This window comes from Mastigoproctus giganteus, chromosome 3 (genome assembly GCF_048544385.1).
Source record: "Mastigoproctus giganteus isolate SK-2022 chromosome 3, ASM4854438v1, whole genome shotgun sequence".
Lineage (NCBI taxonomy): Eukaryota > Metazoa > Arthropoda > Arachnida > Uropygi > Thelyphonidae > Mastigoproctus > Mastigoproctus giganteus.
In genome coordinates, this window is record NC_143577.1 from 162,255,936 (window position 1) to 162,544,293 (window position 288,358).

The 288,358-nt window shown below is 39.1% G+C and overlaps 2 protein-coding genes across 3 annotated transcripts; both read right to left on the bottom strand.

The window, feature by feature from the left end:
- Positions 1 to 31,692: 31,692 nt before the first annotated feature.
- LOC150088374 (uncharacterized) lies at positions 31,693 to 32,358 on the bottom strand. The gene has a single exon (XM_090370140.1). It carries the CDS (start codon positions 32,356 to 32,358, stop codon positions 31,693 to 31,695), a length of 666 nt encoding a protein of 221 aa, XP_090226266.1.
- A 4,839-nt stretch (positions 32,359 to 37,197) lies between these two features.
- LOC150088375 (uncharacterized) lies at positions 37,198 to 238,116 on the bottom strand. Of its 2 annotated transcripts, XM_090370750.1 has the most exons (7): positions 237,791 to 238,116; positions 86,663 to 86,703; positions 73,895 to 74,047; positions 70,512 to 70,578; positions 65,890 to 65,997; positions 60,886 to 60,969; positions 37,198 to 37,933 (listed from the first exon to the last, which is right to left on the bottom strand). In XM_090370750.1, the coding sequence occupies exons 1-7, from the start codon at positions 237,857 to 237,859 to the stop codon at positions 37,436 to 37,438; spliced, it is 1,020 nt and encodes a 339-aa protein (XP_090226876.1). In that variant the 5' UTR covers positions 237,860 to 238,116; the 3' UTR covers positions 37,198 to 37,435. The 2 variants fall into 2 exon arrangements, with proteins under 2 accessions (XP_090226876.1, XP_090226877.1); XM_090370751.1 differs by lacking the exon at positions 65,890 to 65,997.
- Between the last annotated feature and the right edge of the window lie 50,242 nt (positions 238,117 to 288,358).

Genomic DNA, 288,358 nt, shown 5'->3' on the forward strand with positions numbered 1-288,358 from the left:
AATAATGTGGTGAAAGGGAATGCACCTTAGTTTTCAGTGGTCTTTAATTTTGTGAAAATAAAACTTGTAATATTCACTAGTCTTTCACCTGTTAGATGGACTTCAAGCAGTGTAAAAGATACATAAATTTCAAATTTTAATGGTACAAAAATGTTGATGGCTAAGGGAAAATTTATATAAACAATCTCAGCTTTTACTAGTTTGTGAAAGTAATACCATGTAAACCTTGTAATATTCAGCAGTGCTTGGTTGGTTTGGAAGTCTATTATACGTAAATTTTAACTTTTGACTGCCAAAATTCACCAGAGGCACCTTCCACAAAACACTATGCCACTATATGTACAAAAATGTTGGTTGTTATAGGAAAATTTATTAAAATATCTCAACTTTTTATTATTTTGTGAAAGTTATACCATGTAAAGTTTAATATTCAACAGTGTTTGGTTGATTTGGAAGTCTGTGATTGTACAAAAATACTGATGGCTGAACAAAGTTAATTAAATATCTGACGAAACACATCCCTTGGGTGTTTGGGGAAAAAGCGTTTTTATTTGACAAAAGCAAATTATTTTACTTTCTCTCTCTCTCTGACAGTTTTCTATAATTCTAAAAGTTCCATTGTTTCTATGGATGCAAGTTTAAGCAGATTTGAGATTTTTTCATGTTATTCTGTAAGCTTATAATTCGTTTAGTGTGTTTCGATTTTTATGTTTTGAAATGTGCAAAGAAAGTTGCTTTTATGTTGAAATTTATCTGATTGTGTTCTTATAGTGTACAAAAAATATTTGTCATCAGTTGTAGGAATTTAGGTTGATTTTTCGTGTTTGGTGTGAAATGTGGGTTATTAAAAAAAGTAAACTTTTTGATATTTCGAAAATAATATGTATGATTTCCAATAAAAATGGTTTTTATTTTTCATTGATAACGAACACGTAGGACAGATTTGATTCTAATATCGATAATTATTATTAGAGATGCACACTACCAAGGGCTTTTTCTCTGTGTTTACATAATGAAAATTATATGTTGATTCCCTGTATTGTCCGAGGTCTCAGTTGAATGTTCCCCCCCCCCCTCAGTTTGTCAACAAGTGTATGATGTTGATTTTAAATGCCTAGTCAATGGGGTAGTTTGGACTTGTAGCTCTATGATAATTATATCTAAATTTCTAGTTTCACTGTTATCAGTGAATCGGTAAGAAGTGTTTTACACTCTTTTTGTATCATTTTGTTTGATTTTGAGGTCAGAAGCATACTTACGTCTTTTCAAAAATGAGGTTGGAGTGAAAGGAGAGCGAAATCGCATTACATTTACATATGACAAAAGATATACAAACTGAAGGCGGTAGGATGGAACAAGTGTTATGCGTGGACATGCAATTTCTGCAGTGAATATTTCTTTTTTCCCCCAACACCCTTTCTAAAGGTCTTCGCAAGAACAATACAATACAGATTTAGCCTTCGCAGCCCGAGTAACATTTTCAGAGACTCTTTAACTTTCAAACTTTTCTCTGTTTACTTAAACTGCTGTTTGAAAATTTTATGGCTGTTGTTTATTCCCTGTATTGTCAGAGATTCAGTTAAAGCAAAGTCAGATTCAGTTTCAGATAAAGTTTCAGATTCAGATAAAGCAAAAGTTTTATTTTTTGCATTTTATTAATATTACTGTTGCCATATTTTCTAGCAGCCATACAAGTATAATTTTGTGTTGTTACCTGAAACATGACTGGTAGTGATATATGCCTCATAACATTATCTGTTCATGCTTTATATAGAAACACATTGGAAAATTTTTAAATCTTTGACCTCTGGCTAGCCTAATCATGTGCTCCTGTTTTGTAAATTTACAAGGGACTGATACTGATGATTTCTGGCAGGGATCAAAAGAACTTATTCACAGTTACAAAGATTGAATGTTTCCTGCACTTTTTCCTCTCAGTTTTTCAACAAGTGTACAATATTGATTTTAACCTCCTAGTCAGTTGGGTAGTTTCGACTTGTAGCTCTATGATAATTATTTCTAAAATGCCTATTTTCAACATTACCAACTAATTGGTAAGAAATGTTTTAGTCTTTTGTGTTGTCTTTGTTCGATTTTGAGGTTGTAAGCATACTTTTGTCTTTCCAAACTTCCCAATTTTCAGTGAAGAAAGATAATTCTTATGGATGATGAATAAGTGTCATCTTTGGTTGTGTTAGCCTTGTCAACTTTCAAATGGAGTCCGATGTTTGCAGAAAAAAAAAACCTTCCATAATTAAAGGCAACCAGTCAAAATATCACAAGTGTTATTATTATTGTTGATAAATGTCTCCTTTGTAAATGGTATTATTACTGTGTCTTGAATGAAGAATTAGTTTAGACACGAATGTTTAATCTGCTTTATTTGTGCTAGAATGGTGTCAGAATTATCAGAATAATCGGTTGTCAAGGTAGTCAGAATTATCGATGAAGATATGTTGTGGTAGCGACAGTGGCAAACATATATATGATTAATTTAACACCCTTGTGTTAATCCCTAAGGGTTAAAAACACAGTATACCTACACAAAGATGTGAGTGAGAATAAGAAAATTTATGAAATCTGTATTTTCTCATTTCTGTTGCAATAACAGATCATTCATCTAGGAAGTTTTAAAATTTTAGATTTAAATTTAAATTAATTTTAAATTTAAAATTTTTAGAGGTAAAAAATAGATTCTTAACCTATTGCAATACAGTTAACAGAACCGGACATTAAAATAGCTGTGAATTCCTTTGCTCACAAGCTATTGTCATTCTGTTGCAAAACAGTTAACAGAGCCATTTAATCTCCCTAAGAAATCAAACAAAGCTGTCTGTGACAAGCTTTATGTGGAATGCTTGCGATGTCGTGTCTTTAGGGTTAGACAGAAAATGTCTGCGAAGATTTGTAATTTAAATGCTAATCTATGGGAAATTGAATTCTTCCGATTCACATAATACAGGTTGATACAATGCCATAGCTGCCAATGTGCTGCAATTAGTTGAGGAGTGGTGTAAAGCTGAAATAGGGTGCAGTGCAGCCTACCCCTCAGCTAAACATGTGTTATCTTTCAATTTTTAAGTCTTGTGAAATTTCAGAAACCGTGTGGTAGTCATTAAGGTTGAACAGTGGATCTGATTGGTGGAAAAAATGGCACAGTGAAAATATTGCAACTGTGTGCAAGAATGGGAGCTATACACTGTGTAAATGTATGGGTAGAAGTCCAAAGTTTATTGACAATAACAGTATCTGTTGAAAAGATGGGAGGTGTCTGTCTTTAAATTTCACATTTACTTTGGTGTCACGAGGTGGACGAAAATTTTCTTATACTGCTAACAGGTGATGAACGCTTTCTTGAGCTATACTTGAAAGCCCGAGTTTTCATATGGGAAAGGACTGTCCTTGTAATGGTATGTTAACTGAATTGAGAACTTTATTATTGATATTGTCTCTTTACTATTCAAATTAAAGACTTCCATTCATTAAAACTCTGTCATTAATGAATATTTTCGAATTCTAACCAGAATAATAAGCAAGAACATTAACTTGGAAATTTATTTTTAAACTTTAGCCACAGTCAGGAAATTAAAATTATTTCATTTAATTTTTCAGAATTTAAAAATTCGTCTCATTAAAAAGTATCTTTCTTTTCAAACATTTACCATTTCACAGAATATTACCATTTAATGACATGCAGGTACATTATAGTTTTAAGAAATTAATATTTTTAAGCTTTAACCACAATCAGGAAATTGTTTCATTTAACTTAGTTTCTCTGTGAAATCTGTGGTTGTGTGTATTATTCTTGTGAAATTTCAAATGGTGCCTGACATTCATGGATCTGATTACAGAAAAAGCTTCCAGAATTAACATAAGCAGCAAAATCAGTTTGAAACACTAAATATGTTGTTAATAGTATGTTATCAAGCTTATTATCCCGTGCCTATTATTAGATTTCTTTGTAAATATTGCTATGGATTTGAATGACAATGCATTTTGAATCTTCTTTGGTTTTTTTGCCTGTGTGCTCACCCTGCTGTTAATTACAAACTCAAACAACTCTTCGTGTTACTATGATTTTGAACCCATGTTAGTACTGGAGAATTCGATTTTCAGAATATTACCATTTATTAACATGCAGGTATATTATAATTTTAATAAATGAATATTTTTAAACTTTAACCACAGGCAGGAAATTGGTTCATTTAACTGAGTCTTCATATGGGAAAGGCCTGCCCTCGTAATGCTATGTTATCTGAATTTAGAACTTTATTATTATTGATAGTCTCTTAGTATTCAAATAAAAGACTCTGAAGTGTTCAGAGCCCAGTGCAACATGATTTGCTTCGGCTGGAGAGTACTCGTGGGAAAAACAAATGAATGGAGTAGTGTGTTCCGTTAGCCCTTCATTAGGGAGGCCAAGGTGGGCTGCTTGTTTTTTGGAAAATAACTTGATGGTACATTTTTGTTGTTTGTGTGATAATTAATAGAGATTTCTGAAATATGAAGTGGGGAAATCAAAGAAAACAGCTCTGGCTGCAGCTATTGGGAGTTTAAATTCTGTGAATAGAGTAAAAATTATAGAATTATTTAATTGGAATTGGGTTAAAAAGCCACCAGCGGGTTGAAGCAGAGTTTAATTCCTTGTGTTATGCTTTTGAACTTTTCTCTTTGTGCTAAAACTGTGTAAATAAGTTTGTCTGCTAAACTATATAAATGGGGGCTCACATCTGGTGAGTATGGGCTTGGCCCAGGGTTCTGAGCTGGATATCATCATTCTTCTCTTTCTTGGTGATTCCTTTCTACTTCTCTCTCTCAGGGTAACACGGTTTTTTTTTTTTTTTTTTTTTTTTTTTGGCTGGTGCAGCATAAGCTTCAGACTTCCTTGCACCATATGGCTAATGATAATTTTGTATGTTCTGAATAATTACTTAAATTTAATATCATAGTCTAATTTCAAGTTTTACATTGGAAATTTACGTGCATCTTAAACTTTACAGTGGAAAATTAATTTTCAAGCACATCTTTAAACAGATTTTTTTCAGAAGCACATTTAATAATTATATTGGTGTTTAAATATGCACTTTAAAGTAGATTGTTTTCAGAAGTTTAATTATTGTTGGGAAAAATTCTAAGTTAAAATTAAGCATTGAATGTTTAAATTGGATATTTCTTTCAAACACATTGGGGTATACACTTTGGAGTTTTGAGTATGCACAAGTCAGAATTTTTTTCAGAACTTTGATAATTTCAACCAGTGCCAAGGGATGGAGCTACACACTCATAGTAAATAAAAAAAAATCTCACAACTCACTGGGTGACTTCCCCAGTGCTATGCCTAATTGACTATGATCATTAATTTTCATTAAGCTCACATGTCATAAATACTAATGTCATTAACCTCTGCTAGCTTTATCATCACCCCAGGGGCTCACATCTGGTGAGTATGGGCTTGGCATACCACAGTCCTGAGCTGGATATCATCATTTTTCTCTTTCTTGGCAATTCCTTTCTGTTTCTCTCTCTCTCTCTCTCTCACAGGGTAACTCGAATTTTTTTTTTTTTTTTTTTTTGGCTGGTGCAGCATAAGCCCCAGGCTTCCTTGCACTATATGGCTAATAATAATAATACACATCACGACTTTCAATAAAAAAATCCCACAATTCACTGGGTGACCACTTGCCAAATCCCAAAATTTACTGGGGGGGGGGGTACCACTTGCTTAATTAACTATGATTTTCATTAAGCACATGTTATAGACACTCGTTCTGACGTTATTAACCTCCATTAGCATTATCACACATCAAAATAATCTCAGGGGACCCAGTAGCCATAAGGAATTGTCGCTACCCAACAACCACTAGGAACTGCTATCGAATCAACCCGAAGGTAAAATTGTAATTTAAATTGAAATAAATGACTAGTGACCCTAACAAATGAAAAAAAAACTAACTCCAAATAAATAAAATATAAATAAATATTAAAAATAAAAATAAAGTACTAAATTACCCGTAGTGCCATCTACCAAAAAATAGAAACTAAAATTCAAAAATTACTCCTAGCAGCCAAATTTTTCTCACACCCCACGCCATTGGTGCCATCTTAAATTTTGCTGCCATATTTGTCTGCCATTACGCTGGTTATTATTCCCTAATGATTTAACATCTCAGAGTTTGTGGGGGGCAAATATTCCACTGAGAAGAGCCCGCACCATAAGTTTTGCCTAGGACAGAACTAACTGCCAGCACAAGGAGCTGGAGCTCTGAAGTATCACGAACCAGCACAAGGAGTAGCCCGTGACAATCACAGCAATGCTGACAGCACCACAAACTGCCAGGGAATATCAAGAGGAAACTGAAGACGTTGATGATGTGGAAGTGGGAATGGATACCCACCCAAATTCAGGAATAGAACATCACATCCTTGCCCACTCCCATTGAAACAAATTCATTCATTCTGTTCAGTCACAGCATAATCCTTCATACAAAAACTATGAACAATGTAAGCTAGATTTGTAACTATAATACTTCACACATCTTCCATACCTGCATTCGTAGCTGAATTCTGAAGCATTTCAAGATCCTCACCTCCAGACCTTAAGTCTCATCTGCATTATCATATTCCACCACAAGGGACCTCCCCCCCCACAATTAGTAGACCTGCCAGAAGAGATAAGGATTTGAATGTGACTGCACTATATGAACTCATGACTCTAGCAAGCCAAGTTTCAGAATTTAGCTAAGCCAGCTTGTATACCATACTATACTGCACTACCAGCCCTAGACTTACAGATGCAGAAGTGTCTTTGCCTATCAAATACAGCAGTTGAGAAGTCCTGAAAAGCCAAGATGTTACTTTGCATTTCCGCTAGAATTGTTTCAGCCTTCTACCTTAACACTGGATCAGTCATCCAAGAAAAATTCAAGTCTTAAATTGTTATATTCTTAATTGGTATACATAATAGATTTCCACGACCGTTTCACCGCAATGGTAACTAGTTCTTTTAGTGCTTCCTAAGTCATACAACTTTGCACTAATCGAACCATGAGCAGTTAACAAGGATATATCCTGTAAATTCAGTGCAAACATTTAGATTGCATCAATACTGCATGTTTTACATCCGGAAAACTTTTTTTTAGGCAATTGTCCTTTATCACACCTTTTAGCTCTCCTGCCAAACATTTATCAGTGCCCTGATTCTTGGCTTTTCTCTCCACAGAACTGCCAAGATGTGCAGCGTATTCAGGAAAGAGTTAATGACACTGTAGAGCAGATATCTTTTAAGGGCACAAAAGGTGATATCGTTGTACACGTTGGCACTAATAACATTAAGTGCTGGAGATCTGCAGATTTAGTTAGCGAGGAGGGCATTCAGGTCGCGGAAGAGAACAGTCGGTGGATTTTTGGCTGCTGTAAAGGGATAAGTATTTAGATAGTTTTATCGTATTCTTTGTTAATTAACATACTACATTGTGTTTTACAAAGATATCAAATAGGTTTAGTAGCGTTCGTTAGCTTCTTATTTTGAATTTAACTAGTGATTTTTGGAAGTTACGACTTCCGGTGTTGGCACCAATATTGTTGAATTAGCCGACGTATTGTAATTGATAAGAACTAGCGCAACGTATATATCTCGGGGGCTTAGAGGGGAACAAGTATCCTGTGTGTTATCAGACACTCAGCCAAAAACACTGATGGATCCAATATCTCTCTATTACAAAAGATTTAGGAGAAGTCCGGTTGGCCTGCCTCCCTAAAATCCACTCATGAACACCTTCTCGATGGTAAGCCCTGTTACGTCACTTAGATGGCAACGAACGTGTAGAGTGGTTCTCTTCACGACACCTGGTCAGGGTGAAGAGGAAAAGACCAAACCCAAAACCTCCAGCATATGACATCACGACAAAACAACTGGCCCTCAGTCCCCAGCGGCTTTCACTCCCCCTCTTACGGCAGTGAGAGGATCAGAGTGGAAGCAGAAGGTGCTAAGAACTCTGGGTACGACCAGGCTGCCGTGCACGGAAACTGCACTTGGCCTGTTACAACGTAAGATCACTCATCGGTGAAGACAGGATATTAGAGCTGGAAAAGGAATTAGAAAATGTGAATTGGAATATCATCAGTTTGGCTGAAACAAGAAGAAGAAATGAATCACTTATAAGTTTATCAAGTGGAAATCTGCTGTACACTAATGGAAACAGTGAAAGGAGTGAAGGTGGAGTTGGGTTTCTGGTCCATAAAGATTTTAAAAACAACATTTTGGAATTCAAAAGTACATCACCAAGAGTGTCAAGACTCAAGATTTCTAAGAGGTACAAGCTAAAGATTATAATGATTTATGCACCAACATCGAGCCATGATGATGAAGAGGTTGAAGATGTGTACACCGAAATTGAGAGTCTTCTAGATGAGCAGAAAACCCACTACACTATTATTATGGGAGACTTCAATGCTAAGGTTGGAAAAAGACAAAACAGCGCAGAAAGGGGAACTATAGGAAATTTTGGAATTGGTGAAAGAAATGAAAGAGGTGAAAGACTTGTGGAATTTGCAGAATCTCAAGGACTGTCAGTAATGAACCCTTTTTTCAAGAAAAGGGTGAACAGAAAGTGGACACGGAAGAGTCCAAATGGATTAACTACTAATGAAATCGACTTCGTCCTCACTAACAGAAGATATATTGTGAATGATGTTACCTTCCTGAATAAGGTAAATGTTGGAAGTAATCACAGAATGGTAAGATGTACACTTGGTATAGATGTAGGAAAGGAAAGGAAAAAACTGACTCGAGTAAATAATACAAAGTTCTTTGAGATAACAGAAGAGGAGAAAAAGCAGTATGTACTGGAACTTAAGAACAAGTTTGAGCTTCTGCAGACTGCTGAGGACCAAGATATCGACGAAGAATATTACAACTTTTTGAAAGTGATAAAGCCCAAGAAACCTATAGGGAAAAAGAAATCCAAAGAAGAAAAAATTAGGCAAGAAACACTTGTCATGATGAACCGAAGACGACAAATGAAAAGCAAGAAAAACACTGACAGGGAGAAAATTGAGTATACTGAGTTATGCAAAGCCATTAGAAAGAGACTCAGAGAGGACATAAGAAGATTTAACACAAGAAAAGTAGAACAAGCATTAAGGGACAACAAAGGATTTAAATCAGCAGCCATGAGCAGTAATACAGAAAGACAAATGATACTGAAACTGAAGAATAGCGATGGTGTACTTATAAACAGCAGAGAAGGCATAATTCAAATAGCAGAAGACTACTATAGAGAATTATACAAGGAGCAGGGGAATGATGCCAGCAGTGGGGAAGATGGATTGCAAAGTAGCAACACATACGACATACCCAATATTCTTCCTGATGAGGTAGAACATGCATTGAAGAAAATGAAGAATCAGAAAGCCCCGGGGGAAGATGAAGTTACTGTAGAGTTGTTAAAATTGGGAGGAAGAGACATAACACAAAAACTGGCAAGGCTCTTCACAAAGTGCATTAGAAAAGGTGTGATGCCTAAGCAGTGGAATAATGCAATCATAGTTTAGCTGCATAAGAAAGGAGATAAATCAGAAATTGGAAATTATAGACCAATTAGCTTGTTATCCCACATCTACAAGTTGTTCACAAGGGTCATTACTAACAGATTAGAAAGAATACTTGATGAGAATCAACCGAAAGAGCAAGCTGGCTTTAGGACAGGATTCTCAACTATGGATCACCTTCACGTAATGTCACAGTTAATGGAGAAAGCAAATGAATATAAAACACCATTATGCTTGGCATTTGTGGATTATGAAAAGGCATGTGACTCCATACAGCATAAGGCAATGTTTCGGGGACTGGAAAGACAAGGCATAGATACCCCATATATTATGATTTTGAAGAAAATATATGATGAGAGTGCTATCTCCTTTATTACACTAGACAAAGACAGTAGCAAATTTAAAATTGAGAAAGGAGTTCGACAAGGAGACACAATATCTCCGAAGCTGTTTACTGCTGCCCTTGAAGCTTTTAGAAGATTAAACTGGTCGCAGAAAGGAGTCAATGTGAACGGAAAGTAGCTAAACCATTTATGATTTGCAGATGACATTGTGGTCATAAGCCATGATCCCAAAGAATTAGAGGAAAATCTTAATCAGTTATGCTCAGCTAGTAAGGATTTTGGACTAAAGATGAATACGGCTAAAACAAAAGTAATGATGAACAAGTATGCCACAGAAAGGGAAATAATGATTGAAGGAGCAGTAATTGAAAAGGTGGAGTCATATACTTATCTGGGACAAGTTATTAGCTGTAATAATGATAAATGGCTGGAAGTCAAGAGAAGAACAAATTTTGGATGGATAGCATTCAGGAAATATAGTCACATACTGAAGAGCAATATCCCAGTTTGTCTGAAACGTAAAATAATGAACAAATGTATACTCCTGTTTGGTGTGACATAAGCACTGGGAAAGGAAAAATGAGAGGAGGTGTGTGTGTGTGTGTGTGTTATAGGCCTAATGAGTCTGGTTGCGAGGTTAGCCTGTGCGGACGTAGCTCCTTGAAGCTCTTGAAACAGAGAAATTTTTCCTGATTTATTTTCTGATTTATTAGTTTAAATTGTCATATTAACTTATTTTCTAGAGTAGCTTTATATTCCTAGTTACGATACTTAGTTTAAAGTTTAACTTAGACAGAGATTTTGTAGATATTACTTAGTATCGGTAACGGTATCAGATCCACGTGTCACAAATTGAACGAGAGGTCTTTTTTTTTTTTAACCAAATTTAGTCGATTTATTAACCAATTGTTATATCAAATTATCTTCTATAAGTAGATTATAGACCTAGTCAGGATCCTTAGTTTATTCTAAATTGAGATAGCGAGATTTGGAAGCTAATCAATACTTACGAGTCCGTAGAAGTACCGTTCGAGAATTCCCGCCATTTTTACACGATAGCATAAGCTTAGTGTAGTATAGTGCATAATATATTGTCAATTAATCAGTAAATCTATTAATCTTGATAAACTTTATTGTCAATTAAATTGTATTTTTAACTCTATATATATATAACGACTTAATCGTAACAAATAATTAATACATAACTATAGTGGTACACGTGATACTGAAGTTGTATAAAGGGAACTCGTAGAAAACACTAGATACCAAAAAAAAAAATATATATATATATAACATAACTGTTTTGGGATATAACTTAAGGATTTAATTTTTGTTTTGAAATTTTATTGAATTAAATCGGAATCATGACTCTGACCAGAGCAGCAAAGCAAAAGGCTCAAGCTAATGGGAGTGCTGTGGTTCAGGGGAGAACTGAGGGGGGCAGTTGCCCTCTGAATCACAGTCTTTTAAAATGCACTGTTTGCTTGACGTTTGCGGAGCAGTCGGGTACGGGACATGATACTGCCAAGGGGGATGTCTTTGTGTGTGCACGATGTAAGGAGTGCAGGGAAATCAGGCGTAACTCAGCGTTGTTATGGGCCTTTATGAGAGCTTGAAGGACAGGGTGGATGCCCTCGAAGGAAATAAATTGAGGGGCCCATCAAGCTCTCAGCTGCCCACATCAACGCCAGAGCTTGCACTTGGTCATCAGGCAACACAGAGGCAGCCCCCTAGGCAGAATGCGCTGGTCCCACAGGAACTAGTAGTTGTTGGTGACTCTATTGTCAGGGAAACGGGGAACATGCTTTGTAAAAAGGATAGGTGGAATAGGACCAGGGTATGTCTGCCAGGGGCAAAGGTTGATGACGTTGTAGAGCGGATATCATCTTTTAAGGGCACAAAAGGTGATATAGTTGTACACGTTGGCACTAATGATATTAAGAGTAGGAGACCGGCGGAATTAATTAGCAAGTACAGGTCAATGTTGAAAAAAAGCCGTGAATTAGGGTTGAATTTGAAAGTGTCTGCAATTCTGCCCAGACACGATAGGAGGGAGTATATGATGAGGGCCTTGTCGATCAATTCGGCCCTGGAGGGATTGTGCAAGGCTCAAGGGGTAGAATTTTTTTCAGCCTGGACTGTACTTGTTAACAGGAGAGATTGCTTCTACAGGGATGGGATACACTTAAATAGAAAGGGTGCAAGAATTTTTGCTGATGCTGTCGAGGCAGTGTTAGGTGGGTCGGAAAACTGCTAGTTGGGGGAGGATACAAGGACTAATAGATTAACAGTAGCCACTGGCAGAGGTGGAAGTGATTCTTGCACTGCTTCTGTTGAAATGAGCAGAAGCCTGAAAAACAAGATGCAGGATATTTCAGAGACTGCTGGGAGTCATTGCGGTACAAGTAAACACATGGGTTGTGTTAGGGTAGCTAAGAATAGAAACAGGTGCATGTATACCTGCGTGTACACCAATGCTAGGAGTTTGGTAAATAAATTTGATGAATTTGAGGTATTGCTCAAAACATCAAAGGCAGATATTGTTGGGATATCAGAGACGTGGTGTCACACAGATATAAGTAATGCGAAACTGGAATTTGGGGAATACAATGTGTATAGAAAGGATAGACAGGACAGGAGGGGAGGAGGGGTTATGCTATTAATTAAGAAACACATAAGGTCCAAGGAAGTGAAGCCAGTCGACATCGATGGACAGGGCAGTGTCGAGTCAGTTTGGTGTGACATAAGCATAGGGAAATCAAAATTGAGAGTAGGAGTGTGCTATAGGCCTAATGACTCTGATGAGTATAATAAGATATTGTACAGGGAAATAGAGTGGGCCAGTAAATCAGAGAGTCTTATAATGGGGGATTTTAATTTCCCAGATATTGACTGGAATTTGTGGGTTGGTCACTCGCACACTAGCAAGGCTTTTGTGGATTTATTGGATGATTGTTTTCCACATCAGCATGTTCGTGAGGCAACAAGAGGGAGCAATACTCTTGATCTGATTATCAGTAGTGGTTCTTCATGCATTAAGAATCTGCAGATAAATGAACCACTAGGTGGCAGTGATCACAGTGTGTTGAAGTGGGATTTACTCAACGAGGTAACTACCATCAGAGGTAAAGGGAAGGGTTTTTGTTTTCGTAAAGGCGACTATGATGGTCTGAGACAGTATTTAAATTCTATACAGTGGGACCAACTGATGATGTTACCAACAGCAAACTCAAAATGGGAAGCATTCAAGGAACTAATCTTGGAGGCTACCAGGCTTTACATACCAACTAAGAAATATTGTTCAAGGTTTAGGCCTAAATGGTTGTCAGATGAACTAATGAGGCATGTGGCAGAGAAGAAAAATGCATGGGATACATACAAATTAATGGGTGACATGGAAGCCTATGATAGATATAAGTTGGTCTGTAACCAAGTCACAAAGGAGATTAGGCAGGCAAAGGCAGATTACGAAAAATCCTTGGCAAAGGATGCAAAGAAAAACAGAAAAGAGTTCTTTACATATTTAAACTCGAGAAGGAAAGGGATGAATCAGATTGGTTCACTGGATATTGATGGTTCAACAGTTGAGGATCCTGCTTAGGTGGCTAACAATCTAAACGAGTATTTTGCATCTACATTCACGCATGAGGAGTTATTCAGGAAGGAGAATGATGTAGGTAAAGTAAACATTGGCAGTGAGCTGGATGATTTTGTAATAACTGAGAGGAAAGTGGAGGAGAGATTGTTGAGGATAAACATAAAAAAGGCACCTGGGGTGGATGGGATCTATCCAGTTATATTAAAGGAGGCAGCAAAGGAAGTAAGCAAACCCCTAGCCATAATTATGAGAGCTTCTTTGGACTCAGGGGAGGTACTCATAGACTGGAGATGTGCAAATGTAACCCCAATTCACAAAGGAGGATCAAAGGCTGACACAAGTAATTATAGACCTGTTAGTTTAACTTCTGTTCCAGGTAAGTTAATGGAGGCACTGGTTAAAGAAGCACTGCAGGATCATCTAGACAAGAATTCAGTTATAGCTCAGACGCAGCATGGTTTTGTTAAGGGCAGGTCTTGCCTGACCAATTTGATTGGATACTATGATGTAGTCACAAAAGAACTGGATGCAGGGAATAACTTTGATATTATATATTTGGATCTTAGAAAGGCTTTTGATACTGTTGCACATGGAAGACTGCTGCACAAATTGGAGCAGTGTGGCATTGGAGGCAAACTGCTGCTATGGATAAGGGGATGGTTGAGTGGCAGAAGACAGAGAGTGGTAATCAATGGACACAGCTCAACGTGGACTAATGTTATTAGTGGATTTCCTCAGGGTTCAGTGTTGGGTCCGTTGTTGTTTTCGGTGTTTATGAATGATATTGATGATGGGATATCAAGTTTAATGTCCAAGTTTGCAGATTATACAAAGGTTGGCAGGGTTGTTAAGGACACTACTGACGCTATGCTGCTGCAACAGGATCTGGAAAGGTTGAACAGATGGGCTGAGAGGTGGCAAATGAAGTTTAACATTGACAAATGTAAAGTACTACATATGGGAAACAGTAACCCCAGAGCAACGTATCAACTCTGCGGTACTACACTGACAGTGGTGGAGAATGAAAAGGACCTGGGGGTAATTGTGCAGGCAGATATGAAGTTCTCTGAGCAGTGCAGACAGGCTGCAAGAGTAGCTCATGGTGTCTTGTCAATGATATACAGGAATTTTTCTAGCAGGGATAAGGAGGTGATTATTCCCTTGTATAAGGCAATGGTTAGGCCACATCTTGAGTATACAGGTCTGGAGGCCTTATTTCAAGAAGGATGTAGAGCTGCTGGAACGGGTACAGAGAAGGGCAACAAGATTAGTGAATGGAACAAAGGGTTGCTCTTACGAAGAAAGGCTTAAGTTTTGTAAATTACAGAGTCTGGAGACTAGGCACCGGCGAGGTGATCTGATAGAGGTGTATAAGGCTTTGAATGGTTTGAGCATGCTCAATGCCAATGGGATTCTTCATCTTGCTCAGAATAATCACCTCAGAGGGCATAAATTCAAATTGAGGAAGGACGGATGTCGGACAGATGTGCGGAAATTTGCCTTTGGCCAGTGGGTGGTTGGTAGGTGGAACCGACTTCCATCACTTGTTGTTGAAGTTGATAGCCTAAACAAATTTAAGGCTCAACTGGACAGGTATTTCGAACGAACGGAGTGGGTTTTTTTTTTTTTGGCTGATGCTGAATAAGCTTGCTTTCTTGCATCATATGCCTCTACTAATGCTAATGAATCTGATGAGTATATTGAGCAATTGTTCAGAGAAATAGTGGGCCAGTAAATCAGAATGTCTTATAATGGGGGATTTTAACTTTCCAGATATTGACTGGAACTTGTGGGCTGATCACTCGCACACTAGCAAGAATTTTTTGGATTTATTGGATGACTATTTTATACAGCAGCATGTTCAAGAGGCAACCAGTGGAAGTAATACTGTTGATCTAATTATCAGCAGTGATTATTCATGCATTAAGAATTTGCAGCTAAAGGAACCACTGGGTGACAATGATCACAATGTACTGATGTGGGAATTACTTAAAGATGTTACTACCATCAAGGCTAAAGGGAAGGGCTTTTGCTTTCATAAAGGTGACTACAAAGGTTTCAGACAGTTTTTAAATTCTGTACAGTGGGATCAACTGATGAATGTACCAACGTTGAATTCTAAATGGGAAGCCTTCAGGGACTTAATCTTGGGGACTACTAGGCTTTTCATTGCAACTAAGAAATACTGTTCAAGGTTCAGGCCTAAATGGAGGTCAGATGAATTAATGAGGCTCGTGGCAGAGAAAAAAAATGAATGGGACGCATATAAATCAGGTGACACAGAAGCCTATGGCAGATATAAGTTTGTCTGTAATCAAGTCACAAAGGAGGTTAGGCAGGCAAAGGCAGATTGTGAGAAATCTTTCGGAAAGGATGCAAAGAAAAACAGCAAACAGTTCTGTACTTATGTAAACTCTAGAGGGAAAGGGATGAATCAAATTGGACCACTTAACATAGGTGGTCATGCTCAGGTAGCTGATAAACTGAATGAGCATTTTGCATCTACATTCACACATTAGGAGTTATTCAATGAGGGGAATGCCAGAGGTTTATCAAACTCTAACAGGGAGCTAAGTGATTTTGTAGTAACTGAGAGCAAAGTGGAGGAGAAATCGTTGAAGTTAAACATAATGAAGGCACCTGGTGTGGACTTGATCTATCCAGTTATATTAAAGAGGCAGCAATGGAAGTAAGCAAACTCTTAGCCATAATTCCGAGAGCTTCTTTGAACTCAGGGGAAGTCCCCATGCACTGGAGGTGTGCAAATGTATCCCCAATTCACAGATGGTGTCCAAAATGTGACATAAGTAACTATAGACTTGTTAGTTTAACTTGTGTCCTGGGGTTTGTTAAAGGGAATTCTTGTCTGACCAATTTCATTGGATACAATGATGTCACAAAGGAACTGGATGCAAGTATATGCATATACTTGGATTTCAGGAAAGCATTTGATACCATTGCACATGGAAGACTGCTGTACAAATTGTAGTGGTATGGCATTAAGGGTAAGTTTCTACAATGACTAAAGGGATGGTTGAGTGGGAGATGACAGGGTGTGTTAATCATTGAACACGACTCTTCGAGGACGAATGTTATTAGTGGAGTTCCCCAGGGTTAGGTGCTGGGCCCATTGTTGTTTTGTGTATTCATCAATGATTTGATGAAAGTATATCAGGATTAATGTCCAAGTTAGCAGATGATACAAAGGTCGGCACGGTTGTTAACGACAGTAAAGACAGTTTGCTACTCCAACTGGATCTAGATAAGTTGAGCAAGTGGGCTGAGAAGTGTCAACTGAAGTTTAACCTTGACAAATGCATAGAACTGCATATGTGTATCAATAACCCAAGAGAAATGTACCAACTATGTGGTACTACATTTAGGGAAGCGGAAAGTGAAAAGACCTGGGGGTAATTATGCAGTCAAATATGAAGTTTGCTGAGAAGTGCAGATGGGCTGCCAGGGCAGGTCATCGAGTCTTGTTAGTAATATATAGGAATTTTACTAGCAGGGGACAGGGAGGTAATTATCCCGTTGTACAAGGCAATGGTCAGGCCACACCTAGAGTACTGTGTAGGTCTGTAGGCCTAATTTTAGGAAGAATGTAGAGTTGCTAGAACGAGTACAAAGAAGGGCGACAAGATTGGTGAAGGCAACCAATGGGGGCTCTTACCAAGAAGGGCTAAGTTCTGTAAATTGCAGCGCCTGGAGAGTACGCACCTGCGAAGTGATCTGATTGAGGTATATAAGGCCTTGAATGGGTTGAGCAATCTGAATGCTAATGAGATTCTTCCTCTTGCTCAGATTAACAACCTGAGGGAGCATAGATTCAAATTGAGGAAAGATAGTTCTAGAATGGATGTGTGGAAGTTTGCTTTTAGCCAGCGGGTGGTTGATTGGTGGAACAGACTTCAATCTTTTATTGTGGAAGTGGATAGCCTCAATAAATTTAAGGTTGAACTGGACAGGCATTTGGAACGAATGGAAGGGTGAAATGGGAGTTTTTTTTTTTTTTTTTTTTTTTCATTTGGTTGATGTTGCATAAGCTTGCTTTCTTGCATTGTATGCCTCTACTAATGCTAAGTACAGGTCTATGTTGAAAAAAGTCGCAAGTTAGGGTTAAATTATTTGAAAGTGTCTGCAATCCTACGCAGACACAATAGGAGGGAGTATATGATGAGAGCCTTGTCATTCAATTTTGCCCAGGAGAGAATGTGCAGGGCTCATGGGGTAGAATTTTTCTCAGTGTGGTCTGTGCTTTTTAACAGGAGAGATTACTTCTACAGAGATGGGATACACTTAAATAGAAAGGGTGCAAGAATATTTCCTGATGCTGTTGAGGCAGTGTTAGGTGGGTCAGAAATCTGGTAGCTTGGGTGGGGGATTCACAGACTAATAGATTAATAGTAGTGGCAGGCAGAGGTGGAAATGATTCTTGCACTGCTTCTATTGGAATGAGCAGCAGCTGAAAATAAATTGCTGGGGATTTCGGGAACTGCTGGGAGCCATGAAACAAGTAAATACATGGGCTGTATTAGAGTAACTAAGAGTAAAAACAGATGCATGCATACTTGCATGTACACCAATGCTAGCAGTATAGTAAATAAATCTGATGAATTTGAAGTGCTGGTTAAGTCTTCCAAGGCAGATATTTTTGGGATATCAGAGATGTTGTGTCACTCAGATATAAGGGATGCAGAATTGGAATTTGGGGAGTACAATGTGTTCAGACAGGATAGGAAGGGAGGAGGGATTATGCTGTTAGTTAAGAAATACTGTACATAAAATCTAAGGAAGTTCATCCAGTTGACATAAATGGACAGAGCAATGAGTCAGTTTGGTGTGACAGGAGCACTGGGAAAGCAAAAATGAGGGTACGAATTTGTTATAGGCTTAATGACTCTGATGAGTACAATGAACAATTATACAGAGATATAGAGTGGGCCAGTAAATCAGTGTCTTCTAATCCGGGATTTTAACTTCCCAGATATAGAATGGAACTTGTGGGTTAGTCACTCGCACACTAGAAAGGTTTCTTTGTGGATTTATTGGATGATTGTTTTCTACAGCAGCATGTTAGAGAGGCAACAAGACGGAATAACATTCTTGATCTGATTATCAGCAGTGATATTCATGCATTAAGAATTTGCAGATAAAGGAACCACTGGGTGACAGTGATCACAATGTACTGATGTGGGAATTACTTAAAGTTATAACTACCATCAGGGGTCAAGGGAAGGGTTTTTGCTTTCGTAAAGCCGACTACGGTAGTCTCAGAGTTTTTTAGGTTCTGTGCAGTGGGAGCAACTGATGATGTTACCAAGAGAAAGTTCTAAATGGGAGACAACCCAGGATCCTGAGCTGGATATCATCATTCTTTTCTTTCTTGGTGATTCCCTTCTTCTTCTCTCTCTCTCTGGGTAACACAGAATTTTGTTTTTGGCTGGTGCAGCATAAGCCTCGGGTTTCCTTGCACCATATGTCTAATAATAATAAGAAGAAAAACAGCAAAGATTTCTATACTTATATAAACTCCAAAAGGAAGGAGATGAATCAGATTAGTCCATTTGATATCTCTGATTTCATTGTAGATGATCATTCTCAGATAGCTACTGAACTAAATAAGTACTTTGCATCTACATTCACACATGAGGAATTATTCAAGGAGGAGAGGGCCAGATGTTTATCAAACTCTAACAGGGTGTTTAAATGATTTTGTAATAACAGGTGGTAGATGACTTTCATCAACCGGTGAAATACCACCACTTTGCTTATTGGAGGCTTGAAGTGGTGAAACCCATGTTTAGTCTCTAGAGCAAAGTTTTCCGGCATCCCCCTCCACCCATGCTTCTCCTTCAACCCATGCACAGTACTAAGTACTATAGGTTTTGATACCTTTCGTGTTTGGGGTTTTCATAAAAAAAAAAAAAAAAAAAAAAACTGAGAGCAAAGCGGAGGAGAAATTGTTGAATTTAAACATGGCACTTGGCGTAGATGGAATTTATCCAGTTATAAATAAGATCTTTATTGTACAGTTCACCGGTACACGCAGGTACCACGACCATACAATACCCTTCACGGCACCATTATATTAAAGGTGGTGGCACAGGAAGTAAGCAAACTCTTAGCCATAATTATGAGAGCATCCTAGTACTCAAGGGAAGTTCGCACGGACTGGAGCTGTGCAAATGTATTTCCAATTCACAAAGGGTGACACGAGTAATTACATACCTGTTAGTTTGACTTCTGTTCCAGGGAAAATAATGGTGTCACTGGTTAAAGAAGCATTGCAGGATCACCTAGACAAGACAGCAGTAATAATTCAGACACAGCATGGGTTCGTCAAAGGGAAGTCTTGTCTGACTAATTTGATTGGATACTATGATGTGGTCACAAAGGAGCTGGATGCAAAATATAATTTTGATATCAGATACTTGGGTTTTAGGAAAACTTTTGATACTGTTGCACATTGAAGACTACTGTACAAATTTGAGCAGTATGGCATTAAGGGCAAGTTGCTACAATGGATGAAAGGATGGTTAAGTGGGAGAAGACTGTGTGGTAATCAGTGGGTACTGCTCTACGTGGACTAATGTTATTAGTGGTGTGCCTTAGGGTTCGGTATTGGGCCCATTGTTGTTTTGTATATTTATCAATGATATTGATGAAGGTATATCAGGCTTAATGTCCAAGTTTGGGGATGATAGAGATGTTGGCAGGGTTGTTAATAATAGTAATGACAGCATGTTGCTGCAACAGGATCTGGAAAAGTTGGGTAGATGGGCTGAGAGGTGGCAACTGAAGTTTAACATTGACAAATGCAAAGTACTGCATATGGGTAGCAGTAACCTCAGAGGAATGTGCCAACTGAGTGGTATTACACTCAGGGTAGTGGAGAATGAAAGAGACCTGGGGTGTAATTGTGCAGTCAAGTATGAAGTTTTCTGAGCAGTGCAGACAGGCTGCCAAAGTATGTTGTGGGGTCTTGTCAATGTATAGATAGGAATTTTGCAAGCATTGATAAGGAAATGATTATCCCCTTGTATATAAGGCAATGGTCAGGCCACACCTTGAGTACTGCGTACAGGTCTAGAAGCCTCATTTTAGGAAGAATGTAGAGTTGCTAGAACGAGTACAGAGAAGAGCAACAAGACTGGTGAAGGGAACAAAGGGGGAGTGCTCTTATTAAAAAAGGCTTAAGTTCTGCAAATTGTAGCTTCTGGAGATTAGGCACCTGCGAGGCAATCTGATTCATGTATATAAGGCCTTGAATGGATTTAACTGGCTCAATGCTGATGGGATTCTTCTCTTACTGAGATTACAAACCTGAGGGGTTATAGATTCCAACTGTGGAAAGATAGTTGTAGAATAAGTATGCAAAAGTTTTTCCTTTAGCCAACAGATAGTTGATTGCTGAAACAAACTACCATCTGTTGTTGTGGAAGTTAACTTAAATAAATTCAAGGCAGAACTAGAGAAACATTTGGAATGAATGGATCAGTGAAATGGGAAGTAAATTTTTTTTTTTTTTTTTTTTTTTTGGCTGATGCTGTATTCGCTTGCTTTCTTGCATCATATGCCACTACTAATGCTATAGAGCTAAAAGAGCCCGTAATACCATGGCACACAGAATGAGCTAACCCAGAGTACACCAAATGTAAATGAATAGGTTATTTGGCAGTTAAAGCTTAAAGCTGGGTGGGGTCAAAACATATCCCCTGGGAGTCCAAATCCACTAAAGTGGTACGCCCCTGGACTCTATGCAACTGATAATTTGACAGGTCACGGCTCCCTAAAGGCAATGTTTAGGGAGACGTGAATTAGGGCTGACTGATGACCCAAATTGTGCCTGTAGCAAGAGTAATTATACAATAGGTGACATACAAAAAACACAGTTAATAGCAGAAATTGGCTCCCTTTCCAGCAGACAAGTACACCTGTTCATACTGGAAGAAAATATATATAAAGCTTTTACCAACCATACTGAGATATTTGAAACAAGAAATATGCAGACAGGCCCTATAGCCCCCTACACTCAGGCAACAATCAATAACTAAAGTGCCCAAGTCTCCCTCCATGCCTAGATGATGACATTCAATCTTTTAGGGTAGCTGTATCCAGCACCCTGATCAGTTCCTTTTTACTTCTCTCTCTCAGGGTAACACGGGATTTTTTTTTTTTTTTTGGCTGGTGCAGCATAAGCTTCAGACTTCCTTGCACCATATGGCTAATAATAATTTTGTATGTTTTGTATGTTCTCAGATACAGAAGACAGAGAGTGGTAATCAATGGACACTGCTCATCGTGGACTAATGTTATTAGTGGAGTCCCTCAGGGTTCGGTGTTGGGTCCATTGTTGTTTTCTGTATTTATAAATAATATTGATGATGGTATATCAAGCTTAATGTCCAAGTTTGCAGATGATACAAAGGTTGGCAGGGTTGTTAAGGACACTACTGATGCTGCAGCAGGATCTGGAAAGGTTGAGCAGATGGGCTGAGAGGTGGTAAATGAAGTTTAACATTAACAAATGTAAAGTACTACATATCGGAAACAGCAACCCCAGAGCAAAGTATCAACTCTGTGGTACTACACTGACAACGGTAGAGAATGAAAAGGACCTGAGGGTAATTGTGCAGGCAGATATGAAGTTCTCTGAGCAGTGCAGACGGGCTGCAACAGTAGCTCATGGTGTCTTGTCAATGATATACAGGAATTTTTCTAGCAGGGATAAGGAGGTGATTATTCCCTTGTATAAGGCAATAGTTAGGCCACACCTTGAGTACTGTATAAAGGTCTGGAGGCCTCATTTCAAGAAGGATGTAGAGCTGCTGGAACGAGTACAGAGAAGGGCAACAAGATTAGTGAATGGAACAAAGGGTTGCTCTTATGAAGTACGGCTTAAGTTTTGCAAATTACAGTGTCTGGACACTAGGCACCGACGAGGTGATCTGATAGATGTGTATAAAACCTTGAATGGTTTGAGCATGCTCAATGCTGATGGGATTCTTCCTCTTGCTCAGAATAGTCACCTGAGAGGGCATAAATTCAAATTGAGGAAAGACAGATGTAGGATAGATGTGCAGAAATTTGCCTTTAGCCAGCGGGTAGTTGGTTGGTGGAACAGACTTCCATCCCTTGTTGTGGAAGTTGATAGCCTAAATAAATTTAAGGCTCAGCTGGACAGGTATTTCGAACGAACGGAGGGGTGAAGTGGAAGTTTTTTTTTTTTTTTTTTTGGATGATGCTGCATAAGCTTGCTTTCTTGCATCATATGCCTCTACTAATGCTTATCCTAATGATACCAGGGTTTGACAACTACAGGATTGATGACTGGACCTCTCACCCTCTGGGTTACCTTGTGCAGGTGAGAGCCTGGAGGGAGGGGTCAAAGGGTGATCACACTGACTTGACAACTTTAAAATGAGAGAGAGAGAGAGAGGGAGATGTGAAGGCAGCCAGGGAAGTGCCTCAGCCGAAGAATATAGGTAAGCCCAGGTACCTGGGAGGGCAGTGTAGAAAGACAGAAAGAATTGTACGAATGGGCCAGGTTCTGAGCGAATTTGATAGTGTTAATAGTAATTGTGGTGAAAGGGAGTGGATGTGAGTTATGGCAAATAATCAGAATGGCTCTGTATGAGAGCAAATGTGTGGTGGAGGGAGACATAGAGAGAGAACAAGATTTAGAAGTAGAAGGGAATCACCAAGAAAGAGAAGAATGATGATATCCAGTTCAGGACTGTGAATATGTGCTTAGCACACCCAGGGTCCTGAGCTGGTGGGAGTGAATGAAGGAATGAATGCAATTGGGTGAATGAAAACAAGGTGTGTAAAACAGATCCAGGGCTGCACCTCAACCGAAAAGAATAGTATGAGGTGCTTGGGATGCAGGGCAGAAAGAAACGAACTGAATATGTGGAATGAATGCCTGAATGAATGAAGTATGTGTAAACGAGAAAAAAAAAACACCTTCATAATTTATATTTTAATGAGAATTTACTTAAGTATTTATTATTAATATTATTCGCCATATGGTGCAAGGAAGCCTGAAGCTTATGGTGCACCAGCCAAAAGAATTCCCAGCAGGGGTGTACCTAATGATGATATCCAGCTCAGACCTTGGGTGAGGAAGCCTCAGGCTTCCTTGCACAATATGGCTATTAATAATAATAATAATAATAATGATAATCAAAGTGTAGTGGATTCTTTGGCCTGACCGCTTAGCACTTAAATGTTAAAAGGGATTTTTGTGTTGTGCTTATTTGACATAAATTAATATAAAACTAATACAGTTTCCATTATAAAAATTACATTTTAGGGAGTTAAATAGTTATATAGCAAAAATTTCAACTTCTGATGTCTAGGAAACGAATTACCAAACACAAAAATGTAAATCAGAGAGTCTTATAATGGGAGATTTTAATTTCCCAGATATTGACTGGAATTTGGGGGCTGGTTAGTCACACACTAGCAGGGCTTTTGTGGATTTATTGGATGATTGTTTTCTACATCAGCATGTTCGGGAGGCAACTAGAGGGAGTAATACTCTTGATTTGATTATCAGCAGTGATTCTTCATGCATTAAGAATCTGCAGATAAATGAACCACTAGGTGGCAGTGATCACAGTGTGCTGAAGTGGGATTTACTCAAAGAGGTAACTACCATTAGGGGTAAAGGGAAGGGTTATTGCTTCCGTAAAGGCGACTACGATGGACTGAGACAGTATTTAAATTCTATACAGTGGGACCAACTGATGATGTTACCAACAGCAAATTCAAAATGGGAAGCATTCAAAGAACTTATCTTGGAAGCTACTAGGCTTTACATACCAACTAAGAAATATTGTTGAAGGTTTAGGCCAAAATGGATGTCAGATGAACTAATGAGGCATATGGCAGAGAAGAAAAATGCAATGGATACTTACAAATTAACACATGACACAGAAGCCTATGATAGATACAAGTTGATATGCAACCAAGTTACAAAGGAGGTTAGGCAGGCAAAGGCAGATTACGAGAAATCCTTGGCAAGGGATGCAAAGAAAAACAGCAAAGAGTTCTTTACTTATGTAAACTCTAGAAGGGGATGAATCAGATTGGTCCACTTGATATTGATGGGTCAACTGTTGATGATCCTGCTCAGGTGGCTAACAAACTAAATGAATATTTTGCATCGACATTCACACATGAGGAGTTATTCAGCAAGGGGAATGCCAGAGGTGTATTCAACTCTAGCAGTAAGCTACAGAATCTTGAAATAACTGGGAGTAAAGTGGCACTTAGTAAAGTAAGCAAACCCTTAGCCATAATTATGAGAGCTTCCTTGGACTCAGGGGAGGTACCCATAGACTGGAAATGTGCAAATGTGACCCCAATTCACAAAGGAGGATGACACAAGTAATTATAGACCTGTGAGCTTAACTTCTGTTATAGCTCAGACACAGCATGGTTTTGTTAAGGGGAAGTCTTGCCTGACCAACTTGATTGGATACTATGATGCAGTCACAAAAGAACTGGATGCAGGGAATAACTTTGATATTATATACTTGGACCTTAGAAAGGCTTTTGATACTGTTGCACATGGAAGACTGCTACACAAATTGAAGCAGTGTGACATTGGAGGCAAATTGCTGCTATGGATAAAGGGGTGGTTGAGGGGGAGAAGACAGAGAGTGGTAATCAATGGACACTGCTCATTGTGGACTAATTTATGTTCAAGACTATTGAAAAGTTAACTAATAAGAAGCAAGAAGTCATTAATATTACCCGTGAATATTGGATTTTTACGGAAAATTTAATGGATCTGTACACTGTGGCTTGTACCTGATTTCAGAACAAACAGACAAATAGGAAATCATTTTTATTGAACATGTAGAAAAGAAGAAAACACGAATATACATATTACAAAAAATTAAAAAAGATTTTTATTAAATGAAAATTTTAATGAGCTCCATGAACTTGTTCCTGTACAAGTTTTTTGATGTCCGGCTCCAAATTGGACAGTGACAGTTGAAGGTCACTTCTTTGATATCAAGTCTGTTCCTGGATTTTGTCAGTGAAACTAACTATCCTGCTGTTGAGGGAAAGGCAATGAGAAATATTTGGGCTTTTCCCTATAGTTTTGGGAATCTATTCGGCAGATCACTCTTGACCCAAAAATCTTTTTTAAATTGATTGAACTTACAGCGTGCAGTTATATTACTCTGAAGGTCAATTAAACTCTCTTGAATTTCTGCCTCAAGATCGGTGAGTTGTCCCTCAAGTGGATGTAAAATCTAATACTGGATATTGAGGTTTAACAGGTCATTAAATCTTTCCTGCAGATCTGTGTATTTGCTTTAGATGTTTCGCTTAACAGTAATGTCATCATCCTTCAGTGCTTCTGCGATCGTGTTCAGGTTTGGAAATTGTAAAAATTCCCGACGTCCGATATTGTTCCAATAGACTTCAAACTTTTTAAGGAATGAAATAATGCTTTCCTTGCTATCTATGCCGTTACTGTGTAAATTAAGTTTGTTAAACATACCTGCCAGATAAAATATGTCCGCCTTAGCACCAACGAGTTTTTCTCCATTCTAGTTATGATAAAGAAAGGAAACGATGGTGTCCCAGAGTGCCCCCTACCTAAACTTGGGAGAAGGAAAAAATTATCGTAGCAGCAAAGATCTTTTCCCCCCTCTAAAAATGTTTAGTCCGTTCAGTTTTCACGCTCCTCCCTTATTTCAGTTGTCAGTCTGTGACCCCCTATGAAAATGGTGCTCTAGAGCATACAAACTCCCCATATCTTATAAACTCTTCCTGCGACTACTGCATTTTAGGTGGAAGTCGGGGGAACCGTCCTCCTGCCCTGTATCAGATCCCACTGTATGCTTCCTAACTGTTCCACTCGAACCTTCCATAATTCTTATTAAATTCAATTATCCAACTACACAGCTAACAATATGTTAATTCTTATTAATTTCGATTATCTGTGTACGCTACAAAGAAGTGTTACAATTACCATACATTGGAAATCAAATCGCTGAATCGATCCGATCAGCTTGACTGAACTGCAACCTTCCTAACTACCAGTTAGTAATAATATTAATCTGCAATTTCAAACCTAATGGGGACATGTGTATATGTAAGGGCGGCATCTAGAACGTTTGTTCAACCCCGCCTCGTATCTCTGTGAAGAACAATATCACTGCAAATAGGCCAGATATGTGTGTGACGTAGGTTTGTGTGTTTTCTGTTGTTATGTTCTGTCCTCTTGGCTACCCAGAAGCATAAGTCACCTGGACAGATGATTCTGGGTACTCGGCCACACCACGGGAAGGTGGATCAGATTCCTCTGGGGGGCCCATTCCAGAGGGAGGAGGAAAAAGAAGAGCACAAAAAAAAAAAAAAAATTGATAAAAGGGAAGGAGGTAAAAGAAAAAACCAAAAAAAAAAAACCACAACCACCCGTGGTGCAGTTAGGGGAGAAAAAAAGAATAAATAAATAAATAATAATGATAAAAAATAAAGAAATAATAATAATAAAAATAACAATGAAATAAATTGGCTGCACTAGAGTAGGAGGAAAAAAAATAGAAATAAAAATAATAAAATAAATAAATAAATTGGCTGCACTGGAGTGGGAGCTCAAGGCAGAGTGCGTGAAGAGCAAATTAAATAAATAAGTAAAATAAAATGTAAAAATAAAGAAAAAAATAAAATAAATGAAATGAAATGAAAATAAATGAATAAATAAACTAGCTGCACTAGAGTGGGAACTCCAGACAGTAAGTGGGGGGAAAGGAGAAAGAAGGTGGTGGCATGCGAATATGGAACCCTTAAGTCAATGAAGAGGTATTGTTAGGTGCAGTAACAACTATGTAGCTCTGCTTCCTGCGCTCAAAGACTTGGGATGCGTGGTATTGGAATGCCTATAGATTGTCAGGTGTTTGGAGTAGAGGCTCTGGTTGTTCTGAGATACCTGGCACAGCCTGCAGCAGGGTCCTTAAGTCGCTGTACAACCTGCATTCGAAAAGAAGAAGTTTTTAATTCTCTGACCTGCCGCAAAAACAGCGATCTGTTGGTAGCAAACCCAACAGATGTAACTTTTCGTTGAGGGACCTGTGTCCAGTAACCAAGTAGGAGGATTCCAAGGTGAAGAAAAGCCAGGTCTTTACCGTTTTCGAGGTTGTGAAAGTGACATCAGGGAGGAATTTTCTGGTAACGGAGCCTGTGTTTGAGGTGTTCCATCTGGACTGCCAAATGTTGACGAGTTCGTTATAACAGCGAGCTCTTTCTGCTTTGGGATCAGCATTGAGATTTAGTTCTAGGCCCTGTATCTTTGTTGGTATTTTCTTTTTAATTCTGAAGTTATGCCCTCTGAAGATTACAAATAGATCAAGCGGCAAAGTTCCAGCTATCACCTGGATGGCAGCTGTAGGCCCCGTTCGGCATAATCTGTGCATGGCCAGGAGCATAGCACGTTGAATGGAGTTGACCTTGACTTTCATATTTACTCGTTGAACCCGGTGAAACCACGCTCCTGCTGCGTAGGTCACAATGGGGATGAAAACCTAATGGGGAAACTGAGCACATTTGAGTTTCACCTCGGCATTACGTTTGCCTTTGTGCTGCCATCGTGTCGTGTGTAGCACAGTTGGTAGGATCGCCATTCTCCCGGGTGGAAAAGATTTGAGTTCGAGTCCCGTCGATGATGTCAAGAATTTTTGTGGGCACTTTCCACAATATGGTTGAATTAGTTGGTCTCAGGTAAGGGTAGCATGGTATTGTTCTCCCAGAAAATCAAGTGGTTCAGCTAGCAAACAAAATCGACAACACAACGTATGCAATTTAGAGACAGTATATATGGAGCAACATGGCCTTAGTCGCTGATGCTCCTAAAACCCAACAAGAACTACAACCTTTGTCTCCTGATATTCACATGATCTCGAGGGGCACTAATTATTATTATTTTAGGGTTGCCTGTGTTGACATCCCACCAATTACGGGAAACCAGTTGACATCCCACCATAGTCAACTGGTTACTGTAATTGAATACATTAACCCGTATTTGTGTCTGTAAATTATGCGTGTTCTACGGTCGATTTGCCTGTTTTTCTGGACGAAAATTCCCCAGTTTCTGGGGAGAAAAACCTTGCTGTCTACGCTTCAGACCGAATAACTTAGCCACGGAGTGAAAAAGGCCCATTAAAATTTCTCGCGTCATCGACCGGATTCGAACCCGGGTCTTTTCCACCCGGTGTGGGGAGGACGGTGATGACACCACTGTGCTACATACGCAAACTCGCGAGGGGCACTGTGCTGGAGTAACTTACTATGTACACTGCTTGACAAAATTAACAGAACAAATGGTTTTCATGGATATTTAGTTATGAACAGTGTTGCCAAAGGCGAATATTTGACATAATAGGCATCCTGGCATGCAAATTTCGAGTATTTAATATAAATCGTAAGGTGGTATTCAATACCACCTTACAGAGCTTCACATTATGTAGATTATTATTAATTTCCGCTGTCAGGTCTGTTTAGCATTTGGAGGGGACCATGTTCCATACTGATGTCATATGACCATATTTTTGAACATCATATATCGACTTGAGTAATGTGATCTTTTTTGGCAATTCTTATACAAACCCCTATAAATGTCCCTTATACCTGTCCAAAGTTTCTGACTGTCTCCTCATTTCATTGTTATTCTGTGGTACACCGCCATACCAAACTGTTTTCCTGCTTCATCGCAAGCTGCACATTTCTACTCCCACGAAGGGAGCAGTAAAGAGTTCCTTTGAAAGCCAGCTTTCTATAACTTGTAGTTCCTTCAGTTGTTTAAAATTCACATCCAGCAACTTTTCTAAGCCGATTACCTTCTCCTTCAAGCAGGATACCTCACTAAATGATTTCAGAGAGAGTTTCTGAATGACATTTACAGGATCTTTCGCTGGACCTTGAGAGAAAGTTATCAAATTAATTGGAGTCTTTTACCCATAATTTGGCCTACTCTGTTTTCCATTGCATAGAGATATGCCAGAGGAGTCAGGTGGTGGTGATCTTACCAAGAAGTCTTACAGTTTTATATTAGCCTCAGCTAGGTCAAGATCCTTGTTAACGTTATGTATAACCTCTAAACTGTTAATCACTTTAGAATGAGTAACAGTTTAAAGGTTGGACAAACCTTTGGCACTTTTCCTTGATTGAGGGGCTCTGCCGCATGATGATGATGTAGCCCTCCACGCTGGTGTCCTCCTCCTTGAATTAATATCATCTGCTGTATTAGATCTATAAAATTCTAAGCCTATCAGCTCTCAAAGAGCCAGGACACTTATTTCTTGATGAAATTGGACTGTTCATTCCTGCGTCACCAGCACCTGTGGTTCTGATCCTTGTTTTCCTCCTGAATACCTAGTTCAGTTATTTATCAGTTTTCCTCTTGGAATTTTTCAGTCTGCATTCCACTTCCTACTGATACTGCGTCACTTATTTTCCGATGCTTCTCCACAGAGCGCAGCAGGGACTCTTCCCTATTTTCGTCTTCCTCTTTATCACCTTCCTCATTCCCAAGTCTATCCTCTGTGTTAATATGGATTTTGCTCCAGGTTTTGCTGCAATAGTATCTCCAGGATCCTTCAATTGACCTCAACAGTCCTTCACTGAAACCACTCTGTCATTCATTGGCCATTCACGCCAGTGATCATGTCTTTACTATGTCTTTATTATTCTCTTCTTGTTCGCGTTCCTTGTTCAATTTGAACTTTGGAAGCCAACATTTTCAAGCTAACTGTCCTCTCTCTCTTTCTTGCTTTGTGGAAAAGTTCTTGTGTTGTAAGACCCCTGTCCCTTCTTTGATATTACCAAGCCACTTTTTTCTATTTCTTCCTTTTTCTTGTCTTTGGTCTTCTCTTTTCAGGATTAGCCTCTGCTGGTCATATTGAGGGCCTTGCATAATATATGCCCGAGATAGGCAGTCTTTCTCCTTGCAATTGTTGTCAGTAGGGTTGTGGTCCTTGCCCTCTTAAGGACCTGCTCATTGGTAACCCGATCGGTGCATGGAATTTTGAGCATTGTTCTGAGTTTGAGACACGATACCCTCAGAATTGTCTCAAGCGTGTCTTCGCGATGTGGACATCGCGAAGGCTTCCCAGTTTCCTAATGACCCAGGTCTCGCATCCATAGAGGAGATCTCCATGTACAGCATTTGGCCATTCGATATCTTTTCTGAAAATCTACAATTTAGTGTGATGAGAACTTCTCAAGTTTTAAGAATTTGAGGAAGTTCTTAAGATTCCTAAATACCTCTTTTGCCATACCAATTCTGCTTTCTGTGCCTTGGTCGTTATTATTTGTAAAAATCTTCCCCAGATACTTAAAGCTATTCATTTGTTCAATGGGGGAGTTTCTGCAGTGTATTTTGATTCCAGGCGAGGTGTTTTTGCTTATTACCTTAGTTTTAGTCTTTTTGTCGTTAATTGTTAAACCTATGTGCTCACTGGCTGTTACAGCTTAGTTGAGCCGACCGGGCTAGCCGGGTGGGTAAAGTGCCTGCCGAGCAACCGAAAGGTCGCGGGTTCGAATCCCGCCTCGGGCTTGGATCAAAGTACTGCAAAAAACCTTGGGAGGTGCATTATGGCCACAGAAGCCGATGCGCCAACAACTACCAAAGGAAAAAAAAAAAAAAAACAGCTTAGTTGAGGAGTATATGAAAAATTTCCTCTGATGTTGGATTGGGGCCAGTATCATCAGCATATCACGTTACTGCATATAACTGAATATAACTGAATCATTAACAAAAATTCCTTCTTTAGGCTCTTATATTAGGTCTGTAATGGTTTTGGCATTGAGATTGTACAGTATAGGAGACAACACACATCCTTGCCTCACTCCTTTATGGTTTTGTACCCAGTCTGTGTTCTTTCCCTCTACAATGATTGGCACTTCTTGCTCAAGACCTAGTAACTAATCCCAGGGGCTCACATCTGAGTATGGGCTTGGCACAACCAGGGTCTGTATAATCATCATTCTTGGTAAATCCCTTCTACTTCTGACTCTTGTTTCTCTCTCTCTCTCTCTCTCTCTCTCTCTCTCTCTCTCTCTCTCTCTCTCTCTCTCTCTCTCTGTGTGATTCAGAAATTTTGGCTGGTGTAGCATAAGCCTCAGTCTTGTGCTAACCCCCTTTTAAAAACCCATCTGGTCTTTTCCAGTTTTCTCTTATATTTTGCCTTCAGTTCTGCGTAGGATCATCTTCAAGAGAACTTTAATGGAATGGCTTATGAGGCTTATTGTGCGGTGGTCTGCACATTTTGCTGCTCTTGTCTTTTTTGGTATTGAAATGAAGATGGATCTCAGAAAGTCAGATGGTAGTTGTACTCCATTGAGGATATCATTGAAAGTATTGACGAGCTGTTGTTTTCCTCTTGTTCTGAGGTACTTGAGCATTTCGGCTGGAATGTTATCAATGCCGGTTTCTTTTTTATTGTTCGTTGACTTGATCGCTTGTTCCAATTCTTCCATCAGAAAGTCTTGATGTTCACCATCTGTTTGGTTGTAATTTCCTTGTTGTCTGTCCTCATCGCAGTAAAGTTCTCTCAGATATCCTTGCCATCTGTCCTTTTTTTGTTGCTTCTCCACAATTTCTCTGTTGTTTTTATCTGGAATGTGGCCTCTTGCGCGATTTTTCTTGATGTTGCATAGTTCCTTCATTTCTTTGTGGACTAGATATTCCTTTTGTTCATTTTGCAGATATTCAGTGTTTTCACATCTCTGCTTCATCCACATCCATAACTGCTGTGCCTTCCTTATTTCCTTTCTGATCAAATTATCATACATCTTATATTTTTCTTCATCTTTGTTCATAAAATTTTTCCTGCACTCCATTAGATCTAGTATTTTGTTTGTCATCCATGCTGTTTACTGTCCTTTGAGCTCATCCATTTGCGGCATCTGCTCATTATCTTCTCGAACTGGGTCCATTCAGATTCTGGGTATCTATCTAGCATATCGAAATTACTATTCTCCATTCACTTATTATCCTCTAGTTCTATAAAACGAACTCACTTACTATTGTTCTCTTCTCATCTCATCTTTGTTTTTTCCACCTACGATATGTCATTCTCCTCCAGTCGATTTCCACAGTATTTTCCTTTCATCACCATGCAACCTTATATCTTCAAGCAGTTTATCCATACCCTTTGTCGTAGTATCTAGTTGGTTTCCCTCTTCTCTTTTACTGTTTTATCGCTTGTGCCAACCAGACCTTTAAAGAATTCATTATTCAGTGTACCAATAAAGATGTCTGAAAATAATGCTAAACTCAGCAGATATTATCGATACAGTGCATGTCACTTATTGTGATTACAGGTATATTATCATTCGTTTAATGTTATCACTTTTATGAGGTCTCTATCAGACGTATACTAACAAATATATAAAAGAAACGCCGTTTATTGTAATCAGTGCTTGAATTTTTGTTGTCAGTTTTTTGCCTTATCTCGGTTTATGCAAGTGCAATGGAAGTGGTTACGTAACATCTTGGTTTGTTCTTGAACTCAGATTGCGTCTAGTTATTGCAGTTGCTTCGTACAGTTGTCAGTGCCGTTACTCCGTGAAAGTACAGTATCTGTACTCCTACCAATCACTGTGTTACAGTAGAGCATTAACCCTTTTATAATTGTTGATTTTAATAACTTTTATTTGTTTTTAATGGTTTGTATGAATTTATGAATCTAGTTGGTTGCCCTCTTCTCTTTTACTGTTTTATCGCTTGTGCCAACCAGACAGTTTCATATCTATCGATGACTTTGCGGAAGAAATGGTGGACTTTCAAATTAAAGTATATTCCTCGATTTTAATGTTTCCGCTTTGCATCAATAAACAATTGCTTAACAGCTTCATTCTTGTTCTTCGGTTATTGTTGTCACTTTAACTGATAAGTGGCGTGCACTGTATTTTTAATATGAAATTCATTTTGTAATTGCCTTTACTTTCATGTTGAATATAATTCATCCTTATAGATATTTGCCCTGCTAGCACCTTCATAATACTCGTACTTTTGTCGTGACAGCCTTTCATAGAGGGATGGTTGTCATGAGCGAATTAGATATATAAAACGCTATGTTATATATATATATATATATTATTATATGTCTTTAAGGCACAGAATAAGCCCTAATTTTTTGCATCGTTTTTCCTTTATACTAGTAATAGAGGAAACCTTATGGTAGTAACATTTTAAAAGATAAGTACGAGAACCTTATAGGTTTTCGTAGTTATCTCTTAAAATGTTTCGTTTCGTAAAAAGATAAGGGGAAAAGAAATTGCAACGAGAATTGTTTCAAACAGTGAATTTCTTGATAATTTGACTATGCTGTATTTCGATTAGCACTGAGAATGAATGTCATACGGAAATTATTAACGTAATGATTAAATAAAAAGGGTGCAAGAATATTTGCTGATGCTATCAAGGCAACGGTAGGTGGGTCGAAAAACTGCTAGCTTGGGGTGGGGGGAATCACAGAATAATAGATGAACAGTACCCTCGGACAGAGGTGGAAGTGATTCTTGCACTTCGTCATTGGAATGAGCAGCAGCCTGGAAAGCAAGTTGCTGGGGATTTCAAGAACTGCTGGGAGTCATCATGAAACAAGTAAATATTTAGGCTGTGTTAGGGTAATTAAAGTAAGAACAGGTGCATGTATACAAATGCCAAGGAGTATAGTATATAAATTTGATGAATTTGAGGTGCTGGTCAAGACGGATATTGCTTCAAAAAGCGGATATAGTTGAGACATCAAAGAACGTGGTGTCACACAGATATAAGGAATGCAGAATTGGAATTTGGGGAGTGCAATGTGTACAGACAGGATAGAAACTGAGGAAGAGTTATGTTGTTAGTTAAGAAACACAAAATTTAATGCAGTGCATTCAGTTGACATTGGTGGATAGTGCAATGTTGAGTCAGTTTGGTGTGAAATAAGCACTGGAAAAGAAAAAAATCAGAGTAGGAGTGTGTTTTAGGCCTAACGACTCCGGTGAGTACAATGAACAACTATACAGAGAAATAGAGGGGGCCAGTAAATCAGATTGTCTTATAATGGGAGATTTTAACTTTCCAGATATAGACTGGAACTTGAGTTGAGCACTCGGATACTAGCAAGACTTATTGGATGATTGTTTTCTACAGCAGCATGTTCGAGTGCAGCCAGAGGGAGGAATACTCTCGATCTGATTATCAGCAGTGATTATTCATACATTAAGAATTTGCATATAAAGGAACCACTAGGTCGCAGTGATCACCGTGTATTGACGTGGGATTTACTTAAAGATGTAACTACCATCTGGGATAAAGAAAGGGTTTTCGTTAAGGTGACTACAATGGTCTCAGACAGTTTTTAAATGATATGCAGTGAGACCAACTGATGTTACCAACATAATATTCTAAATGGGAAATATTGAAGGACCTTAACCTTGGAAGCTACTAGACTTTTCATACAAACTAAGAATTACTGTCCAAGGTGGCTCATTATAGCCTTAGTCGCTAATGCGCCAATAAAATCCAAATCAAATCAAATCAACTGTCCAAGGTTTAGGCCGAAATGGATGTCAGATGAACTAATGAGGCTCGTGGTAGAGAAGAAAAAAAATACATGGGATGCATATAGATTTTCAGGCGACACAGAAAACCTATGGTAGATATAAGCTAGTCTGTAATCAAGTCACTAAAGAGGTTAAGCAAGCGAAGGCAGATTAAGAGAAATCTTTGGCGAAGGATACAAAGAAAAAAAGCAAAGACTTCTTTACTTATGAAGACTCATTCCCTTCCTTCTTTACTCTAGAAGGAAGGGAATGAATCAGATTGGTCTACTTGATGTTACCCTTAGCCATAATTATGAGAGCATCATTAGATTCAGGGGAGGTCCCCATGAACTGGAGATGTGCCAATGTATTTCCAATTGACAAAGGGTGATCAAAGGTGACACGAGTAACTACAGACCTGTTAGTTTAACTTCTGTTCCAGGGAAAATAAAGGAGTCACTGGTTAAAGAAGAATTGCAGGATCATCTAGACAAGACTGCAGTAATAATAATTCAGATACAGCATGGGTTTGTTAAAGAAGGTCTTGTCTGATCAATTTGATTGGATAGTATAATGTGATCACAAAGGAACTGGATGCAAAAAATAATTTTGATATCATACACTTGGATTTCAGGAAAGCTTTTGATACTGTTGCACATGGAATATTACTGTACAAATTGGAGCGTGTGGCATTAAGGGCAAGTTGCTACAACGGATAAAAGGATGGTTGGGTGGGACAAGACAGAGTGGCAATCAATGGGTACTGCTCTACGTGGACTAATGTTATTAGTGGTGTGCCTTAGGGTTCGATGTTGAGCCCATTGTTGTTTTGTATATTTATCAATGATATTGATGAAGGTATATCAGGCTTAATGTCCAAGTTTGGGGATGATACAAATGTTGGAGGGTTCTTAATAATAGTAATGACAGCATGTTGCTGCAACAGGATCTGGAAAAGTTGGGTAGATGGGCTGAGAAGTGGCAACTGAAGTTTAATATTGACAAATGCAAAGAACTGCATATGGGTAGCAATAAACCCAGAGAATGTACGAACTGTGTGGTACTACACAGGATAGTGCAGAATGAAAAAGACCTTGGGGGTAATTGTGCAGTGAAATATGAAGTTTTCTATGCAGTGCAGACGCAGGGCAAGGAGTCTTGTGAATAATATACAGGAATTTGGCTAGCAGGGTTAAGGAGGTGATTATCCCTTTCAGGCCACACCTTAAGTACTGTGTAGAGGACTGGAGGCCGCATTTTAGGAACGATGTAGAGTTGCTAGAACGAGTAGAGAGAGAGAAGGGCAGCTAGATTGGCTAGGAGAACAAAGGGATGCTCTTACCAAGAAAGGCTTAAATTCTGTCAGTTGCAGCGTCTGGAGACTATGCGCCTGTGAAGTGATCTGATTGAAGTGTATGAGGCCTTGAATGGTTTGAGCAGGCTCAATTCTGATGTGATTCTTTCTCAGATTACCAACCTGAGGGGCCATAAACTGAAATTGAGGAAAGAGTTGTAGAAGAGATGTGCGGAAATTTGCCGTTAGTCAGCGGGTAGTTGATTGTTGGAACAAACTTCAGTCTGTCGTTGTGGAAGTTAATAGCTTAAATAAATCCAAGGAAGAACTGGACAAACTTTTGGACCGAATGGTGGGTAAAATGGAAAGTTATTTATTTATTTATTTTTTTTTTTTTTTTTTTTGGATGATGCTGTATTAGCTTGCTTTCCTGCATCACATGCATCTGCTAATGCTAATGATATTAATGAAATGAAATTTTGAAAATGTGATTCCAAAATTTTTGATAAAAGGAATTGCTTTGTTAATGAAAGTGTTTTCCTTGTATATACTGAAAATGTATCAGCCTAGCAACTAGCAGCTGATATTTCGAAGAAGAAATATCAGCAGGCCATATATATTTAGATATTTTTATGGACCTTTATATTACAAAGTGGTAGAAAGTAGTATGACTATCATACATGTGATTGAACGAAGTCCCCTACACATAACATGAGACTTACTCGAAAACAGTGCGTGATTTCGAAAATGCACGACTTTTTAAGAATAATCACAGTGCTTTCTGGTGACGCATCTCTCGAGGAGTGTCTTTCTGATCTATTTTTAATTGTGATACACATCTAGTCTTTAGTGCTATTATATTTTATCATCAGCACGTCACACAACTTGAAGGCTGTCTACGCTGCAACATGTGTGTAAATAAATTTGATAAAGGTGCGAGTTCTATTCTCGTGCGAGGGACAAGTACATCGTGTAAAACTGCTGAAGTGCACGGTATGAAGTCTACATGTTGCCGTTGTGGAAATAGTTCTCCTCTCTTTTGCTGGTAACTTCTTCATCTAATTCATCTGGTTATTTTCCTAGCTGCTAGATGGCAGTTTCTGTGCTGTTATTTTGTGATCTGAAGTCAACGCTTGACGATGACCCACGGCGACAACGGTGATGGACACAAACACAAAGACACTGTTCCTTTATGCTGCTATTTGACACTCCCCAGGTTTGTGTACTCACGTCTCTCCTACTTAAAATATTTCCTTTACAGTGGCATGCAAGACACACTCGTTGCTTCTTCGTTGACCTTTCTTTGCCTCGTTCCTCTAAGACTTTGGCCATAATGGCAGCAGAAACGTAGTCCGATGTATTGTTATTATCGTCGGAGGGATCTTTGGGGGCCATCACTTTTAGTTTGGAACCTGATACGCAAGTTGATTTTCTAGTGACTGAGTAGACCATGGCGGCAGGAGGAAGAGTAGGGACAGTTACCTTAATTGTACGGACCTCTGGGGAACGACTTCGTGCAGTTTCCTGCACTTTTGTGCCCTGGCTAAGGTGATCCTTTACCTTCTCTTGCATATCTACGGGAAGCTGCAATATTCAGAAAAAAAAAATTAGTGACATAATTTTAATGCATGTTAGAATTACCACGTACAGTACGAGGAAATTTCAGGGCGTTTCTGGTATGCAAGCGACAGCTAGTAATGGTTTTCGCGATCGGACTGATGTTAAATATGACATTAGGGGAAAGCACGAGGTCATTTAGTCTTCAGCCATGGGTTATGAATAAAGCGAAAGTGATTAATGCATATGGATTTGTTGTTTTAGAAAAATTTTGTATGAGTGTATAACATGTTGAAGAAAGGGTTAGGGATTGTGGGTACTTAATCCTTCCTTTAACAGGTTATGATATATATTGCTTATTTTTACTATCGGCTCATGTTCTAACCACCGTCGGAACGTTCGTACAGTACATGTAAACTCGCTTTCACTTTTTCATAGCCGTACGCTGAATGAAGTTACAATTTACCCTGCGTCATTTCCAGTTTGTGTTATAAGAATCCAAATTCAGGACAACTCAGAAAAGGCAGTAATACAGTTTATTTAAGTTTATTTGATATTAAAATAGTGGACCGTGGTTTAAGTCTGAGTGTCTGCAAAATACGGTTAACGATTGCATTTATTGTTGAAATCATTATCGTAAACTTCTCTAACCTTAGTGGTCTTGCCGGAATATAACCCCTGGCTTAGTGCCGTGAAGGATTTGTAAATGTAGGATACCTGCATGTGCCTAGGAACCTTACAGTAAAGATCATATTTATAAACAGATTTCTTTTTTTATTAACTAACAAAAATCAAACTTGTGGGCTTTGCGCACTATTAATGAAAACGGAGAGGAAACGTTAAAGAAACTGCTCAAACATGGCTGTGATCAACATTGTTTGTCTTGTCCCCATTTTTAGCCAAGCCGCTCAGTGATAAAAATCATTGGTTGACTTGTGTGAAAAGTACGTTTAAATCGACTGCCACTTTGGATAAAGGGACAGGTGATATTAGTGTTGTACCAAACAGGAGTTGATTTGTTCAATTATTGCTTGCTCGCTTTGCCATACAGAAACTTCTGAAATATCCCTCGAAGCGAATCCAAACTAGAGCCGATCAGAATTAAAACTTATTTCAATACAAGATAAATTACTACATAAAGAAAATTAGTATAAGTCATCATTATAAAACACGTAGACAACTGTTATTAGTTTGCGTGCTGTAAGGAATAATATTTTGGGAGGTTATAGTATCGATTATTCTGAGTAAAAAAGTTCATATAAACTGTGTCCAATTCTCAATGGATACGGAGATACAGTTGTTTGAAATTGGCGCACACAACTCCCTGAATGAGATGTGACCAAGAAGCAGTTATAACCTGACGCTGTTTGGTGTTAGAAGTGTTAAGAATGCCGTACATCCTCACACGTGTTGAATATCCCGATATGATGTTTGTCTACGGTTTTTGTGGTGGAAGTGCTACTGCTGCTTGTAGAGAATACCGTCTACGGGTTCCTAATCGCAGAATACCGGATTCAAGAGGGTTTACACCAAACTGCGTGAGACTAGTACAGTTCCCAGCGCTCATATTTCTTCTGAACGTGCAAATGAACAAAATGTGGATGAAATAGAACACATTCTTCAGTCGGCAGAACGTAGTTCTACTATTAGCACACGAAGAATTTATACGCGTATCGGTGTTCCACAGACAGTAGGGCGAACATTACGTGAGCACGTCTTATACCCATTTCACATATAGCGGGTGCAACACCTTCAACCAGGAGACGACGCCCAGCGATTTGAATTTTGTCGGTGGATAAATGCTAATCGCCGATTAATTCCTTTAATACTGTTCAGCGATGAAGCTACTTTCACCTGTGACGGTATCAACAACACCCGTAATTCTCATAGAAGGTCAGACTAAAATCCACATGCCACTGTAGAAACAAATTTTCGTCATCGCTTCTCTGTAAACATGTGGCGCGGTATCATCGACAATCAGTTGATTGGGCCTGTTGTGTTACAAAATCCTCTTACAAGTCTCACTTACCTAGAATTTTTGCAAAGCCAACATCCACTACTTTTGGAGGATGTTTCCTTGGCTACAAGGATTGGTATGTACTTTCCGCATGACGGAGATTATACCCGTCTGGTGATACAATATCTAAATCGAACTTTCCATGAACGATGGATCGGCCGCGGTGGTCCTGTCAGTAGCTAGACCTCTAGCTACTGACAGGACCTCACTCCGTTAGATTTTTGGTCTCTAGACCTCACTACGTTAGAATTTTGGTCTCTAGACCTCACTCCGTTAGATTTTTGTTTGTGGAGATGAATGAAAAGCGCAGTATACAAAGAAAAGTTGAATACAAGAGACGAATTGCTTGTTCTCATTTTGGATACTGCTGCCTTCATAAAGGAACGCCAAGACAACATCAGAAGACCAACACTAGAAGACCAACACCTAAAAATACCACAAGAGTTGCAAAGTGAATTGAGGTTGGCGTTGGGATTTTCGAACATTTATTGTGAACTGTAAAATATTTGTCACTATTTTGTGTTTTGTATCATTCAAAAAGTCAATAAATAAATACAAACAATGTCATTTATCGTTCTTTAATGCCGCTCATAATGGTTTTGTGCACGCCAGTTTCAAACAGCTGTATCTTCGTATCCATTGAGAATCGGACACACGTTTATATGAACTTTATGCTCAGAATAATCGATATATAACCTTCAAAAATATTTCCTGTTCCTTCAGAATCACCTGACACACACACACACGAAAAATATTTCATGGGAAAGGTTCATAGTTGAAGTTCCGTATGTTTAGCTGCATGCTCTTTCTGGGCAGATGGTCTTATTAAGAATTAGCAGGTTACTCGTTCCTTTTTTTTTTTTTTTTTAGCACATATATATGCTGAAGAGTCTAATGCCTCGGTGTCCAAACTGTACGCCGCAGCGAATTCACAAAAGGGTACCGCGGGATATTTTCGAGGTAAACACAGCGATACTCGACATCTGTCGGGTATCGCTGTGTTTACCGCACGAACTACTAGTTCGAGGTAGTTCACAGTTTGAACATTATCGTAGTTTCATCATTACTTATTAAGTTGTTTGAACCTAACTAATTAATAAACGGAACTGTTAGGTACTGTATTTCCTTTGGCCTGGGACGTCGTGAAAAAATTACTGAGACACTAAGGGGGCTGTGAACCGAGAAAGTTTGGGAACCTCTGTCCTAATTATTTATCATGCCTCTCTATCTGTCTGTCTGTCCGCCCGCCCGCATATAATAACTGGACTCCTAGTGGAAGGATTTTCATGAAATTTTATGTTGTATCTTTTACAAATATTTGATAGGCCATCCTAAATTTAATTAAACTCGGACATGGAGAAATTTTGCAATTATTTAATTTTTTCCCCTTATACATAAAGAGCGTTGGTCAAAAAGAGTAGTATAAGGTTGGGGTTCTAACCGACTACGGCTCTATGAATTTTGGCGTCAATTTTCGTGCGTGCTGCCGCGTCGGTCGCTTGTTTTGCCGTTTCGGTTTTGCGCGTATGCCGGTGAGGCGAGCCGAGGTTTAGGCTTAGCTGTTGCGCCGAAGCTTAGTTGCGGAGTCGGAGGAAAAAATATTTTAGTTCTTATTTCGCCCGCTAGATGGCGCCACTTATTTTTCGCATTAAATATATAAATTTTATTTTCGCTTTGCCGAGGCTCGAACCCATGTCGTTGCTACTGGTGGTCCGGTGCTTATCCCCACAGCTACCCTTTCAGTTGTAAGAATATGTGTAAATGTAGCTCTTATAGTTAAGAGTGGTGTGAGTGTGACGTAGGAAGTTGTATTTCGCCTTGTTCTGATTGGAGGGGGATATGAACCGATGTTCTGATTGGTTTGGGGATATAAACCGACTTCGACTCTGAGTCTACCGGTGATTTTCTGGTCTGTTGATGCCGTAGAAATCGTCTGTTTTTGCCGCGTTGGTTTTCAAGGTAGCGTTGGAGGGTGCGCAATGAATTGTGGGTTCGCGCACGCACACACACACACAAGCCCGAGTTCTCGTGCGCGCACGCACACACACGCACACACACACACACACACACACACACACACACACACACACACACACACACACACACAAGAAAATAGAGCAGTAGACATTCTTTCCCAAGACAAAGGTTTTGGCGGGAAAAACGTGGACGCTGTAGACATACGGGCACTTGGGGAGGTCACAAAAGTTCGAGCACGACGATGGCCACGACAACAGAAGCCCACGAAACAGTGCCGCCATCTAGCGAGTCATTCTGAAAGCTGAAATCAAGGATTTTATTTTATTTAAGGTGTTTAAATATATTTTTTTTCCTAGGCAGCTATGACTTTGCCATTTAAATATATTTCAGTGGCTTTGCAATATGTGGCGCCATCTGTGGAAGCAATCTGAAAGCTGAAAATTAAAAGATTTTATTTAAATATATATATATATATTTTTTTTCCCTACATACTTCTTGAACGGAGATTGCCACGACATCGTAACAACCAAGAAACTGTGTCGCCATCTAGCGTGTCATTCTGAAAGTTGAAATTAAGGATTTTATTTAAATATATATATTTTTTTCTCACATACGGATACTTGGTGTCACAATACTTCTTGAACGGAGATTGCCAAGACATCGTAACTACCAAGAAACTGTGTCGCCATCTACCGATCTATTCTGCAAGTTGAAAAGCTGAAAAATTAAGTATTTTTATATGTTTAATGTTATGTTATGTGTTTTTTTGATGGTTAAATTTTTATATGTATATACTTTTACCCATAACTATTTATGATGGTTCCTCTTCAAGTTGAATTTTGTATCCTGATGCTTAGTCTATCTTGAAAAAAAAAAAAAAAAAAAACCTGAAAAGTAAAATGTATTGATGTGTATATATATTTATTTACCTTCTTCGTGATATGGTGGTGCCATCTTCAGATTCTTTCCACAACTTTGAATTTTTTTTTTTTTTTAATTTCTACTTTCTAAGAAAAAAAGACAGACAATATTTTTCAAATAGATATGTTTATTGATAAATAATAAAAAAAAAATAAAAAAAATTACAAGATAGTGGGGTCATCGCTATTTTTACCCCATCTTTAACCATTAGCATCCAAACCTGCCATATAAGATGCAAACAGGGGTCGCGCCATAAGTACTCCTGGTTTTCGTAGAAGTCCATCTGGAAAAGAAAAAAAGAAATGTTACAAGATTACAACGATCCGCGCGTCGTTGGAAGTTTTAGTGGTGTTAATGCATTACAAAAACATACAAAATTACCCAGACGTATCGTGAAAGAGTATTTGTCATCTCAACCTGCTTATGTCAGACACAAACCTCAAAGAGTTAATTTTCCTAGAAACCAAATAATAGTTCCTGGTCTACACCATACGTTTCAGTGTGACTTAGCAGAAGTTTCCAATCTGTCTGATGCTAATGGCGGAGTGCGTTATTTACTCGTCTGTATAGACGCTTTTTCTAGATACGCCTGGGTGAGAACACTTAGAAATAAAACATCGAAGCAGATGGTAAAAGCATTCAAATCAATTTTCAAGGAAGAAACGCCATTCAGTCTTAACAGTGACAGAGGTAGAGAGTTTATAAACAAAGATGTGAGGGCCCTATTTAAATCTCTCAACATTAATTTTTATACTACTAGATCGGAGAAAAAGGCTGCAATCGCTGAACGTTTTATTCGAACTCTGAAAGAAAAAATATTTAAATGGATAACTTATTCTGAAAGTAAGAAATATGTGCATGTTCTTCCCGACATTGTAGCTACTTATAATCGAACGCCACATCGAGCTATAGGAATGCCACCTGCCGATGTCACTTTGCATAATGAAGAAGACGTCTACAGGAAATTGTACTTGAAAAAAACCAAAGAACAGACTCCTAAATTTAAAGTGGGGGATCGTGTCGTTCTAAGTACAGGTTCGAATCTTTTCCGCAAAGGATTCTGGGGCAGTTGGACGCGTGAAATTTTTACTATATCTCAAGTATTGAAACGAAGAAAACCAGTTGTGTACAGAGTACAAGACAAAGCAGGCGACACTATCGAAGGTACCTTTTATGAGCAACAGTTACAACTTGTTAATATTCACGACAAGTTGCCACTGGATACATATCTTATTGAAAAAGTACTTAAGGAGCGACGTGTGGGAGGAGAACGTCAATTCCGTGTTAAGTGGCTAGGATACCCTGCTTCCTACAACAGTTGGGTTTCGGCTAAAGATGTTCTTCTTAACACTACCGAGTAATGCATGCATGGATTTCCATCCCCAGAATACGCAAGCTAATTTTACTATTATATTGCCCGACACTATACCTCTCAAAGGCAAGTGGGAGGTAGCACTTGCAGAAATACACGTACCTAAGTCATGGGACAATATTTCCGAAGGTTGGGCCGAGTTTGCAATTCTGCAGAAAGAACCGACAGTTAGGAACCCTGAGGTTTACATGCTGAACGATGAGTACGAAAATTCGTCTAAATTGATTGAACATATGTGTGGTCTTAATACCAATTTAGAGCTTAAAGTAGAAGAGACAGAATTCAAAGTGAGATTTACATTTCGCGTTAAAAATGGCTGTGAGTTGCGTATGATTTTACGAACTGCCAGAATTCTAGGACTAGTACACAAAGTAGTAGTGAGTGAAGTTGTTGACAAATCTAGAACTTTTAAAGGGGAGTACATAGGAAAGTGGATACCTAAAGGTAAAATAGTGTTACCACCATTAAAGCCTAACAGTGAGTGTGCTGATAGGAAGCTTGTACTCGTACAACAGCCGACTTGTGATGTTCGCGAGCATAAAATTCCTTATGGTAATTACGATAGCATCTCCGAAATTCTAAAGGTTATGACTTTTATAGCCCCCGAAATTAAAGGTTCTGTTAATGCCCGTGGTTTTGTTTCTTTCGAAATAGAAAGCGGTGTGCGTCTTCGCTTCCCTGAGACAGGACTCGGTGAGTTACTCGGTTTTGAGCGTATGCCCGATGGTTTCGAAGGAACAGCGAGATCGAAATTTCCCGGAGATATAAATAGAGGTGTAGGCTCTTATTTTGTTTATAGTAGTGTGATAGAAGACCAGGTCGTGGGTGATATCAGAGCGCCTCTTTTGCGAGTAGTACCGTTCGGAAGCAGTGGTGAATTCTTACATTTGGATTATTACCCTGTACTGCTCTCGAACATTCAATCCATTTCTATTCAAATTCGCACAGACAGTGGTCAGTTATTTCCATTCAGAGGTGGTAAAACTCTAATTAAGTTACATTTTTGACCCCAATGAACGCGTACGTTGATTACTACTCAGTGCAAGCGGGGGGAAATCCCTACTTTGCAGGAGCAGCGATCCAGAGAGGTCAAGGTTTAGGCAGTATATTCAGATCAGCATTTACATTTCTCTCTCCTCTTCTGAAGCCCGCAGCCAAGTTCATCGGTCGCCAAGTGCTATCGGCAGGTCGTAATATCATAGATGATGTCATTTCGGGAGCACCCGTGAAACGCTCGTTTATAAATCGAGCTTCTGAAGTAGGACAGGCCATTAAGCAAAAAGTTCGTAGTCAGAGTGGAGGTAAGCGTCGAAAGAAAAAAAAATATCAGGACATCTTTCAATGATGGGTGAAGTTATGATGTCAGAACTAGACCTGTTTGCACAGCCTGCCACTAATCTATGCATCGAGCGATCTTCATACATTACTTTTTTGCCTTTAGCTTCAGTGGACACGCCGGGGCCAATAGAATTTTCCGTACCGGGAACATCAGAAGAATATCTGGACCTGGGAAAAACTTATTTGCGACTCAAAGTACAGTTAACTCAAAGCGACGGAAAAGAATTACAGTCGAGTGTAGGAGTTGTCAACAACTTTTTTCACTCCATGTTTAAACATGTGGATCTTTTCGTTCAAGACAAATTAATTAATCCAAGCAGCGACACATACCCCTATAGAGCTTATTTAGAAACGCTTTTGAATTTTGACAGAGGAGCAAAAAAATCACAGCTCACTACAGAACTGTTCGTAAAAGACAATTTTTCGGATGTTTCGCAAATGTTTTCTCAGCCTGACAGTGGTATGAATCAACGTATGAAATTTTTTTCGAAAACCAAAACTGTGGAACTTCTGGGTCGTCTCAGACTAGATTTGTGCCATCAGGACAAATATATTATAAACAATTTATCGCTCCACCTGAGAATGGTTCGCAGTTCGCCCGAGTTCTGTCTGTTGTCTCTCGACAATACTGCTAAAATTCATATACGCGAAGCCTGTCTTTTTGTGCGTAAAGTTAAACTTAACCCCAGCATACAGTTAGCCCACATGAGTGTTCTTGAAAAACATCCTCTTGTATATCCCATTAACAGAGCTGATGTAAGTTACTATTCAATTCCAAAAGGCATGTCAGACTCTACCCGAGACAATATATATCTAGGACAGATCCCCACTCGTTTAATAGTCGGTATTGTGTCCAGTGATAGTTTCAACGGCTCCCTCAAAACCAACCCATTCAATTTTGGTCACTACAACCTGTGCTATTTACTTCTGACGGCTGATGGTGTGCAGCATCCTTCCATTCCGCTAACACCCGATTATAAGAATGGACATTATACCCAGTCCTACCTGTCTATTTTCACATCGCTAAACAAATGGAATTCAGACTGTGGAAACGACATATCAATCCTGGATTATACAGAAGGGAATGTGCTTTATGCTTTCGACCTAACTCCCGACAGTAACGCTGTCGGCGCGCACATCACTTCTTTACGGTGAGGCGGTGTTCGACTTGAACTGAAATTCGCAGAACCTCTTCCCGAAAACGTAACAGTGATCTTGTATGCCGAATTCGAAAACATTCTTTCTGTGACTAAAGACCGTTCAATCCTCGTGAATTATGAACACTAGAGATATATTAAAGGTTTTAGAAGCAGACAGTGAATCGAGAAAACATCTGATCGGTGTCTGTGCCAGGGACGAGTTACCGTCAAGAATACAGAGGAAACCAGCATTGTTAGTCATCAATACAGACAAGGCGCATATGCCAGGTACTCACTGGGTGAGCATCTTCCTAGGAAAAAGAGAAAGTCAATATTTCGACAGCTTTGCACGACCGCCGACACCGGACATTGCAGAGTTCCTTAACCAAAACAGTAAGAAATGGACTTATAACAAAGTGGTGATTCAACATCCAGAATCTATAGCATGTGGACTACATTGTATTTTTTTCCTGACTCATCGGTGTAGAAATATTTCTATGTCAAAGATTGTAAACAAATATTATTGTAAAGATTTGTGGGCAAATGATTTGTTAGCCACATTACATGTAATTGAACCTTTACTTACAAAATAAAATTTTATTTATTTTTAAAAAGTGTCTGTTTTATTGAAAAAAAACTTACCACAACGAAATCCACGTATGCTTACGTCTCAAACGACGAGGCGATATTAAAGCCGTATATCTGCGCTTGACCTGCTTACGAGGCTTTATAACTTCGCTCTTGGAGTACCGTTGCTCCGACGCTTCAGAGGAGGAAGGGATTGTGGGTAGCGACGCTGTTACGTTCGATACGCTGGTCTCGATATCGCTTGATGCCGACGAGGACGCTTGTTTTGCGGCATTAGTTTTCAGGCCTAAATATGACTGTAGTATCTGAAGATACATTTTAACTTTAGACTCGGGCTGCAAATCCTGTCTTTTTAAGATTTCAGACATTTTCTCGTCTAAAGAGAGCATCTGTTTTTGTTCTGGCGGTGCAGCTACAAGCAAGAATTTACGGAAAGATTCACTCATCTTCTGATTAAACTTGTGATGAGTGGAACAACTATGCTTGCTATCAGGGGGAACAGTGAACCTCCTTGTTGAAGAATTAATTTCCGCCTAGTTTTAAATGCTACTTTTTTATCTGCTAGTGTTCTGAGCAGACGTTTTTTGCGTTGTAACTTGCTTTTCACTCTGTCTGTCAACGGAATGCTACCTTTGACTATGTTTTTACATATTTCACAGAGTGAATTTATTTCTGTTTGATTTGAACTCCTTAATAAAGCGGTTGCCTGTTTCGGTCGAACTTCCGACAGATACCTTATAAAGTTAGCATTGTTTTTTAGACGCAGAGCCATATGGGGATGTAAACAATCGTATGTCCTTCGTTTGGTAACACGTGTGAGCACAGTCTCAATCTATCATCAGTGTTCTGACAAAAATCAAACAGTAAATATGAATGAGGATCGCGTGTTGCATGCTTATATATGTCGACTAAAACACGTGATCTCCCGGGGAAAACTTGACTTGCTAGGTGTGAGATTTGTCTTGAGTCGCGAGAGTTTTTAAAAACAATCAGATAGTGCGAATTCAAACTGATAGTACGGAACTGCGATCCCTGCGAAAACAGGTTTTGTGTTAACAAAATAACACTCAGATTTCTATGATGTGATCCTTTTATAAATATCTCAGAAACGACAATACTATCCTTTGCTTGGTTGATGAGATCGTCTAAAACAAGTAAATTTTTTACCGATGGATCGAATTCGGGGATGTTTAAACCCTCCACGAACTCGATTTGCGAGTAACACCGAAACTTATCTTGAAACTCTGAATAGCAATAGACGATTCTTTGAGGTGATGGTGAAATTAAACTTTCACTATTTTCTAATAGCGACAACACAAATGTTGTCTTTCCACTCTGTGTTGCTCCCGAGACTATCGCTGTGAATGGATGGTGAAACATTATGTAAATGAGCGCGCGCTAGTCTGGACCAAGTATTTATGTGTGTGTTCGCGCGCCGATGCGAGAGGTAGGACTAGCAACTGTAAAGACAGAAGGTGACGTCTCCAGAAAAACGAAACATTGTCCCCTTTTTTAAAAACTGTGAGTTATGAAAAAGGTTTTTTTTTGGAAGTTGTCTTTTCCATGAAACCATTCTTGACACGGAAAAAGTGTATTCCTCCATCTAAGCGCGCCCGACACTTCGTGGCGGGTGGGAGGGGTGCCGCGATCCCCCCGTGCGCGCGCCCATCACAACGTGATGGGTGGGAGGGGTGCCGCGATTCCCCCGTGCGCGTGCCCATCACAACGTGATGGGTGGTAGGGGTGCCGCGATTCCCCCCACGCCCCGGCGCCCTGCGATTCCCATCCGAGTGCCGTACGAATGTGACGTCGGTGGGAATAGGATGGGGAAGACGTGCCCGATCGACTTCGCCGACATCCTGAAAAAAAGGAGACGTCACCAGAGGTAGCCATTGAAAACTGCTTAGTGTCAAAAACATGGGGATTTCACTGGGTTTTTTTTCTAATGTTGATAGTATGATGACTAGGTGGTTAGCTTTCGCTATGTGTCTTGGAAATATCCATAAGGGTAAGTGCGTGTGTCGTCTCCTATCACACGTTTAGCGAAAGTAAATCCAAACCTTTTTGTTACTGAGGACTCAAGGAGACGAGAAGTACGTTTGTCTCTCCGGACAGAAAACGGTACATCGACAGAAACGTCAACATGTTGGCCTTTTGCAGCAGCGGTCATAACATTCATGTTGACTAACTTCGCATTTTTGGCATTAAGTGTCACACCCTTGCATTTGGTCACTGTTTTACCCCCTTGGGTGCGGAAGGAGTAAGATTTGGGACCGGTCGAGGCAAACTCAACAATGTGGTCCCCAGACAATTCGTCTGTGAGCTGACCCAGCGAGTGACCTATGGGTGGACGTTCGTCCCCCTGTTTTTGGATGAACACCACCGAATCAGTATCGCAATATAAAAGAGATAGGCGTAGAGGGGCCATAGCTTTGTAAAGCTTTATTCGGCCATAGGAAGCGACGAAAGAGCCAATGACAGCATTACCCCGACGGTATGGTTCTTCCGTTCCATCAATCGGGGCAAATGCAACTTGCATTATTTCTTCCGACACTAACATGCCGTCGTGGATGATTTTTGTGTCATCCATAAAAAGCTGTACAACGCTTTCGTAAGTGTTACATACTGCAGTGCTCACCCTATTAGTTCTCATTGCGAGCCGACCCCAGAGACTATTGAGACATAATTTTGCAAGTGAACGTCTAGCAGGGTTCGCCTTTATTTCATGCCTGTCCATAGAGATGCCTTCCCTACTTTTAAAATCGGAAATGTATGCATCGGGTTCAACCCCCTTGGGCCAGCCCGACGCCTCCTGTTTGATTTTCAAGAAGGTGTCTATGTAGCCACCAAATAAAGACTTATGGCTCTCTTTGAAATGCCAAACTTCGTAGATGTTATCAATTTTATAACCGCTCTCAACAGCCAGGTAAAACTCAGGCGTGCACCAGATTCCCGAAAAGCTCCGATCCTCGTGATTACAGGTGGGAGACATCTGCTCGGCACAAGCACCGCATAGTGGGAACACTAGCTTGCCATTGGAGCTTATTGGGAGGACGGGTAAGAACTCCTTTTCGGGCGCTGTCACCCTAGCATGGATTATACCAAAGTATGCATTGTGACTATAGTCAAAGTCGCTAAGAATGACTTCGGGGTGACCGCGAGGAAATACGCAGTATTTGCAAACCCACGGATACAACGAACAGAAATCCACATAGTGAATCTCCTCGTTATCCGCCACCTGGTGGTAAAGTTTAAAGCAGTCAACTCTACCTCCTCTGAGAGCGCTACGTGGTGTAATCGATTCGTACGTTATGAATGCTGCAACAAATTCTTTCATGGCAGGGTCGTTTTTCTGTTGGTTGTCAAACTGGCATTCCCATACGGAAACCACATCATATCCTCGAGACCTAATGAAGGCCTCGCGATCCATGGTTTCTGCGTATAGGGCGCCCATAGGTTTGTTTCTCTGTGTCTGTATAGTACTAGGTCGAAAACAATTCTTGCACCCGTGATAGTAACAACCGTAGAATTCGTAAGCGGTGCTACCACATACCCCATCTAATAAAAAAGGACCTACTCTAACTTCACCACCCTGTGATCGAGCGTGTTGAATTTTAATGTTGTTCTGTTGTTCCTGCCACGAAAGCCAAGCCAACGCCTTCCTACTCTGTGTGTTACTCCCTATGTAGCCGCCAGGTGGCAGGATAGCCATTGTGTTTGGTTCTAAATAGTTTCTGGCGAAGATCCTACTACAAGCACCGGCGATAGTAATATCCTGACAGAAAGGATCAACTTGAGAGACTGCTATAAAGAGAGAACGGAACTTATTGCAGGAATCTCGCAATACTCTCACGTCGTCTAAGGCATAGGCCAAAAGTTCACATTTCAGGTTGTAGGTATCTCGTGACTTCTCTTGGTACCATAACACGAATTCCGTACGGGTTTCTTCGCTCATGAATTCCGGTTTAAAATATTTTTGATCGGGCAAAGCTCCCACATAATCTAATGTATCTATCTTGTGGAATTCGTGAGGGAAGAAGCCCTTACGCACCTCTGGCAGTTCGAACATAGCTGGCAGTTTTCGGAGTGGAACTGTTAGAAAAGAATAAGAGTCCAAGAAGACTATGTTTAACGAAGATAGAAAGAAACGCAAAATCTTTGACCCATCATAGATAGTGTGAGGAGCTATGTGTTTCGCGAAAATATAAGAAAGCACAAAGTAACCGTCAAAACCACGAAGGTTGTGGGCGATTACTCGCACATTCTTATATTTTGGCTCTATGTGTCGAAGTTTTCGGCCATCACTACCTCGTTTCAAAGTCTCTCGGGTTCCTAACAGCTCATCCAAAAACTCCGCCATGCAATTGCGGCCCCAGTAAACGCGTTCCTGATCGCCAAAAGAAGCAACGCAGAGCACAGCCACATGCTCACCATCCAGCAAGACTGTTTCTGTGTCAAAGTATACAACAGAAACATCGTGCTTCGGGTCCTCAGGTTTTTGAACAAAGCAATGTTGTGTTTTGTGCACAGTTTTACAATAGCTACAGAAGTCGGGGTGGATGCATTTGTGTGCTGTATTGGTAAGAAAAGTGCACATACAAACGCCACAGCGATGCACTTCAGAGCAGGTTTTGTTTGCCCTGTGAGCGTTGTTTGCCCTGTGAGCATGCTTCGCCTTGGAAAAAACGATTACAAAAATTACACAGGAGAAGGTTGTCTTCATTATGAACTGTGATAGCTCTGCATCTATTGCACTTGAAAGAGCAATTGTGTGTGTTTAATCTCTCTCGAGTAGGTAAGACTTTAAGGCATAGGGGACAATAATAATCACTGCCAAACAGAGCTTTCAAAGATCGCACAAGATCATAATGTCTGTCCTGACTGAGTAGAAATATCTGTTTATCAGCAGCGGGGCCCCGATATGCAACTTCAAAACCGCACTCAGCGGAAATTACCACCAGTTGGTAATCAGGGATCGCTCCCTGAAACAACTCAACTTCATTCAAGCCACAACTTTCTAAGGCAACCCCTGCGATACCATGTAAATTTGTAGCTCTGATAGTTTGCATACTACGCTTATCCTCTCGCACCTGTCTGTATGTTTTAGCATCGTCCTGATGGGCCGAAATACCAACAGCTAATGCTCTGGCGAGACATAAACTATCGGTATTGCTGATTTGAATGACAGCTTTTTTTTTTTTAAAAAGTCATTCAAATTCAACATTGCCCTTTTTTTAATATTCTCAGAACGATAGCCACCATCCCCCCTATTCGTGATATTAAGAATCACGTCCAGACTCAAGTCGTCCGTTATCATAAATTCACTGTTTGATTGGTCGACAGCTATAAATGCGGCCATCACACGGTCAAATGTCAGATCGGTTAGAGGCATAAATGGCAAGTTTATGGGATTTTTTAGACTGGGTGCGTCTAAACACAACCTAACATGAGAATAATCACCCTGATTACTTAAATTTGCGATTATCTCTTCTAGCATCTGCCGAAAGTTCGAAAAAAACAGATCCCCGTCTGCTAAGTTTGCAATGTTTGTAAACCGGACCTCATACGTTTTAAATAAGGTCCGATATTTTTTTGAATAACGTGCAACCCCATCCTGTACTTCGTAGTACTGCTCAAAACTTTCTTGTACGGCTACTTCTCTCTCTTCCATCTAAAATTTAAAAAAACGTCGCATAAGCTTTAGGGGTTTGTTTTTCGCGAAAAAAAACAAAAAAAAAAAAAAAATATATATATCTATAGGTATACTTACATCATCATCATCGTCGTCATCGTTCAAAAATCCATCTAGTAATAACGGACTCTCAGCCTCCAATTCTTCTCCCCCCGCACCTTCTAACATGTTGTCATGTGAGCATCCTGGTCGATGCTCAATACCGTCATCACCATAGCCAAAGAACTCCGCATTCTGAAAGGGTAACGTAAAAGAAACTCAGTTACCAAACAATAATTCTATAAACATTTTTAAAAAATCAAATAAAAAAATTTTTCAGTAATGAAAAAAGAAATACTTACACTCGAATACACCAAAGTTTGGCAGAATTCTATCTCAGCCTCAATCATCCTAGCATCTTCATGATCCTTCTCTACCCTGATAACTTCATCTATGAACTTCGAATCTACTTCGTCCCCAAAGAAAATATCTTCACTACTCATTTTGATTTCTTGTAATAGGAAAAAAAAAAGGCACTTGTGAATTGTTGTCGTGTTGACCGCTTTTTAAAGCAAACTCGTGGATTGAAACGACATTTGACGACAGCCAATCAGTGCTTAGATTCAATAGTATGTGAAAGTCACCGCCAATAGGAAAATACCATGACATGAGAGTGAAATCCTTACACATCAGTAAGGGTAGGTGTGGTATCTTTGAAGGTAACCTTTTGAAACTGAGTTATCTTTTACCTTTTGTTACTACAAGGGCTTGTGAACGATAACAGCGCTAGTTATATAACCTTTGTACATGTTTCTACTTGTTCCCAGCCAACACCTTTGAAGTTGAACTAGCTTTTACTACTACTCTAAATTTAAACAAAGACTTTGGGGTTGGTATCACCTTTAGTTATATGATGAAATATAACCTTTGCATGACATGTGTCTAGCCGTTCCCGAACGACATATTTGAAGGTGAGCTATCTTTTGCTTTTTTGTTACTCTACATTTGAACAAAGACTATGGGAGCGGTAGCTCAGACACATGTCGTACAAAGGTTTTGAACAAAGGTTTGGGAACGGTGGCGCAGACTTGGGGGTGGTATCTCCTTTAGTTATATGACGATATATAGGCTTTGTATGCCATGTGTCCACCTGTGATCACCCCACACCTTTGAAGTTGAACTAGCTTTGTTATCTTTTGCTTTAGCCCTCTCTAAATTTGAACAAAAGACTTTGGGAGCAACACCTGTGTTAGCTATATGGTATTATATAACCATTGTATGACATGCCTCTACCTGTTCCTGACACGTCACGAACTTATGAGCCAGTAACAACACGACTAGATTCTAATCACATGATGCTATAGCCAGTGGACCACATTACAGTTTGGAGCTTTCTCAGTGTGGTCGTGAATTTTTCCACTGTTGCAGTTTTTTTTTCCAAAATGCCAAAGCACGAAATGTTTGATGATATAAGACGACCAAACGTAACTTTCTACAGACGTCTGAGCCATAGTAGCACAGTTCGTTTTTATTGTCACGAATTCGAGCCACATGTTACAATTGAGACATCTAATACGCACATGATGTTATCCAGAAACCAGTGGGAAGAATTCAAAAACAAAATGACTGATATCTTGCTTTCCGTAAGAGCCAGATCTAAAGATGAAATCCATCTACCGGGGATCCGAATCAATACAGATGTTGGTGCTTGTGATTTCTATTGGAAACAATTCTCGCTATCTGCAGAACGACGAATGACTCTCCACCTTTCTGAACTTGAAGCTATATCTAATAGAATCATAGACATAGATTCTTTTCTTCAACGTCTAGAAGACGAAAAACCCGCATTTCTGTTAATGCAATCAGTTATACTTGAGCATCTTGATTGTGTTAGAGAACGTATAAAGAACGATGTGTTTACTGGCTCTATCGATGTTTCGTTTAATGACGTGTATGCTTACTTCGTAAGAAATGCTGAACCATCTACAAGTGTTAAAATTTTTTCTGCTAAGTGCTCGAAAGAAGGTGTAGTTACTGAGTTCAACGATTATGCTTTGTACAATGCTGTAGTTTCGATGATCGAAGAACTTCAAACTGCTTACACTACGAAATATACGAAGTATCCGTTCTGATCAAAGCAATGTGCATATGTAAGTTTTTGTGTTGATTTTTGGTGATTAGTAACAACATCTGTAAAACTTACCAATAAAAACATGTCTATTTGAAAAATATTGTCTGTCTTTTTTCTTAGAAAGTAGAAATTAAGTTTTAATTTTCCATTAATCAATAACCTTTTTTTAAAAAATTGAGAATTTACTTTTAGGAAAGAAATGATTTCGAATATAGATTTAAAAAAAAAAAAAAAAAAAAATTCAAAGTTGTGGAAAGAATCTGAAGATGGCACCACCATATCACGAAGAAGGTAAATAAATATATATACACATCAATACATTTTACTTTTCAGGTTTTTTTTTTTTTTTTTTTTTTTTTTTTCAAGATAGACTAAGCATCAGGATACAAAATTCAACTTGAAGAGGAACCATCATAAATAGTTATGGGTAAAAATATATACATATAAAAATTTAACCATCAAAAAAACACATAACATAACATTAAACATATAAAAATACTTAATTTTTCAGCTTTTCAACTTGCAGAATAGATCGGTAGATGGCGACACAGTTTCTTGGTAGTTACGATGTCTTGGCAATCTCCGTTCAAGAAGTATTGTGACACCAAGTATCCGTATGTGAGAAAAAAATATATATATTTAAATAAAATCCTTAATTTCAACTTTCAGAATGACACGCTAGATGGCGACACAGTTTCTTGGTTGTTACGATGTCGTGGCAATCTCCGTTCAAGAAGTATGTAGGGAAAAAAAAAAAAAATATATATTTAAATAAAATCTTTTAATTTTCAGCTTTCAGATTGCTTCCACAGATGGCGCCACATATTGCAAAGCCACTGAAATATATTTAAACGGCAAAGTCATAGCTGCCTAGGAAAAAAAATATATTTAAACACCTTAAATAAAATAAAATCCTTGATTTCAGCTTTCAGAATGACTCGCTAGATGGCGGCACTGTTTCGTGGGCTTCTGTTGTCGTGGCCATCGTCGTGCTCGAACTTTTGTGACCCCCCAAGTGCCCGTATGTCTACAGCGTCCACGTTTTTCCCGCCAAAACCTTTGTCTTGGGAAAGAATGTCTACTGCTCTATTTTCTTGTGTGTGTGTGTGTGTGCGTGCGCGTGCGCGTGCGAGAACTCGGGCTTGTGTGTGTGTGTGCGTGCGCGAACCCACAATTCATTGCGCACCCTCCAACGCTACCTTGAAAACCAACGCGGCAAAAACAGACGATTTCTACGGCATCAACAGACCAGAAAATCTCCGGTAGACTCAGAGTCGAAGTCGGTTTATACCCCCAAACCAATCAGAACATCGGTTCATATCCCCCTCCAATCAGAACAAGGCGAAATACAACTTCCTACGTCACACTCACACCACTCTTAACTATAAGAGCTACATTTACACATATTCTTACAACTGAAAGGGTAGCCGTGGGGATAAGCACCGGACCACCAGTAGCAACGACATGGGTTCGAGCCTCGGCAAAGCGAAAATAAAATTTATATATTTAATGCGAAAAATAATTGGCGCCATCTAGCGGGCTAAATAAGAACTAAAATATTTTTTCCTCCGACTCCGCAACTAAGCCTCGGCGCAACAGCTAAGCCTAAACCTCGGCTCGCCTCACCGGCACACGCGCAAAACCGAAACGGCAAAACAAGCGACCGACGCGGCAGCACGCACGAAAATTGACGCCAAAATTCATAGAGCCGTAGTCGGTTAGAACCCCAACCTTATACTACTAAAAAGTTCTGAAGACGAAGTATAAAAGAAATAAATCTCTGTGTGTGTGTGTATTCACCCCGAAGTTTAGTACTCTTTTCCGTATTTAATCTGCATAGTTTAATCGTTCAAAAACATTCTTCAGATTGGGCATCAGACCAAGCTTTCACTGGTTTTCACTATTTCATAATTAAAATGAGTTCCGCGAAGGTAAAACTTGAGGTTTTTGCATGAATAATATTCACTTGAAACTGAATCTGAATTGTACGGGGGAATGGGTTGGTTGAATTGTTCACATTCATATTCATGGATTTTAGCTTGTGCAATCCACACTTTTTTCACGGATTCGTTATCATGGAGAATCACAACCCGATGACCTAAATTTCTTCCGTCCCCCTCGCATTGCAGCTTTTAAACTCTAGCCTAAGGCTGGCATAATATTTCCATGTAATTATGCCTTTAAGGGAAAGGCAATCAATTAATTATAATCCTTTCGTGTCCCAGAAAATTGATACCAACACTTTTCCAGCTGGTGGTCGACTCCGAAACTTTTTCGGAGTTGGAGATACTTTGCTTCCACTGCATGCTTTCTAATTGGAATTCAGGTTCATAAAATTACAGCCAAGTTTTGTCGCCAATCACATAAATATTTATCGGGATTAGCAAGCATTCACATTAAATTCTCTTTTGATGACTCCCCCATCAGAATGTTTGTCATGAATGGAAATGTTTCTAGACTGGAGAGATTTTTCCCCCCTTATACGTAAAGAGTGTTGGTCAAAAAGTTCTCTTAAACGGAGTATAAAAGACAAATACAAAATTCTGTGTGTGTGTGTGTGTTTCCAACATATTCACCCCGAAGTTCAGTATTCTTATCTGTATTTAATCCTTCAAAAAAAAAAGTCAGATTCAGACACTTTTAATTCTTCTGTTTTCTAATTCTTTTTTCTGTAATGGTGGTAGTTATTTCAGGATTGATTGTTTCAGATGACCGACCAGACCTTGGATCATACTGAACTGACTGTCGTCCTCTTTCGAACCCTGTCGATCATTTTGTAACAGTAGCATGCCTGGGTATTATTACTCCAAACACTAGTCATTCTTTCATGGATTTCTTTAGCATTTCTGTCCATTTTGGTCAAAAATTTCATTACTAAACAGTGCTCGATATGCTGAATGTTCATTATTCTTCCACCTACCAAAATAAAAATATTTAATTTTAGAAATTGCGTAAAGACATTGACATACAATTTTTTTTTGTTATCTTATAAGACATTAAGCTATAAAAATAAAATATTTTATAATTTATTAATACATTTTATATACCCTGTTCTCAGCACTTTATCATCACACCTTGATTGTTTCAGATGACCGACCATATGTATTACAATGACTGACTGTACAAATGTATACCATAATTAAGTGATACTCTGGTATCACTGAATTATGACTATACCGCGTGGCTCGCAGTATGAAAAGCAGAACAGCTGCATATGTTAGAACAGTGGTAATTTGCTCTGGTCATGTAAATCAAAGTGATAAAATAGCAGTTATGGGATATAGTGAAGATACCACGGAGTTTTAAACGGGTATAATTGGTTATAACTGGAGCGGTGTCTCGAGTGCTTCCATATCGGAAATGGTACGGCTTGTCGGTTGCTCACTGTCCACTGTCCTTAAGGTGTATAAAGAATGTTGTCGAAAGGGTCTAACCACCTTCCGCCGACAGAAGTGTAAATGATTACGAGAGATGGATGCTCGTGGTGAGCGAAGAGTGCTGCATGTTGTACGAGTTGAACGGCAAGTCTCTGTGCGACAGTTGACATCGCAATACAGTATGGGGAATGCAAGAACAATATGCCACATGACGATGCGCCGCACACCCAGACGTATTATTATTATTATCAGTGATTTTTTTTGCGGATTCTATGGTTCCTCCATTCGCCACTTTGTCATCTTGTGGTGAGGTAAGTACCATGGCCGGCCGTTTGTGTGTAGTGTTGGTATATGTGAAGGTGCGATGTTTTGTTGTGTTGAGTGGCCAGCATCAGGCGATTTAGCAGCCAGGGGGGAAAACAAACACCAGTTTGAATTACCCTCTATTTCTCGTCTCTAGCTGTGCAGTGGCACGTCAGATTTATCAATTAGCTTTTGCTGAGCCTCTCCAGAACCGAGAGGCTGAGGAAGCTCGTGGAAATATAGGAAAGGAGAGTGGATGTATAGTAGGGAAGGGAAGGGAAATAGGGGAAATAGTAGTAGTGTGTGTTTATCTGTCAGCGGTGCCAGTGGTCCCCCACAAAACCGCGAAAAACGTGTCACTGTGAAAAAGCAAAATCTGCCAAGGCCAGATGGGCGTGTGAATAGTGTAGGTATCGTGGTTATAGTGTTGTCAACATCAGGAAGATGTTGACAACACGATGGGTCTGTCATCAGGAGGAGGCATTTGAGCATCCATCCATGGCACGAGGAGCCGGACCAGGTCAGTAGAGGGATGCCTGTTGGAGTCCAATCCCCCCCCCCAGCAGAGCAAGGGAGAGGACTCATGACATGAATGAGCTGGGACCTCGAAGAAGGGAGTTCCCAAGGAGAGCAGGAAGGCAGGAAACCAAAAGTGGTAGTGCACCCTTAAGAAAGGTGGTGGAGGAGAGCAAAAGTCATTGAAGTAAAAAATGGTAAGGAAAAAGGAGTAAGTAGCAGAAGGGGCCTGCATCAGGAGGTGCAAGCCCCTTCTGCTGCCCAGGGAGGAAGCGTGTCAGCAGGAAAAAAATTTACTCCTACCCCTAAGGGTAAGCAGGCCACCAGAGGAGAACCTTGGTGGAAGAATCTTGCACTGTGGTTCACGCGCCAGCAGTAATGTTAGAAAATCCTACTCCAGGTCAGGATTTGCATGAGGATGGTTAGGGACAATCCAGGGGGTTTCATACTAGAGGAGCCAGGTTCGAGTTGGACAGCAGGAGCGGCAGCAGGAGTCAGAAAGTGTCTTCTCCTCTTGAAAGGGGCAAATTCAAAATTCAAATTATTATATTAGGGCCACCCGTAATTTCTTTGCGTGTGTTCTCTGGTCGATTTGTCTGTTTTTCTAGACGAAAAAACCGTGCTATCTACGCTGGAGACTGACTAACGCAGCCACGGAGCGAAAAAAGCCTATTAAAGTTCCTCGCGTCATCGACGGGATTCGAACCCGGGCCTTTTCCACCCGGTCTGGGGTGGACGGTAATGATTCTCCCCACACCGCGCAGACTTTTGAAAAGGGCAGTACAGAAGAAATGCATGAAAGCATTGAAGATTTCCTTAGTTTACAATCAACGAGTGCACAGGCTGGAAAGCAGGCAAGTTGCAGTAGTAGTTGTCTCAGATCCAAATAAACCACGCAGTTGAGTATAAGGTGATTCCAGTTCTCTATTTCCCCACAGGTGCAAGTGCCGTCATCCACTGCTACAAATTGACAAAGACGAGCTTTGAAGGATCCATACCCAGTAAGCATAAAGGTGGTCTCAAAGTTGTGGTTTAGCCAAGTCGGTACTTTTAGTGAGGAATGCAGTATCCGGAATGAATTTTCTGGTGGTCTCGCCATTGAGCTCTGCAGACTAGCGGGACGGCTAGAGGTTGGAAACTTCAGACCAGTCTTTTCTTCTTGGTTGAAGGTTGGCGTCGGTAGCAGCAGAAATACCGATGAAGGTAGTTTGTACGTTACGGCCGCAGTAAGCAATGTAGGCCTAAAAGTAGATTTCCGGAAATTATCTGGCTTGCTAGGCTCTTGTGGATCAGAGAAGAAAGAGACGTTGCATTTCATTAAATGTGTTGGTGAAGGTGATTCTCTCAACCCTGCGGAACCAGGCAGGGGAACCATATGAAACAATCGGGAGGAAGACTGCAGAATACAAGTGCTTGAGAGTTCTGCCCTTAAGAGCTGTCTGTTCTGGTCATGCGGGCCAGCATGGCCGTGTATCTCTTGATCTTGTCATTGATATAATCGAGATGCTTCGTGACGTACCATTTATGATCGAGGAGGACACCGAGGTATTTTACAGTTGTGTTCATTTTGATAGTATAGGTAACTAACAATATAGGTAACTAATAGTATAGGTAACTAACAATACTTACCGAACTCATTTTGTGGGACATGAAACTGGATGGTTTGCATTGAAGCAGCCTCACTGCTATGTTGCAGTCGTTGCGGTATTGTTCCTACAAGGGCAAAAGAGAACAGATTTATGATACACGTGTTTTTTTTTTTAAATTAGTAGTTAAAAACTGGTAAAATCAAAGGTACCTGGAAGTATTTGAAACACTTACTTGTAACTTTCGAATGTTTGGACAATAGTTTGACAATCAGAGTGTAATATGTTCGTTTCTGATTAGGATATGCTAATCGTAACTGACAGTTGCTGTTAGTCAAATTGGGCGTCAAATATAATTTTCTCAGCGTGAAGATACAGAATTTTTTTTATTTATTTTCAGAAAATCTAATTGTCAATCGTCAAAAAAAAAAAAAAAAAAGCCAAAATCGTTATCTTTAATTAATTTAACGCACTTAAGGTGTTAGTGAGCTTCTCATGACAACGCTTCTTTAAGGGCAATCATTTATTCGTTAACCTATATTAAATTTATTTTATAAATTTTATGAAGGTTTTTTTTTTATATAATACATACAAGCACTTAGCGTATACAGTAATTCCTTTACACAGTTAACAAAAATATTTGACGGAGCGGATCAGTAGTGTGGATTATTGATTCCAGTTGCTTATTGCTAACTTAGCATATCTGAGTGATACCAGAACTCGTCCTTTATCGCCTTAGAAAAAAGAAAAGAAACAGTAGAACTCCTTAGTTCCCTTTTTCTGGAAAGGATTATTGGGAATTACTATTAGCTCTGCCTTACATCCAATTAACCCAGGGGCTCACATCTGGTGGTTATCATCCTGAGCTGGTTATCATCATTCTTCTCTTTCTTGCTTTCTTGGTGATTTCCTTTTATTTCTGACACACACTTTCTCTCTCTCTCTCTCTCTCAGGGCACCACGGATTTTTTTTTGGCTGGTTCTGCATAAGCCTCAGGCTTCATTGCACCTTATGGCTAATAATAATAATAATTTATGAGACACCGATTACCACCATTTCCCCCTTCTGCTTCTTCCCGCTGAAATCTACTGTATATGTGTGCAACAATAAACAGCACAGTCAATCTGAATTAGCAGTATTAATAATCATTTGATTGATCTTATCCGTAACCTACGAAAATCAGTAATCCGTTTTATAAATCAATGAATTCTTGTGGAAATAAAAAAGCATCTCATTTGCAGGTCTTGTTTCTGTGTTTCGTGCAGTACGGTAGTTTTAATTCTTTATAAATTTGTAGTCCTGACCAAATTGATGAAAGGCAGAAGAGGTGTTGGCTTCAATTGAAGGTATTAAATTATGCTGAATAACATGTAAACCGGGCAGCTGAAAGACATTTTAGTCTTCTTTCAACCCAGAAAATATACCATTAATTGTGAATTTGCATTTCGAATGCTGTATATGCATTAAAATATTTCTTACAAAATTGTCTTTCTAAAATCTGGGTGTTGCGTCTTATCGTTCTGCAAATACAGTACTGTAATTTTATTGACAGCAGCTATTAGTCACTATTATTATGATAATAGTAACCTAACAGCTATGTTTGTTTTAATAATTAGAGATGGCGATCACTGGTTAATAAATATGAGCCAGTGAGCAACACATCTTTATATGATTGCGTATGATTAGCTAATAGCTTGTCTAGCTAATAGGCAAAGTTACAATAAGTATTCCACAACTCTGTTACGAATGCAGGGATTTTCTCGACTGGAAATAATTTTACAAAATTATTCTATTCACATGCAACAAGTCCTAGAATGCATGCAATTTATGGACGTTATTTATTGATTCTTCGTGGCCGTAGCATACCTTAAAGGTCGTTTAACCCTTTTTTTTTTTTGCCCTATAACACTTAGCGCTGCGCAATGCGAAGAAATGGGCCACATGCGGATTTTATTTAGTAACTTTCGATTCGACGCTCTTCCCTTAAATGAACACAATTCAACTTCTTCGACTAGCACAGTGGTTACTTTGCTGCTCATTCCATAATGCTGTGTGAAAATGACTCGACTTAGGCTGACCTGTGAGTTGGGAGATGAGAGAGTATTTCTTTTTTTGTTTGTCTTCTTTCTGTACCTCGGCCAAGTTAGTCGGTCTCATATAGAGAGGCATTAGTTGCACATTTTCAGCTCCCACCAACTTTAACAAGCTAATATTCACGTTGTGTTTACTCTCTTGAACATTAGAAAAAACTCCACGGTTTACGACAGTAATTTTAACAGCTGTTTTCTCCATACCGGGTGTAAAAAACCTGGTTTCTATTCCCGTCAATAACGCGAGTAACTTTTATGGTCTTTTTTTTTTTTTTTTTTTCACTCCAACGGCTGAGTTAGTCGGTTTCAGTTGAGGACAGAATGTTTCACCCCCCCCCCCCGGAAACTCTGGTTTTACATCCAGCAATTTAGAGACATAATAATACACACGGGTAGGTGAAATAATTCTCGGGTGGCCTAAATATGACAGGTGTTTTTTTTTTGTTTTTTTAATATGAATGTTTAAGATTCAAGACATGCTGTGAAGCAATCACAGCTGCTGTGATTGCTTCACAGCACACCTGGAACTAATTCTTGTGATTCTAGGTCTGTGCACTCTCCCACTTTTGGGAACTCACGCATGTTAGCCCTGTAAGGTGGGTTTTTTTTTTTTTTTTTTTTGGTGCAAGTCATTGCACCAAAGAAAACCCACCCGGACAGAAGCCTGCTTATGTTCAGGCGTTTCCCTCCCTTATCCACACACAATATTGTGGATGATATTACCACTGTGTCGACACAGGATCGTGATATCCATTCGCCCATATCTCGCTGCCAGCAAAGAGTTAGTCATGCCACTTGTTTCAAGAATTGTACTGACTAGAAGACTGTTTCATTCTTTCTAACTACACCTTTTTTGATTGTTGGTTCCTCGCGGGTAGCGCAGTAAATGGCTTAGTTTCTCTATCACATTTGTGAAAAATGGCTAGTTCGAATCTCGTCGCAGACCAAAGTTGAAAAGTACTTCCAATTAGGATGTGCCGCACTTTTATGGACTATCACATTATGGTCGAATTAGTTAAGTGTCAAGGGATGTTTGTGCAGTTGTTTTGTGAGATGTCAATAATAACATAAAATATTATTACTCCCAGAAAGGTTGTTTGGTCGGTTGTTGTTGGGTTTTAAGAGCACTGGCGACTAAGGCCATGATGCTCCGTGTATAATGTCTGTAAATTGCGTGTGTTCCGAGGTCGATTTTCTTTTTGCTGGAAGAAAAACCCGAGTTTCCGACTCCCAGAAAGAGCAGAGACTTTGGGTTAATAGTCAAAATACTAAGAGCTGTTACCTCCATGCCAGATCGATGGGAACTATGCTTATGGAGAATATCAAAAGTCAAATATAGCTTATGGACAGACTGACTTATCTTCAGCCAGTTGCTTGAACGGATTTGAACGCTCTGGATGATCCTTAGTTTCGTCTCTTAATGATCTTTCCTCCATTACCATGATATATCCGCATTCTACGGCACTAGTCTGGTACCAAACAAGTGCCATGTTTTGATGGTAACCCAAACGGTACTCACCGTTAGCGGTGCTACATGTATCAACGGTAAACCTGAAAATCAATTAAGACATCAAAATAAATGAGAATTGAGAATTCTCTGTAGTTTGAGATGTGTTGGACGCCTATATGTTTATATCTATTAATCCCAGAAATTATGCAATTAATCCATGACTGTATGCCTATATTAGTTACATATGCCGGTGTTGTGAGTCAGTCAAGTAAAAGCATGAATTTTTTGTTAATTTTATTAATACTACATATTGTATTTATATACAATTTATAAACACAGTGTGTTATGAAATTTGTTGATATAGGTTAATATCGGTGTTTTCTGTTTAAAATGTCACTGTGGCGAAAGATTTAGCAACGGATAATACTCGTGGCGCTCCGAAGGCCTGTTGATTGACAAATCAATCCTGTTAGAATTAAATGGACCAGTGGATTCATAAACCACATGCCAAAAATTTTTAAAAACAAAAAAAATTTCTGATAGCATCAGGGTCTAAATGGGTGCTTTCGACCTATACCCACGATGAGAATGTATTGTTCTGCGTTATTGTAGTAGTAGGATTTTTAGGAACATTAGCAACTAAGGCCATATTGCTCCGCGTATATTGTCTGTAAATCGCGCGTGTTCTGAGGTCAGTTTTCTGTTTGATGGACGAAAAACCAGAATTTCCGGAAGAAAAAACCATGCAACTCAGCCACGTGAAGAGAGGAAAAAAAAAAAAAACCCAAAAGTTCTTCGGGTCATCGACGGGACTCGAACTTAGGTCTTTTCTACGCTGTGTGGGGAGGATGGTGATCCTATCTACTATGCTACCCACGAGGGCTTTGTTTTTGTGATGTGTTGATGGAATATACTTCACCAAAGTAAACATGCAAAGACTAAAGGATTTTTGATTGTTGTATCAGTTACGTATGTACGTTGTGAAATGCTATTTTGGTTGCCCTTAAAACTCCTTGTAATGTCTTGTACTATAATAATAAGTAATGTATTATATATACTGTATATATATCATAATTCAGCGGTTCCCAAACTGTGCGCAGCGGGATATTTTAAATTTTCGAAGGAAACACAGCGATACTTGACATCTGTCGGACACCGCGCGAACTACTAGCTCCAGGTAGTTCACAGTGTCAACATTACTTATTAAGTTGTTTAGACCTAACTACTTAATAAACGGAACTGTGGTATTTCTTTTAGCCTAGGGGCGCTGTGAAAAAATTACAGAGACACTATAAGGGCGCCGTGACCGAGAAAGTTTGGAAACCTCTGAGCCATAAGTAATAATTTTACTGTATTAAGTCATGAGCTCACACTTTGTTGATTAGTTGCATGAACTAAAATATTTATTGCAATCTGAAATTCGATTACTGTAATCTTTCGCTTATTTCAAAATGAAAGTCGTTCCACAAATTTGGTAAAGGAAAGAAAAATATTCAGAACATTTACATTTTCGTCTTCTAATTCGGAGATGGCAAGTCGGGCTTCCACTAGTCTTGAAGTCAGATCCGAAAGGTCACGAGTGAGATCAGCCTTTTCAGACTCAAATTTATCCACCTGCCAATACACGTACAATTTATAATTATTAGAACGTACTACTCTAAAGACAAGACAATACAATACAGTACTTTTAAGAGAACTTGAACTGCCTTAATACATAATAAAGTAATGTATTCAGTTCAGAAAATTACTATTGATGGGTTCTATATATCTAACATTCACTTTCAGCATTATGATTATTTCCTGTAATAATTTTTTGTTCTACTAAAGTGCCTGGAGTACGATTTGTTGTTATTTTATCTCTCTATACATTAAAAACGTTTTCCTCCTAGCTAGTGATATTTAATCGAGCCAATGGGAGTAGAGGACGAGGCAATTACGTCGCTTATTCAGTTTGGAAAAGAGGGCGGTGCAATTAAGTCACTACAATAGCGCAGGTAAATAATGACATAGGTAATTTTCTAATTAGATTTTGATCAGTGCGTTATAATGTTAGTATATTATTACAACATATACAAATATTTACAAAAAAACTAAAATATTTACAAAATATTAAACTATTAACAATCATACCTCTACGTGTTGGGGGTTGGGTAGCCAAAGGGAAAAGAGGGTGCGGGTCACGTGGTACAAGGTTGAACATTATGGCATTACAGGTGGGCCTCGATTAACGCGATTAATTCGTCCCGTGAGCGCATCGCACAAAACGGAAACACTGTAATCGAATATCAAACCAATAGGAAATATTATAATTGGTCCTTGACCTTCTGGAATGTCCATAAAGAATTTTAAAAATACCTTTTTGAATAACTTTTTAACTGTATATAATGTAAAAGATAATGAAAATAATTATGTAATTAAATGTTTATTTATTGCATAAAACAGCGGTTCTTAAACTGTGCGCCGCGGAATATTTTAAATTTTCGAGGGAAACACAGCGATACTCGACATCTGTCGGACACCGCGCGAACTACTAGCTCGAGGTAGTTCACAGTTTCAGCATTTCTTATTAAGTTGTTTGGACCTAACTACTAAACGAAACTGTTAGGTATTTCTTTTGGTCTGGGTGCGCCTTGAAAAAATTACTGAGACATTAAAGGCCCCGTGAACCGAGAAACTTTGGGAACCTCTGACATAAAATACACAATGAAGAAATTACTGTTGCGGAAATATTTGAATAGTGCTGACTTTCTCTTTTCATCAATCAATTTCCGATAGCCGACAACAATCTTCTCTGGGCCCTGGCGAAATAAATATCGCAGAGAACATCAAACCTTTTGTTTGAGGTTCTATGCGATACGAAAGATTTCATCTAATTCTTTTACCGTTATCTCCTTCGCATAACATTTTCATCTGGCTCATTTAAAAATTTGAATTTTTAAATGCAAGTCTGCATTGACTTTATTAGCAGGAGACAAACACGTCTTCTTCCGATTCATTGATGGAACACACCGAGGCGAGCAGCAGGCAAAAGTTTGTTTATTGACCGTACGACTCGCGGTAAGCTTAACGCGCGATTCAAATCTTTTTCAGCTATCGCATAAAAAAAAAAAAAAAAAAAAAGATCGCGTTAACTGGAAATTTGCAACGTGTAAAGTGAAAAGTGGTATCATTTTTCACATAGCGTTAACTGAATATCGCGTTAATCGAAGTCGCGTTATGCGAGGCATAGCTGTATTTGATGTTCCATTATAATATTAGCTGATGAGGGATCCGATATGTTTCATTAATAATAAAGTACATTTATACAAATAAATTAATACATTTATTTGTATATTTTACAAATATACAAATAAATTGTATATTTGTAAATTCTTTAGTATTTTGTAAATATTTTAAATATTTGTTAAGTTTATAAATATGTCAGTTAAATATTTTAGTCCTGCTCCTTCGGATGCAACGGTATTCCTCGCATTATGGAACCCGAAGCAAAAGGCTTTTCCTAAGTGACTTATGCTGTGTAAACGTAGGTTTACATAATTACATAGTGAGATTTATTCCACCTTGAGAATGCCGCGTGTTGGGTAACCAATGGGAAAAGGGATGCGGGTCACGTGGTACAAGTGGGCGGGGTAATTACGTTACTACAAACGCACAGGTAAATAATTTCATAGGTCATTTTCTGATTAGATAAATGTGATCTTTATTGTAAGGTTCATAGTATTTCTGATGACTGTAAGGTACGCAGGTACCCTACCTTTACAAACCCTTCACGGAACTAAAATCGATCAGTGCGTTTCGACAGGTGTGTATTTTACTTAGATTTGACTTACTCCGTATACCTCTACATTTTACGTAGAAAAGCGTGCAGGGGGCGAAGCCCCCTAGTTATTATTATTATTGTTTACAAATCCATTTTGCGTGCTCTATGGGAATCATCTCGTCCTCATTGTATGCCACTATAATAAGTTCTTTGTAAATTATTCTTCATTTCAGCTTCACAAATTTTAAAATTTTAAATCTAAAATTTTTAGTTTAAATTGTTAAATCTTTAGTTTAAAGGAATAACTCATAAAATACAAATTACCTGTCTGTGGCCAGCCTAACAGTTTCAACACAACGTCCATCCAGTTAGTTTATTATACCCTCAACTCTTGGCGGTGGGCTGATAGTAACTAGCCTATACCTTTGGACAAGGCATTTCTTAATTTTTATTTAAAAATTAAGTCGCATCTTCGTGAAATTAAACATTAAAAATTCGAACCCATCTTCCACAAAACAAGCATTATTTTAAAATTAAAAGCAAACCGTATCAATATTTCACAAAAATTAATATTTTAAAGTGTTACAATTATATCCTGAGTCAAGGAAAATATTTCTGATCACTGTTCTAATACTAACACTAGAATTGCGATCCTGGCCACTGTGCTGACTGCAAGGGTCTCAGTTCGGTTGCACGCCGCAGAAGTCCAATGCCGACCGGGCTAGCCGAGTGGGTAAAGTGCCTGCCCGGCAACCCAAAGGTCGCGGGTTCGATTCGCGCCTCGGGCTTGGATCAAAGTACTGCAAAAACCTTGGGAGGTGCAATATGGCCACAGAAGCCGATGTGCCAACAACTACCAAATCAAAAAGAAGTCCAATGAAGTAAAGTATAAAAATGTTGTTTTCACTTCATACAAAGGGTACTAGGAAAGTTTTGCAGTACAGCTTTGTTTATTTAATTTTTTCAAAGTAATTTCCTCTACATTCAATACACCTCTCCATCCTCCGAAACCAATCTTTAAACCAGTTCTGCCAAGTTTCACTAGGGAGTAAAGCACACTCGTTGTCCCAAGCCCGTAGAAGGTCCTCATCACTGGAAAACCGCCTCCCTATTAGCTTCATTTTCACATGCGGGAACAGTGCAAAGTCGCAGGGAGCAAGGTCTGAACTGTAGGGAGGGTGCCCGAGAAGTTTCAGTCCTGTCGTGGTCAAATATTCGGCGCAGGCTTTGGCGCGGTGAGCTGGAGCATTATCGTGATGGAGGTACCAGGTGTCCATTCTTGTCTTTGGCCGCAGGTTCTTCATAGATCCAATGACTTTAGGCAGGCATTGTTCAGTATACCACTTAGCTGTGACTGTCTTCTGCGTGTCCAAAACGACACGTTCCACAATTCCACTCGATTTGAAAAATACAGCTATCATTTTCTTCTTTAGAGATCGGGATTTTCTGACAATTACAGGTGTGTCGTCATCATCAAAGACCCAAACTTTGTTTTGAGCCTTGGTCGGCAGATCGTAATAGTACAGCCAAGTCTCGTCACCTGTCACGATGTTGTTCACATACCGAGATTGTCCCTTATCAAACTTTTTTGACATCTCCCGGCACCAAGTCATCTGCTCTTCAGTCAGTTGATGCGGCACCCAGAGAGAACAAAGTTTCTTCACGTGCAAATGATCTTGCAGAATCGAACGAATTGCTGGTGCATTTAGGCCCAAAGTATCCTCTATCTGTTGGTAGGTCACTCGCCTGTTTTCGTCAAGCATTTTCCTCACAGCAGTAACGTTTTCCTCCGTAACTGACGTTCGTGGCCTTCCCGGCCTCTCAGAATCCTCCGGAGTGAAATTTCCCCTTTGGAATTCTCTATACCACCTGAATATCGTTGTACGATGTGGACAATCATCATCTAGTGCAAGAGTCATTTCTTCTAAGCACTGGTCTATGGTTAAACCACGCACGAAATTATACCGCAAAACTGTCCTTATCTCATTTCGTGACCACGATGCCATCGCAAGCACTTTACACTCTCACTACTAATGAATAACTGAGCCCATCGACTTGGCGCGGCGGCTACTATGCACGTATGAACATGTCTCAACATGCAGCAACAAGCAGCTTCCTATGATTCATTGTTGCGTCGTATTGCAAAACTTTCCTAGTACCCTTTGTATAATTATTGCGATTATGTTGATGTATTGAAAATAATTTTCTGGTGAAGTTTATATTTTATGGCTTCAACACGAAAAATTAATTTTAAAATAACTTTTTATTTATTTATTGTCATTTCCTCCCCCCCCTTTAATCCTGGTGTTGTCAATGATCACTAACAAGAAAAAAATAATAATAATAATAAAAATAAAAAAATACTTACTGCCTTCAACAGTTTTTCCTCTAGATTCTGGTTAACTTTTTGAAGTTTCTTGTGACTTTCGTATAACCTGAAAATGGAAAAATTGCATGTATTATTTGTAATGAAAGTCTTGGTGACTGTTAGTATAGTGATATCTCAGGATAATGTATAAACGTTATTCTCACATCAAAAAATTATTTTAAGGTCACCCGTAATTTATTACATAAACCAGTATTAGTGTCTGTAAATTGCGTGTATTCCTGGTCGATTTGCCTGCACGAAAAAACCCCAGTTTCTGGGGAGGAAAAAACCTTGCAATCTACGCCTGAGACCGAATAATTCAGCTACCGAGTGAAAAAAAGCCTACTGAAGTTCCTAGCGTCATCGACGGGATTCGGACCCAGGCCTTTTTCACCGGTGTAAGGAGGACGGTGACGATACCACTGTGCTACTCGCGCACAACCTCTATTTATACTCGAGATTATTTGTTTTCTAAATTCATTTCAGTTTGAGAATTTTAGTCCAGTAAAGGAGATATTTGTTTCGCTGGTTCTGAAAGCTCCCTTCCAGTCCATTATATAGTTTATTTAGGAGGAAAGTTATTGACATTTTTTAGTTTTATTTATTTTCCCACTCATTTCATTCACTGTATATAAAGGCAAATTTTATTATTTCTTTAAAATTGTTCAGGTTTCTATCTCCCTCCTGTCATTTTGGTCTGTGATTACAAGAATATCATATGTATGGGAAATCTATTGTAGATAGCGTTTGTCGATCGTAGATAGAGATGGTGATTGTCGATGCACTTCGAAAGTATAAGAGACGTTAAGTCAATTAGTTAACAAGTTTGAGTTGCAATTCCGAATAAATAGTGAAAAGTCACAGAAAGATAGGCTCTCGTGGGTAGCACAGTTGGTAGGATCATCGCCCTCCTTACACCGGGTGGAAAAGACCTCAGTTCGAATCCTGTCGATGACGGTAGTAATTTTTTGGGGTATTTTTCACAGCGTGGCTGAGTTAGTCGGTCTCAGTTTTATCTCCCGGATCCAACAAACAGAAAATCGATCTCAGAACATACGCAATTTACAGACACGGAACAACATGGCCTTAGTCGCCGATGCTCCTTAAAAAAAAAAAAGATGACTGCTCCAGTTAGTATATGAGAATGCTAACTTTGTGAGTATAAACTAGGCGCAAACGGTACACAAGTAACCTGAAAATATGCACGGCGTTTGAGGAAGATAGAATGAGTGAACCCATAGCCCACTAATAGTTCAAAAAAATTATTAGGTGATGAGTCACTTTATGGCGTATACTCCGTGAGAGACGACCAACCGCCATTTGTGACAACGAAATGAAGTTTGCCATTGAGTCGGATTCAAGCGAGACATGCCGGAATTCATTTAAGATTCAATGGAACAGTTAAACCAATTCTTTATATTTGCATCAATTAGGAAAGGTGTATAGAATGAGCAAATGGGTTCACATAAACTCTCAGCCGACAAGAACTGCAGAGGCTATTAATTTGCTTGTTGATGCTTTCCCGTCACAAAGATGAGCCATTTTTGAACCAGTCGAAAATGACTTCTGTCAGCAACATTAACGATCATATGGTGGTTTATCATCCTGTGAACCTGTGGCTCACATATCGAAGTCCCCACTTCACCAACTTAAGATTTTGCTAAGTATCTAGTGCGGTGTTTCCCAACGTGGGTCCCACGCCCCACATGGGGGAAATTTGATTGTTCAGGGGGGCAATTCAAAAATATGATGAGCAAGAAAAATGGCTGCTTAAAATTGATGAAAGATGAGAATCCAGAGATGCTTGCCGACCGGGCTAGCCGAGTGGGTAAAGTACCTGCCCGGCAACCGAAGGTCGCGGGTTCGATTCTCGCCTCGGGCTTGGATCAAAGTACTGCAAAAACCTTGGGAGGTGCAATATGGCCACAGAAGCCGATGCGCCAACAACTACCAAATCAAAAAAAAAAAAAAAAAATCAGAGATGCTTCTTCTGCATTGTGTTATTCATAGGGAAAACTTGGTAGCTAAAAATATTTCACCTGTTCTTCATGAAGTACTAAAATCAGTTATAAAGTGTGTCAATGCCAAATGTGAGCGTCTCTTCAAGCTTTTTTGTGAAAAACAAAATGCAGACCAGGTGAGACTTTTACTTCACACTGAAGTAAGGCGGCTCTCGAAAGGGAACTGCTTGAAAAGATTTTTGGAACTATTTGATACTATTAATGACTTTTTAAGTGACAAACCTGAAATGAAGCATCTGTTAACGGTCGATGGTAAAGCATTTGTGAGTTATTTAGCCGATATCTTTGAAAAACTAAATATATTAAACAACTTCGAGGAACAAATAAAACTCTCGTCGATGCAAAAGGGAAGATATTTGGTTTCATTACATTTATTGAATTATGTCAAAAATATATTTGTAACAAAAACTTTGAACACGTTGGCTGCAAAAATGTGAAGTGACTGATACCGCTGTACTTGTTATTGTCGATCATCTGAAAATTTAAAAGAAAGGTTTTCTGATTTAAAACAAATTGATTTTCCAACCTGGATGATGCAACCAATGTTAGTGGATTTGTCTGATGTATCAATGCAGTACCAAGAAGAACTCTCAGAAATGCAAAATGATGAGTCAATTAAAACTTTATTCAATATAAAAAAAGCGATGGCATGGCTTTGGGATGAAACAGAAATTAAATACCCAAATTTAACAACCAACTTTTCAAGAGAGCTATTGTTACCTTTTTCCATCTTCATATTTAGCTGAATGTGGATTTAGTGCCATAAATGATTTGTTACTAAAGAAAAGAAATCGACTGGATATCACAAAACGGGGAGACTTGAGACTGAAGCTGACTAAATTGGAGCCCAATATAAAATCTCTCTGCGGCAAGCATCAAGCACAAGGGTCTCACTAAATTTAGTCCACTCATCTAGAAGTGACCTTCACATGGAATGTTGAAATTATTAAACAATTAAATAATAATTACTAAAAATTAAAATATTATAGAAAAATCTTTCATATAAATTATTTTGTACTTGAATTTTAGTTGTCTATTATATGTTGTGAAAATTTACTTGCTGTTTTTTCTTAATAATTTCCTAATGATTTCTTCCTAAAACCTGTCTTGTGTCCTGAACAAGTTATAATTAGGCTTCATTTAGGGAATAATGCAATTTTTGAATATAAAAAATATGTATATCGGTGTTTCCCAACGTTACATAGGGGGCATCGGAATTTTAGAAAGACTTAGGTGGGGCACGGTAAAAAAAAAAGGTTGGGAAACACGGATCTAGTGGTTTTGTTAATTGTTTTGCGTATATTTTAATTTCATACTAAAATCAGCACGAATGTGTTTGATCATCTGATGTATCAAACTTACCTGTCATATTTCTCCTGCCAGAAGCACACGGCTTCTCGCATAGCCTTCCATTCTCGATTCGTTAATTTCAGAGCACTGGGATCCATAATAGGATAGTTTTCATCAATAGTGTGGTGACGTTTGAGGTATGCAGACTTTTCAGAGAACTGGATGCTGTCAAGAGCAAGAAATCCTCCCATTAACATTCAGAAAAGTTCAAACCATATCACGTTAGGAACAATATTGTTTATCAACTATTTATGTTACTGTGATTATGTATTTAAAGAACAATAATCACTAAGAATTCGAAGTTAGAAAAGAAACTAACTAGAAAAGTATTTAAGGAAAGGAAGATATGAGAGAGAAAACAATTGAGATTTTGCTGTTATGTTAAAAATTGAATACATTCAATCAAAATAATGAGTTTAATAGAATTATACATCATACTTTCAGCTACTGTATTAAATTCAGGGATGGGCTGCCCATAGATCCTGTTCATATGTCTTGTAGCGCCCTACTGAAAAAATCGAAATTATTTCTTAGTCATATAAGGTTTAAACAACATTTTAACCTTTTGCAACTCAAGTGGCGTCTGACAGACTTCTGTTTTCTTTTATTCTTTTGTTACTTTTCTTCATTTGGGAGGAGACATATACTCGTATATAATCTTTATATACTTGTAAAATAATAAGAGGAGTTTACCTCAATATAGTATGTAGAACACTGCGGAAGTGTTCTACGTACTATATTGAGGTAAACTCCTCTTATTATTTTACAAATATTAATATCAACGTAGAACGTATTGAGTATTACAGCTCTGATTCATGCTATCTAATCTTTATATACATATTTTCAGACTATCCGCTTCCACAACACCACGCAAAAGTTTATCTTAAAAGGTCAGTTTCTCTCTGGGTGAGAGAAATTTTTCTGTACACCTGTCCTGCAGCCATTGTTTTACAATTTAAATTTACACAGAGTGCCACTTTATTAGGTACACTTACCTAATGAAATGGAATGCTCCTTCAGTAACAGCATCACGCGTGCGATATAAAGCAGATATTGGATGCTGAATGTGTGTGCAATTCAGTAGTACAGTATAAGAACGGGCAAGACGAAAGATTTAAGTCAGTGGTCTCAAACTGGCGGGCCGCATCCGGCCCCCGAAGCAATTTTACACGGCCCGCGAATACATTTCAATTATGTATTTGTTGTAAATACGGTGCTTATAATTTTAGAGACATAGAGATATGGACTGAGCTTATGTGCGCGACTGCTATTGAAGGAAAAAGAGACAGAATGAATAGGTTGGGGCTTTGTCTTTGTCACTGTATGCTTGTATGCCAGGCCACATGACTGGGGTAAGGTGGGAGAACTTCCCACGTCGATACAATCAGTAAATTTAGTTCGCCAGCCGACAGTTGGTGGCACTTCAGTATTCTGGTGTTTCCGATTTTTCTATTGAGTTGGTACTTCTGATATATATTTTCCTTGAGTCAGTCACTAGTTGGTTAGCTGAATGCACAGCTGCGCAGTTCATATTGCTATATAGATGGAGACAAACTAACGTACGTCCCGTCAGCTGCTTTCAGATCATGCATTCGGCCCGCATGCAATTTGGGTTTGAGACCACTGATTTAAGCGACCCTGAACGTGGCATAGTAGGCGGCTTCAGACGCGCTGGTATGAGTAACTCGGAAACTGGAACTCTGCTGGGTTTTCACGTACAGCTGTGTCGAATGTGTCAAGATTGGCCCATAACCAAATAACATCCAGCCAACTGCGATATTGTGGTTGGAAACAGTTCATTGACGCGAGAGCCCAATGTAGGCTGACAAGACTTGTGCAGGTTAACAGAAAAACTAGAGTTAGTCAAATAATACAACAGTGGTAATAAAGAAGCATTTTAAAATGGCAACTCGTCATCATAGAAGAAGTGTATCAGCGGAAAACCGATACCAGTTGAACTCCTGTCAGGGAAGGGGGTGAAGAGTTATGATTATAGTAGTCGCAGAAACACCAACAGTGGTTTATTGGAATAACTTGCTGGGCTGACGAATCTCAGTTTGTGCTGTTTCATGCTGATTGGGTGCTGAAAACAACGCGAGTCCACAGACCTATCCTTCCAGGTGTCGAAAATGCAGACTAGAAGTGTGATGGCGTAATTGTGTTAAGATTATTTTCATGGTACATTTCGCAGTCCTCTTGATACTAGTGGACTAACATTGGGTGCTAGCAGTTATCTGGAAATTGTTTTCGACCGGGTGCATACCTTCATGGATGCAGTGGAAGCCATACCATGGAAGCCGTACCTAGGCTTCTGTTGGCCCCGGGCGTAATATTCATCTAGCCCCCCCCTCTCAAAATTTAAGATGGAATTCGTAAAATTGAAAAATAAAGGAAATATCCAAAAATTATTAAAATCAAATCATAATTATTTATTTAAACTTTAACGACTAGTACATTATTTCTATAAAGTTAAAATTTTTCACATCATTACCTTATGATATTTACTTGATATAAATTTGTCTATGACGTGTGATGTTTTTATATCTTTTAGTACATCGTGTTCTATTGGCATAATGGCCAATCCATTAATTCTTCATTGGCCAATTGTTGCTCGTGAATATGTTTTAATCATTTTGATTCTTAAAAAAAATCTCCTCTCCTGACCTAACCGTAATTCGCAATGTTAATAATATCCGAAGAGAAATGGTGATGTTGGCATATACAGTAATTCAACTTAGTTTTTCCTTGAATAAATGTCAATAATTCTAAGCAACCATTCAAAATTTTTTTTCATTTTAAAACATGCTGCAAAGATTGAATTTTTTTACTTAACTCTTTGGCATCGACGTCGCTGCTCCCGTCTTCACCATTAAAATTCCTTCAACATTTCGTTTCTATCGCATTTTAAAATAAATTCATGAAGTTAGTTTTCTGATTTTGGGATAAGATAAAAAGCCAAGAATATTTCATTCATCTGATCAAATCTTTCTTGTAAGCTAACGATAGCTACATCGATCATTACATTAAAAATTTCTGTTTCAAGCCTCTTTGGTTGGATCAGTAGAGCATTCATCTGATGAGGGAAATTTGCACTTCTGGTAACTCTGACGGTACTTCCAACTTGATAGCTTAAATAAATTTAAGGCTGAACTAGACAAACATTTGGAGTGACGGATGGATGAAATGGGAAAGTTTTTTTTTTTTTTTTTTTTTTTTTTGGCTGATGCTATATAAGCCTGCTTTCTTGCATCATATGCCTCAACTAATGCTAATGGTAACTGAGTTGCAATCTCTATAGCTTTATCCGTACACAGTTTAAATCCTGATTTCTAAATTCGTTTAGTTGACTGAGAACAGCTTCTATAAATATAATCGTAGTGTTCATATCAATTTTACTACTTTGCATGGCTTTATTACTTTATTTATAATGCTCAATATTTCATACCAAACAACTACCCTTATAATAAATTTAAAGGTAGTAATTTCTGTTAACAAATCTTGTATTTCAGGCTGCAGTATTGCATCTTTTCCTTTGGCTTGTTCCTTGATTTCATTTAATGCAGTTGTAATATCCCGTAACTGATATTGCACTGCTCCAACAGCTTTTATCTTTCCTTCCCATCTTGTTTCTGGTAGAGATTTCACAGTAATTTTTACGTGCCTTTTTAAAATATCCTACCTACTTGGCGAAGCAATGCAAATCGCGTATAACCTTTGTAATGTTCTAAAAAAAATAATTCTGAAGTTGTTGAAGAATGTGCTGCATCAGATACAACTAAATTTAAAATTATGCACGACACACGGAACATAAAAAGCTCTTCTATTTTCTTGTAAAATTCTTGCTTGTACTCTATTTGTCCCAAAAATTTTCCAATATTTGGTTCAAATAATTTTTCATTGCTTCCTCTCAGTGCCAAATTTCGTGAAGCTAAAAATTTAATTATCTCAATTACTCGTTCCAAAATCATTCTTCAGTATTCTTTTTTTTTTTTTTTTTTGATTTCTCTATCAAATTTTGATTTACAACATCCATAATTATATTGAATTTTAGCCACAGCTCTAATTCCTTCCAGTGTTGCATGCATATTTTATGACTTTGAGAGTTCTCATGCTAGCTTAAACCATCTTTTGAATGGCGCCAAGAACGGAACCCCCCAGTAGTTTAAAGCGAATATTCGCATGACAAAATAATTTGTAGCAAAAACAGAAAATGGCGTTCTTTTTTTCCGAGTGTATCAACCAAGTCCTTTCAAGCTTTTCGCCATTTTTTAAAGTCCAGAAACGATGCTCAGTTGAAAACCGTCGGTGATGAGCATTAATAGGATAGCATTTTGACGAAAGCGAACAGTTTTAAATGTGAATTTGCATTGTTGTGGGATTTTATTGCATTAAAATTAGGTTTAAATAATAAAAATAGGCTGAAATTACTTTCTTTTAACATAAATAAATAAATTTGTTAGCTTATAAAATATATGTAAGATTGTAATAATATGTTATAATCTTAAAAATAAAATTAAAATAAATAAATAAATAAAGTAAGATTATGTAAGATTATAAAATAAATAACTTTACTGTAATATAAATAAGCCAATATTGATTTTTTTTTTTTTTTTTTTTACACTCAAGAGAAACGTATTATATTAAGGAATAATCATTTTTTTTTTATATTTAAAAAAAAAATTTAAATATCATCGGAATTCGGACCCCCCAGGTACGCCCGTACGTAGGAGCCCGTACTGCACCGCATGGATGTAGTGTGTCCGTCAGTGAATGGGTGGGCGCCTCCGTAGCCAGGTGGGCAGGAGCAGCAGTGCGTAACACACACTTCTTGATTATACCGGGGTTCGAGCCCGTCACCACCAAATACAGAGGATGTGGAAAGGTCAGGGAATGACCACCGCATATCCCCGAGCAATATGGCCTTAGTTGTTAATGCTCCTAAAAAACAAACAACATTTCCAATGTGAACATTTTTTATCGGAACAGTATCCAATATTTAGAACTCCGCTTAATACATTCTCAAAATATTGATTGTTTTAGATGGATCAATCTTAAAAATTATTTTAATTGGCAATGTTTGGAAAAAAGTTTTGAATAAATTTCAACGTACGATAAAATGAAATTAGTTGATGCGGATGAAGAAGAAAGGGGGTTTTTTGACGAGATATCACATTTAAAAAAATATGCTGATGATTCAAAAATAAAAGAATGGAATGACGAAAGAATGCCAACAGATATGAGGCGAGTCGAAATATTTAAACATTTTGACACAAGGGACATACCATGCAGGCATTTGAAATGAGTAATTGGATTTGCATTACGTTTTCCAGGAACCAATGTTGCAACGGAAAGAGTTTTTTCGGTAATAAATAAGCTGTGGACGGCAGAAAAAATATAACTGACCGTAGAAACGCTGAAAGAAATACTACAAGTTAATCAAGTGCAATTTTACTAATTCTTATGAAGAATTTTACGACGAAATGACAAATAATGAAAATTTATTAAGAAAAATTCACTCCGCGGAATAATATATATGTAATTTCTGTTGTTTTTATTGTTTAAAGAAGTATGTATTTTTATCTTTCTATACATTAAAATAATTTTCCTCAGTGCTAATGAGAGAAGAGGGATGTGGTAATACGTAAAAATACAAAAATACGTAACAGAAGCTTGTTTTACTGTGGTAAAAAAATTCAGTTTAATTAAGAACCCATGTTTAGTCTCTAGAGCTAAGTTCCGGTCAACCCTTCCCCATCTCTTCCATCATTCAGTATGACTGATGACTTTTGAGGTTATGTTGGACATCATGGCGAGATCCAATCTTCCTTACATTTCGAGGGTACAGCTCTAAAACGGTGTTCGCAGGCCGGACGTTAGTTAGCACACCGGACCGAACCTATTGGTAACTCTTTAAGAGGCTCCCGGATCAGCTAGTGTATAATCTTGCTACCTCTACTCTGCCAGATAGTAACTGCAGGGAGTCCGAGTAGTGTGTATGCGGGGGGGGGGGGCATTGTCGAGGCCACGTTATGGCAAGGATCTGGGTATATTCGCACCATATATACGCCATATCCAAAAATTTCATTACTTCATTCAGCATGTCGCCACCACTTTTTCTTACTATTGAATACACCATGAATTGTCAAACTGCGAAAGAGGTTTAGATCTTATCTGCGAAAAGATCTAAACCTCTCAAACACTTCCTAGTTCATTTCACAAATATACATGGTCTCAATTCTAATCTCAATGATGTCCATTCCACTTGCAGTCTGCCAAACCCCACGTACTTTTTCTGACAGAATCTCAGTTATCGTTTGATTCAACTACTGCTAATCTCAGTTGCCCAAATTATTCGCTGTATGTTTCCTTTCGCCTCAAAGGTGGTATTTGTGCTTATGTTCGTTCTGATATTCCCTGTCAGAGACTTTATAATTTGGAATCTCCTCTTTTCGATCTTCTCTGGCTTAAAATCTCTCTACCTCATTGTGTCAAATTCATCTGTTGTCTCTACCGTTCTCCCAACTCAACTAATCACTTGAAGCTCTTTGACTTCCTCTCTTTGCAACTTGACTTTCTCCAGTCCAACTTTCCTAACAGTGACATAATTTTCCTTGGTGATTTTAATGTTCACAACTCCATCTGGCTTCCGTTTTCTAGTCACACCGACCCAGCTGGTCGAGATGCTGAGGCTTTTGCAATTACTAATGACCTTGCACAGATTGTTCATTTACCCACAAGAATACCGGACAATCCTAACCATACAGCCAACACGCTTGATCTTTTTCTCACAAATAACCCTTCTAAGTACATGGTCGAAGTGAGTGGTCCTTTAGGCACCCCAGATCAATACTTGGTGATTGTCTCTTCTTCAATGGAGCCTTTATCTCATGGCTATTCCCAACCTTGTGTTGTTTGGCATTACAGGAATGCAAAATGGGATGACCTGCGAGATTTCTTTTCTTCTTTTCCTTGGTCGGACTACTGTTTCAAAAATCCTGATGTCAACGTTTGCTTAGATGGTGTCAGTGAAATTATTCTTGTAGGAATGGAATCCTTTATTCCACACTCCACTTTCTCGTCCTTTATCTAAACTTTGGTTTTTCCAATAAATGTGCTAAGGCTGTTCAGAAGGAGAATGTTGCATATCGTAATTGGCTTGTATCCAATTCTTCAGTTTCATTTTCTGCCTACACCAAAGCTCGCAACGATTGTAAAGCAGTTATTAATCGGTCCAAACTAGATTTTGAACAGGCTTAGAGTAGAAAACTTGCTTCTTACGCTAATAGTAGCAGAGCATTCTGGTCGCTTGCCTCTCTGGTCGTTATTGGCGGCACCTTTTGCCCATCTTTGCTCCCACCTCTGTGAAAACCAGATAGTTCTGTTGTCACTTGGGCCAAGGATAAAACTGACCTGCTAGCATCCCATTTTTCTTCCAACTCATATATTAATAACCTTGGTAAAACACCTTCTACCATTCCCAACACGCTCCATTCAATGCCTCCTGTGGTCTTCCGTCAAAAGGATGTCAGAAGGATTTTGAAGAATCTTGATGCTAAGAAAGCTCCAGGTCCTGATGGTATTTGTCCACTTGCTCTCAAAACCTGTGCTCCTGAACTTACTCCTATTTGTGCCGCCTTTTTTCACTTTCTTATTCCAAAGGTGTTTTTCCTTCTGTTTGGAAATTTGCTCATATCCAGCCAGTTCCTAAAAAGGGTGAAAAATCCCTCTCATCCAATTATCGTCCCATTGCAATTATTTCTACCCTTTCTAAAGTAATGGAGAAAGCAATTAACCGCCAATTCTTAAACTATCTAGAAATCTTCCGTCTGATCAACGATCGTCAGTATGGATTCCGTCAGTGTCGATCCACTGGTGTGATATTCTGGCTTATGTTACCCATTTATGGACTAATTCAATGAAAAGGTTCGGTGAAACACAAGTAGTTGTTCTTGACATCTCAAAGGCTTTTGATCGTATTTGGCATAAAGGTCTTCTAAACAAGCTTCCATCTTATGGTTTGTCAACTGTTTTTTGTAATTTGTTATCCAGTTTTCTCTCGGATCGCTCACTGAGGGTAATGGTAGATGGCTCTCTGTCTTCTAACTTCTCCACTTTATGCTTGTGTCCCCCAAGGTTCCGTTCTTTCCCCCACTCTTTTCCTCTTGTACGTTAATGACCTTATTCTATTGAATGGAAATCCTATCCATAGTTTTGCCGACGATAGCACATTGCATTCCTTTCTATTTTGAGAAACTTGCCCTGCTCAATCAGCTTCATCTGCTCGAATATCCGCTACCAATTCCTTAAATGCCGATCTCCAGGTAATTCTCCAGTGGGGCAAAGACAACTTAGTTGATTTCAATTCTTCTAAAACTGAGTCTTGTCTTATATCTCGCAAAAAGGATTCTTCTGCTCCTATGCTTATCTTTGGTGACACTCCAATTTCTAGGCAAGTTGATATATCTCTTTTAGGGATTACCCTGACTTCTAATCTCTCTTGGCACAAATATTACTTCCACTGCATCTAAAAAACTTGGTTTTCTCTTTCGCTCTGAGAGTTAGTTTTCTTCCAAACAGCTGTTCACTCTGTAAAAATCGCAAATCCGCCCTACCATGGAATACTGTTCCCACATCTGGGGCAGTGCCCCCAAAACGTCTCTCAGGCTTCTAGATTCCATTCAGAAGAGGGCAGTTTTGTTAATTAATGACTCATCTCTAACTGAGTCTCTCCACTCGCTGTCTCATAGACGTACTGTTTCTGCTGCATGCCTTCTCTACAGGGGGGGGGGGATATTCAGGGGATATTCATGTGTTGTTGAGGCGGATCCCAGGGTTTCTCCCATCAGCCGCCGTTATACATCATCTTGTGTAGAAGCTTACGCCAAAACCGGCCATTTTTATGTAGTGTGTTGGATGTGTAAATGTAGTGATATGATGTTCAGTGTGTTGAGGGTCAAACGGTACCAGGGGTTTCTCCCATCACCGCGAGTTTACATTGTCGTGTATACAGTACACTGTAAATGCCAGAGATTTAAAAGTGTATGGGTATTGTACAGTCTAGTGTTGTGTACCGTTGTTCATCTGGTCATTTAGCCGCTGAGCCGCTAATGGGACCTAACGTTGCCCTCACTTCCCCCCCGTGGAGGCAGACCAGGTACACCAGCACATAGTTTGAACTCTGGCAGGCCCTGCCACCTAATTTCCTAGGGTTTCAATGGTAAGGGCCTAAAAAAAAAAAAATAAATAAAAAATAATAATAATAAAAAAATAATAATAATAAAAAATAATAAAAAAAAATTAATAAATAAAATAAAAAAAAATAAAATAAAAATAATAATAAAATAAAGGGAAAAAAAATAAAAATAACGACTCTGTAGGGGTTATACGCAGAAAGGTGTATAAGGCCGAAAAATTGGGCGAACAGAATTTTAGTACTTTTAAGTTTCGACTGTGTGGGGCATACGCTGTGAGAAGTAGACAAGGTGGGTGGGAAGGCTGAAGACTGGGGGGTAGAAGTTGGAAGTAAGGGGTCGATAGAGAGATTGACCCCTGCAATTAACAGTGGGACAGGCCCATCTCCCACCAGAAGGAAGAGTGGGGAGGCGGGGAGGAAGGGACAGGGACTGTCCCCCCGGGAAGTGATAAAGAAGGCACCGTGCAAGGGAGCATTGGTGTAGGTTGCCAAAAGGCCTTTGGTGGTGTCATTCCAGTTGGTAAAGTCCAAATTAGTGGTTGTCGATTTCAGCAGGTTTGTCTGGAGGGGGTCAAGAATTGTCCTTCTTACAGTTCTGTTATTAAATGTGATATGGTGTGTTATGTTTTCGGCCGGTACCTGGCTCTTAGCAGATGGGAAGTAGCAACACCTGGTCACCACGTCCATCCCCATCCTGGCCACGTGGAGGCGGCCAGGATCTACTATCACCTACTCGACTAGCCCAGGGCAAAAGACCCGAGAGAGCCCGAATTAGGATGAAATGAAAAGACTATAGAAGGAGAAGTTTGGGAGCTGGAGAGGTAGGAAAGAATAGAGGAGAGGAGGATCAAACAGAGGAACCCTCCAATAGTTAGAAGGTAGGAGAAATAAAGCAAGACTAAAGGAAAGAGAGGTGGAGAAGTGGACTGACTTCTCATGCTACGGGAAATAATCCCATGGAGGATCCCATCCTAGAAGCTAGGATCAGCAAGATTTCTTGAGATATAATTATGTCTAATCTCTTGTAGACATTGCTCCAGGCACTTTCTCGGAGAAACAAGTTATTTATTAATTTTGTTTTATTTATTTATTATCATTTATTTTATTTCTTTTTTTTACCCCAATCACGCTATACACAGGTTTCACGTCTTCAGAAGAACACCAAGAATTTACACTATATACAGGAACACGCTCAATGTCCAGCAGGGTATATTTGATTACAATGAGTATCCAATCATCATCAACTCCTGAAAAATTATCCCAAATTAGCAAGTCTAAGCTCCTCTCTTCGTTTAAAAGCACGTGAGACAAAGGTGTTCAATGCTATAAATGCTGCTTGAGATCGGATAAGCACAGGTTTATTTCTCATTGTGAAGGTATATGAAATAAGCTGCAGTTCACGCCTGTAGTCTTGATAATATTGACAATCGAAAATAATGTGGTCAATACTCTCTTCCTGTCCACAGAGACAATCCTAATTTGAACAATTTGCTGTTAATACTCCCATGGCCGGTGAGTAAAAATGTACCATGTAAGCCAGGTGCAAACCACAAAGATTCTGTCTTCCTGAACTTCTTCACCGATGGTAAAAACTCTCAGGTCACAGCGTCAAGTTCTGAAGCTGACCAGTCTCTTTGCCATTTATCTACATAAATAGAATGAAACCTTTTCTTCTCAGATGGTAAAGAAGCATCTAGGTCAAGCTGCACATCATCCAAAGTAACAGGTATTGATTTCTTCAGGTGATACATCATATACTATGTATTGCAGTTCATAGTCTCTCCCCCTCTCTATCTTTACACAAGCGAATGCCCCCACGCACTCAAATTCAATGAATCCAAATTAACTTATCCCCATATTTCGGTTTTTCCTTATTTAAGCGACATTACCCTACGCAATCGAGAGATATTACACATATATGTGTAAAAAAAAAATTTTTTTTTTTTAGGTCCTTGCCACTGAAATCTCAGAAAATTAGGTGGCAGGACCTGCCAGAGTGAACTATAGTCTATTGGGTACCTGGTCTTCCTCCACTGGGCGTAAGTGGGGCAACGTTGGGCCTCAGCAGATGTCCAGCGGCTAAATGGTCAGGGGAACAACGGTACAAAACACCACACTACCATAATCCATACACTTTTAAATCTCTGGCCTTTCCAGTGAACTGGTACAGCCACAATAAAAGCAACGCGGAGATGGGGGGGGGAAACCCCTGGTGCCGTTAGACACTAAAAACACTTACACTTGCACTTACTAGTGCCTTGGATAGATGCGACCTGCAGTCCCGTGACCACACGGAAAACCTTGGGACCACGCGTAACGTTGAACCAACATCGACCGCTTTTATTCCATAATACCCGAACTTTTCACAGCAACTGTCAAAGGTCTTACGAAGTTATGGGATAAAGTGCTTGCAGCTTCCAGACAGGAAGTTGCGGTCTCTTGTGTCAAAGGTAAAGACACCGGTTCCCCACTCTTACAGAGCGGTTCAGTGTGCCGCATTTCCTGCCGTGACTGCTATATTTGGTATTTGGTATGTTGAGAGTCTAGCGGCCCTTGGGATTTCTCCCATCTCCGCGGTGCTCTCTGTATCGAGTGACAGTACCCTGTCAAGCCAGAGATTTAAAGTGTGTGGATCATATATAGTGTAGCCTGTTGTGCCCATTGTTCATCTGGCTAATTGGCCATCGGGCCCCTGATGGGACTCGACGTTGTCCATACCGCGCCACGAGGAGATTAGCCAGGTGTTACCAGTAAGCTATGACTGCTATATTGATGAATCTGGCAGAAGGCTCAAAGATGGAGTCACCGAGCACGAGAGAGCGATCCGCTCCTCTGATGTGGAGCACTCAGCCGTCGCCGAACACTTCTGGTCGACCCAACACGACATCAACCCTCGACGCGACATTAAGATTATTGACCGTTCTCATCAGTACCGCCATCGCTGGTTAGAATCACTACACATTACAACTTGTGATTCTTTTAACTGGAAGAAAGGAGTTCATGTCCATCCCATCATTGAAGCACCCATCCTCTTGAATGATGTACGTTGGCGCACACAGCAAACCCAAGCTTTGCAATTGCAACCACAAGCCTCTGTTTTCAACTGCTAAGTGTTGGCAGCAGCTGCTCACGCTGTTCACCTTGCATTACCACCATACCGGGCATTTTTATTATTTATTTTGTACCAACGTTTTTCGACTGAAGAAGGGCAACCTATGCCCGAAAGTTATCCATGTATGTTTATTTTAACTGTTTATTATAACTTATTTTTATTTGTCTTCCTATCAAAGGAATTTAATAAACCTGCATTCTGTATTTCTCAGAAAAGGCTGAACTTATTGACATAGAATGTTATCGCCTTTAATGTAAACATTGCCGTCCATAATAATTAAATTATTTCTTTTGTAGAAACAACTTTCTTTTAAAATAACACATCAGTGACACTACGGGAGGGCTCCTAGCGGAGTCAAGGAATGAACTTTCTTAAAAGAGAGTATAATCATCATCTAGCAAGGCCTAAAAACGGCAAAGAAAGCAAATTTTGTCATCTATATTAGGAACGGAAATAAGCAAAAAATTCAACTTACTTCTTTTTGGTCATGCAGCCTTCACAGTGGCATCTACAATGCTGAAAAAAAAAAGAAAAGAAAATCAAAGTTATAATATGGTAGTTCTGTATTCGCTAAAATAGGAAAAATTTCAGCGCGAAATAGGAACACATTTGCATAATGTCTAGGCAATATTTTAATTAATAGTCAAAATGCTCTGGTTAAAAAATTAGTCGATCATGTTCGGCTCTCTTAAATAATTGTTTCACCTGCGTGAGCCAAAAATAAAACTTCTCCCTTGTTGGATTGATTGATTGATATTGTTATTTCTGGCGCAAGGGCTACTTAGGCCATAATGCGCCTATCAACGAGGAGATCACACAGAGTGACTGTAAAACAGTCAGAAACGGTCATATTTTTTTATGACCATTTTTCAGAAACGGTCATAATGTTTTAGGAAGCAGAAGAATTCCAGATTTGCATCATTATCTATGATATGGCGAAGTGTCAAAGGTTCTTCAAATTTTCGTACAAAACTGAATGAGGTTTTTCGGGCACGAGTGTATAACGTGCATTTAACAAGAATGTGTTTCTTTGTGAGCAGAGTATTGCAGTGCGAAGGATCATTTCCTCTGAGAAGTGCGTACATGCGGAGGATCGTTTCCTCTGAGAAGAAAAAGATAGTGTGCTGACTGTGACCGATTCGTGCTTTGGCTAGGATGACTTCTTCCTTTTTGTTTACACGGAAACTGAAAGCCGTAACTGTGGTTCAGATTTTATTTGAAGAAGCTTGTTATGCATTTCAGCTTGCTATAGAAGCGTCCATTATTCTTTACATATATTGTACTTCTTATATTGGATATGTAGTCAGTATATGGAACGTAATAATGCGGCGATGTTCTGTTGGATGAATGTTTGGCTGCGTAATCCGCGATTTCATTCACAGCTATCCCAGTGCAGCCTGGGATCCATAAAAATATGACTACTTGCTGGTGATCGTAGGTTTGCATCAGCTGAGTTTTTATGGTTTTTATTAAAGGATGCGTCAGTGAGGAGGATTTTTGTACAGCTAAAAGTGCACTCTGAGAGTCTGTATGTATTACACTTTTTTTGAATGGACAGATGGAGAATATTTTCTAGGGCAACTTTGATAGCGCATCATTCAGCTGTATAACTGCTGCATTCAGTGGGAAGCGAAACAGATGGTGTTATGGGGGAAGACGGCTGCTGTTGTTGTTATATGGTTTTTAGGAGCATTAGCAACTAAGGCCATATTGCTCCGGGGATATGCGGTGGTCATTCCCTGACCTTTCCGCATCTTCCGTATTTGGTGGTCACGGACTCGAACCCCGGTCTAATCAAAAAGCGTGTGCTACGCACTGCTGCTCCTGCCCACCTGGCTACAGAGGCGCCGAAGACGGCTGCAGCACCGATTCCACTCTCGGACTTTGATCCATCAGTGTATATTTTTGTAAAATGTGGTAACTCTATGTGTTTTTTTTTTTTTTTTTTTATGTAAACCCCAAACACGAGAGGTATTAGAACCTATAGTACTTAGTACCGTGCTTGGGGTGGAGGTTGAGAAGACGAAAGCAGATATTTGTTGACATTGGACTTGAACTTCTGTAGACTGTAATTTTCAGGAAATACGTATGAAGGAAAGTTGTTCCAGAAAAAGGCAGTTGAACGAATAAACGAGAAAGATGAAAAGTTGGCTCTGTGAAATGGAAATTGGACAGTAAATGGATGTTGGCTGGTGGCGGAACGTGTTCGGACTGTTTTGAAAGAGAGAGTGGGAATTATAGAAGCCAATTCAGAAGAACAGTGCCCATGGAAGTATCTGTAGAAGAGGCATGCAGCAGAAACAGTACGTCAATGAGACAGCGAGTGAAGAGACTCTGTTAGAGATGAATGATTAATTAACCTAACTGCCCTCTTCTGAATGGAATCAAGAAGCCTGAGAGAGGTTTTGGGGGCACCACCCCAGATGTGGGAACAATATTCCATGTTAGGGCGGATTTGCGATTTATACAGAGTGAGCAGCTGTTTGGAAGAAAAGTAACGCCGAGAGCGAAAGAGAAAACCAAGTTTTTTAGATGCAGAGGAAGCAATATTTGTAATGTGCTTGTGCCAAGAGAGATTAGAAGTCAGGGTAATCCCCAAAAGAGATATATCATTTTGCCTAGAAATCAGAGTATCACTAAAGATAAGCATAGGAGCAGTAGAATCCTTTTTTGCGAGATATAAGAGAAGACTGAAATCAACTAAGTTGTCTTTGCCCCACTGGAGAATTACCTGAAGATCGGCATTTAAGGCATTGGTAGCAGATTTTCGAGAAGTTGAAGCTGATTGAACAGGGCAAGGTTTCTCAAAATAGAAAGTGGAATGCAATGTGCTATCATCGGCAAAACTATGGATAGGATTTCCAGTTAATGGAAGAAGGTCATTAACGAACAAGAGGAAAAGAGTGGGGGAAAGAACTGAACCTTGGGGGACACCAGCATTAGTGGAGAAGTTAGAAGACAGAGAGCCATCTACCATCACCCTCAGTGAGCGATCCGAGAGAAAACTGGATAACCAATTACTAAAAACAGTTGGCAAACCATAAGATGGAAGCTTGTTTAGAAGACCTTTATGCCAAACACGATCGAAAGCCTTTGAGATGTCAAGAGCAACTACTTGTGTTGCACCGAACCTTTCCATTGAATTAGTCCGTAAATGGGTAACATAAGCGAGAATATCGCCAGTGGATCGATACTGACGGAATCCATCTGGCGATCGTTGATCAGACGGAAGATTTCTATGTAGTTTGAGTTGGCAGTTAATTGATTTCTCCATTACTTTAGAAAGAGTAGAAGTAATTGCAATAGGACGATAATTAGATGGGAGGGATTTGTCACCCTTTTTAGGAACTGGCTGGATATGAGCAAATTTCCAAGCAGAAGGAAAAACACCTTTGGAATAAGAAAGTGAAAAAAGGCGGCAAAGAATAGGAGTAAGTTCAGGAGCACAGGGTTTGAGAACAAGTGGAGAAATATCATCGGGACCTGGAGCTTTCTTAGCATTAAGATTCGTCAAAATCCTTCTGACATCCTTTTGACGGAAGACCACAGGAGGCATTGAATGGAGCGTGTTGGGAATGGTGGGAGGTGTTTTACCATGATCATTAAAGATATTGGAAGATATTAAGGATAAAGAACTCCTCAAATAGGCCTCTGAGGTTGGGTATATTCATATTACGTTCTTAGCGTTTTTTCACCAACCTTTCATGGAGTAAAATAAAATTAAAATAAATAAATAAAACAAAACAAATCTTGATAACTATATTTACAATAACCTGTATTTACAAAATTAATATAATTACAATATTAAAAAGGTATGTGGATGATACGTTTACATTTGTTCGGAAGGGGAGTGAAGATCATGTGTTGAATATCTTAAATGGCTTCTCCCAATTCATACAATTTACATCGGAAGTTGAAGATGGAGGAGTTCTGCCGTTCCTGGATGTGTTGGTCTGTAGGGAAGACCAGCAGTTAAAGACAAAAGTCTTTAGAAAAACGATGTGTAAAGGGCAATATACGCATTATAATTCAGCCCTGACCAGCCATCATAGGAACAGTGTGATAAGAACGCTAATTAATAGAGCGAAATCACATTGCAGTAACTCCGATGATAGGAAAGCATAGTATGAACGTGTCACGGCGGATCTTACTAAATGTGGTTACCCCCAGAGGATTATAGATAAATTTATTAATGAAAATCAGAGGAGAGATGAATCTTTTATACCAGTATCTACTGCATACATTCCCTATTATCCGGGCTTGACGGATTATATAACTAGAGTATTAAGAAAATATCAGACACGCTGTGTGCAGCTTCCGGGACGAAGACTGCGCACAGTTGTGTCTCAAGTTAAGGACCCCATTCAAAAAGAGGATGCTAGTGGGGTCGTATATAATATTAGATGCCCGGATTGTGGGGAATGTTATGTAGGGGAGACAAAACGTCGTCTCAAAGATCGTCTGGGGGAACACAAAAAAGCAATAAGAAATGCGGAATATGACAAGTCCGCCGTGGCCGAACATTTTTGGGAGAAGCAGCACCAGATCTCCCCAGACGATGCCACTATCACCGATCGGGCGCATAGGTTCTGGGACCGTAAGTGGCTCGAGAGTTTGCGGATCAGCTCTACAACCAACATTAATAGGGATAGGGGTGTACGGATTCACCCCCTTTTAGAGACTATTATCCTAAAAAAGGATGAACGGTTCCGTACGACTTCCGTTCGAGCCACTTCCGGTTCCACAATGCAAGAGAGCGGAACACGTGAGAATAGAAACATGTGATGCCTACCATTACCCTGCTGATATTTAAAGGTGTACTGAATAATAGAGAGTACTGCTGAAGAAGAAGGCTGGAGCCTTTGAAAGCTACGGGATTTTATCGCTTTTAACTTAGTATATTTTAATGCATTTTAATCTTGTGTTTTAATACTTTTAATATTGTAATACGTATATTAATTTTGTAAATACAGGTTATTGTAAATATAGTTATCAAGATTTGTTTTGTTTTATTTATTTATTTTAATTTTATTTTACTCCATGAAAGGTTGGTGAAAAAACGCTAAGAACGTAATATTAAGGATAAAGAGTTGGAAGAAAAATGGGATGCTAGCAAGTCAGCTTTATTCTTGGTTGAAGTGACAACAGAACCATCTGGTTTGGACAGAGGTGGTAGCAGAGATGGGCAAAAGTTGTGGCCAATAGCTTTGGCAAGGGACCAGAATGCTCGGCTACCATTAGGGCAAGAAGCAAGTTTTTCTACTCTTAATCTGTTCAAACTCTAGTTTTGACTGATTAATAACTGCTTTACAATAGTTGCAAGCTTTGGTGTAGGCAGAAAATGAAACTGAAGAATTAGAAACAAGCCAATTACGATATACAAATTCTTCTCTTGAACAGCCTTAGCACATTTATTGGAAAACCAAGGTTTAGATAAAGGACGTGATTTTAAAGTGGAGTGTGGGATAAAGGATTCCATTCCTGCAAGAATAATTTCACTGACACGATCTGAGCAAACGTTGACATCAGAGGTTTTGAAACAGTAATCCGACCAAGGAAAAGAAGAAAAGAAATCTCGCGGGTAATGCCAAACAACACGAGGTTGGGAATAGCCATGAGATAAAGGCTCCATTGGAGAAGGGACAATCACCAAGTTATGATCTGAAGTTCCTAAAGGACCTCTCACTTCGACCGTGTACTTAGAAGGGTTGGTTGTGAGAAAAAGATCAAGCGCGTTGGCTGTATGATTAGGATTGTCCGGTATTCTTGTAAATAAATGAACAATCTGTGCAAGGTCATTAGTAATTGCAAAAGCCTCAGCATCTCGACCAGCTGGGTCGGTGTGACTAGAAAACGGAAGCCAGCTAGAGTAGTGAACATTAAAATCACCAAGGAAAATTACCTCACTGTTAGAAAGTTGGACTGGAGAAAGTCAAGTTGCAAAGAGAGGAAGTCAAAAAGCTCCAAGTCATTAGTGGAGTTGCGAGAACGGTAGAGACAACAGAAGAATTTTACACAATGAGGTAGAAAGATTTTAAGCCAGAGAAGATCGAAAAGAGGAGATTCCAAATTGTCAAGTCTCTGACAGGGAATATCAGAACGTACATATGCACAAGTACCACCTTTGAGGCGAAAGGAATCATACAGCGAATAATTTGGGCAACTGAGATGAGCAGTAGTTGAATCAACCGATAACTGAGATTCTGTCAGAAAAAGTACATGGGGTTTGGCAGTCTGCAAGTGGAAATGGACATCGTTGAGATTAGAATTGAGACCACATATATTTGTGAAATGAATTAGGAAGTGCTTGTGAGGTTTAGATCTTTTCGCAGATAAGCTTGCTCTATTAGTTTGACAATTCATGGTGTATTCAATAATAAGAAAAAGTGGTGGGGACATGCTGTATGAAATAATGAAATTTTTGTATATGGAGTACACATGGTAAGAATATATCCAAATCCTTGACATAACGTGGCCGCGACAATGCTCCCCGCATACACAATAGTCGGACTGCCTCCAGTCACTATCTGGCAGAGTAGAGGTAGCAAGATTATACACTAGCTGATCCTGAAGCCTCCTAGAGAGTTACCAATAGGTTCGTTCCGGTGTACTAGTATGGAGTTGTATGTTAATATTTGCAGGGGAATGCTTTCTCTAGTTTAGGAAATAACTGTCACAGGATGGTTTAATAGAAGATCATGGAGGATCTGAACTGTTTAGATCTTGGAGGACTTTGTCATGATGTATTTCAAGTTGTTGATAATGCTTGCAATCCGATACCAGTAGGCTGAACTGCCCCGAGTTTATTTCTATAGTACCTTGTTAACTGTGGATCATTAAGTATCGGTTTAATGGGGTGGGTAGGTAGACTTCGAATTTTGGCTGCGTAGTTCAGAAGCAACATCTTTCTCCTGAGGCTGACGGTAAGTTCAAGAGCTTCAATATACAGACTTTGTACTGGCGATGTTTTATAAGCGCCTATAGGAATCCTCAGGGCATAATGTTGAATAAGGGCAAGCCGTGCTAGCACGCTTTCCCTGGCAGAAACATACACTAGGCCACCATAATCAAGGCGAGATCTGATTAGTGCTTTATACAAGTGAAGTAAGGTGTAACGATCTGCACCCCATGACGTAGAAGAAATAAAGCTGAGTAACTTCATTTTTTTCTGGCAGTCAGTCTGTAGATGTTTGATGTATTCTGTGAAGTTCAATTTACTATAAAAATCAGACCAAGGAGGCGAACTCTGCTTACAAGTGCGATAGGTTGATTTGTTAAGTGTACTTCTGGATCTGGATGCATCTTCCGTTTGTAACAAAGTGAATGACTCTAGATTTCTGATAAGGTAGTCGGTAACCATTCTGTGTCATCTATAGCTCAATATTATTAATTGAAATTTGCACTTGCCTCCCAATGAAGCTCATGTTCTACGAACTGCAGGAGACAGTCAAATCACTGGCATAGAGGTATGAATTTACAGTGTTTGGAATATTTTTAGTCATCTGATTTATTCTTATTGCAAATAAGATTACACTGAGAACAGAACCCTGAGAACAGAACCATGAGGGTCTCCTTGTATATACGTTTGCGATAGCGAACTTGAAACGTCACATGGTGTAGGAAATTCTGTATGAAGTTCCGTAAATGGCCTCTCAGGTCACGGGAATGAAGGTCTCTCAGGATACCAAAACGCCAAGTGATATCAAAGGCCTTCTCTATGTCGGGGCATACCAAGACGAGATGTTCATTTTGGATAAACGCATTCCTGTGTTTGTTTCAGCTTTGACCATGAGAACTAGCGGCGACTGATTTTTTTGAATCCAAATTGGTCATCAGGGATCATATTTTGGCAATCAAGATACCATGTCAGTCGACGGTGTATCATTTTTTGTAAGGTTTTACTTAAACAGCTGGTGAGAGAAATGAGTCAGTTGTGAGGAATAGAGTGATTTTTCCCAGGTTTAGGTATTGACAGTATGCTTAAACCGGGATGGACAATCACTGTTGGCCGATTGTGTGCGTGTGTGTGTGTGTTTTAAAATGTATTAGAGAAAGGATGTAGTGTTCAGTACATAGATCGACAAGCATGTAAGATGCTAGAATAGTAGGAGGATGGAAGGAAGGAAATAAGAGTATTTCATATGCTGTACTCTTAAGATTTTGCAAGGTATAAAGGATAGAGATGTATTAAAACAATAATGTACATTAATACCTTAAAGAAAGAAGAGAGAGACAGATTATAACAATAATATGTTCAGGAGGGATTATACCATAAAATGCCCTGACCAAAGCTTCTCCTACCTCTGTATCGATGTAAATATTAAAGGATCTAAAAGTAATTAGCAATTGATTAGTAAAAAGCATTTAACAGGGTAGTCCTGGCGCTACATAAATGATAACAGATTTTATTTTATTGGATAATGATTAAAATGTACAAAAGCATAATAGTATTGAGTTTAAACACATAATAATACTATATATTTCTATATTGAAAGATATGACAGTATCAAATATTAGAAAGTGTGGGAAAAGGAAAGCAGAACCAGTGATGGTTAAATAATGATATGACAAGATAATTGCAAACTACCTTAAATGTTGCTGAACAGTGGCAGAAACTGATAAAGGAGGACTAGTACTTAGGCGTGCTGGAGACGTAAGACCCACCACTTAATAGATGGCATTGCCATTGAAGTAGTAATTTATAAGAAAGAAGTGTGTAGTTAGTAGTATACGTATAATGGTATATCTACACCGATGAGCCAAAATATTATGGCCACCTACCTAATATGATGTTGGTCCTCCATGTGCAGCCAAAACAGCTCGTACCCGGCAAGGCATGGACACTGCAAGATTTCTAAATGTGTCTTGTGGTATCTGGTACCAGCAGATCCTTTAACTCCTGTAAGGTCAATGGTTGAGACGCCGCAGATCGGAGTTGCTGTTCCAACACAAACCACAGATGTTTGATTGGATTGAAGTCTGAGGAATTTGGAGGCCAGGGCAATACCTTGAAGTCTTCCTCATGTTCCGCGAACCAGTCTCGAACGATTTGGGCGGTGTGGCATGGTGCATTATCCTGCTGAAAGACGGTACCACCAGAGGCGGGGAAGACCATTGCCATGAAAGTATGTACCTGGTCAGCAATGATGTTTAGGTAAGTGGTAGATGTCAGAGTGCCCGGCACATGGATGACTGGACCCAGGGTATCCCAGCAGAACATCACCCAAAACATGACACCGTTGCCACCGGCTTGTTTTCGTCCCACTGTGCATCCAAGCGCCATCACTTCCCCAGGTAAATGACGCACACGTAGCCGGCCGCCACATGATGCAACAGGAAACGTGATTCATCGGACCAGACGACCTTCTTCCAATCACTCAAGGTCCAGTTTCGACGCTCGCGTGCCCGTTGTACGCGCTGTCGCCGGCGAACCGTGGTTAGTATGGGCACTTTTAGCAGCCAGCGGCTACGCAGCCCCATTTTCAGCAGGGTTCGATGTAATGTGTTTTGTGACACATTACTCCCGTCACCAGCATTCCAATTACCGGCGAGCTGCACCACAGTCGCCCTTCTGTTGCCACGTACCATCCGGGAGAGCCTTCGCTCACCTCGAGCATCGATGAGCCGTGGTCGTCCAACACCTCGCCAGCGGTTCGTGGGTTTCCCCTCCTCGGACCACTTTCGGTTGGTACTAACCATGGCTGACCGTGAGAATCCCACCAGCTGTGCCATTTCGGATATGCTCTGACCCAGTCGTCTGGCCATTACAATTTGGCCTTTGTCAAACTCGCTTAAGTCCGCTGCCTTTCCCATCTGAAGAACATGAGCAACACGGATTAACGGAGCTCAGTATCAGGTGTTTTTTATACCGTGTCCCGACCCACACACGCGCCATAGTTCACCTGCAGTTGCTTCGATTTGCATAACGACTCGCTGGTCATAATGTTTTGGCTCATCAGTGTATATGGTGTAGGTAAGGGAACATACTTAAGAAATAGAAAGGGCATATAGATTTCTAAAAAGAAGATAACGGAAAAGTAAAGAAAAGTAAATTTCGAATGGCATATTCTTTACTTTTCTCTATCCAAAAGAAGAGTAAAATAATAGGTAATTAAAGAAAGATAATTGCTTCTCTGTACTGTTTTTTATATTTTATCTACACCAAAGGAGAAGATAATACAAAATGGGATTGTCTCTCTTATTTATATTCCTCTTGTTCTTGTTTGGAGTACTGTTTTTAATCTTCTGATCCTAATATTTGCTAAGATCGTGTTATTGCAATTTTTTTTTTTGTAGTAACGAAATCCCTTATTTCACGCATTCCGCAAAATCTCGTTGCTTTTATCTAAACATTGGTTTTTCCAAAAAAATGTCCTAAGGATGTTCAGAATAAGAATGTAGCATATCGTAATTAGCTCATATCCAAACTCCAGCTTCCTTTTCTGTCTACACTAAAGCCCGCAACAATTATAAAACAGTTATTAATTAATCGAAACCCTAGTTTGAATACGCTAAGAGTGTAAAACTTGCCTCTTTTTCAAATTGTAGTCATTGAGCATTCTGGTCTATTGCCGAAGCTACTGGTCGAAACTTATGCCCATCTATATTCCCATCTCTGATACACCTGGTGGGTCTATTGCATCATCAGCTGAAGATAAAGCCGAATTACTATCATCTTACTTTTTTCTAACTCTTGTACCGACGATCTTACTACATAACCTCCTACCATGCTCGATACACCCCTCTCAGTGCCTCCCGTGGTCTTCCAACAGAAGGATGTTAGAACAATTCTGAATAATCTCGATGCTAAGAAATTTCTACTTCCTCTGACATTTTTCTACTTATCTCTGAACTTGCGCTCCTAATTTTTCTCCTGTTCTGTGTCGTCATTTCACATTCTGTCCCTCCACCTGCATTTTACCTCCTGGGTAGAAATTTTCTCATCTGGAGATAGTTCCCCAGAAAAGGGGAACTGTCACTTTCCAAAGTAATGGCGAATCCTCTAACTCGTCAGTTATCAAAAGTTTGCTGATGCGGGATTACATTCACCTGCGTGGGATATTTTATTATTTATTTATTTATATATATATTTATTTCATTTTATTTTTTTCCTTTATTTATTTTATTTTATTATTATAATTTATTTAGTTTATGTTTTTTATTTACTATATATATATATATTTTTTTTTTTTTTAATTATTTTTATTATTATTATTTATTTATTTATTTATTTATTATTATTTTTTTTTTTGGTGACATTAGCTAAGCTTGCTGGTGCGGGATTAATTCCCTTGCGTGGGAATATTTATTTTTATTTTTATTTATTTATTTTTTGCTGGATCCCAGTTCTGGGCAGCTTGCGAGCGGGATTGCTGGCACCCACCACCCTTGCACTATTGCTGGTGTGTGCGGGATTATAGTGCTGGATTGCACTGACAGATTTCTTATGAGCGCCGGTGGAAAAGTGACCTGACTTCACACATTACACAACACCTGATGCGTTAGTGTGTGAAGGATGAGCGCCGGGTTGCATTTACCCACGTGGTGGCTGCCCTTCGTTGGAAAAGTGACCTGACCACACACTACACAACACCTACATATTTACACTGTTTGGGTCAGAATACTGAGTTTATTTTGCCAACAGAGTACACAGGTGGAGACAGACGTATGTCTGGGAGCCACCTAGTGACATGAATATACAATACAAAAAAAAATACATATTCCCTCTTTCTTCTGGTAGTGCTCCTCCTTCTGGGGTTTCCTTCTCTTTCGACCCCGTATCTCTGTCTTCCTCTCCTCGCCTTCAGTCTCTCTACTTCTCTAGCTTCACAACTAGCGTCCGTACCAATCAAAATTGTTGAACCCCACACCCAAAATCTAAATTCCACTCAACATCATTAGCACTTTCGGCTTAACCCTACCTCTAGCGTATATAGTTTTTTTTTTTTTTTAAACATATAGGCCCTAGCCACTGAAATCTCAGTAAACTGGGTGGCAGGGCCTGACAGAGTAAATATAAATCTACTGAGTACCTGGTCTGCCTCTCCGGGACAAAGTGTGGAAACCGTGAGTCCCAATAGGGGCCCAACGGCTAAACGGCCAGGACAACGGCACACAACACTACACATGTACACAGCCCATACACTTTTAAACCTCTGGCCTTGACAAAGTACTGTCTCACTCACAAAGAAAACTACGTGGAGATGGGGGGGAACCCCTGGTGCCGTGAGACCCTAAACACACTTTACATATTGGTTTACTCTGCTTGAGTAGCACAGTGGTATCGTCACCGTCCTCCCCACACCGGGTGGAAAAGGCCTGGGTTCGAATCCCATCTATGACGCGAGGAACTTTAATGAACATTTTTCACTCCATGGCTGAGTTAGTCGGTCTCAGGCGTTGATAGCAAGGTTTTCCCCTCCAGAAACTGGGGTTTTTCGTCCAGCAAAACAGACAAATCGAGCATAGAACACACACTCAATTAACAGACATAAATGAGACACACACATACAGCACTCCATATGAATTTAAATATTCGGGTAGCCTAATATAATAGTTAGTTTTTTTTTTTTTACATATTGGTTTAATTTTTTCATCTTTGGGAAAATTAGATGGAAGAGTTTGGCGAAACCCAAGCAGTTGCCTTTGGTATTTCTAAGGCTTTTGATCATATTTGTAATAAAGGTCTTTTAAACAAAATCTCTGTCTCATGCATGGGGGTCCACAGAAAATTTTCCAGAGGGGGTGCAAAGCTTGGAGACAAATAATTACATCAATAAATTTATTTAATTATTTAATTTTTTAAATAATTATTTAATTAAATAAGTAGATTATAGAATACAGTATTGCATCAATACAAAAACACATACATAATGTATATAAATTTACAATATAAAGGAAACAAGAATTAATATATATATATATATATATATATAACAAATTTTTTAGTTAATTATGATACCAACTAGATAAATTGGAGAATTTAGCATAAAAGTATTAGGAGTGCAAACTATACTCATTTCTGTTTGCCATTTTCCAGATGGCAAATAGCAAACAGAAACAGATAGCTTCAGCTAATTATTGATGGGATATATTGAGTGGAGCTAGCCTTAGTTAACGTTCCATTCAATGTATCCATATATCTATAATTAGCTATATTATCATTTTAATTTTACTATTTTATGTGTTTATTTATAGGGAACAACAAAGAAGTCCAACTTAGGTTACCTAAACTTGGCCCTTTGAACTAATGAGTATAGTTTGCACCCCTAATACTTTTATGCTAAATTCTCCAATTTATCTAGTTGGTATTACAATTAACTAAAAAATTGTTATATACAGACAGATATAATGTACAATCATAAATTTGATGGCATTAATCTGTTCTGTCACTCTTTCTCCTTTTCTATTTCTTATATTCTTTTACATAACTTCATATATATATTTATAGATAATAATAATTTCAATAATCACGTATCGTATAAGAATTAAAAATAAATAAATTTTCTGTTTATACTCCGGGACGACCAAACGGTCAGAGGAGTTTTACAAGATAGATAGAATACAAGAAACAGCACCGTATTCAGCAGTCACGGGCTTGAACCCCGGTCACTCAAGGCACGTGTACTTATGCACCCGCCCGCCTGACCACTAGGCTACGGCTCCGGCAGTAGAATTGAATTCCCCGTCAATCGCTTGCAAACCTATTGATGACATTTTCAATAAATTTCTTCTTTACCGCTTCCTCTTCTAGTTTCTTCCTGTGCACACTAATCATACATAAACCTTATAGGCGAGTTTTTGAGATAGTGGACACCTTAACCATATTTTCACACGTCTCAAGGTGCTGAAACTTCTTTCAATGGTAAAGGTCGTAACAGGTAATGTCATACCAATAGTTATTGCCGAATTAATAGAAGGGAAATAGTCGCAATGTTCCAAAACTTCTGGTAAAGTTTGGGGAATATCAGTCGATGAACCAAAAACAGGAACACGTGTTTTATTGCTGCAATAGATGAAACACGTGTTCTATGGTTACCCCGCCGAGGGCCGAAACCGCCAACCCATAATAAAATTTTAAGGCAGATAAAGCATCCCATGGTCGAGGGTGTAAGGTTAGATATCTCAATCACTTTTACGATTATAATTTGTGGAATTTTTTACTCGATCCCAGGGAGGGGCAAGTTCCCCGTTTGCCCCCCCCCTCTGCGGACGCCCATGGTCTCATGGATTTCCTCCTTTTGCAGTTGGGTATGCACGTTAGGATATGCGTTACACACTGGTCTACCCTTAATATCTGGAATCCCGCTGTTGATAGTTGCTCAACGGCGGGATTCCGAATATGACCTCAATCCTATAGACAACCTCTGGGATGAATCGGATTGGCGAATGCATGTGAGAAGGGACTGATCACTTTGAAGGCCGAACATCGGAAAATATCAGAGGAAATTTCCAAATTCTAAATTACATTTTATATGCCCCATCCATTTTACAGGGGGATCGGGCATAAAAACTAGGTTGTCGGTCAGCGCATAACCTGCTATTGTAGAGGAGCAGGGAATGTGTGCACAGTATATGTCAACAATCATGCTCACTGACATTTTCCCGTTTTCAGGATGAGTTACTTGTCAGATGTGGATTGCATTTTCTTCCCGTAAACCGGTTAAATCGACTACAGGCCTGGTTTGCGATCTTTCCTAAGTAGCAAATATTACCTTGGCTACTGTGGCAAATTACAAGGCGGGCGGGCTGTGTAATCGTTGGAAAAGTGAAGGAATAATAAATTAAGATTTGTATTTAGACACTAACTTTTTTTTTTTTTTGGTATTGAAATAATTCTCTCTCTCTCTCTCTCTCTACAATGTTTTCAATCTAGTTTGAGGATGCTGTTGAGATTATTTATGTTTACAGATACAAGCTTACGTCAGTGTTCATGTTTTAGTTTCAAATATGTCCTGATTTGGTTGAAGCTAGCATGGCTAACTTTGATCGATTTCTCGAAATCTCACGCAAGCTTACTAGATCTATAACATAGTGCTGTTACTAAGGTAACGCCTACTAAACACTCCCATGCAAACTTTTAATAACTAGTGCACCTATGAAGCAAATAGCAGAATAGCATAGTAAGTTGGGAACAAACCATTAAACTAATTCGTTATCTTAGTTGGGCACGGAGGATGAGGAAATCATGACGGCTCACATCACTGTAAATATTCAACAAATTGAATCCTGAAATATTCTAGAATAAAAAAAAAAGTCTCAGTGTCCTGCAAAATACATATTAGTAACAGAAGAAACTACATCAGGAATTGCATCTCCTAACAACGAACACCAACGTATCGTGCTTAGACAAAATGGTCAATTTGTGCTTATTTAAGATTATCAAATTCTAAATGCTAAAATCGACATCTCGGTTTATATTAAAAGTTAAAATTCGGAAAAATACTAAAAAAGCTGCGAATTGGAAGCAATCCATAACGTTTTAACACCTTGTATGTTTGACTTGAATTCTTATCTAATTTCCTTTTTTTAAAGAATCAGTGCACTTTCTAACTTTTGTATCGACGGTCTCAGTACACTAGTTTAACTTTCTATAAAATATTTGAGTACATAAAACATATTGATTGAGAACAAAATATTCTGGGCAAAGGGATTTTGTGGCCCCCTTTCCCTATTACGTTTCCTGGCCGTTTTATCAGTACCATAAACTATTAGCGTGATGGACTGCCGTTAGCCTGCATTACTGCTCCGATACGACGTGGCGCGCAGTCAACTAGATTTGAAAAATGACATGAGGAATATTGCACCATTCATGTAACAAAACTGTCCCCAGGTCTTGGAGTGACGTGGGCCGAGCGTTATCTTGAAATCTTACCTTGTTATCTCCCACCTTAGTTCCAGTTTCAATTCCAAAATACTATTTTCAACGAATTAACACTAAATTTAAAACCTTGCATACAGTACTGTGACAGCAACCTGCAATGTTACACAGGGACGACATACAGTTATGTTGAATCAAGTTAAACGCTGAACTAAACCCAAAGGTTAATTTCACTGAAAACGTGTAAACTTTTTCTAGACACCTAAGAACCCTATATCAAGGACCATTACTTTGAAGCTTCACAGAGAACCTACTGCACTCAACTTCAATGGGAAGAATGGTGAGGAGTGTGGGACTGAGTGATGTCTAGGAGAATGGGCGAAACCATTTTCCATATGGTTTGCTGTGGACGTTTTATATTTATTGAAGAGTATTTTTTATTATTTTTTTTCCAGAGGATTCCACACATCAAATCTAGCGAGAGCTAATTTAATGTTGAAATAATCAAATTATATCGGTGGGTAGAAAATGTTTCAGAAACAGGTATCCTTATTAGCAAAAATTATGGGCTAGTAAGAATAGCATGCGACACTGTAGATTGTGTTCAGACTGTGTACACAAAAAGAGCCAGTTCCGAGGGCGAAATGCATTTTTACAAAATAGCTGCATGGTTGCTAAAGCGTGTTTCTAAAAGAGTCGATATATAGAGGGGCCACAAAATCCCTTCCTACAGAATGTCTGCGCGGATAGCACAGTGGTATTGTCACAGTCCTCCCCACATCCGGTCGAAAAGGCCGGGGTTCGAATCCCGTTGATGAAGCTGGGAACTTTTATGGGTATTTCCACTCCGTGGCTGAGTTAGTTGGTCTCAGGCAAGTTTTTTTCCCCCTGGAATCCGGGGTTTTTGGTTCAGCAAAGCAGGCAAATCGACCAGATTTGCCTGCTTTGCAAATGACATGCAATTTAAAGACACAATACACATGGGTAGCTGAAATTAAAGTTCCAGGTGACCCTAATAAATAGTTTTTTCCTACGAAATATTTTACTCCATAAAATATTTGAGTACATCAAACATATTGTTTGATAACAGAATACTCTGTGCAAAGGGGTGTGCATGATCCTGATAAAATGGCCACATTTTATCAGGATCATGAACTAATAGCGTGTTGGGCTGCCGTTAGCCCGAATTACTGCTCCGATACGACCTAGCATAGAGTCAACAAGATTTGAAAAATGATACGAGAAATATTGCACCATTCATCTAACAAAACTGTCCCCAGGTCTTGGAGTGACGTTGCACAGCGTTATGCCGACGAACACGCCTTTCCAGTTCACTCCCAAAGATATACAGTGGGAGAGAGCTGAGAGCTGGAAAGGAGCTAGTCAGCACAAATACTGGGTAGTATATTGTCATCTTTAAAGTATCCCTGTCCATAAGGATTAAACATGCAGCATTGTCAGGTGTAGGTGACCCTGGACCGCAACGATGTTCAGGTATGCTCCGGCGTTCAAAGTGCCTTCCAGTTGGATTAGGAACTAAAGGCATTCTGCAAAGACATAAGATTATTATTCGCGATGTTGATCTTGATGTGAATAAAGAGGAATTAGTGCGAGATCTATTCGGTTGGAATTTATCTGATTCCTGTACTTGTTGAATTTGGTGGAGATGCTTTTGTGCACTTTTCAAGAGTCAATAAATATAATAATGGACTTAATCGGGTCATTGAAATTTCTCTAAGAACTCGGACCTTGGAAAAGTCGGACCGAATTTTTATAAGCTGGCGAAGTTACAAGTTTAATCTCTTTATTTGGTAATCATGCGCTTTCGTTGTTTTGGGTTCGGACATACAGCTGCACAATGTTACAATTAGCAGATTATTTGTGCTTACTCTACTAATAAAGGGCATTCTTACCAACAGTGTCAAGCTGAGAACAACAGTCCTGCTTGTGTGAAGTGTTCGGCAAGGAAGTGTAATTCTACTTATTCGGTACATGACAGCATACTTTCCCCGTACAGTGTATATCTGAGAACCCTTCAGCTTGTTGAGGAACTGACTGAAGAATCGGTTTTGGCTAGTAGGACGAGGAAGATAGTTGAGGACGACTCCTTGTTGAATTGATTGTTTTTGTTATTATTTGAAAATTCGTGGAATTGAAATCATTTATAGTAATTTATATGTGTTAATGAAGAGAATTCTATCTAGAAACTGAATTTTTTATATGAACTTCGTATATTGAATTTTCTGGACTTTCCTTTCTTTCTTTCCTGAACTTTTCTTTATCATCAAATACTGCAATCATCACAATATTTACACCAACTGTTACAGTACCAGAGAGAGAGAGAGAGAGAGAGAGAGAGAGAGAGAGAAATATAAATAAATAAATAAAGAAATGTCCTTAGCATTATAATTTATGATGTAGATTTGGACGTTGGCGGGGATGAGTTGCTTCGAGAGGTCTTTAGTCATAACTTCTGATTTTGATGTTACATGGAGTGAGGATAGAATTTTTGTATGAGTTACTTACATTAATAAATATAGTACTGGACGTCACTGGGTGTTAGAAATTTCTGTAACGACTCATTGCATTTTCGTCCTAATTTTTTGGTACAAAAAAATTAGGACGAAATGCAATGTCAGGAGAAGTTATAAGTTCAAAATATTTTATCTAATCACCATGTGCTTCCGCTGTTTGGGCCATACATCTTAATGATATTATAGTGTGCAAGGTATTTGTTCATATTGTGCAGGTAAACTACATTCTTATGAGCATTCAAAATCATTCACAATATATCATCTGTTAGTGAGGTTGAAGTCGATTTCATTAGTTGTTAATGCATTTGGACTCTTCCATGTCCACTTTCTATTCACCCTTTTCTTGAAAAAAGTGTTCATTACTAACAATCCTTGAGATTCTGCAAATTCCACAAGTCTTTCTCCTCTTTCATTTCTTTCACCAGTTCCAAAATTTCTTATAGTTTCCCTTTCTGCGCTGTTTCCCTTAGCATTGAAGTCCATCATAATATTAGTGTAGGGGGTTTTCTGCTCATCTAGAAGACTCAATTTCGGTGTACATTTCTTCAACCTCTTCATCATCATGGCTCGATGTTGGCGCATAAATCATTATAACCTTTAGCTTGTACCTCTTAGAAATCTTGAGTATTAGTCTTGACACCCTTGGTGATGTACTTTTGAATTCCAAAATGTTGTTTTTAAATCTTTATGGACCAGAAACCCAACTCCACCTTCACTCCTTTCACTGTTTCCATTGGTGTACAGCAGATTTCCACTTGATAAACTTACAAGTGAATCATTTCTTCTTATTTCAGCCAAACCGATGATATTCCAATTCACATTTTCTAATTCATTTTCCAGCTCTAATATCCTGTCTTCACCGATGAGTGATCTTACGTTGTAACAGGCCGAGTGCAGTTTCCGTGCACGGCAGCCTGGTCGTACCCAGAGTTCTTAGCACCTTCTGCTTCCACTCTGATCCTCTCGCTGCCGTAAGAGGGGGAGTGAAAGCCGCTGGGGACTGAGGACCATTTGTTTTGTCGTGATGCCATATGCTGGAGGGTTTGGTCTTTTCCTCTTCATGCTGACCAGGCGTCTTGAAGAGAACCACTCTACACGTTCGTTGCCACCTAAGTGACGTAACAGGGCTTACCATCGAGAAGGTGTTCATGAGTGGATTTTAGGGAGGCAGGCCAACCGGACTTATCCTAAATCTTCTGTAATAGAAAGATATTGGATCCATCAGTGTTTTAGACTGAGTGTCTGATAACATACAGGATACCTGTTCCCCTTTAAGCCCCTTACTGTGATTTATCACAGTACTTCGTAAATATTATTTCTTGCCAATTGATAACTTTGATAACATTAATACAATATCATTGGATAATATCCCCCACGTCTGTATAGTCAATGTGTTTAAGGAAATTGGCTTAATATCTTGATGCGGAACTGTCTCAACGATTGAATACTCGATGTTAAGTGTATTCTCTGATAAAAACGGTAGGCAAGGGTTGTTATTGTTGTTGGGTTTTAGGAGCATCAGCGACTAAGGCCATATTGCTCTGTGTATATTGTCTGTATCATTTGTCTCTGTATCATCTGTATCACTCTCCTGAGACCTATTAACTCAGCTACGTTGTGAAAAAAGGCCCATAAAAATTCCTCATCGACGGGACTCGAACTCAAGTCTTTTTCACCCGGTCTGAGAAGGACGGCGATCCTACCAACTCTGCTACACATGAGGGTGCAAGGGTTGTAAAATTGCAGATCGCGATCCCTCCTGCGGGGAAGGAAGTTGTGAGCAACTTAGAAGAGGGGACGCAAAAAATTTTGAAAATTTGCGTCTGGTTTAAAAATTGATTGCGTTTTTTTTTTGTTTATTTTCAGTGAGAGGTTTTATATAAGTAGTATTATTGTTATGATGGCTAACCGATGCAGAGAAGTGGATTCTTTGTACCCCTGCAAAAACAAAGAAAAAAAGAGGAGGAAAAACTGTAACCATCATACCTTTTCGTCAAAAATTGGCTATGCAGTTCCGCTTTAAACTTTACCAAACTGTTCACCTCGGCCTCTGTGGCACTCTATTCATTCCAGTATTCTACAACATGCTGCTAGAAGTGAACTTCACGAGATCCAGCTTTCTGTTAACCCCAAAAATTTTGTATGCCCCCCCTCTTAGTGATCCCCTTTAAGGCCTTAAACTTAAGTGTTCAGGAAAACTGCTGGTTAGGCGGGGGGGGGGGGTAATTTAGATCCGCGTTTATCTGATGATAGAGTCAAAATAATGCTTGTACTCACCTCAAGAATTCTTGTTGCAACAAGAGCCGATGTTGATAAGTTGTTCTGAGGATAAGAACGCTACCAATGAGGGAGAAAATATAAAGCTTGGAATATAGACCTAAATTACTTCAAGTCGTGTGTCATGGTAGTAAATTATAGAAGATTACGTAGTCTACGGTAAGTTCAGCAGTGTTATCAACAGTGCCGGACCAAGGTATTTCTGCGCCCCGGGGCAGAATGATTTTTCGACGCTCGTTCTAAGGATATAGATATTTTTGCCTCATTGTTCTTCGTTTTTCGCGCCCCGGGCAAGGACCCTGGTAGCCCGTACCTTAATCCGGCACTGCAAGTTGTCAATAAAATGGCTGAATTATAACTACTGGGTAGGACAACTAATGCTGACATAACAGGGCTAACAGAAACGTGGTACCACTCGGATATTGGGTCGAGAAAAGAGCTTTTGCTGAGTGTGAAGTACGTCTGCCAGCATAGAATCTGTGTGGTGTGAGTTAGTTGCAAGCACAGGTATAATGAGAGTGGGAGTAATCTACAGACCGGAAGATTGTGAAGAGTATGATAAGAATGTTTACATGCAGATGGAATGGGCAACGAAGAGCTAATGCCTTATTATAGATGACTTCAATATGCCCCAGACTGATTGGAATAAGCAGAAGGGAAACTCACCATGGGAATTTAAAAATAAATAAACTAGATGATTATTATTTGTACCTGCATGTTAGAGAAAGTATTAGGGGTGAGAATATTCTTGACCTCATCATTACTGATGAATCAGATGATATCACAGGGCTTAAAGTACAGGAACCATTGTCAAGAAGTGATCACGCAATCGTCAGTTGGAATATGAAGAAAGATGCTGCAATAGTTAAAGGCATGGGTTTTAATTTCAAAAGAGGGACTTCGATAGCTTAAGGCGCTATATTGCTTCTATTAACTGGGCCTATTGCCGAATGAAGGCGAATATGAACGTTTAGCAATGTACTGTAGATTTTCTTGTTGTTGTTATTTTGGTTTTTAGGAGCATTAGTAACTGAGGCCATATTGCTCTGGGGATATGCGGTGGTCATTCCCTGACCTTTCCGCATCCTCCGTATTTGGTGGTCACGGGCTCGAACCCCGGTCTAATCAAAAAGCGTGTGCTACGCACTGCTGCTCCTGCCCACCTGGCTACGGAGGCGCCATAGATTTTCTTCCTCTGAGTTTTTGTTGTAAACTATCCGCGCACGTAGCAGAAATTGACAGGGTGATTTGCTTTGCTTTGTTTAAACATTTTAACAATCATGTTTATACGTAGTCTTAGATACTTAGTAGTTATAAATTGGCATCATATCTCATATTGTGAATGTCTTCACAACCAGTTGCCATGATATTGCTCTACCTCGAATAAGTAACGCTTCACCAATGGAGAAGACTACTGTTATTTATTCTTAGCGGATACCACCACCACCCAGACCAGCACCGTTTCAGAGCTTATTGGCTCTTCATCGGTGGGTGGGCAGTTATCCTGGTGTTTGCAGTGATGACAACCCAGTTGCGAAGTATAACTCTACAATATGAGAGTTGCCTGATGGTGTGCAGTAACTGAGAATTACATAATTTGTTTTGGAAAATAGCCTCAGGTTACAAAGAAATTAACTGACGGTTTGTGCTATAGCATCATGTTTATACGTAGCCAACTACTAAATAGTTACAAATTGGCATCATGATGCTATGGCACAAACCTATACGTCAGTTAACTTCTTCGTAACCTGAGGCTGTTGCCCCAAACAAATTATGTAATACATTTTAACAATGCAATATTAAGCAAAACACAAGAATAAACAAAGAATATGCAACAGATATGTAGATAAACTGTACACTACTCTCTCTCTCTCTCTCTCTCTCTCTACAACTGTCTTTCCGTTACTGAGAGAGAGAAGTGGGATGTTAACCCGGCATTACTGCCATTTTGTATGAGCACATGCCAAATGTAAGATTTACGTATATGCAGGGCTCCCACTCACAAATTAAAAAAAAACTTAGATTGCAACTTAAATAAACCCAAAAAAAACCTAGTTTTCATCATATAGTATAGCAACACAAATAAGATAAAACTTACCATGCAAAAATATCTTTTATTTAATTGTAATCAGAATTTTCATCCCATTCAGTTCCCTCCACATTTATTTTTTGAAGTTCTTTCATTTTTTTCAAACGTTCTTCGTATCTTTTATGACAAGTTCCGTGTATGACTTCTTTTTCCAATTCTGATTTAGGTTTCCATGTATAGCAATTTTGATTAGATCTATTTATCGCCTGTTTTGCCATTAGTCGATTTTTCACAGTTTCTGGTTTAAGGGAGTTTGTGGCTTTTGTTTTTATAGGGTTTACTTGGGAGAAGATTGTTTCTATGCTTGCCGAAGAGTGAGGTAAAATAGTTAGACTGGTCATAAATCTAGATAAAATCTCATATTTAGAATTATTAAAGCCATCTTTTACATTACGTAACAGATACCAAAACTCAGGGATGGTTTTGTAAGAGAAATCTAAATCTTGATTTAAACGAAATGATCTCCATTCATCATCTAGAAGATCTAGTTTGTCTTCAGAAACAAGGTGAGGGAACTGCATTGCTAAATGGAAAATTGAGCATGGCGAATTGGCACAATCATGTATCACTGCTGGGTCAAGAACATTGAGACTGGCGATAATTCCATCATTTAGAGGAAATCTTTTTCTGATTTCCATACAAGTTCAACAAGAAATTTTAAACAATCATTTTTAAACCTGCTTTCACTGTCACCAAGCGGTGTTGAATTTAATAAGGCCATACAACGGCCTCCCAAATATATTTTATTCAGAGGTTTATGATTTATTGCATTGCTTGGATCAATTTCAACCAGCTTGCACGAAGTAATGACTTCTTTTATGAAAAAATTAAGAATATTTTTATACTCAATTGAAACCATTGAATGAAGTAAGTGCAATCTGAAATGCTCAGATTGAAATTCAATATTCAGGCAGTTTATTTTCTCCAGTACATATCCTAAAAACAACAACATATGCTTAGTTCCTTTGGTGATCATAGTATTGTAAATATTGCCTGCACCATCGATTTTATCAATTTTTGATTGAGACTGAAAATAAAGAACTAACGCATCCCACTGCTCAATAATAATTTTTATTACATTGCCACGGGATAACCAACGTGTTTGTGCTAATTTGGGGATTTTATGCTTAGCAGTATCTACAACATCTTGAATCATTTTGAACTCGTTTAATCTTTTACTACTACGGGAAAAATAACAAGAGATATCTTTTATAAATATTTCTAGATATGATGGTAGTACCTTGACTGAATGACTAGCGCATAATGCAAAAGAATGGCAAACACATCCCATTATAAATACTGATGGTACATCCTTTTTTAGCAATGACTGGAACCCACTCTTAGTACTCATCATAGTGGCACGATTATCACTATCAAAGCCAACGAGATTACTTATTTGAATGTTTTTTTCTATGAAAAGATCTTTTACAGCTTGATAAAGCCCTTCTGAAATACCATTTTCAACACAAACAGTGTCAAGTAACACATCTACAACATCAAGTTTTTGAATATCAAAATATCTAACAACAACAGCTAGAACTTGTGATAAAGATAAATCTGTACTTTCATCTATTATCATTGAAAACTTGTTGTTTCTGCATATGTTAGAAATGTATATTTTTTCATGATAGGCTATGCCATCTTGTATAAGATAAGAGACTTTAGTCGCCTTCATCTGAACTTGTTTTGCAATATTGCTATTATGAAATGCTTTCTTACATGCTTCTATAAGGTGATCACATTGCGCAAATGGAACATTATGCTCAGAAATGAGTGCAGAAATTGTTAACTCTGCCTTTGCTACGTCTTCATTCTCGTAGGTTTACGTTTTGTGAAGAACGTGTCTAACGTTGAACTTGTCTTAGCAATATTTGCACTTTTTTTTATGTTTAACTGTATTTTTATGCGCTAGTAACATCGATTTATTGGCATTCTTTAATTTCATATCACAACAAATACAGTAAGACGCATCTTTTTCATTACTGTCTTCTTTCAACCAATCCTTTAATTCCAGATCTTCTAACCATTCATTTCTAAAATTTTGAGTATACCACCGTTTACGCAAAACATAAGCCTTTCTTCTTACGAAGAAAGGCTTAAGTTTTGCAAATTACAGTGTCTGGAGACTAGGCACCAGCAAGGTGATCTGATAGAGGTGTATAAAGCCTCGAATGGTTTAAGCATGCTCAATGCTGATGGGATTCTTCCTCTAGCTCAGAGGAATCACCTGAGAGGGCATAAATTCAAATTAAGGAAAGACAGATGTAGGATAGACGTGCAGAAATTTGCCTTTAGCCAGCGGGTGGTTGGTTGGTGGAACAGACTTCCATCCCTTGTGGTGGAGGTTGATAGCCTAAATAAGTTTAAGGCTCAGCTGGACAGGTATTTTGAATGAACAGAGGAGTGAAGTGGAAGTGTTTTTTTTTTTTTTTTTTTTTTGGATGATGCTGCATAAGCTTGCTTTCTTGCATCAAATGCCTCTACTAATGCTAATGCTTACTCATCTTTCTCTGTGGGGAACAAGTTTCAGACATTGTGGGCAATTTGTGGGTATGGCTAATTAGCAATTATCTTATTTAAAATGTTCTATAAAATAAAAAATAAATCACTAATCCATTAACATAAAATAGAAATAGTCACTACAATTTAAATTTATTATATCACTGTATGTAGTATACACATAAATGTAAAAATCACCCCAAATAATGCAATAATACCACGAACGATCACAAAAGACTGTGCAGTAAAAGACCGCCTTCCGCCTGCTCAATAGGCTGCACATACATGTTAGTAGCACGATCATGTATGCTTACATGTATGAACATGTAAGCGTAATTTCATAGTGTAGAACCCTGTGAAAACTTTGAAATCCTTTTACATTTGTAGTATTTTGTACAAGCACTTGAGATATTACAAATTATGATTAGAATATAAAATTAAGAAAATTGTAAACTGTTATTAAATGTATTAAATTGTATTGTATTTACAAGAAATAAAAATAAATTTTGACTTAAAATTAAAAATTACCGAAAAAACCCAGATAATGAGATATTTTTGTGAAAAAAACCTATCAACCCAGATGACAATCAAAAAACCCAGATCTGGGTGGAAAAACCCAGGAGTGGGAGCCCTGCGTATATGCGTTGATACAAAAACCTGTATTCCTATATGTTGAAACTGCGATGTGATGTGAAATTTTAAGAATTATTTTCGAAATACAGTATACGCACGAAAATATACTGCAAACAGCTGATATTTAGTGGAAGTTAAAACCACGTTGGCCAGCGTTTTCCAGTAGATGATTTTGCTCACGAAAAGCAGGAGAGTCGCATGATTCCTGCGATTAACAACTCATTGGCTAAAAGAATTAACGCGATGAACCCTCAGTTCCCTATTTCATATAATTGTACCAGCCTCTTTGGTCGTGAACTGCAAACTGTTTCTTTGTTTTTTTGATGATAATATGTATTGAAAATAAATAATATTATTAAATATAGCAAAATTATTGAAATATTTTCTCTTCATAGCGATGGGCTGAAATGATTATTAACATATTTCCCCCAACTGTAATGGACTGAAAAGTTTCTGTCGATTTGTTGTTAACATATTGGCATCACATGATTCTTACGTATGACCCTGCATGTGTCTTCACTTCCTTCTAGAAAATGCCCCACTTTCGAGATTTGAAATTATGGTAACATTTGATCTTTAGAGATAATGTTCAATCTTTCATTTTTTTTTTTTTTGAAAGTTCATAATTTATAATGATTGTAAAGGTGTTTCCAAAGTGGCCTCAAAACTAAGATCGGAAAGTATTCGTGGAAAGTTGAACGCTGAATGAATAAGTGAAACCTACAAAATATACGAGGTATGATAAAAAGTTCGAGGACTGATTTTGTATTTTGAAATGCGGCATAGTGGAGAGTTGCGAATTGCGGCAACATATTCGGTGACTCATCTAAACATTGAGGTAAAGATTTAAAATTTTCAGAGGGTTTGCCTTTAAAGGTGTACCAGTAATGAATTTTGCGTTCGTAACCACTACCAGTTGATAATGAGAATCAGTCCAATCACTGCCATAAGTACTGTATTAGTATTAGCCATACAGTGCAAGAAAGTCAGAGGGTTTTGTGCATCAGCAAAAAAAAAAAAAAAAAAAAAAAATTAAATTAAATAAATTAAATTAAATTAAGTAAATAATAAAAATAAATAAATAAATTAATTAATTAATTTAAAGTTAGTAATCTTCTCTCACATGAACGGTTGTGGGCGATTATTTCTGCTGTTTTTGCCTGAATGAAATTTCATCGTGCTTATCTTGTAAGCCTTCCTGAATATTTTCTCAACTAATTCTTAAGTGAGTCATATCAGACACATACCTTCGCAGCATTCAGCAAAATAGTAGGCTATTGCAATTTATCCAGCAGGTCACTGACCTGCATATTTGCTACTCGCGGTGCTAAGCATTTGTGTCAGTACCGTTCCAAAGTAATACGTAGCCCGTTCCTACTGTTAGGTGGACGATTAGTTATAAATGGCTCTCTGTTACTATGGCGACCAGGACTACAGTATATAGTTCCTAATCGCTGTGTCGGGAGTGCCTCGTGTATCCACACATTACACAATAACTTGTGTCCAGGGCTGTCGACCTTTTTGGTTAGTTTTTTAATTGTGTTCAGTGGCGGATTTCCGCACAGGCGCACGATGCGCGCGCCTGGGGCCTCTTAAATCGAGGGGCCTCAAATTTCAGGTCTCAAAAAAAAAAAAAAAAATAAATAAATAAAAAAATTGTTTCATTTAAAATTTTTACACTCATCTTTATTACCGTTACTGAATAAAACTATAATTTAAGTTGAGAAGTTAGTAAACTCTTATGCGAATATCCCTATATATTATATGAAATATCTATGCGAACTAAGTGAATCTGAAGTAGAATACATATTATCATTAATGCTTAAATTAAACACTTTCAGTTTTTTCCTAGTGGAGGTAATTCCACGAGTTAAGAACCCTGTGACGATATTGCTCAAGAAACGATATTAGATTTGTTCGCGGAGGCAGTTCAAAACTATTCGCAACTAATTGGGAACAAATAAGCAAATGCAGTAGTCTTTTAAAGCCTCTGAAATCACTACTGCGCTGGCTCACATGTAAGAGCATCGTCTTTTTTAATAGCTTTCGGAACTAACATTTCACTCACGAATCTTACAAATTACTAGAGTTTGGTGTGGTTGGTGTTTTAGTGTAGGAGTATTTTTATTTTGTTATCAAGTAAGTATCTGTAATATCTTATGTATTGTTTATCTATTTATCAAAACTGAATTGTTTGACGAGGCGTGACATTTATAGCAAGTGAAAATTGGGAATTAATTTTTTAATTCCCAATTAATAAAATATGTATGAAAGAATTGCGCAACCAAAATGATTAAAACCGCAACACCAAATCTAGAGCGCGTGCTATAGTAAAAACGTGCGAGTAGAATGCACACTGTAGTGGTAACGAAAATATTTAGAGGAGAGCCTCAAAATTGAATTGCGCCTGGGGCCTATCAAGTGCTAAATCCGCCACTGATTGTGTTAGGTGACAAAGTGTGATTCTGGGGGGAATTTTTGCCTCCCATTTATAATTAGGGTTTTGGAGATTGTAGAGCTCACTCAAATAGGGCATGGATTATTTGTATGAACTTTTTTTTAAAAATATTTCGCCACTGATGACAAATGTTGAATAACATCATTATTTTATGTTAAATCTGCCCACCGAAAACAATGTAAAAGTACGTCCCTTATCGTACGGCTTAGCCGATCGAGGGGCGCCTCCGTAGCCAGGTGGACAGGAGCAGCAGTGCGTAGCGCACGCTTCTTGATTAGATCGGGGTTCGAGCCCGTGACCACCAAATACGGAGGATGCGGAAAGGTCAGGCAATGACCACCGCATATTCCCGGAGCAATATGGTCTTAGTTGCTAATGCTCCTAAAAACCAAATAACAATAAATAACAAATAACAGCCGATCGAGGGTTCAGAATTTACAATGATTGTAAAGGTGTTTTCAAAGGTGGCTTCAAAACTAAGATAGGAAAGTATCCGTGGAAAGTTGAATGATGAATAATAAGTGAAACCTACAAAATATACGAGGTATGATAAAAAGTTCGAGGATTGAAATTGCGGCCTAGTGGAGAGTTGCAACATATTCGGTGACTCATCTAGACATGGAAACGCATGAATTTCCCCACGTGCCAATTCAGATTCAGTCAATCTGAATTAGTACGCGTTGAATAGGTGAATAGGTTTTAACTATCAGACACATACTAAAAAAACTTCGGCGAAAATCAATCACTCAATCGTTCGTGATCCCATCAGGAATACTCAACGTTTAACTACCCGCGAAGTTACTGCCTGAATTGGTATTTCTTATGAGACGTATCAACCAGTTTAAATAAGATTTAGGAATGAGGCGCATTTCGGCTTTTTATTTTATTTTATTTTATTTTTTTCATCGTATGATGGGATCAATACACGAAGGAACCGGTTTTTTCTTGGTTCCTTCGTGTATCGTGGCCGTGAGATCCAACCAGATAGTACGGCACCATCGTGATATCCAAGCCCGAGACGGGAATCGAACCCGCGACCTTTGGATTGCCAGACAGGCACTTTACCCACCCGGCTAGCCCGGTCGGCGCATTTCGGCTAAGTTTATGCTTCGCATCTTCATAGAGAGCGAGGAGACAAGTTCTCGCATTTCGCAATCTTCATCAACGTGCTGTTGCTGACCCACACTTTATTTCTTCTGTCATTACTGATAACGAATCGTGAGTGTATAGCTATGATCCCGGACTGGACGTGCACAGTTTTCTTCGGCGATATTTGCCAATGAATTTGATATGAAAACAAATTAGTTTAAGTATGCAGTCCGTTAGTTTCAGGCGCCTTAGTAAATGGTAATAATTCATGATTTTTAAACAAAAAAGTGCAAAAGCAATGGTTTTTAATACGCGAACTGGGAACGTTTCGTTTCTGCGATCTGCTATATCGCCCATTAATTTCTCCAAACATAATATCCAGTGCTTCAGCTACAATATGTTATTTGTATAATACGTTGCTTTGCATGAAAAAATAAAAAATAAAATTAAATAAATAAATAATAAATAAATAAATAAATAAATAAATAAAATATTTACTCAATTTCTATTGGTCAGATTTTAATGAAATTTGGGAAGTCTCGATAGATCTTTCTAGAAGAGCTAAATGTAAAATTTCCCTAAAATCTATCCACCAAGAGTATAGTTATTATATGCTTCTTAAGGACAAAGTAATAATTGTTAGATTTCTATTCATCTGATTTTAATGAAATTTGGGATGAATCACCAAATCTTTCTAAAAGAGCCAAATATAAAGTTTTATGAAAAATTCCATCCACTAGGAGGCGATTTATTACATGCGGGCGATAGGAGGAACGGACAGACGGACATGGTGAAGACAATAGGCGGTTTATGCATATGTGCTAACGTTTATGCATATGTGCTTAAAAATGTCGTGATTATTTTTAATATGTTACTCTAATGAGCTAAAACATGACCACCCCTGTCTCCACGAATGGACGCATTCCGCAGCACTTAGTAGGAGTGACCTCACCGATCGACTCAGCATATATAGCGACGGCACGGTAGTGCCTGTCTGTTCGTCAGTACGAAGCCCATGCATAGTGGCATAGTGTTTTGTGAAAGGCGCCACCTGTGGTTTCCCACATCTGCACCATGGTACTTTGTGAAGAAGTACAGAATCTCTGTAAAAGCCAGAAAAAGTGTAATGTCTGGTTTCTGTCAGAGTAGTGTTATGTTTTGTTGTTGTGTCTCTGGCTTTTGGCCGCAGAGCCCTTAGTGGGACCCCACGTTGCCCGCCACCGCCACTGGGAGGTGAGACAGGCTGCCCATTATACTCTGGCTCAACCTTTGCCAGGGTTGCCTGAACTTCCTGACAGAGGCCAAGTTAAAAAAAAAGGGGAGGGAACATAGAACAGGGGTACGAGTTAGAAGGAACAGAAAGAGGGAAAAGGGGGACGTACTGAAGTTGAGAGCAGTCCGCTCTTTGTGAGGTGAAAATAGGGGTCTGGGAGTGGGAATTAAAGTAGCAGGGGACAGGTGCCCCTGCATGATCACCAGAGGCCAGTGGACTCTGTATCCCGCACTCAGGAGTTCTCCAGAGTGCCAGCAATCCCACACCAGAACGGTGCCGGCTGATCTACCCTATAAGGGGTTTGCAGCAGTATGCCGCACTCGATGAGTGCCAGCAGTCCCGCACCAGAATGGTGCAAGCGGTGTTCCTACCCTTAAAGGATTAGCAAGTTGTCAGGGCAGTGTCCTCTAGCAGAGAAGGAGCTAACCACTCCAGTCTGATTCAGGCCTTGGGCAGCATGATCCAATGTTGTTCTCATTTCAGCAATCTTGGCTCGCCTCAGTGCGAAGATTTCCTGCGCATACCCAGTTAGTGTCCTGTATGTGTTTTCATCGAGCAGCAGCGAGGACTCTTGGTTACGTGGGTTCCTTTGAATTGCGGTAACAAATTTGATTCTACTGTTGTCATAGGCAGGGCACTCATACATGAGATGCTCCCAGGACTCTTCTTCTCCACAATGGCACCGCGGGTCTCTTTCAATCCCCGTAGCTGTAAGTTTCTGACGGAAGGGGCCGTGTCCAGTGATAATAAACGTCATGTGCAGACCAGGCGAGAACCAGGGAGGGGGGCTCTAGGTGAGTATGGTTTATAGTTGGGAGGAATCGCCTCGTGATGTCTCCTTTCTGCGTGGTTTCCCAGCTCTGTTGCCATATCGCTTGTAGGTGTTGGGTGATTCTCCTCTTCTCTATCTTGGGGTCATTTGCAAGATCCATCTGGAGATTTACTATTTAAGCTGGTGTTCCTTTCCTAAGGTGGTAATATAGGCCTCACCTGACTGCTTCTATGTAGAGTGACTGACAACCTGTTAGAACTTGCAAGGCAGATGTACTTACAGTGCGGCACGCCCTACTAATTAATAGCAGCATGAACCTTTGAATTGTATCCAGCTTCTGTTTGTTTTTTGCTAGTGTAACTTGTCTGTACCAGGTGGAGGCACCGTAGCAAACTATCGGGACATATACTGCTTTGTATATGAGGGTCAGAGCTTTGTGCTTCAGGCCCCAGTTGGCTCTGCTCACCCTCGTGATCATGGCCGCATACTTCCCGATTTTGATGACTAGATATTTCAGGTGGTTATGGAAAGTAAGACCCGAGTCAATGTAAATACCTAAGTATTTACATTGACAGTATACAGTCGGATGGAGTGAAGTTTAATTTCATTGTAGCTGGTCTTCTAATTTGTAGTCTGCCCTTGAGGAGAATGGATTTTGTGTTTTCTGCTGAGATGGTAAGGTTGTGCAAGGCTGCCCAGTTCTGGAGCTTCACAAGCGCCGCATTTGCAATAATTTCCAAGGACGACCTAGTGTCCGCACGCACCAACAGGACAAGGTCGTCCGCAAAGGCCAAGGGCTCAGCTCCTCAAGGTCCAAGATCAGGAACTCGTCCAAGACAATAGACCAGAGGAACGGGCCAAGCACAGAGCCCTGTGGACATCCCCGGTGGATGAATCTTGTAACTGTCTGTATTTGTTAGTAGCTCGTACTTTTCTATTGGTTAGATAAGACTTCAAACTGTTATATAGATTTTTAGAAACATTTGATTGCCGAAGTCTTCGAAGAACGCTGGGCCACCGCAGGCGGTCGAAAGCTCCAGCAAAGTCCACTAATATAGCAAGAGAGTACTTGAAAGCTGAGTGCGTTGCTTGGGTGATTAGATTGTTGATAGCGTCTCGAGTGCTGCAGCCTGTTTTAAAGCCATATTGTTTTTCTGAGGAGAGTTGGTGTTCCTCGTAGCAGGCAGAAAGACGAAGCCCATGCAATGAGAAAAGGGAAATGATTTTCAGCGCTAGAAAGGCCCAGCCAGCTTCTCAACAACCGCAGATATTGTAGGCTGTTCGGGGACGCCGTAGTGAAGGTATGGCGGCATGGTCCTCAGAGGGACTCACAATCACCCAACCTGCTGGGACGGGGAGATCACTATTGGTTGACAGTTAAGGTGAACAGTGGTTGGTACGTTCTGTCCGAGACAACATACGGTTCACCATCCCTCAATTAACGGCAGACTACAACCAGGGCGCACAGAGAAACGTTTCGAGTTCAATATCCAACGGATGCTCTTGTGGATAGGCCTTCGGATTAGGCGATCTATTCGTGTGCCATGTTGACCGACCTGCAGCAGGCACGGAAGCACCATTCTTGGATATTGGACGACTGGAAAAGAGCTAGCTGGTCTGATGAATAAATGTTTCAGCTCCATCGTGCCGATGGACGGATGCGTATTCGACGGCTGGCAGGTGAACAGCTGAAACCAGACTGCACAATTAGCTGCTGGCCGTTCGAAGTGGCATCATGGATTGAGGGATGTTTTCGTGGACATTGCTGGGCCCTCTCATTCTCATTGAACACATCTTTACCGTCAGATCCTACCTCGCAATGTTTCTGAACAAGTTTTGCTCTACTTGTTGACCGTGTATCCAGATATCACTGGACTCTTTCAAGACAACACAGTATCACAAGCCCGCATTGTGCAGGATTGGTTCGAGGATCATGTATAAGCATGATACCCTGGCCTCCAGATTTCTCCGACATCAATCCCATCGAAATGTTGGATGCGGTTGAACGCAGCATTTGCCAGTCCAAGCAATGATTTGTTCTCTTGGCGAACTCCGAGGCGCCCTTCTATCCAGTTAGTTTAGGATACCTGAGGACACATTCAGTGGTCTCGTGTAGTCGATGCCACACCTGGTACAATTGTTATCACTATGAAAGTCGAACCAACAAGCTATTAGGTAGGTGGTCATAATGTTTTGGCTCGTGTGTATTTAATTTTCAGAACTAATTACGCCATGGAATGACTGAAATGTAATACAGGGAAGACTAAAAAAAATATTTAATTGATTGCTAGTTACAATCGCCCCTTGTACAGCATGCAAGCCAGAGGAAATTAAAAAAAAAATTACAGCTCGGAAAATAAATTTACAATAAAATTGACAGTTAAAAAAAATAGAAACACAAGACAAAAAAGAACATTGTAAATTAATCAGAGAAAGTGGGAATAAAGGAGAAATATATTTTGAAAATATCACAATATGATTTGAACATTATTAACTTTTCCTTGATTGGATTACTTACAATTAGCCTATTCAGTATGACACAGATTGTTATAACCTATGTCATATTGCGTAGAAATTTAGAATTTACAAAAGCTGAGCAGTTGGGAAAGAAAAGATGGTATGCACACAGGATTATAATGCAATTCGCAGAATAGCAGCACCTGTGTGACCATTCAGTTTCGGCAAATTGCCGGTAGATGACAGAAGAAAATGCATGTCCAAGAACGCGCGACGCAAGTGCAAGCTTTGACATGTCTGACATTTTCAAAGTGGCTTTTCACGGGTTTTTTTTCCCTCACTGGGGTAGGCTCCCAAGCTTTTCTTTCCCCCTTCTCCTTTTCTCTCCTCTGGAGTGGGCCCCCAGTGGAAGCTGTCTTACCTTTGGGCACCATCTCGTGAGACAGTCTGCAGTCTCGAATTGAGACAGTGCATGCTATACTGGTACTGGCCCACTTTCCCTTGGTGTGGACGAGTATCCGGAATCATCTCTCGAAGTGACTGATGCTTCTGGGTAGCCAAGTGGCCAGAACAATTCACACAAACCCACACTCATCACATATCTGGCTTTTTACTGTGGTACTGTTCTTCACAAAGACACGAAGCGGAGTTGAACTAACGTTCTTGGTGCTGCCTTTTACAATAACACATGTCAACATGTCTTTAGAATGACAGATTACTGCTCTTATCCTTCCAAGCTATCTCCATGGACTCTGGATCATTTTTTCTGGAGTGAAGCTTTCGTTGTTAATGAGAATTTCCTTCTCGGCTCAGAAGACAATATTGGATGAGGCGGGACGAGTCAAAGTTGGGACGATGAATTTCTGCGCCCCTTCTCCTCCCCTTCCCTAATTAAATATATCATGAACTTGACCATTAAATTCCGTAGCCCTTGAATCCTCCCTAGTCACTACATCTTCGTCCCAGCACTGGTGTGGAGGGGGGGAGCAAAGCATACCGCCGTGAGAGGTCATCATCCATGTTAGCATCAATCTCCAGCTTGAGTTTCTTATTATGCTATTCATATTCACTAGCTCATTACCAGTTAAAATTATTGATGGAGTTACGTAAAAAAATTTTGACATATTTGATATCAAATATTTGTTAAATTATTTAGAATGCTTAATATCTAATTTTTACATATTTGATTTTCTATTTTTGTCATTAACTTTTTATATCAGTATAACCTGACCAATAAAAAAATTCCTTGACAGTTTGTAAATACCCTGATAACAGTCCTACCACTAAATTATTCTTAAATAGTTTCGTTCTCCCTTATGTGAGAAATTTTCATGCAGTTCCGATTACAGTAGTCAAAGTTTCATTAACATCCAAATGGTAGCTTTCGCATTTTGGTACAGTAACAACCGTATGAACTTATCGTTATGTGACTCGGGATATAGCCAGAAGATAAATGGAAATTTAATGGCCCTTATTTCCGTTAGCGACCGCCAATTACTTATAATAAAGTAATCGGAAATTAATAGGGCAGTTATTTTGTTATTTTGCGTTGTCAGCCAAACTTGGTTAACTACCGAAAAGCCATCCGGAGAACATGTAAAAATCAGAAATGGTCAAAACAGTTGTAGTGAATGGAATTTCACAGTGCCAGATATGTATTGCAGTGATAAATTGATGACTTGACTTATATTCCTTCTTGCCATCATGTTCGAAATATTAATTCTGACAATATAGGCTCTTATTACTGCATATATTAATGCGCAAGAAAGGGAATTAGTTACTGTTTTGACAATTATTTTCCACAAAATTATGAACAAAATTTTCCAACTCACTTTATTACAGAAGTACGTGAAATAAACTTTACTATTAGTGCGTTATTATTATTATATTTATTGTTATTATAATTAGCTGCAAACTCCTCTGGAATAGTTTTCTTACCAGAGTATAAACAAGAACATTTTTCTAGAATGGCTGCCAATTTTCAAAGCGACAAATATTTATTTCTTTGATACTTCGATACTGAAACAAGTGATATTTTACCTTACTGAAGTTACCATGGGTTTTTTTTTTTTTTTTTTTTTTTTGAAACCCCTAACATGAAAGGTTTAAAAACCTAGAACACTTAATACCGGGCATGGATTTAAGTCTTAAAAGACAAAAGATACTTGCTTGTTGACATCAAACTTGAATTTCTGTAGATCTGTAATTTTCGAGAAATACATATAAAGGATGGTTGTTCCAGAAAATAAAAAGTAGAATGAAAATGAGGCAATGAAAGGTTGAGTCTGAAATTGGATACAATGAATGGATGCTGACTGTTTGCAGCACGTGTTTGGACTCTTGGAAAAGAGTGGGGAAATTGCAAATGCCAATTCAGAAAACAGTGCCCAAAAAAAAAAAAAAAAAAAAAACCTACAATAGGATAAAATAAGACGATATAGAATAAAATAAAATAATAAGAATATCGTAAATCTCAACTTTAAAATTACTCAGGAGCTACTGATTCTATATAAATATGCTTTTGACTGAAATCCAGTCGAGTTCTATAATTTTGTATGAAATTTTTCCTGCCTCTCCATTGATCTGGAGACGACGTTCAAAGCAGAAGCAAATACTGTACATATTTTTAAAATCTTATGTATAAATTCCATTACTAGGGAGATCTTACTGTCCATCAACAGAAAGAGAACTCTCTACTTATTAATACTATTAAAATCACCCTCATCTAGATTATTTCCGCTGTGCTTCCGCAGCCGAGTGGTCAAGCGAGAGAAAACAAAAGTACAATACGTACGTTTTGAGTGAACGTGGTTGAAGTCTGATTCACCGTTCGATTACTAAATGACGTATAATGTTCCTCCTCTGCCCTTACATGTTCGTCACGGATTATAAAGAGAAAAATTATTTATTTTACTTAAAAGTGTATCTGTAATTTTAATTCCAAGGTGTATACACTTATAATGAAATACAGAAATTACTCTAAAATTAAACTAAACAAATTTATACAGACAATCGTATTGGATGATCCTTTTTTAAGAAAGAAGTTCTAAAATACATTTCAGGCTCGTTAGCAAATAGTAATAATTCATGGTTTATAACAAATAAACGCGCAAAAAGGAAGGAATTTTATATGCTGCGCATTTCATTTCTGTCCAACCCCCACATTCCTCCAACAATCGGATGGCAACAAACATAATATCTACTTTCAGCTGAATATAGGGTATATGGATAGCCTATGTCATATATATAATTTGTATTAATATTAAATTAAATTAAGAAAGTATAAATGGATGTGAAACAAGGTGCCAGTAACTATAAGGGTGAGGAAAGTAGAAAAAGAAGAGTAGTAGATTAGTGAAAGGTGAAAGAATGTTAATATCCTACAGGTTATGATTAATTAAGTAAATTATGGGCTGAATTGCCAAGCCAATATAAAGTGAGGGGAACTGTAAAATAAAATTAGAACAACAAAATATTAATAAAATGCAAATAAAAATGAAAATGGTATAGCTGTCATCAGATATGGGGGGAAAACAATTTTAGTAAACGGTCTAATATATGTAATTCAAAAATGCTTGATCTGATGTCAGAAGAAATAAATATTGATACATGATCAGGTATTTCATCAGGGGACTCACCTGACCATGTATCAGAAAATGAGTTTCTATACTTGTCCATAGTAGTAGAAGACAAGTGAAATATCTGGAGTTGTGTACGTCCATCCAAGATAATGCGGCCAAAAAGGAATGAAATGAAATTAGCACTTTTTAATACAGTATGGACAAGGTAGTCCCAACGCAGAGTAATTTATTTATTGGGATAAAAATGGTTAATATCAATATATAAGCATAGAGTTGGGGTAAAAATGGTTAATATCGATATGTTTAATATAAATATGTGGAATTTAGGGTAGGATTTAATTTTGTATAAATAAGAAATCACTGTATTTAAAAAATAAATTTGGAACAAGCAAATGGTATAAGGGTGAGGTATTAAATTGAGGATGGGGAAGGGAAAAAGAGTATTTTAAATAAATAAAGACGAAAAATAGCAATAGAAGTAGGATAGTACGAACGTTCGTTTCACCCTCGTATTACACCAATAGTTTAACGAACGGGAAGAAATTTAGAATTAGACAGCAGAAAGATAAAAAATTATATAAAAAGTTATTAAATAACACTAAGCGTGCTGGGGTTGTGAAGCCCAACCTTGTAGTAAGGGCTCTGGCATTTGTAAGCGTTAGTATAAAAGGGAGCTAATACCAAAAGCTTTGAAAGAAACAATATGAGTCGAGACATGCCGAGAAAACGAATCTAAAACGAAACCGAAAGTATGATAAGACAGTGAAAATGTACGATACCTGGACTATTTCAAGAAGTGCGAGGAGAAAATGAGCTAGCGGGAAAAATAAAGGCTGGGAGCTGAGATGCAAAAATTCAGCAGCGTAGATGAATGTATGCAGGCTTAAACCAAATGAGCAATATATCTACATTAGAAAGCAATTTATAGCAGCGAAGCAGACTTAATAGTAAGCTGTAAAGAAATTCAAAATAGCGAGAAAATAGAGACCTCTATAGTCGTATTTAGAATACAAGTGCATGGAGATAATTTATAATTAGCGTTGAGAAAAGAAAAAGAAACGAGGTTGGAATAGTATGGCTTTACAGTGATACAGTCATACAAAATTAAATATTACCTTTAATATACACTGGTGTGCAAAACTTGAGGACCAAGACCAACACTATTTCTAAATGCTACAACCACAAAATATTTACTTAAGGTACTCTTTACTGATGAGAGTAGATTCAGTCTCAGCAGCGATTCTGTACGTCAGCTAATCTGGCGAGAGGTTGGCACACGGTATCACCCCGCAAACATCACTGAAAGGGATCGATATGCGGTCGAGGTGTTCTCATCTGGGGAGGCGTTATCTTGGATGGACGTACACAACTCCAGATATTGGAAGGCGGTACTGTAACCGGTGCACACTACTGTACTGAGGTAATCCTTCCCCATGTGCGTCTGTTCCGAGGTGCTATTGTCCCGAGTTCGTGTTTATGGATCATAACGCCAGACCCCATAGCACTGCAGCTGTGATATGCTTTTGGAAAGCGAGGACATTGTTTGTATGGATTGGCCTGCTCGTTCCGTCGATCTAAATCCCATCGAACACATATGAGTTGCTCTGGGGAGACGTCCACACCCACCAGAAAATGTTCACCAGCTGAAGATGGCGCTGACAGAGGAATAGCGATGTTACCGCAAGAGCTTATCAACAACGTTGTTCTAAGTATGGACAGGCGATGCAAAGCCTGCATTAGGGGTAGCCATATTTCCTACTGAGGTCCACCTCTTCCCTTTGTTCCTTCTTTGGCAGTGATGCATCTGTATCATGGCGGCCAGTGTTATGTTGCCATTTTTGAATAAAGTCCCTCTGTACGTTTTGTTTCCGTTGTGTCGGTGTTGTTTCCTTCATCATTTCTGGGGTTCCTTTGGTATGCTTTTCCCATATCCAGGCCACTCCTATGAGAAGCTACAGGTGAATATATAAAGAGTTATATACTGGTGTATTAAACTCTTTATATACACCAGTATATAAAGAGTATACGGTGGCAAAAAACATACACACGCAGGCCAAATGATGGGGCTACGTTATAATAAGCTGAAAAGTAAACGTATAAGAGTATGGTAAATAAGAATCACAAATATTTTAGAAATAAATAAATTAATAATTATAATCTATCCAAATTAGCATGAAAGTGCATCCAAGGAGCAAGAACTGGTTAAAATCCAGCGAAATGACACGAGAGCCAAAGGAGGTGCATTTTATGGAATGGATTATAAAAAAACATGACATAAAGGAACAAGAAATAACATGCAAAAAGGCAATGTATATAAAACAATTCCAAGGAAACATTTATAGTACAGGAAATAATTCCATGTATATAATACTAGATGAATTCACAGTTAGTATCAAGTGTGAATTTGCTGTGGAAATAGTAGTAAATGAAACCAAGGAAAACGAATCAGTTAACATTATATCCAATAATGAAGTGATATAACTCCAGGGATATAAGTAACATGGTTACTAAAGATGAAATAAGTCCAAGGAAACATTTAAGGTTAGAAGAACAGGAAATAATTCCATGTATATAAAACTAGGCGGATCCACAAGTAGAATCAGGTGTGAATTTCCTACGCAAATAATAGTAAATGAAACCAAGGAAAAAATAATCAGTATACTTTATATCCAAAAATATAGTGATATCACTTCAGGGATATAAGTAACGTGGTGAATAAAGATCCAAAGGTGTTGTTGTTATGGATCCAATTATAAAAGAACAGGAAATAAGTCCATATGGATAAAGAGATTTGTGGATACACATATAAATGTTTTCGTAGTACTCACATGTGTGTGGTTATCTTCAATGATAGCTAAAATATTTATGACAACATTAGTGAAGTTGTGGTGGTGGAAGTGTAATAGTTCTAAAATCAGTGTCATTGTTTTTTCCAATGGTTAGGTTTTTACTTTTTGATCTGTGTCCATTAATTCTTGTTTAGGGAATTAGATGTTTGTCCTACATAATTGATATTGCAAATTTTACAGGTAAGTAGATAGATGACGTCTGTATTTTTACAAAAGGGTATATAATCTGTGTTATGGTTTATTTCAGAGTTACCCATTGCAGTATATATAGTGGACAGAAATCATGGGATACCTACCTAGTAACGGGTAGGCCTACCTTTCGCCAGGATAAGGGCATTAAGTTTACTAGTTCACGAAATCGTTCCATAGGTATTTCCATCCATGCTTGCTGCACCCGCTGTCCATAATTCTGTCGCATTCCTGGGTGGAGGATCCAAAGCTCGAACGGACCTTTCCACAGCATCCCAAAGATGCTCCACAGGGTTCATGTCCAGTGAACAGCGAGGCCATTCTATGGTGGTAAAATCTGCTGAATGCTCTTCGAACCATGTTTTAGTCACCATGTCTCTGTAGGGAGGCGCATTGTCCTGCTGGAACAGTCCATTGCTCTGTGGGTGCACGATGACCACGAAGGGATGAGATGGTCTGTAAGGATGGACACGTAACCTGGACCGTTCGGAAATGGTTCTCGACGTACTAGGGTCCCCACCGTGTGCCAATTGAATACACCCGAGACTATTACCGACCGCCTACCTGCCTGAACAGTTCCTTGTTGACAAGACGGCTGCATAGCTTCGTGCGATTTCCGCCAGATACGCACCCTCCCGTCCTCTCGAAATATGTGGGGGGGGGTTTAATGTTGTGTATATATATTATTTATATTATTTTAATTTATTCCCCTATTTAAACAACTCCCCTTTATAATATCTCCCCACTTGCGCATCTGACTATTCAACTTCACAGAAGACTTCAGGTTTTGGGGGGAAACTTCTAGATGTATATTATTCCCTTCGGATGGGCTTGTGTCCAGTACAACAAATAATTACACAAATGTTATACAAAAAAAAACAAGTTTATTATACATATTTACAGTTAAATCATAACAAATCTCATTAAGAATAGAATTTCACTGTTTCAACACCAAGGTACTTACAACATATTCAGTCTCTTCCTATCTAACAGGCTCCTTTACAGACTTGACTTTATTTTTTTATCTCACCTTTCTCATTACGCATACACAGGTTAAATAGTTACACTCTTTATATGCTCACCTTATTTCTGCTCCTATTACAACACAATCAAATCATACCTCATAGGTGTCAATAACATTTTTTTTATCATTAAAGTTAAATATATCATTGATCATATTACTTTTATGTATCATCATAACTACCAATTTATTCTTTAATTCCCTATTCCTCTTTCTTATATTTCTTTAACCATTGTCAGTTACAGAACTTGATCACCAAAATACAATGTCACATTCAAACACACCTTTAAGGGTTGGCAATATACATAAATTTTATCTCCACACATTAAATATTTCTATTTTTACTACAATTCCTTCCGTTCACTTTCTCATCTACATTACTATCCTCCTTATTCCAAATTACTGCCTAAACCAACCATAATTGCCTTAGAGTAGAATATACTCCTATTTGGCTCACCCATCTAATCTTATCTTTATCATTAAATTCCCCAATATCGCACTACAGTCCTTTCACTAGTATTTAACTTACAGTATTTTCAAAATAACTTTCTCTTATCATTGAATTCCCCAAATATCGCTCTACAGTCCTTTCTCTAGCAGTTAACTTACAGTATTCTCAAATTAACTTTCACTTACTTAATTTCTGTGATCAGGTGTCTTCATAAGGGCCTTCTATCCTATCCTTATCCAGAGCTGCTATCTTCTCCTATCCAGGGCAACATCTTACAGCTTCCAGGGCAACATCTTACAGCTTCCAGGGCAACATCTTACAGCTTCCAGGTCAACATCTTACAGCTTCCAGGTCAACATCTTACAGCTTCCAGGGCATTATCATACGGCATTCGCAACTGCTACTCCGCTTTCAGGATCTGCTACTTTTCCTGTCAGGACGGCTACCTTCTGTTCCAGGGTTGTTACTTTGCCTTTCAAGACTATTTCAGGATGTTATCGCCTTCCTCGGTGGACTGGGTCTTCTAAGGGAATCTTCCTTTCTCATTCTCACTGTTTGCAGAACTCCCTTTAACTACCCCCTTCACGTTCATCTCCTAATTTCTCACTCACTTACATTACTGATAACCTCACTTCGATTTTTTCGTCGGCTATTTCTTCATCATCTTTCAAGCAACTCTTCCCGACTCACCCTTTCACTATCACCGCTCAAAAAGTTCTCCCCTCTCCTTCTCTTCCTTTTTCACTCTCCCTCCTCTTGTGTCCGTATCCATCCACAATTTTCTCCCCGGAGTTTTCCACGCCTCCCCACAGTGTTTTCTTCCAATCACTCTTTCTTTTCCATTTTTTTTTCTTTTCATTTGTTGGAAGGCCTAGTTCAGCCTTCCCTGTAGCACGTGATTCTCTATACCCTTTCTTTACAACCTGTTGACATCCGTTGTGTTCTTTGATGTCGGCCGAATACTTCAAAACAACTCTTCCTGTCTCATAACCGCTTGTCTCTATTGCACTCAAAAAAAACCACAAAACGTGACACTGGATACATAGCGTCTATTTTTAGAAACTAGTGTGTGTTGTTCAGAATACGTTTCCGGTGTGTAACCCCTCATAAATCTTAAGTTGTTTTTGTAGCGCCGGACCCCCTGCTGGGTTTGTCATAGTATTCTCCATCAGTTCCCTGTTTTAACGGAAGTAAAGCTAATGGCTCTGTTTTCGTTCCTACTACCTTTTAATTTTTATACCTCCTTCCAGAATAATTCTTATTTCTGAAACTGCAGATATTACCCTTTTATCCTATTAATGGCAAGAATCAAAAGGAAAACTGACTTCCAAAGTCTAAAAAAAATATTTTATTTTTGTAAGATTTTCAAATCTTACAAATAACTGGTAACGAGACTTATCGGACCGGGAAATCCGTCTCCAGTCGTCCACTAGCGAGAGGGGCAGACCCCGCTTAAGGCACGATCGAGCGGTTTCCCCGATCAAGGTGCCAAAATTTAGGGGCCGCAAAATTCCCTGAAAATTCACTCATTTGCTGTAAATTTTAAGTCGGAGAGGGCACACCAAAAAATCACGCACAGGGCGCTGACAGCGTCGCGCTGCCCACGAACCAGGTATATATATATATATATATATATATATATATATTATTGTTATTTGGTTTTTTTTTAGGAGCATTAGCAACTAAGGCCATATTGCTCCGGGATATGCGGTGGTCATTCCCTGACCTTTCCACATCCTCCGTATTTGGGGTGACGGGCTCGAACCCCGGTCTAATCAAGAATCCCACCTGGCTACGGAGGCGTGTGTGTATATATATATATATATATATATATAATCCATTCCATGCAGTGGTTATTACATACTGATGGTTAGATGGACATCAAAGAAATAATGATTGTTGGATTCGTACTGATCCGATTTTAATTAAATTTCCGATGACTCAACAAATATTTAAAAATTTTTAGATTTAAAGTTTCTCTCAAGTTACATGCGGACGGACAGGGCGAAGACAATAGGCGTATAATGAATATTTTCTAACAGGCCTAATAATGAAATATATATATAGCAGTACTTTATAGCCTGTGGATAATATTTCTCAGATTTTCGCTTAAAATTGCCCCTTAATAGAATCAAGATTCAATTCCCAAACGTGATCACATTAACCGGCGCTCACTCTAATTATTTTATGGCACCAGAATAAAAAAAAAATATGTAAATGCTACTGGTTCGGATTATTGACGTTCGGATTTTCGACGCTCTACTGTATTTTCCCTTTGTTGAAAGCTGTAGCTACTTAGGGCGACTCTAACTTGGCCATAGGCGACTCTAACTTGGCTTATCAAAGAAACAAATATTCGTCGCTTTGACAATTGGCAGCCGTTCTAGAAAAATATTCTTGTTTATACTCTGGTAGGACAACTATTCCAGAGGAGTTTGCAGCTAATTATTACAACAATAAATATAATAACAACAATCATTAACCAAATGTAGCGGTCACGCGGACTTGAAGCACCGTCTACTCAAACGGTTCGCTTCTATATCTTCAAATTGACCACTCAGCTATTTCTTGATGCACAATAGCCTGTTATAGATTTATTAGTATTCTTACTTTTTTTTCGCCTTCCCTGGTCTCAATTATTTTCATGTTAGTTGTATTATGTATTATTATGTCATATGTCATAGTTGTATTAGGTCATATGTCATTATTGTATTATGTCATATGACTGTTAGGGGACCGTAATAGTCATATGACGTCGTATTACTACAGAACTGTACTGCACTTTGCGTGATCACATTCGTTGCAAACGGCCACAACTGCACCCAGGTGGGGCGATGCTGCATCACGACAATACGAAACCTTACATTGCTCATACTGTCATGAAGTACTTATCCAGCATTAGTGTTAAATACGTTTCTCATGCCCTCGTGGGTAGCATCGCCGTCCTCTCCACACCTGTTGGAAAAGATCAGAGTCCGAGTCCCGTTCCTGACGTGAGGAATTTTAATGGACCTTTTTCACAATGTAGCTGAGTTAGTCGGTCTCGGGCGAGGGTAGCATGGTTTTTTCTCCCGGAACGCGGGTTTTTCATCCAGAAAACCGACCATAGAACACATGCAATTTACAGTGAGTAAGCATGGAGCAATATGGCTTTAGTTTTAGGAGCTAATGCTGCTAAAACCCTATTTCAACTCCAACAATGTTTCTCATCTCCCCCCCCCCCCCCGAAGCCCTATGATTTTTTTTTATTTCCAAAGCGGAAGAAGGAGCTGCGAGAAAAACGCTTCCAGTCGTCAGGCGATTCTGAAACGCATGTTAAAAAAATAGCTTTCACCATGTGTTTGAAGAATGGCAGAAACGTTGGATTAAGTGCATTTCATCAAAATGGGAACTACTTTGAAAATGACCGTCAAATATGGATGATTAATAAAGGTATATTGTGAAAAAAATAATTATGATCATTAGCATTAGCATTATTACCATAAGTAGAGGTATACGATGCAAGAAAGCAAACTTATGCAGCATCAGCCAAAAAAAAAAAAAAAAAAACCCTACCATTTTACCCCTCCATTCGTTCCAAATGCCTGTACAGCTCAGCCTTAAATTTATTTGGGCTATCAACTTCCATAACAAAAGATGAAAGTCTGTTCCACCAATTCAACCACCAAATCAACCAACCGCTGGCTCAAGGCAAATTTCCGCACATCAAACAGCAACAATTACAACTGTCTTTCCTCAATTTGACTCTATGCCCCCTCAGGTTCTTAATCTGAGCAAGAGGAAGAATCCCATCAGCATTCAGCTTGCTCAACCCATTCAGGGCCTTATTCACCTCAATCAGATCACCTCGCAGGTGCCTACTCTCCAGGCGCTGCAATTTTCAGAACTTAAGCCTTTCTTGGTAAGAGCACCCCTTTGTTCCCCTCACCAATCTTGTTACCCTTCTTTGTATTCTAGTCACTTTACATCCTTCCTAAAATGAGGCCTCCAGACCTGTACACAGTACTCTAGGTGTGGTCTGACCATTGCCTTGTACAACAGGATAATCACTTCCATGTCCCTGCTAGCAAAATTCCTATATATCATTGACAAGACTCCATGACCTGCCCTGGCCACCCGTCTGCACTGCTCAGCAAACTTCATATTTGACTGCACAACTACCCCCCAGGTCTTTTTCACTTTCCACTTCCCTGAGTGTAGTACCAAATATTTGGTATGTTTCTCCTCGGTTATTGCTACCCATATGCAGTAGTTTGCATTTGCCAATGTTAAACTTCAGTTGCTACTTCTCAGCCCATTTGCCCAACTTGTCTAGATCCAGTTGGAGTAGCGTACTGTCTTTACTGTCGTTAACAATCCTGCCAACCTTTGTATCATCTGCAAACTTGGACATCAATCCTCATATACCTTCATAAATATCATTGATGAATACACAAAACAACAATGGGCCCCAGCACCAAACCCTGGGGAACTCCTCTAATAACATTTGTTCACGAAGGGCAGTGTCCATTGATTACCAATCTCTGTTGTCTCCCACTCAACCATCCCTTTATCCATTGTAGCAACTTACCCTTAATGTCATACCGCTCCAATTTGTACAGCAGTCTTCCATGTGCAACAGTATTAAAAGCTTTTCTGAAATCCAAGTACTGTATATGATATCAAAATTATTTTTGACATTTAGTTCCTTTGTGACCACATCATAGTATCCAATCAAATTGATCAGACAAGACCTGACTTTAACAAACCCACGCTGTGTCTTAACTATTACTGCCGTCTTGTCTAGATGATCCTGCAATGCTTCTTTAACCAGTGTCTCCATTATTTTTCCCGGAACACAAGTTAAACCAGTGGTTTTCAACCGGGGTGCCGCAACGATATTCCAGGGGTACCATGAAATTTGGGTTTAAATTACTTAAACTTATTTTTTTTTTAAATTTATATGTTTATTTCATTATAAAAAGGTGTACAGTATCTTTTTAATTTTTGTGGTGATCTTTAAATGATGTTTACTTAGTACCTCTATATAAAGAATAAAATTATTATATACTCTCTATATATATAAGTTGTATTATGAAATGTAATTTTTATAATTATATTATTGTAATAACTATCATATAACATATATATTTTTTTACTATTATACACACACACATATATATATATATATATATATATATATATACAGTATATGTATATATATATACAGAGAGAGAATCGGATCTAACAGGCAGAAATTTGAGTGGGGGTGCCGCAAAACAAAATAAATTACTTAGGGGTGCCGTTATTAAAAAAAGGTTGAAAACCACTGTTGTTAAACTAACAGGTCTATAGTTACTTGTGTCACCTTTTGAACTCCCCCATTTGTGAATTGGTGATACACTTGCACATCAGGGCCTTATTCACATCAAGTACATGGGGGCCTTTCCTGAGTCCAAGGAAGCTCTCATAATTATGGCTAAGGGTTTACTTATTTCCTTTGCTGCCTCCTTTAATATAACTGGATAGATCCCATCCACCCCGGGTGGCTTTTTTATGCTTATCTTCAACAATTTCTCCTCCACTTTCCTCTCAGTTATTACAAAATCATCTAGCTCACTGTCAGAGTTTAACTCACCTCTGGCATTCCCCTCCCTGAATAACTCCTCATGGGTGAATGTAGATGCAAACTACTCATTTAGTTTGTTAGCCACCTGAGCAAGATCATCAATAGTCAACCCATCTATGTTAAGTGGATCAATCGGATTCATCCCTTTCCTTCTAGAGTTACATAAGTAAAGAACTCTTTGCTGTTTTTCTTTGCATCCTTTGCCAAAGATTTCTCGTAATCTGCATTTGCCTGCCTAACCTCCTTTGTGACTTGATTATAGACAAGCTTATATCTGCCATAGGCTTCTGTGTCACCTAATAATTTATATGCATCCCATATATTTTTCTTCTCTGCCACGAACCTGATTAATTAATCTGACATCCATCTAGGCTTGAATCTTGAACAGTATTTCTTAGTTGGAATATCATTCTTTAATAATAGCTCTCGAAAATTTAGTGTTGATTCTTAAAAAATGGAAGGTTATGCGTATGTATTCGTTTTTCATTTGCACTATTTTACCTCCCCCCCCCCGTTTTTGCTCTCTTTCCGTATGGGAAGATTATATGTACAAAAATACACCAAAATATCCAGATTTTTTGACTCATTTAAAATTAATTGTCCCATTTTTATGGCTAGCTTTAAAGTAAAGGGAAAGTGTAAAAATTAAGTTTCTTAATTTAAGCACTTAATTTAATTAACTTTCATGTATATATCGAAAAAAGTCTTCACAAGTAAACATTGTTTGCTCTGATTCGCATATAAGGAACGAGAGGCAAAGCAGCAGAAATTGTAGTTAGCAAAGTGATATTGTCTTCTGAACAACATGTATTTCTTGTCCGCTGTTGTTATCAAAACGGTAATAATGCTACGACTGCCTCAAAACTTAAAAATGAAGTGGGATTAGCTGAACTGTGAACGATGAAACTTTGGAGAATGCACAAAAGAGAGAGATGTCCACACTTTCATGAATACACAAGGTATCTTATCTGCACTAAAACAATAGCCATGTTATTGAAATTGCACCTTCATAAATTCAAAACACTTCTGCGGTTGTTGCCCTCTACTCCAAAAGTTGGTCTCAGTTTCGCACAGCTCATCTTGAATATGACCAACGATGGCTATACTGCATTTTATGGCCCGACGAAGCCCGCCTTTCATCTTAATGCGCTGTTAATTTTCAGAAAGTAAAAGTATGGTACGGTTTCACGTCTACTTTCATAACTCAGCCGTATTTTTTGAAGAAATTGTTCATAAATTGTTCGTTACCATGAGAAGACAGAGCTGTGTGTATAGGTTGGCAAATTATGTCGTTTCGAACTTCAGGCAGAGAGGAATGTTGGGCCAGGTATTTTTCAACAAGATGGGGACGTTCCTACGTATTCTCTGGAGAACGCTGACTGCGAGGTGGCCACTTTGTGTTTCAAAAGTGACCAACCCCAAGTGAAAATTTAAACAGCGCTGATTACTAGTTGTGAGATTATCTAAAAGACCACATCCAAATCCAAACGATGTTGGGCAGCTAAAGACAGCGATCCAAATAAAAAAGATGCTTCCCAGATCACCTTCCCTCGTAAATTTATTAAAAAAAAAAAAAAAAAACTTGAATGGGAGCTATATTGATTCCGTAGGGCAGCAGTTTTGAGTTATATTTGTAGCCATGTAAATTGAGGTCTCGTAATAAAACTTATATACGGTGTGTACATAAATATGCCCAATTTATGCATATTAATATGCTTATGACAAAACACTTTAATTTTTTTATTTTATGATTACCCTGTAGGTCTTCCGCACTGGGGAGAAGGAATGCATAAACTTTGTAGTGGATATAAGCAGTTTTCATTTCCCTTTTCTTTTTTATTATTTTTTATTTTATTTTATTATTTTTTTTTAATGCCATTTTTCAGTGACCTACTTAATTCCGCCTCTTGAGATTGGGAGATACTAGCCGGTATGCATCTATACATAACTCAGCACTGATTTGACCCCAAAAAAAGTGAGAATCGTCGTATTAAGTTAAGACTAATAATGCACTCCAATAAGGCGGTGTTCTTTCTTTCCTTGTCATGTATCATAAATGTTTTCCTAACAGAGCGCTGAAGTAGCACGTAAACATAAGTCCTTGTCATTTCAAATTGTACAATATCTTATCGATTCACGAACTAGCGAAATACAGTAACATTTAGCAAGGGAAGGTGCTTCAACAAGACTTACGCAGACAAAAGAGAAATAGTTTTCATATGACAGGTCGATTTTCACTCCGCGAAGAAGCAACTTTCGCTTATCTTCCCGAATACATTGAAACTTCTTGAATGGGATTATTCCGTGTCCTTGTAGATAGCAAATAAAACATAACGGTGGAATGTCTTGGACTAAATTTGGATTGCTTTCGACTTTAGAACTTTGTCTCTAAAAGCCTTTCAGGAAGACATAACCATAATCTCCAATATAAGAACACGACTCTTTCCGTGATGCCTCGAAGTAGTAATGCGACTATTTCCCATTGTTCTTGAAGGTAATTGAAATTCTTTGGCATTACTGAAAATTTCAGCGCTGCCGAAAGTTTTTGTTATCTGCAATAGATGCCGAAAGTTCTTGTTATCTGCAATAGATGTCGAAAGTTCAGTATATGCGCTTTTTTATTTCGGCAGGAGGCTGTCAGCAGAGGTGTAAAGTTCTTCCTAAGTTAGTAATATAATTAAGGACGACATAACTGGAAGCCATAGGTCTGAGATTTGAAAGTCTGACTCGTAAATACATCGCCATATATCATGAGTAGTATTCATGAACCTTCAGTGTCATAGGCATTTTCATGCCAGTTGTTTGTACAAATAACCTCCTAAAATCTTTTCGAACATAATGTTTTACGCTGGGTAGAAGAGAAAGAAGAAGAAAAAAAAAAAGGAATAAAACAAAAAAATATCCAGTTCACTTTTGAGCTGGCTATGGTAAAGTAATGTACAAAGTCATTATTAGTGATATTCTGCGATCATATTTTATTTTATGATTCGGAACAACATGTGTTTCTTGTCCGCTGTTATCAAAACGGTAATAATGCTACGACTGCCTCAAAACTTAAAACTGAAGTGAGATTAGTTGAACTGTGAACGGTGAAACTTTGGAGAATGCACAAAAGAGAGAGATGTCCACACTTTCATGAATACACAAGGTATCTTATCTGCACTAAAACAATAGCCATGTTATTGAAATTGCACCTTCATAAATTCAGAACACTTCTGCAGTTGTTGCCCTCTACTCCAAAAGTTGGTCTCAGTTTTTTGATCCATTACGTGTGGAATTGTTCATTTTCATAAAAAAAAAAAAATATTAAGGGCGTTTGGTTATACCCCTGTAGCCAAATACCCCAAATGACTTGAATTGGGTTATTTGGTTATATAATAATAAGTAAGGGGCAAGATAGAAGTACACGAACCCTTTTGGATAAATTGGAACAATGTGCCAATGATGGGAAGGTGCTACAATTGATAAAAGGTTGGTTAAATAGAAGTACTGTAGATAAAGGGTAATTATGAATGACGTTTGCTCCGAGTAGACCGGTGTTGCGAGTAGGATTCGCATTTTTTATTCACACAAACAAAATTTTACATGTTACTGCCCATATTTCCACTTCCACAGTCGGGTAACAACGATAGTTGCGATCGCTGTCCAATACACTCTATTCATAATGCAGAATTAGGTAAGTTATACGAATCTTTACTTTAAATACATTCTCATATCTTTTGGACAGTACCAGGTTTATTTGTACACAGTACTTGTATCCCCTTACGTATAATGGAACATTAAATGGGGGAAAAATCTCAGTACAGAAATAATTTTTTTAAAAATCGATGGCACCACAGCGTTCTTCATTGAATTACTCTATCTAAAGGACATTTTCTGTAAGATGTGGCTAGTTCTTCGCTTGAAGTATCATGTCTTATTCTTGCTCTCAATTATTAATCCAAAACTTCCAGAGAGTGTTCAGTTGGATTCAGGTGTGGGCTTTGGGGTGGAAATGGAAGGTTCACTACATTATTCTTCTCAAACTAGTGTTGCGCTGATCATACTTTGTGACACTGAGCGTATCACCCTAATATAGGGTGATACGCCCTTTCAAAGAACTGCTGCAATGAAGGTAAAAGGTCCATAATGTCACAATACAGAATAGTATTCATGGCTTCATTAATTACAACTAGTGTACCAAGTCCAAACCTTGTAAAATGGGCTCATGCCGTCACAATTGCGCAACAAAACATCATTATTTTTGCTTAAAGTCTGAGCGAAATAATTCTCTGGGCATACAGTATGACACAAGCAGTCGCGTCCATCTGATGCCTAGGCTGTAATTCTCACTCTACATCACGTTCTGCCGCTTCTGTAATGTCCAATGGTTCCGTTTGTTTTTTGTATGTGTAATTTCAAGATAATGGCAATATTTCTATCTTATTTGTGTGAAAACGGCGAACACAAAACAATTCTTATTGCTTATGTTTCAGAACTCCAGGCCCTAGGGTGTGTATTATATGAAACAGCTAGTTAGCAGAACATTAAAAGATTAACCATACCATGTTAAGATAACATTTAAAAAAAAAAAAAAAACCACATTACTGTATACATACTACTGATTTGAATATATAGATGTGACCAATTCATACATCCGTTCCGTTACGCAAATTATTCCACGTTTTATGTTCGTATAATTCTCTTACAATTCTACCTTAGTTGTCGTATATTACTCTATTTGTTGAACCATACCCGTCAGTATTCATGTATATTAAACGTAAAAAAACATGTTTCCTGACAGTCCTAATAATAAAGGCCTGTGCAGTTTTTATTATTGGCTCCTTTAATGCAACCTCCTTTATTCTGCAACCTCAAAATATGAATTCTTATTATTGGCTTCTTCACTTAAAATGTGAATTCTTATTATTGGCTGCTTCACTCAAAATCTGAAAACCAATATGCCTTACAGATAATTACATTTATATGCATACATAAATACAGCAATGGACAATCCTTATCATAAGTGCACGTCACTCATCATGTTTTTACCTCACAATTATTCCAAAAATAATTAGTGCTTGTACCATTATAAACAATGACCAGGTTCCTAAACTTCAACAGATAATTCAACTTATATATAGCTTTATAATAGCTTTATTACTTGTATAATAGCTTTATTCTGCAACCTACTGTCCTTTTTTTAATTTATAATTCTTAATAAAAAAATTTGCATGCAAAATTTCAGATATACAGTTACATATATCATTTGCAAATGTAATTTTAATGTTCTCCTGTTCCAGTGTTCTTCATATCTTGGCTATAAGGTGTCTGGAGTTTGAATTAAAATCGGAACACGCTTGCTTTAGCTCTCATCCTTGCTCGAGATCGCTATGACGCTTTTCCACTTAAGCTATGAGGACGAAAATTTCTGCAACTGCTTCCTTGGGCATTAGACAGTCTTTCTTTACTACAATGACTTTCAATTTGGATTATTTAATTTCCCACTACTATTAACTTTGGAACTATTTCTGCAACTTCTTATACAGACTGTGGGTACTTGCCTTAATCAAGGTGGGATCGAATCCTAAGACTACGAGTGCAGTATTCGACACGAATCAACCTTCAAAATTGCATCATGTAATTTTTTCTTGTATGTCCCATCAAAATCCGCTGATAGCCGACCATCACACTAAAGTTTTTGGCGTATATTTGCCTTCCGTGACTCGTGCACTTTCCATCCGCAATCTCTGTTCCCATTTGCTTCTCTCTCTCTCTCCTGCCTTGCCACCCTTGACCTCACTTCCTCTACCTTCACCCACGCTAAAATGACATCCTATATGTAGTAAAGGAGTTTCATTTTATTTTATTTGCCCCTAGCAACCGAGTTCATATATCCCTTCGCGACAAAAGGAATCATACCTGAACTAGGGTAGGGTCGATCAGGTGATGAACGTCTGTATTGCCTTCATCGATCGCCTCAGCCTAATTTACGGTCTGCTTTCGTCTCAAAGTTCTCTTGATCCCATGCTTACTGTATATATTCCAGTACTGGGTTGTGTCTCATCAGGTGGTGATCGCCTTTTCTCAACTATTTTTTTAACTCATTTCTTAAGCTTAAGGCACTGCTGCCCCTTTCGTTGCAAAACTTAAAACTACGTTGGAAAGAATGAACTTCTCATGTGGGATTACTCCCCCCATCAGTACATTTCTCAAGCTTATCCCTACATAGCAACAGTTATTTGTAATTCAATAATATTGAAATTTATTAATTAATTGCAATTTACCAATTCTACTGCTTTTCTGTATTATTTCTAATAAATAATAATATATTTTAAATTTCAATGTACTTTTAATTGCAAGATTATATTTCATCCTGCCCTCTTCATTATCATATATATATATGATAATGATAATTAATAATATATATATATATATATATATATATATATTATTTATTTATTGTTTTTTTTTTCCAGTAAGAGTGTACTCTTACACACGTTCCCTGCACCAGGATAGGTGTTAGTATTAGTATTAGTATTAGTAACGGCCGCATGGTGCAAGAAAGCCTATGGCGTATGCTGCACCAGCCACAAAAAAAAAAAAAAAAAATAAATAAATAAATAAAATAAATAACTAAATAATAATAAATAAATAAAATAAATAACTAAATAATAATAAATAAAAAAAATAAAATAAATAATAAATAAAAAAAATAAAATAAAAAATAAATAAAAAGGAAATTAAACTTATCATCCTATGCGCTTCCCTTACCCGAAAGTACTATCCAGATGACCTTTGAATTTCCCCAAACTGTCGGCCTCTACCACCCATGAAGGCAACTTATTCCAGTAATTTATAACTCGCTGGTTAAAATAAAACTTCCTGCAGTCCAATCTAAACATTTCCCCCCGTAACTTGAATTTATGTCCCCTAGTTCTAGCATCATTTATAATCTTGAAAATTTTGTCCTCATTCATTTTACTGATGCCTCTCAGAGCCTTAAACACCTCAATCAAATCTCCTCTAAGGTGTCTAGTTTCCCAACTCTGCAACCCACATATTCGAAGTCTTTCTTCATAAGGACGCCCTTTTGCCGATCTCACCAGGCGAGTTACCCTTCTTTGCACCCTTTCATGAAGCTCGATGTCTTTCTTTAGGTGCGGTCTCCATACTTGAACACAGTATTCCAAGTGTGGTCTAACATAAGCCTTATATAATGGGATTATCACGTCCCTATCTCTACTTGCAAAAGTTCGATAGATCATCGGTAGGACACCATGGGCCTTCCTTGCAACCTGTTTACAATGCTCAGAGAATTTCATGTCTGACCGTATCGTAACACCCAAGTCCCTTTCCTCCAGTACTGGGTTTAGTTGAACTCCACCAAGTGAATAAGTTTTTTTGGGATTACTGTTTCCCAATTGTAATACCTTACACTTTGTTGGATTAAAGCACAGCTGCCATTTTTCTGACCATTCCTGAAGTCTATCTAGGTCTCTCTGAAGAAGCTCAGCTTGACAGTGATCATTAACTACTCTACCAATTTTAACATCATCTGCAAGTTTAGACATCACGCCCTCTATCCCTTCATCAATGTCGTTTATGAAAATTAAAAACAACAGTGGTCCTAATACTGATTCTTGGGGAACCCCACTTCTTACATCAACTAACTACATTGTCCTACATTGCTTGAAGCCAGCTTTGCCTAGCCGCAGCTGCGCGACCGTGATAAACTATTCTATGAAATGTTTTTCTGATGGTTTGATTGATTGTTTGGTCTTATACTCATCCAGTTCTATCAACTGCCTTTCGAGTCAGCTCATCAAAGGTGCTGTTATTGTAAGATCAGCAATTTAGGCCATATTATGCAATATATAATATGTCTGTAAATTGCTTGTGTTCTTTGGTCAATTTGCTGGACTAAAAACCTGATTTTCCTGGAAGGGAAAACCATCCTACCTTCACCTGAGATCGACTAACTCAGCCATGTTGGGAAAAAAAACCCATAAAAATTCCTCCCGTCATTGACACAATTCGAACTCGAGTCTCTTCCACTCAGTGTGGGAAGGAGAGTATTATACCAAATATACTACCCATGAGGGCCATTAAAGGTACCTTTGTGATTTTCTCTCACTGTCTGTTTCAATTAATGATGGGCATAAATGGAGAGGTCAGATCGGTTAATTCGATTAAAGCAAATTATTCAATTATGGAAAATCGTTCGAACGATACGGAATTATATCATTCGATTGATTAGTATTTAATAACTATATAATTTTATATAATCAAATTATATCATTTTATTGATATGTATATTCGAATCATTAGTTGTTAGTGACTATATCATTTGATATAATGAAATATATAATTTAATTGATATAATTGAATGATTAGTAGTTAGTATCTGCTAATCATTCGATTACTGAAATCTGTCGATTACTAATCATTTGGTTATGATGCAAAGTCCAACCTTTTCCCGTACATATTCAAAGTTAGATTTTTTTCGCAGGCCGTGCTGAGTGATTCGAGAAAAATTAGGGTTACATTTTCCATATCGTGTTACATGTACGTAATTGGAAGCTTGTTTTCATGTTACCGTTTTTTTTATTTTCAGGCTATATATAAAAAATGAAAATTCCCAACACTTATGTGCAGCAAATCTGTGTCAGTGATTTATTTTTTTAGATTTAATAAAATTATAAAAATATGACTTTTTTTTTTCTTTTTTTTTAAATACCTTACTTTTGCTTTTAAATGATAAATATAGAAAATTTACAACCTGAAAAGGATCACTGCTTTTCAATATTAAGATGAATAAACAAATATAATGATAGACCTAAAATTGAAAATATTCGAGTATTTTATTAAGTACAATACACAATTACATTTACTGAACAAAAAAACATTTTTTTTTTTTGATAATTTATAAAATTTAAAATGCTATATTAGTTCACTTTCCGTGCGGGTCGTATAAAATTAATTCGCGAGCCATATCCGGCCCGCAGGGTTGGACATCACTGGATTAAGTGAATTATTCAATTATGCTCATTACTGAATTTAACTGTCGACTATTCTTGGAGTTAATAGGAGCCATCTTATTTTGGAATGAATGGTCGTAGTACCGTCTGTCTATTGGCATACCACGTTTTTCGTCATTTGATTTTGGGTGTCCTATTCTTTCTGCCAAATGTGCATGCCTGTTATGTAGTAACCTCACCTCCTTAGAAGACACCTAGGTTTTTTTCTCATCTCATTTCATTCGGTCGACTGCGCATACCTCTTATATACTACTTTTAACCATCCTGCCATCTACTTGCGATTTCTAGAATTAACCAATACATCCGAGGGATGAGGTGAATACATGCCGGATGATAGTTTATATTGGCTCATTTAATAAGCCAAATAATAAATAGGTGGTTTAATAAATCTCTTGGTTAATTCGTTTTTCCTTCACAAAGAAATAGGTTTGAATAAATTGCAAAAATAACTTTTGCATAGGTTTTGTATGATATTAATATATTTTACAGAGATGGAGGTGGATAGAGAGCTGCCTTACATTGAGTGAAGTAGTTTCTACTTCATACACATGGGTCAATTGTATTAAATGCTGTCTACACACGTGGAGATTATTATTTTTTTTTGTTCCGTTTTAAACATTCTAGATGAAATTTTGTAAGTAGTGATGTAATACTTTTACAAAGCAGTTGGGTGCGGCTGTAGAAGCTAAAAATTATAAATAGCACTTTTGCGTTCCTGAAAGTTCTGCAGAAAGTTTCCCGCACACCGATTACCGTGCATACATACCAAAAAAGCGTTTTCTTTCGAAGGGTGGCTATTTTGAGGTCAGTGCATTTACCCAACCCTCTTTATTTGCTTCACACTGCTTGATTGCTACCTTATCTTTTGGCTGTTGGTCGTACTCAGGCACACAGACTGTAATTTACGCAACTTCTCAAGTGTTAAATGCGAAAATAATTTGTCACATGTCAGGATAGCATGGTAAAAGATAAATTTCGATCATAATAAAGAAATTTAATAGCAAAAGTTCCTCAACAGTTGCCTGCTTCTCTGATGCAAGCAAATACGAGAACAGTATTATAGACATTTTCACGAATAAGCATTTTATAGTTTTTTTTAGACGATCTTAACCTTCAGGGAGACATTATTATAAAATTTTCAAAGAGAGAGAGAGAGAGTAAATACCTTACAATTTTATAAAGAATTCTAATTTACGTTATTTTACTGGATCTTAGAAATTATTTATACTCATTAGCATTCAAAAATTGTATCAAAGGTATGTTTATCGCAACTGACTGTTGAAAGTTGAAGGTATGCATTATGATTTTTACTATAGAACTGTGCATATTTTTGTGCTGGGAGATCGACTGTTTTTGTATGAGTTCCGTGATTCATTCATTTATTTTCACAAAATTTAGCCTTAGCCTACTACCTTAGTAGGCTAAGGCTAACACATATCGTTTTGCTGTTCGTCCGGGGATCATCACGATCTACGTCTTGTTCAGTCCATCTGAAGCCCTTATATCTAGGATTAATGGCTTCAGATTTTGAGCATAAAGAGAGAAAATCCATTCAGCTCAATAGTAAGTGTGGGATAGTCCGTTGCCTACTGATTGCAGGATATCTCTTGTAATCGCAAGCTTGGAGAGTAGTTCAAGATCTAGTTAAGAAAGTTTGTGAATGTGGCTCGAATTGAGTGGTCAGTGGACAATTACAGTGGTATGCGCGTTTGAGTTGGTTGTGATTGGATTTTACATGACCGCTAAGTACGTTTAATGATAGTACTCTTATCAAATAAACTTCTCTGATCTATGCAGTTATACCAGAATACAAACAGAACATTAAATTAAACTTGCAGTCGACTGTTCCTAACGTGTAGTGGCAAGGCCACTACACGTTAGGAACGTTATGTTGGCCACTCGATATTCATTGTGAGATTGCCAGCTTGGATCATACGTTTTTGAGATGTGCTGAGATTAGAGAATCTTTTCATTCGAATGAAAAGGTTCTATAACTGCAATAGGGGACTAAGTTGGTGTCTGCATTGCCCTTCTGCTAAATTCTGAAAGACTTTTTAATTATTATTATCCTCTTTCTTCTCCTAATAGGTTTTTTCTCACCTGCGGCGAGTACTGGTACTAGGTGCGTGGTGTGGTTGTTATGTTCAGTACGATTATTAGGCGAGAAACTGAATATTCTACGGGTCTTCAGGATCGCGGCTTCATAGAGCATAAAGAGAGAATAATTTGTGTTCTCTGCGAGGCCTATTGTTGCTAGGTTTTAATGAAGTCAGTTTTAATGAAGATGGTGGTTGAAACGGTGATTGGGACGGTCATTACTTGTTCCATATGCCACATTTCTTTGACTTCCTGCCTTAGATCTTTTCTTTGTAGGTTTTGTAGAGGTTGCTTGTGTTAGGCATCGCTATATCGATCAGGTAGGTAGCCATTTCCTTCTTTTCGATGAGGGTCTGGTCTGTTGGGCGGTATCATCTTGTCCGTTATTATGGCGCTGTCCCAGTATAGTTTGTGAGTAGGATTCTTTTTAAGTATTCCATCTGGGTGATGGAATACTTAAAAAGACTCCTACTCACAAACTATACTGGGACAGCGCCTTTTTATGTATTCCATCTGGGTGATAACCCTACATCCCGAGGTGATGTGTGGAATTCTTCCTGGGGCAGGTGGCATTGTAGACCTGTGTCTTATGTTACTCCGAAGTCCTTGGCCATGTATTTCCTATAGTTCCTAGTGTTGATTACCTAGTCTTGAATGGCGAGCATGAATTCTTCGGTCTCGGGGAAGAGCTTCCTGCTCGCGAGCTATGATTTGGAAGTCATCTTATCTATGGAGTCTTCGTGGAGGTCGTTGTAATATCTACCATGGTGTGCCTTGTTCACCCATATTTCGGTCTCTATTCTTTGTATCTGTGTGAATGGGGTCACCTTGTTTTTAAGGTTGAGCAGTGTGTGCCGTTTACTTATCGTCCTTATAGCTTGGTAGATTGGTGCAGTGTTTTCCGGGAAGTAATCCCCCAGGTTCTTAAATAGTGAGATCAGTCAGTTCCCTCCCTCCTTCTTTACTGGCTATGGTCAGTTTCTTGATGGTCGATTTCAGGTGGTGTTGGCGGCTCTTGGTCGTTATTATCCTGGTTTATCTCATAATCTCCTCCAGCTCTGTGTTGGCCCAATCTACGATCCCGAACGATCCCGATACGTTAGTACTGTCAGTGCATATATATATATATATATGTGTGTGTGTGGTGGGGTCCGTTGCCTTTGCTTTCCTTCTCCGATTTTCCTGAAGCAGGCTCTCTGGTTTTCATTAAATATTTGGTTATCTGTTTTCATCTGGGCACTCTCCCTGTATTGTTGAAGTCTCTTGCCAGGAGGTTCTGCTTGAGTGTGTCCAGGTATTCTTAGATCCTCTAATTATAGGCGTTGTGTTTGCAGTGGATATCTTTCTTGAGTATGGTGTACACTTTTTCTGATCAGCTTTTTAATTCTGTTGGTACTTGGTGAGTTGGCTTATCTTCACTCTTAGCTCTTCTGTCTTCTGCTGTAACTTCTTTCCCAGGCTGGTGGTTACTTGTCTTTGCGTTTTTTTTTTTTTTTTTCTGTTGGATTTTGGTTGCTCTTTTGTTCAACCTGATGGCTGCTACAATGGCACAGTAAAGAGCCCTCGTGGGTAGCACAGTTGGTAGGACCGTCGTCCTCCACCACACACGGGGGAGGACGCGATCTGAGGCAGAGCGTGCAGAAGATTGCGGCACGCTCTACCTCAGCCATCACTTTGACTTTGTGGAAGGTAGGTTCGGTGACTTTCGCAATTTTTTTCCCCTCTTCGCGGCATGGATTGGAACTCTAGTACATCACATTGGTGGTTTGGGATTGTAACCGTTGCACTAATCACACCTGTTATTATTATTAATTTTTTTTTAAAACCCTAGAAACTCCTTTTATACTGTTTTTTTCGCCCCGTGATGGGTACTGCTACCAGGGTGGTTGTTTGTGTCCTGTTTCTGTTATTATTATTATTACTGTTGGTCTCTTACTGTTCTACAGATGTTCAAGCAAGGCTGCAGCTATCTGGAGTTCCATGAGCGTTCTCTGGGAGGCTTATTGCTGCTGGGTTCTTCAGTCTCTTTAGAACCATGACGATAGTTGACACAGTGATCGGGATGGTCATTACTTGTTTCATTTGCTAGATATCTTTGACTTCCTGTCTTAGGTTTGTGTACTTTCTTATCTTTTCCTCGTATGTTTTCTGGAGGTTGCTGGTGTTGAGTACCGCTGTATTGATCAGGTAAGTAGCCATTTCCTCCTTGTCGATGAAGGTTATGTGTGTGGTCTGTTGTGCGGGATCGTCTTGTCCGTTATTATGGCACAGTCCCTGTATATTCTGTATAGTAGATATCTCTAGTACGGCTTGAGGCTCGTACTTGTAATACGATAAACTTTCTTTGATCAGCTGGTATTTTTGCGCTCGCTTCTGATGTATTATAGTCGTGTTTGCGATTGTACTCCGTTTGGATGATCACACCGCATCCTGCCGTGATGTGCTGAATTGTTTCTGAGACTAGGTGACCTCAATGACAGATGTTATCTCTTACTCCAGGTTCCTTAGTGATGTATTTCCTGTAGATTCTGGTGTTGATTACCTGATCTTGGATGGCGAGAACGAATCCTTTGATCTCGGGGAAGAGTTTTAATTTCGTGAGCCAAGCCTTGGAAGCCATCTTATCTATGTAGTCTTGATGGAGGTCATTGTTGCGTCTGCCATTGAGTGTCTTCTTCTCCCATCTCTCTCTCTCTCTCTCTCTCTTCGTTTTTTCAGTGTGATTTGGTCTCCTTGTTTGAGGTTAGGTGTTGTGGGCCATTTGTCTATCTTATTACGTGGTAGATTGGTGCTGTGTTTTCCTGGACGTAATGTGCAGGTTCTTAATCTCCTTCTCTTGTTGAATGAGATCAGTCAATTCTCCCGCCCTCCTTCTTTGCGGGCTATGGTCAGTCTCTCGATTGCCGACTTTGGTTGATGTTGGCGGCTCTTGGTCATCATTATCCTGGTCGATCTCATAATCTACCCCCCCCCCCCAGCTCGGTGTTGGTCCAATCTGCGATCCTGAAGGAGTATGTAAGAACTGGGTCTGCATAAATGTTTATGGCTGTGACCATGTTCTTACCGTTCTGCTTTGATTTTAGCAGCTTCTCAGTCACTGATGGTATTTTTCAGCCAGGCGGGCCTTGATCTACTTGTTTTCTAAGTGGTTGGCAGGCATCATCCCCAGATATTTGTGTGTCTCTTTCTCTGTTATAGCTTTAATCTCTTCACTGGTCTTCAGCTGGTAGTCTTGTCCAACTAGATACCCTTGACGTAAATCATGGATCTTGCATTTGTCTAGGCCAAATTGTATCCTGATGTCAGTGCTGAACTCTTGGGTGATCCGGATTAGCTGTTGGAATTGATTCTCAGTTGCGGCATAGACTTTTGATGTCATCCATGTTGACATCAAACATGATGTACTAGCACTCCAAGTGGTCTGATATCTTCTTAGTTATGGAGATAGTCAGAATTTTGTACATTGTTGGTAGACATGTGATCAGTCTGTACTTTTCCGGATTTGTGGTGCTTTCATCCGTAACCGGTAGGTGATTCCTTGAGCGAGGGACTCTTTGTTTCAGGACGCCTTATGATCTGGGTGAACTACTATACTGTGTGCCTGTATGTTCACCTGAACTTCTTGTATCAGCAGTAGTGGATGTTATCTATTTCTGGGGTTCGCCAGTTGTTGAACTTCCTGATCGACTATTGTACTTCCTCCTCGCGAATCTCTACGTTTTGGTTTTCTTCATTTCGAAATCTATCCATGAGTATGGCTTTTATGGCTAACTTCTTCTCCACAGGTTACCTTACAATTCCTCGAGTGCCTTCTGCTTTCGGGGGGGGGGGGGGGTCATTGCCTTCTTTCTTCTCGTGTCCGATTTTCCCGTAGAAGGCTCTCTGGTTTTCATCAAATATCCTGTTGTGTTTCCTCTGGGAACTCTCCCTGTAACGGCTATGTCTCTTTCTAAGTGCTAGAAGTTTCTGCTTGAGGGTGTCAAGGTATTCTTCGATCCTCTGATTATAGGTTGCAGTGGATGTTGTATTTCTTGAGGATGGTCTTCACTTTTCTGATCCGCTTCTTACTTTTACCTTGTTGGTACTGGGTGATTTGGCCTATCTTTAGTCTTATCCTTTCTTCAGCTGTAGCCTTCTTTCCCACAGTGATGGTTTCTTGTCTGTTCGTTTTGTGTTATGTTCGTTGCGTGAGATAATCCTGTATTATTTCCCTATTTAGGTGGTCTGTGACTTGCCACAGGATTCTGTTGGGTCTCTCCTTCGGCATGGTGTGGGTCTTTACGGAGTCCATTCCATCAAATTGTGCTAGCGCTTTCTTCCACTCTTCTTCTATTTTGGATATCACCATTTTGTGTATTTACATTTCGGCTGCTCGTTGTAGTTTCTTGTACTTGTTGGTCCTTCTGCAGTTCTGTTTTCATTGTGTTCGTATTTGTTGTTCTTTATAGTTAGCTGCTCACATCCTGCTTAATTTTGTCCAAGAATGCAGAAGCTATCAGCCATTTCTTGATGGTGATCCGTCTCTGGGGTCTCTGTTTGCTGTTTGGTGAATTGAACAGTCTGGAACCATTCCAACCACTTGGTTGTGCAGTTTGTTACTTCCTGTACATTGTCCTGTCCGTCTCTAGCTTCGTTACTTCGTAGCAAGCTCGCGTGATGAATGTATTCATTTCGATGGTCCACTTGATGCGTTGGCTTCTCTTTGCTCCCTGAGTGGTCACTAGCGCAGTTGCACAGGAAGCTCTTCCAGATGGTTGGGCTCGGAGGTCTTCCCTTCATTTGTGGTAGCCATAAGGGAGTAGCGCCACTCGCTCCACTGTCGTCCGCTGGAGACTGCCTCCGACTTTTCGAGCTGACCCCTCTGCCTAATGCCTGAGCGCGAGTATCTTTGTCCTGCGCCACAGTTGATGCAATATGTTCAATATGAAAGCCGGCCTTGTGGTTGCATTCAAATAGGAGCCATCCTTCTTTTTGAATGTATCCAACGGAACATCCTGTGTTCTGCTGTTTAAGAGTTTTTGGGGCTGGTGATGCTCAAATTTCTGTACCATACAGAACAATGAAGTAAATGATGGAATGAATACATTTTATCGTGATTGTGTGGTATTGCACACGTAGGTCTTGCTGCATCATGCTTCGAACACAGCAGTTCTGAGATGATTCCACCCTGTGGATTCATGATAATCAAAATAACCTAAATACTGTATGTACTTCATTGCAACGGTAATAAGACTGGAGAAATCCGCCGGAAGACTGATCGATCAGTGGTGTCAAAATACCATAAACCTGTAGTTTGTCAAGTAGAAGGATGTTGTTGACTCGATGTTGTTGACATACAGAACAATGAAGTAAATGATGGAATGAATACATTTTCTCGTGATTGTGTGGTATTGCACACGTAGGTGTTGCTGCATCATGCTTCGAACACAGCAGTTCTGAGATGATTCCACCCTGTGGATTCATGATCATCAAAATAACCTAAATATGTACATTTGTACTTCATTGCAACGGTAATAAGACTGGAGAAATCCGCCGGAAGACTGATCGATCAGTGGTGTCAAAATACCATAAACCTGTAGTTTGTCAAGTAGAAGGATGTTGTTGACTCGATCGAACGCTTTGGAAAGATCGAGAAAATGAATCTATCAGCAATGAGTTGTTGTTTTAGATGTGATGCGATATCAGCAAAATGGCGAGATTTGAACTTCACGTTTATTGATTTGTTATACAGTATTATAGTTAAAAATCAATGTGATTTGTAGTTATAAAAAAAGATAAATATGAGCTTATAGTTTTTGTGTAATAGTATTTCAAATATTTTTGCAGCAATTAAACTACCTTGAAATATATCTTAGCTTCAACAAAACAGCCTAGATATTTTACGTTTGGTCTTGTCTTTACATTATTTTTTTTTGTTTATCAATTTTCTTTAGTCATTTATCAATTTTGTCATTTTCTTATAAAAATAAAGCTAACACCTTTTGCTGCCATAATCACATCAAAATTTTGTTTACGGTTTTTCCGAGTTTTCGGGATTACCTTATAGCATTACATAGCAGAGGCAGAGCACACAAATGAGAGCAGAACGGAAATATTTGAGATTTTCCAAAACTTTCATTTTCTTAAATCTTCACTGTTCCTTCAGATTCCCCTATTTCATCGTATATGGAATGAATGAATGAATGAATCAGCGTGATATACTCCCAAGAGTAAGATCGTACAAAGTGTCACCTATTAGATGTTCGTTATCGCAGTGGGGTAATATCTCATTATGATAACGAACATCTAATCGGGTCAAGCATCTTTACCTATCACTAACGGCAGAATAATTTGTATTAAACGACTTCTCTTATCTTTTTGCATCCAGCGCTTCTTATATGTCTGAGCTATCTCTCTACAACATTCATTATGCTAAAATTACGGACGATCAGTGAGAAACTCGGGGGGAAAAAATACTTATTTAAAGAAATAAAATAGCAATCAAGCGAAATCACAAGAATGAGACATTACTCGTTATTTAAACGCAATGTTGTTTAAGTGTTGTTTTTTACAAATACAGTATTAAAGAAATAAAGAATAAATTTCATTCATTATTACAATCCTTCAAACGTAAACAAATGATAAGTTTCTGCAAAGTGTAAATATTAAATCATTTAAACACAGTAAATATAAGGGTTATAGCTGCAATACCACTGCGTATTTCCACTACATAATATTGTGGTCTGTGTATTTTTCGATTGCTATGCCACGAAATCCCAACATGCGGAATCGTCCAATAACACCAGCAGTCTGGTTTCGTTGAAGATTTGTGAGGCAGCAATCTATGGCTCGCAGTATATTTTGTACTTCCGAAAGCGTTGTCGTGTGTATGTCTCCACCTTGTGGAACAAATAAAAGTCACGAGGACTCATGTCTCGAGAATATAGGGTACTGTGGGGATGCTCACTGAGTTTCTATTGCCACACTGCCTTAACGCTTTCATAGATGCTGCCTTTTGCAATTACTGATGACCTCGCTCAAATTTCATTTACCGACCAGAATACCACACAAGCCTAAACACACATTGAACACTATTTTTTTTTTCACGAACAATCCTTCAAAGTGCATGATCCGGATGAGTGGTTCTCTAGGTACCTGGGATGACAATTTGGTGATGGTCTCTTCTCCAATGGAGCTTTTCTCTCGTGGCCATTCTCAGCCCAATGCTGCTTGGCATTACAAGAATGCAAAATGGGATGATCTGCAAGATTTCTGTTCTTTTCCTTGGCTAGATTACTGTTTTAAATCTCCCAATGTCAACGTTTGTTCAGATCGTGTCAGTGAAATTAATCTTGTAGGGAGTTTGCGCGGGTAACACAATGGTATCGTTTCCGTCCTCCTCCACACCTGCCTTATCCTCCACGGGTAGATAAGGCCGGGGTTCGAATCCCGTCGATGACGCGAGGAACTTTTGTGGGCTTTTTTCACTCCGTGGCTGAGTTAGTCAGTCTCAGGCGTAGATAGCAAGATTTTCCCCCAGAAACTGGGTTTTTCGTACAGCAAAACTGGCAAATCGACAAGAGAACACACGCAATTTACGGACACAATAAAATAAAAATAAATTTTCTGTTTATACTCCGGGACGACCAAACGGTCAGAGGAGTTCATAAGATAGACAGAGACAAGAAACAGCACCGTATTTGGCAGTCACGGTCTTGAACCCCGTCACTCAATGCATCGCGCACTTGACCAATCGGCTAAGATGGCCGTTACACATGGGTATATGTAATAACTTACCGGGTGACCCTAATATAATAGTTTGGTTTATTCTTGTAGGGAGGAATGAAACCCATTATTCCACATGCCACCCTAAAATTTTGTCCTTTATCTAACCCTTGATTTTCCAATAAATGTGCTAAGACTATTCAAGATAAGAAAGTTACATATCGCGATTGGCTTACATTCAAATCTCTAGTTTCATTTTCTCACTTCTGTTAAAACTAGATGATTCTATTGCCACCTCAGCTAAATATAAAGCTGACTTAGTAGCATCCTATTTTCCTTCTAACTCTTGTATTGACGATCTTGGTAAACGACCTTCTATCGTTCTCGGTACACTCCACTCAGTGCCTCCTGTGGTCTTCCGTCAAAAGGATGTCAGAAGAATTTTGTACAATTTTGATGCCCAGAAAGCTCCAGGTCCTAACGGTATTTCTCCACTTGTTCTCAAAAAATCTGTGCTCCTGAGCTTATTTCTGTGTCGAATTTTTACATTCTCTTATTCCACTGGTCTTATTCCTTCTGCTTGAAAATTTGCTCATAGAGAAATCCATTAACCCCCAACTCCTAAACTATCGTGAAATCTTCCACTTGATCAATGATCATCAGTATAGATTCTGTCAGTATCGATCCACTGGTGTTATACTCTGACTTACATTACCCGTCTATGGACAAATTCAGTGGAACAGTTTGGTGAAACTCAAGCAATTGCTCTTAACATTTCAAAGTATTTTAATCGTATTTGGCATAAAAGTTTTCTGAATAAGTTCCATCTTATGGATTTCCGACTATTTTTTGTAATCGGATATCCAGTTTTCTCCCTGACCACTCACTGCAGGTGATAGTAGACGGCTTTCTGTTTTCTAACGTCTCCACTAATGTTGGTGTTCCCCAAGGTTTCTCCCACTCACTTCCTCTTGCATGTTAATGATCTTATATTGACAGGAAATTCTGTCCATGGTTTTGCTGATGATAATACGTTGCGTTCCATCTTCGAGTGCGGTAAACTTTTCCCAGCACAAACAGCTTCAACTTCTCGAATGTTCACCACCAATTCCTCAAATACTGATGTTCAGGTAATTCTCCAGTTTGACAACGCTAACTTATTTAATTTCATTCACTGTAAAACTCACTCCTGTTTTATATCTCGCAAAAAGGATTCTTTTGCTCCTTTGTTTATCTTCGATGACACTCAGATTTCTAGATGATCACATATCTCTGTCTCTATTTGGAGATTATCCTAACTTCTAATTTCTCTTGGCATATGCACTTCACAAATATTGCTTCCTTCGCATATAAAAAAAAACTGTTTTGTCTTTCGCTCTTAGCGTTTTCTTCTAAACAACTACTTATTCCGTACAAGTCTGAAATCCACCCTACCACGGAATTTTGTTCCCACATCTGGGTGGTGCTCCCGAAGCCTGAGGCTTCTAAACTCCAAAGGGCAATTAGGTTAATTAATGACCCATCTCTTACAAAGTCCCTCCACTCTCTGTCTCACCTAGACGTTCTGTTTCTGCTGCATGCCTTTTCTGTAGATAATTTCATGGGCACTGTTCTTCTGAATTAATATCTATGTTTTTATAGTTCCTCCCTCTTTCAAACCATGCCGAACACGTGCCGCAACCAGTCAACCATCCATTTACTGACCAACTTCGAACTCACACAACCAACTTTTCTTCTTCCTCATTTATTCTTCAACTTTTGTTCCCCGAATAACCACCCTTCACATGTATTTCCTGAAAACTACAATCTACAGAAATTCAAGTCTAACATCAATAAGTATCTTCTTTTATCTTCCCAACCTCAAATCTCGACCTGGTACTGAGTACTGAAGGTTCTAATTCCTTTCGTGTTTGTGGTTTTCATTTTAAAAAAAGTTACATGATGCAATTTGTCCACTTCGATGTCGAGTTTTGGTCGTTGATTATGCTGATAGCATTTAAGGCATTAAGGTTGGCATCTGATCGTATCGTGACAGGCACTGATTTGAATATCTTTCTTTTGACAGCGTAAGTGCAAAATAATTTGTGATTTGTAATTTTCACGCCGTGCCGTGCATGATTTTTGTTTTGGTATATATCAAGGTATTTTCTACTTCGTTTTATACGAGTCTGTCTGTTTATTTTGGGTCGCGACTTCCATAACTATCATTGAACTTGAATCGGAAGAGAACTACTAGCAAAGAGGTGGAGAATAATTCCGATATAAATTCCGACTTCTTACGTTTTGTACTTCATAAATAATAATTTCTGATTGTTTTTCATTATAGGTTGAAAGTAGCGTTACTCTTTGTAAAGTATATCAAAACAAGAAATTCTTTGTAACAGAAAAAATAAAATAATAAAATAAATGGCTATATAATCAAAAGTAAATTCCGGTAAGGATAGAATTATATTCTCTCTTTCGTTTCCTGTCATTATTTAAAAATAGGCAGCAGTCCCCATTTTCATTTTAACGACGACAAACCCAGAAATATATAATTTAATATACCACAAACTCCTAATTAAAGCCAGTAAACAAAGTGATTTTTCATTAAAAATATGAAAATAATCTCAGTACAGCGGAACGTGGATTTATACTCTGATTCTAATTATACAACTCGTGTGGAGCCAAAGAGCTGGTAAGTTCGTGGCTCTTAAAGTTCATCACCATCGGGAGCATAAAGCCTATTTATCTACAGCAGATCGATATATTGACTTTCTGTCTGAATGTAGTTATAATAACTTGCACCAGGTGGCACTGAGAAGTGGCTAAGTTTACAATATGCAGAGCAAAAGAGAGAGAGAGAGAGAGAGAGAGAGAGAGAGAGAGAGAAAATAATAATTTCGGAAACCTCCAGGTGATTCAGTTGTCTACCAGCATCTCATGTGCACTGCTGTAGCTATACGTGTAGAGGCATTACATGAATAAGGAGCTGTTGACCACACCCAAATGATGGAAGTCATTTCTTTCCTCAGTAATGCACAGCTGCAAACACGCCACCTACATTATCGTGAAACGCATTGATCACACCACGCTATCTATTTATTCAGATTTTCCATCAGAGGATCAGCCATCGGTAGCAGAATACAGCTTATAAGCCATCATGAGCAAACCAGAATGTATGAGGAAAGACAGTTTCCAACAACGACCGTAGTAGTTAATATTAAAATTTTCTACCTCCTGTGTATTTCCACTATTCCTAATATACTGTATAGATAGTCCCTGGGTGAAATTTTTAAGGTGAGAGTAGACTTGCTGGTTAGTTACAAAAAATGAAAAAAAAAAAAAAAAAAAAAAAAAAAAGGAACCATGTGCTATTTATGATTTTCAAAAGCTTAAGGACATTTCTTGACAGAGAGTATGGGAGTGAGGTAAAATATAAGAAGCATACCTTGGTGGATTAATTACCAAAGATAAACAAAGTATTAATAACTGTAAGAAGAGTAAAGAAAGAAAGATTTCATATATGCAAAAGGAATGAAACCAGATTTCTTCATTAAAAGAAACTGTAATGCTTACGTTTGAGAGAGAGGAGGGGGGGGGGAGGAATTTTTATGTTTTTTCACATTTTGGTCGAATTATTTCGATTTAGTTCAAATTAATAATAATTTGAATACCGAAAATAAAATGCTGACAGTCAAAACTGGGTGTAAACAACATTCAAAGTAAATAAATAAATTTTTGTTTATTCTCGAGATGGCTGAAGCCAGAAGCGTTCCAAAAGTTCAAAACGCCGACTACCACAAAACCCTATACACTTTGGTGTATTTGGCATTTTGATGCCAATCGGATTTAAATAAACGTGGCAAAAACTCAGCCTGTTCAAATTATCAGCTGGACAAAATACTGGCAGCTTATAAACAGATTATAGTACCAATCAAGGGCGCTGTCATCACCTAAAATGTATTTATTTGAATGTATGTATTTATGTATTTATAAGTATTTATAATAAAAAAATCAGGCTGAAGTTTTTTGATGAGTTTCGCGTTTATCAGATAACTCGTGCGGGATATTTTATTAGTGCTTTTGTTGCTGGTTTTATATGGCTTAATAACAATCTGACTGGGGGGTATTTCAATCTGGCACTGTCAAGGGCTCTCGACATTTGCAGTCTGTTAGTATTCTGAATAATTGGTGTTTTGACCATATCAGCATTTTGAAGTATGTACATATGTATATTTATCTTTGGGTCGCCCCCTAGACTAACGTCCAACTCCACCCGGTGTATCTGTACTGGATAAAACTCTGTTTAAAAGGCATGAATGTGTATAGTGTTAGTTTATGTAGTAAGTGTATGCATAGTGTTAGGGTCAGGCGCCACCTGTGGTTTCCCACATCTGCGCCATATGTACTCTGTGAAGAAATACAGAACTACTGTAAATGCCAGAAAAGCGTTGTGTGTTGAATGTGTAGTATGATGTTGGGTTCTGTTGTTATGTTCTGGCATTTGGCCGCAGGGCCCCTGGTGGGATCCCACGTTGCCCACGCACACCGCTAGGAGGTAGCCAGGCTGCCATTATTCTCTGTCTTGTCTTCGCCAGGGTCTACTGAGCTTCCTGGACGGAGACAAAAAAAAAAAAAAAAAAAAGAGAGAGGCAGATAGGACAGTAAGTGTATATGTGCTGTTGGTGTTGCGTCAGGCTACTTTGCCACCAGGGAGTAGCTAACATCTGGGCAGCCTGGTGCTTGTCCTTAGCCAGAGGGGACGGGCCTATTTATACTGTCTGTGCTGTTGGCGCGCGCACCACACACACACACACACACACACACACACACACAAATCCTGGAGATAGTGCAATATCAGTGGATGCCAGCAATACGATACTCAGGTTGTTCAAGCCCAAACACCATCAAAAAATGAATGAATGAAAGAAAGAAAGAAAGAAAGAAAGAAAAAAAAAAAAAAAAAAAGACATCTCGCACTCAGAGGTGGGGGGGGGGGAAGAATCCTCTTGATGCCAGCAGTATCCCGTATCTGGAAAACAACCTTGCAGCACCAAAAAAAAAAAAAAAAAAAACACAGTGAGAAACTGCTGCTAAATTTTGTTGAATAAATGTTCATTTTCAGTTAATCCTCAAGTGTACTGTCACTCACACCTCAAGCTTTGTTCATACAATCCGACATTTTTAAACCATGCAATAAACATATCAATAATTAAGTCCACACACTTAATTTTTAATCACTAAATTACAATGTAGGTGATATCACATCAAAATTGGTCTGTTAATAAGCAAAATCTGTCTTCTCTTGTCGAAAAAGAAAGCTGACCTGCAAATTCTTGTAATGTGAGGATTTTCAGAATTGGCTATCTGATCACTTTCATTCGCTACTGAAACTCTCCTATATAAAATATTGTTTATAAATTCAACATACAGGTTGCAATTAAACGAAATATGGCTCCATATTTCCTCCTCGCCACAAAAACAGAATGGATCACTCTCAAGTCCGAATTGGCATAACTTGGCTTTTAAGGAGCCATGGCCTGTTAAAATATATAAAGTTAACATAGTTGGATAAAACCATTTATATGCTCCAAGCATATAAGCTGTTCTGACATCAGAAATAAAATGACGAGTAATTACGCCTGTAAGATTGGAGTACAAACGCTGTTGCCACACATTGCATAATTCATTCATAATCCTAACTTTCCCTGTTTTGATATGATTCGCTGGTTGAGTAGTAATCCCCAAAACATTTATTGATACACACATTTTAAAATTATAAATACCTCTGTATTTATAATTTTATATAAAGATCAAATGGAAGAACACCAGCAATCATATATAAAGCATTAGTTTAAACTGTTCTGCAAACCCTGTACATTACCAACAACATCAATCTTTAAAGTGGCAAAAGTAAGTTTGTCTTTAATCTTACCATTAAAGACAAATTGCGTAAGAATCTATAAGCAAGAATACTGCTTTTTCGTACAAAAGTAAAGTGTTAAACCTATCAGAGAAACATTTAACTAAATCATCAGCGTGGGCTATTTTATGACAATGTTCAAAGTCCCGAGAGAGTCATTGATCGAATAGAGTAAGGAATTCTACAAAAGGGAATCCTAGGGACACCCTCTAGAAACAAGCTTACTATATGTTTTATGATGGTATTAATATGAATGATTCTATTACATAAGTAGTTGCGTATAACAAGAAATAACTGTTGACTAAATTATATTTAGTTAGAGAATGAAGCACCCTCTCCGGCCATAATGAATCAAAGGCTCCTTCAAAATCAGTGAATCTGCCAGTTCAAATTTTTCAGACCAGAATTGACCTGATACATTATTGCGGTTACAATAATGTACCAGGTCAGATATAGCATCCTTCGCAGACCTTCCTTTCCTAAAATCGTATTGATTTGTATCTATTACTTTTTGAGTTTGAATTTAATCGAACAACTATCAATTTTCAAATAGTTTCCCTAAGTTGAGTAGCAGTGAAATAGATCTGTATGATCTGGAATTGTTGTAGTAGTTATTGTAGTAGGGTAGGAGCATCAGCGACTAAGACCGTATTGCTCCATGTATATTATCTGTAAATTTCGTGTGATCTGAGGTCGATTTTCTGTTTGCTGGACGAAAAACTCGAGTTTCCGGTAGAAAAAACCATGCTACCCTTGTCTGAGACAAACTAACTCATCCATGTTGTGAAAAAAGTCCATAAAAATTCCTCCCGTTATCGACTGGACTCTAACGGAGGTCTTTTCCACCCAGTGTAGGAAGGACGGTGATCCTACTAGCTGTGCTACCCACAAAGGCGAACTGGAATTATTAACATTTTTACCTGGTTTATGAAAGACTTTAAGAAGAGCCAATTTTCAGTAATTTGAGAATAGCTCCTCAATTAGAAATTTGTTGAACATATTGAGCAATATCTGTGGAAACCACTCATGTATCTTAACTACTGCTGTTTTTCACCAAATCTAAGCGTTGACATTTAACTTGAGACTGCAGTTTGAGTTCAGTTAATGGAAATAAATCAGTTTCCTCCATAGTAACATAATCTTTATTACAACGCCGAATTTGATTTTGTTCATAAGAGTCTAACTGTTCATTATCCTTCAAAAATTGTTGACTAACTATAGTGGAGATTGTTATTTCTCAGTCTGTTGTCTCTAAACATTTTTAAGTTCCGGCCTTTCGATGGTTAGGCATTTTAACGCTGTCGCCATTTTAATCCTATCACTATTTTGGTTGTCGGCGTTAGTCGGTCTCAGGCCACCAAGTTAGATCTTCCTGATCTAACTTGGTATCCCAAGATAGGTTAGAAAGCATTTACAATATGCATATATATGATATATATGAAATTCGTGGGCCTAATTAGTAGCCTCGTTTCCGGGATGAACCCTTACCCTTCTCTGTAAGTCAGTTGTCTGCATGCGTTTAACTTCGCAGTACATCTTTTAAAGCACATCGAATTGCGAAGGATATTTGAAGGCACGTAAGGAAATCTCGGGGATCAGTGTAGAGAAACACAGAAGCTATGATGAAGAAAAAAGTGATTTTGATTAGTGTCTGATGGAATTCAGTAAAATCATTTGAGCACATGATTAATTTCTCCGTTTTGAGTACAGTGGTTTATAACAATCAGAGTGGAAAACAGTGGAAAAATGTGTTATCATTCATGATTGCTGGGCAAGGGCGAGTGCACAACGATTCATTAAGACTATAAAAGGCCACTCTAGATAGTCCTACCAAAGAGTGTTCACATTGCCGTTTATGGCGAAATGCACACCGAATCTGTCTTGTCTTCTCTTGATTCGGTGTGTTCTGTGCAGTAAAATTGTCTTGTCTTGTCTTGACTAACGAATGTGCTCAGCCTGAATGTTCACCGTTTCAAAACGCACTATGGCCGTTAACGTATTCTTATTGTCCCATTGTCCGTATTCTCTCATAATACTGCCCATCGAAGTTCTGTACATGTATTTCGGAAAGAACAATTGGTATGCAAGCAGATACATGAGGAAATAAAATAGTGTGCTTTTGAAACAAGAAATCATCCGCAGAAAAGTATATCAATATGGATAAGATGAATGAACAATTAACTATTTTTGATTTACCTATGTTTCAGCAACAATCATGGACGTAACTTTAAATGTTAGTATCTCTGAAAACCTTGAAAATGACTTATATGTTCATATAATATTTCATAAAAATTTTGTGTGAATACTGAGTAGGCCAATGAATCTTTTGCACGCCTGTGTCTTCAGACCCAGTTAGGACATCGTGCATTATCTATACTGAAAAAGAAAAGGCCCTCCCCATACTGCTGCCACAGCTTTGGAGGATCGGAATTGCCCAGAGAATGTCAATATACCACATATACTTACTTTTCGAATGATGAGCAATGGTCCAAGCCGAAACCAAGAAAATCAACCCCAGACACTGACAGCACCTACGCTGAAGTTCTTCTTAGCTTGAAGATAACACATGTTCAGGTGAATAATGTTTTTAAGTCTATCAGACGCAAATACATCCATTAGAAAGGAAAACCGTGTACTGATCTAGCATTTCATAACACTGCTTTGAAACGTTCAGAGACCAATTACGATGTCTTGTGTACCACGAAAGTCGACGCTGTGGATTGGTTACTGTGAAGTTTGGCTTGTATGCTGCAACGTTTTCATAAAATCCAATGCTATGCACTTCTACATATGGTCCTTGTAATAATATCAATTCCTCTGGTCCCACTGAACCCTTGGTTGACAGTATTTCCGTTAATTTTTGCGGTCTGTCGAACGTTCCTGGATGTACCACCATGACCTTTCCATTTAGATTACAACTACCATGTCATGTCAATTATTAAATCTGGGGAGTTGCAGTTTTGCTACAATGGCACGAACAGATTGATGGCTAATAGGCATCGTGAGATGACTTCCAATTGGAAGACGTCAAGCTCAGCTCTTCGAATCATCTACTTTATTTCATTGATCTGATTACGTCTGGCATGAAGACAGTTGCTTTTCTATTCCTGACATGTAGATGGCGGCATTTTCATTTTTCCCAAAGTATTTAGGCAAAACGAACTTTTAGCAATATAGTGCATACATACGCGCGCGCGCGTGCATGCTCACACAGAGCATTTCATAAAGTGGCCGATCTTTCGAGATCGATTCAGTACCTTTATATAAATTTGAATCGATTTTGAAATATGGCTTAACACGTTATGAAACACCCTGTATATGTAATTTATTGCAGGCCATGAGAACTTTTGAAGTGTATGTAGGCCATGCTATTAAAAAACAAAGGTTGAGAAATGTAGTGTTAGAGCAAACCGTGAGTTTATGAATAGCCGGACTACTCGCATCCGCACAAAGAAACCATTAATACGCACAACTTGTGTCGCTATCACTGTCACGTTTCAGCACCTTTTATTCCCCACCACTTTCTAGTCTTATCGTGCTAATGGCAGTTGCTCAAGGATATGAAGTAAACGCTATTACAGTACGCTAAATTGTAAAGCTATCAAGAGATTCTCGGTATAAATTAAAGTAACCTCAAATATAACCCTCTGATGCCTCATTTGTAAATGTGCACTCATGTTTGTGGGGCGCACTGGTCCCACACATACACAGTGCATACTAAGCAAATTACATCTAGCTTCTGTATATCCTTTGTTAAAAAAAATGCACATTTTTTTTTTTGTTAAAAAGTACTGTTTTCGAAATGACAGTTAAAATGTAATAGCTTGTATCTTGACTTTACTTGTATAGTGAATGGATCACACAGTTCTTGACAATCTTGACAGGTTTTCACCGAATGTAGGCCATCTTAGTGAATCTGGACTGCAATATTATTATTATTATTATTATTATTATTATTCTTATCTGTTTATTTCCATAAGGAACCACCCCGGGACGGCAAAGTGCCAGGAGGGTGCTAAGTACATATCAGGGTACGAGATACTACGTGAAATTGGTTACATATACTGTACACGTAGTCTCGTCCCAAAATATTTTGTACACATTTTATGTTTAATACATACAGTATTTACACATTTATGATTGTGTACATACATTATACAGCTCATATATTTACAATTCACTAATAATTCCACATATAACTTACCTATTTACATAACTGTTACAGAAGGTGTATTTTTCCGGTCAACAATTATTATTGTTCTTAAAGTAAAAAGTTTCTCTTTTACTCTCAATTCTTTGGTACTTTGCAGCCAATTCATATTTCGGTAAATCTGTACGAATTCTGGAAGATCTCTTTCCGGTATGTTGCATCCTCACACAGTTTTTCAGCATCTATGTGTAGTGAGTTAAATATTTTCGCTGTATTTGATGGGAAGAATCTTTGCAGGCTACTAAGATTGTTCAGGACTGGACGCAGTGGATTATTTACTTCCCCGCAACGTCTAGCAGTGGCACGCGGTTTGACTAGAATATTATCCAGGACTGGAGCATCTACTCTGCCTGTGAGCATTTGTGCGAGAGTGTGTATGTTCCTGTTAATTGTCCGCTGCATCCAGGGTACGATGTTAAGGTTTGAGTAGAGAATGGCCCTTGAGATAGTAAAAGGGTGGCCAGCAACTCTGTTAAGCCATCGCAAGAATTGCCGCTATAATGATTGGAAGAGAACAAACAAGTATTTTACTAAGCCGTTCTCGTGTTCGTAAGAGCAGAGACTGAAGTGAAATAATAACTGTTGGTTGCGTTGTTTCAGTCATACTGGCATTAATTAAATTTAATAACTACAATTTCCGCGCAGTTTTGGGAAGTCGCCGCAAGACCTCAAAAGAAATTCCAAAACTGTTTCAATAACGCTACTGGACGCCTACCTTTCTTCCCTGCCAACATTTTCTTGTAATGTTGTCTTTGTACTAAATTTCAGAGAGTTTCTGAGGTCTGCGATGGTTTCCTGATAAGTTCGTGGCCTAACCGTGAAATTCTGAAAATAGTCGTTACAAGAATTAATATTTATTTTTTAACATACTCTCGAGAATGATGTCAATAGACTTTTACAGAGATTTTTCAGCATTATCCCTTGTTTGTAGAAAGCATCACCTTGAGTGTCCATCCACTAATGCCATCATTATTGCTTTCAAATTTCATTTTCAGATTTAATCTAAATATGCCAGTAAGAGCGATCACTGTCGTATCCAGGTATCATCGTAAGGGGGAGGGGGAGGGCATGACGATCAGACGACCAGGTTTTTGAGTATTTTTTTTTTTAGGTAGACCTAGGAATACTTATACGCATGGTTAGGGGGCATATGCGCCCTCTGCCCTCCCCTGAATACGCCCCTGAGAGAGAGAGAGAGAGAGAGAGAGAGAGAGAGAGAGAGAGAGAGAGAGAGAGAGAGAGAGAGAGAGAGAGAGATGGAATATAGAAAGAAAGCCATAGCTGGTGATTTCAGTCATTTTAATGTGCAACTTGTGAGTGGTGTTTTCCCTCATAAAACGTAATCCTTTTGTAAGCACGTCACGTCGTTTCCAATTTTTCACGAAGTTGTCTTATTTGGTTTGAATATTATCCTCTTGTGATGTGATATACCATTTTTCAAATTGTGTTAATCTCTGTTCTCAGATAATCTTTCCTCTCTCAAATGACAGAGGTCAACGCCCCTGACTGATCCGCCTGTTTAGAACTTCTTTGAAGGGGAAGAGTCATCATGTTTCCACTGCTCTGATGGTTGTTTTATTAAATGGTCAAAGTGATGGATTCGTGTTTCATCCACAATCACATATTTTTTAATAAAATCAAACGTGTATGATTGTCTGTGAGCACTTGATCCATTCTCGCCCTACCTTTCTATCGTCGCCGATGAAGTACACCCCTTCATCATGAAGGGGTGTACTTCCGAAACTGTATCCAGACAACTCCGTCTTCTATTAGCAAGACAGGCGCGCCATGTCACAAGGCCCAGCAGGTTGCTAACTAGTTTCAGGAAAGCAAAGTGACATGAGTTAAATCTGTTTCTGGAATTGAGACTGTTTAAAGACTGTCCACTTCTTGCATTGGCTTCGGTGCTGTCTCTATCATGCTTAAATTCTTCAGTCTAGCTTAGAATAAGAAACCAGTATTGTTTCTTATTCTTTAAGGTTTATTCTTTTTTATTAAGGTTTCTATTGTTTCTTATTCTACCTCTGTGTCTTTGACCCAACCCTTGCTGGGTCTTTGACCTAGCAAGAGCTGGGTGCGACCTTCTAACCACTTTAGGGTAGGATTGTCGACTCACTCGTTTAATTATTAATAAATTAGTTTAATTATTAAAAAAACTTTTAATTATTAATAAATTAGTTTAATTATTAAAAAAACTTTTAATTATTAATAAATTAGACAATGTTTAAATAAAATGATTAAATACTTAATCAAACACGGCAGGCTTATCACGGATTATCACAGAGCAAATTATGAACGCTATTTAAGATATATGATTTAAATTTCCTTCCTCAATGGCAATTAGGATTGTAATTTAAAAACCAAGTACTAAACAATAATTGCATGAAAACTTACTGGTATACAACGTTTCTTTTTACATTCCAGTTATAAAAAGGGGAAAAAAAAAAAAAAAAACTTTCTGTTAAGGTATCGCACAGACTGGAAAACGCAATTCGAACTTCCACTTACTGAATATTCTAAATGAAAACGATTACGATCCTCTTATTTCTATTCATTTATTTAATCATTAGCCCTCCGATGATTTGAATTTAATGTTATTACATTAATCTTAAAATTTAATCTGTAATTTTATATATATTAATTAATTGTTTTGAAAAATTCAAAATGCAGTATTTTATTGGTATCTAGCTGATATGTTGATTGTAAGTTTATTGTTTCTTTTTTAGTAAACGCATGGATTTCATAATGACATTATTAAGCTGCATAAGTAACTTAGAAATAATTGCTGTGACAGTTTTCTCACACATTGTAAATCGATTAAACTGTGTGTGAGAAATAAATAAATAAATATGAAAAAGTATTTTTTAATGAATATTTTCTGTCGCACCCTCTCTACTCCAAATTCTTGATTGCATCTGTTGGCACTATCTGAAATAGATATATACAGTACAGCAAAACTCTTAGGTGTAGGAAAAAATAATTGTGGAGAGGGAGTAATTAACCAACTAGGATCAACCAACTCAAGTTGGTTGATCCTGTTGTCAACCAGAATAAACCAAGATCCAAACAGAGGACTGACAGTGCAAGTCGGGATAGATCCTTATCAGTTCCTGGAGGTGTGCCTGATCCTCAGAATCTGATTATTTTTAGGCCTACTGAGGACTCTTCCTTGAGTTCGAGTCAGGATATAAGGCAGAAGATGACACAAGTCATTAAGCGTGACCACAAGGAGATGAAAGTAAAAGGTATCCGTCTCCTTAGGACTAGGGGGGATCCTTGTGGAGACCACAAATTCGGTGGATGCTAATAGGATCTATTCTGCTTCTGCTTTGAAAGAGATAGGTCTTACAATGTAGAAACCTCGGTTATCTGATCCAACAGTGTTAATATATGGTGTCCCTCGTGAATATGCTAAGGAGGAAATACTTGAAAACTCGTGAATATGCTAAGGAGGAAATACTTTTTGTTAAAAACTTAAAAGACTATGGTTTCTCGCAGGATGAAGTTAAAGACGAGGTGACTTTCATATTTAGTTCTGGATCGGGTGCAAAGGTGGTTAATTGGGTGGTTGGATTCAGTCCTTGCATGATGCGGTATATTTTAGATAGCTATAGAATCTATCTAGGATTTACATCACACAGATTCCGTAATTTTACGATTGTAAGCAAGTGTTTCCGTTGTTTCGGGTTTGGCCACTCGGCACAATTTTGTTCTCATAAGACAGTTTCTTGTGGACATTGTGAAAAGGGTGGTCATGTCTACGGAGATTGTCCCAATAAAGAAGACTCTCCAAAATGTATCAACTGCAAGAGACGTGGTAGAGATTACAATCATTCTGTAAGGGATGCCAAGTGTCCAGAATACTTAAAAGCAGTACAACTTACTGACAGCAGAACCAAAAATGAGTGATAATGGTTCAAATTCAGCAACAGCATTGGCCGATAAGAATCCAATTTTAGGTAATATTATATATGAGGGGATAAAAGTTCTTCAGATAAATGGTCAGCGCTGCAGAGTGGCAAGGGATGAGATTAGAATAACAGCATTTGAAAATAATTTTGATATTATTTGCATACAGGAACCCTTTCATTGTTTGCAGGTAGGGAGGGTGGGGCCCACAAAGTTATGGGTTTTCCCACATCAGCAAGAATTATTCATTCGCTTGACAAACCTCCAAAAAGTACCGTGGTTGTTGTAAATAATGATCTGGTTGTTACCAACGTTACAGGTCTGTGCACGGACACTGTGACCTGTTTAATGATTTCCACACCTTTCATAAATTTTTACATTTAATCCATTTACTGTCCGCCTAATGAAGACATACAATTGACTCTCCATCGTTTGGACAATATATGTACTAATTTCGCTTCTAAAAATCTTATAATAACCGCGGATCTAAATGCCAAATCCAACTTCTGGCACAGCGGTTTTACCGACCCTAGAGGATTAGCTCTCGAGGATTTAATTTCATCCTACAACTTAAAGTGTGCAAAACTTGTCTGACAAGCCGTTAACATTCTCTACTGTGAATGGCGAATCAAACATAGATGTCACTCTTAGCACGATTAAAATAGATGAAATTCTAACTGACTGGGATGTTATTCCAAACCTTGTGAATAGCAACCACCGCGCTATTGTATTTGGTTTGAAGCTTGGACAGCAATATAATGATTCACAGCCCCACGATCTTAGATGTTTCTCAATGAATACCATTAAATGGAACAAATTTAGAGATTACCTTCTCACTATTTTCTCTGCAGATATTGTAGATAGTTTAAACGCTATGGCGGCAATGGAATTTACAAATTTCGCCCAGACCCAGCTGTATTTGGCACTGGAGTACTCAGCCAAAAGAAAGTAGACAAGAAGAAAAGAACTTCTGTTCCTTGGTGGTTTTTAGACTTAAGTAACCTGCGAAAGCAAGTTCAACAGGCTAGAAAAGAATTCTAGCGACATAGGCATCTTTCTGCCGAGGATGTTCGGACCTTCAGGGAAGTTTACAGTACTCTAATGAAAAACTATCAAAAGGCAATTTCCAACTCAAAAGAAAGTTGTTGGAACAATTTTGTAATGGATATAGGAAATAAAGAACCGTGGGGCTTGCTTTACCGGATATCAAGGAACAAAATGGCTTGCGGACATGTTTATAACACAGTTGAAGTTGATGGTCAAGAGACTTAAGACTGGATGTCTAAGGTGGATTCCATAATTAACAACCTATTCCCCAAAGATATATGTGATCTAGATTCACCTGAACAAATGTAAATACGTCATAATAATGAAAAGTATGAAGGACCATCAGAAATTGAACCCTTTTCACTCCTGGATTTGTGCTCTGGCGTGGCAAAGCTGAATGGTAAGAAATGCCCCGGTATTTACCTGATTGAGAACACAGTCATAATTAAATTTTTTGAATTTTTTCCACAGATTCTTTTAAATTTGATGAATAAGTGTTTACTAGAAGGAATATTTCCTCGTCAATGGAAAATAGCTCTACTAAAGATACTGCACAAGTCTGAGAAATTAATATCAGATCCACCGGCCTACAGACCTATTTCGCTTTTAGCAAACCTGGGGAAATTGTTTGAGCGAATGTTAGCTCCAAGAATCCAAAAAATGCTAGAAGATCATCAGTTATGTTCAGAAGCACAATACGGCTTCAAGAAAGGACGGTTGACTGAAGACGCTATAAATCTTCTGACCAACTATGTGTCCAACTCACCTGCTAAATACGTACTCTCTGTGTTTGTGGACTTTCAGGGCGCGTTTGACACATTATGGTGGGAAAGTGCCCTCAGGAGCTTAAGATCCGCAGAGTGTGATGCGTATCTCTACGGTGTTACTTTAGCGACAGACATATTAAGGTGGTGGCAAAACATCTTACGTACTGGCTCAGAATTCAAGAGGATGCCCCCAAGGATCAGTGTTGGGACCTCTCCTCTGGAACGCTGTGCTGGATCAATGGTTAACGCGGGAACACAATGGTATCCGTAAGATAGCCTATGCGGATAACTATCTTAACTGATAGTTTAATCAGTAAGCTGATGGAAACACAAGGAGAATAACTGAAGAGAAAATACATCTTGGATGACTTGATGTCATGGGCTACAGTCAACAAACTGAAAATATCCCCCAGTAAAACCAGTTTTATGACTTTTAAGAACCATTTTAGCCAGAACAGATCGCTCAGAATCCGACTAAATAATACCCAAATACCATATGTATCCCAAACTAAGTATTTGGGAATCACCTTAGATGATAAACTCAGTTTTCTCCCTCATGTGTCAAAACTCAGGGACAAAATCCGTTTTTTCACAGCCTCAGTTATCAGAGTCTCAAGGAAAGAATGGGGATTATCAAAGAAAACCTTGAGCCTTTACTATAAAACCATATTTTTGCCTATCATATCATACGCAGCAAGTGTTTGGTACCAAAAAGTATCAAAGGTAAAAGTGAAATAGAAACTTACTTCCACACAAAGATCAGTTCTTTTGGCGATCAATAATATTCCAAGGACTGTGGTAGTAGTAGTAGTAGTGGCACATGATGCAAGAAAGCAAGTGTAGGAGCTTATGCAGCATCAGCCAAAAAAAAAAAAAAAAAAAAATCACACCATTCCCTCCAAATGCCTGTCCAGTTCCTCCTTAAATTTATTTAACCTATCAACTTCCACAACGACAGATGGAAGTTTGTTCCAGCAAATAACCACCCGCTAGCTAAAGGCAAATTTCCGCACATGTATTCTACATCTGTCCTTTCTTAATTTGAACTTATGTCCCCGTAGGTTGGTAATCTGAACAAGTGGAAGGATCCCATCAGAATTCAGCGTGCTTAACCCATTCAAGGCCTTATAGACCTCAATCAGATCACCGCGCAGGTGCCTAGTCTCCAGCCACTGCAATTTGCAGAACTTAAGCCTCTCTTGGTAAGAGAATCCCTTCATTCCCCTCACCAATCGTGTTGCTCTTCTCTGTAGACGCTCAAGCAAATCTACATCCTTCCTAAAATGAGGCCTCCAGACCTGTACGCAGTACTCAAGGCGTGGCCTGACCATTGCCTTATACAGAGGGACAATCACCTCCTTTTCCCTGCTAGCAAAATTCCTATATATCATTGACAAAACCCCATGACCCGCCCTAGCAGCCTGTCTGCACTGCTCAGAAAACTTCATATCTGACTGCACAATTACTCCCAGGTCTTTTTCATTTTCTACCACCTTAAGTGTAGTACCACACAGTTGGTACGTTTCTCTGGGGTTACTTCTACCCATATGCAGTACTTTGCATTTGTCAAGGTTGAATTTCAGTTGCCACTTCTTAGCCCATCTGCCCAAATTATCTAGATCCTGTTGCAGTAGCACACTGCCATTACTGTCATTAACAACCCTGCCAACCTTTTGTCATCTGCAAACTTCGACATTAAGCCTGATATACCTTCATCAATATCATTGATAAATACACAAAACAACAGTGGACCCAACACCGAACCCTGTGGGACTCCACTAATAACATTAGTCCACGAAGAGCAGCACCCATTGATTACCACCCTCTGTCTTCTCCCACTTAACCATCCTTTTATCCATTGTAGCAACTTACCCTTAATACCATTCTGCTCCAATTTGTACAGTAGTCTTCCATGCGCAACAATGTCAAAAGCTTTCCTGAAATCCAAATATATGATATCAAAATTATTTTTTGCATCCAGTTCCTTTGTGACCACATCATAATAACCAATCAAATTTGTCAGACAAGACTTTCCCTTAACAAACCCATGCTGTGTTTGAATTATTGCTGCAGTCTTGTCTAGATGATCCTGCAATGCATCTTTAACCAGCGACTCCATTATTTTACCCGGAACAGAAGTTAAACTAACTGGTCTGTAATTACTCGTGTCACCCTTCGATCCACCTTTGTGAATTGGGGACACATTTGCACATCTTCAGTCCGTGGGAACCTCCCCTGAGTCCAAGGATGCTCTCATAATTATGGCTAAGGGTTTGCTTAGTTGCTTTGCCGCCTCCTTTAAAATAACTGGATAGATCCCATCCACCCCAGGTGCCTTTCTTGTGTTTAACTTCAACAATTTCTCCTCCACTTTGCTCTCAGTTATTACAAAATCATTAAGCACACTGCTACAATTTGATAACCTTCTTCCATTTTCAAATTGTAATAATTCCTCACGTGTGAATGTAGATGCAAAATACTCATTCAGTTTGTTTGCTATCTGAGCAGGATCATCAACAGTCGAACCATCGATGTCAAGTGGACCAATCATATTCATCCCCTTCCTTTTAGAGTTTATATAAGTAAAGAAATCCTTGCTGTTTTTCTTAGCATCTTTTGCCAAAGATTTCTCGTAATCCGCCTTCGCCTGCCGAACCTCCTTTGTGACCTGATTACAGACTAGCTTATATCTGCCACAGGCTTCTGCGTCACCTGATAATTTATATACATCCCATGCATTTTTCTTCTCTGTCACGAGTCTCATTAGTTCATTTGATAACCATTTAGGCCTAAACCTTGAACGATATTTCTTAATCGGTATATAAAGTCTAGTAGCTTCCACGATTAATTCTTTGAATGCTTCCCACTTAGAATTTACTGTTTGTAACATCGTCAGTTGATCCCACTGTACAGAATTTAAAAACTGTCTGAGACCACTGTACTCCCCTTTACGGAAGCAAAAACCCTTTCCTTTACCCCTGACGGTAGTTACCTCTTTGAGTAAATCCCACTTCAGCACACTGTGATCACTGCCACCTAGTGGTTCCTTTATCTGCAAATTCTTAATACACGAATGATCACTGCTGATAACCAGATCAAGAGTGTTACTTTCTCTGGTTGCCTCTCGAACATGCTGCTGCAGAAAACAATCATCCAATAAATCCACAAAAGTCTGACTAGTGTGTAAGTGACTAACCCACAAGTTCCAGTCAATATCTGGGAAGTTAAAATCCCCCATTATAAGACATTCTGATTTACTGGCCCACTCTATTTCTCTGTACAATTGTTCATTGTACTCATTAAAGTCATTAGGCCTATAACACACTCCTACTCTTATTTTTCCTTTCGCAGTGCTTATCTCACACCAAACTGACTCAACAGAGCACTGTTCATCTATATTAACTGGGTGCACTTCCTTTGATTTTAGGTTTTTCTTAATTAACAGCATAACACCCCCTCCCTTTCTGTCCTATCTATCCTTTCTGTACACATTGTACTCCCCAAATTCCAGTTCTGCATTCCTCATATCTTTGTGACACCACGTCTCTGCTATCCCAACAATATCCGCCTTTGATGTCTAGACCAACACTTCAAATTCATCAAATTTATTTACTATACTTCTAGCATTGGTATACATGCAAGCATACATTCTCCTATGCCTATTCCTTGTTACCCTAACACATCCCATATACCCAACTATTCCATGATGACTGCCATCCGTCCCTGAAACCCCCAACACCCCTCGCTCCAGGTCGCTTCTTATTCTAATAGAAGTTGTGCAAGAATCACCTTCATCTCTGCCTGCGATTACTGTTAAACTATTAGTCTTTGTATCCCCCCCAAACTAGCAGTTTTCCGACCCACCTAACACTGCCTCGATAGCATCAGCAAATATTCTTGCACCCTTTCTATTTAAGTGTATCCCATCCCTGTAGAAGCAATCTCTCCTGTTAACAAGTACAGTCCAGGCTGAAAAAAATTCTACCCCTTGAGCCTTGCACAATCTTTCCAGGGCCGAATTGATCGACAAGGCTCTCATCATGTACTCCCTCCTATCGTGTCTGGGCGGAATTTCAGACACTTTCAAATTCAACCATATTTCACGGCTTTTTTTCAACAGTGACCTGTACTCGTTGAGTAATTCCGCCGGTCTCCTACTCTTAATATCATTAGTGCCAACGTGTACAACTATATCACCTTTTGTGCCCTTGAAAGATGATATCCGCTCTACAACGTCATCAACCTTTGCCCCTGGCACACATACCCTGGTCCTGTTCCACCTATCCTTTTTACAAAGGATGTTCCCCGTTTCCCTGACAACAACAACTACTAGTTCCTGTGGGACCAGCGCATTCTGCCTTAGGGGTTGCCGCTGTGTTGCGTGATGACCAAGTGCAAGCTCTGGCGTTGATGTGGGCAGCTGAGAGCCTGACGGGCCCCTCAATTGAGATCTTTCGAGGGCATCCACCCTGTCCTTCAAACTCTCATATAGGCCCATAACAACGCTGAGTTGTCGCCTGATTTCCTTACACTCCTTACATCGCGCACACACAAAGACATCCCCCATGGCAATATCATGTTCCGTTCCAGAGAGTTCGGCAAACATTTCACAAGTTGCACATTTTTTTAGGCTGCAATGCGTTGGAGAATTGCCCGTTGCTTTGCTGCTCTAGTCTGGGGCATGGTAGTTTAAATTAATAAAATCAATAAATTAAATATCAATAGTATTTGAATAGAAACTATTAAATAGAAACAGTGAAGCGTATTACTATATAATTATGCGTTAGAGCTACCTAGCTACCTCAATTAATAAATTTGAATTCCCTACCACTATATCCAAAAACAATGGCTACAAAAATGGAACGAAATAACGGTTTTATCTATCGTAAGTAAAATCCACAAAAACTCTTTATCTAAATTAAAAATAAAAAATAACCAGCGTAACTATAACTATATGACTACGTATTAAGTACAATATAAAATAACAATCATGTAAATAAAAGGCAAACACTTATCGTTTTTGCGGAGCCTGTAACTGACAGCTGTAACTTTTAAAGAGATTCAGCGCCCTCTGAATCTCAAACAACGCACTCCAAATACTTGGCGGTACGATTCATGTAGATTTATATATTGCTTTTCGGTGTTTGATTTACTACCTAAAAAAATGACAGTCTAAGACAATGCTTGGAATTACGACTGACCCAGCCAGCGACTTTAAAAGGGAGAAGAAAAGGCTCTGGAAGGAATTTACTGGTGTCTGGCAAAAAAGATGGGATGAGAGCGAATTTGGGCTTGTAACAAGAAAGTATATTGCGCAAGTGGAATTCTCAACAACCCCTGGAGTTATTTCGTGTTTGTCAGATAAGAAGTTGTCACCTTCTATGACAACTTCTTATCTGCTAACAGGGCATGGATCCCTCCGAGCTTAGTTATTTGAGCGTGGCCTGGAGCCTGATCCGTACTGCACATGCGGGGAACATGAAACGTGGATTCATGTACTTCTGAACTGTCCATTGTACTCTCAACCTAGAACGGATTTAATGTCTGCGGTTCCAAACTTATTGGAGAACAATGTAAATATCTTAGTTGAAGAGCATAATAACTTTAGTGCTCTGCAAACTTTCTCAAGATCAGTTTTCTTATTGAGGACTCAGCTAAGAACTTCAGCTTCTGGGAATTGACTTCACAAATGACCAAAAGACAAAAGGTTTAAGTGTAAACAGAAGATTTAAGTTAATTGTTATGGTGAAGATTTATATGGATTGTTATTGTGTTGATTTATGTTAATTAATGTTGCATTGATTTTGGTCAATTGTTATTAACAAGATTTATGTCAATTGTTATTGCAAAGATTGGTTTCTGTGAAGCAAGGTTTATGAGAATCATTTAGTAGCTATCTGATTGTGCTTGTCGACAGGTTTGAAAGTTCAAGCAGACAGAGTAGACAGTGTTGTTAATTGTCCATTGTATGTTGTATATTGTTTTCTTGGTTCTCAGTAATTCAGAGACTCTGAGCATATTTAAAAAAAAAAGTATTGTATATATTTGTTTAATATAATAATTAGTGAGTGTAACTGAAGATAATTTGTGGAAGTTGTTCTCTGGTAATTCATTTGTGGACACCCACTGGTATTGCACTACATCCGGTGGGTGCGGGACTTGTTCATTCGGCACAAATACATAACGTAACGCCCGAGCATAGAGAAAGGCACCGGGCAAAATTCAAAAAAGCTGTCTTATATTGGCGCGGTAAAATACCTCGCACATGTTTTTAGGCTAGATTCGTTGAGGTTCTACGCCAAAACAGATGAACTAAGTGGAGATGGGCTTTTGCTAGGAGCAACCCTTGACTCTGGGATACACGTACGAAGTGCACCAGGAGGTACAATATAATGTCTTATATATATATATGCAGTGGCGGGATTCAAATAATTTAACAACCGGTTCGCTGCCCTAATGACCGTTCTAAGTATAAAAAAAACTATATACCGAAAGGTAGTTTAGGTAGTTTATTATTTCATGCAGTTAATACTTAAATAAGAACAATAAAAGAGGTCCACAAAACTAGATTATGTTATAAGAAAGAGTTTTAAAATATTAAATAATACCTGACAAAAAACTAAAACTGTTATTTAAGATATTTCCATATTGCTTCTTGATTGGCGTCCTCGCTTGCAATTTTCTTCGCTTTTATCCGAGCATCATCGGCTGAGTGATTTATCCTTAACCACTGTAGGAGTAGGATCCCATTCCTTTAGAGGTAGGCGGATTAGACTAATAGTCATTGTGTTTGATATATTAGAAACAGTTAGGCGACTTCTCTTCTCTGACCATATTATGTTCTTCTTTGAAAAACCCCTTTCCGCTTCTGCTGAACTTACAGCAATTGTTCTGACAATTTTTAGCTCTTTGAACACTTTCAAGAATTGCATAATTCTGGGAATTTTTTAAAACGTTTTCCAAGAAATCTCGATAATCATTAATATCAATTTGGTAATTAAAAATGTCATTAAATACGAGCAATTGTTCTTCAGCTGCTTTCCATGGAACTAGTACTTCTTCAATATTCCAGTAATCTGGCTCCAAAAAATTGAGAAATTGTAATTTATTCCTATCTTGAAATTGGCTACAACTTGCTTTTAAATGTTCACAATCCATTAGTCTTTTTTTTTTTCAAATTCGTTACGATGTTTTCTAAAAGTCTTTCTCGAGGAAGCCCTAGACAAATCGATGATTTTCTACAAATTTTATATTTTTGAAGGTTTCTTAAGTAATTAATTCATCAACTTTTTTTTCGTATGGACCCTTTTCCTTTCGAAGCATTTGAAATGCTTTAATAGATCTTATCACGAGTTTTTCAGCCTTTATTATGTCTATATTTCTTGCTTGCAGTGCATTTGAAAGAAGAGAAATTTCGTTTAAAATATCAATCATCAATGCCAAATCAGTTATAAAATATATATTTTCAAGACGAGCAGCCATACCTAAGTACTTTTTATTTGAATAAAAATAGTGATGTAGCGCTGGATAAGCGTGCCACACAGCTAGGGTTAACCTTAAACTACAGGCAGCCCATCTTGGTCCCAAAACTGTACCAATCCTTATAATTTCAATTCCAAGTTGTTCGGATATTTTGGAAAGTTCAATTTGGTTCTTATTGGATTGATGAAAAATAGTATATATCTTATCAATAAATATTTTAAAATGATTTACTTGCTTTGTTTCCTTTATCGAATCATCTAAAACAAGATGGATTGATGAAAAATAGTATATATCTTATCAATAAATATTTTAAAATGATTTACTTGCTTTGTTTCCTTTATCGAATCATCTAAAACAAGATGGAGGAGATGATTTAAACAGTGGCATATTATTATGTTTGGAAACTCTTTTGCAATCCTAGTGCTCACTCCAGATTTTCTCCCAAGCATAACGCTGGCACCATCGGAGCAAAATCCTATTAAATTTTTTTCTAGGTAGTTCTTAGTAAGCCCAACATTATTTAAACTTTCCATAACTGAAGAACATATTGTCTCTGCACATCTTGTTTTTCCAATTCAGCTAGTTCAACGAAAATTGTTGGTGATGTAACTGAATCCAAGGCCAATTCTAATACAACAAATTCTGATTTTGGTTTCTTATTGAAAAAAATCTGTCAAACTCTGTTGCCTTTTCATCCTTTTAAGGGCTACTGCAAAAAAATTTTAAAATGTTTTTTTTTTTTTAATATATATGCCTGACGTAGCCCAGTGATCAGGAGCGAGAGTGCATAGCACGCGTTCCTGGAGTAGACCGGGGTTCAAGCCCGTGACTACTAAATATGATAATTATTTGTATTGATGATTTATTGTAACCTCTACTGACTTGGTTGTCGTGCCGGAGTATAAACAGAAATTTTTTATATTATAGAGCAGGAGCGAATATGTGCCAATATATTTGAAAATTTTACTGGTTCTGTCCACATGTGGTCATATCTAAACTTTTATAAACAAAGTACTATGCTTATACCATTGATAAACATCAGTCAGAACATACATTTTCTTCATTTTATCGATACTAAACGAAAATTTCTTGCTGAATTAATAAATGGCATAGAATACCAGGCGTCCACCTTAGAGAGAACCCTGATCACAAGTGCCATTTTAACAACCGGTTCGCCGAACTCAACGAAAAATTAGGTATCGGTTCTGCCGAACCGGTGCGAACCGGCTGAATCCCACCACTGTATATATGTATATATATATATACATGTATATATACTTAACCGACCAAGACACCTTGAACCGCACTTTATGGCGGGAAAAAATTCCTAACAAGAAATAACTTGTAGGCTGAGGAAACCCATTGTAAATGGAAACACTCCTCTTGAAGAAGATATATATATATATGTAATAATTGTGCGTACAAATAAATGGAATGGAAAATGGAAATGTACCCTCCAGTATTGGGTATATATTAGAAATAATGGGTGGCCCTAATATAATAGTTTTTTTTTTTTTGTACACTCCAGTTTTTCAGAGTATGCAGGAGGAAACAGCTTGTTTTTATTAAATTATTTTATGTTTATGTTACTAAAAATTCCAAATCCTTTCAAAAAACGAGCCAAAATGAGAATATTTAAGGTGAATACAAGTATACCGCGATGATCCGAGTGCTCAGGGATAGGGAGTTCCTCGCAATCAGCAAAATCTCGAACGGCAAATAGTGTACAATACTTAAAAGTAATGGAAAAAGGGGAGTTTTGTTCCGCATCAGTTGGAATATGCAGAAACGTAAATTTTAAACATTAGCAATATAAGTTACACGTTTATAAATACTGTAAGTGTTAAACTTAACCGGTAATCCAAAAAATGACATCGCATACAAGGTTTGATAAACTGGGAGATGTGAGAAATAATAAGTTCATAGCAGAGGTAGAGACGCAGTTGAGCTTCACGTAGTTAAGATAGAAATCAGCTTAAGTAATGGTGCGATTGAAAGCTGCCAAATGTTTTTTTCTTCTTAATTTCTTTTCACGGTGCTTTATACGGTAATAGTGCATCAGACTTATTTTCTTAAGAGGACCGACCTCAACAGCTCTGGTATTAATTAATTGATATATATTTTTTAGTTTATATATATATATTTAGTTTCTGCTGTTTTGTTAGCGTTAATTGTTCCACTTTTGCTGCATCTTCCTCGTCTCTCTTTGCTTTGTGTCAAAATTCAATTAGACGTTCACTGTATAGTTCCTCCGTTTGCACCCAACAGTTCTTCCACCTGTCGGTACTGTCGACCACTCTTTGGATCCTTTTTTCTTCTGAAGAAAAAAGGATCCAGAGGATCCTTTTTTTCTTGAGAAGAATACTTCTGAAGTATTCTTTTCAAGTAATAATGCTAGAAAATACTAAAAAATTATAGCGGCAAAAGTTCAATATTGTCCCATTGACTTCGTCACAGGATCCTTTAATGTTTCTGTGGATGTCACACTGCAAAAATCTTATCAGCAGTCCACAGACTGCTGATAAGATTTTAGCAGTGTGACATCCACAGCAGTCCACCAAAGAGTCATTTCAGAACAAACAACTCGTCGTACCTTGTTACATTCGTTCGTTCATCAGCTTTTGATGGAAGGACCAGAATATGGAGAAAACAACACTAGGTATTCTTGGAACCTGCCAGGATGGTTCCATGTGGCCATCCTACTAGGTGTCAATAATGCAGGCTGGTGACGGCGGTGTCATGATGCGGATAGTGTTTTCGTGGTGCCCTTTGCCCCTTAATACCAGTGAATCAAGCTTCGAATGCCACAGGTTGTTTCCGACCACTTGCATCCCTTCTTGGCTGCAGTGTATCCATCTGAATGGGTAGTTCAACAGTAAATACGCTATATGATAATGCTAAAATTGTACAGAACTGGTTCCATGAATATGAGAGTGAGTCAGCTTACTACAGTCACCAGATCTCAGTCGAATTGAGTAGTGGTGGGATGAGGTGGAAAGAGTTCATCGGAGTGTAGAACTACAACCATCCAATTTCTAACAACTACGAGAAGCTGTTGAGTCACCATGTGGGCAGCATCCCATTAGACACCTTGCTGAGTGTTGTCACAAGGATCCAAGCAGTTTTTAGGGATAAGGGGAGACATACTGGCTAAGGCGGGCTAACCTAATAAAGTGGTCACTCATTGTATTAATACAACCCGTTTTTTTATGTAACGTTTTGCTTTACACTCAAAGGGCAGAATTCATGGGATATCTGGTTCCTGGGCAACGCGATGCTGTCACCCCTCCCGCTAGTGGACAAACCCACTACTTGCAGGTTTATAGGTATACTGCATTCACGTAGACGGTAATTCGATGCCAGTATGGATAAAAGTCGCGAGTTAATGCTTTGAAAGAGGAATGATAGTGGGTGCCCTACGAACGGGTCACTCTATCGCGGATGTGGTACAGAAATTGCTCTATCCCCCTTCCACAGTATCAAGAGTGTATTGGGAATATGCCATTTCCGGAATAACATCTAATCGTGGGCAGAGAAAGGTGGTGGATGAACGTGGCCGTCGATCTGTCTTGCATTGTTTCAGCCAATCGGAGAGCGACCGTGGCATAAATCACCGCCGACTTCAACGAGGTGCCAGAAACGTCTCCACCAAGACCATCAGGCGATCATTAGCTGTAATAGATTATGGGAGCCGCAGACCCACTAGAGTCCCATTGCTAACACCACGACACAAGACTCTACACCTCAACTAAACAAAAGAACATCGGCACTGGACCGTGAATGATTGGAGACAGGTCCGATGACTGCCGTTTACACTTATTTCGAGCGGACGAGAGGGTGCGTATCTGGCAGAAACCACACGAAGCTATGCTCCCTTCATATCAAAACGAACTGTTCAGGCATGTGGACGGTCGATAATGGTCAGGGGCGTGTTCAGCTGGGACCTCTGGTACATCTAGGCGCATCTCTGAACTGTCAAGGTTACGGGTCCATCCTTGAAAACCGTCTGCATCCTTTCATGCTCATCGTGCACCCATGGGGCAATGGACTCTTCCAGCAGGACAATGCACCTCCCCACAAAGCCGTGGTGACTAGAACATGGTTCGAAGAGCATTCCGCAAATTTTATTACCATGGAATGGCCTCCCAGTTCACCAGACATGAACCCTGTGGAGCATCTATGGAATGCTGTGGAAAGGTCCGTTCGAGCTTTGGATCCTTCACCCAGGAATGTAACGGAATTATGGAACTAGTGGACTCAATGCCTCGCCTTGTGACTGCCTTTATCCGTGCGAAAGGTGGGCCTACCCGTTACTAGGTAGATACCCCATGATTTCTGTCCACTCAGTGTACATGTATATGCGCATTTACTACCTACGTGTATATTATACAGTACCCTGGTAGCGTATGTACATGCATTTGATTAGGTAGGTTTGGTTTTATTTTCCTGCATACCCGTATACAGTATATTTTTCAAATTTTTACAGCCAGTGCATATATCAAAAGTAATATGCCATATAATGAATACACATTAGAAGAAAATAGTTCATGGGATACATATTAATTATCGGGTGATACAGAAGCCTATGTTAGGTATAAATTAGTCTGTAATCATGTCACAAAGGAGGTTAGGCAAGCTAAGGCAGAATACGAGAAGCCTCTGGCAAAGGATGCAAAGGAAAACAGCAAATACTTCTCTTCTTGTATTAACAGTAGAAGGAAGTGGTTGAATCACATTGGGCCACTTGTTGTTTATCGGTTAACTGTTGATGACCCTGCTCAAGTTGCGAATAAATTGAATAGGTATTTTGCATCTACATTCACACATGAAGAATTTTTTAGGGTAGGGTATGCTAGAAGTTTATCAAACTCTAAACGAGGAGTTAAATTACTTTGTGATAACTGAAAGGAAAGTGGAGGAGAAATTGTTGGATGGGACATAAAAAGCACCTGGGGCAGATGAATATGTCCAATTATATTATTATATTAAGAGGAGCAGCAAAGGGGTTAAGCAAATCCTTAGCCATAATTATCAGAGCATCCTTGGATTCAGGGAAGTGTTCCTATGGACTGGAGAAGTGTGAAAATATCCCCAATTCTTAAAGGAAGATCAAAAGGTCACATGCGTAATTATTACAGACCTGTTAGCTTAACATCTGTATCAGATAAAATAATGGAATCACTGGTTAAATAAGTAATGCAGGACCATTTGGACATGCAATTATACTGCAATCACAGCATGGATTTGTCAAGGGGAGGTCTTGTTGCGGTGACCAAGAAACTGGATGCAAAAAGAAGACAGAGAGTGGTTATCAATGGACACTGCTCTTCGTGGACTAATGTTATTAGTGGAGTTCCCCATGGTTCAGTGTTAGGCCCATTGTTGTTTTCAATATTAATGAATGGTATTGATGAAGGTATATCAGGCCTAATGTCTAAGTTTGCAGTTGATACAAAGGTTGGCAATATGATAGCGACAGTCATCAGTGTGAGCTACTGCAACAAGATCTAGGAAAATTGATCGATGGGCTGAGAAATGGCAATTGAAATTTAACGTTGATAAATGCAAGGTACCGCACACAGGTTACTGCTACCCGTGTGCAGTAACCTCAGAGTAACTTGTAAACTGTGGTGCACTACACTCAGGGTAGTGGAGAATGAAAGAGACTTGGGGGTAATTGTGCAGTCAGACATTAAATTCTGTGAGCAGTGTAGATATGCTACCAGGACAGCTCATGGAGTTTTGTCAACGATAAAAGAAACTTTTTTAGCAGGAATAAGGAGGTGATTATCCCTTTGTATAAGGCCATGGTAAGGCTGCATGTGGAGTACTGTATACAGGTCTGGAAGCTTCACTTTGAGAAGGATGTCGGTCTGCTGGAACGGGTGCAGAGAAGGGGAACGGGTGCAGAGAAGAAGAGAATTGCAGCGTCTCGAGACCAGGCACCTGCGTGGGATCTGATTGAGATGTTTATAGCCTTGACTGGATTGAGTAAGTTGAATATTAATGGTATTCTTCCACTTGCTGAAAGTAACATGTGAGGAGGTTGGTTGTTGTTGTTGGGTTTTAGGAGCATCGGTGACTAAGGTGTTGCTCCGTGTATATTGTCTGTAAATTGCGCGTGTTCTAAGATCGATTTTCTATTAGCAGGACGAAATACCCAAATTTCCGGGGGGGGAAAACCATGCTACCCTCGCCTGAGACCGACTAACTCAGCCACGTTGTGCAAAGAACCATAAAAATTCTTCTCGTCATCGACGGGATTCAAATTCAGGTCTTTTCCATCTGGTGTGGGGAGGTCGGAGATCTTACCAACTGTGCTACCCACGAGGGCTCACCCACGAGGGGGCATAAATTCAAGTTGAGGAAGGATGGTTGTAGAAGTTTGTGTGCGAAAGTTTGCCTTCAGCCAGCGGGTGGTTGATTGTTGTAACAGACTTTCATCTGTTGTGGAAGTGGATGGGTTGAATAAATTCAAAAAGGGAGAACTAGACAAATTCTTGGAGGGTACAGATTGGTGATTTTTTTTTTTTTTTGGCTTCTACTGCTACTGCATGGTAATAACAGAGTTGTGTTCAGATTAGAGTGTTTTATGCCTTAACTCACCAAATAATTTACTGAATATCAACTCAACACATTTTCGTTAGTTGAACAAAACCCCGGTTGGCACTGTCAACCTGGGAAGTAAAACGACACGACAAAATAAAAAAAACTGTGACTGGCTTGGAATACCTGTTATGCTGTTTAAACCTCAGAAAATATCTTGCTATATTTACAGACCTCATGGGCGTTCCCAATTTTTGTTCTTTCATTAAAGTACAGTCCTTAAATTCCACAGCTGGCCGGATAGCCACCTTAAAGTGGCTATTCTATTTTTACGTGGTATTCGTCCTTGAATTTAGTGCAATATAGTGACTACGAATATGTCGTCGCCAAATGCAATTTGAGGTATGCAATACGGTGTAAGGAAACGACATTGCGGTAATATTAACGAATTATTGCTCTGCCTTTATGTTTTAATTGGTGTCTTGCCAACTAATGCTTAAGCTTAAATGTCATACGCGGGTAAATGCATGTGCCGCACAATACCAATATGATTGAACGAAATTTTCGTGAGTACTGTATATGTATTTTAACATAATACGGAGCTGTCGACATTAGGCGTGCTTTTCTGTAATAAAAAATTTAAACAGGAAACTATATGGCACGAAACACAGTGGAGTTAAGTTAAATAATTTACACCTTTCTCTGTATATGGTAGCGATGCTGTTATGATTCATGAACATTTTGGTATCACATATTCGTTAATCATAACCTTGAATTTAAAACCCGAACATCGTTTTTTGCGTGACAGAAATATTCTCTGTTTTATATTTTTTTTTATTTTCAACATCCAACTGCTGCAGTGACGAAACGCTTCTGTCAAATGAAACCGTCATTAATAGTTCGTTAAACTATTTCAAGTATAAAGTCTAATAAGAGAAATATAATGAGTGCAGTTCTTTCATCTTAATAAACACCCGTTGTGAAAGATAGCTGGGTTCTGTATAAGTTCAGCTTATATAGTAAGCCTTCTTTTTTTCTTTTTCTAAAATTTGTAGACTTCCTTACTTTACAAAGTGTTATTACCGATGCCATGCAGTTTATAAATAATCCAATGATGTCACTTAGTTATTAGTATACTAGTGTTAAAATCTCTTATAATAAAGACAATATCATCACGGGGATATGAACGATTTAATTAATGGTCAAAATTTAATTGTGTATCATTATTGTTTTACATTTCTAATGAGGAACGCAGCATGCATGTAGAATGGTTATGCTGTCAAGGGGTAGTAAGATGCAGTCAATCGTAGAGGGCGTTTTAGTAGGTGACTTCCATCATTCTGCGATGGACTGGAAATTACAATACAGCTTTAGATGCTTGACTGGAAAGAACGTAAAACTTTCATTGTGACTGTCTGACCTTGGAAATGAGACTGATTTTGTAGGTTCCCCGAATTATAGGAAAGTATGTTTTATTGATGCTTCTCTTGATAATGTGAACCAGAGGAGTTGTATCGTATAAGTGCCGGCGGCTTCGATAACGAATGTTAATATCAGACCGAATATGTTATTTTTATTCAGAGTTTATTTTGTTGAATAGTAAACTGATTGACGAGAGCTGCGTTTATTTATAACGGCTCAATACAACGTATATGTGTCCACATGTGGAGATGGATTAACGTTCAGGAGCGGCTTCATACTAGATATACAAACAGCTGGTTTTATTGGCTTTCGTTAGACAGGCAGGTCTGAGGATTGGCAGTTGGAGGTTGTGTGGACGTTACTTGAAATCTACTTGATTACTTCATATTTATTTGGGATGGGAGGGCTAGTATTGCTCTGAATTTTGAACATCTTATATGCCTGAGATGAAAGAGTGTTTTGTTTTTCTTTTAAGTTTGGAAATGCGGCGGGTGTTCGTCTTTTTTTCCGTTCCTTATGATTTTCCTGTTTATTTTTGAAACTTTAGTTGAGGTGTGAACCATGGAATAGTGCACAGTCATGGATGCTGGTTCATTGGTTATATGGGTAAGCTTTGTTAATTAAGAGTTGGATTGTTCGGGGAATTCAACGGATGAAAATTTTACGAGCTCCAGAATTTTTTCGTTTTATTTTTTATATTTTTTTAAGGAATTTTGATACTGCAGTAAATTTTATTGAGAGGAAAGAGCGTCTCTGTGAGCAGGTGATAAAATTGATTTACGTTCCAGATGATATGGCTAACATGAACTTGACGGTGCAGATTGTGCATATTGTAAGATTTGCAAAGATGAGATCAAGAATTTGATTGCTTCTGCTACATGCAATGTCAATTTTGCCGTCGTGGGTAGCACGGTAGAATAGCCGTCCTCCCTACACCGGGTGGAAAATACCCGAGTTCGAATCCCTTCAATGACGCGAGGAATTTTTATGGGCCTTTTTCACAACATGGCTGAGTTAGTTGGTCTCAGGCGAAGGTAGCATGGTTTTTTCTCCCGGAAAATCGAATTTTTCGTCCAGTAAACAGAAAATTGACTACAGAACATTCGCAATTTACGGATAAAATATATATGGTGCAATATGATCTAAGTCACTGATGCGCCTGAAACCTTACAACAACCAACGAAGGGTCAATTTTGTGAATTTCATTTCGGCAAAGGGCTTTTTACAAATGAAGTGTGGTCTGAGTTTAGGAAAGGGAAGATGAATTTCCTAGAAATTATTACGTTACTTCCTCCCTTATGGAGGTTATTCAGTTGAGAGTTCCGTAGTGGTATCTTGGATTGGATTAGGTGGGCTGTACAGATTGAAGATCTCAAGATCAGAGCCAACATGCAAAGTAGCTGCTGTTTCTTCTAAGTTATTTTAATTGGAGCTGAATGATTTCGCATCTAATGAAGGTCTCAGATTCTCATAGGACATTTACAGTTACTAACGAAATATATATTTTCAAAGGAATTAATATCATGTTGGCCCATCTTTCACCACAATGACTTCTTTAGTGTGTCTTGGAAGACTACTCATTTATGATGTAAAACTGGTGGGAATGAGTTGAGATCACGCTCCATGCTGGGCCGTTGCTTCATAGGATTTGCTTTGTGACATGGCGCCCTGTCATGTTGGAAGGTGTAAGGACCGTTTCTATAGGATTGCAATAGACTACATAAAATTATCCAGAACATCAATGTAGGATGTAGCAATCGTGGTTTCACGCATTGCGACCAGTAGCCCTAATCCATGCATAAGAAAAATGTCTAGACCATGACACCTCCTCTTCACAATTGGGACACTGTAGCATGACTTGTTTCTCCACATGGCTGATTTTCATTGATTCATAGTGCAGGTTCGGTGTGCCCTGCACTATATTGCTGAAGGTTACATTTAGATTACCATCGCTGTTTGTGGGTTGCATCTGTTCCATGAAAATTCGCATTACACAGCAACTTGATATGTGGGGAAAGTAAAATGCTTACATGTTTGCCTGTGGTCCTTTGCAGTTACAAACTGATTCTCTATAACAGCGAAGGGTGGTCCTTACTTATGGACTACACTCTATATGAGTATATAGAGGGTAGTCCATGAGTAAAGAAACTTAAATAACTGCTGGATATTTTCAAATAACTTATATGTATATATGTTTATAATCTTTTTTTTTTTTTTTTTATTCTTTCGGCTTAAATTTAACATAGGAAAATTACCATGAGCCTTATCATCAAGGATATTATTAAAAGTGGTATTCAAAATATTAAAATGCTGCAGAAGTTGCCTGTCAGTTAAAAAAAAACTGGAATCATATGAACCACAATAAAGACCATAAAGCTAATTGTAAAGAAGTTTGATGAAATTGGAACAGTGCACAATCTACCAAAACGTGGTAGACCTTATATCTGAAAGACATCTGCTAATTTTAAACTTGTAGTAATAGTAGTAGTAGTAATGTGATGCAAGCGTATGAGCTTATATAGCATCAGCCAAAAAAAAAAACACCCATTTCACACATCCATTCCTTCTAAAAGTTTGTCCAGTTCCTCCTTGAATTTATTTAAGCTATCAACTTCCACAACGACAGATGGAAGTTTGTTCCAGCAATCAGCTACTCATTGGCTAAAGGCAAATTTCTGCACATCTATTCTACAACTGTCTTTCCTCATTTTTGAATTTATGCCGCCTCCGGTTCGTAATCTGAGCAAGAGGAAGAATAGTAGTAATGGATGTCGGTACGGTGGGTTCGCCACTCAGAGGATGGGGGAAAAATCGATTTATATTTTCTGACAGATGGTTTTTATTTTTTCTCAATAGATGGTGTTAATTGTAATTTCAGAATTTAATTTTAAATTTATTTTTACCTTTTGGGTCGGCGTCACCAAGCATAACAGTGGTTGTTACGCTTGGTGAGCGATGATGTTTCCCCGCGGCTGTGCGGGTTCCCCCGTTAGTATTAGTATTAGTATTAGTAACGGCCGCATGGTGCAAGAATGCCTATGGCTTATGCTGCACCAGCCAAAAAAAAAAAAAAAAAAAATCCGAACAAAACAATGATAAAAACAAAAAATAAATAAATAAATAAATAATAATAATTAATAAATAAAAAAAAAATAAAAAAATAAATAAATAAAAAGGAAATTAAACCTATCATCCTATGCGCTTCCCTTACCCGAAAGTACTATCCAGATGACCTTTGAATTTCCCCAAACTGTCGGCCTCTACCACCCATGAAGGCAACCCATTCCAGTAATTTATAACTCGCTGGCTAAAATAGAACTTCCTGCAGTCCAATCTAAACATTTCCCCCCGTAACTTAAATTTATGTCCCCTAGTTCTAGCATCATTTATAATCTTGAAAATTTTGTCCTCATTCATTTTACTGATGCCTCTCAGAGCCTTAAACACCTCAATCAAATCTCCTCTAAGGTGTCTAGTTTCCAAACTCTGCAACCCACATATTCGAAGTCTTTCTTCGAATATGTGGGTTAAAGACTTCGAATATGTGGGTTAGATTTGGGTTAGATATAGGTTTTGAATGTATCGGTTGTGACGTCATAGTGAATTTTTGTGAATATTTTTAATGTTAATTATGTGGCAATGCGTTATAGTGTGTTTGTGTCTAACGGCACCAGTGGTTTCCCCATCACCGCGTTGCTTTCATTGTAGCTGTAACAGTTCGCTGTAAAGGCCAGAGATTTAAAAGTGTATGGATTTTGAAAGTGTAGTGTTATGTATCGTTGTTCCTCTGGCCATTTAGCTGCTAGACCCCTGCTGAAGCCCAACGTTATCCACACTATGCCTCGTGGAGGCAGACCAGGTACCAAGTAATTTTAAGTTTTCACTCTGGCAGGTCCTGCCACCTAATTTCCTGAGATTTCATGGCAAGGACCTAAAAAAAAATAAAAGAATAAAATAAATAAATAAATAAATAATGGGGGACACTTAAGTTTAGAAAAAGCGTGTGGGTGAGGTTTAAATTTAAAAATCGTTAATTTTGATTAGTTGTTTGGGGTTAATGCTGGTGTATTAGTCAGAGTAGGGGGAAAGACAGAAGTATGGGGCGGTCTATAGGGAAGGCAACCCCAGGTTGATCAGTAAGGCATGCCCATGCCTCACCAGGCAAAGTATATGGGGTGGCATTGTGGGTCTTAATTGGGTTTGTTTGTTATTTGGTTTTTAGGAGCATTAGCAACTAAGGCCATATTGCTCCGAGATATGCGGTGGTCATTCCTTGACCTTTCCGCATCCTCCGTATTTGGTGGTGACGAGCTCGAACCCCGGTCTAATCAAGAAGCGTGTGCTACGCACTGCTGCATACCGACATCTATTACTACTTACATTTCTTCAATGAACACAGATTTTGGTCTTCCACTTCTTGGCTAGTCACATGTGTCAGTAACTCCTCCTTTAAATCGTGCAAGCAATCTCCGATTTTGCTTATATACAGTATATCAATAATTTCTTTTTGGTATACTTTCCTCAATTTTTCATGAATCCGGACAACTGAGTTTTACAGTGAGAAGGAAATCCATCACCGACTGTTGGTAGAACGGACATCAATTCATAACTTCAGATCTGTAATAGAACTTTCATTTTAGCATGTTTATGTCTTAATATTTGTTACTAGCAATAGAAAACAAAATTTCGTGATGCTAATTGAATTACAAAAAAAATGTTTCTCAGGATCAGCCCGTGTATTATGCGTGCACAATATGTTCATGGGCCTATTTACAGGTTGGGTGGACTGAAAAATTCTGAATAATTCGTGGGGAAAATCCTACACACTCTCTCTCTCTCTCTCACTCTCTCTCTCTCTCTCTCTCTCTCTCTCTCTCTCTCTCTCTCTCTCTCACCGCCTGAGCTCGGACCTGTGGCCTCGAACGAGTGGCAAATGACGAAACCACTATTCCGCATAGACAGCGAGAAATAAACTCGTAGTTATTACCAGTGCTGCAGTCGTAAAATTAGCAGAAGGTATACCCTATGAATGTTATAATGTTAAATATTTTAATAATATTTGTTTTTTCAAGTCTTTAAAAAACCAGCAAGTATACCCTATTTACCTAAAAAAAAAAAAAAAAAATCCAGGGGTATACGGCGTATATCCTCCACTACAGCCCTGGTTATTACTATTTTGTCTTTCTAGTGTTTCTGAAAGAGAATCACATTTTTCTTTCTATGGTTAACACATAAAGTAAGCTGCTGACTAACAGAATAAAAATATACTTAACATAATATGTAATCTACAGCCGTTAATGATTTGAAAACATCCTTGTTTTGTGTAGCTATTTAAATATTCCTACGGCTCATTTTTTATTAAAATGATTCTCTCTGAAGATTGATCTGCTATATCTGAACAGTGTAGAAGCCTGCTGGAAAACAAGGGTGTGGTCATCGACTCATGCACGAATGAGGAATGGTTAATATTTTTAAAAATACTGCTAGCTGTCTTCCTAAACTAGCATTTTTGATAACATTTAGAGTAAATTTTGAATATATATTTTTTCCAATTTTATTTTATATAATACAAAACAAGTACTGTATATATTCATTTAAGTTAATATACAATGCTTTAGTATAATAGCGAGTGGTAACCCCGGCGATACATTTGTACGCGCGTTTCAATTGACCGTAGTTCAAGCTCACATGATTGCTAAATACGGCAATGTTATTGTATTATCCCTACTTTATGAACTCTCCTCTGACTTCATGTGTTCATCCTGGTTTATAAACAGAAAATTTGTTTAACTTATCGAAGGTTAAAATATAGAACGATTTTTCATGTTTTCCATTTTTTTTTTTCCAAACGAAAGAGTCTTTGCGGCCAAGGTTGTTGACAACAGGAGTGGTACGTTTGATTCTGCAGCTGCTCTCATGAAAAGTTTCAGGGGAAACTATTTGGTTTTTGCGTTCGTTGTTCTTGCGCATTTGTTGGGAGGTTTTCTTTGGAATTGTTAAATTTTTCTTTAATATTTATTCAACTACGACACCGAGTATCCTATAAAAATTGCTCTCTTCATCGACAAGATTCAAACTCAGGACTTTTCCACCCAATGTGGGAGGACGTTGATTATAACCACTTCGCTACTGCGACGGCCAGTACACCCCCCACCCCCTCCCAATCTGGGACCCTGTCTCTGTCATACCAAAATGGTAACGTTGCAGGATCATCCTATGTGGAGAAAAAAAAAATTCCCCCACTTAAATTGAAAACCCATGAATTGCAACAACTTTTGCCTCTTTCATTTTTTGGTATTTCGTCAAACCGACAAAAAATGGAGGTGTCACATAAGTCTGTTTCCGCAGAAAGCGGACTTATGGGACACTCTGCATTTCATGTCCGTCTACCGCAGAATCATTGCTGCAATTAGCAGATAAGTAAAAGAAAATAATTCACGCCTTCAGAAATATGAGGCATTTTCTGTAACTTTGAAATTAAAACCCTTGTAAAGTTGTATTATTGTTTTATCTGATATATAGATTAAAATTTACTAATTAAGAGTGAGTGGTATATTTATTTCTTGCAAAACTCTAACCAAAATGAAATCATTAATTTTATTTATGGGGATAGGGATCACACAAATTCATTTATCATTTTAGAGGGTTGCAGAGTTTGAGAAACCCTAATGTGCGGTATGTTTTTGAGGGAAATAATTTGTTTTACTTTTAGTTTTTTAATGTGTTATAATGTATAATACTTTCCCATGCATTTTTTGTTATATTTCTTTCGATGTAGGATGCGCTATACATTACTTGTGCAATAAGTTGCAGTGTGGAAATTGCAGTTTATTTATTATATATTTTTTTGTTTTGTTTTGTTTTTTGCTCTTATTCTGTTTGTGTATGAGTATAATATGATCACTCGAAATACGACATATTCCAACATCCGGCAACGATGAGGTTCATTTGCAGAATTTAAAGGGTCAAGTGTATATTCTTCGTTAGAAAGTCGATGAAAAAAAAAAAAAAAAAAAAAAAAAGGAGAACAGTTTTTCTCCACGAATGGATCAATTTTTGGGCATGATACATTGAATCACATTTCACTCTAAAACCTGTGTGGTATTTAGACTCCTTCTGGCATTAACTGTCTCAGTAAGTTCTGTTTCCAGACATTCGCCGTATGTGATGAAGTATGTTAGAGTTCGTCGCATCGGCAACCTAACTGGAATACGGACTAAATGAGCGACGTATAATTTTGAAGAGGCAAACGAATCTTGTTTTGGAGTAATTTTCTATAATGTTCACTCCTAATGGCGTGTACCTGAAGGCCATGTAATGACTCTAGGCAAATAACGATGGTCATTACAGAAACGTTATTGGTATCGATTTACAACTCCATGCCAATACACAAAGAGATTTCGCCTCCTGCGTACGGCTTGTCGCTATACTATTTAACTTTTGAAGGCGTTTCTATGTTGTTATGATGCTACTAATTTAGATTCTAACACTGTTAGGTCGTATGCTACAAATTTAGATTCTGGCACTGTTAGGTCGTATGCTACAAATTTAGATTCTGGCACTGTTAGGTCGTATGCTACAAGTCGTATACCACCACCACCACTACTAATAATAATTAACAATAATAACAGACTTTTAAGGAAGGCTTAAAACTATTATAAAAAGTAGTAAATTTAGTAGAGGTGGTATTTTATTCATGTTACTGCTAAATTGGGTTAATGATCACACTCTGGTCACACTGTGAACTCCCCTTGACCTGTGTGGTTTTGTTCGAGTGCAAAAAGAACTTTTTTGATCCTAACCCTGCGTGTTGTGGAACCCTGATATTCAAGAGAAATTTAAATATTTAAGACATACACGCCGGCCGCTATTTGATCCCATACAACCTATTAAAACATACAAAAATTAAAATGGATAACCAGATATAAACATCTTATTTTTCGGAACTTCTGTATTTCGCATCTATTGTGCACAGTATTGATTTTAAGGTAGTCTTCATTACGAAAATGCCACAATGACACTTTTTATGATTATGCGAGGTGAAGAGTAATAAGAGAATAGAGGCAGGAAAAGGTGAACCCAAAGTGGACAGATGACTAATTGTGACTCGCAGCGTTGAAAGCAAATAGTGAAACCAGTTGCAAACACGAAAATTGGCTCTCGTAGATTTGTTAGACGTTTTTTGTGTCATCTCCATTCAAGATGACACGAGGCCGGACTCGGATCCGGTGTCATCTTCATTTGCAAAGATCCTAATGCAAGGCGTGACCCTAACTACAAGGCGTCAATAGGACTTAATAGCATGCAACTTTCTTCAGAGTTACTTTAATTTAGAGGACAGCCAGCACTCAGGCATACTGTTTGAAGCAGGCTCTTATGCTGCATCTTCATTTAAGCCATTACTTAGAAGATGTTAGAATTCGAAACTTTGTTCGTTTTTTCCATGATTCTGTAAGACATAGTCTAGAATCATGACTTATGACTGACGTATGAGAAAGGTGAGTTTAAAGAATAACACCGTGATTGGATCAGGTTTAAATTAGATAGGCGGAGAAAACTAAATGAGAAGGAAATAAATAAGGTTTTCACGGCAAAAGAAGGGGATTGAGGTTGCTGTTGTACTTCTGGGTTCAGTTCTGGTAAAGTCCCGCTATGTAGTGAGTAGTTCCGCTGTGCACTACAGAGACTGTTTTCGTAGCTTGGGGGGGTGGGGGGGAAGAATTCGAACAGGATTCAAACCCAGGCCTTTTCCATCCTGTGTAGAGAGGGCGGCGATTATAACCGCGAGGATCATTACCGGCCATATTAATGGAAAAATAGTGGCAATGTTGATACAATTTATGAAAGTGTACGAGTATTTTACTTTTGCCTAATGATAAAAAGAATATGAGCGAGTTATGCATTCAGAAAGTATGTTTCGTATTAATGCATTGAGAAAAAGCTGGTGACAAATTTCGGTGAAATCGAAGAGCTGAGGCAAAAACATCAGTCTTCTGTTTAAATTGCTGCTACTTTTCCCGTTTGCCTCTTGCTTCGCTGTGTGCAAAATGCATTTCTCATGCCAGTGTCCAAGAGATTTAAGCGACACAAGCAGAAACGACACCGGCGCTGTAATAATAAGCGACATGTGGACTATCTTATTAAGAAACGCGGCTTGCTGTTTACTTAAATTGCTACATTTTCGACAGCGGACTCATGCGTTTCATAGATTGTCAAGACGATCAATATACAGCTCACTTTTGATAGAACACTGAATCTCGTTTGCTCTTTGAGAATAGAATAAATGCCTACAGCTTTCTCTTAGAGATGGTATTTTGCGCGCACACAAACACACACACATATATATACTACTACTACTACTCCTCAAGCTTTGAAAAATATATATATAATAGATTCTTTTATATTGTAGAAAATTAAAATATTTTTTTCTTCTTTTTTTAAAATTTTTTTTTCAAAGTGGGAACAGAAAAATTGAAGTTTCTTTTCAGGTTAAAATAAACTGTACAGAATTCACTTAGTTGTCATTCATTTAGTTTAAATTTACAAGTACAGGTACGTCTCCTCCTCCTTTACATCCCTGACGATGCGTTCTTTGATCAGCCAGTGCGTGTGAAATTCGTTGATCCTGAGCTTAATATCTATAAAAACGAAAAATGTGTTCTGGATCTTATGGCTTGTTTCCGTTACATCAGTTTTTTTCAACTTGAAAGGGGATCTTAGAGGTTCCACAGAGGGCTCCTATTTTTTTATTATTTATTTATTTTTTTTTTTAATTTGTATACATATGTTACTGCTTCGGATTCCGAAGAAAACTTGGGCATGCAAAGTAGTTCTGCAGTCGAAGGCACTGAAATACATAATACTTTTATTGCTCTTTTAGATAACATCATACTTTTTTTTTTAATTTAACATATGTGTTCTCAAAACTGTGAAGCTCCTAGACCCGAAGTCTTCTAAAACAATTTTTGCTTAAAATATCTCGATTCCTTTCTTGCTTACTCGATTCTTCAATTAAAATATCTTGATTTAACCAAGGGTAGTTAAAATTTGAACAAAGCATTTTAAATAGCTTGATAAAATAATGGAACCCGACTTTATTGAGAGCCAAAGGCTCTTACTATAATATTCTAAGATTGCATGAAGATAAGCTTAGAGGGCCCGAATGAGTTATCGGAAAAATTAATAAATTAAATGACTGATACATTGCAAAGAAAAAGCAAAGAAGAATAAGATTATAACAAATAGATATTTATTTAAAGTATACCCAGTATAAAATAAAATAAAATAAAATATTTCAGTAGCTTTCGGAACTCGTGTCCCTTCGTCAACTGACAAATTTGAATACATTACAAGCAAAGTGTGGCACGTTACTCATTCGTCATTGTTGTAGCACGGACGTGTGCTGCCTTGCGCCAGTGATCATCCATCAATAAAACGGTTGTCTCCAGGATTGGATGTATACGCATGCCTTTCTGGCGATTTAATGCCTTAGGGTTGTTCATTATGTTTAGTGACTCTAGCCACCGCCTATGGCTAGTGACTCTAGCCACCGCCTATGGCTAGAGTCACTAAACATAATGAACAACCCTAAGGCATTAAATCGCCAGAAAGGCATGCGTATACATCCAATCCTGGAGACAACCGTTTTATTGATGGATGATCACTGGCGCAAGGCAGCACACGTCCGTGCTACAACAATGACGAATGAGTAACGTGCCACACTTTGCTTGTAATGTATTCAAATTTGTCAGTTGACGAAGGGACACGAGTTCCGAAAGCTACTGAAATATTTTATTTTATTTTATTTTATACTGGGTATACTTTAAATAAATATCTATTTGTTAAACTATGGACCCCAGTACTCCAGGCCCATTTGTCACTATTCGAATAAGATTATTATAATACTTGCATGTTTGATTATAATTTGTATATTTTGCGAATTTTTATCTGCGATTTTCATTTCATTAAACTGTGATTATTGTCAGTAATGTGGTTTTTGTGAATTGACTTAGGATTTACAAAATTTACAAAAGGAATAAATTTGTTTTCTATTTTGATTTCTCATATTCTCTTATTTATAACATGCATAAATATACATATCTGTTTGGAACATATACATATGTTGTAAGTATTAAATAATAATAAAAAATATACACACATATACTACATCCCTCCCCCGAAGTTTAAATTCTCCCCCCAATGCATGCACCCCGAAGTTTATATCCCGCCCAGGTGCAAACACCCTCCATTCACCCCTGCGTGTGACTAACCACGTATCGTCCCCTTCCCACACACGTACATATCATTGTTATCAAAATAATTTAAGGCCTTCTGTGCCACAATCAAATCTGTAGTTAGTTTACCAGAAATCACCTGCAATGCATTCTTATAGTCAGTACGAGAATTCAGGTCATCGAGAGCAGAACAAATCTGGTGATGTACTGATATTATTTAAGAATTTCAAATGTTTAATAAAATTATAATTTTCACTGAATACGACTCTAAAATACTTGACTTTAACAGAGTAGGGAATTACTTTATTATATAACTGCGTAAATAGAATACCAAAAGCTTGTACTTTAATTTGCCAACTCTCCTCTTAATCTGTATATCTCATGAACTTATTTGCTGAAAAAAAAAAAAAAAAAAAAAACCTAAAAGTGTTGTATGTACATAATATAGCTTAACATTAAAAATCATACGTTTCGAAGGACTGTATCTCCTTCGTCTGGTAAAACCCGATAACACATTAACAATAATAATATAACAGTGCCTTACAGCCGTTATATTTTCGTCCTAGACTGCACAAAGAACTGGGAACAGAATGAGGTATGGAATCTGAGAAGTCAGATCATGTGGTAAGAGGTGTTGGAGTTTATTTCTGTTGTCTTGATAGATATCTACGGTTCGTAGCCACTGTTTCAGCTGTCAGCCGTGCTGATCGTCTGGGGTGGGAGAGGAAAGGTACCCTGGGAGACCTCTTTCATTCTGATGTTTCACTACTCTGTGAGTTATTCCCTGCTCTGTCATCGGAAGGCTGTGCGTATGCTGAAAGTAGTGGGCTCGGAATTAGCTTGTAAGATAACTAGAGGATTTCACGGCCGATTGTTTTTCTTCAAAATAAGATGAGCCAAGCCGGAATAATGTTCCCGTTGACTGTATTACTGAATGTGGAGAATCTATAAAATCATGTCGTTTGGTTGTGGGTTACATTGAGAATTCTGATCTTGCTGTTGTTGAAGCCATGGTTCTCTGTGATGGTGAGTGGTGAGCTATCTTGCTTTGTTGTTTCCTCATTTGGTCTAGCTCACGGGTGGGCAGAGGGGGCATATACCCCTTTAACCAAAATTTTGAAATTAAAGAAAAAAGAACGCAGGAGGCTTTCTTAAAAAAAAAAAAAAAAAAAAACACTCAGAAACCTGGTCGGCATGCTCCTCCCTACAATGATACTTACTCAGACGATCCGTACGGCTGGAAGTTAAACAACGGCTATGAACTATAGGCCCTTAGTTACTATTCATCGAGACAATGGAGATAAAACTGCAAAGCCTCTTACCACATGATTGGCTCCCCAGGATTCTGTATCTCACTCTGTTCGTAGTTTGTGCTATCTAGGACGAAAATGTAACGGCTGTGCGCCACATTATATTATTATTAATTGGTTATCGATTTTTTAATGTTCTTGTTTATATTGCAGTACGACCACATGGTCAGAGGAGATCATAATTATCGTTTTCGACGTTAATTAATTAATTAAATTTAATTTTTCAGTTTGTTCTTCTGTGAGAATTAATACCATTGGATTATCCATGCAATAAATTTAATTCCTGTTGCCCCCAACAACAGATGAAAGGACAAAATAGTTATCATAAATGTTTACAGGTGTAAGATCATTTGTTTGTGTTTAGCATTCATTTAAATGTATGTGCTTTTCTAAAACTGCTCAACCGCTAGATATACCTTTTTAAAATCTGGAAAACTTTAAAATTCAGCACCTCTCAATCTCTAAGGATACCGGATTAAAAATTTACTCTTTTAAAATCCGGAAATATTCTTATACTCTCCCCATCGTATGACTAAATGCGGCCTTCCCGAAGTACAAAACAGAAGATATACCCAGTTACAATATGTATAATTAAAAATAATAATAAATAAATAAAATAATAATAAAGATTTGATGCAGTGCCTTGTCTTACCGGAATTATTCTAGAGGAATCTGCTTGAAAATTCCACAGTTTATGTGAGTGATTCGAAGGAAAATCTATAAGATATTTACTCTATTTGAAGTGTACTAGTGCTGTTTATCGTTATAAGTTTATTAGAATCATGCTGGCATACTGCACTGATGCTGTTCAGGTTCCCTGGTACGAGTACTGCATTAAAACAGACTTTGTTTCTGTATTAATAATATTTGCTTTCGGATTATGCTATTGGCAAATCTTTCGGGCTGTGCATAAACCACACCTACCCTTCTCTTTCTGAAAGTGTGAGAGCTACCTTGAAGCTGGCAAGACATAGAACACGTTAAAACCCAAGTTTCCTATAAATAGATTATATGAATTATGTGGTCGATTGTAACTACAGTAAGTTTGACAATATCTGAGAAATGAGGTTAGAATAAATGAGCTTGAAGACCAAAAGTTTTCAGCCAGCAAAGAACTTCTAAATTTGCTATCAAGGTGACCTTGTGAAAATGAGGGATGATTCAGTTTTTCGGAGAACGGTTAATAGGAATTCAAGATATAGTTCGTGTGTCGTATTGTACAACTGTGAAAATCCAAAAGAGGTTAAAAATTGCTGCTTTTATCAATCAGTTTATGACTGAAAATGCATTTCTTGATAAAATAACCACAGACTTATATGGCCCTCTCATGTACGATAAGGCGAGCCCAAAGAACGTTCTGGTTATCCGTGGTGAAACCTTACTCAGCATTTTTATAACACTAGTGGGCTCACGCACACGAGAGAGAGAGTGCTGAGTAAGGAGCCTTAGTCGATGAGTAAAACTACTGTATTCAAATTATGCTGCTGCTAAACCTATATTTCAGAAATACAACGAAAGCGAAAAGGCGAGCCCATTCACTTACCTCCTGCAAGAAGTCGATCTTTAGTCCTTACGCGATTACAGGCGTTGATTCATTCAGTTAGTCCAGCGTTTCCCAAACTGTGTTCCGCGAAAATTCGTAATTAATAGTCAAAAAAATAAAATAAATTTTGCATATTTGTAGCGTACACTTTTTTATCATTATAATTTTTAACATTATTTTTTTCGATTATTAATATACTGGCATAGACTAATAATCAAATAAACCACGGAACATTTTATTTTGGCATGTTTTGAAAAGTATGCGTAGAGGTAATGCCATCTATGAAAAAGTAGCAATGTAGGGTCTAATACGCCATTCGTATGCGATTTAGCCTGGAGTACATGGGTTGAAGGAGAGGGGAAAGCGAACCGATATCATAACTAAACTCACTTCCTTGTGTAAATTTGTTTTGATAATTTCAGTAATTTTTGATAATAAGTATTTCGAAATATTATTATTAAAATAAATGCCCATGGATTGGTGGTTGAAAAAAGGAACTTTAAAACGAGAAGTAAGTACTTCTAGTATTGAAAATGTGCTTGATGAAAACAAACACAATATTGTCCCACTTCAAAGTGAAGATGAACATTCGCAGCCTTTTGTTTCTCAAAAATCAAAATTTTTTTCTCAAAAGTGAAAAAACAGGAACCAACTAATAAAAGACGAAAACGAAAGTATGATGACAGTTATTTGAATTTCGGCTTTACATATGTTGGAAATGAAGATGTTCCTGATGCGCGTTGCGTCGTATGTAATAAAATTTTAGCAAATACAGTGGCGGACAAAAAAGCTGCATCACTTGTGAATTTTGCAAATAATGTGTTTTGCACTGCATTGTGGGTTGCAGAAATGTGCGAAATGAATTTGTTAGATGGGATATATATATATATCTGTGAATGAAATCCAATAAAAAGACCATCTGATATACCTAATTGCCATAAATATCTTCCCAAAGGGTAAAATGCGTAATTAATGGAAATATGAGAAATCATGCAAATGGCAATCATGACAACCAAACACATTTTATTGCATTTACGTGAACAAACTGGAATGACAAGTGAAGTTCTCAATATTTTGTTGTTCCTCCTTGAGCTGCAATTACAGCCTTGCAACGATCTGGCATAGAGTTAATCAACTTCTGGATATACGGTTGCCCAATTTCGTGGCACCACACCTTTACAATTGCTCTCCTGCAGCTGAATCTTACTTGTTGGCTTCTTGTGAGTAATTTTAGTCGATATTATGTACTGCAATTTTCAATAGGATTCAAATCTGGACTGTTGCCGAGCCAGTTCAACACTGTAATGCCAACATTTCTGAGGTGTGACTGCACCTTAATGGAGAAAAACGAGGGAAAACATTGGTGTAAGTATGTTTTAAGCTCTGTGAGACAAGACAAACTCATCATTAAATCTAAATAGCATTAAACACAAATTTTGCTGTGTGGCAAGGTGCTGTGCCCTGTTGAAAAATGCTGTTTTGGACGTCTGTGTGGTGATCCCTAATAACGAGTTTCAGGCACTCCTCCAAGATAGCAGTGTAGGTTTCTGCATTCACCGTTCCATTAATAAATTTAATTCGCCCCACCCCTTGCTTGTTATGCATCCCCCATACCATCTGATCGGCGGGGAACTTTACAGTCGGTGTTATGCAGTCAGGATGGTATGCCTCCGATTTTCGTGTTCTAACATATCGCTTCTCATCCGAGCCATGCAGGTTGAATTTCAGTTCGTCAGAAAAGATAACGGTGTCCCATTGGTCTTGTGTTTTGTCCATGAACCATGCGTTTTAGCCCAAGCAAGTCGCTTCTTCCTCATTTGTTGGGTCAACAAAGGCTTCTTCTTGGGCCGATAGGCATGCAGACCACATTCTGAAAGCTGTTTTTGGATAGTTCGTGCACTTGTTTCAACACCAGGGGCCATCTCAAAGTCCAGTTTTAGATCAGGAGCACTAGCATGGCGATTACGAAGGCATAGCTGTTTCAGATATCGATTTTGTGAAGGCGTAGTCACTCTCTTACGGCGTGATCCAGGTCTTCTCTTCACATCACCGGTTTCAATGAAGTACAATCTCAGGCATTCGCGGACGACCTCATTCTGACGATACAGGCAAACTCAAGAGCTGCGTTAGAGGTCCTCGCAAATCGGGCCCTGACCACTCTCCAAGAATGGGCAAACCGAAATCAACTCAAAATATCCTCCACAAAAACAAACTCCATCCTACTAAAGGGACGCCTTGATCTTAGGCGGCCTCCGCAAATAAAAATTGGGCAGGAAACAATCAAATTCTCCAACCAACTGAAATACCTAGGCGTGATATTGGACCAAAACCTGTCATTTCAGGACCATCTGAAATATCTCCGTAAAAAAATAAGACGCTACGCAGCCATGGTTGCCAGGGTCACGCGTAAAGAATGGGGCTTGAAAAAGCGAGTCCTCAAACTGTTCTACAAAGCTATCTTCACCCCGATCGTCACCTACGCATCTGGTGCATGGTTTCAAAAAACTACAACAGCAGTAAACAGACGTATCACGGACCAAATTCACAGATCCATCCTCCTAACTATCACTCGCGCTTGCCGCACGGTGAGCACCCACGCCCTGCAAGTGCTCGCAGGCACTCTCCCGCTGGACCTAGAAATCATACAACGCGGCCTACTATACTACCTAGACAAAGGCACCCCACAGACTTTTCTGGGGTTCACTATTGACCTAGCCAGCAACAGAAAAGTGGAAAAGAAGCGGATACAAACTCACCTGCAGCAGGCATGGCAGGAAAGGTGGAGCAACTCTCAAAAGGGAGAGATCACAAAGAAATTTCTACCCAATATTGAACAAAACTACCCAACCTCACCCAACTGGTTCTCCCCAGGTCTACAAGCAACATACCTCTTAACTGGACACGGAGCTATTAATGCCAAACTGTCTCTACTTGGGATCCAGGTTGATCCAACTTGCACTTGCGGGGGGCTGGAGAGCTGGCAGCACCTAATGTATGACTGCAGGCTCTATGAAGACCTACGTGGTGTTTTACTCACCAGAATCCACTACTTACCACAGGGACAAGAACATCACCTCCTAGACACGAAGGAGGAGTATCAAGCCTTCTCGGATTATGCACAGGCACTGTTCACGAGGAGGAGGACGAGGAGAAACCAAATGGCCGCAGCCCACAACCCACTACCATTATAACCAAAGAACATCTGTTCTTCAGCTCACCGGGCTCCCTTGCCTGGTGCCTTTCCACCCCCTCCCCTGCGCCGGTGGTGGGACGGTCCCCCCGGCGCCCCCTACTTTCTCCTGGTGAGGCATGGGCATGCCTCACTGACTTCTGGGGTTGCCTACTCTATCATCCCCATATTTCTGCCTTAACTCCCCCAGCCTTCAGTCTCCCACCCACTCTATCTTTATGCTAGCGAATGTCCCACACACAAAATCTTAATTATGTCAAAATTCCCGTTCGCCCATTCTTTCGGCTTTTATTATGCAAGCATTAACCCCCCTCACCTAACGATCATCAAACCGACGATGATGGATATATGTCTCTGTCTGTACGTACGTGCATATAAAAGAGCGCGCGCGTTTTTTTTTTTTTTTTTTTTTAGGTCCTAGCCTCTGAAATCTCAGGAAATTAGGTGGCAGGACCTGCCAGAGTGAAACTAAAACTACTGGGTTCCTGGTCTGCCTCCACGGGGCGAAGGTGGGGCAACGTTGGGCCTCAGCAGGGGTCCAGCGGCTAAACGACCAGATGAACAACGGTACACGACATCACACAGATACAAAGCCCACACACTTTTAAATCTCTGGCATTTCCCAGTGAACTGGTACACCCACAATGAAAGCAACACGGAGATGGGGGAAACCCCTGGTGCCGTCTGACACTAAATACACCTTACACCTTACACCACCGGTTTCACGTTTTAATTTCAGCACCCGGGATACTCTTGACTGGTGGCAGCCTATTTTATCAGCGATAGCACGCGTAGAAAGCCCTTCCTGGGAGAGAGCAACAGCTACACTCTTTTCTCTTGGTGTCAACTGAACATATGGAGCCATGCTTACACCTCCGCAAAACAGGATACTAATGAGCATGTATATCCTTCCAACACCGTATTTATAGAAACGACTGATGCAATACCCTGTAATTACTGTCTGATGCAATAGAACCGTTATCTCACGCAATATCTTTGTTTTGCGACAAACAAAATGACTGTAATCAAACAATATCGCATATGTTTCACTATAAAATGTTACTTTTTTTAAAGGTGATGCAGTTCTTTTGTCCGCCGCTGTAGTTCTTGTCCGCCACTTGTGTTCCGTAAGCGTTCCGTAAATATATTGTGAGATGAAAAGTGTTCCGTAAATATATCGTGAGATGAAAAGTGTTCCGTAAATATATCGTGAGATGAAACGTGTTCTGTAAATATATCGTGAGATGAAACGTGTTCTGTAAATATATCGTGAGATGAAAAGTGTTCTATAAATATATCGTGAGATAAAAAGTGTTCTGTAAATATCGTGACTAAAAAAGTTTGGGAAACGCTGAATTAGTCTATAAGAAATCCTCTACTCAAAACTGATTAACTGATTTTTTAACATAAACATAATTGAAGAAACAAGGGGGACTTACAAGACGGGAATATTGAAGAAATAGCTCCGATAAACAATTGAGTTTTGAAGTATTGAGTTTTGTATATACAGGAATTCTTTATATAGTTGTGTTAAAGGATATGCTACGTGGCTGGGAATCAAATCAGGTTTCCACATTTTTTGAACGCTGCTTTTAGTTTTTCATCATATTTAAAATAAGTTTCACGATTATGAGACTTGAAGTTCCTAAACAAATAATAGTCACTTGGGATCAGATCTGTTTGTCCGGGGGAGAGGGGGGTAGTTTTTCAAATCCACATTCATGAATTTTACCCTGTGCAACCCGGGATTTGTGCACGGGTGCATTGTCATGGAGAAGCAAAACTGGAAGGCAACTTTCCTCGTCTTTCTTGCTTTTTTTTTTTTTTTTTTCCGAATTGCATATTTTAATTTTGGCATAAGACTAGTATAATATTTTTCTCTTATTATGGTTTTAGGTGCAAGTAACCACATAATAACGATTTCCATGGAAAACATTGTTCTTTTTGAAGTTCAGCACTTTAATTCTTCTGTTTTCTAAATTTTTTTTCTTTAAAGGCTGTTGTTTCAGAATTAGTTGCTTTAGATAGCCGACTAGACTTTGGTTCATCATCAAATGACCCTTGTCCTCTTTTGAACTCTGCCGACCACCTTGTAATAGCATAACTAGGTGGTATTTCTCTAAACACACTGGTCATTCAGGAATTTCTTAATTTCTGCCATGTTTGGTCAAAAATTTGATTGCTGAACGATGCTCGATTTGCTGGATATTCATTCTTCTATCCACCTATCAACATAAAAATTAAATTTTTTAAACTGCATAAGACATTGACATCCAGTGTTTCATGTTATTTTATAAGATATTAAGCTATTCTATAATTTATTAATGCATTTCATATACCCTGTTCTCAGAACTTTTTGAACTACCCCTCAAAATATTAGTTGTTTTCTGTAATGTAGATCAGAAGTGTAGAGTATTAGAATCTCTTCCAAATCCATGTGTGTGCCGGATGAACGAATTCGCCCAAATGTTTAGAGAGAGAGAGAGAAGCTTCTTCGGGTGTTCATACCACCTTTATGAATGCCAGGACAGATTAAAGAAAATGAAATACTGTTTGATTACAAGCCATTTGTAATAGAGACTTTCGGTGGACTGGTGCCTACATGCCAACGAACAGAGCCAGCCGAGTGAAGCTACGCTAACGCCTACACGTCGAAGCTACTTTCCATTTTTATAGTTACAGAGTTCACAGCATGCCTTTACTTGTCTTATTCAGTTTTAGTTATTCAGTGTCACATGTTACACCGACAACAGTTGCTGTTCTCCGCTTCATTTCCCATTCAAGTTGACTCGTGGGAAGGCAGTTTCCCCATAGCAACAGGAAATAGCGAGCCACTGGAAGTTTCAGAAAATGTGCCAGAAAGCTCTTAGGCTAAGATGGAATGCAGTCATTAACGGGAGAAGCACAAAGTGCTTATGGCAGCGGCTAAATGCTTCGTTGTCCACGCCATTACGGGAGCTGGCCAAGGTTAATTTCACTGCAGCAGCGTTGCTGCTTCACGCAGATTGAGGGTTGTTAGATCGTTCGGCAAGCATAAATAGGTAGCATATCTGTGAAATAACAGTTTCATTTTCTACAGTGTCGCAGTTTTATACTCTTGAAGAAATAAGTTTTAGTTCCCAATCAGTGTCTCGTTAAATTACTATATAAATGAACACACACACAGATTTTTAAAATAAAAATGCGAATATCGGATAGACTGGGCTATGCTAAATGGGGTGGGGGAGTGTTCTTGGATAAAATATCACAATTCACAATCAGGAATTGTGAAATTCTGATAATTAGAGTTGAAATAACGGGCCTCTCGTAAAGTACTGACAGAGAACTGTATTATCATGAAATTAAGCCGGTAGCATAACCAGTTTTAACTTTCTGCAAGGTGTTTGCGTGTGTGTGTGTGTGTGTGTTGCTACGATTCCATCGAAACAACACACACCTTGCAGAAAGTTTAAAAAACTTGAAGGAGTTTACTTATGCATGGGTAATACACACGCATCATTTCTGTTACCAAGGTAGTTTTAATGCATCGTTTTAATTATCTCTCTTATTGCGAATACCTTCACAACGAGTTACCATGGCAACTGGGACACAACGAGTTACCATGGCAACTGTGAATACTTTCACAACGAATTACCATAGCAACTCGTTATGAAGATATTCACAATATGAGATATTATTAAAACGATGCATTAAAACTACCTTGGTAATAGAAATGATGTGTTGTGCATTACCCATGCATAAGTAAACTCCATCGTACTCTTAGACATTTAGTCAAGAAATATCTTTTAAGTTAAAACTTGTTAGATTGTGGAAGATTTTCCGAGCCTGTTAATAAGTAGTTGATCTCATTTAACAAGCCTATTGCTAATTGTATTGCTAAGCCGCTAATTAAAAGTAAACATCAAGGGCGTATTGGACCTCTGAAACACCGAGAAATCGGTGGTCCCAATTCGCAAGACCTATTGTCGCAGAAATTTTAAACTTCGTATCTTACATTATTCTTAAATTTACGAAAATTTTGCCAAAAAGATATAAATTTATTACGGTTGCTGTTATTCAATGGTTTCTAACGATCGACTTAGTCGTAGTGTGCTTCTTCACATGGTTTTTGTGTATTACGTCTATGCAACTTTGAGTGCTCACATGCCAATCAGCACATCTAAGTATGCAGATGATACGATGGTTGGCAGGGTTGTTGATGACAGTAATGGCAGGGTGCTACTGCAACAGGATCTAGAAAATGGGCAGATGGGCTGAAAAGTGGCAACCGAAGTTTAACATAGATAAAGGAAAAGTACTGCATATAGGTAGAAGTAACCCCAGAGAAACTTACCAACTATGTGGTACTAAACTTAGGGTGGAAAATGAAAGAGACCTGGGAGTAATTGTGCAGTGAGATATGAAGTTTTCTGAGCAGTGCAGACAGGCTGCCAGATCAGGTCATGGGGTGTTGTCAATATACAGGACTTTTGCTAGTAGAGAAAAGGAGGTTGTCCATTTGTATAAGGCAATGGTCAGTCACACGGGGAACATCCTTTGTAAAAAGGATAGGTGGAACAGGACCAGGGTATGTCTGCCAGGGGCAAAGGTTGATGACGTTGTAGAGCGGATATCATCTTTCAAGGGCACAAAAGGTAATATAGTTGTACACGTTGGCACTAATGATATTAAGAGTAGGAGACCGGCGGAATTACTCAACAAGTACAGGTCACTGTTGAAAAAAAGCCGTGAAATATGGTTGAATTTGAAAGTGTCTGCAATTCTGCCCAGACACGATAGGAGGGAGTACATGATGAGAGCCTTGTCGATCAATTCGGCCCTGGAAAGATTGTGCAAGGCTCAAGGGGTAGAATTTTTTTCAGCCTGGACTGTACTTGTTAACAGGAGAGATTGCTTCTACAGGGATGGGATACACTTAAATAGAAAGGGTGCAAGAATATTTGCTGATGCTATCGAGGCAGTGTTAGGTGGGTCGGAAAACTGCTAGTTTGGGGGGATACAAAGACTAATAGTTTAACAGTAACCGCAGGCAGAGGTGAAGGTGATTCTTGCACAACTTCTATTAGAATAAAAAGCGACCTGGACCGAGGGGTGTTGGGGGTTTCAGGGACGGATGGCAGTCATCATGGAATAGTTGGGTATATGGGATGTGTTAGGGTAACAAGGAATAGGCATAGGAGCATGTATGCTTGCATGTATACCAATGCTAGAAGTATAGTAAATAAATTTGATGAATTTGAAGTGTTGGTCAAGACATCAAAGGCGGATATTGTTGGGATAGCAGAGACGTGGTGTCACAAAGATATAAGGAATGCAGAACTGGAATTTGGGGAGTACAATGTGTACAGAAAGGATAGACAGGACAGAAAGGGAGGGGGTGTTATGCTGTTAATTAAGAAAAACAAAATCAAAGGAAGTGCACCCAGTTAATATAGATGAACAGTGCTCTGTTGAGTCAGTTTGGTGTGAGATAAGCACTGCGAGAGGAAAAATAAGATTAGGAGTGTGTTATAGGCCTAATGACTTGAATGAGTACAATGAACAATTGTACAGAGAAATAGAGTGGGCCAGTAAATCAGAATGTCTTATAATGGGGGATTTTAACTTCCCAGATATTGACTGGAACTTGTGGGTTGGTCACTCACACACTAGTCAGACTTTTGTGGATTTATTGGATGATTGTTTTCTGCAGCAGCATGTTCGAGAGGCAACCAGAGAAAGTAACACTCTTGATCTGGTTATCAGCAGTGATCATTCGTGTATTAAGAATTTGCAGATAAAGGAACCACTAGGTGGCAGTGATCACAGTGTGCTGAAGTGGGATTTACTCAAAGAGGTAACTACCGTCAGGGGTAAAGGAAAGGGTTTTTGCTTCCGTAAAAGGGAGTACAGTGGTCTCAGACAGTTTTTAAATTCTGTACAGTGGGATCAACTGACGATGTTACAAACAGTAAATTCTAAGTGGGAAGCATTCAAGGAATTAATCGTGGAAGCTACTAGACTTTATATACCGATTAAGAAATATCGTTCAAGGTTTAGGCCTAAATGGTTATCAAATGAACTAATGAGACTCGTGACAGAGAAGAAAAATGCATGGGATGCATATAAATTATCAGGTGACGCAGAAGCCTGTGGCAGATATAAGCTAGTCTGTAATCAGGTCACAAAGGAGGTTCGGCAGGCGAAGGCGGATTACGAGAAATCTTTGGCAAAAGATGCTAAGAAAAACAGCAAGGATTTCTTTACTTATATAAACTCTAAAAGGAAGGGGATGAATATGATTGGTCCACTTGACATCAATGGTTCGACTGTTGATGATCCTGCTCAGATAGCAAACAAACTGAATGAGTATTTTGCATCTACATTCACACGTGAGGAATTATTACAGTTTGAAAATGGAAGAAGGTTATCAAATTGTAGCAGTGTGCTTAATGATTTTGTAATAACTGAGAGCAAAGTGGAAGAGAAATTTTTGAAGTTAAACATAAGAAAGGCACCTGGGGTGAATGGGATCTATCCAGTTATTTTAAAGGTGGCGGCAAAGCAACTAAGCAAACCCTTAGCCATAATTATGAGAGCATCCTTGGACTCAGGGGAGGTTCCCACGGACTGGAGATGTGCAAATGTGTCCCCAATTCACAAAGGTGGATCGAAGGGTGACACGAGTAATTACAGACCAGTTAGTTTAACTTCTGTTCCGGGTAAAATAATGGAGTCACTGGTTAAAGATGCATTGCAGGAACATCTAGACAAGACTGCAGCAATAATTCAAACACAGCATGGGTTTGTTAAGGGAAAGTCTTGTCTGACAAATTTGATTGGTTATTATGATGTGGTCACAAAGGAACTGGATGCAAAAAATAATTTTGATATCATATATTTGGATTTCAGGAAAGCTTTTTACACTGTTGCGCATGGAAGACTACTGTACAAATTGGAGCAGTATGGTATTAAGGGTAAGTTGCTACAATGGATAAAAGGATGGTTAAGTGGGAGAAGACAGAGGGTGGTAATCAATGGGTGCTGCTCTTCGTGGACTAATGTTATTAGTGGAGTCCCACAGGGTTCGGTGTTGGGTCCACTGTTGTTTTGTGTATTTATCAATGATATTGATGAAGGTATATCAGGCTTAATGTCGAAGTTTGCAGATGACACAAAGGTTGGCAGGGTTGTTAATGACAGTAATGGCAGTGTGCTACTGCAACAGGATCTAGATAATTTGGGCAGATGGGCTAAGAAGTGGCAACTGAAGTTCAACCTTGACAAATGCAAAGTACTGCATATGGGTAGAAGTAACCCCAGAGAAACGTACCAACTGTGTGGTACCACACTTATGTGGTAGAAAATGAAAAAGACCTGGGAGTAATTGTGCAGTCAGATATGAAGTTTTCTGAGCAATGCAGACAGGCTGCTAGGGCAGGTCATGGGGTTTTGTCAATGATATATAGGAATTTTGCTAGCAGGGAAAAGGAGATGATTGTCCCTCTGTATAAGGCAATGGTCAGGCCACGCCTTGAGTACTGCGTACAGGTCTGGAGGCCTCATTTTAGGAAGGATGTAGATTTGCTTGAGCGTGTACAGAGAAGAGCAACACGATTGGTGAGGGGAATGAAGGGACTCTCTTACGAAGAGAGGCTTAAGTTCTGCAAATTGCAGTGGCTGGAGACTAGGCACCTGCGCGGTGATCTGATTGAGGTCTATAAGGCCTTGAATGGGTTGAGCACGCTGAATTCTGATGGGATCCTTCCACTTGTTCAGATTACGAACCTACGGGGACATAAGTTCAAATTAAGAAAGGATAGATGTAGAATAGATGTGCGGAAATTTGCCTTTAGCCAGCGGGTGGTTAATTGCTGGAACAAACTTCCATCTGTCGTTGTGGAAGTTGATAGGTTAAATAAATTTAAGGAGGAACTGGACAGGCATTTAAAGGGAATGGTGTGATTTTTTTTTTTTTTTTTTTTTTTGGCTGATCCTGCATAAGCTCCTACACTTGCTTTCTTGCATCATGTGCCACTACTACTACTACTACACCTTTAGTACTGCGTACAGGTCTGGAGGCCTCATTAAGGAAGGATGTAGAGTTGCTTGAGCGAGTACAGAGAAGGGCAACAAGATTGGAAAGGGGAACGAAAGGATCCTCTTACCAAGAAAGGCTTAAGTTCTGCAAATTGCAGCGGCTGGAGACTAGGGATTCAATCACATCCAGACTAGGAGACTGGATCTGATTGAGGTGTATAAGGCCTTGAATAGGTTGAGCACGCTGAATTCTGATGGGATTCTTCCACTTGCTCAGATTACGAACCTGAGGGGGCCATAAATTCGAATTGAGGAAAAACTGTTGTAAAATAGATGTGCTGAAATTTGCCTTTAGCCAGCGGGTAATTGATTGTTGGAACAAACTTCCATCTGTTGTTGTGGAAGTTGATAGCTTAAATAAATTCAAGGAAAACTGGGCCAACTTTTATTAGAAGGAACGGGTGAGTGAAATTGTTTTTTTTTTTTTTTTTTGGCTGATACTACATAAACTCATACGCTTGCTTACTTACATCACATGCCTCTACTGCTACTACATCGTAAGGGCTGAAAATTAGGCGAAGCAAATAAAAAAAAAAAAATGAAGACATAACTTTCAACCATTTTTTAAGCCAATTTCTATCTTCGCTGCGCCAAGTTCCATTACGTCTATCTCCTGTGTACAGTATTTCCTCTTCCCTCAATGAATTACTGTTATGATCACTGAGCTTGCAAGTAAGGTAGTTCCAATGCATCGTTTTAATTATATCTCCTATTGTGAATACCTTCAAAACAAGTTACCATGGCTGTGAATACCTTCACAGTCAATATATTTTGACACATTACTTATTTTTCTTATTTCTATTGTTTAAAAATTGTATTCTGGCATTTTTTTAGCTCTCCTGGAATGTAATCCACCCTCCTCTTTTTTCCAGTTACTTTAAGTAGTAGCCCTTCACCAGGATTTGACGTCTGTCATTAATCCCTACAATTGGTGAGGAATACATGCAGTTAAAATAAAAATGTTGCGGGCCCTCCAAACCATTTTGCCGATCCCCTTGTAACCAACAATTCACTTTCCCCTTGGTAAGGAATAACAACCTAATGATAAGGGTAACAAAGGCGGCGTCCGAAATTGACTTGCATTGCGTCAAGAGACAATGTTATTTTATCACAACAAGAAAGCATTGAAACAAAAGTTGTAACAAGGACAGTTAAGAAGGCCCGTCTGCGCGGTAGCACAATGGTATCGTCACCGTCCTCCCCACACCGGATGGAAAAGGCTCGGGTTCGAATCCCGTCGATGAAGCGAGGAACTTTAATGGGCTTTTTTCACTCCGTGGCTGAGTTAGTCGGTTTCAGGCGTAGATAGCAAGGTTTTTCCCCCAGAAACTGGGGTTTTTCGTCCAGCAAACTGACAAATCGACCATAGAACACACGCAATTAACAGACATAAAACACAGCACGGCAGATGAATTTAATTATTCGCTTCGCCTAAATATAATAGTTTAGTTAGGAAGGCTGGTGTAGGTACTACATAAATTTCAGAATGTCCAAGCTGAAACAACTCCATACCAACAGTGCGCCTCCACCAAACTTCATGAGTGAGGCGATAGGTTTTAACAGGAAGCGCTCTCCTGGCAATCTGTACACTGAAACATATCCGTCGGAAGAAAACATTTCTTTAGCGAAATTCGTCGTTCAGTAGATGCTACAGAATGGTGAATACGGAATGAGACTTGAACTACGGTATGCATAATGTTTTTAGGAAAGATAGGAGGGTTGGAGATTCCACGCTTCTTATCAAGAGCAGCCTGAACGCGAAAAGGGCTTTCGCTGATTCTGAAGTGTGCCAGCATAGAATTTGTGTGGTGCAAGTTAGTTGGAAACAGAGGTATAATGAGAGTGGGAGTAATCGACAGACCGGAAGATTGTGAAGGGTAAGACAGGAGTCTCTACATGCAGATGGAATGGGCAAGCAAGTGTGAATATCTTATTGTTGTTGTTATTTGGTTTTTAGGAGCATTAGCAACTAATGCCATATTGCTCCGGGATATGCGGTGGTCATTCCCTGACCTTTCCGCATCCTCCGTATTTGGTGGTGACGGGCGAATGTCTCATTATGGGTGACTTTAATGTGTCCCAGATAAATTGGAATAAAAACCTCACCATGGGAAAAATTTTTAAAATAAACTAGACGATTATTATTTGTACCAGTATGTTAGAGAAAGTACATGTACTAGGATTGAGAATATTCTTGACCTCATTACTGACGAATCATCTGACATCACAAGGCTTAAAGAACTGGAACCATTATCAGGAAGTGATCACGCAATCAGCTGGAAGATGAAGAAAGTTGTGCAATAGTTAAAGTTTTAACTTCAGAAGAGGAGAGTTCGATAGCATCTATTATTTGGGCGGATTACCGAGTGAGGGCGAATACATTTCAATTATGGTTACTTTTAAAGCGGTGTGTGTGTGTGTGTGTGTGTGTGTGTGTGTGTGTGTGTGTGTGTGTGTGTGTGTGTGTGATTGTTTATTGGCGCATTAGCTGCTATAGCTGTAGTGTACCTACTTTTAAAGCAAAAATCACAGAAGCCATGAATGTATACATACCATTAAGAAAATATTGCAGGAGAAGGGGGAGGATGTGGAAATGAATGACTGCGGAGCTGGTCGGTCAAATAGAGCAGAAAAAGGTAGCATAGGATATTTACATTCGATTACATTGTACAGAGCGATGAACAGTACTGAAGGTATGTGAATACCACAAAGTAGAAAGCTAATCAGATCGGACTCTTGTGCACTGGCTGTGGGAAAGTCTTGGATAACCCAGGTGATTTGGGGATGAATTACGTAGGTACTCTGCATCCGTCGGTCTTTACTGATGAAAGATCCCTCGTGCTGAGAAGAGGCTGTGCGAGTAAGGTGAGCCATATGAAATTAGTACAGTAATTTCATAATTACAGAACGTTGATTAGTAGAAAAACTTTTGAGGGAGACCGCCAGGGAGCGTATTGAAACATTGAGCGTATTGAGGTTAATTATGAGGGCATCTTTGGACTCGGGGAAGATTCCTTTGGATTGGAGAAGTGGAAACTTATCGCCAGTACATAAAGGTGTACTGGTGAAGTGAAGTTAATAAATACAGACCAGTTAGTCTGACTTCAGTGGTAGGAAAAATCTTAGAGGCAATGATTAGGAATGCAATCCAGTGACATATAGATAGATATGACATTCTGAAGGACACAAACATGGCTTTTTTAAGGGAAAATCATGTTTAACTAACTTAGTAGGCTATTTTGACACAGTTACTCATGAGCTGGATGTAGAGAACAATTTAGGCAGTGTATTTAGATTTTAGCAAAGCAGTTGACTCAGTCCCTCATGAGAAGTTACTGTATAAGCTTGAATAGGTTGGGATTACTGGTAAGATTCTAATCTGGATTGCTGGGTTGCTACAGGGCAAAAGGTAGAGGGTTGTGATTAATGATGTTCTTCAGATTGGTGTAACGTCAGAAGTGGGGTCCCTCAAGGATCGGTTCTTGGACCACAGTTACTTCTCATTTTCATAAATGACATGGATGAAGGGATAGAAGGCGTGATGTCAATATTTGCATATGACTCAATATTTGCATATGACGTAAAGCTTCATAGAGTCGTTAATGATCAGTGCCAAACAGCGCTTTTCCATGATAATTTGAACAGACTTCAAAGATGGTCAGAGAAGTGGCATCTATGTTTTAATGTAGCTAAATGCAAGGTATTACGTTTGGGGAACGGCAATCCACAAATAAATTATACACTTAGTCGAGTTGAATTATAGTTTCGTTGCCTCCACTGTGTGGAGGCAACGAAAGGGATTTGGGAGTTACGATACTGGCAGATATGAAGTTTTCCTATTTTCTCTTATTTGCTTTTTTTCTTATTTTTTTTTTTTCAGTGCAGTAAAAGCTTTTGGCTTCCATTATATGGCGAATACTATTACTACACTGCTCGACAAAATTTACAGAAAAAATGCTTTTCGTGAATATTTTATTGTGAACAGTGTCGCAGAAGGCGAATATTTGATATAATAGGCATCCTGGCGTACAAATTCCGAGTATCTAATAGAAATCGATCTATCATCTTACAGACCAGCACATTATAAAATAAAGGTTTTTACGTAGAGGTTTAGCGCCAAACCATTCAGAACCGAGGCACATTGGTGTCTCTGCTAGCAGCTAGTAGTGCTTTTCTTTTCTGGAAGACATAACGCCTTCCTGAAAAGCATTGCCTTCTCCAAGCTTATGTGGAGAAGACAGTGAAGGTGAGAAAACTTTGTCGGCTATTAGCAGGTGTTCTTGGTTTCACCTCACTGTGGTGTAAGAGCAGGTTCACTTCTGTGGATGGCATACACAGAGAGCCACAGGGAGGAGTTTTTTTCTGCTACCCTTTTCGCGGCCGCCTGGAGCCATTTCTTGCTCAGAACTGCAATTTTATAATGTATGCTGATGATATGAAATTCTTCGTCACGTACAAAGACCACGAATTAGCAGAAGGTATTTGCCAGATGGCGAATAGGAAAATCCGAGAATTTGAGAGCTATCCGGATTGCATTGGGCTTCATATTAATGCACAGAAGTTTGCCCAAATGACCGTAGCTAACAAGCAGAAAAAAAAAATATATATATCTCGATCTTTTTGGACGAGTCTAGAGTAGCAAAAGTGCTCCCTCACCAGGACCTGGGTGTTACGTGGGACGACAGACTCACCTTTGCTCAACACTTCGCTCACATGAAGACAAAAATATAACGCTGCTTTATGGGCTACTAGACAGGAACTTGTAGGAATTAGGGACCCTCATCTAGCGACCAAGTACATTTTAAAGTGTATTCTTCCGATTCCAAAGTATGTTTCTCAAATTTTGGTCTTCAGCTTCTGACTCACATTATAAGTCCGGCTTCGGGATCGAGTACTGGCTCTTGAGGTGGCTTAACAAAGTTTCTGGCCACCGTTTTACTGTCTCAAGGGCCATCCTCTATTCAAACCTTAGCATCACACCCTGAAGGCAGTGGACAATTAACAGGAATATACTCACTCTCGCACAAATGCTCATAGGCAGATTGGATGTGCCAGCCCTGAATAATGTTCTAGCCAAACCGCATGTCACTGCTAGACATTGCAGAGGATTAAATCTACCACTTCGTCCAATTCTGAACAATCTTGGTAGCCTATGAAGATTCTTCCCGTCCAATACGGCAAAATTCTTTAACTCTCTCTAGATAGATGCCGGAAAACTCTGTGAGGATGCAGCATACTGGAAAGAGATCTTCCAGAATTCTTATAAACTTACTGAAATATGAATCAGCTATAATGTGCGAACATACCAAGGAGTTGAGACTAAATGAAACCCTTTTTCTTGTAACATAAGTGAACTTTTTACTTTAAAAAAATAAATAAATAAAAAATAATAACTAGGGGGCTGCGCTCGCTTCTTTTGATAAAATGAAATAAAATACAGAAGCTTTCGACTTTGTGTGTGTCTCTTCCTCAGCTATGAATACACACATACGTTACTATGTCTATATAATATCGGTGTAGATACACCATAGACAACTTTTAAAGAAAAAACTACGATCGTAGTGTGAAAAGCATCATTTCATCCGTATCTTCCTAATAAGGACTGAATAAGAAGTCCTGAATAAGGACTTCCTAATTCATTTCACAAATATACGTGGTCTCAATTCTAATCTCAACGATGTCCATTTCCACTTGCAGCCTGCCAAACCCCATGTACTTTTTCTGACAGAATCTCAATTATCGGTTGATTCAACTTCTGCTCATCTCAGATGCCCAAATTATTTGCTGTATGATTCCTTTCACCTCAAAGGTGGCACTTGTGCAAAAATGTCCGTTCTGATATTCCCTGTCAGAGACTTGGAAATTTGGAATCTCCTCTCCTTGATCCTCTCTGGCTTAAAATCTCTCTACCTCATTGTGTCAAATTCATCTATTGTCTCTACCGTTCTCCCAATTCCACTAATCACTTGGAGCTCTTTGACTTCCTCTCTTTGCAACTTGACTTTCTCCAGTCCAACTTTCCTAACAGTGAGGTAATTTTCCTTGGTGATTTTAATGTTCACAACTCCGGCTGGCTTCCGTTTTCTAGTCACACCGACCCCGCTGGTCGAAATGTTGAGGCTTTTGCAATTACTAATGACCTTACACAGATTGTTCATTTACCTACAAGAATACCGGACAATCCTAATCTTACAGCCAACACGCTTGATCTTTTTCTCACAAACAACCCTTCTAAGTACACGGTCGAAGTGAGAGGTCCTTTATGCACTTCAGATCACAAATTGGTGATAGTCTCTTCTCCAATAAAGCCTTTATCTCATGGCTATTCCCAACCTCGTGTTGTTTGGCATTACAAGAATGCAAAATGGGATGACCTGCGGGACTTCTTTTCCTTGGTCGGATTACTGTTTCAAAACTTCTGATGTCAACGTTTGCTCATATCGTGTCAGTGAAATTATTGTTGCAGGAATGGAATCCTTTATCCCGCACTCCACTTTAAAATCTCGTCCTTTATCTAAACCTTTGTTTTCCAATAAATGTGCTAAGGCTGTTCAAGAGAAGAATATTGCATATCGTAATTGGCTTGTTTCTAATTCTTCAGTTTCATTTTCTGCTTTCACCAAACCTCGCAACAATTGTAAAGCAGTTATTAATCAGTCCAAACTAGAGTTTGAACAGGCTAAGAGTAGAAAACTTGCTTCTTGCCCTAATGGTAGCCGGGCATTCTGGTCTCTTGCCAAAGCTATTGGCCGCAACTTTTGCCCATCTCTGCTCCCACCTCTGTCCAAACCAGATGGTTCTGTTGTCACTTCAGCCACGGATAAAGCTGACCTGCTAGCATCCCATTTTTCTTCCAGCTGTATAATGATCTTGGTAAAACACCTCCCACCATTCCCAACACGCTCCATTCAGTGCCTCCTGTGGTCTTCCGTCAAAAGGATATCAGAAGGATTTTGATGAATCTTGATGCTAAGAAAGCTCCAGGGCCTGATGGTATTTCTCCACTTGCTCTCAAAACCTGTGCTCCTGAACTTACTCCTATTCTTTGCCGCCTTTTTTCACTTTCTTATTCCAAAGGTGTTTTTCCTTCTGCTTGGAAATTTGCTCATATCCAGCCAGTTCCTAAAAAGGGTGACAAATCCCTCCCATCCAATTATCGTCCCATTGCAATTACTTCTACTCTTTCTAAAGTAATGGAGAAATCAATTAACCGCCAACTCTTAAACTACATAGAAACCTTCCGTCTGATCAACGATCGCCAGATGGATTCCGTCAGTGTCAATCCGCTCGTGATATTCTGGCTTATGTTACCCATTTATGGACTAATTCAATGGAAAGGTTCGGTGAAACACAAGTAGTTGCTCTTGACATCTTAAAGGCTTTTGATCGCGTTTGGCATAAAGGTCTTCTAAACAAGCTTCCATCTTATGGTTTGCCAACTGTTTTTAGTAATTGGTTATCCAGTTTTCTCTCTGATCGCTCACTGAGGGTGATGGTAGATGGCTCTCTGTCTTCTAACTTCTCCACTAATGCCGGTGTCCCCCAAGGTTCAGTTCGTTTCCTCTTGTATATCAATGACCTTCTTCCATTGACTGGAAATCCTATCCATAGTTTTGCCGACGATAGCACATTGCATTCCACTTTCTATTTTGAAAAACTTGCCCTGCTCAATCAGCTTCAACTTCTCGAAAATCTGCTACCAATTCCTTAAATGCCGATCTTCAGGTAATTCTCCAGTGGGGCAAAGACAACTTAGTTGATTTCAACCCTTCTAAAACTCAGTCTTGTCTTATATCTCGCAAAAAGGATTCTTCTGCTCCTATGCTTACCTTTAGCGACACTCTGATTTCTAGGCAAAATGGTATATCTCTTTTGGGGATTACCTTGACTTCTAATCTCTCTTGGCACAAACACATTACAAAGGTAGTGTGTTTGTGCTCTGCATCTAAAAAATTTGGTTTTCTCTTTCGCTCTCGGCAATACGTTTCTTCCAAACAGCTGTTCACTCTTTACCAATCACAAATCCGCCCTAACATGGAATATTGTTCCCACATCTGGAGTGGTGCCCCCAAAACCTCTCTCAGGCTTCTTGATTCCGTTCAGAAGAGGGCAGTTAGGTTAATTAATGATTCATCTCTAACAGAGTCTCTCCACTCGCTTTCTCATAGACGTACTGTTTCTGCTGCATGCCTCTTCTACAGATACTTCTATGGGCACTGTTCTTCTGAATTGGTTTCTATAATTCCCGCACTCTCTTTCAAAACAGTCCGAACACGTGCCGCCATCTATTTACTGTCCAACTTCAAACCCACAGAACCAACTTTTCATCTTCCTCATTTATTCATTCAACTTCCGTTTTCTGGAACAACCTTCCTTCATACGTATTTCCTGAAAATTACAGTCTACAGAAATTCAAGTCCAATGTCAACAAATATCTTCTTTCGTCTTATCAACCTCCAACCCAAGCACGGTACTAAGTACTATAGGTTCTAATACCTCTCGTGTTTGGGGTTCACATAAAAAAAAAAAAAAAAAAAATCTTATTTGTGCTCATTCTTCACAACGAGTTACCATGTATTGCACTGCATTTCCTCGGATAAGTAATTCTTCACTAATAGAGAAGACTTTTGACACTTATTCTCGGTGGGCACCATCACCCAGACGACACCGTTTCAAAGCTAGTTGGCTTTTCATCGGTGGGTGCCTTTCACCCTACGATCGTAGTTTTTCTTTAAGAGTTGTATATGGTGTATCCACACCGATATTGTGTAGTTATAGAATCTTAAACTCGTAAAATATTATGCCTTGTTGCATTTAGTTTATTTAAATAAATACGTTTCATATGGAAATCAAGAATGGTACCGCGTGGTCATGTTAGATAAACATAGCGCGTGACCACGATTAAACATGTTTGTTTAATCGTGGTCCGTATTTACGTATTTGTTACGTATCTGTTACGTATTACAACTCGCATCTCTCTTCTCCCATTGGCTGAATAATTATCATTAGGAGGAAAATTATTTTAATGTATAGAATGATAATATTTGGTTAGCTATTGACTGGAAAAATATACCTTCCCCAACAGTTGTATGAAAATATAATTATATATGGAAGTACTGATTTGTAAATATATGATTTGTATAATGTATATACAGAATTATTAATGTAAATATATATTAAATATAAATGTATATGTATAATATTCTGGGACGGGACTACGTGCTCAGTTTATGGAACCCACTGCCGTAGTATCTCGTACCCTGCTGTGTAATTAGCATCCTCCTGGCTTTTTTTTTTTTTTTTTTTTTTGCCGTCCCGGGGTGGTTTCCTTTTGTGAAATAAACAGATTATTATTATAATAATAATACATTGGACATTTGTGGTGGATGTGCTCCAAATCTTCATCAGATGCGTATAGGCACCAGGAGGAATCCGAAACATCAAGGGTGTAGAGTTTTGTATTAAATAATCCATGTCATTATAAGAGAAAAGTTTTGTAGTCCCGGAGAAAACTAGGATCTCTGCTTGTATCGAAAAGAGACATCTGGAGTGAAACATTGTGAGAGCGTCCTTGTCGCAGGAAGACCATCTAGTTTGCCAGATTTGCTTTATTGTTTGTGCATTTTAGCTTTCTCTTGTTTTTATTCACCGTGAGGCGAATCTCCATGAAGTCAGGTATATTCTTTCTTCTGATATGGAGAGCCAGACCACGATAAATTGCTTCTAGGTCCTGAGGCATTTTACTTATAAGGACCTGCAACTTAGGGGTGGAGATGGTTCTGCAGGTCCTGGAAAAAGTTGTGTTAAGCTTGATGATTTAGTTACCTGATGATGGTTATTTAACTTTCCTTCCTCTACCACATAAGTGGCTTAGGAATGAGATAGTCTTGTACATAAGGTTATGAGCCTTCGACTTAAGGCCCAAGTCATGCTTGGTAATGTGTAATAGCAATTACACAGTCCTTTTTTTATTCCTCTCTCGCAGATATGAGTTACATGTTTAGCGAAGCACAGATTCTCTTCCATCGATACTTGAAATTTCTCTGTTATCGTATATTTAAAGAGGTGGTCTAATATTTTAATCAGAGGTGGGCTGTGTCTATCAAATTAGTTTAAGTGGTGTTATTTTACTCTTTTCTTGAAATTGTGTTTATGGTCGGGTCCCAGTTTAATCAGGTCTTGTAGTATCATGTTAGATTTAGTTTCCGAGTCGCCATGGCAATTGCCTCGCGACACAAGAAGAAAGCATCAGCATTAGTTATCGAGGTGGAGTCTAGAAAGGAGGAATGCGACCATTCATCGACACTTATAAAATATAAATGTCATATATCCGGAATATTAATCGGGATCACTCGGAATATTAATTCAACTACCCAAGTGTATTATGTTCGTGAATTGCGTGTTCTTTGGTCGATTTTCCTGTTCTGCCGGCAAATTGACCAGACAGAAACCCGAGTTTCAGTTGTGGGGCAGTGGACGTGCTATCTTCGCCTGAGACCGACCAACTCGGCCACGGAGTGAAAGAAGCCCATAAAAGTTCCTCGCATCACTGAGGGGATTCGAACCTAGGCCTTTTCCACCCGGTGTGGGAAGGACGGTGACGATGCCACTGTGCTACTCTCGAAGATATCGAGACTCAAAACTAGGGTGCCGAATAGTCTGCAATTCAGTGCAAGAATGGGCAAGACAAACGATTTCGTGACTTTGAATAGCATGCTAGTCGGGGCCAGAGGCGTGGGTATAAGTATCTCAAAAACTACAACCCTACTGGAGTTTTCACGTATGACTGTGTCTCGGGTGTATCGAATAACATCCAACCAACTGCGATCCTGTGATCGGAAACAGCTCGTTGATGTAAGAGGCTAGTAGAAGCTGTCAAGACTTTTACGGAGCAAAACAAAAGCTAGATTCAGTCAAATAATAACTAATTATAACAACAGTAATCAAAGAGGCATTTTAGAAACCACAACTCGTTGTACAATTACTCCTTGTTAGGGGTTTCATAGCCGATGATCGAACCGAGTTCCACTTCTAAGAAGAAGAAGAAGAAGAAAAAAAAGAAGTTTACAGTGGATGCAGGAACACCAGCACTCGACAGTTAAGGTTGAGGAAACGTTACCTTGTCTGAAGAATCCTGGCTCCTATTTACGCCGATGAAAGGAGCAGAATATGCCAAAAATAGCACGAGTTCATAGAGCCATCCTACCAGGTGTCAATAATGCAGGCTGTAGTGGTGGCAACGCAACAGTGTGTGGAATGTTTTCGTAGTGCGCATTGGGACACTTGATACCAGTGGACTAACAACATGTATACATTCTCTACAAAATATTAATTGTTAACAATTGAGGGTGTTTTATGCATTTATCTTTATATTTTATCAAATTTCCTTCGCGACCATGTCAAAGTAGGCCGTTTAAAGGGAATTGAGTGTTAATCGTATCTTTCGGTCTTGCGTGCAGTCGTATTTTGCAGTCCAGATTCATATTTGGTTTTGAGGGCCTCTTTTCTATCGTAGCATTATAATTACTAAAAATTTGACATAACTTCACGGCACCCTTCAATGTTAGTGCTGGTTAGCCCCCCCTCCCCCAATCCTATGCACGGTTTACATGTTATTGCTGTGTAGAAACTCGGCAATAGTTTTGTAATGAAAGTTATTCTCAAGGATTAACTATGCAAAATGTGAAATGTCCTCATTCTTAATAGAAATTCTTCTTTTTCCAATCTAACTTCGTAATAGTGAAGTAATGTTCCTCGATAATTTTATCATTCACAAATCCAGCTAATTTCGAGTTTACAGTTGTGAGGAACTATTTCTACTAGCTGGTGAGGTACAAATGCTGAAGCTTTTACTATTACTGATGGCCGTATATAACATGTTCATTTACCTAACAGAATATTAAACAATCTTTAAGCACACACTTTACAACTTTGGCGTTTTCCAGAACAACCCTTCAAAGTGCAAAATTCATCTTAGTTGACATTTAGTACCTCAGATCTCAACTTTATGTGGGTCTCTTCTTCACTGGAGCCTTTGTCCCATGACCATTCTCAGCCTCGTGTCGTTTGCATTAGAAGAATGTAAAATGAGATGAACTTTTTAATTTCTATTCTTTGTTCTTCGATTAGACTACTATTTAAAATCTCCCGATCCTAATAATTTCTGAGGTCGTGTTACCGAAATTATCCTTTTATGGGTAAATTCCTTTATTCCCCATTCCATCCTAAACTTCCGTCCTTTGTCTAACTCTAAACGATGCTTTTTTAAATATAAGTGTACTAAGGCTTTTAAGGCATAAGAACAGAGCATATAATAACTGGCTTGTATCTAAATCTCCAATTTCATTTTCTGTCTAAACTAAATCTGGCAACAGTTGTGAACAAATTACATGTATTAGTAAATCGAAACTCGATTTTGGAATACTAAGGGTAGAAAACTTGCTTCCTGTCCAAATGGTAGTCGAACCGTATGGTCTATTGCCAAAGTCAAGGTCATGCTAAAGCATGGGCGACCAGAGCGCTTGGTCCTAGTGCATTTTTACTAGAGACAAAAATGAAATAAAGATCGGATTGGCAAAAGCTGTTAGCCAGTACATTTGTTCATCCATAATTCTGCCTGTGTTGCATCCTGATGGTCCTAGTGCATCCTGTTCTAAAGATGAAGTTTTATCAGCATATTAATTTTCCTCTAACTCTAATATCGATGATATTCGTAAATCTACTCCTACTATACCGAACACATTACAGTATATACATTACAGTACATTCAACGTCAACCTTGGTTTTCCGACAGCAAGACATTAGAATGATCCTAATCAATCATGATGTCTAATATTCTGATAACGTTTATGCTTGTTTTAAAACGTATGTTTCAGAGCTAACGCTTTGTATTGACTTTTACACTGTCATTCCTTGCAGAAGTTATCCTTTGCATGGGAATAACCAGCTGTATCCAGCCAGTTCCTAAAAAAAGGGTGGCAAATCCCATGCTTTCAGTTATCATTCTATTTCACTTACCTCAACCCTTTTCAAAGTAATAGAGAAATCTATCAACCACTAATTCTTACTCTTCCTTGAAATCTTCCAACAGATTAGTGTCTATCTAATCTACAGGTGTGAAATCTTGGCTTACTTACCTTTTCAAAAATTCCACGGAAAAGTGTAAAGAAATTCAAGCAGTTACTCTCGACATTTCTACCGCTTTTGATTAAATTTGGCGTGAACCATTTCTCCAAAAGCTTCTACCTTATGGCCTGCCTTCTTATCTAATTTGGGTAGACACTTTTCTCTGCTCACTCATTGAATGTGGTGATAGACAGCTCTTGGTTTTCATACCTCTCCAGTGATGTCTGATTCCTGTTACTTTTTCCCCCCTCTACTTTGTTCTTCTTCTGTATTAATGATTTTTTTTTCTCAATTGACTGGAAAATCCTATAGATTGTTTTGTTGATGCTAGTACACTACGTTCCATTTTATAGGTCGACAAACAACTTGATCTACTCAAACACCTACATCTTTTAGAATATCCACCACCAGTTCCTTAAATGCCAGTTAATTACCACTGTGACCGAGCTGTTTCGTAAACAGAAATCTAACAGCCTGTCACCATCATCATTCCTAGGTCCCCAACCATGCAGACCCATAACGTATTCTAGTCCTTATCTCTCCACTCTGATTTTTGCGTTCAGGTCACCCATGATGTCTATAGCAGGTGGATCCAGTAGGTGGCGCCGGACGATACGGTAACGTATGTGTATTGCTATTAATAGTTTTGCCTAAGTTTATATGGTGGTTTTAGTGTTGTTATGCTCCTCAAGCGACTCTGAAAATGAAAACACGAACTTTAAGGCGACCAAGGCTCCCAGGTATTTATTATTTGCAGTTTTTTTTTTCATATTGCAGAATCTCAAACACTAACAAGCTGTATTATCGCTGACCAGCACCACTTACCGCTGCCAGCTACAGATCAAAGTCAGTTGCCCGAGTGATACACGTCAATCACTAACCCCCCAGGGATTCATGTTCCCCACAAACAGATTAACTGCATTCCTAAGTTCAGTGACATGCTCGCTGAACTAAATACCATCAATTTAGCCTGTTAAACTTTCAAACACGACCATTTTTCCATCAGACATCCAAACATGACCGAATTGAATGAAGTCTTTACTATAGCCGAATGTAAATTTGCAAATTAACACTGATCTATGCATTATCTGTGTTATGTGCTGCTCTACCTTTTGTGGGTCATGCCTCAAAATTGACCTAAAAAAAGATGAAAAAGCAACGGAGACGCAATTTTTCTTGTTTTTCATTGAAGGAAATACCTGACAATGAGGGATTAAGAGCACCTTCCCAACGTAACGAGATATCATGCGCATCAGCTGAAACTATATCATCTGCACAGGGAAAAAAGCTATCCTACCACACCAGAAATTACCGATCAGCAGGTACAAACCACCAAGGGCGACAATCATTCCCCCACAGATTACAGTGCTGCCTCCACTTCTCTGTTGCGTCACACAGCAGTTGCATGCCACTCTGAAGGAGTTATACATGAGGTAGCTACCTCGGCCACAAAATGTTGCCAAATGGTAACAACTTTGATGCACGTGGAAAACTGCCCGCAGATAAATGATTTTTATGTGATTCTCATAAACAGTCAGCTGAATACTCTTATTAATGAGATTAAGCAAATTAAAGCCCAAAACTCAAGCCTACTTGGAGTACAACAACTCAAGGCACAAGTAATTAGAAATAAGTTCACCGTTGAACAAAACCTTCAAAATGGCAAAGGAGCTACACTAAATGAATACATGGTACCAGCACATCGTGATGGTGAACAATGAAGAAACCCACTAACTCTCAAACCAGCAGTACTAAAGAAAAACAATCATTAACTAATAGGAAACATAGCGACCTGCCTATCCCCATTGATATGACTCAATTGCCTGTGCCGGAGCACCCTTGTGAACCTAGGTGCGATATCGATTATATATCTAAAGCTGCAGTTTCTCACAATGAAGCTTCTCAAAATACTCCATTCCTACACTCAAGCATAAGTGGTGACACCAATGAAAAACCCACTTATGTGCCTATTGTCTCCCAGCAGTCATCCTTCAAACGATCTCGACCTAATTCCCCTTTGAAAGTGATATTAACGGACAGTAATCCAATGTCTCGCCAAGATAGTTTTGTAAATAGATTGGTAGCCCAGATGGCTAGTCCACTCAAGGTGCAGGCACTCAACACTCAACATAACAGCACACATACTTGCACCCTACATACATTTTTGCACTTTCCCAGCCTAGGCTTTTGCCTTTTCAGATGCTACAGTGACATACAGGGGAAACTCTGGAAAAAAAACACACCTTGATTGTGATGTATGCATCTGGAACTTAGACATTGAGGAAAAAGAATGAAAGCAGAATGCAGGAGGCAGAAATGAGATTTGTGAGGAACGTAGCTGAAAAGACAAGACACAACAAAATCAAAAATGATGTGATTAGGTAGAGAATTCAGGTTGAAAAACTCCAGAATATGATTGAAAGGTCCTGTTTGAAATGGTTTGGACATGTCAAGAGGATGAACGAGAGGCATTTGCCATGAAGAATGTTTAATTTACAATTAAGAGACAAAGGACCAAGGGGGGGGGGGGACTGGAAATGAGGTGGCAGGACATGATAAAGACTGATGTCATTAAGAGAAGAGGAGACTGGAGTAAAATCAACGACGGAGAAAAGTACAAGGATAGGGCATGGTGCGAGGCTTGATACGTCAATCCGTGGAATAGCAGAATGATGATGAGTAGTATCAGAAGTAAGTATGAACAAAATGCCTCTCATGGTCTGGAGGGGGTGGAAAAAAGTGTTTATATTTTTCTGGTGTTGTTTTTATTTTTTCTTGATAGATGGCGTTAGTGGTATTTTCAGACTGTAATTTAATTCATTTTTACCTTTGGACTGGGCTTGATCTGGGATTGTGTTCAGTGGGCATTGACGTTTCCTCATGGCTTGTGTGTGTGTGTGAAAACATTTTCATGTACGATTCCACTGTATCGCACGAACGTGTGTGTTTTCACAGTCTCTGGATCGACTTAATGGAAATGGTAAAAATTTCCAAAGTAAAATAGTTTAAGATTGAACTTAAAATCTACTTAAGCTTACTCTTAGTAAACGTAGGCGCTAAGATTTAAAAATACCAAAAACTATTTAACAACTTAATAATAGCATAGTCACTAAAGCTTTTGTTTAGGAATCGTGCAGTCAAACTGAATCAAAAACTCACCAGGACTGCTCCACTGTGAAAGTAGAATTGTGCAGTTGCTTTGCAAAGCACAAACATACAAGTAATAATTCACATACATTCCAAGATTTTTTGCATTATTCACTGGAAATATATTCATCTTCATATCAACTGCATCACAAGGCTACACATTGTTAAGCAAACAAGAAAACACATTTTTCCCCTTAGCTGGATGAAAGCACAACTCATATACAGCTTCAACCGACAGACAGAATGCAGTTTGTTTTAATTCCCCTTGTTCTCTGGAATATCACTAGCGAAAACACATGTGTATATCTCGATCTATCAGTTGACTAATTTCCGTTCAGCAGTTCCCAAACATAGCTTTTGAATTTCCAGACTCGCTTAGAGGATCACCCGTTGTGAAGGGGTAACATGATAATTTTTTTATTTTTCCAGATATATGAATACGATTATGGATATATCCAAAAAGGTAGTCTATACGGAAAATTCATTTTTTCCTAATATTAGTTGAACAAACTAACGGCTTTTCATTTTATTATCTTAATAAATTGATATTTTTTCTCTATGAAAAACACGCACATTTATATTGGAAGAAGACACGAGAGTCTATTTTTAACTATTCACACATCTTTGTAGTTTGTCTACTGAGAAAGAGATAGTAATCACATATACATCTTAACTCCACACAAACCCGCAGAAAATATATAGAGAAATACATCTTTTTAAAAACCCATATATCGCGTGCATTCCCGGAACTAGTTCCCAGAGCTGTGACTTTGGAACTGATACTTGTCGAAACACGGAACTATTATCACGGATCATACCAACTCAGGAAATTATGAAAAACTCTAATTTTAAAGGGCAAAATTTCACTTCTGGCAGTTCGTTTTGTCTGTGTAACGAATGGAGAAGGTACTTATTTCCACTTAAACATTATTAACTTAGTGGGTGAACACAACAAACTCGGTTTTCATGAAAAAGCTGTATTTTCCCTCCCAAAAACCAATAGCTTTGTTTTTTTCCTGATAGCTTAAAAAGACAGTGAAATGAAGTTTTTTTCTACTTTTTTATTTTGAAAGTTTACTTTTGAAAGAATAACAACTAACTGTTTAATTTTTAATCTTAAACTTTTACTTTGGAATTTTCACACACACACACACACACACACACACACACACACACACACACACACACACACACACACAAAACTTATAAATTTAAGGTTTTTAACCCTGCAGAAACTGGTTGTGTGAACTTTACACATCACATAAGGTCCACAAACACAATAGTAGTCATGCCTCTATCAACAGAGAAATAGTAAGCTTAAGGTTTTTTCATCCTACTTACAAACATCTCGTTTGCTTCATGGCTCCCGTATTAAGCTTGTAAATAGTTGGTGTGCTTTTGAAAATTCTATAAGCGCCTGTGGTTAGTAAGCCTATGTACCAGAGAGCAAAAAATTAACTGTTGACAATAAAAACTCTCATCTTAATACTTTTGGAATGTTTAAGTAGACTTGAAGAACACACACACACCTTTGAAAAGAAAAAAATTCTAAGTTAATGGTTTTTTATTCCCTAAGCAACGATATATCTCCGAATCATTGTCAACACTTTAATTTCTTAGACAAAAATTCTGAGGCCCACAGCTTTTATGTGATTCCTTTGTATTATTGAGGAAAATAGCGTTTTAGTTGTTTAACTATTGACAGCTCAGCTGCTTAATTTTAAATCTTAAAACTTCTGTACTTGGGAAAATATTTTACACATCAAGCATATACAGAAGTTTCAGAAAACAACATAACCATTGCAGATAAACTTGATAAGACTTCAAAGAAACCACCACAGTTTTAATTTTTCAGCTTTTCAAGAACAGGTGGAACTTAGCCAACAAAACTTTAAGAATATTAAGCTGCAGATAATTTTATTTTCGGATCTCAACAACAGATGGAAACAATAGCATGGAGTTTTTATCTTTCAGTTTAAAAAAAAAAAAAAAAAAAAAAAAGGTTTTTCAGCCTGAAAGGTTTTTCATCTTGCAAACAAACAAGATGCGATGCAGACGCGGAGGCGGCCGTCTCCACAGCATAACCACTCCAAAGTAAACTTCCGAGAATTGCCAATTGTCGTGTGTGCAATGCAGGCGCAGCGGCAGACAGCTTTCCCCCTACAGCATAACCACTCCAAAATAAACTACACCGTCCTAATTAAGACCCACAATGCAATGCCACATAATTAATGTTAAAATTATTCGCAAAAATTCACTTTGATGTCACAACCGATACATTCAAATTCTACATCTAACCCGAAAGTGATGGGGGACCCAATAGCCATGAAGAAACGTCAATACCCACCGAACACAAAGGTAAAAATAAATTAAGTGACAGTCTGAAAATACCACTGACGACATCTATCAAGAAAAAATAAAAACAATGCTAGAAAAATATAAACACTTTTTTTCCATCCCCCCTCAGACCATGGTTAAGTTAAACATGTGTACTGAGATTTTGTTCATACCTACTCCAATACTACTATGATGATATTCACTGAAAAAATTAATATCAGAACTTTTAAAACCTAATCATGGATTATTCCTAGCAAAGAAGGATCACCTATCTTTACTGGAGATAATCTTGAATTCAGCCTCTCTTAATACAGGTACTGGACCACTTATCTGGCTTCCAGAAAACTGGCTATTTTTGAAACTGGCTAGATTCGAATCTGGCAGGCTTTTTTTTTTTTTTTTTTTTTTGACAACGTGCAGATGCGGAATATAGCATGTGTGAATCATAACAATCAATTGCACATCAGTTTCAGTATGACAGCTGCTGTGCACACTTTCCCCTCTAGATTTATGTGATTATTTGTCCTAATTTATTATAATTTTCATTTAATACCATGTCTGAAAGGAAACATTTTGCGCTCAGTATATCGAAGAAAGTAGAGTTACTTATGAGACTCAATGAAGGTGCTTCAGTGCGGCATTTGAGTGAGGAGTATGGTGTTCGTACATCTACTACATCAAGAAACAGAAGGAACCGATACTTAAATTCTACAGTGACAGCGATGTGCCTAAATTAATGGACAAGCGAAAAACTTTACACCAGTCAAAGAGTGTTGACGTGGACAGAGTGTTGCTTGAATGGATTAGGCAGCATCGGAGTGAAAAGTTTCCACTTGATCATTCCATTATAATGGCCCAAGTTAAACTTTTTCACGAGGAATTAAATTTGATAATCTGGGTGGTTTAACAGATTTAAACAAAGGCACGGCATTTGCAAGCTGAAGGTTTGTGGAGAAAAGGCTTCTGCACACCACGATGCTGCAGAGGCGCATTTAGATGAATTTGCCAAGTTGGTTTCTGGTATGGGACTGTTATCTGAACAGGTGTACAATGCAGATGAAACTTCTTTTTTCTGGCGTTACATACCAAGGAAATCGTATATAACACCAGATGAGTCAGTACCAGCAGGGTATAAGGATTCAAGGGAACGACTTACGATTCTTGCATGTTCCAACACAGCCGGCACCCACAAGTGCAAATTACTCACTGTTGGGAAAAGTCTGAATTCTCTGGCATTTAAGCGAGTCAGGGTGGTAAATAAGTAAGGCAAATAAGAGAGCTTGGATTACAACACAGATTTTCACTGATTTGTTTCTAAACAACTTCGTGCCTGACGCCATGGCTCATTGTAAATCTGTGGGACTACCTGATGACTGCAAAATTATTTTAGTGCTTGATAATTGTTCTGCACATCCTCCTGCTGAAGTTCTAGTCAAGGACAATGTATGTGCTGTTTACTTCCGTCCCAATTGTATTGTGCTAATTCAGCCTTTAGACCAAGACATTCTTCATGCATTCAAGTGCAGGTGTATTTCTGTGAAAAATGCTAGACACTTGCAACAAAGGCACAGGGATAAAAGAATTTCAGAAAGCATTTAATGTTAAAGACACACTTTGGAGTGCAGCAAAGCCCTGAGACAAAGTACCCAAAGATACTTTGATAAATGGCTGGCATAAACTATGGCCATCTAACTTATTTCTTGATGGTGATGATGAACATGATTTTTGTGGTTTTCGCATGTCTGGTGAGGAAGAAATAGTGAAGAATTATTGGAATATGCAAAAAGTTTTTCATGTGATATATCCAAGTCACTTGATGAAGGGGGCTATACAAGTGTGTATAAAAATTGATGGTGATGCTTCAGTTGTGCTCCAACTCACTGAAAGTGAAATCGTAGATATGGAAATGAATGCTGATAAGAACAAATCGGATGAGAGTGATGATGACGACGATGATTACAGTGCACTGAAAGAAGAAGAGAAAGTGTCAGTAGATAGCTGCATCAGCCTGATTGAGGAACTGATTCAGGGAATGGAGAAAAAGAACTTCATCAGTAAGCAGCATATAATATGGATGTATAAAATACAAGAAGTTTTCTTTAAAGAAAAACCAAAGTATATAAAACAACAGAATCTGCAGGACATATTTCTAAAGATCAACCAGAAACTTTCAAGTGAAGTTTAGCCCGAGCCTCAACCTTCAACTTCCAATACCTGTGCTTCTTCTCTTCCTCTACCTGTCACCTCAGATGTTGAATTTTCTTCAGATGAAGATTACTGGATTAAGATCGATTAAACAGACCCTGCTTTAGAAGTGTATTAATTGGCATTTGTTAAATACAATTTCTTTCTTTACTTTTCATTCTTTATTTTATATTTTTAAGTGTGTATTAAGCCTTGGTCCAGAAAACCGGAAAATCCAGAAATCCGGGTCACCTCTGGTCCCAAGCTTTCCAGATAAATGGTCCGGTACCTGTATAAGCATATAGCAAACATTGCTCCTCCCCATCGAAAATGCTGTTTTCTTTTTTTCTCACGACTTTACTTTTCTTCTAAACAGCTACTGACTACAAGTTGTAAATTCCCCCCAACCATGGAATATTATGTAACATCTGGTGTGGTGGTGTCCCTCTCTAAAATCTCTGTCAAACTCCAAACTAATGATCTCTCAATTGCACCCTTATGCTACTATCTATCGCTCAAAAGTTAAATTTATGCTGCATGACTTTACAGTAGTTCCATGGGTGCTGTCCTTGTGATTAACACCTGTAATTCCTCCTCTTTTTACCAAACCAGTCTCAAACTTGCATTAACTGGCATCAGGGGTAAATTTTTTTTGGCTGTTGCAGCATAACCCTCAGGTTTCCTTGCACCATATGAAAGTAAAATAAAATAAAATGAAAGGAAAGTAAAATAAAATGACAGGTTGTAGTTAAAGTCGGTTTAATGCTAAATATATACAATAAACAGTAAAACAAAATAGGTGTAGATACATACAGTAACCGGTAATACAAAAATCTTTCTATGTAAATCAGTTAACCATGGGATTGAAAGTTTTAGGAATGGAGAACCTAAGAGCGTGCGATGGCAATTATACATATTGAACTGCGTGAAGCAACAACTAATTGTTGGAAGTTAAAGCCTGTGGTTGTGACGTATGGGAACATTGCCAACGTTTGTCAGTCACGAGAATGGTTGCTTCGATAATAGTATGAACACGACATCCTCTGTTTCTATTGACAGAAGTATTAGAGCACGTGATGTGCAGTGATTCTAACCAGGTGTGGTGTGGCTATGGTAATAGTGAGACCAAAAAAAAAAAAAAACCACAATCCAAACAATTATATTTAGGTCATCCAAATAATGAAATTCATCTGCCATGCTGTGTCTCTGTTAATTGTGTGTGTGTTCTATGGTTGATTTGTCTGTTTGCTGCACGAAAAACCCGTTTCTGGGGGAAAAACCTTGCTATATACACCTGAGACTGACTAACTCAGCCACAGAGTGAAAAAAGCCCTTAAAGTTCCTCGCGTCATCAACGGGATTCGAACCTGGGCCTTTTCCACCCGGTGTGGGGAGGACGGTGACGATACCACTTTGCTACCCGTGCAGATGGTAATGGTGGGACCGATCGACAACCATGAATCGCGGCATGGGTTAATGTCATGTTGGGTTGAACAGAAGTGTTCAGCAATGGCTGAGTGTTCTATGTCCGCTAAGCGAATGGCTCTTTCGTGTTCTGAAATACGTTTTCCGAGCCTTCTGCCAGTTTCCCCGACATAGCAGCTAGTGCAGTCATAGCAAGAAATGCAGCAGATTAGCCCACTCTGTAGTAAGGTGGGAATGGGTGTTTTCACTTGGAGATGAGGGATTGCAACTTCCTGCCTGGGAGTTGTATGCACCTTATCCCATGAGATTTTAGGACCCTCTGTGAAAGGTTTGGGTAGTATGGGATAAAGGCACTCGCGGTGGAGTCATTACCTTGAACGGTCCTGTTGGTCGCTATGTGGTCACGTTCCTGCAGGTCACACATGTCTAGGGTTCTGGTGGGACAGCACATCCCGCGAGATCTGTCTTGACCCTAGAAATCTCGGTGCGCCTCTCATCCCCAGAACTAGAGTGGGTACAGCCGTGAGTGAACAAGGCCTGCACAGTGCCAAGAAGATGGCTGTGCATGTGTGCTGAATGGTAGTTTGTAAATTGGCCAGCACACATTGGCTTGCAGTAGACTGTTGTTCTCAAGAATGTGCCCTCACGTCGGACCAGGGTGTCCAAATATGGTAGGGTACTGTCTGACTTTAGTTCGATAGTGAATTTTATGAAAGGTGACAGAGTTACGATGGTCTAAGAGTCGGTTGCCCGAATCTCTGGGAATGACTACAAACACGTCATCCATGTAGTGACAACAAAAGGTAATGGGATCTGGCATACTTGTAAATGTTAGTTCAGTCATGGCAAATATCGTAATGGAAGAATTGGAGGGTCGTGCATTGGAGGGACCTGGGTTCCAGTCCTGCCTTAGCAGAAGAAAACACAGCTCCATCATGCTGGAAGACTGGTATAATAATAGTAATAAATTAGAATAATATTAATAAATGAATTAATAGTAATAAAAAAATAAACATCGTGAAAGTTGCTCCAATGGACCTACCTACCCCAAAGTCTGAGTGGCGGATAAGTCAGATTGTGGTGCCATCTGGTGTCACTCCAGAGAACTATAACTGGACATAAGCCGAAGCTAAACAGGTCCACTTCCATAGATGAACAATGGCGCAGGGAATATTAATCATACTGCATCGAGTGTGGCATAGGATAAAGTCACTCGTGTTCAGGCCTTAGGCAGAGGGGTCGGTTCCAAAAATCAGAGATGGTCTCTTGAGGAAGATAGTGGAGCAAGTGGCACTGTCGCCCGTATGGCTACCACAAGAGAAAGGCAAGACCATCCGACCCGATCAACCGGAAGTGCTTCTTGTGCAACTGCGCTAGTGACCACCCAGGAAAAAAGAAAACGCCAATCGATGAAGTGGAGCATCGAAATGAATACATATGTCATACAAGGATACTACGAAATAACGAAGCTGGAGACCAATATGACAACGTACAGGGCGAGACTACATATCAAGGGGCTGGAATGATTTCCATATATTCAGGCCACTGAACAGCGAAAAGCAGACCAGAGAAGGACCATTGTCGCAAAGAACCTGATAGCTTCAGCAATCTTGGAAAAAAAATCAAGCAGGATGTGATAGATCAACCACAAAGGATAAAGAATATGGTCAATAGTGAACCAAATGAGGAAGAATATACCACCATTAAACCAGAGGAGGAAGAGCAAGAAGAAATACAACCCACAGCAGTGAAGTGGAAAGAGATGAGGTCATGATATCCAGAACAGAGGACGAGGGGAAGAAGGCCGTAACAGAATTCGAAGGAATGGACCATACAAAGACCCACGTGATACCGAAGCAGAGGCACAATAGAACCTTGTGGCGAGTCACAGACCACCTCAATCGGCAAATAATAGCACATTACCTCGACAACAACTGTGCAAGAGACTACGCCAATACAAAGACAGCTCCCAGAGGAAAATAAACAACCGAATCTTTGATGAGGACCAAAGAGGCTTCTACAGGAATCTCTAAGAAGAAGGGAACGGACCATCCGAGCAAAAGACAATTGAAGAGTTCTGGGGAAAAATATGGAGTAGCAAAGTAAGACATAACAGCCAAGGCACCTGGATAGAACTAGAATGCACAAGAGATGAGAAAGTGGGAAATTCAGGAAGAAGTAAAACAGACGATCAAAAACTCATAACTGGCAAACTCCAGGAATAGACAACGTCCACAACTACTGGTACAAGAAGTTCGCTTGCACACACACACAAGCACCTGGCAGAGCAATTCACCCGAATGATAAGGCACCCAGAGGCAATCCCGAAGTTTCTAACTCAAGGAATCACATATCTGAAGCCTAAAGATGAAAATATAAGAAACCTTGCGAAATACAGGCCAATCACCTGCCTCCTACAATGTACAAGATCCTGACCAGCTGCATAACCAGGAAGATATCAGACCTCTTGGAGAACCAGAGGATAATGGCCGAACAGCAGAAAGAATGTAAGCGGCTGAGCAAAGCTGGCAAGGACCAATTAACCATAGATGCTGTGGTTATAGAACAAACCTACAAGAAACGCCGCAACATGTACACAGCCTACATCGATTACCGCAAGGGCTTCGACTCCGTGCCTCATAGCTGGCTAATAGAGGCACTGAACATCTCCAAAATCAATCCGATAGTGACAAACTTCCTAGTAGAAACGATGGCGAAATGGAGTACCGCCATTAAGGTTGAGAACATCACAACTAGGCCAATCTCCCCAACAGGAGAGGAATATTTCAGGGAGATGCCCTGAGCCGACTGTGCTTCTGTCTAGCACTTAACCCACTATCCACCATGCTCAACAGCAGCAAATACGGATATAACCTCAAAGAAGGAAGGAAGAAGCTGTACACCCTCACCCACCTGATGTACATGGATGACACCAAGCTCTACGCAGGAACCGAGAAGCAACTACTTCAGATCACCGAAGAATTCAGCAATGACATTAGGATGGAATTTAGTCTAGACAAATGCAAGACCCATGGATTGCACCAGGGAAAATTAGTCAACCGAAACTATCAGCTGCAGACTGGTTAACAGATTGAAGCCTGGCAAAGGGAGAGGTGATATTCCCTACCTGCCAAATGATATGGGGGTGTATTTCGTATCGCGGAGTAGATCATCTGCAGTTTATAAAAGGTTTCGTAAATGCCAGTGGATACCTGGCTATATTGGAAGGCAAATTGCTGCCAACCATTAGAGACCGTTTCAACCTGCCAAGTAACTGCATCTTTCAGGACTACTCAGCTCCTTGTCTGCTCCTGTAGTTTAGCTTCATTTCTGCATTAGAGGTTCGACAGTAATGTGTTTACATTTGTTACAGGTGAACAAATGGTTTGAAGAATGATCCATTACAACTGTTAGCTGGCCAGAAAAAAGCCTGGACCTGAATCCTATAGAGAACTGTTGTCATCGTGTGGAATTTTCAGTTGCCAGAAAGAAACCAAAGACCCTTAGTGAACTTCAGGAAGCCACAATTCTTATTTGGAACCACGAACTATCAGTTGATTATCTTCAGAAATTGATCTGAGACTGAAGCAAATTGACTGCTTCTGATAACATTTCAGCCATAAGTGTCGTGTTTACCAAAACTGTTGTATAAAGGTTGCAAATGCTCATTTTGGAATATTTTGAGATTTTGATTAGATATCGTTCTTCATTTATAATATCTTTGGTCCATTTCTTGAACTGTTGGTTCAACGTTTTTCAGTTGTATATACATATATCGCACAGACAGAAAAGAGATTAGGAGAAAAATACGACGGCCGTTTGAAAAGTTCGTAGCCTGAGTTTAAAAAGAGTAGTAGGGTAATAAATTTATATACTTAATTTATAATACTTCAACTTGTAAATAACCAAGTTTCATGTAGTTTCAATAACATATTTATTTAATTACAGGGCCTGAAATCACCAAAATTGTGTGAATGAAGAAGGATGGATAAAAGCGTTCACTGGTGCAGTCATCCAATATTTGGGAAAAAAGTGACTTACACCAAAGGCGTAAGGATTCATGAGGATATGATTAAAATATTGGAAGAGGATGGCCCTTCCTGTTCCATGGTTGAGGGGTGAAAGCAGAATTTAAACGAGGGAGGGAGAACCTGGAAGATGACCGCGCTGTGGAAGACCTACAACGTCCAACATTCCGAGTTTTTGACAATTGTGCATGATCTGGTGATGAAAGAGTGATAAGTCCGTACATTGTCAGCTTCTTGGTAGTCTTATCTGATCGTGTTTGCCAAATAATAACAGAGGTTCTCGCTACGAAAAAGGTCTGAGCATGATTGGTCCTAAAGTTCTTGACAGTAGATCAAAAACGTACACGAGTAGTCAGTTGAACATTTACATCGTTTCCAAACAGAGCCAGCAAATTTCATTACAAGTTTTGTGACCAAGGAGAGACATAGCTCCGTCACTCCCAGCCAGCGACAGAGGAGCAGTCTAAACAGTGGAAATACAGCTCTTCTTCCCCTCTAAAGAAAGCTAGTCGATTCCTTTTGGTGGCAAGGTGATGGCATCAGTTTTTTTTTTTTTTTGGAATGCTGACGGAATGTTGCTAGTGAGTTACCTGCAGAAAGGCCAGATAGTCACAGGGCATATTAAGCAGACCTTTTGAGGCGTTTCTATGAAAATATCAAAGTCAAAAATTGAGGAAATCTCAACAAGGAAATGTCGCCTACTCACAAGTCCGTCATTGTCATGGCTGCACTGCATGAGTGCATCTTTGAAATGTTGGATCAACCCCCATATTCACGAGATCTAACACCATCGGACTTGGACCTATTTCCTAATTTGAAAAAAAAAAAAAAAAACTTGGCTGGCAATCATTTTCCCATCGACAGTGACGCCATGGCTGCAGTGGATGCATTTATGCAGGTCCAAGAGAAAACGTTCTTCGAAGCTGGAATCAAAACGTTGTGGCGCTGGTGTCAAAAGTATATTGTATATAAATGGGACAATGTTGAAAAGTAACATGTTAACAGACTCCTTAAATAAACCCTTTCCACACAGGCCCCGAATATTTCAAACACCCCTCGTATACCGGAGGAAAGTATATAAATATTATACAATTATATTTAAACTGAACGGCTAAGTTTAAAGAGCATAAGGCTGTAGAATTTTATTAAGTGTAACTCGCCTGAAATGTAATGCATTGCGTACAGTAGTAACTATTGCACGCTCTCTCTCTCTTAAATTTCTCCATTCTACTTCTGTTATTTGTGAGAACCTTTGTATTTCCTGAAGTTTACAGGCAATAGAAATAAGTCCTGCAAACCTGGAAAATGCTTTCGCTCCCATTATTGTGATTTATTTGCTCTTAACCCATAAGGAAATTCCAACTGAGTCCAGAACTGACTGGGAAGAGTTGAGCGATCTCTTTTTTAAGGTATACATAATTAAATCCATAATTGTGGTTGTTTTAAATCAGCTCCGAGGCAGCTAAAGGAACACAATAAAAATGTTACATGTGACAGGTTCGACTTGAGATTTTTCTATACTTGTGTAATTCACTCTGCATGTGTTTAAAATTTCTTTTAATGTAGCATAATTCAAACGATTGAATTATGCTACATTAGCATAATGACTAACGATTGATGCTAATCGTTAGTCATTATCATGATAATTACATCATGGTGATTTTAATTCAGAAGTTAAATCTAAATTGTAACTACTTTTAGCTTCAGCTTTAGTTAAATTTTGTGTACAAGTTCATCATTGAAGATAAATTTTCGATCTAGTCTTACTCTAAAAGTAATTTAAATTTAAAAATTTACTCTAAATCTAATTTTCAAATAATAGAAAAACTTTCTTTCACGGTTTATTAAGAGACGTGTCATCCTAAAATTAGTTTAAATTACTAAACTAATATTCAATAAAATGAGTATCAATGAAGGTGAAGAAACGCATTTCATCATGCATATCTACTAAATAAAAGACATGGAAAATCAAACAGTCTAAGAAATAATCTTTATTTAAACGACTTGGAATTAAGCTGATTTATTTATTTAATTTTTAATTAGTATGGTATGAATTTATCAGTTTGGTTATTATTGCTTACCGTTTAGAAACAAAAGTTTTCGTTAGCCATTACATTAATTTCCCTTAGGAAACGAACACTTTCGTATCGTTTTCCATTATCTAATTTTTTCATTGTACTGTTTTCGTTGTTCCAACATGCAAGGAAACCTCGTGTTCAGCATGTTCATGACTAAAGAAATGCTGTTAGAATGCCTAAGGTAGGAACTATTTACAGTCAACTATGAACTCACCTTCCAGTGGTTAGATTGCGGAAATACAACCGTCATTACGCTCAAGCTTGTGTTGTCCTGCCGGAACATAGCCAAGTATGCCTGGAAGAGACCAGGCCATCCACAACACGTACGGGAACATTGTGGTTGCACGTGAGTCCGTGCAACTCTACATAGTGGGATTTCCCGAACTGTTCTTGGAATGCTCTGTCTTACTTTCTCTATTTCTCCTCCTCTCTTTCTCGATAATAGACGGAAAGTCAACAAACTAGAGTCTTTCTTTACCCCACCAACACCTGAGTTACGAATGTCCGAATCTCCTGATACTAGAGTTAACCCTTAGCCTACCGCCGAATGGTAGTGGTGTCAGTACGTCTAGCGTGTAGCTGTTGCTCGCGGAGGTGGAGGGATCAATACACTTGCGTAGCGCGGTCTGTCATAAGTTTGGGTGTTTTCATTTTGCCAATAAGGGGTATGTGCACGCCATGGGAGGCGAAACGCACGTGGATACCAAGTAATTCTGGTGACGTCAAACGACCGTTCGCACACAGTGCCGCTATCGGTGCACACGAAGAGTGACCTTTTATATGTTCTTTTCTGAAATAGTAAGTGATATGTCGTAGTGGTAGAATAAGAGAGGAAAACGATCAGGTTCGAGGCAACGTGTATAGTCGTTCTTTTGCTCTTAAGTTTTAACGAATTTCCATGGATGCACTGTGTTCACATGCAGTGCATTGCCTATGGAAAGAATGAGAATGAGTGATATCGACGTTCCCCGAAGAACGTAAAGAACACGTGCAGCGGAAATAACTTAAACACTCTCAGCAGTCGGTGACAAATATCGAAGAGTATTTTAGGAACGAAATACAGTGCAACCTCGATATAACGCGGTTGTCAAGCGACAGCTGTATATCCACGTTATAAGCGAAGCGCGTTATAGCCGAAATTTTTTTACCATTTTTCCTCCAGCTTTTTGTTTTTAATATAAATACACTTTACTTAGTAAATAAATACTTTATTTACTAATGTTTTATGAGCATACAGACTAAAAGATAAAGTTAAAGGTTATATAATTCTTTACATTCTACGAATACACAATGCTGTCATGGACTTAACAATTTACGCATCCGTTTTGAAATAGACATGTAATTTTGTTTGCCGGAACTGGTGACAAAAAATTCAAATTATTATATTAGGGCCACCCGTAATTTCTAACATATACCCGTATATGTATTATGTCTGTAAATTGCTTGTGTTCTCTGGTCGATTTGCCTGTTTTTCTGGACGAAAAACGCCACTTTCTGGGGGAAAATACGTTGCTGTCTACGCCTGAGACCGACTAACTCAGCCACGGAGTGAAAAAAGCCCATTAAAGTTCGTCGCGTCATCGACGGGATTCGAACCCGGGCCTTTTCCACCCGGTGTGCGGAGGACGGTGACGATACCACTGTGCTAAAAGTGTAAAGTGTGTTTAGGGTCAAACGGCACCAAAGGTTTCCCCCATCTCCGCGTAGTTTACATTGAGGTGTGATACAGTTCACTGTAAAGGCCAGAGATTTAAAAGTATATGGATCTTGAGGTGTGTGATGTCGTGTACCGTTGTTCTTCTGACCATTTAGCCGCATACCACTGTGCTACCGCGCAGACCAGAACTGGTGACAGCGTTTTTTCAGTACTCATAATTCACCCTGTCACCTTCACTATCACCCTGGCGTTCTAACCGCCATCACCTCATTAATGTTTTCAAGCACTTTGTGTTAATTTATGGTGCTTTTTCCTTACACGAGTCATCCACGTTATCTTCTGAGTAAATCCCTGTGTCACTGATCTTTTGTTTGTCGAGTGTCTTCCCAGTGTTGACAGAGGCTACGATTGCTTCCTCCTCTCAGGTAATGCGCAAATGGAGCTTCCGCATCCATCTCAACCAGAGAGCCAGGTCAGGTTTTTCCAAGATTGCCACCAATTACATTACAAGGAGCTTTTCTTTGCTTCTTGTCCTGAAAATTCTGCGAATTCAAAGTTATTAGTATTAGTAATGGCTGTATGGTGCAAGGAAGACCAAAGCTTATGCTGCACCAGCCAAAAAATAAAAATAAAATAAATAATAAAAAATAAAGAAAAAAATGAAATAAAATAAATAATAAAAAAATAAATAAAAAATGAAATAAAATAAATAATAAAAAATAAATAAAAAAATGAAATAAAATAAATAATAAAAAATAAATAAAAAAATGAAATAAAAAATAATAATAAAAAATAAATAAATGAAATAAAATAAATAATTAATAAATAATAATAAGACAAAAGGAAATAGACAACCTATGCATTTCTCTCCTTCCGTAGATAACTTTCCAGCTGACCTTTGCATTTCCCCAAACGGTCAGCCTCTACCACCCATGTAGATAACTTATTCCAGTAATTCATAACTCACTGATGGCTAAAATAAAACTTCCTGCAATCCAATCTAAACTTTTCTCCCCTAACTTGAATTTATGGCCCCTAGTTCTAGAATTATTTATAAACGTGAAATTTTCATCCTCATTTCATTTTACTATTGCCTCTCAGAGCCTTAAGCACCTCAATCAAGTCGTCTCTAAAGTGCCTAGTTTCCAAGCTGTGCAACCCACATATTGGAAGGTTTTTCCTCACAAGGACGTCCTTTTGCCGATATCACCAGGCGAGTTTACCTTCTCTGGACCCTTTCAAGAAGCTCGATGTCTTTTTCGTAGGTACAGTCTATACACTTGAACACAGTATTCCAAGTGTAGTCTAACAACGTCCTTATATAATGGGATTATGACATCCTTATCTCTACTAGCAAATGTTTGATGAATCATCGAAAGGACACCTTGGCCTTCCTTGCAATCTGTCTACAATTCTCGGAGAATTTCATGTCTGACCGTATCCTAACTCTCAAGTCCCTTTCTTCCACTACTGACTAGTTCAACTCCGCCAAGTGTGTAAGTTATTTTGGGGTTACTATCCCCCAGGTGTAAGACCTTGCACTTTTCTGGATTAAAGCATAGCTGCCACTTTTTTGACTATCCCTGAAGTCTATCTAGGTCACTCTGAAGAAGCTCTGCTTGGTGGTGATCATTAACTACTCTACCGATCTTTACATCATCTGCAAATTTAGACATCACGCCCTCTATCCCTTCATCGATGTCATTTAAGAAAATCAAAAACAACAGTGGTCCCAATACTGAACTTTTGAGAATCCCATTTCTTAGATTAACCCAGTCTGAGGAATAACCATTTATCACAACCCTCTGCGTCCTGCCCTGAAGTCATCCTGCTATTCCATCTAAGGATTTTCCCTGTGATTTCAACCTCTTCCAGCTTTTAAAGTAACCGTTCATGTGGTACTGAGGCAAACAATGTCGAAATTATTCACTAAATCCAGCTCATGTCAAAACAGCTAACCAGATTTGTCAGACATAATTTTCCCTTTACAGAACCATTCTATGTAACCTTCAGAATTCCATTTCTATTTAAATGATCCTGAATTTCACCTTTGATCATTGTCTTCATGATTTTCCCTACTATTGAAGTTAGACTGACCGGTCGGTAATTTCCTACTACACCCTTAGACTACCTTTATGTATTGGCGATACATTGGCAATTATTAATGATGTCATCTTTTCCATACATTTTTTACAGCAGTTTTCAGTTGCTGTTGAGCTTACTTCCTTCCACACTAATCGAATATTGTATGCAACATCTTTAAGTGTTAATATTTTCATCTGTACCAGTAAGCCATCTTTCCTCAAGAGTACGCTGCATGTTGCATGGCTACAATAGTTGTTTCTTTGTTTGTTATTTAGTTTTTAGGAGCATTAGCAACTAAGGCCATATTGCTCCGGGGATATGCGGTGGTCATTCCCTGACCTTTCCGCATCCTCCGTATTTGGTGGTCACAGGCTAGAACCCCGGTATAATCAAGAAGCGTGTGCTACGCACTGCGGCTCCTGCCCACCTGGCTACGGAGGTGCCCCGCTACAATAGTGTTGGATTAGTTCGACGAGCATTCAAGCGATTTCTCTGCCCTCCCATGATCGCTACGCTCGCTAAAAGTTCATAGTCAATTGAATGTTGGGTCAGATCTCTCTGAGCCAACATTCAATTGACTGTGAACTACATGGCTAATTGAATTGTTTTATTGGCTGCTGCTCTTTTGGTTCTTTGTAAAATTCATCGTTGCAAACTTTTTGTTCGTCATGTTTTCTTGTAAATCGTGGGAAACATATCATTGTAAATATTTCACTGAATTATTTGATTAGTGTAAATATTTTCTTGAAGACACTGAAATTTTCTCATTTATTGTCAATCTCTTTTACACTGTATTTTTTAAATTATTTTAATTCTTGTATTGTAGTTATTTGAAAGGTTTCTTTTGCTATAGGCAGTAAAATTGGTATCCTGTTGTGTGTGTACATTTTCTGAAATAAAACAAAATATGAAAGCATCCGTTACCCCCCCCCCCCAAAAAAAAACGCACTTTGGCAGTAACTTAAGTATGCAGCTGAAACACCTCTCCAGTTTGATTGTAGAAGAGAGCCCCCACTGAGTCAAGCTACTTCTAGTTAAATTCAGTTTGTAACGCCCATTGTATCGCAAGATCTACATTTATTGAGCGGACCAGCAGTAATCAACCTCACTTTCTTCTGGCAGTTTGTTTCCATGAAATTGGACAAGGGAATCAAATTACATTCAATGTGTGTTAATTTGAAAGATTAACATCTAATAAAGAGTTCCCCAGGGTCTTGAGATCCTTTATTATTTAATATCTATGTAACTGAACTGTCTTTATTTATTTTCTCCAGGACGTTTGATTACTAGTTTATGCCGATGACATTAAAATTTTCTCTTCACATAAGAGCAGTGAAGAATGCCAGCAGTTACAATCAGCAATAATCCGATTTTAACATATAAAGATTATAGAAAAAAATATCTTGAATTCACTACGTAATAGATGACCACAAACTTAATGGAGTAATCACTGTAATAACGCTCATGATATGTACATGGCATATACACTGCGCTGCCACTTTATTAGGTACACCCCTGCTGTGCACACAAATGGTTTGTACTACAACTTTGCAAGTCACATGACCACAGTTGTGGATATAAATGCAGCAGAACAACCTTTATAGTATCAGTTAAGCGTACAAACCGTAGCAAGAATGGGGAAAATGAGTGATCTAACGTTCTTCGAACGTGGCATGGTAGTAGGTGCCAGACGTCCTGGACAAAGCATCTCTAAAACGGCAGTTCTCCTGAACTTTTCACGCACCACAGTTTCAAGAGTGTATTGAGAATGATGCAACGAACAGAAAACATCCTCTCAACGGTACTCCTGTGGAAGAAAATCGCTTGTTGATGAGAGAGGTCAGAGGAAGATGGCTAGAATTGTGCAAGCACACAGGCGGGCCACAATGTCGCACATCACGTCAGAATACAACCTTGGTGCGCAGAACAAAATATCGTAACGGACCACTAGTCGCACTTTGTCGCGAATGGACTACAACAGCCGACGGCGACATCGCGCACCTTTGTTATCAACGAAGAACAAGAGAGTCGCCTCCTGTGGGCACAGCAACACCAGCACTGGACTATCGAGGATTGGAAAATAGTTGCTTGATCTGACGAGTCGAAGTTCCTGGGTGCATCATGTTGATGGAAGGCTCAGAATTTTGGCGAAAACAACATGAATCCATGGACCCGTCATGTCTGACGACTACTGTGCAAGGTGATGGGGCAGTGTTATGGTGGGGAGAATGTTTTCTTGGCACACGTTGGGTCTATTGATACCCATAGATTCACGTCTGAATGCCACATCGTACCTAAACATGTTGCTGACCAAGTGCATCCGTTCATGTTGACAGTTTATCCTCAGACGGTTACTTCTAGCAGGATAATGCGCCAGTGCACAAATCCCGAATCACTATGGAACGGTTCCAGGAACATGACAATGACTTCTCTTTGCTGCAGTGGCCTGCTCAGTCCACGGATCTGAATCCCATTGGATATCTTTGGGATGAGTTGGAAAGGGCTGTTCGCTGTAGGCCTTCACCTCCGTCGAATCTCTAGGAATTGCATGACACACTCATGTCTGCATGCTACTCCATTCCTGCACAACGTTTTCAGCAGCTTGTTCAATCCATGCCTAGACGAATTCAGGCTGTTTTGAAGGCTAAAGGAGGCTCAACACGCTACTAGGTAGGTGTGCCTAATAAAGTGGCAGCATAGTGCATATGTTACAAACAAATTGTATATATATATTTTTTTCTTTTATGAAAACCCTAAACACGAGAGGTATTAGCATCTATAGTACTTAGTACCGTGCTTGGGTTGGAGGATGAGAAGACGAAAGAAGATATTTGTTGACATTAGACTTGAACTTCTGTAGACTGTAATTTGCTGGAAATACAGTAAGACCCCGTATTCGCGGAGGAAACGTTCCAAGACCTATTGTGGATGGCTGAAACCGCGGATATAAGGGAACACCTGCTGACCCCATACATAACATGATTTTCTTGTACATACATACGTATAATAAAGTTTAATTGATAAATTAAACGCACAGTAAGACATTACCAATATTAAATACGATAATAATAAAGTACAGCAGACTCTCTCTTTATTTACCGGAACTGGATTAACCGGGACACTTGAAGACCAAATGTTTGGTTTTATTTAGTGCGTTGCGTCGTTTGTTGTGTTTCGTCCCACTGGAAAAGGACAAATTTTGTTTCGTTATTTATGTCAAGGCTGTCGGAATTTTTTTTTATAGTAACTTTTTTTTTTTTTAATTTTTCTTTTTAGAAATTGCGAAAACGATGAGCAAACGCAAGAGTTGTGCTTTCAAATTAAACAAAAACTTGAAATTATTCAACAGTTTGAAAACGGTGCATCCGTTAGTTAAATCTCTAAAGAAATAAATGGAAGCATCGTATTGGACACGCGAGTAGTACGTGTTAAGTTTTTTTCCTGTTTTTAACCACGGGTAGCTGAATCAGCGGATATGGGGCAAAATTGTACGTATGAAGTAAGGTTGTTCCAGAGAACAGCAGATGAATGAATAAAAGAGGAAGATGAAAATATGGTTCTGTGAGTTTAAAGTTGGACAGAAAATGAATGGTTGCTGGCGGCGGCACGTGTTCGACTTGTTTTGAAAAGGAGAGCGGGAATCACAGAAGCCAATTCAGAAGGAAATGTCTTTAAAAAAGGCATGCAGCAGAAACAGGACGTCTATGACCACAGCGAGTGGAGAGACTCTGTTAGAGATGAGTCATTAACCTAACTGCCCTCTTCTGTATGGAATCTAGAAGCCTGAGAGAGGTTTTGGGGGCACTGCTCCAGATGTGGGAACAATATTCTATGGTAGGGCGGATTTGCGATTTGTACAGAGTAAACAGCTGTTTAGAAGAAAAGTAAAGAAGACAGCTAAAGAGAAAACCAAGTTTTTTAGATACAGAGGAAGCAATATTTGTAATGTGCTTGTGCCAAGAGAGATTAGAAGTCAGAGTAATCCCCAAAAGAGATACATCATCTTTCATAAAAATCGGAGCGTCACCAAAGATTTAATATACAAGAGGAAAAGAGTGGGGGAAAGAACTGAACCTTGGGGTACACCAGCATTAGTGGAGAAGTCAGAAGACAGAGACATCTACCATCACCCTCAGTGAGCGATCAGAGAGAAAACTCGATAACCAATTACAAGAAACAGTTGGCAAACACTAAGGTGGAAGCCTGTTTAGAAGACGGACCTTTATGCCAAACACGATCGAAAGCCTTTGAGATGTCAAGAGCAACTGCTTGTGTTTCACAGAAATTTTCCTTTGAATTTATTCATAAATGGGTAACATAAGCAAGAATATCACCAGTGGATCGACACTGACGGAATCCATACTGGCGATCATTGATCTGACGGAAGGTTTCTGGGTAGTTTAAGAGTTGGCGGTTAATTGATTTCTCCATTACTTTAGAAAGAGTAGAAGTAATTGCAATGGAGCACAGGATTTCAGAACAAGTGGAGAAATACCACTGGAACAAGGAGCTTTCTTAGCATCAAGAGTAATCAAAATCCTTCTGATATCCTTTTGACGGAAGACCACCGAAGTCATTGAATGGAGCTTGTTAGGAATGGTGGGAAATGTTATACCAAGATGATTAATACATGGGTTGGAACAAAAATGGGATGCTAGCAGGTCAGCTTTATCCTTGGGGCTGAAGTAACAACAGAACCATCTGGTTTTGACAGAGGTGGAAGCAGAGACGAGCAAATATTGCGGCCAGTAGCTTTGGCAAGAAACCAGAATGTCGACTACCATTAGGGCAAGAAGCAAGTTTTCTACTCTTAGCCTGTTCAAAATCTAGTTTGGACTGTTTAATAACTGCTTTATAATTGTTGCGAGCTTTGATGTAAGCAGAAAATGAAATTGAAGAATTGGAAACAAGACAATTACGATATGCAACATTCTTTTCTTGAACAGCCTTAGCACATTTATTGGAAAACCAAGGTTTAGATGAAGGACAAGATTTTAAAGTGGAGTGTGGGATAAAGGATTCCATTCCTACAAGAATAATTTCGCTGACACGATCTGAGCAAACGTTGACATCAGAAGTTTTGAAACAGTAATCCAACTAAGTAAAAGAAGAAAAGAAATCTCGCAGGTCATCCCATTTCCCATTCTTGTAATGCTAAACAACACGAGGTTGGGAGCAGCCGTGAAATAAAGGCTCCATTGGAGAAGAGACAATTCCAAGTTGTGATCTGGGGTGCTTAAAGGACCACTCACTTCGACCATGTGCTTAAAAGTGTTTTTTGTGAGAAAAAAATCAAGCGTGTTGGCTGTATGGTTAGGATTGTCTGGTATTTTTTAGGTAAATGAACTATCTGTGTAAGGTCATTAGTAATTGCAAAAGCCTCAGCATCTCGACCAGCTGGGTCGGTGTGACTAGAAAACGGAAGCCAGCTGGAGTTAATGAGGATGTTTTCCCTGCAATTTGGAATGTTGCTAACTTAAAAATTCTTCTCAAAAATCCAAAGAGACAGAATCGGAACTGCTGTCATATAGGCATATTGCCTTGCTCCTTGTGGTCAAGGCTCTTGAAAAAGTTATTTCCAGTCGGCTTTTGACTACCTATGTAACGAAGGACTTTCCTTCAGCTGTACAGTGGTTTTACAAAGGGTAGAGGAACTGAAGATGCCATTTCTTCTCTTTTAGAGATACAACGGGAAACTACGACTAAATATCTGCTCGGCCTCTTTGTGGACGTCAAAGGTTCCTTTGATACCCTTTGGTGTAAAAGTGTCCTGGAGAGAAGTTCCGGGATGCCGAAGTGTCTACACCTATATACAGGTTGCTGATGAGCTACTTTTCGCAGCGCTCACTTGTTGTTAAGAGCGGTTCCATTCAAGGTTCAAGAAAAGTTACCACAGGATGCCCACAGGGGTGTATTCTTGGGCCCCTGTGCTGGAATTTATTGTTCGACTCCTGGTTAAATAAACATTTTGATGCAACAACCATGATCTCATTTGCAGACGACTTAACCATCTTTGTCCAAAGAAACTCCAAGAAGTCTCTTGAAGACGTTGCCAACCGGGTACTGGAGGAGCTGTCTATGTGGTCTGACGAGCATAAACTCCAGATGATCTACAAGTAAAACGTCCCAAATGTTGCTTAAAGCCACGTTAGACAGAGGACGTCTACCTCAAATAAAATATAAAGGACAAGCTATTAAATACAGTTCGACCACAAAATATTTGGAAATTATTTTGGATGATGTCTGAGCTATATATCTCATGCAAAATACAATAAAGAAAAACGCAAGTCATTATTATCTAGACTGAGACAAGAGTGGGGCCTTAAAGGTCACTCACTGAGATTGTATTATAACAGCATATTCCTGTCCATTATCACATATGGTGCTGGTGCCTGGGGATATAGGGCAACCAAGTGTGCCATTATCAAACAGCTATTGCATGCACAGCGTGCTGCCTTCTTATGTTATCGAGAGCTTGTAGGACAATTTCTACTGCAGCGTTGCAGGTCCTGACAGGAAGGATGTCAATACAATATGAGGTCCAGTATAGATATTTGAGATACCAACTGAAAAAAGGCACATCCTACTTCTCTTGATAACGTGGAATGTGACCTGAGTGTTCCAATTACAGCTGAAAAGGAAAGATTGCACACTATTTAGGTTAATAAGTGGGAGGCTGACTGGTCTGTATCGGAGATGGTAAAGGTGACAAGAGAATACTTGACTAATGTAAGGGAATTCAGGAAAAGGGAATTATTGTGGTTTTTCTCCTGTACTATATGGAACATATCTTTTGTCTGGTCATGGCAGTCTCAGTAGCAAGCTATATAAACTTGGACTGTCTCCTTCCCGTCTTCGTCTCTGTGGAGGTGAAGAGGATGCAGATCATATTCTTTTGGAGTGTCACTATTATACAGACATGGAACGAACTACAACTCATTAGTGGTTCCTATGACAGGGAGAATAAACCTTTGCTGATCCAATCACAAGATGCATTTGAAGCTTTTAACTTATTTGCAACACGGGCATTTAAAGAACGAGAGGAATCGAGAGCTGCTGCCCGGAGATAGCCTGGATCTCGATCAACGACTGACATTCTCTTTGTAGACTTGCACAAGAACTGCTATCTAGAAAGTATTGACTAATATATTGGATTTCAATATATCATTACATTATCACTTATTTCTCTATGTCTTCTTATGAGAACAACTAGTCTAACGGGGAACCCACACAGGCAAAGTGCAAAGTGTGTTAAGTGTCTAACGGCACCAGGGGTTCCCCCCATCTCCGCGTTGCTTTCATTGTGAGTGTACCAGTTCACTGGGAAGGCCAGAGATTTAAAAGTGTATGGATCATGTGAGTGTGTTGTGTTATGTACCGTTGTTCTTCTGGCCATTTAGCCGCTGGACCCCAGCTGAGGCCCAACGTTGCCCGCACTTCGCCCCGTGAAGGCAGACCAGGTAACCACTAGTTTAAATTTGCACTCTGGCAGGTCCTGCCACCTAGTTTCCTGGGATTTCAGTGGCTAGGACCTTTAAAAAAAAATTTGCATGGGAATATTGCGCTAGAATTAGAAAAGCCAAAATGGTGGGCGAACAGCGTAATTTAGACACGGTTATTTTTGGCGTGTGGGGCATTCGCTTGCATACAGGTAGAGTTGGGTAGGGAGAATGAAGACTGGAGGGATAAAGACAGAAGAATGGGGTCAATAGGGGAGACGACCCCAGGTGGAATCAGTGGGGCATGCCCATACCCCACCAGAGGGAAGAGTGTGGTCGGCAAGGAGGCGAGGAGACAGGAAAGCCGTCACCTCCCCCCGCCGGGGTAAGGGAGAAGAAAGGGCTGAACAAGGGAGCCGGCTCAGATCACTAACATGGCGTGTATGTAGCAAAGCTGTGGCTTCGTCAGGTCCATGACAGTGTACAGTCCATTAGTTGGTCAGTGTTGGGATAGGATCTCATCCACTGCTGTTCCAATAATCAGGTGTCAGTGTGGGATGGTGTCACTCAGGGGATATAGGTCTCATCCAGTAAAGTCCTAGTCATTGTTGTCCGTTTCAGTTGTCAGAGTTCCAGTGTCGAGTTTAGGGAAGTTGTGGTAATGCTCGTACTGCTGAACAGTTCGTGTGCAAATTTCGAGAGGGCTCTATAGTACTCCTCCTCCGACAGTACAAGGTGTTCCCGATCCTTCGGGTTGAAACATATTTTTGTTATAAAGTGACATCTTATATCATCAAAGAGGGGGCATTTCATGCATCAGATGTGTCCATGTCTGATTTTCACCGCAGTGGCATAGTGGTGATTCTTTTATTCCGAAGGTCGAAAGTTTGCCATTAAAGGAACCATGTCCTGTTAGAAGGAAAACCCGTTGTAGAGCCCCGGTGAGAACCAGGCCGGCTGGTGGGGGTAGACTTGGGTAACGTCCGGGATAAATTTCCGGGTTATGGCGCCTTTAGTTGATTCTGCCGATCGGAACTGCCAGGTTTGCCGGAGATGGTTGATAAGACGTTTTTTCTCTATGTTGCTGTTGTTGGCTGGATCGGTAGTGAAGCCGATGCAGGATACACTTTTACCTCTGGACAGTTGAAAGAGCATGCCGCAGCGGACAATTTCCAGGTCCAGGGGGAGTGATCCTGCCAGGGCCTGCAGCGCGTGAGAGCTGACAGTGCAGCATGCTCTTGTGATGGTGAGCAAGATGCTACGCTGTATTGATTCTAATTTCCTTTTGTTCACAGCCGTGGTTGCTTTGTTGTACCAAATCCCTGCAGCGTATGAGACGGCAGGGATGAAAAAAGCCTTGTAAAAGAGAGACAGGGTCCGCTTCCGTAGTCCCCAATCTTTTCGTGTGACTCTTGCTATGAGGGCTGAGTAGTTCCTGATCTTTCTCTGGAGATAGATGAGATGTGCGGTAAACGATAAGTTTTTATCCAATACGATTCCGAGGTATTTTAGTTCTGTAGTTAGTTTAATCGTGGTTCCTTCTATTTTGATTTGTGGTGGCCTTCTCGTGTCGAGAGAACCCTTGAGGAGTATTGAGGATGTCTTGGTTGGTGATATTGTTAGGTGGTTCTGCTTCGCCCACGTTTGCAGGGAGTCAATTGCCCGGTTTGCAGTGGCTTCCAGTTGTGCCCGGCTGTCCTCCTCCAGCATCAGGACGAGGTCGTCTGCAAATGCTTGTGCATCTGCCCCATTGAGATTCTGATTGAGGAAGCCGTCCATAACCAGATTCCAAAGGAGTGGCCCCAGGATTGAACCTTGTGGGCACCCCCGGAAGATAGGCCGAGTAAGTTGAGAGTAGGGAGCACATACTGAGATCCTTCTATCAGATAGGTAGGTTTTGATACAGTGGTACAGGTTATTGGAGATATTTGCCTCCCGGAGTCTGCCGAGGACACTTGGCCACCAGAGTGAGTCAAATGCCCTGGCAAAATCGACAGAGATCATTAGGAAGTATATGCGGTTACAGTTGTTAGCTGCGGTTATTATGCGTTCCAAGGCGTCTACAGTGGAGCAGCCTCACCGAAAGAGGCTGCTCCACTGTAGCCGGTAATACCGGTACCGGTAATAGTGCTATAGGTCTGTACGACTCCGGAAGTTCCCGTGATTTTGTCGGGTTCTTCAAGATCAATCGGATCCGTGCAGATCTCCAGTCGTGAGCAAAGTAGCCTGCAGCGAGACAGTGATTGAACAGATTTAGGATAGTTGTTGGGATGTATTCTACGGCCTTTTTTACGATCTCTGGTTCCAGATAGTCTTCACCAGGCATTTTCTTGTTTCGTATTTTGGCGGTCGCCAAGTAGAGGTCTGCTAGCGTGAATGGGTCTTCGCGTTCTACTGGGTTGTAGTTTGCATTTTCTTCGCAGAGACGGAGCTGCTCCAGGGAGTGAGCTGTCGGGAGTTGCCGAAAGGTGGTATTGAGGATATTGTCTATTGATTGGTGCCATGATTTTGTATAGAAGCCAGCAGGTGTTTTAGTTGAGGGAACTACCTCTCCTTTGGGTAGCTTGTTCATTGCGACTTTATATACAATCCCCCAAGGGTACTCGTTCCTATTAGTTGAAACTAGCATTTCCCAGGATCGTTTCTTCCGTGTTCTGATCAAGGCGGTGTATTCATTCCTGACCTCACGGTATTGCTGCCTGAGGACCTGCACCTCTGCTGCCGGCCAGGATCTTCTTGCTCGTTAAAAATTTTTTCTGCGTGTATTTACCTCACGTCGGAGTCTCTGAAGCTCCGGGCACCACCAGGGGGCCGCGCCTGGGGATGATTTCTTCCTTCTGATGGTTGCGTTTGCAGCCTCTATAATTATGTTTACAATGGCGCGTTGGTGTTGGTCCGGGGTAAGAGTTGACCGTCAAAAGTTTGGACAGAGCCAGTCAGTGCTTCTTGAAATTGTTCCCAGTTGGCCTTGTCCACGGCGAATCTGTTGATGGTTATTCTAGGTGTGGGTTGTCTGTTAAGGGCATGGTGCATCTGGAATGTAATAACTCTGTGGTCAGAGGTTGTCCAATCCTCTCTGACCTTCCATGAAGATATATGTCCAGCAATGGAGCGGGTAGCAAAGCTTACATCTATTGTTGCTTCCCATAATGTGCTTGAGAACGTGGGCGGATTGTTCGGCTGGTTTAGTATTGCCAGGCTATTGTTGGTGAGGAATATTTCGAGGCGCTGGCCGTTAGTAGTACCACGTCGGTCAGGGGTTGCACTGTGCCACGCCGGCGACCTGCAGTTAACATCTGCACAGACTATTACTTTGGCGTTGGGGAGCTCATGGAGAACGTTTTGCAGGTAATGTATTGCAAGGAGGATGTCTTCGCCAGGTCGACAGTATAATGATATTGCATAGAATTCTCCTAATGGGGAGATGATTTGAGCACAGGCAGCCCATTTATTGCAGAGATGAGTTATCTTTGTTACCGTGAGGTCAGGATTGCGAACTATCAAGGCTGCCCAGGGGGTATCTCCGTCATGCTGAACTATTTTATACGTGAGGGGATAGCCTTTCACCTCTTTCTTGTGCATGTAAGGCTCCTGGAGAAAGAGGACATCAAGATTGTCTTCATCGGCCTTCTTCTTTAGTTACGCGGCAAGAGCTTTAGCCCGTTGTGCATTATGTTGAGCAAATTTCATTGTGTTTACATTATTGCTTTTATGAAGAGTTCCCATAATCGGTTCTTGATTGTTGAGCACTTTTGGCTTTTATGTAGACGGGGCAGTTTCTGTCTCTGATGGAGTGATCTGCTGGTAGTTTTAAGGCTTTGCAGTTTGCGCACACTGGTCGGGCGGTTTTATTAGGGCAGGAGTTGTAGTTGTGGCCTATGTCTGCACAGTGCCCACAAGTTGGGGAGGTTTGTGGTTGCACATACGTATGTGTGGTATGGCCGAATCGGCAACACCGGAAGCATTTGGGCACAGCCACGTGCTCTCTAAAGCGGTGGCTGCCACAATTGATATAAATCCTTGTCTGTTGGCTGATTATCTTCCAGGCTCTTGGGGCTAACTCAATCACCCAGTTTGTGGCGTTACCGTTTCTGGGCTTTGTCTGGTATTTAGGTGTGATTAGCACCGATGGGTCAATATCTGGAATGTCGTGCTGCAGGTTTCTTCTGTAGATTTCGTCCTGTAGTTGGGTTGGAGAGAGGTCACTTCCAGTGTCGTAAACTACAATATTCGGTCCCTTTCTCTTGGGGATCTCTGCATGGAGATCCAGGGAGGGCACTATCTGGTTTTCAATGATTTTATTCGCCTCTTCCTGTGTCTCAGTTTCAATAATAACGCCGACGTTGCGAGTCTTCCTCATCGATTTTATTCTGGTGGTTTTAAAATCTTCACCAAGGTTAGTAATTACCGAGTTTTTCACCTCTTCGCTTGTATGGTGAATCTCTGGTGTGGCTGGCCTTAAGATGACCAGATGTGGGCGTTGTAGTAGGGGCCCCTTCTTCCTGCTGGGGGCGGCAGGAATCGGCTGTTGCTCTATTGTTGTGGTCCTCAGCGCTTGGGCGTATGTGGGGACGCACTGTGGCATTTTGTTCGCCCCACAATCAATATAAGCCTGGAGCTTTGCTGTTGCTCTTTCACTCTCTAGGAAAATTTCTATCAGGAGTGTATCCAGCTTATTCCACAAGTTGACGATTTGGGCTCTAAGTCCTGTGGTCACCCTATTGGTTTGCTCCTTGAACAGTGTTTCCAGAGGAGCCTTGAGGAACATTGATTTTTCATGTACGGTGCTCTCTGGCAGGGTGGGATCCAGAGGCAGATCCGGTTGTTTCTCCTCCCTGGCGTCTTTTTGACTTCGCTGATTGTCGTGTATTTCTTTTGGCTCCTTAGGCTCAGTGTGTGAGCGTGTCTCCCTCTGCAAATTTGGCACTATTCCCTTCCTATTCTTTCTCTTGCTTGTCTGGGGGGCCCCAGAGCGGGGGTTCACCGCTTCATCCTTGTGTTCGATGATAATGGGATCATCGTTTGGGTTTTGCTGCATGGTGTCCTGGTTATTATCAGGTTTTCCCTCCATGTCGGGTAAAATTCGGATTATTGAGCCGATTCGGTTTAACGGGGTTTTGTGGGTTCCCGTGAGAGGGCTCGTGAAAAGGTGCAGATTGTCGCCGGTAGCAGGTGTGTAGGTGGAATAGCGGCTGAACAGTCCGTCAGTGAGGTTTGGAAACGTCAATGTCCGCTGAACACAACGAACCCAGATCGTGCCGCGACCTGAAAACCAAATTCTAAATTTACTACTATCGCCATCTACCGAGAGAAAAAGAAACCATTTTATTTCCAAATACCATCTTCCCGCCAGATCGGTTCATATTGTTGGGACCTGCCTCCTCCTGGGTACCAGACCCGCAAATTTCGTTCATATGGTATCCCATGACTACTGTGATATTGTCACCATGCTTCTGGCAGATTTCTGAGTGGCGCATCCCACCATTTGCCTTAAGAGCCACCAAATCCCTGAGGAAGAAAGCAAACAGACTGAAGATGGCTGATAGTTTCATACCAGCCATCGCATTGCAATCACTCTGCTGCTTATCTTAAATTGGAACTGACCTCAAAAGGCTAATAAAAGATCCGCAATACAGAAAAAAAAAACCGTGATGTGGTTCGCTGAGGCTACTGTCGTCTAACAATTCTGCGCGTGTTTTGAACAACTGTATGTACTGAATGTTGTGCTTATGGGAACCATTGTCTATAGCAACATTTCCCAAATGGTGTTCCGTAAGGTGAAATTAAGGGTTCCGCGAAAAAATTAAAAATTTTTAAAAATTTTACACATTAAAAGTTAAAAATATTGTAGGTATGTTTATATCTGGCGGGCAAGACAATATTTAGGTCAGGTCGCTTTTACTGCACAGCTTGTGCACTAAACTACCGTTGTAATTGTAATCCAGAACCTGCACATTATATCGACTGTATACTGCTGCACCTACCTACCTAAATATTAGGAAACGACGCGCAAACGGCTGTGATTGGTTATGCTCCGTGTTTAGATCCATATTTCGCATGGTGGGAAACCACCCTCAGTCCCTCAGTTTTAAGCGAAATCTTGAGGAATATGACAAGGCTGAACGATTCATGACAAAAAAATTTAAAACTGAAAACAAACGCCACAGAGGCTTCTTAAAGAGTGAGTTATCGCATAGCACTCGCCGGAGAAGCACACACAATTGGGGAATCGCTAATAAATCCATGTGCAAAAGATATAGTGTCGTTTATGTTAAGTGAGGAGTCATGTTAAAAAGTTGAAGCTGTGCCACTTTCCAAAAACACAGTTTCGCGTTGCATTCCTGATCTTGCTGATGACATCCAGACAGAACTCATTTCTCAGCTGCATCAATGTGATGGGTACTCACTGCAATTAGACGAGTCCACTGATATTGCAGGTCTTGCAATTTTTCTGGTTTTTGTAAGATATGATTTTGACAAATGGATTGAAGAAGACTTGCTTCTATGCGAAAGTTTACAAACTCATACCACTGGTGAGAACTTCTTTAACTGCATCCATAATTTTATGAACACACAGTTTAAGTTGGGACAAATGTGTTGATGTGTGCAGTGATGGCGCCAAAGCAATGGTCGGAAAAGTGTCAGGCGCTGTGACACGTATAAAAAATGTAGCAAAAAACAGCACCAATAGTCACTGTGTTCTTTCTAGACATTCACTGGTAGCTAAAAATATTTCAATCATACTTAAAACTGTGCTAGACGAAGCGATCCAACTTATTAATTTTATTAAAATTCGACCATTACAATCACGATTATTTAAAATTATATGGGAAGATATGGGTAATCACCACTCGGCCCTGCTTTTGCATTCAGAACTCCGGTGGCTGTCACGAGGTCAAGTCCTGGTTAGAATGTTTGAATTGCGGCAAGAGTTGTTGGCATAAATTTCGATTATCTGATCGATTAACAAACATTTCGTGGTTACCCAAAATTGCATATCTTACCGACATATTCAAAAAATTAAATGAAGTATGTTTATCACTCCAAGGAAAAACAAATATTTTTAATGAGAGATAAAATATTTTCACAGTCTCGTAAGTTGCAATTTTGGATCTCAGCTGTAGAGCAAAATAATTTGGACTCTTTTCCAACACTTACAAAGATTTTCTTGAAGAATCCGAGCTTGAACTTGAAGAAGAAATTCGCAGCGACATTGCAATTTATCTTCGCAATTCATACACGTCTATTAATCAGTATTTTCCATCCTTGAATGAAAAAAATAACGACTGGGTTCAAAATCCATTCGTACAAGATAAACCAGCCAGGTTTTCTGACGTAGATTTTGAAAATCTGATCAATATTATTTCTGACATTCAACTAACACAAAAATTTAAAGAAGTTTCTCTTATTGCTTTTTGGGACGATTTACACGAAGAATAACTTGAGTTGTCACGGCTGACAATCAAAGGACTGTTGCCATTCGCCAGCACGTACTTGGGCGAAACTGGATTCTCGCTATGCTATGGAACCAAAACGAAGTATCTAAACCGACTTGATGCGGCTCCAGACATGCGAATACAATTGTCAACAATTAAACCGGATATAAGAAGAATTTGCCAAAAAAAAAAAATATTACACTCTGCTCATTAAAATGTATGTTGACGTTTTTTGTATACTAATAATAATAAACAAAGAATCTGGTACCATAATTATCATTTAATTAAGAGTATTTTTTAAGAGTACCTTATCATTTTTTCTCTCTAACAGGCACGTATACAGGGTGGCTGCATTTATTTATGGAACATGAAAGAGGACAAAACGTGTAGTTGCCTTCCGTCTGGAAACATGTAACTTTCATTTTAAAGGTATTTGACCTTGAAATATTTCGCATGCGGTGCATTTTTTTTTTTTTTTTTTTAATGTGCTACGCTAGAAATATTTAAGAAGTTCCGTTATGTTGTACAAAATATAAAAGGGTTCCGTGACTAAATTTTATTGGGAAACGCTGGTCTATAGCGTTTTCAGTTGTATATAGTTGTTGTTATACTGAGCAACTTGCATTTTAACTGTTAGGACTCTAGACAGAAATGTAGTGTAAATTTAATCAATCTATATTTTCTATTTGTTTATATTGTATTATATATAAATCCCCTGGCATTTACTTCCGTGAAGGGAATTTGTCACTCAGCATTGTAGCACTTTATTTGGTATGGTAGGACAAATAAAGATTTATTTATTTAAATCAGTCTTTTAAATTGGAAGTTGAATTTTTGCACTCTTTTTCTCGGGTGGCTTGATGTTTCCTGTTTGTGACTACACCAAAGCCTAAACATTCCTTTGAGAGTAGTTAACTACAACCCCTGTTGAGAAAAGGCTTTGTAGAGAATGTGTCTACACAGTGTTATCGTCACCGACTTCCCCACACCACGTGGAAAAGGCCCGGGTTCGAATCCCGTCGTTGACGCGAGGAACTTTAGTTGGCTTTTTTCACTCCGTGCTGAGTTAGTCGGTCTCAGGCGTAGATAGCAAGGTTTTCACCCCCAGAAACTGGAGTTTTTTCGTCCAGCAAAACAGGCAAATCGACCAGAGAACACACGCAATTTACAGAAACAAATACGGGTTAATGTATTAAATTACGGGTAACCCTAGTATACTAATTTTTGTAGAGAATGTCTCTGATCCGCTACTAGAATTTACACTCAATCCATTTAAAAACGAATAACGGATCTTCTGCCTGCTATTCTGAGATTAAGGCTGTAGCGGGCGAGAAACTATTGGTTTTTGCGGTAAAGTGGCCCCATCTTGTGGTGCCAGTTAGTTATAAAATAATAATCTACGATTTTTTTTTTTTCGTGGTTGTTCGACCTACTTCCGTTAAATTATAGAGCGGAACTTTTATGCTCTGAAAATAATAATATTAATTAGCAGTTCTGTCAGTTTATTTTTCCCCATAACCGAAAACATACAGAAATATGAATCAATCTTGATGCTATCAATCTTGATAGCATCTGAAAATTTTCACATCAAGCCCTGTATCCCTTCGTCGATGTCAGAAATCAGAAACAACAATGGTCCCAATACCAATTCTTAGGGAACCCCACTTCTTGCATCAGATCAATTTGTAGAATAACTATTAATCACAACCTTCTGCCTCCTGTCGTATAGCCGCCCTGCTGTTGGAATCACAGGAAAGGATTTTTCCTGTGATTCCAACCTGTTCCAGTTTATATCATAAGCTCCTGCTTGGACTCTGAAATGCTGTGACTGAAATCCGAATAAACAATGTCGAAAATTTTTCCTACATCCAGCTTATGAGTGACTTTCTAACGAGGTTGGTTTCAGTTACACTTGATTTTCTCTAATAAAAGACGAAGTGTTTCTTATCTGAATTCTGTTTCTATCTAAATGATCTTTACTTTCAAAATTGATTATTGCTTGATCATTGCTTTCACAATTTTCCTTACAATTGAAGTCAGGTTGAGAGGTCGGTAGTTACCCACTTCACTCTTAGAATTGTCTTTGTTTGTTGATTTATTGGTACTTCTCCAATCCAGAGAAATCTTTCCTGAGTGCAGATGCGCCATAATTAAGCTTAATGGTTTCATGCATGTCACCTTCCTCAGAATTACTGAGTATATTCCATCAACACAAGGAGCCTTTTAGGCTCGAAAGTTTTTCTAATAAATCATCTGAAATTTCAATATCGATAATTTCGTTCTTCCAGTCCGCACTCGCACAGTGTTTCTTTACGTAAAAAGTCTTTCAGCTATAAGTTTCGATGCAAATTACCTGTTCGTAACGTCAGCTGCAACGTCAGCTGGATTATCGAAGACTTTCCCGCACCCATTACACAAGGGTTCAATCTGATACGCAATTTTCTTCTTTGCATTCACACATGTAAAACCCGTTGTTCTTGGTTGCTCTCTTAGCCAGCGATTTCTTATTATCTGTCTTTTCCAGCTTAACCGTTTCCGTGGTACTCTTGCTGATCAACTTAAAGCTTTCATAGGTTTCAGTACGTTCATTGCTCTGTAACTTTCCCATGCTCGTTCATTATTAATCCACTTCGGCATCCCTGAATTGTATTTTCTTAATGGTATATATGCATTTAATTCTTTGAGCTTAAAAGGTATTCTATAGTTCTAATGTATTCGCGCTCTCTGTGCTATCTCAGAGGCCATGCAAGCACATTAAACACTCATAATCTCCTTTCGTGAAATTAAGACCCATTCCTTTGCCTTTAACAATTACTTCCTCTTTTCTCATCATCCAAATTAAAACTCCGTGATAACTCACTTCTAATGGCTCCTGTACTGATATTCATATGATGTCATCTGGTTCATCTAGAATATTCTCCCCCCCCCAGTATTCTCCTAACGTGTTGATAAAAATACATTCTTATAGTTGATTTAAATATTTTGCTTCCCATAGTTTATTTCCATACCACTTGCTCTTATCAATTCGGGCAAATGGAACTCGCCATTATAAGACGTACACATTTGCTTGCCCATTCCATTTGTTTGTAGAGGCTCTTCACAATCTTCGTGTTCTTCAGGTCTGCAGATTACTCCCACTCTCAATTATACGTTTGCTTCCAGCCACCTTACACCACACATATTTGTATCAGTATCCATAATCGGTTTCCTTCTTGTTTCAAGATGGAAAACGACTATGAGCTTTAAATGCTGGTTGGCAGAAATTTAGAGCTCATATTTATGGCTTAACTGTCCTTAATACAATGTTTACAATATATTGGGGGGTTAACCCCCCAATATATTGTAAACATTGTATTAACCCCTTATCCCTAAGCAAAAAAGTGGTTACTTAAACATAAATGAATGGTTCAGTGGGAGAAGACAGAGCTGTTCTTAATGGACAGTGCTCTTCATGAACTGACGTTATTAGTTGAGTCCCCCAAGGTTCAGTGCTGGACCCATTGTTGTTGTCTATATTTATTAATGATACTGATGAAGGTATATCAAGCTTAATGTCTAAGTTTTTGTAGATAATACAAAGGTTGGTAGGGTGATTAATGACAGTAATCAGGGTAAGCTACCTGCAACAAGATCTAGAAAAAATTAGGTGCATGGGCTGAGAAATGGCAGCTGAAGTTTAACACTGACAAATTCAAGGTATTTCATATAGGTAGCATAATCCCAGATTAAGGTACTACGCGGTTAGTACCTTAATCAGGTACTTAATCAGGTACTAACCGCGTAGTACCTTAATCTGGGTACTACGCGGATTTTCGAATCAGGGTATTCGAAAATGAAAAAGACTTAGGGGTAATTGTGCAGTCAGATAAGTTCTCCGAGCAGTGTAAACAGGCTGCCAGGACAGATCATGGGGTTTTGTCAATGGTGTACAGGATTTTTTGCTAGCAGGGAAAAGTAAGGAGTTGATTGTATCATTGCACAAGACAGTGGTTAAGCCACATCATGAGTAGTACTTACAGGTCTGAAGGCCTCAATTTAGGAAGGATGTAAGATCTGTTGGAACGGCTGCAGAGAAGAGCAACGCGATTGGTTGGGGGGGGGGGGGGGGGGAACGGTGATTTTAAGAAGAACGCTTCATTTCTGATAATTGTAGCGATACTAGGCATCCGTGAAGTGATCTGATTGAAGTGTTTATAAGGATTTGAATGGATTGAGCAATCCCAGAGCTGATGGCTTTCTTCCTCTTGCTCATAATACATACATGAGAAGACATCAATTAAAAATGAGGAAGGATTGTTGCTGAATAGGGTTACAGAGGTTTTTTTTTTGTTTTGTTTTAATGAATACCCAAAGCACGAGAGGTATTCGAACGTACAGTACTTAGTACCATGCATGAGTTGAAGGTTAAGAAGACGAAAGAACAGACTTGTTGACATTATAGTTGAATTTCTATAGTTGTCATTTTCAGGAAAAACGTATTAAAGGAGGTTGTTCCAGAAAACGGAAGTTGAAGGAATAAATGAGGAAGAAGAAAAGTTGGTTCTGTGAGTTTGAAGTTGGACAGTAAAAGAATGTTGAGTGGTTGTGGCACGTGTTCGGACTGGTTTGAAACAAAGGGAGCGGAAATGTAGAAGCGAATTCAGAAGAATAGTGCCCATGGAAGTATCTATATAAAAGGCATGTAGCAGAAACAGAACAGAACGTCTATAAGACAGGGAGGGGAGAGATTTTATTAGAGGTGAGTCATTGATTAAACTAAGTGACCTCTTTTGAATGGAATCTAGAAGCCTGAGAGAGGTTTTGGGGGGCTCTGCCCCAGATGTGGGCATAATATTTCATGGTAGGACGGATTTGCGATTTGTACAGAATTAACAGCTGTTTGAAAGAAAAGTAACGCCGAGAGCGACAAAAGAAAACCCAGTTTTTTAGATGCAGAGGAAGCAATATTTGTGATGTGCTTATGCTAAGAGAGATAAGAGAGATAAGAAGTAATCGCCAATATGTGGTCTTGTCTAGAAATCACAGTATCATTGAAGATAAGCATAGGAGAAGAGGAATCCGTTTTGCGAGATATAAGACAGGATTGACTACCAGTTCCTTATATCCACTACCAGTTCCTTACATGCTGACCTGGAGATCAGCATGTAAGGAACTGTTAGTGGATATTCGAGAAGTTGAAGCTGTTTGTGGAGGGTAAGGTTTTTGAAACTGGAAGGTGGAATGCAATCTGCTATCATCAGCAAAACTATGGATAAGGTTTCCAGTCAATGGAAGAAGGTTATTAATATACAAGAGGAAAAGAGTGGGAGAAAGAATTGAACCTTGGGGAATACCCGCATTAGTTTAGAAGTTAGAAGGCAGAGAGCCATGTACCATCATCTGCTTTGAGCGGTCAGAGAGAAAACCGGATAACGAGTTACAAAAAACAGTTGGCAAACCATAGGATGGAAGCTTATTTAGAAAACCATTATGCCAAACACATGAAACGTGTTGGAAATATCAAGAGCAACTACTTGAGTTTCTCCAGAATTTTCTATTGAATTTGTCCATAGATGGGTAACGTAAGCCAGAATATCACCAGTGGATCGATACTAACGGAATCAATAATGGAGATCATTGGTCAAATGGGAAGTTCCTATATAGTTTAAGAGTTGACGGTTAATTGATTCCTCTATTCGGTTGGCTGTTAAAACAAGCCTCTACCTGTTATTGTAGTATTGGTTAGTTTGAAAAAAAAAAAATTCAAGGAAGAACTAGAAACACTATTGGAAGGGGTGCGCAGGTGCTATGGGAAGTTTTTTCCTTTCTTTCTTTCTTTTTTTCTCTGATGCTTTGTAAACTTGGTTTCTTACATCATTTTCCACTCCTTATACTGGTAAGTACCATTATTTAAGAATTCTGTTGAAAAATGTATTTTCCCACTGGAAGAGCATGTTACATTTTTACTGTATTAGCTTTAGCATTAGCATTAGTAGAGGTATATGATACAAGAGAGCAAGCTTATATAGCATCAGCCAAAAGAAAACAAAAAACTTTCCATTTCACCCATCCATTCGCTCCAACTGTTTGTCTATTTCTGCCTTGAACTTATTTAAGTTGTTTCCCTCCACTACAATGATAGACGTTTGTGCCAGTTATCAACCATATGCTGGTTTAAGCCAAATTTCTCTACATTTATTCTACAATTATCTTTCTTCAATTTGAATTTATGTCCCTTTAGGTGAGTAATCTGAGCAAGAGAAAGAATCCCATCAGCTTGCTCAAACAATTCAAGACAATGTACTATCATCATACAACTCAATTAGATCACCTCGCAGGTGGCTAGCTCCAGACGCTGCAATTTACAGAACTTCAGCCTGTCTTGGTAAAAGCAACCCTTTGTTCCACTCGCCAATCTCGTTGCCCTTCTCTGTATTCGTTCCAGCTCTACATCCTTCCTAAATTAGGCCTCCAGCCCAGTATGCAGTACTCAAGGTGTGGCCTGACTATAGAGCCTTATACAAGGGAATAAACACCTCCTTATCCCTCCTAGCAAAATTCCTGTATATCATTGACAAGACACCATGAGCTACTCTTGCAGACTGTCTTCAATGCTCAGAAAACTTCATATCTAACTGCACAATTTTGGACTGTACTTGTTAACAGGAGAGATTGCTTCTACAGGGATGGGATACACTTAAATAGAAAGGGTGCAAGAATATTTGCTGATGCTATCGAGGCAGTGTTAGGTGGGTCGGAAAACTGCTAGCTTGGGGGGAGACAAAGACCAATAGATTGACAGTAACCGCTGGCAGAGGTGAAAGAGATTCTTGCACTGCTTCTATTAGAATGAGCAGAAGCCTGAAAAACAAGATGCATGGTATTTCAGAGACTGCTGGGAGCCATTGCGGTACAAGTAAACACATGGGTTGTGTTAGGGTAGCTAAGAATAGAAACAGGTGCAGGTATACTTGCGTGTACACCAATGCTAGGAGTTTAGTAAATAAATTTGATGAATTTGAGGTATTGCTCAAAACATCGAAGGCAGATATTGTTGGGATATCAGAGACGTGGTGTCACACAGATATAAGGGATGCGGAACTGCAATTTGGGGACTACAACGTCTACAGAAAGGATAGACAGGATAGGAAGGGGGGGAGGTGTTATGCTATTAGTTAAGAAACACATAAAAACCAAGGAAGTGAAGCCAGTCGACATCGCTGGACAGTGCAGTGTGGAGTCAGTTTGGTGTGACATAAACATTGGGAGATCAAAATTGAGAGTAGGAATGTGCTATAGGCCTAATGACTCTGATGAGTATAATAAGGAATTGTACAGGGAAATAGAGTGGGCCAGTAAATCAGGGTGTCTTATAATGGGAGATTTTAATTTCCCAGATATTGACTGGAATTTGGGGGCTGGTTACTCACACACTAGCAGGGCTTTTGTGGATTTATTGGATGATTGTTTTCTACATCAGCATGTTCGGGAGGCAACTAGAGGGAGTAATACTCTTGATTTGATTATCAGCAGTGATTCTTCATGCATTAAGAATCTGCAGATAAATGAACCACTAGGTGGCAGTGATCACAGTGTGCTGAAGTGGGATTTACTCAAAGAGGTAACTACCATTAGGGGTAAAGGGAAGGGTTATTGCTTCCGTAAAGGCGACTACGATGGACTGAGACAGTATTTAAATTCTATACAGTGGGACCAACTGATGATGTTACCAACAGCAAATTCAAAATGGGAAGCATTCAAAGAACTTATCTTGGAAGCTACTAGGCTTTACATACCAACTAAGAAATATTGTTCAAGGTTTAGGCCAAAATGGATGTCAGATGAACTAATGAGGCATATGGCAGAGAAGAAAAATGCATGGGATACATACAAATTAACACATGACACAGAAGCCTATGATAGATACAAGTTGATATGCAACCAAGTTACAAAGCAGGTTAGGCGGGCGAAGGCAGATTACGAGAAATCCTTGGCAAGGGATGCAAAGAAAAACAGCAAAGAATTCTTTACTTATGTAAACTCTAGAACGAAGGGGATGAATCAGATTGGTCCACTTGATATTGATGGGTCAAGTGTTGATGATCCTGCTCAGGTAGCTAACAAACTAAATGAATATTTTGCATCGACATTCACACATGAGGAGTTATTCAGCGAGGGGAATGCCAGAGGTGTATTCAACTCTAGCAGTAAGCTACAGAATCTTGAAATAACTGGGAGTAAAGTGGAGGAGAAACTGTTGAAGATAAACACAAAAAAGGCACCCGGGGTGGATGGGATCTATCCAGTTATATTAAAGGAGGCAGCAACGGAAGTAAGCAAACCCTTAGCCATAATTATGAGAGCTTCCTTGGACTCAGGGGAGGTACCCATAGACTGGAAATGTGCAAATGTGACCCCAATTCACAAAGGAGTATCAAAGGCTGACACAAGTAATTATAGACCTGTGAGCTTAACTTCTGTTCCAGGAAAATTAATGGAGGCACTGGTTAAAGAAGCACTGCAGGATCATTTAGACAAGACTTCAGTTATAGCTCAGACACAGCATGGTTTTGTTAAGGGGAAGTCTTGCCTGACCAACTTGATTGGATACTATGATGCAGTCACAAAAGAACTGGATGCAGGGAATAACTTTGATATTATATACTTGGATCTTAGAAAGGCTTTTGATACTGTTGCACATGGAAGACTGCTACACAAATTGGAGCAGTGTGACATTGGAGGCAAATTGCTGCTATGGATAAAGGGGTGGTTGAGGGGGAGAAGACAGAGAGTGGTAATCAATGGACACTGCTCATCGTGGACTGATGTTATTTGTGGAGTCCCTCAGGGCTCAGTGTTGGGTCCATTATTGTTTTCTGTATTTATAAATGATATTGATGATGGTATATCGGGCTTAATGTCCAAGTTTGCAGACGATACAAAGGTTGGCAGGGTTGTCAAGGACACTACTGACACTATGCTGCTGCAACAGGATCTGGAAAGGTTGAGCAGATGGGCTGAGAGGTGGCAAATGAAGTTTAACATTGACAAATGTAAAGTACTACACATGGGAAACAGCAACCCCAGAGCAACGTATCAACTCTGTGGTACAACACTGACAGTGGTAGAGAATGAAAGGGACTTGGGGGTGGTTGTGCAGGCAGATATGAAGTTCTCTGAGCAGTGCAGACGGGCTGCAAGAGTAGCGCATGGAGTATTGTCAATGATATACAGGAATTTTTCCAACAGGGATAAGGAGGTGATTATTCCATTGTATAAGGCGATGGTCAGGCCACACCTAGAGGTATACAGGTCTGGAGGCCTCATTTCAAGAAGGATGTAGAGCTGCTGGAACGAGTACAGAGAAGGGCAACAAGATTAGTGAATGGAACAAAGGGGTGCTCTTACGAAGAAAGGCTTAAGTTTTGCAAATTACAGTGTCTGGAGACTAGGCACCAGCGAGGTGATCTGATAGAGGTGTATAAAGCCTTGAATGGTTTAAGCATGCTCAATGCTGATGGGATTCTTCCTCTAGCTCAGAAAAATCACCTGAGAGGGCATGAATTCAAATTGAGGAAAGACAGATGTAGGATAGACGTGCGGAAATTTGCCTTTAGCCAGCGGGTGGTTGGTTGGTGGAACAGACTTCCATCCCTTGTGGTGGAGGTTGATAGCCTAAATAAGTTTAAGGCTCAGCTGGACAGGTATTTTGAACGAACAGAGGGGTGAAGTGGAAGTGGGTTTTTTTTTTTTTTTTTTTGGCTGATGCTGCATAAGCTTGCTTTCTTGCATCAAATGCCTCTACTAATGCTAATGCTAATGCTAATGCAATTAACCTCAGGTCCTTTTCATTCTCCACTGCCCTGAGTGTAGTACCATCCAGGTAGCACGTTACTCTGGGATTACTGCTACCCATATGCAGTACTTTACATTTGTCAATTGTAAACTTCAGTTGCCACCTCTCAGCCTATCTGTTCAACTTTTTCAGATCCTCTTGCAGTAATGTACTATCAATACTGTAATTAAGAACCCTGAAAACGTAGACATTAACCCTGATATACCTTCATCAATATCACTGATAAAAACAGAAAACAACAATGGGCCCAACACCGACCCTCGGGAACTCCACTAATAACATTAGTCCATTAAGAGCAGTGTTCATTGATTACCACTCTCTGCCTTCTCCCACGCAACCATCCTTTTATCCATTGTAGCAACTAGCCCTCAATGCCATATTGCTCCAATTTGTACAGCAGTCTTCCATGTGCAACCGTATCAAAAGCGTTTTGCTTCCAGTTCCTTTGTGACCACATCGTAGTATCCAACAAATTGGACAGAGAAGACTTCCCCTTAACAAACCCATGCTGTGTCTGAACTATAACTGCAGTCTTGTCTAGATGATCCTACATTGCTTCTTTAACTAGTGTTCTGTTCCAGGGACAATAATAGTCCCTGGAACAGAAGTTAAACAGATCTGTAATTACTCTTGTCACCTTTTGATCCCTCTTTGTGAACTGGGGACACATTTTCACATCTCCACTCCATGGGGACCTCCCCTGAGTCTATGACAGCTTTCATAATTATGGCTCAGGATTTGCTTACATCATTTGCTGCTTCCGAGAATATAACTGGATAAATCCCATCCACCCCAGGTTCTTTTCTTATGTTCAATTTCAACAATTTTTCCTTCACTTTGCTCTCAGTTATTACAAAATCATTTAGCTCCCTGCCTGAGTTTGATAAGCTTCTGGTCTCTAGTTTCCTGCATATTTCCTCATGTGTGAATGTACATGAAAAATACTCATTCAGTTTGTCAGCTACCTCAGCAAGTTCATAACAACGAATCCGTCTGTGTCAAGTGAACCAATCTGATTCATCCCTTCCTTCTAGAGTTTACATAAATAAGGAAGTCGTTACTGTTTTTCTTTGCATTTTGCCAAAGATTTCTCGTAATCTGCCTTTGCTTCCCTAATGTCCTTTGTGACTTGATTACAGACTGTGTTATATCTACCATAGGCATGTGTGTCTTCTGATAATTTATATGCGTCCCATGCTTTTTCCTTTCCTGTCACTAATCTCATCTGACATCCATTAATTAATCGTTAATTCATCTGACATCCATTTAGGCTTTAACCTTGAACAGTATTTCTTAGTTGGTGTGAAAAGCCTAATAACTTCCAATATTAATTCCTTGAATGCTTCCCATTTAGAATTTTCTGTTGGTAACATCATCAGTTGGTCCCGCTGTATAGAATTTAAAAAATCTCCAAGACCATTGTAGTCACATTTATGAAAGCAAAAACTCTTCCCTTTACCCATGATGGTAGTTACATCTTTAAGTAAATCCCACAGCAGCACACTGTGATCACTGCCACCTGGTGGTTCTTTTATCTGCACATTCTTAATGCATGAAGAATCAGTGCTGATAATCAGATCAAGAATATTGCTACCTCTGGTTGCCTGTAGAACGTGCTGCTAGAAAACAACCATCCAATAAATCCACAAAAGTCTTCCTAGTTTGTGAGTGACCAACCCACAAGTTCCAATCTGTATCTGGGAAGTTAAAATCCCCCATTATATGACAGTCTGATTTACTGTTCCACTCCATTTCTCTCTACAGTTCGTTGTACTCATCAGAGTTATTAAGCAATAACACACTCCTACTTTCAATTTTGCTTTCCCAATGCTTATGTCGCACCAAACTGACTCAACACTGCCCTTTTCACTTATGTCAACTGGATGCACTTTCTTAGGTTTTATGTCACTTCGATTTTATTTTACGCAAATAGTCTTCTCTCCAGGCCTTGGTCGGATCGGAGATTTTAAACTACTTTAGAAACTGGTCTGTCTCTACGTAGAAGGGTCAGCCAGTGACTTTCTGGGTGATCGCCAATGCTTGGTGCTAAAGTGTTTAGTCAGACAAGACAACCAAACACAATACAACATAAACCACGGCAGCAACACTATTTACACTTGACTAGCCTTGCGAAGTGTTACATCGTACGTAGATGAAAGCTTGCCGATATTGATGGAGACTGCTGGAGTCTTGTACACTACACGCAACACACAAAATGCAGAATATACGTAACACACAAAATGCAGAATATACGCAACACACAAAACGTTTATTTTAGTTATTGTACAATGTGCGTGAATAATTGTTAAAAGTAACAAAGAATGCGTACTGAGTTATGCAATAATTAATCTAATTTTCCTATTGAATGCAACGTTTAGGGTTCAATAGGATAATCAGATTTGGTTCTGGATGGTCAGAACCAAAACTAATATATTAGCTTGGTTGTGTATGCTACTTTCATTTCTTCGTTTAGATTATGGAAAAAAAAACAGAAAGTTCTGAATTAGAAGAAGGATTACATTTGGATCGTGACCTACAGCCAGAGAGAAGTAAGAACATACTCTCCTTTTTTGTTGCTTTTTTAATTTATTCACACAAAATGCCACTGTTTGATGCTACCGAGCAGTTATTACGGACTAGCCAGTGATTTTCTTGTACGATTACTTCTACTAGGTCATTATCTTTCCATTTCGTTTGGTGAACTTGAACATATTGTTTTAATTCTATTTGTATTTAGACGACTACCTGGATTTCTGACTGACGCACTTCCTAAATAGAACCAGAGATTATTCCTTTCAAAAGTTAAGGTTACTACTGTGGCAGTTGTTCGCCTTGTCATTCTTTAAAGAAAATTTGAAAGAATTTTTTTTTTTTTTTTTGGGGCTGTCGTCTGTTCCTGAACATGTACGGTGTATATAAATACAGTATAACACCATTCTACCTCATAATTACCGTAGTTCATATTTGTTAATTCACGGTACACAGTAATTCAAAAGTGTGGAGCCTTGCGATGGCACTAGTCACGGAATTGGACCAACTTGCTACATTTACTGATTTGAACTGAAAAAAGAAAACTGTCATATGGGCCACATGAAAATTACCTCAACCTACCCGTGTGTGTGTGTGATGCCTTTAGAATGTGTGCGTTTTGTGGTCCGGTGCCCTCGAGTTAGAAGAATCGCCGTCTCCCCCACACACACCGGTGGAAAATACTTGAGTTCGAATCCCCTCGATGACAGGAGGAATTTTTATGGGTTGTTTCTCGCAAAGTGGCTGAGTTAGTCAGTCTCAGGCGAGAGTAGTTTCGTTTTTTTCCTTCCCGGAAACTCGGGCTTTTCGTCCAGCAACAAAAAATCGACCTCAGAACACACGCAATATACAGAAATGTACACGGAGCAAAATGGCCTTAGTCGCCGATGTTTCTAAAACCCAAAAACAACTTTCTGTGGTCGGCTTGCCTGTTTCGCTGAACGAAAAACGTGAGTTTCTATTGAGATGGGGCCAGGGTCCTTGCTATCCTCGCCAATGAGCAATTGAGCCATTGTGGGTAAAAAAAGCCTATAAAAGTTCCTAGCGTCGTCGAAAGGATTGGAAACGGAGCCTTTTGCCAGTGGGCACTGATAAAGATAAGACAAAATCTCGCTTCTATAGGAGGTAACACAAAACCTATAGATACCGGCAATCAGAGTATTAACCAACACTAAAAAAAAGGAAAAGAAAAAACAAAAGAGGAGGAAAAAATAAAACGGAAAATGATGGCAGGGGGAAAGAAAGAAAAAAAAAAAAAAAGATGAAGAAAGTAATGGAATCCTATATTGAGAAGACCCAGTGCCAGTAATTCCGCTCATTAACACCGAGCCACCAATGGAGTCGAGACTTGTATTTGAAGAAATTAATAGGACAGCAGCAGTAGGGGAAGCAGCTGTAGTAGAAGAGGATTCCAACGTTGTTGAAGATTTCAGGAGATGACAACCATAGTGATAGGAATAAATGAATGCAAAGAGAATTTTAAGGCTGACTTGAAACTGCTGAAAAAGTTGGATCTGGTTGATGAGTGGGAGTTCTGGTTGGCTTGGGCAACAACACATTTTCTGGAAAATGTGTTTTGGAATTCTAAAATTTTGGAATATTATTGTTCTGTTATTATTACGATATTATTTTATATTATTGTTATTATTATTATTATTTAAAAAAAAAAAACGTTTTCTTTTTATGAGATCCCCCCCCCCTCCGCGTGACGGGTACTGCTTCCAAGTGCATGGGGGTGGTTGGTGTGTCAGGTTACTATTATTGTTGTTACTGTTGGTCGAAATCGAGAAACTTCTTACTGTCCTACAAGTGTTCAGGATTGCAGCTTTCTGGAGTTCCATATAAGTAGTCTCTGGGAGGTCTATTGTTGCTAGGTTCTTATGGAGGCTCTTTGCCACCATGCAAGTGGTTGACACGATGATCGGATGGTCATTACTTGTTCCATATGCCAAATATCTTTGACTACCTGTCTTAGGTGTGAGTACTTCCTGATATTTTCCTGGTATGTTTTCTGGAGTTCATTGTTGGGCACCTCAATTGGATCAACAGTCTCCAAATGCCGCAATTTGCAGAACTTAAGCCTTTCCTGGTAAGAGCATCCCTTTCTTCCTTTCATTAATCTTGTTGCCCTTCTCTGTACTCGTTCTAGCAACTCTACATCCTTCCTAAAATGAGGCCTCCAGACCTGTACGCAGTATTCAAGGTCTGGCCTGACCATTGCCTTATACAAGGGGATAATCACCTCCTTGTGTCTGCTAGCCAAATTCCTGTATATCATTGACAAAACTCCTTGACCTGCTCTGGCTGCGCATCTGCACTTCTCAGAGACTTCATATCTGATTGCATAATTACCCCAGGAATTTTTCATTCTCCACCTCCCTGAGGGTAGTACAACACAGTTGGTACTTTTCTCTTGGGTTCTGCTCCCATATCCAGTAATTTGCATTTGTCAATGTTGAACTTCAGTTGCCACTTCTCAGCCCATTTTCCTAACTTTTCTAGATCCTGTTGCAGTGGCATACTGTCTTTACTGTCATTAACAACCTTGTCAACCTTTGTATCATCTGCAAACTCGGACATTAAGACTGATATACCTTCTTCTGTATCACTGATAAACACACAAAACAACAAAACAATCACTGATAAATACACAAAACAAAAATCAACACCGAACCCTGAAGAACTCCAGTAATAACATTAGTCCACGCAGAGCAGTGCCCATTTATTACCACTCTCTGCTGTCACCCACTCAACTATCCATTTATCCATTGCAGCAACTTGCCCTTAATGCCATACCGCTCCAATTTGTATAGCAGTCTGTCATATGCAACAGTATCAAAAGCTTTAATGAAATCTAAGTACAGTATATGATATCAGAATTATTTTTTGCATCCAGTTCCTTTGTGACCACATCGTGGTATCCAATCAAATTGGTCTTACAAGAATTCCCATTAACAAACCCATGCTGCGTCTGCACTATTACTGCAGTCTTGTGTAGGTGATCCTGCATCACACCTCTTTAACCAGTGACTCCATTATTTTCCTCGGAACAGAAGTTACGCTAAACACTTTGAACCCCATATGAGAATTGGGGATACATTTGCACTCACATCTCCAGTCCTTGGGGACCTCCGCTCAATCTACGGATGCTCTCATAATTATGGCTTAGGGTTTGCTTACTTCCCTCTCTGCCTCCTTCAATATTACTGTATAGATTCCGTCCACCGAAGCTTTTTGTATATTTAACTTCAACAATTTTCCCTCCACTTTGCTCTCCGTTATTAAAAAATCATTTAGCTCCCTATTAGAGTTTAGTAAACTTCTGTCCTACCTTACTTACAGAATTCCTCATGTGTGAATGTAGATGCAAAATACTCGTTCAGTTTGTCAGCTATCTGAGCAAGATAATCAACAGTCGAATCACCAGTATCAAGTGGACCAATCTGATTCATCCTCTTCCTTCTAGAGTTTATATAACTAAAGAAGTCTTTTTTGTTTTTCTTTGCATCCTTTGCCAAGGATTTCTTTTAATCAGCCTTCGCTTGCCTAACCTCCTTTATGACTTGACTAGCTTATATCTGCCAGAGGCTTCTGTGTCTCCTGATAATTTATATGCATCCCACCCATTTTTTTCTCTGTCACGAGCCTCATTAGTTCACCTCACATCCATTTAGGTCTCCGTCTTGAACAGTATTTCTTAGTTGGTATGAAAACTCTAGTAGCTTCCAAGATTAATTCCTTGACGGCTTCCCATTTAGAATTGGCTGTTTTTGACAGCGTCACTTGATTCCACTCTATAGAATTTAAAAACTGTCTGAGACCACTGTAGCCATCTTTACGAAAACAAAAACCATTCCCTTTACCCTTGATGGTAGTTACATCTTAAAGTAAATCCCACATCAGTACACTGTGATCACTGTCAACATGTTCTATTGTTTAGTTGTTTCTGGCTTCTTTGTCACCGGGAAGCGATCACTTGCATAGCGTGCCCGGTTCCCGTCTATACTACAGGGAGGGGAGGCCACATCTAGATGTGTCCGTGGCCAAGTGGAGGGAGGCCATTACTATCTTTGTCTGCCATGGAGAGGGCGAATTTCCGCACCCACCGGAGGTAGTGCAATAACAGAGGGTACCAGCAAAATCCTGTACCCACAGCTACTCAAACCGAGGGCACCGGCATAGAGAAAAAAAAAAAAAAAACTAAATAAATAAAATGAAAATAAATAAAAGTAAGATAAAATAAATAATGAACATATATAAATAGAAGTAATAAAAAATAGCATAGAGTAAACGGAAAAATATGAATAAAATCAAATCATACCCACTGTTGCCCAGACTGGGGTACCGGCTAAAAAAAGGGGAGGAGGGAAACTGCCCAAGATTGGACGAATACCGCACCCACTGGAGGCCATGCAGTACCAGTGGGTGCCAGCAATCCTCAGGTTGCTCAGTCCTGAAGGGAAATAAAATTAAAAGTAAAAAAAAACTGGATCAATCTGGGTGGATCTTCAAAAAGATGATCGTCTAAGAGCTATTCAGCGAAACCAGGTTTCAGCTTTGTACGACATCGCACACTGAGGTAAGATGACAATGTTGAAGCTAATGTCAAGAATAGTGAAGGTGCTGGAGGCACTGTAGGAAGTGGAAGTGGAGCTGAAGCGGGATTGGCCAAGAGACGTTTTTTACTATCAAATATATCAGAAGCAAATTGTAGGACTCTTAGAATTGAAGCAGATTTCACTAGATGTTTTTCATTGCCAGGTGATATGGCCTTGTATGGATTTCCGTAGATCAGTATATAAAGGGCAGTGATAGAGAAGGATGTTCCAGTCCTTCAGGAGACAGAGGTACCAATCAATATTATTTATTCTGAACTGAAAGAGTTTGGAGTTAAGAGAGCCATGTCTGATTATGATAAATATTATTTACAAGTTTGGACAGAGCCATAGGGAATTTTTCTTGTTACCAGTAAAGGAGACATATAGTATAAATTTATGCGTAGTTCTATATTTAGCGGTTGTGTCCCAACGAGCTTGCCAAATTTTTATTCTCTGACCAAATCCGGGCTTTTTCATCTATGGTGTCTGCATGAATGTCATTCTGTATTCCGTAGAATTCCTTGGAGGTTTGCTGTTCTTGGAAGTAACAGAAGGCACGATGTAGAATATGTAAGTCGAGATAGTATTCCAGCAATGACCTGCAGAGCATTAGTTGAGACATTCCTGCAAGCATGGAGCATAGTAATTATCATGGATCTTTGCAAGGAGAGTAATTTTGATTTCAGTTTGACGTTCTTAATTCCGTCATACCAAACCCGAGTAGCATAGGTATGAATACCATCTTGTGATATAAGAGAAGAACGCTGTGTCCAAGCTCCTAGTCAGTTCTCGTAAATTGAACAATAGCCATAGTTAATTTCTTCTTGATTTCATCTATGAAGTGGTTTTCGCGGAGAATAAAATTGAATCTGTCATCAATGATCACACCTAGATGTTTTTAGTGCTTGACATATGGTATTTGCTCGTTAGCTATTTTCAGGATAGGAGGACGATGAATATTTTGTTGACTTTTAAAAATCATGAGCCGGGTTTTGGATGGAGAAATTTTAAGTTTATTGGCAGTTGCCCATTGGATGAGATCCTTTAAGACTGGAGAGACTCTTTCTTGAATTTGTTGCCCAGAGTTACCAGAGAATACGAGGTCATCGGCAAATGCTAATGGAGTAGCAAAATAAAAATGTCTGCTTAGCCATGTATTCAGTGTAATGTTCCCGAGGAGCGGCCCCAGAACAGAACCCTGAGGGCACCCTCTGTTGAGAGCTCGTGTTATGCTGCAGATTTTTGAAGTAATCTGTATAGATCTGTGATCAAAGTAGACTCGGCTAGCTTGGTACAACTGAGAGGAGCATGAGATGTTCTGAAGACTGCGAGGGTGTTCTCCCACCAGAGGGAATCAAAAGCACCCTCGAAGTCTTGGAAGATGGCCATTTCATATTTGGATGTGGAAATCTGGGTGTGATTTCTTAACTCTGGAAATGCATCTTTACTGCACTTGTCCTTAACGAATCCATACTGTTGAGGTGAAAAGATATCTTGAGCTTGGAAGAGATTAGCTGGATACTTGGGGCGAGTAGATCATGGATATTTGGAGCGAGTAGTCGTTTTTAGAGTTTTCCCAAATTCGTTAGGAGAGAAATGGGTAGAAGACTTTGGGATCCGATGGAGGTTTATTATGTTTTCTTAGTAGTTTGATTAGCACTTTCTTCCAGGAGCGAGGAAAAGTACCACAGAGAAGCCATTTGTTGAAGAGATTTAACAGGATGTTATTAGGATATGTTTATTTTTAATGACAGCATTCTCCAGCAAGTCAGGTCCATTACAGTTTTAGACCTTAATTTTATTTAAGCTGTCTGTTTGAAGTTCTTGCTGAGTAAACAGGTTGGAATTCACAGTAGACGAGTTTTGAAGATTTAGGGTTCTTGTTATGGATTGAGTGGAAGAGTGTGTTGACTGATCGTCTTGAGTGAAACGTTTATCCAGAATCGTGGTGACAGTATCATGCCAGATTGTGGTTTCAGAGTCGTCAGTTAGTATGGAGTTATAGATATCATTGGTTGGCACTTTATCTCCGCTTAGTTTATAGAGCAGTCCCCGCAGGTCCAAGTTACCTGCAGTGGAGATGAAAGACTGCCAGGTAGTGATTTTTTGCTTTGAAATCTCGAGATTATACAGTTGTTTTATGGTTCTGTATTCATTTCTGAGTCTTTGTACTGGGTGGTTATAAAATAAGTTTTCCTATTCAGGAGACCCTAGTGTCAAAACGGTTAGAGATAGTGCTGTGAAAATCGCTGGGTATATCATTTAGGGTATGGGGAAACGAATTGTAGTATAAAAAATATTAGATATTTGTTCACATTTCCGCCACCAGGGAAGAAATGACACTGTAAACACGAAATGGAATACTTAACTTAGGATTAGATCTTAATATCAGAATGTAGAAATCTACAGATATTGTTCTATATGCTTTCCTTCACTTGAGATGACATTCCAAAAACGGAGGACTGCGTGCGACATATTTTCGCGTAGCATCTCCTTGTGGATGTTGGCTACATGCTGTTTAATGCTTGCTTTCAAGTCGACAAGCGTCTTTGTACCGCCACGGTAAACGCTGTCTTTCAGGTATCCTCCATAGCCAGAAATCACTGGGATTGACGGCTGGCCAGAACTGCGGAAAATCTCTAGAAATTATGCGATCATTTCCGAATGCTGAACGGAGCAGTTCCTTCACTTGTCGGCCAATGTGGGGAGGGGCACCATCTTGCATGAACACTACGTCTCCAAGCATTGCCTTTCTTGCAGAGCAGGACTAATATGATCCCTTAGAAGACCGCAGTGCCGTGTACTGGTTACTGTACACCTTACGGGGCCACGAGGCTCTTCAAAGAAAAACGGTCCGATTATAAACTCTGCTGTGAATTCATACCACACTGTAACGTATGGAATTTGTATGATCTTTCATGCAGAGCAGATGGACGAGAAGTTCCCCATATTTGGCAGTTTTGCGCATTTACAGCCCCATGAAATGTGTCTCATCAGACCAAAAGATCATTCGAGCCCATTTATCATCAAGTTCCATACGAGCCAGAAATCGTAGAGCAAAGTCTATTCGTTGTTGCTGATCACAAGACGTTAGTTCTTGCACTATGTGAATCTTGTACGGGAACCAGCATAAAATTATTCAAAGCACTATACGTACAGTAGATCAAGGAAGGTTCAAGTCTCTTGACACACCTCTGGCAAGCACTACTGACTGGTAGTGTTTCGCTTTCCGACCATTGTAACCGCCGCTTCATCCACTACCTCCGTTCTGATACATGGTAGTCTAGTCCTCTGTCTGGAATTACACATAACTCACCGGTCGGTCGCTTCAAATTTCTTGATTAGTTTTTGAAGCCCTCAAAGGTTCTTTATGCAAACATTTAAGTTTACGATATTCACGTAGTGCTGCATTAGCGTTCCTATTATTCTGGTAGAATAGTTTTACTAAGAGAGCATGTTCTTTTTTGTAAGAGCCATAATGGGTATTGACGGTGGCCTTTCTGCTTTTATTCTAACAGGATGTCATTTGTGTAAGCAGTGTGTGTCTTCAAGTAAATGACAACTTTTACTTATGTGCAGCGCCGTTTTTCTCCTGGTGGCGGAAATTTTAACATTTTTTTCCCTCCTACATATTGCTTCCCCATATCCTGAATAACATTCCCACCGATTTTCATCTAACCGTTTTGACACTAGGGTCTCCTGAATAGGGAAACTTATTATTTAACCACTCGATACTTCATTGGGAGGCCAAGAGCGTTGTCTTTGATACAGTTTCCTTGTCCTGTGAACACGTCTTCTTAAATCCGTTAGCTAGTTGTCTTTGCGACAGTGAGTGATAGGCAGGTCTAGCTCCGCCCAGTCTGGAAAGCAGTCCATCACTTCAAAGCAGTGATTGGCTGCTTATCACCACGATTTTGCAAGCGAGTACAGCCACCACCACCACCTTGAAAACACCTGCTGTCTGTATGACAGCGGTGGTACAGCCGGAATTAATGCTATGTACACGCCTGGAAATTTAACGTTTGTAGTAGACACTTTTCTCCTTCTTGGCGTTAAATTATTAAAGCGAAAGAAATATAATTTTTTAATAGATTTTCATTTTGAACTTGAATAAAAACGTTCGGTTAGTTTATGCCACCAATTCGGGACGGATTCATGCGTAAAACGGCTTTTCTAATGTATAGTACACAGGATTTTGGTACACAAGATATAGTACACCGTTTTTCGCTTGAATTCATACTGAATTGGTGATATAAACTAACATAATATTGTTTAAATAGTTCAGAATGAAAGTGTACTAAAGGAGTACACTTCTATAATCTTTCATAAATAGTAAAAGCCTCTCATATTTAAAAGAGTCAAGTGGAAAATACAAAGAAAACACCTAATTTCGCCTGCTTGTACATTTAGTCCCTTTCTGCCGGTTCGTAAGTGGCAATAACTGCTTTGAGGGATTCTCTGGTTAAGTCTTGTCATTACATTCTGTGTGGTTTCTTCTCCAGATAAATTCCCCTAAACAGGAATCAAATTGGTGCCTCGCAGGCCGGCGTGGTACTTGTCCTTTCAGAACACTCCACGATCTCTCTCTCTCTCTCTCTCTCTCTCTCTCTCTCTCTCTCTCTCTCTCTCTCTCTCTCTCTCTCTCTCTCTTCCGTTGGTATTCTCTTTTGTTTCAGGGTCGCTCAAATGAGGGAAGTGGTTAACAGCTATATTATGAAAAACTTCATCCTTTAGGCAATCAAATGATGTCCAGCAATCAGATACTATATATCGCTCTACAAAACACGATGTAGGTCCATGGTGTTTTCTAGAGCTAGGATCTACAAAACACCATGTAGATCCTCGCTCAACACCATCAAACACCAATCTTCCAATCACACGTTTTCCTCTATCATGCTTTCTTTTACCAAATTTTCTTTCATCAATTTCTACAACTACACCCTCGCCCCTCAGTATACGACTATCTCTTATACATGCATCTCATACATATACCTCCCAACAAATACTCCTACAGTCAATCACTGTCGCTGAACTCACACCCAACTCATGCACTACAAACTCAAACGTTGTGTTCTGAACCCAAGTCAGAAGAAGCAAATCAATTATTCTTAACTTGTTTTCAGAGAACCATGACCCCTTCGCAAAATCTCACAAACTGTGCATTCGTACTTTCGCCTTCCACTATGCACAACGATATATAATCATCCACAATGCACTTTTGTTCAATCACTGACATCATATTTCCACACGTACGACATTTATACCGGGAGGATATCACACGAACACTTATTATCCAATCAACCACACCCATCCCTTTCTGAACCATTCAAAAATCTTGCAGTCACTCTCTTCTCAGTATTCATGGCGTGCTGCTGTGACTTCCAGTATCAGAATACAAATGACCGCTTCAGTATGCGTTTGTTAAGTATACAGCAGTGAAAAGAGCGGTAACTAATACCAAATAAAACGCATTCTAAATCAAACAAGGTGCAGTTAAGAACCTATAGTACGCATCCCAACGTAAAAAAGCGATAAATTAGCATTAGCAGAGGCAAAAAAGCGAGCTTATATAACATCAGCCAAAAAAAATAATAATCCCATTTGACACATCCATTTGCTCTAAAGTTTGTCCAGTTCATCCTTGAATTTATTTAAGCTATCAACTTCCACAACGACAGACGAAAGTTTGTGCGAGCAATCAACTACCCGTTGGCTAAAGGCAAATTTCCGCGTATCTATTCTACAACTATCTCTCCTCAATTTGAATTTATGCTCCATCAGGTGTGTGTAATCTGATAAAGAGGAAGAATCCCATTAGCATTGAGTCTGCTCAAACCATTCAAAGACTTATTCACTTCAATCAGATCACCTCGCAGGTGTCTAATCTCGAGAAGCTGCAGTTTTCAAAACTTAAGCCTTTCTTGGTAAGAGGTTACATTCGTTCCACCTCACCACTCTTGTTGCCCTTCTCAGTACTCGTTCTGGCAACTCTACATCCTTCCTAGAACGAGGCATCCAGACCTGTACGCAGTACTCAAGGCGCAGCCTGACCATTGCGTTATACAAAGGGATAATCACCTCCTTATCCCTTCTAGCAAAATTCATGTTTATGTTTGACAAGACCCCATAACCAACTCTGGCAGCTTGTCTGCACTGCTCAGAAAACTTCATATTTGACTGCACAATTACCCCCAGGTTTTTTACATTTTCTACCACCCTAAGTGTAGTAACGCACAGTTGGTACGTTTATCTGGGATTACTTCTACCCATATACAGTACTTCGCATTTGTCAACGTTAAATTTCAGTTGCCACTTCTCAGCCCGTCAGCCCAGCTTTTCTAGATCCTGTTGCCGTAGCATACTATCATTAGCAACCCGGCCAACCTTTGTATCATCTGAAAACTTGGTTATTAAGCCTGATACCTTCATCAATATCATTGATAAATATACAAAACAACAGTGGACCCAACACTGAATCCTGGGGGACTCCACTAATAATAGAGAAGGCCGTCGTAGCCTAGTGGTCAGGCGCGCGGGTGCATAAGTACACGTGTCTTGAATGACCGGGGTTCAAGCCCGTGACTGCTGAATACGGTGCTGTTTCTTGTATTTTGCCTATCTTGTGAACTCCTCTGATCATTTGGTCGTCCCGGAGTATAAACAGGAAATTTATTTATTTATTTATTTTATATTAGTACATGAAGAGTAGTCCATCGATTACCATTCTCTGTCGTGTCCCATTCAACCACAATTTCATCCATTGTGGCAACTTGCCCTCAATGCCATACTGCTCCAATCTGTACAGCATTCTTCCACGTGCAATATTATCAAAGGCTTTCCTGAAATCCAAGTATATGATATCAAAATTATTTTTTGCTTCCAGTTCCTTTGTGACCACGTCATAGTATCCAATGAAACTAATCAGACAAGACTTCCCATTAACAAATCCATACTGTGTCTGAATTATTACTACAATCTTGAATGCTTCCCATTTAGAATTTGCTGGCGGTACCATCATCAGTTGGTCCCACTGTATAGAATTTAAAAACTGTCTGTGATTTACCCGTGATGGTACGTACATCTTTAAGTAAATCCCACATCAGTATACTGTGGTCACTTCCACCTAGTAGTTCCTTTATCTGCAAATTTGGTCCTTCAGGTTGTCCCAGACATTCACTCAGATATGCCAGACAAGCTGTACTTGCTACCTGGGAGTCTAAAACACTGATGTAACAGATATTCGGGTGATATTCAAGTCAAGTGGACCCAATTTCGGCGAAGTCCGGACGGTTTGTGACAGCCAAATCCTCTGCTTGCACCTTCACGATGGCGGGACTGTTAGTAATCCTGGGTATAACCTCTATGCATAAGCACATTGTGGGTGACCACCCAGGTGTGAACCAACGTAATCAGGGGTCGAGGTGTGGCGCCCACTCCACATGGAGGAATGCCATCCCCTCTGTGTTATCAGGCAATACTAGGTGGTAGGTAACGCTCATCAACCGGTGCAGTACCACCACTTTGCTTATTGGAGACTTGAAGTGGTGGAACCCACGTTTAGTCTCCATAGCTCCGATCAACCCTTCCCCATCTCTTCCATCATGCAGCTATAAAACGGTGTTCGCAGAGTGGCCGCTGGTTAGTACACCGAACCGAACCTATTGGTAACTCTTTAGGAGGCTTCCAGATCATCTAGAGTATAATCTTGCTACTTCTACTCTGACAGATGGTTACTGGAGCGAGTCCGAGTATTGTGTATGCGGGGGGGGGGGGGATTGTCACGTTATATCAAGGAAATGAGTATATTCTTGCCATGTGTACGCCATATCATACAGCATGTCCTCCCCACTATTTCTTACTATTGAATACACCATGAATTCACAAACTAATAGAGTAAGCTTATCTGCAAACAGATCTAAACCTCTCGAACACTTCCTAGTTCATTTCACAAATATACGTAGTCTCAGTTCTAATCTCAATGATGTCCATTTACACTTGCAGTCTGCCAAACCCCCATGTACATTTTCTGAGAGAATCTTAGTTATCGGTTGATTCGACCACCGCTCATCTCAGTTGCCCAAATTATTCGCTGTATGATTTCTTTCGTCTCAAAGGTGGTACTTGTGCATATGTCCGTTCCGATGTTTCATGTCAGAGACTTGGTAATTTGGAATCTCCTCTTTTCGATCTTCTCTGACTTAAAATCTCTCTACCTCATTCTGTCAAATTCATCTGTTGTCTCTACTGTTCTCCCAACTCCACTAATCACTAGCAGTGAGGTAATTTTCCTTGTGGATTTTAATCTCAGCTCCAGCTGGCTTCCGTTTTGCAATTACTAATGACCTTGCACAGATTGTTCATTTACCTACAAGAATACCGGAAAATCCTAACCATACAGCCAACACGCTTGATCTTTTTCTCCCAGACAGCCTTTCTAAGTACACGGTCGAAGTGAGTGGTCCTTTAAGCACTTCAGATCACATTTTGGTGATTGTCTCTTCTCCAATGGAGCCATTATCTCATGGCTATTCGAAACCTTGTGTTGTTTGGCATTACAAGAATGCAAAATTGGATGAACTGCGAGATTTCTTTTCTTCTTTTCCTTGGTGGGATTACTGTGTCAAAACTTCTGATGTCAACGTTTGCTCAGATCGTGTCAGTGAAATTATTCTTGTAGGAATGGAATTCTTTATCCCACACTCCACTTTAAAATCTCGTTGTTCATCTAAACCTTGGTTTTCCAATAAATGAACTAAGGCCGTTGCGGAGAAGAATGTTGTATATTGTATATTGGCTGAATGCTGCATAAGCTTGCTTTCTTGCATCATATGCCTCTACTAATGCTAATATTGCAATTGGCTTGTTTCCAATTCTTCCCTTTCATTTTTTTGCTTACACTAAAGCTCGCAACAATTGTAAAGCAGTTATCAATCAGTCCAAACTAGATTTTGAACAGGCTAAGAGTTGAAAACTTGCTTCTTGCCCTAATGGCAGCCGAGCATTCTGGTCTCTTGCCAAAGCTTTTGACCGCAACTTTTGCTGATCTCTGCTCCTACCTCTGTCAAAACCAGATGATTCTGTTGTCACTTCAGGCAAGGATAAACCTGACTTGCTAACATCCCATTTTTCTTCCATTTCATGTATTAATGATCTTGGTAAAACATCTCCCACCATTGCGAACACGCTCCATTGATTGCCTCCTATGGTCTTCCGTCAAAAGGATGTCAGAAGGATTTTGACGAATCTTTATGTTAAGAAAGCTCCAGGTTCTGATGGTATTTCTGCACTTGTTCTCAAAAATGGATCTGTGCTCCTGAACTTCTGTTCTTTGCCGTTTTTTCACTTTCTTATTCCAAAGGTGTTTTTGCTTCTGCTTGGAAATTTGCTTATCTCCAGCCAGTTCCTAGAAAGGATCACTAATCCCTCCCTTCCAATTATCTTCCTATTGCAATTACTTCTACTCTTTCTAAAGTAATTGAGAAATCAATGAACCGCCAACTCTTAAACTACCTAGAAACCTTCCGTCTGATCAACGATCACCAGTATGGATTCCGTCAGTGTCGATCCACTGGAGATATTCTGGCTTATGTTACCCATTTATGGACTAATTCAATGGAAAGGTTCGGTGAAACACAAGTAGTTGCTCTTGACATCTCAAAGGCTTTTGATCGTGTTTGGCATAAAGGTCTTCTAAACAAGCTTCCATCTTATAGTTTGCCAACTGATTTTAGTAATTGGTTATCCTGTTTTCTCTCTGAACGCTCACTGAGGATGATGGTAGATGGCTCTCTCTCTTCTAACTTCTCCACTAATGCCGGTGTCCCCCAAGGTTCAGTTCTATCCCCCACTCTTTTCCTCTTGTATATCAATGACCTTCTTCCATTAACTGGAAATCCTATCCATAGTTTTGCCGATGATAGCACATTGCATTCCACTTTCCATTTTGAGAAACCTTGTTCTGCTCAAACAGCTTCAACTTCTTGAAAATATGCTACCAATTCCTTAAATGCCGATCTTCAGGAGTAGAGTATTAGAATCTCTTCCAAATCCATGTGTGTGCCGGATGAACGAATTCGCCCAAATGTTTAGAGAGAGAGAGAGAGAGAGAGAGAGAGAGAGAGATCTTCCAGTAGATCTTCCAGTTGTGCAACCATTAAGAACGGCAGCATAAAAACACTTCGGTGCCTCCAGCCAGATGGATTTGATCAACCTCGTATCACTGCAATCATACTTTTCCTTAGTTCAAACACTTCTTTAGTAAATACCTGGAGCATCTGAAACTTACTACAGTCTCTTAAAAATATAGCTTCTTCTCCTGGAGCTATACGTTCAAGAATTTCACGTATCGCTGTCCTGACATTGTCATATATTCGACAATCATATAGTATGTGCTGCCAGCCTTCCCTGGCCCCGCAAAAACAAAGGTCCGTGTTACTTAGTCCTAATGCATATAATTTCTCATTCATTGACCCGTGCCCTGTTAACAAAAATGGTGACTGTAAACTAGGTGTAAATCAATTGCGAAATTTTTTATCATTCAAAAAAGTCACGTTCGGGATAAACAAGTTGGTCACTCTTCCAGTGGGTATGGTATCCCATCTTGTCTGCTATAAATTGATTGATTATTTCATTCATACATCTTTTCTTTTCGCCTCTGCAGTCAGAGCGAATATTTATCTATATACCAAAAAGTTTTGTAGGAATTTCCCTCTTAATACGGTAGCAAAAACCACGATACAACAAATGTAGATCCAAGGGTAGCGCTCCGGCCAACACCTGCAGCGCGGCAGTGGACACCGTTCTGCACACCCTTAGAATACCAAGAAGCATGATGCGTTGTATGGAATTTAGTTTAGCCCGAAACGTAGCTATTTTAAATCTATGGAACCAGGCTTCTGCAGCGTACGTAGTTATAGGAAGGAATACTGCCTTGTAATACAGAAACAGTGTTTTATGTGATAGGCCCCAGTCAGACTTTGAAATTCTAATGATAGCACCAGAAAATGTCCTGATTTTATTGCTTAAATATAATAAGTGCTGATGACATGATAATTTACTGTCCACAATAATTCCCAGGTATTTGGTATTAAGGACCATAGGTAACTGTACACCATTCAACTTGATCTGAGAAGGTCGATTTTTATCTAAAGCTGTTTTAAATAACATCATTTTAGTTTTGTAAGGACTAATAGCAAGCTTAAAGCTTTGAGCCCAAGAGCTTAAGTCTGTCAGCACACTACTAGCTTTCTGTTCTAAGAGTGAATGAGATCGTCCTGCAATTATAATTGTCAGATCATCTGCAAATGCCAGCACCTTACAATTAGGGAATGTGCGAACCAACCAATTCTCTAAGACTAGGTTCCAAATAAGGGGTCCCAAGACGGAGCCTTGAGGACACCCCCCTCACAGCCTGTTTTCGTAGCTCAAAGTGCTTGGACTTCACTAGCACATATCTATTTGAAAAATAACTGTTGAAAAGCATATATAATTCCTTGGAACAATCAGCGTTTCTTCACTGAGCTATCGCTGCCTCCCAGTATCAAATGCCCCTTCGAAATCCACGTAGATTGCTAATTCATATTTGGATGTAGAATTCTCAATATGCATTCGAAATGCCACTAGACAATCTTCACAGGATTTCCCAGGAGTGAACCCATATTGCTGAGGCGATATCATATCCTGCTGTACTAGCAGGACGGTTACCCGTAATGCCATTAACCTTTCAAGGATTTTTCCAAGGTTTGCCAAAAGAGCGATAGGGCGATATGATTTAGGTTCAGATAGTGGCTTCCCAGGTTTTCTCACTAGCTTCAATAATGCAATCTTCCACTGCGTTGGAAACAGCCCTTCTCTTAGACATTTGTTATACATTAATAAAAGGATATGTTTTAGGGAATGACCACCGCATATTCCCAGCCCGCATAAAGGGTGAGGGTTGGCGTCAGGAAGGGCATCCGGCCGTAAAAATTGCATGCCAAAATAATAAAAAAACGCTGACCCCATATAATAATGGGAAAAGGCGAGGATAAAAAAAATAAAATAAAATAAAAGGATATGTTTTATAGAACCTCATTATAAATATATTCTCGACTAAATCAATTCCAGGACATTTTGTGAGATTAAGCTTCTTCAAAACTCTTGTAAGGTCTTCCATCCTAAACTCCGCAGTATGTTCTCTAGCTACATAGAGCCGATTATCTCTACGTATACCAATTTGATACTTAGTATCTTCCTGAGGATCGTCAGTTGGAAATAGCTTACTTAAAATTATCTCAACGGAATCCTTCCAACCAACAGTCTCACTGATATCCGTGGTTACAGTATTAAACACTCCCCCCCATACCTGAATTTATCACGTGACAGTTTATATAGTAAACCCCGCGGGTTAGAATTTACCGATTCTTTCACAAAAAGTGTCCATGTCGCCCGTTTCTGATCAGCTATCTTCCTACTGTATTTGTGTTTTAAGGACAAATACTCATCGTGCAGCCTTGCAACCTCGGAGGGGGACCAATGTCTGTGGCGTTGATACTGTCTTCTAGCCCTGTTTACTGCTCGCCTTAATACTGTTAACTCTGAAGTCCACCAAGGACAGGATTTCGATCTAGCAACTTTCTTCTTACCAGCCTTGTACTCTGCTCTTATAATTGAATCCTGTATAAATACAGCAAGAGAGCAGCCGAATATTCTATTAGCTGACGTTGCCTTATCACAGAAAGTCCATAAGAATTGATGCATCGAACGCAGACCAATCAATTGTTTTCAGTGAGAACCGAACCAACCCAGGCACTTGATATTGACTAACTAAAGTTGTAACAGTTTTTACATAAAAGGAGATAACTCTGTGGTCACTAGATGTCCAGTCAGAGATGACTCGCCAGTCATAGATGTAGTGTCGTAGGCCAGAAGTTACTATAGTTATATCAATGTTGGACTGTATCGTAAACACGCCAAGTTGTGGCATTGTATACAAGCAGAAGAGTAAATAGTGGGTCGGTATCGAGTGGCCTCCGTAGCCGAGTGGTCGGGAGTGGGAGTGCAGTAGCATACGCTCTTTGAGTTAGACCGGGGTTCAAGCCCCTGACTGCTGAATACGGTCGATCTGCCAACCCGCATTGGACCAGTGTGGTAGATTATGATCCATGTCCCTCAGCATGAATTGTTGAGGAGGCCTCCATCCTGCAGTGGGTTGATAATGGCAGCACTTTACCTTTTATCGAGATCCGCTCAATGGTGTCTTAATCAAGTGCACGCGTACTCAACTAATATTTAAAGTCGCTTTTCTCAAAAACGAAGCCTCATATGAAAAACATTTTATTCTACAATTTCGACTTATATTTTCATGAAGAATCAGCCTCTTGCCGGTTGTACCACGAATTACGGACCACCCTGTATAGTTTTCGATCTCGTGTTTTTATTTTGCATATGAATTTTAGTTATTTCAGTATGTATATGAGTTCTGCCATATGGCATCGCCCGCTTTTATGATCGATATTATTATACCACTTGTATTTAATGTCTGTTGAGCGCACAATTTTTCTTTCCTTGTCAAATGAAATATAATTTTTATATAATATGCATTGTTTGTTGACATTGAAATAGTGGAAGTCCATTTTTATTAACATATTTTGATGAAAACTAAATAACATAGGACGAGCTCGTGCAGGAACACCTTCCCTTTGAAGACCCCATTTATCAAATTTAATGAAAAGATCAAACCATCATTAACTTGGACGTATGAATCTGTTGATTTGTTTGTATTATTTTTAGACGGTTGTGCAGCGGCTTGGCGTTGTTTCCGAAGAGGACTGTTTTACGTACTGTTTGGTGTATGGGGATGTCTTCCAATGCATAGCGAGGATGATGATTAAAAAATCTGTGATTGGCTGGTAACGTTTTCATTTAAAAGACAAGAATGATAAGGTGCAAAGGAAATGATAAGGTGCATGCAATGTGTTCGTTATTTCCGAATGGAAGAAAATTTTCTTGTGAATTTTACATTGGCATTTATGAAAAAAATAAAATATATAACTTATGCCGTAGCTTGAATGCATTACTTAAATTTACGAACCTGATATATATAGCGAAATCTCACTTAATGGACACATCTTTGCAAGGGTCGTCTGTTGTTGTTGTTGTTGTTGTTGTTGTTGTTGTGGAACCTCAGGCTTGAGTCTTGGCCAGAGTATTGGAAATTACATATTAGACGAACTCACCAAAACGGTTACTATAACGTGAACCCGGACATTTTAATATGTGTCCTTTTGGTATTTTCAGCCTCCCTAAATGGGGCGCTTTTAAGGGTATTTGACACAGATATGCATATTGGCCATCCATTCTGATAGAGCAGATAGCACTATATACCCTTAATCACTCACCACTGCAGGTAAGTAATGTTTATGATGCGATAGGGCAACCGGATACAGTGGGCAAATAATACTACCTATCACAGCCTACATGTTAGGGGTTAGGGAGTATACATCAACATACAGTTGGAGATTAGTAATAGAAAATTAATAGGTTATGTTAACAGTTGCAATAATGGAAAGTTAGGGGTAATATAAAATAGGTTAACAGTCTTTTAAAAAAGTGGAAAGATAAATTTTAAAGTGCAGATTGTCGATATCCATATTAAAATTACACATAATTAGAAAATATGCACAAAAATCAGTTCCAGCTGCCATAACTATCAAAGCATAGTTATAACTATCAAAGCAAAGCATAGTGCAAACATACACTGGTGTGCAAAACTTAAGGACCAACATTCTAAAGCTTACAATCACAAATCAAACGAAACAGCTGTGGCGATTTGCATAACTGTGGCCGTTCAGTAGAAAACTAGTGCACATTCAAAAATTTGAATCGTGAAGAGAGGGCTCACATAAACAGATAAAAGCAGCAGTTCAGCAGTAAGTGCAAATTACCGAACGGTGAGCACGATTGTTACAGACATTTGATTGGTTTCATAAAATGCTATAGAAAATGAAATGGCCAGTAGACAACATCTGGATGACTTTACCCAGGGTAGAATAATTGGGAAGCTCGAATAAGGTCGAAGTGCAAGGAGTGTGGCTGCAGAGTTCGGTATCGCTCATAATATCGTCACACTTGCGTGGTCGGTTTCAGAACGACAGATGATGACCGCTATATATACTCCTACAGGCCAAGAGGGACCGACACCAGAGGCCAGGATCACAGTACGC

Coding starts and splice junctions, on each gene's coding strand:
- LOC150088374 (XM_090370140.1), bottom strand. CDS start 32,358: ATGGAGTGCAGGAAAAATTTTATGAACAAAGATGAAGAAAAATATAAG.
- LOC150088375 (XM_090370750.1), bottom strand. CDS start 237,859: ATGTTCCGGCAGGACAACACAAGCTTGAGCGTAATGACGGTTGTATTT. Junction 74,048..86,662: donor GGCTGCATGACCAAAAAGAA/GTAAGTTGAATT, acceptor TGCTCTTGACAG/CATCCAGTTCTCTGAAAAGT. Junction 37,934..60,885: donor TGTCCCACAAAATGAGTTCG/GTAAGTATTGTT, acceptor TGAATATTGCAG/CTTCCCGTAGATATGCAAGA.